Raw genomic sequence first — 243,793 nt, 5'->3', positions numbered from 1 at the left:
CCTCTGCACTATCCGTGTATAAGACGAGCCCCGATTTTGAACATGATTTTAGAGTAAAAAAAACCTCGTCTTACATGGAAAAGTATGGTATTTCTCTCCTCAGGATAAATATGGTATGTCCAATATCCCCTCCTCCAGTCTAAGAATCTGCTCATGAGCCTAGTTAATATTGTTTCAGAAATCATTGCTAAGAGGGGAGAAATGGTTGTTTTGCCCCTAGCAAGCACAGCTATCGCATTTTGGGGTGGGGTAGGAACAGCAGTTGTTCTAGACACACAATTCTATTGGACAGTGACCCTGTGACATCACTGCTGGTGTGGCATAAGACCCTCTAACCACTATGACACAGTGACTTTTCTACTGTTTTTCCCATGGGCCTTTGCAATAATCCCGAGAGGTCGTGGAGAGAACGATGCTTGCTTGTCCAGTGGGCAATCCAGACCCAGAATTCTGCCTTAACAAACCACTGCTTTCTAGTTTCTAACAGACCGTGCCTTTTAAAAAAGCTGTTGTTTTCTTTCTTTGATCCGATTTGCATGTAATGCTAAACAAAAATATGCTTTAGCATGAATGAGCCAACATGCAGGTTCATAGCTGCTGTATTCCTCACCAGTTCCTGCTGCTTCCATGATTGAGGTTTGTATTACTTTGGGGGGGAAACAAAAGCTATAACCGGGGTTTGCTTTTCATTTACTACCTGTGGTTTTTCTGGGGGAGACAAACGGTAAGCCTGAGTTTGAACATAAAGCTAAACCAAATCATGGCTTAGACCTGAGTAGACTTGCAGCAGTAGGACTGAGCAAGGTGCTCCGTACTGGAGATCTTCACTCCAGGAATCCGCACATTTGCTGGTTCACATTAAGGCAGAGTGCTACCTGCAAATTGGACCTGTATGCCAATGCCCTAAAAGCACAGACATAGTCTTTCTTACCTTGCCCCAGGGACTGCCAGGCTCTCTTTTCCTCTTGCAGGTGACGCTGGAGATGCTGGCGAGACAGCTCCGTTGGGCTTTCTGTTGCTGGCTAGGGGTTTGCCTGTGGCTTCTGGCTGGCGAAAGAGGATGCATCAGCGCTGCGCTCTGCCGCAGTCCCCCGTGCAGCAGGAGCAGTGACAGCGAACATCAGCCCAGCAGACAACACTGCCAGGGCCCCCACTGCTCAGGAAGGGCAAGGCACCCTTCTCGTGCCTTTGCCCAGTCCACCACACCTGTGCAAGGGCAGCTGCAACAGCCTCTAGGGGGCAGCAGCCTGGGACATGCTGCCTTGGCCGCCACCAGGGGTGCAGAAGAGAGTTGCACTGGAGGAGGAGACTGCAGCGCTGGCGCTCCCAATGGCACCGTTCGGGACTGCAAAGGCATTGAGTGCAGGCTGCCTCTGCACATTCGCCAGAAGTCCAGGCCAGCTACCCAGACCATCCCATGCCCTCCAAACCAGGGGGAAGGTTGCCGTGAGCCCACCTTGGTCAGAGCAACTGAGAGGGCAGCCCAGTTCATCGGGGAAGACCTTGCCTACACAGCTTCAGAACTAGGCGGTGCTGCCCTGGGCGTTCAGCTGACCTGTGATGTCAAACCAGGTAGGTGTGGGTGTCTAAGCCAGGCCATTTCTAAAATGGAAAACGAGCGAGGTCCCAACTAAAGAAGAATGGAAACCTAAGCTGATGGTATATGCACAGCTTGCGGACTTAACATATAGAATAAGAGAACAAGAAGAACATGCGTGTAGAGAAGATTGGAAAATGTTTGCTGAATATATGGGGGGAACTTGTGTACACTTGAAGACGTTGGCCGCATTTCAACAGTGTAAAAAAGTTTTGATGAATGTAATAATGGAATACTGAATGGTTTAGTTTATGTAAAATATGCAGAGACTTATGCAAAATATGCAAAATGAACCATGGAAAGAGAAGAAGGGAAGTCATTGATATTTTAAGAATGTTTAAAGGAGTATTCTAAATGGTAAAACATTCTAAATGGCTGAGCTGGGCACTGAAGCTGAAGCTCCGTCACCTGCCCAAGGATGTTGTGTGCTGATTCTGGGTGCGAGACTGAACTAAGCTTGCAACAAATAATATAACACAGCAACATGCTAAGGCCAGTAGAAAAACACATACATAACTAAGTGATTCAAGCTTTGAAATATTCTGAACTCTTCATCAGGCAAATAGTGCCTGATGAAGACTTATGGGTATCAGAAATATGGTACATCATCTTGGTTTAATGGTAGGACATTTCCCCATATGGATTACACACACACACACACACACACACACACACACACACACACACACACACTGCTTTATTTCTGCCCTTGAATGCTATTTGCTTGCACCCAGCTGAATGCTCCAGGAAGGCCTGTCACACATTCTGGTGACCTCGTTTGATGATGTTTTGAGAAATACCACCAAGGATTTATGTTTTAATGCCAGGTTGTTTGTATTTTAGGGGAAAATGAGGTTCCGTCTGAGGATGCGCTTGTGCTGCAACTTCAGCTTACTAAAGGACAAGAAAAATTTGTCGACTTGCTAAAAAGCCAGCAGGCGACGATTGTGGATTTACAGCACAAACTTGCAGAGCAGCAGAGCATGTTGGTGGCTCAGCAGCGGGAAATCGTAGAGCAACAAAGGAAAATGTATGAACAAATGGATCTGATCAAGGTCCAGTATGGCATGCTTTTTGACACGGTGAAGCAAATGTCGTTTAAGAGTTTGCAAGAGGATATTCAACATTATTTTGAAGCCAATCTCCAAGGCCTTCAGAACCAAGTCAGAAGCCATCTCCAGAAGTCATACTCCATGCATAAAGTAGAAGTTGATGCCAAAGTGATTGATGTTGGGGAACCTTTAATGGACTGTGGCCTTTGTGAAAGTGACGAATTTTGTAATTTCCAAAAGACACCCTCGCAATGTGAAAAATGCACTTCGTGCCCTGCTGGCTTTTTCCAGCTGTCTGAGTGCTCTACAAATGCTGATCGGATATGCCAGGTGAAAGATCATTGTGCTTGGAATCTTAATGGTAGCTTTTCCCCAAACAGGGACAGCCCCACTGAAAGGTCACAGGCAGACCAACTAAAGTTAAAGTACAATACAGTGGTACCTCTTGTATGAACTTAATTCGTTCTGGAGGTCCGTTCTTAACATGAAACCATTTTTAACCTGAGGTACCACTTTAGCTAATGGGGCCTCCTGCTGCTGCCGCCGCCGCACGATTTCTGTTCTTATCCTGAGATAAAGTTCTTAACCCGAGGTACTACTTCCGGGTTAGTAGAGTCTGTAACCCGAGGTGTTTGTAACCCGAGGTACCACTGTACCCATGTTTCAGTATTATATACTTTTGGGTTTTGTTGCATTATTCTTTGTGCAAACGACGTTTATTATGTCTGTAGTCTTATCACTTTTAACTTTTGCCCGTATGCTCCAGCACAAATTACACATTTAAAATAGAAAGTTGCCTTATGCTGAGTCCATTTAGCTCCATATTGTCCACACCGATTACCAGCAGCTCTCCTGGATTTCAGGCAGGTTTATTTCCAGCAGGGCCGTCTTAAGCATATCTGGCGCCGTGGTGCGAAGATCCCTCCGGCGCCCCCCGTGCCCTGTTTACCAGCGCGGCTGCCGCAGGCACAGCAGCACAGCGCCCCCCCCTGGTGGCCTGGCGCCCTGTGCCACCCAGCCTTGCCATAGGGCCAGCCCTGATTTCCAGTTATACCTGGAGATGCCATTAGGGATTGAATCCTGGACCTTTTGCATGCAAGGCAGATAGATGCTCTACCACTGAGCTACAGCCCTTCACACAATTTATATCTCACTTCCGTAAACCCCTACTATCGGGTCCAGATCCAAGTTTGATGGGCCCCTGGCCAAAGTGCCACCCTGTGTTGGGTGTCCCTCCTCGGTCGATGGGCCCTGAGCTGGCCACACTGGCCGTGCTCCAAGCAGCACGATGCCTCAGAGCAATGCTAAGTGTTTGAACTTGACTCTTGTTATCTGTTACTCTTAGGATAGAGACGAGTGCATTGAATCACCAAACATCTGTGGAGAAAGGATAAAGTGCCTGAACACTCCAGGTAAGTTGCTGCATTTCTGTGAATGAAGCCATTCATGAAGGCAGGAATGTTCCCTCATGGTGCAGTTTCAAGTCGGCATTGTGGAGTTGGGCTGAAGAGTAAGAGCTTTTAGGACTCTTTGTTAGGAAAAAAAAAATCACTTTTATGTTGCAATGCGTTATTTCAATTCAGTATGATCTCTTTACAAGTGCTGCATTTTTAAATTATTGCAAATAATTTAGTGGCAGCCATACTTCATCACAAAATACCTATATACTGGGGAGCCCCTCCCAATTTAGTTTGATGATAGACAAGTTTTCAGTTACATATATATCCCACTCCCTGAACATCCCCTTCAAGCCACTTCAACAGGACTTACTATACCCTCTAAATTATTTTTTATTTTTGGACTCCCATCAGCTCTAGCCATCGTGCTTCAGAATTATTGCTTTTACTCACATGCAAATGTAAGTATGTAAGTAATGGCAATAGTTCAATAGAAACTCATGCAATTTAATCAACACCGAAGCATAGAATGGTAGAGTTGAAAGGGACCCCAAGGGTCATCTAGTCCAACCCCCTGCAATGCAGGGATCTCAACATGCGGTTCCCCATCTAATCTGAAACCACACTGGTCCCTGCTTAGCTTTGCAAATGTGCTAGCAGTTTTAGGAGGGGATAAATGTTTTAAAAATCAGAGACAGCCCTCTTGGGGCACATGTTGCTTCGGCAACATTATGTTTTTATTGTATGGCGCCTTAAGCACATGGACAGACAGGATATAAATGTTTTCAGAAACTGATTGCATGTTGCTTTGGGTGTCAAAAAAGGTTATTTATGTATGCTACTACATACTGTGGCCCGTGTTTTGTTAGCCTCAAAATGGAAAACGAGCGAGGTCCCAACTAAAGAAGAATGGCAGTTTAAGTTGACAGAATATGCACAACTCGCAGACTGAACATATAGAATAAGAGAACAAGAAAAACATATGTTTAAAGAAGATTGGAAAATATTTATGGATTATATGGGAAATAATTGTGTAAGGCTGAAAATGCTGGCAGCATCAAAATAAATTCAACAGTGTAAATAATTTCTGGTGGATGCAATAATGGAATACTAAATGGTATACAGGTGAAACTCGGAAAATTAGAATATCGTCAAAAAGTGCATTTATTTCAGTAACGCAACTTATTATTATTTATTTTTCTTTTAATTTTTACAAATGCTTTCTTTTGGAAATTCCATAGTAATAAAACAAATAGTTACAATAATACAAAAATAAACATCGCTATTACATTTCATTAATTACATTCTATTTATAATTGACCCGCTTAACAAATAATTACAATTACAACAAATAAAGGCTTGACATATCTTGCTTTGCATGTCACGCATCTATCTCCTATATTGGTTTCACCTTTTAAGTTGTGTTACTGAAATAAATGCACTGTAGTTTATGTAAACTATGCAGGGATTTATTATATGTAAAATGAACCATGGAAAGAGAAGGAGGGAAGTCATTGATATCTTAAGGATGTAAAATGAGTATCTTAAATTGTAAAACAGAAAACTTAGTAAGTTGCTTTGGGGTACTTTGTGTAAAAGGGATAAAACAGCATGACTAATAAGTGCAAATAATAATAATAATAATAATAATAATAATAATAATAATGGTAGACTAATAATGATGCAGCATGGGCCTGTGATTGAAAATGTATTTCCCTGTGTGTGAACAGGAGGATTCCGATGCCTTGGAATTGCAGCGAAAGAAGCTGCCTTGGGTTTGTGCGGAGAAGAGTACTTCTTTAACAAAGAGTTGCAAGAGTGCCAGGCTTGCTTAATGTGTGAAGACAGGGCGGTTGTTCTCCCTTGCTCCACTGTCAGCGACACTGTTTGCTCAACAGCCAGTGAGAACAAGCTGTCCGAGTCCTGGACTGCAAACGTCGTTTTACCCACGGCACAGTCTGGCGCTTCTCAAATTTATCCTGGCGTAACCTTGAAGATAAAGGGGAAGCACGAGTGGGACATCGTCGCGGTGGAAGAGAACAGCCTGGTCTTCAAGCAGCATGGCCTAATGTGGGCCGACTTCAATTTTGCCGTGAAACACAACTGCAGGAATTTCCTCCAGCTTGCCTTAAAAGTCAGCAGCCAGGAGGAAGGCTGTGAGCTGAGCGCGGTCCGCATCGAGCAGCCGGAAGGCAAAATCTTCCAGAGCGTCAGTGTGAGCGGTGCTATGGAGGTAGAACCGGGCCAAGCTCTCTGGGTGTTTTTGAAGAGCCCCAATCAATTCTGCAACCAAAGTAAAGACTTCAACATTTACGACCTCAACACGCCCCTCAGTTTGCTTTGGTTATCCCACGACACGGGGGCGGTGGCCATGACTGCGCAACTCTCCACAGCGATGCACTACCAAACGAACTACCGGCCCACTTTCAAATTAGTTTCCCTTTCCGACCCTTACATGCTAACCTTGTCCCACGATGGCAGAGCCGTCAAGTTTACGGAAAGGGGTGTGGTGAAGTTCGTTTTGCACCAAGCCTTGTATTCCATGGGCCCCACCTGCATCCGCGAAGGGCTTTCCCTGGTGTCTTATCTCAACCGAAACGGCACCAACGTAGAACTAATGACCGTGCACAAGTCTGGTGTCAATTATCGAGACACGTCGATATCTGCCTCTGGGGCCACCAGAGTTGAAGCCGGGGATCTGATTAGCTTTGAGATCCTTTCACCAGCACAATGCAACATTCGTTATTTTGGAGACAGCTCTGGAATTAGTATGCTGAGCCTCATCTGGATCCCATCTGCAGTTTCCACAGCTCTCTCAGCCTCGGTCTCCATTAAGGGGCTGCCCACAGGAGCTGTCAGAAACAAATTACTGGATTTTACTCAGGTTTCCTCCATTGAGAAGCAGATCCGTCTGGTTTCTACTGGACAACTTGCTCAGAGATACTTTGTCTTTACCGAAAGGGGAGTCGCCAGTGTTGTGTTTTCAATAAAGCTGATCCACTCGTGTAACATGCTCCGGGTGACTCTAAATCAGCTCTTCGGTGATCATGCACAGCCTCATTCAATTGCGCAGCAGGTTGGAGGGCAAATGCCAGAGGGCAGCGTCTGGACCAGTGTCACGCTTCGCTCCTCCTTTGAAGTTCTCAATGGTACAATGATATCTGTTTCTCTCGACTGTGTGCGTGGCAGGGTCAACCACATTGCACATCAACATGGAACCAGCTTGTCCATTTTATGGGTTTCATCTATCCCAGAAGGAAACTAAAAGTTAATAAAAAATACGGAAGGAATAAGGAAAGGTGAATGGTAAGCCCATGTTGGGCATTTTCTCCCTTCTCCAGCTGCAGTTGAATGGCACAGAACTTGCTAAGAGGACAGGTTAGACAAAATGCAGAATACAGGGATGGGGAACCATTGTTCCTTATCATTGGCTGAGCTGATGGGAGCTGGAGTCTGAGAACACCCAGAGGGCTGTTTGTTGGCTGCCTCTGCTCTGTTGGTGAACTTTCCTAGGGAGTTCAGCTGACTTTCAATAGGACTAATATCTAGCTGAGGCATAGCAATGCCTTGGATGTGCATTCAAACATTAACAGAGTGACGTGGAAGCCACTTTGCCATGATTTTGAGTGTTACGAAAGGCAGCAAATGGTTAGATCTTCAGTTTATTATTGTTGTATTTTGATGGCTGGGCTGGATATTTGCACTCTGAGTTGGGGCAGGAAGAGAGGCACCACTTGCTGCTCTGCCTCAGGCATCAAAATGTCTTGAGCCAACCCTGCATGTAAGCCCATACACTCACCCTGGGAGCCGCGCTTCATACGATCATAGAAATGTAAGAATTGGAAAGAGCTTTGTAGATGTCCAGTCCAAGGCTGGGGAACCTGTGATCTTCCAGATGTTGTTGCACTCCACCTCCCATCGGCTGCACTCAGCATAGCCAGTATTCAGGAATGATGGGAATTGTAGTCCAATGACATTGGGAAGCTCCACAGGTTCCCCATTCCTGATGTAATCCAACCCCTTGCAGTGGTGGACCTTGGGGTCTCAAATTTCAGTGGCACCCTGTGCAATGCCAAAGTTATCTCCCCCCCACCCCTCATGCTCCATTCCAAATTATAGTTGTGGTGCCCCCAAGGCTCGGCACCCAGTGTACCAAGCTGGTCATGCTCCCTAAAACTCACCTCTGCCCCTTGCTTGATGCAGGAAATAAGAAGAGACCTGCAGGATCAGGCCAAAGTAGATGCTTACTGGAAGACCACAAGCAAGACCTAAGTTCAACAGCACTCTCCCCACTTGTGATTCCCAGCTTCTTTGATTTCTTATATGTTACTAGCTGGCCCTGCACATGTTGCTGTGTGTTAATCTGTGAGATGGAGGGTAATAGCCCCCCTTCAGATCCCCCTGAGCCGAGGCGAGATACTGTGGAGAGAGCAGGTTTCATCCCTGTGTCTCCCCCCCCACCCTGTTGTGACCCATTACCTATCCCTGCCCTCTATTCGGGCCCCCATCCCCCCCCAGGCAGGCCCCTACCTCCACTTGGCAAGGTTGGGCCTTGTTGCTGTAAATGGCCTGTTTTCAGTTCTGCTGAGGTCTTCAATACCTCTGCTGGATGGATGCATGTGAGTGGTGGATCTCATGGTGGAGGCAGGGTTTGTGGGTGTGGCGTAGATTTCACAGGAAGGGAGGGGGTGTACTGTGGGAGGAAATGCACTTGAGGGCGCTGTTTTACTTTGTTGAAAAAGTGGTTTGTACCTGCACAGGTGTCAGTTCTGAGGGATTTTTTTTCTAGGAACACTCGGGGAGTGGGCTGGATCGTTGTGTCAAAATTTCAGGACAATCCGTCAAGCGGTTACGGAGAAAAGTGGAGCCCACACTTTCACGATTTTTACATTTTTATATATATAGATTGCATTGTTTCAAAATCTGTATACTATGGAATTCAACACAATAAAACACAACATGTAAGAAATAAAAGAAGCAATTAAAATACAGTTTAAAAATCACAATGGATCAAGCCCAGTGCATTGCAATTGCTACAGAAGGCAGGGAAATCGGTAAGGTGTCTGCCAAGCAATTCTCAGCAATTCTCAAGTGGTCCGTGGGGACAGTTTGGGAACCACTAGTCTAGGTAACTAGTCCTGTTATCAAATCCTCTTATGATCAAGACATTTCTTCTGTTGTTTATTGGGTCCTAACCGTACCAATGCCTTGTCGTGGCGAAGGGGCTTGAATAACTCAGAGAAGCTATGAGCTATGCCATGCAGGGCCACCCAAGATGGACAGGTCATAGTGGAGAGTTTTGACTAAACGTGATCCACCTGGAGAAGGAACTGGCAAGCCACTCCAGTATCCCTGCCAAGAAAACTCCATGGACAATCCATGGGGTCACGAAGAGTCAGACACGACTAAACGACTAAACAACAACAACAACCGTACCAAAGCAATCCCTCTGCAACCACACAGTCTGCACTAGGGACAGTTGTGACCATTTAAAAAAGCAACCCACATGCACAAATCTGCGCTACTTGCATAATTCTTCTCTCAGACTTTGGAGGGTCCGCTAGGAATTGTATGCGAAATAACAGAGAGGTTTGATCTATAACCAGTCGCCATTTTATAAAAGGTATAATATTAATCCTCTAATTACTTGTGTCACATTTTACAGATTTTATTGGGATACCTTTTCTATGCTTTAAGACAATTTTATATATTGGCTAAAGTGTGCTGACATGGGGACTTTTTCTAGTATGTAAATTTAAAGTATGCAAACTGTGACTGTTTTCTTGGTTTTGTGCTTTGTGCTGGGCATTTATCCAGAACATGGAACATTCTGAAAACTATATTTATGTTTGTTTTTATACCAAAATATCACTTTAATTATTCTAAAAGCAAAAGCACAGCTCTTGATCTGTGATCATATACATATACATACATACATACATATATATATATATATATATATATACATATATATATATATATATATATGGAATTCGATTCAAATAAAAGATTTTAAACTTTACTTACTGTCTAATGGCCTGATATGAAGAAGTTGTCTGTAGAGTTGTCCTATTAAGTTGCTTTATACACCAATCCTGTGTTCTCCTGCCTATTGTTGGACCAAGAGGGGTGGCCAGTAGGGATGATGGGAGTTGTAGATGAACAATTTCTGGAAGGCACCAGGTTGGGGAAGTATTGTACACACTTGCTTGGAAATAAGCTCCATTGAAAACAGGGAGACTTTCTTCTGAATGGAAATTGAGGTTGAATCCTGACAAGCCAGAAGTACTGTTTGTGGGGGACAGGAGGCGGGCAGGTGTGGAGGACTCCCTGGTCCTGAATGGGGTAACTGTGCCCCTGAAGGACCAGGTGCGCAGCCCAGGAGTCATTCTGGACTCACAGCTGTCCATGGAGGCGCAGGTCAATTCTGTGTCCAGGGCAGCTTTCTATCAGCTCCATCTGGTATGCAGGCTGAGACCCTACCTGCCCGCGGACTGTCTCGCCAGAGTGGCGCATGCTCTAGTTATCTCCCGCTTGGACTACTGCAATGCGCTCTACGTGGGGCTACCTTTGAAGGTGACCCGAAAACTACAGCTAATCCAGAATGCGGCAGCTAGACTGGTGACTGGGAGCGGCCGCGGAGACCACATAACACCGGTCTTGAAAGATCTACATTGGCTCCCAGTACGTTTCCAAGCACAGTTCAAAGTGTTGGTGCTGACTTTAAAGCCCTAAATGGCCTTGGTCCAGTATACCTGAAGGAGCGTCTCCACCCCATCGTTCTGCCCGGACACTGAGGTCCAGTACCGAGGGCCTTCTGGCAGTTCCCTCATTGCGAGAAGCCAAGTTGCAGGGAACCAGGCAGAGGGCCTTCTCGGTGGTGGCGCCTGCCCTGTGGAACGCCCTCCCATCAGATGTCAAATAGAAAAACAGCTACCAGATTTTTAGAAGACATCTGAAGGCAGCCCTGTTTAGAGAGGCTTTTAATGTTTAATAGATTATTTCATTTCATATTTCTGTTGGAAGCCGCCCAGAGTGGCTGGGGAAACCCAGCCAGATGGGCGGGGTATAAATAATTAATTATTATTATTATCATTTTAAATGTGCAGAATTATGCTGTAACTTTATCCAGGCTCACCTGGAACCGATCCTCACTGGACTCAATGGGATCACAACCAAAGGATTCATCACTGCTGTTTTTGTAAGTACTTCTAGCCCAACAAGACGTAGGGGACCCGTCCCTTGACCTGCATTCTGATTATCTGCTGATTATCCCACAGGCATGCTTTCTGGATAGGAATTGTGTAATATTTGGAAGCATCCTTGCTGGTATGGCATTTGCTCAGCACAGGTGCATTGCCTGTGCCACTATTTGAGGGTGACTTTCACCTGCTTGCTTCAGTATTGCAAACTAGTCTAGCTAAAGACACCCCTGTGATGTATGCAGAGGAGCTTTCATCTAATCACTTCAAAGCAAATAGGGCCCATCTAGTGATTTAAGCCGGTAATCGCATCTGAATTGCATGACTGCGGCCCTCGCCTGAGAGCAGCATAAAAGCCTTCTGGGAATATTAATAGATGGAAAGCAGGTGGCGTCAGAAGAGCGTTACAGATGCTTTGCATCAGACACAAGTAAAACTCACGTTCCTTTTGGGAGGCTAAAACTGGACAAGGATTTAGTATATACTAAAAAATGTTTTGTTTGGTCAAGGAAGTATTTTGTTGGTTTTCTTAAGAAAGAAAAGAGAACGGGGAGGGAGAGGAAATGGATTTATCATGTGCCAAGTGGTTACAAGTACCTGAAGCAAATGTGTTTTATTTTCATGCTTGGAAGAGCATTAAAATTCTTGGGAGGCAATTTCATTCAGACTTCTGAGTTAATTTATTTTATTCACAGGATTCGGCTTATTATGCATTGGCAATGATTAAATATTTTGCGCGGCAGGAATTATAATTTTTCCTCTTCGGTTGGAGGTGTTGGAGCTCACAAAATAATTTTAAGCTGAGAAAAGGGGAAAAGGGGGGGGGGAACTCCACCCATTCACCTATTTTGTCATTTACCAGGCCTGGCAATCAGTAGTTTCATAATTTCCATGCAGTGCAAACCTATACAGGTCTACTCAGAAGCAAGCCCTATTGAATTCTGTGTGTGTAGGAAAATGTGTTGCTTGTCTCTGGCATTTTTGTATTGTTTTATTTTGCTATGGCTGTATGCTAACGCAATAAAGATTTGATATGAATGCAACAGTAACTAAACCCACCTGGGCTGCAATTCTCTGCCCGGGTTCTTAGGCGTAAACTCCCTGAACTTGATGGGACTTCCTTTTGAGTAAACATGTACAGGATTATACCAGTACTGTGGTTCCAGCCCTATCAAATACAGTGGAACTTCCTGCTAAGTATACGTGCATAGGATTGCATGGAAAGATTCACTAGAAATCTTCCTTTCCTCCTTTCCAGCCTTTCAACAGTTTCCCAGCTGAGCTACCCAGCTAATAAATTACTTACCTGATTACTTTTTACCTAGGCTTCTATATTGTTAAAACTCTTCAGGTTATTTTGTAAAGGTAAAGGGACACGGGGGGCGCTGTGGTCTAAACCACTGAGCCTCTTGGGCTTGCTGATCAGAAGGTCGGCAGTTCGAATCCACGGGGCGGGGTGAGCTCCCATGGCCCCAACTCCTCCAACCTAGCAGTTTGAAAGCATGCCAGTGCAAGTAGATAAATAGGTACCGCTGTGGCAGGAAGGTAAATGGCGTTTCCATGTGCTCTGGCTTCCGTCACGGTGTTCCATTGCACCAGAAGTGGTTTAGTCATGCTGGCCACGTGACCCAGAAAGAATATCAGCAGCGCAGTAATAATTATATTTTGACTTCACTCCCAAAGGTGCACTCCTCCGTGGTCTCCCGAGACAGGCCAATGCCAACAAGAAATTCTATTGCAAAGACGTAAGAAGAAAAAGGCACCTCTTCGATATGGGGCATTCATAAAATAAAATAAAAGAAGAATATAACCATGTCTTATTTTCATTGGTTCTTTGTTGGTGGTAATTTACTGAATGATCCCTAATAACTTTAGAAAGTTACCCAAATACTCAAAACTGGACCAGACAGCATCATGGACCCATTTCTCCCATCTGCATACATCTCCCCAGGGAAAACTCTCTTCTGCTTAGAGGCCCCTGGACATAGGAGATGGAAATAGTCTCAGGTACAGTGACAAACTTATTGCATACGAAAAGTTCCAGATTCAGTCGCTGGCATTTTGAAGGCTGGGAGAAACAGAAATTCCAGAAAACCTATGAACCTGTGTAGACAATACTGGACTAAGTGGACCAATATTCTGACTCAGTATAATAAGGCAACTTCCTACATTCCTGGTGTAACTTTGGGTGAAATAAAAGTTCTACTTCTTCATCACTAAACAGAACACTACGTTCCATTCAATTTTGTTGTAGGTTGTTTTCAGTTGCAAAATGCTGGACTGCAATGCTATGCTATAGGATTGTGGGGTGGAGCGGGAATATCAGTGAACAGAATGGGGGAGGGAGTATAGTTTAAGAAACTGGTTGTTATTTGAGGTTGAGATGAAAGATGAATCAAACGATATGTGAGTGGGCAAAACTGGATTACTTTGAAGACCATCGGTTCCTTCCAATGTCTACACACAAACGTAGCATTACCCTTCCTGCACTTTGGGTGCCAGCAATTTTGCCTTGCATTATACAGATGTTTAACATCTGTGAATACCTCCCAATGCTAGAAGAACTTCAAATACTTTGCCAAAAGCTGTAGTCTGGAAATGTGCTCCCGTCTCCCTGGAATTTTACATCTGATAGTGAAAAATCTCTCCGTGTCCAAATTCAACACATCTTTTCCAGCCATGCCAAGAACATTGGCATTAAGAACTGCACTTGGTTTGATTTTTCTTCAATGGGGAAACAGCAAAATATTATTTTGAGAGGCTGGAATGGGTGCATGATGCCAATTCTTTATGCTTAATACCTGCTAATTCTGTCCTGCATTTCATGACCCTTGGAGCTGAACGCAGCCCAGCTTCACAGCTCAATGTAAGATATGCTGGCATTCCAGTGGCAGCCAATAATTCTTTAAATGTCAATATTTTGTCATTTAAGGTACAATAGCAACATCTCCTGAATGAGATGAATAAGATCACCTTGCCTAATGGATGAATAGCTGGTACAGGGCTGTTTTATATTAACTTCCTTCTTTTGTTGCTCTACAAAACAGCCAGGTGAGTGAAAACACACACACACTTTCTCCAGCTCGTCCTCTAAGGTAGGACAGGCTAGGGCCACTGTCTCTTGTAAGGAACTTCCTCCAACAAGTTTTATCCCCTAAATTTGAACTGGGAGGAAGATTTGACATTGTTTGCATTTTCAAGGGAGGCTACCTTGGACTAATACGCAAACCAAAACATAGTTATCATTGGGAATATGCACATCTCTTAATCTTCTGGCGCAGTCCTCCAGCCCAATGAATGTTTACAAAAATGCATTATATTGGGAAAACTGCTTGCAAAAAAAAGGGGGGTCTATGTGTAGTGTCGCTCCAGGGCACTGTGTGAAATTTCGAATGGCAGCTTGCCAACCTAGCTTCTGCTATCAATCAAGTTTGCAGCTGGAACCAGTCGTTGAATGCATGCTTTCATTAGTGCAGGGATGGGGAATTTGTGGCCTTCCAGATGTTGTTGGACTACCATTCCCATCATCCCTGACCACCAGCTCATGGGAATTGTAGTCCCACAACATCTAGGAGGCCACCGTTTCCTCATCCCTGCTTTAGTGTATCCTCCAAGATGCTTTTATATACAGTGGGTAACGTTTAGCTAGATTAAAACACCAGGTTTCTCAGTTTCACCTATGTGTCCTCCAGGTTTTTACGCAGGCTTGATGAAGCTCTATTTTGCTGAATCAATAGTAACCAATTTATTTTCTCGGGTACAAGGCTACATTTACTACCTTTATCAATGCTGGAATCTCCTCCTCCGTCTCCCTGAGCTTTCTGTAGTAGCAATGTGCATGATACGGGTCACTACCCAGAGATTGGGGTCAGTTCCTCAAATATCATGTTACTTATCATTGGCTCCTTCTGGGATCTTTTGTCCCATGCCTGAAAAAGGTTTAGCTGTGTCTTTAACCAAGGTCATCCTGTTTATTAGGACTGAGAATTCCTGTGCCTCTTGACAGTGAAATCCTTTGACTGGCAGCAGAATGACTAAGCATGACTTTTCAAGTGTACGGGACTTGTCTTGGTGTACACAGGCACCAAGACTTGCCTTTTATCTGTATCTGTGCCTTTTGGAAATCCTGAGAGCCAGCGTGGTGTAGTGGTTAAGAGCGGTAGACTCGTAATCTGGGGAACCGGGTTCGTGTCTCCGCTTCTCCACATGCTGCTGCTGGGTGACCTTGGGCTAGTCACACTTCTTTGAAGTCTCTCAGCCCCACCCACCTCACAGGGTGTCTGTTGTGGGGGAGGAGGGGAAAGGAGATTGTTAGCCGCTTTGAGACTCCTTCGGGTAGTGATAAAGCGGGATATCAAATCCAAACTCTTCTTCTTCTTATCTGTTTCTGAGTTCCTCTGTGCGCTCTCTGCTTTGATTACTGCTCCCAATTCATGATAACGGATACTCTCAAAATGCTTATAGCGTTTCCTTCTGGCTAAAGTGGATGAAATGTACACACTGAGGAATCCCTCCGTAGTGGATTAAGTCTGCCAAATACTTTCAGGGGATTTGGGGGGGCGGGACCAAGTAAAAGGAATTCACTTTTACCAGAAGCCTTTTTATTGGGTATAGTGGGTGAAGAGATACCAGGGGAAGATAAAAGACTGTTTATGTATGCAACAACTGCGGCAAGAATTCTTTTAGCCCAAAAATGGAAACAACAAGAAGCGCCAGCGAAAGAAGAGTGGCAGATGAAGAGGATGGGCTTTGCAGAACTGGTGAAGCTGACAGGAAAAATCTGAAACCAGCAAGATCAAGCATTTCCAAAGGACTGGAGTAAATTAGACCATATCTGAAAGATTATTGTAAGTAATTAACATCACTAGCAGGGTTGTCTAAAGGCTTGTAATGATAAATTCTCCACCTTTCTATATTTATTTACATTTTGAGTTATTTCGTAATGTGTGTAATTAGAATTGGAAAATGCACAAAATGCAATGACATAAAGGTTACTTTTGAAAGCCCAAAAAGGCAGGAGGGAAGAAAGTTGACAGGCTCTAAAGAGCCAGGGACATAAAGTGGAGTGTTATGATGTGAACGTATATTATAAATTGGAAAATAAATGATATGGGATTCACTTTTCTCCATAATTCCTTGAGGGGGCAGGGTAATAGATAAGAGTATTGGACTAGGATTCAAACTCCCACTCAGTCATGAAGCTCACTGGGTGACCTTGGGTCCCAGTCACTCTCAGTCTAACCTACCTCACAGGGTTGTTGGGAGTTTAAAATGTTTGACATTTTATTATTTTGCTGGAAGCCGCCCAAAGTGGCTGGGGAAACCCAGCCAGATGGGTGGGGTATAAATAATAAAGTTGTTGTTGGTGGTGGTGGTGCTGGTGGTGCTGGTGTTATAAAATGGGAAAGAGGAGAACTATGTGTGCCACACTGAGATTCTTGGAGGGAAGTTGAGATATATACCGGTAAATGCAATCAATCAATCAATCAGAGGTGACTGTCAATTCTTGCTTGCAAATTTTTGGAAATTTTTTACAGCTTCACTTTCCTTTTCAGTTTTGTGCATGCCCTGTAGGCATATGTTTTTCTTCCCCTCTCTATTGACAAGCGGTAGCAACCAATCTTTAGAAATCTTTAGATTGTGAGCAATTACAATAAAGTGGTGTCAAGTTTAGTGCTGCAGTACTAAACTTGGGATTGCCACTGACAGCTAGGCACTTATGCAGTATAGAGGGCAACCAGCCCACTTACCTCTTATGACTGGGAGTGACAGCATTAAAAGCCTATTAGTTCATTCTCATTAAACTTATTGGCACGGCAACTTTATTAGCATTGCTGCTGCATGAAGCTTCCCACAGTAGAACAGGCAACGGTGTGTGGACTATGTATCTCAGCGATGGATGTTAACAATGGCCCTTAAGAAGACAGTCAACTCCGCTTTAGAGGTCAAGTTGCACAATGAATGGCAAAGCATAGCCCTGGGGCTTGCTGAGATCTGCAGAATATTTTCTTTGTCTCTTAAAGTGACATTGACAAAGAGGGAAAGAAATGCACCTTGAAAAATAAGGAAACACAGGCATTTAAGAATTTTTCTCAGGCATTTAAGAATGGGTACATGTGCCCCTAATTTCAGGCGTGTGCCCACTTCGGTGAAATTAAAAGTAATTTTCAGGATGAAGAACTGATGAGATTTTAATGTCTCTTCGGTTCTAATTTAAACACTGGCCTGCGAGCGCTCCAGTTGGAGAACAGCCTTTACCAAAGGTGTCGTGGACTTTGAAGACGCTCAGGATGTAAGGGAGAAACGTGCTAAGAGGAAGGCATGCTTGGCAAATCCACACCATGATCAACTCCCGCCCAGAAACCAATGTGCCCATTGTGGAAGGACGTGTGGATCCAGAATTGGCCTCCACAGTCACTTACGGACCCATTATTAAAACTGTGTTTATGGAAGACAATCTTACTTGGATACGAGTGATCAGCGAAGAAGAAGAAGAAGAAGAAGAAGAAGAAGAAGAAGAAGAAGAAGAAGAAGAAGAAGAAGAATTTAACCACTACCACCACACTAGATTTAATGTCTAGAATCTAGATGGCCTGTTGTACACACCTGAAAACATGCTTGAAATCACTGGTCAAATGGTTCTGTGCCTGGGCAGCTGTAAGGTACCTTGAGAAGACCACCCCACCACCAACCCTTTGGGGTAACAGGGTCCTTGCTGGGAGGATGCCATTTCCCCCACCTCATTCATTCCTGGGGCCCATGCTCTCTCTTTTTGGCATGATGAACTTCTGACCTTCCAAATTTGGCCTGCACCCATTTCCCACATTTCAGCCACTGCTTTCACAGAGTTACAGTTTCCCTGCAACCAATAGCTCAGTCAGTACAGCATGAGACTTTGAAATCCCACGTTGGGCAAAAGATTTCTGCGCTGCAGGGGGTTGGACTAGATGACTCTTGGGGTCCCTTCTAGTTCTGTAATTCTATGATACAGTGCTCAGAATTATTTGAGGGCAAGAATGCACTTCAAATGTACTTCAAAAGTTCAGCATAGATCAGCCAAAAGGTTCACCTACATTTTTTTGTGTGCCAGGCTGTTGTCAAATGCATAGAAGATATATATCTTTGAAGCAGACAAACAAAAAGATGGTGACCTAGGAAGCCAAATCTAATGCAGTCCCAGAATACTGGACTCATTTGGGCTCTTGAGCTGCGTGGGGGAGTAACTTGTCCTGTGTGATGTATAGGCCTACCTTGTTCCTTTATTTTCATGATATACAATGGTACCTTGTTACAGGTAGGTAGCCGTGTTGGGCTGCCGTGGTCGAAACAAAATAAAAAAATTCCTTCCAGTGCATGCACACGAAAGCTTATACCAATGGCAAACTTAGTTGGTCTCTAAGGTGCTACTGAATGCTACCTTGGTTCTTAAACTTAATCCATTCCAGAAGTCCATTCCAAAACCAAAGCGTTCCAAAACCAAGGCGTGCTTTCCCATAGAAAGTAATGCAAACCGGATTAATCTGTTCCAGACGTTTAAAAACAACCCCTAAAAGAGCAATTTAACACGAATTTTATTATCTAACAAGACCATCAATCCATAAAATGAAAGCAATAATCAATGTACTGTACTATAAAATAAATAAGACAGTATTGTAGGCAATGAAAATGAAAATGATTATTTTTTCTTACCTGCACTGATCATTGTTTGGATGGGGGGCTTCTATCCATTTCCGCAGTCACACAATCAGTAGCTGAACTGGGTTACACACAGTCATCAAAACAAATTAACTGAAAAAGCCTCAAAAACAAAAACGCAAAATTAATAACAAAAACAAAAGCGCCAAACTTAATCAGTTCTGAAAGTCCGTTTGACTTCTGAAATGTTCAAAAACCAAGGCACAGCTTCTTATTGGTCCAGGCACCCTGGAAACAATAGCCGACAGCCTCATTGGAAGTTCAGCTTCTGAAAAACATTCAAAAACCAGAACACTTACTTCTGGGTTTTTGGCGTTTGGGAACCAAGGTGTTTGAGAACCAAGGTACCACTGTACAGTACTTGTAAAACACTGGTTAATACCAGAAATCCCAGGAAGGATTATTTCCCAGCTCTCCCCCTCCCCTGTTTAACGTCTCTCTGAAGTGTTAATAGCTCTGATGAGGTGTAAATGGCTTCTAACTGGGCCTTTTTGGCATCTGGCACATACATTGTTATATGTTTTAATTTAGACCATATGGGATTATTCTTAAGGGGGGGGGACACCTTGATCTCTGACAGTCTCTCTAGCTTTACATAAGGAGGGACTGTTGCTATAAACAATTAAAGGGCCTGTGATTTTATTAACGTATTTTATTCTTTTTGCAACCACTTCAAGACTTTTGTTTTTGGTAGCAACTCAGTAAACCTAAACTATTCCAAAGGGAGGGCAAGTTTGACCTGTTTGCTTAACATGACACCCCGCTCACTTTGCTGGGTATTTTTTTTACCATTGATCATCTTGTCATCTTTATGACACTCAGAATATAAGACAGCAGATCGTCAAAAGCATATGCATGAGACCAGAGAACAAATTTCCTGGAAAGATGTTCAAATTTGCAGGCACCTAGTGAGAGAACAGGGATGTGGGTGGCGCTGTGGTCTAAACCACAGAGCCTAGGGCTTGCTGATCGGAAGGTCGGCGGTTCGAATCCCCACTACGGGGTGAGCTCTCGTTGCTCGGTCTCAGCTCCTGCCAACCTAGCAGTTCAAAAGCACATCAAGTGCAAGTATGGTAGATAAATAGGTACCGCTCCATTGGGAAGGTAAACTGCGTTTCCGTGCATTGCTCTGGTTTGCCAGAAGCAGCTTAGTCATGCTGGCCACATGACCTGGAAGCTGTCTGTGGACAAATGCCGGCTCCCTCAGCCTATAGAGCGAGATGAGCACCGCAACCCCAGAGTCATCTGGCCCTGGACTTAACTGTCAGGGGTACCTTTACCTAGTGAGAGAACAACTTCTGGAAGATTTTTACTGTATGGGGCTGCAAGTTTTAAATAATGGCAATCCCTTTGTCTGTGGTAATTGGATACAATGTACCTGACAATAGTAGGGAGAGATATAAACATTAGTTCCAGCTTGGAAAGTGCAAGGATGGGTAAGGCAATAAACAGTCAACTGTTATTTCCTTCTGTATCTTTGCTTGCACGGCAGGCAGAAATGCGGTAGGTGATACTTTTCCTGTAATGCATGTGGATATGCTGTGAAACTTTAACAGCTGCACGCCAGGCAAAAATTCAACTAGTAAAGTTACAGGAGCCTTGCTGGGAAAAGGGTGACAAACAACCACTACTAAAGGATGAAGCCTTTAGCCGTGACATATTAATATTTGCATTTCTGCCAGTTCAGAGTGAAGAAATACTGATCACAAATTACCTGCCTTGTATTATGGTGAACTCAGTATGGTCAAACAAGCCTCAAAAGAAAGCACGGATCATCTGAAGCACAAACAATGTGCAAAATAAAGGGTTTGCATCAACTTGCACTCCATTTTATTCTGAAGTGGTGTGAGTCTCCGGCAGGGAAGCTGGAGAGAAGGAAGCAGGAGGAATAGCAGCCGCAGCATGGAAGGTACCTATATTGTCAGCGGCTTCATAATTCATCTCTGCCTGAGGTTCTGTACAAGGACAGAATGAGACGTGGAGTCACTTGCCATTTTTTGTAAGTGCTATGATTTATCATCTACCCGTCAGGGAATAATTTGTGAGGCTGTTTAAGTCTAGACTCTCAGAGAACACACACACACACACAGAGAGAGACTGCATTTCCAGTTCAGAATTATTGTAGAAAATACCAACGACATGTTGCTCTCTGTTAGTCTTTCTCCTGCCCGTGTCCTCCCATTGCCCAAAGGTGGGATGGTTCTTCTTGGATTAGGAGCACAATAAACACACAAATGGGGTGAAGGCTAAATATTTTATTGAATAGCCCAAAGAAAGCTACGAAACATTGCCATTGTCCTGCAAACCTTCTGTCTTTGGCTGCTGGGAACCCCATTAGCAACAGGTGTGACCCTTAGGGGGTTGCCAGACTCAATAGAGGACAGGACTTCTGTGCCTTTAATTGCCCTGCTCTTTTTTGAGTCTGGAAAGCTTAAAGAGAAACCAGCAGACCCTTTGTTTAATTTTCAAGCAAAGGGTCTTCTGATTTCTCTTTAAGGTTTCCAGACTCACAAGAGAGCAGGGCAATTAAAGGCACAGGAGTCCTGTCCTCTATTGAGTCTGGTAACCCTAGTGACCCTTGAAGATGGATCAGGAACTCTGGCCAGGGGAGGATACCCAGGAACTCTGTGGCCTAGATATTTTTACTAGTAAAGGTGTTTGGGAGGCCTTTAGGGTACATTCTTCATTTAGGAGGTTGTTTATGCTTTCTCTGAAAGAGACACCCTCAGCCCCAAGCCATGGTCTGAAGACACCTGATGCTATAAGGTTGCTGAATTGAAAAGTCTGGTCAATGCACAGGCCTGGTCCAAGACATTTCTCTTCCTGAAGGGGAGGATACACACCTCCCCAGTTCCACATACAGACGCCAACCAAACTTGTTGAATATTTATTCAGCATTGGGAATGGAACAATGTCCTCCAGCGCCCCTGAGGGCGTCAGACTTGCTTAGGGGGTCTAGGACTGGCCGCATGGCACCATTTTCATAGACTGTGTTACCATTCCCCATTCCTCCCTATATCTGCCCATGGAGGTGCTAAAAAGTATGGCAAGCTGTCTCCCTAGCTGGTTTGGGGCTAGCCCCTGGTTCTGGTGCAGGTCAAATAAATGCACCCCTGCCTCCCTCGTTCTCTTAGATTCAAGCGGACAGCTAGGGCAGCTCGGAAGGGCCCTTGTGCAAACACACACGCATGCAATGGTTGAGGCCTGGCTGGAAAGCTTGAAGCCTGCTTCATGGGAGATGGATGGAAGAAAAGGAAATGTGAGTTGACCCTGCCCATAGCTTGACCAGTCGCGGCTAGGAACAGCTAGGAGCTAGGTGGAGTTTTGACTTGAAATGTTCATTTTGGGCTTCTCAGAAGTACGTAAAGGCAAAAAGTGGGCAGGGGGGAGGGCCTGCCTGCAATGGTGCCCACCTGAGAGGTGCCGGAACTGCACTCTGGCACGCTCCAGCTGAAGAAGAAAAAAGAGCACTGGTTAAGAGGCATACTGCATGCACACCTATCTAGATCGGGGCAAGGCTGAACTGATGATACCTGGTTACCCATTTTTAAAAAGATGATCTGATGATGCAGATTGAGATAAAAGGAGATCCCACAGGTTGTCCCATATGCTGCAGTACCCCTCTGCTTGCTCTTGGTGGTCAACATTGCTTTGTTTTCCTTCCTCTTTATTGTACTTGGCAGCTGGAGAATTTGGGAGAAGGGAGAGCAAACAGATGGTGAGCTTTGAAGATTGAATGCTGTGAGTCAGTGCTCAGCTAATGTTTCCATTTATATACTTCTCGATCCCCCTCCCTCTTTCTTCCTAGCCATTTCAAACCAGCTGTAACGATTCCTACCCATTTATCCTGAAGGGTGCTAATTAAGGCTGTGCACACACTCTGGATAATAGCATTGGAATTGGCTTAATTTGGGCGCAGAATCCAAGCCTTTGCATCTGCTTTAAACAAAAACACAACAACCCGACTCAGATATTTGAAAGCTAGCTGCCCCAGCTGCTTTACCAACCATTTTTAATATTTGGATATTTACAACTAGGAGATGGGAGAGGCATTCATGCAGCTCACATTTCCATATGGTTTTAGAACCACAGATTTCCTGCACCCGACCACATAAACCTGACCACAAGGCTAAGTGGTAGGACATATGCTATGCATGCAGAAGGTCCCAGGTTCAATCCCCAGCATCTCCAGATAAGACTGAGAGAGACCCCTGCCTGAAACCCTGGAGAGTCACTGCCAAGCAGTGGAGACAGTACTGAGATAGATGGGCCAATGGCCTTAGTATAAGGCAGCTTCCTACGTTCCTAGCCCTCATGGTGAACACTGAACAGGGATGCTGGCAGTGTGTCAGGGCTGGAGTCAGATGCAGGTCAGCATGTAGAAGCAGAGTCAGTTATCAGCAAAGTTCAAGGAAACAGCATACAACTCAGCAACACGTCCCAGTCGGTCTTGCCCCTAGTATAGAGCAGTTTCCAGGACTGAAGGTCCCTGCCTTCCACCCATTCTAAGGCTCCTCCTCTCCAGGATATCTCCCAAGCAGTCTCAAGCCTCTCTGGCCTCTGTTCCACTCTCCTCACTATCCTGCGCGTTCTTGGAAACCGGGGGGGGGGGGGAGGGAGTGGAGCTCGTTGCAGCAGGAGAGGGGGACTCCCTGGATTCTTCAGCAGCTTCTTGATTCCCCTCCTCTGCTTCAGCCTCAGAGTCTGAACTGCTCCCTGTCATCAGTTCTCCCTGCTCACTGAACCCTGTTGCCCCTTCAGCATCAGGTGCCTCCTCCCAATCTTCTTCCTCTGACCTCTCCTCAGTGTCCCACCACCAATCCCCAGGCTCTGAGCCTTCCTCCTCTGGTGTTTCCCTTAGGTATTCCCCTGGCTGGTACCTCCCACCACTCTTCCTCCTCCAGCCAGTCCCTGACACAGTGGCAACTTTGCAGACAAGCATTAAAATGGGGGGGGGGGAGAAAGGTTTTCTATGGGTCCATTGCAATGTATGAGCTGAAGGCATATGGAACCTTGCTGGAGATTGTTGTGGACCAAATGGGAGACTGGCTAGAACTACTGTATATGTAAGCTACCCTGCAGTTCTATAGAGGAAGGAAGAAAGGCAATAAGAGGAAGGAAGGAAGGAAGGAAGGAAGGAAGGAAGGAAGGAAGGAAGGAAGGAAGGAAGGAAGGAAGGAAGGAAGGAAGGAAGGAAGGAGAGAGAGAGAGAGAGATTCTTTGTTAAAAGAAACATATGTTGCCAAATGAGATACAGCTTTTCCTCTCCTTTACAAAAAAATGCATTTTCTTTTATTTGTGATCCCACACCCCTTATAAGATAATGAAACAGGTAAACCACTTTATGTATATATAGATAAGAGGGGAATCAAGAGCCTGTGACAGTGTCCCATTATTTCTGTGCTTATCACATTTAATAGAAAATGTGCTGAAGCAACAACATGCTTCAGGTGACAGCTGGAATAAAGCTCCCTAGTCCTCATGACCTTTGGTGAAAGACGGCACAAAAGATGTTCCTGCTTCTTACGATCTCCCAGGTCAGTAATGAAAAGGGAGGGAGGGCTGTGTGGAAACCCCGCAGAGACATGTCAGCCACATTTTTACACTTTTTATTTGGGTTCTGAGTGACATCACAGATAAAATACTTTAATCAAATACAAGAAGAACAGGTTGCCATGTAGTTCTTCCCCCCCGCCCCCCTCCAGATGCAACAAACAGAGTTAACATGGAAAAGAAAATCCTGCTGGTGATTATCCACATGAAAACACCAGTTGAAGATCTCAGATCGGCACACACAAGTAATATCTACACGGACCGTAATTAGCTTTATTAAGCAAAGCAAACAAATATTTTTTTAAAAAAATCACATGCAAGATGTAAACCAGACCTATAAATCCTCTTTGCCATTGCTCCCTATACCTTCCCTGCCCCTGGGACAACAGGAACATTTGGCTGGTGTGTTGCAAACTAGCTATTATCCCAAGTTTGACTGCCATGCAACCAACTGTCCATTTCATTCCGTGGAAGTCGCAGTACCACCACCTAAATGGAGATTACACAGCGGCAGAGGTTGCTGGGTGGTCCTCAAATGCCCTGATTCATGGTGATCCTCTGGCTGCCCTTCCCAATCCTGCGGCTGCCCTCCTCCAATAAAGTGAATGGAAGGAAGCCTCTATAGTCTCTGCTGTTATCTGAGTAGGGATCTCATTGGCGGAGCTGTTCACTTTCCAACTCTTAAGCGTTAATGTCTAGAGTTAAACATCGTTTCACAGGAATCAGCTTAGGGTGGAAGAGATTGTGATCTGAAGCAGGTGAGCAATAGAGAAACTAGAACGGATGCAGTTCTTACAATATCAAGGTTCAATACCGCTACCACACAATTAAGGACGGCTCAGTTAATATATTGTACAAGCTTATACAGCGATACATGTTTGATTGGCAACACTGTACAGTTTTAAGTCTAAAGTGCACAGCCTCAGTCCGAGGTGACAAAAAAATAAAAATAAAACCTTGCTATCAATATAATTTTAAAGGCAACACAAATTACAGACACAGCTTCATCTCCTTGCGCTTATATTTTGCAATGCTACAATGAGCCAGTACCAAAAAATTTAAGTGTTTTCGATCAATTCTGACGACATCACACTAGTTTACTTCAAGTATTTTGAGAGAGCGTAAAACAATATTGCTTTACAAACCCACGTGGCCATGTTGATCCTGGTTAAAGCTAAAACCCAAAACTTGGCCAATGTTATAAGTAGAGACAACTCCAAGACGTGAAATTCAGGTAGATGGAATTTCTCCCACCCCCACCCTTCCTGCATGCAATATGGCCTAACTTGCAAGTGTAAAATCTTGGTGGGCCTTCAATATGCCATAAAAATGGTCCTCATAATCAGAAGAGAGTTTTCCTAGGGAAGGAAGGAACAGTGCCTGAAACTGCAAAGAGGTAAAGCTAAAGTGCTTTATGTGTATTCTAAGGTATTTCATTCATATCTTGCAATCCTCCATCTCTGCGTAAGTGCAGGGAGTGGCTTGCAGGACGACCAACAGCCCAGTCCAATATCTTTCGTCACCCGAGGCAAAGCAGCAGATGCCTCTCCAACCCCATGTTAGTGTCAAGGTGCATAGGACCCATGACTGGTAAAGTTATTTTGGTACCTGAGGCAGAAAAAAAACCAAAATTCTCTCTTGCCTCCCTAGTGGGGAAAAATGCAACCATAATAAATAAAATAACAAACCAAATTGCTGCCCTTTCATGGCACTGGAAACTTGGCTCCCTCACTCTGCCTAATGGTAGGACAAAAATTATAGGGGCTTCTGCAGCTATGTCACCTCGCATTGAATCTTTGTATAGAGGTTGGATTGCACAAAGGAATTCTGGTTGGCCATATGATTGCATGATCTACCCCACCCCATAGCTGTCAACCCAGCAATTTGGCTCCCTTACTGGTAACCCTTATGGTTTGGTCTACTTATGTTAAGAGGTTTTAGGCTTCCTTTACCTGCAGCTCATTAAAATGCTAATGGCACAAGCAACTGATCTGAACTTTGGCCTTTTTAATTATTATTGAGAAGACTCCAAATACAACGCCATGGGTAGTCATGGGTAGCACTTTCTATGATGATTGTGCGTCTGCTTAGATAGGCCACTGGAGAAACATCATAAAGATTTTATAATTTCACTGTCATTGATCTTGTTTTGTTGTTGAAGAGCTGCAGTAATCTCTTGAGGTTTTTGTAGTACTAAACTCTGGAGATGTAAAGTGACAAGCAGAACAGAGACATTTCTATTGGATAATTTATGTGGGCTTCTGTCTCAAAATAAGCATTCAATGCAATTTCTCTGAAGGAAAATAAAGGATCTTAATAGCTACTACTACTATTTTTTGCCCCTGCAGTCTCCATAACCCATAGAAAATAAAAATCTATATTTTACAAAATAGGATCTTTTTAATATATATAATATATATATATATATTTCTTTTGTAAAATTATATGTAGTTAAATACATCTGAAATGTATGTAAATTAGAAATTCTGTTCTAATATACCAAGAAAAAAAGGCAACATTTCTTTATTTGAAAGCATTTTTTGTTTTATGCTTTACAATGCCCCTCACTGTGTTTTGTGACTGTCTGGGGGCAAATTTGGCTACTTTTAACGTAAACTATCGCTTTTACTAACTGCACTAAAATTTGGAGGGTGGAATCATGAGCATTTCATTATTCTGGATTTGTTTGAATGCAGCCTTTTTATATTATCTAATTGGGAAATATTCGCAAACTCAACGGGGAGGGGGGGAAATACTTTTAAAGAGGAGCAATGTTCTTAAGTGTTAAATTGTACTCTACTTTGACGGCACAATATAGAAATAGATTCACTTTGGAACAAACTACAAATACATTCACCACAGTTTGTGACAACTTAATTGTCTACCTAGAGAGACATTTCAGAAGGGTCTGGAAGACCACACAATTATAAATCTTGCCCAAGGCGCTCTATTTCCTCAATCAGAAAATCAATGTCTTGGTGAGCTGCTGCTGGGTTGGAGATAACCATGCGGAAAAAGTTGACCTTGTCTCCCAGGGGCTGATAGCTGACCATTGTGGTCCCACACTCCATCATTCGGGCTTTAATAACTGGAGCCACCTTCACAGACACAGTATGAAAAACAAAATTAATATTCTACTGCCACTTTTCATTGCATATTCTTAGGGGCAAGCTAGACATGCATTCCACTCCCTATAGAATCCAGAACTCACCTGTATCACAACATTCTGTTGCTCTCCCTTCCCATGCTACATCATTGGCTGACCTGTGTTCTGATGTCACAACATTCCGTTGATCTCCCCTCCCGCTCAACATTATTGGCTGACCTGTGTTCTGATATATGGCCACATTCTATGTCTCTCCCTTCATTGGCTACCACTTCTTGGGTTTACACCAGTATAGCATTTGTCCTACTTGGCTCAGCAACCAACCCAAGCTCCCATAAGCTGTGCAGCCTTGTACAATAACTGCGTCAGGGACCCTCTTCAGTTGCAAGGGATATGAGTTCATGCTGGACATCTGGCCTCCAATGCAGTTTAGGGATTGTCCACATTGGAGTTTACTGCGTGTTTGCAGCTGTTTGAGTTCCCATTTAATTTGTGCAGTCCACGTGATATTACACCCAAACAACAACAGTTTTAACATTTTTGGCCTGTAAATTGAGTTTCCCTGATACAGAGATACTGAGTCAACAAATTAGAAAGCAGGGACAAACACAGAAGGGAATGCTGAAAAGTATGAATGGGAAAGACCGAAACTGCTGCTCATATGCAAATGCATATACAGGTGTGTATGTGCAGGTGTGGACTAGTCTGGTCTCATTTGAAAAGGGGGAAAGTGCATTCTGTAATAGAAATGGGCACATTGTCTTCTTCTTTTTTACCTTTGAAAGACGGTTCATTCTTTCTTCATTATCCTCCATGTTTCGTAAACTGGGAGGCACATACCAGAAGCAAACGTTTGTGTGCTGAGGCTAATGGAAAGAAAATAACATCTTAGATTGTACGAGCAGCTCAATTGCCACAAGGTTCATGCATTCCCCTTTCCCGCACATAGCTCTTCCTATGACACTAGATCAAAAGCAAAAAAGCAACAACCCCAAGCTTGAGTAGGGTGCTGTTTCTCAACCTTTTTGAACCTCAGCTCCTCCACTGATAAACTTAGGCTGCAGTCTCCAGTACAAATTCCTAAGCCCCATTAAACCCAGTGAGAAGTGCTTCTCAGTAAACACACACACGGGGTTGTGCTGTTTACTTACCTTCAGCACTCAGCAGTAGCAACAGGTTGGATTTAGAATTTGCTAGTTAAACTTGTTTCCCATTGAAATGAATGGGTATTCACATAGCCATGACTTTTTAATTTTGAAATGTTCCTGGTTATGAAACTTGTAGATTTCAATGGGACCTAAGTGCAACTCAAGTTATGTTGGATCCAACCTAATGTGTTCCAAGGAATATGGCAGGAATGATAGATACCGGAGAAGGTGATGAGAGCATACGCTTTGAACACACAATGTCTGAGCTTCAGTCCCTGGAGTCTTCATTTAAAAAGATCTGGCAGCAAGGGCAGGAAAGATCTATGCTTGGAGTCCTGGAGGGCCACTGCCAGTTAGAGGAGACTGAGATATATTAAGGTTTCAAGAACAGGCTTGATTTTTTCCTATGGATTCCTTTAATTCCCTAGGTGTCCATAGTTTGACATCAATTAGATCTACAGTCAAACCTTGGAACTCAAACGTAATCCATTCCAGAAGACTGTTTGACTTCCGAAACATTCGAGTTCCAAGGCGCGGCTTCTGATTGGCTGACAGCTAGGTTTTTGCATAGCGGAAGCCACATTGGACGTTCAAGTTCCGAGAAACGTTCGAAAACCAGAATACCCACTTCTGGGTTTTCGGCATCCGGGAACTGAAACATTCAGCAACGGAGCTGTCCAAGTTCTGAGGTTTGACTGTATTACTTGTGGTGCTCGTACTCAGGTGGTCAGCGATTCGAATCCGTGCAACAGGGAGGGCTCCCGTTGCTCTGTCCCAGCTCCTGCCAACCTAGCACTTCGAAAGCACACCAGTGCAAGTAGATAAATAGGGACCGCCGTGGCAGGAAGGTAAACAGCGTTTCTGTGCGCTCTGGTTTCCGTCACGGTGTTCCGTTGCGCCAGAAGCGGTTTAGTCATGCTGGCCACATGACCCGGAAATCTGTCTGTGGACAAATGCCGGCTCCCTCGGCCTGAAAGCGAGATGAGCACCGCAACCCCATAGTCACCTTTGACTGGACTTAACCGTCCAGGGGTCCTTTACCTTTTTATGTAATAGGGAATACACATATGTATTCACTGGGTTAGATTTACAACCTAAGAACATAATACGAACCAGATGCCTGTGGGAAGCCTGCACTCTTGTCTTCCTGCTAGGCAGGAAGGCTGATAGATGTTCTGGCCAATTCAGGTGCTGTCCGGGCTCCTTACGCTGATCTTGCAACTGATTCATAAATCAGCATGGTAATCATTCTGCTAGTGCTTACCTCGATTCCTTCTAGCACACTGGGCGGGAAGATTACTTGACAAACAGTCCCTTGGTAACAGTCTGATCTCTATGATTAGCAAGTACAGGGCAGACTTTTCAATTAATAAAATCCCCAATCTATAAAACGGTGTTGTAATAGATGTTCTCGAACAGTGCAGTCCCAACGCACTTTTACTTGGAAGTATGCCTTTCTGTGTTTGGTGATGCTTACTCTTAGGTAAGTGTGGAGGGATTTGCTTTTCAAAGCTATGTTAAAATAAACATACACACACCTTTCCCTCAATCACCAGCTCAAAGCCTTCTCTGTTCTTTATTTTGTTGTACAGGTATTCTGCAAGGTCCAAGCATTTGTCAATGTGTGCTTCAAATCCTACAGTGCCCTTTGGAACAAAGGAAGAAAGAGAGAGGAACAGAGGGTTAGGTTTGTTAAATGTATATATCGCTTGGCTACAAGAACCGCTGGAGCAATTTACAATCAGAAGAGAACAAAATATTTTTCCCTGATTTTGGAGGGTGCACTAAAAAAAGAAAAAGCCTTGCAGCAGGCATTGTTTTAAGAAGAAACTAACACTTGCCTTGTTCGAATCCTTATGGAACAGACCAGCATATGACCTGAAGGGTGCTGCTTCTCTAATATACAGCAATCTATTAGCAGCGGATGCTGGAGGTCACTAAATTGTATGGGAATCAGAAATAGGCTACCCAATTGAAGATCACAAATGGGACCCCCCACCTATGTGTTGTGGTGCTGCTAGGTCCTGGATAATTCCCTTCATTTCCTCTTTTTGCATCCACATACAGAGAAACCAGGAGCTTTATGGAGCAGCTGTAAGGCCTCTATAACTGGGACATGGTGTGCATTTCCTTGTTGGATCAAAAATGATGCACACCTAACTTAAAGCAGTGGCAACCTGGTTAAGGTTAGCTGTAAGATGATGCCAACAATGGCTGGCAAAAACATCCATAGCTGCATGAAATGTGTGTTTCCTGCAGGCCATTGTAGTAAATGAATTTGTTCATCTTAAAGGAAACCTTGGGGGAGGAATCTGAAACCACTCAGCAGGAAGCATTATATTTGGCAATATTTCCAAACTGCAAAATAAACTGGTCCTCGGAGAGTCTTTACAAATATGCCCCTAGAAAACAACAGATTTATAATTGGTTTCCCCACATCAATATTACTCCCGCTCCTAATTGCTGCATAAAATGGAAGCAGGTGTTCTAGTCACAGTTTTGCCATGTCTAGTTTTAAGAATTCATACAACAAAATCCGCTTGTCGTTCTTGAAAGCTCTTAGCCTGATTATGCTAAAACAGAATTGTTAGGCTGCCAAATTGGCTGGAGTCGAGGTGCAGCAACTGCTCCACGATGTCACAGGATCGAAGCTTGAAAGAGGCACTCAGTTCCTTATGGCTGAAAGGTGAATTGGCAATTATGATTCATTTGTTCACTCCCAGGTTTGCGCTTTTTATTTATTTCATGCACAGAAAGCTCGTGTTAGGGAGGGCAGTGGCTTTCCCAGAGACAGCTCTTGTAGGAATGCTCAGCCGCAGTTGCCTAGCAACCAACATTTACTTATTTAGCAAAATTCTTAATTGCTCTGCATTCGAAAGAATCGCAAAGCGGCATACAAAACAGAACTCAAATGCAATACAATGCATTTATAATGAAATAAAAAAAAGCCCTATTAAGATAACATTATGCTATTCAACCAGTAATGCTCACAATTACCCACTCCTCCATATATACCTCAGTACAAAATCCCAACCAGTCACTTTATATGACAAAGGCCCCATTCATACCATGCATTTAAAGCAGCATCAGGCTATTTTAAACAGTCATGGCTTCCCCCAAAGAATCCTGGGAACTGTAGTTGCTAAGGTTGTTGAGAGTTGTTAGGAGGCCTCTATTACCCTTGCAGAGCTACAATTACTATAATGCTTTAGCAATAGACTGTAATTCACTTAGAGAGAGAGAGAAAAGAAGCCAACAAGTTTAATAATATTACTACTACTAATAAATGATGATGATAGTATTATGATGACGAGTCACTCTTTCCAGGGAACTCTGGGAATTGTACCTCTCTGAGGGAAATAAGACACCTACTTTCCCCTCTCTTTTTCTGACTCCCTCGCTCCCTCTTCCATTGTAAACACTCACCTTTGCCCTCCACATCAGCCATAGCTTGAAGACATCAACATGGCGCCCACATTGCAAGGCTTTGTCTCCAGTGTCATATGACAGGTCGTAGTGCTTATCTTGTTGAAAGAGGTAGGAAGCGTGCATTTGGTTACAGCTTTGCATCAGGCCCTTTAAAGAAGCAGACACACTCTGAAGGGCAAGCGGAACAACGTGGAAGTTTTACTGATTCAAGAAAGCGCTACCAAACAATTCCCCATCCCTGGCTGTGCTGCAAGGAACAGGTGATGTGTGTTTGTGAAGGCCTCATAACTTTGGCTTTGTAAGGTTTCCTCAGGAAAGGATACAGGCTCCAGTGCTGGCAGAAGGGGCCATCAGTTGTATATTTATATTATGAAGTCAAGAGCATTATTTTCGTCCATCCCTATGGGACACCTTTGGGAGAAGAAAAGGCTAAGGAGCGAATCCTACACAAATCCGGAGTGGAGTCCCTAAGAGGGTTGGATGACTCCTGCAGCCAAGCTGGTGCCAAACACATTGTTTTGCTTTCCTTTGGACCACATCAGCGAGACTGAGAGGGCAGCCCAGGCTCCACACACATAGCCCAGACTTGCTTGCAACATCATCACATAAATATATTCTTGCCATTATAGCTATTACCCTCGTTCCCAACTATATAAACAATTCAGATGAATATGTGCTATTTTCTGCTTCACCTCCTACCATGCAGCCCTCAGCCCGGAAGTAGCCAATGGGGGCACCCTCCGGAAACTGTTCCACCTCCTATCATCCCATGCCAGCACAGCCAGCGGTCAGGCACAATGGGAGTTGTAGTCCACAACATCTGGAGGGCACCATGTTGGCTATTCCTGCCCTGGCTGCTGTGAAGGTGGGAGCACCTAGTAACCAACCATGCGTCACTGAGCTCTTAAATCCACAGTAAGGAAAGCTAGGAACCTTTTGGAAACCCCATTTGCTTCTCATATTCACTCGTCTGCTAAAGTAGCATAGTGCCCCCATCACGGAATCCCCCATGATGTTCCATACTAGTTGGGAAAAGAAAGATGGGTCAAAGGAGCCTTAGGCTGCTGGGGAAGGAACTGGAGGAAGAGCCTTGGAGAGCAGGAGAAGGCGGAGAACATCAGTCCTCGCAGCTGTCTCATTGGGGCAAGAACTATTGAGAAGGGTTGCTGTGACCAAGCTGTTTTGTTTCTCTGAATAAAGAGTTAACTTCACTGCCATTGAGTGCCTTTTTGTTGTATTGCTGACCTATGCCCGACTCCACCTCCTGATATCCCCATTTCTATCCAACAACCACTGCATCCATTTGTTTTTGGTGATTTCAGGCTGACTACAGATTTATTATTATTCTTTTTCAGGCGAAAGATGTCAGTATGGATGTAAACATACCTCTTCTCGAACGAGCAGAGCAGAGCACTGCAGCGGGACCCCCATCATTTTGTGTGGATTCCATGTCACAGAATTGGCCCTAGAACAGCAACCAAACTTTAACACGAGGTGCGGCAATGGTTGATTGCATTCACAGAGGCATAAAATGCAAACAGCAAAACCAAAATAAAAAGGCGGCTCTTGTATGGCCATCACAGTAAGGCTGAAAATAAGCCAAGCAGCTAAAAAAGAAAGTAATGTAGAGCCATTATTTCATGCCATAATCAGGCTTTTTACGAACACCCAAGAACAGTTTATTTAGATGTATTGGCACAGATAACGTTCCTTAGAAATGACAGAGATTTTTTTTCCAACTTGGAGCTTTTCCAGTGGATGCCTTTCTACAAGTCAATAGTTGTTTAACTATGGTTAATGAGAGAGTGGTACCTTGAATAGGTATCCTGGCTTGTTTTCACTAACCAAACAAACCACAGTTCCCTGTGTCTGGATGTCATGGGGAACTTTGACTGGTGGCCCAGCTGCACACTTGTCTGGGCAGAAATAGCCTAACTTCTGTTGTCTAAGTTCTGGTAACCTTTAGGTTAAATTACTGCAACACATTATACGCAGGGGCTGCCTCTGAAGATGGTTGGGAAACATCAGCAGAATTCAGCAGACAGGTAGCTCACCGGTGCCACACAGTTTGAGCATATTACACCAATCTTGGCCCAACTGCACCAGCTGCCAATTAGTTTCCAGGCCCAATTTAAAATGCTGGTTTTGACCTATAAAGCCTTAAATGGCTCAGGACCGCAATACCTTAAGGATCGCCTCTCCCCATATGAACAGACCTAGAGCTTGCAATCATCATCTGAGGCCCTTCTTTATGTGCCTCCTCCTCAAAAGGTCTGAAGGGTGGCAACATGAGAATGGGTATTTTCTCTTGTGGCTCCCCATTTGTGAAATGTTCTCCTCAGGGATGCTCGCCTGGTGCCTTCATTACATATTATTAGGCACAAGGTAAAAATGTTTCTTTTTAACTAGGCCTTTGGCTAAATATTTTAAATGTCTTTGTGGGAGGGGGGGTTATTGATTTGTTACTGCGTATTTATTATGTATTTGTGTTCTCATTTTGTATTTTTTATGTTGTGAACTGCCCTGTGATCTCTGGATGAAGGGCGGTATACAAATTTAATAAACAACAACAACAACAACGTAAAAGGAATAACAGCAGGCTCTTACGCTTTGCAAAGATTTGGTCAAATAGTTCAATAATGATTGGAACTTGAAAAATAGTTTCTGCTGCTACATTTGACAAGAGGATATTGACTGGTTTTTAATTTGCAGGAATTTTGGTGGCAGTCAAGACAGCATATGAGTAGTGTCTAATAATATTTCCATCAGTCACTGCAGCACATAAGTGATATTTAATGACATGTCCATAATCCCTACCTTTCAACACCATTTAATTTCCATTTATGTTTCCTTGACATCAGCAGCCCGCCACCCCACGCTCCCTGGAAAAGAAAAGAAAGAGCATTAATTGTATTCAGTAGTAGTATGGATTTCAAGGCTCTAATATCCAAACCCACAAGTCACTTCTGCATGTTCTCCTTGTGTGATCAGGGAAGCAGCCAAAAAAAATATATTGCGGAGGAAATTTCAAAACAGGGAAAGTGTATGAAACATGTTCCCCAAGTGCACATTTGAAATTTACAACCACATGATGCAGTGACGACGTTGGGTTAAGTGGCTGTAGAAAAGAAAGAAATACTTCAAGCCCTTCAATTCAAGGGACTGTCCTCTTGCATTTTGTCAAGTCCATGCAGACAAATGTCCTATTGTAACAGCAGCGGGGAATCTATGGCCCTCCAGATGCTGTTAGACCAATGATCAAGGAGGAGCATGGGTGTTTGTGCAGTGGGGGGAAGATGAGGAAGTCCCGATAAATCATAAGTTGTTTCCCCAGCTTTATTTAAAAATAAAAAGCAAAGGAGCAATCCAAAACCCAAGATCTTCTGGTATGAGTGAGTGGAGTCCGAAATAGTTGAATCTCTGTCTGAGTCTGGGCTTAGCTGGGGCTAACCCAGTTCAAGTCCCTCATTCCAGCTCAGTCAGAGGTACACCGGTGTAAGTCCTTCAGCCCAGCCCTGCTGCAGCTGGCTTAGCTGAGGCCAGGGTCAGCGACGGAGCATGTTTTCACGGTCTCCAGGGCATGCATGCCTGTTGCATCCTCTTCACACTGCCCATGTCCCCACTGCGGAAGGACGTGTGGATCCAGAATTGGCCTCCACAGTCACTTACGGACCCATTGTTAAAATCGTGTTTATGGAAGACAATCTTACTTGGCTATGAGTGATCGCCGAAGAAGAAGAAGAGGAAGACACTGCCCTGCCAGCACCCCCCAGAAAAAAAATGGAACCCCCCATATTATACACCTGGCCAAGACAAGTCCCCCAACAAGGGAGTGATGGGGACCCAATGGGGCAAGGGCACACTCACACCTGTTCCAAACCCTTTCCAACTTGGTCACATGACCTAGCAACCTAGCAGAAGTCACACATCTGCTTAGATTGAACCAGCTCTGACTGTTGAAGGCAGTAGGCTTTCAAATACCAGTTTTTGGGTAGGGAAAGTGTTGTTGTACACAAATTCGGCTTGCGGGTTTGGCCACTGTGAGAGCAGGGTGCTGGCCTAGATGGGCCTTTGGCCAGACCTAGTAGCCTCTACTAATGTTCTTAAACAAACTGTCACATTCCTATAGGATGGACCTACCACTTGCTACTAACCACAAGAGCTTGAGGTGATATAGCTTTGAATATCAAAAACTAGGGAAAAATAAAATGAGATGGCCCACACCTTCCTGCGCTCCTTGACAGTTTCCAGAATCTGGGGTTCTTAACATCCTTCAGAGACTCTGCTAGGACATGCATTTCCACAGTAAACAACATGGTTTTGGCTCTGCCAGCTTACTGTTTTGTAGCCCAGTCCTTTTAGACTGTAATTCTGTACTCACATCAACATGCATCCAGACCTTGTACTTTTTACAGATATCGGCAATAGCTATAAGTGGATCAAATGCCCCATAAACTGTAGTTCCTGCTGTGGCGCTCACTAGGAAAGGAACAAATCCCTGCAGGAAGAAAGCAACAACAAAAACAACAGGAAAATGTTCCAGCGGAGAAAATTTCCATTAGACATAGAGACTATTTTCTGAAATTGAGCGTCTTTCACTCGCAACAGCTCTGTTGGGAAGTGGCGTGGAACACTGGCTTAATACTGTTATAAGTTTTGGGGGAAGGCAAGGATCCCCGAAACTCCTGGGTGCCAAATCCCCCTCGTTATTCCTAGATTTAGCGAAAGTTAGAATTAATCAAGGTTTGATTAAACTGTGCCATACACAGCTGGATGCATTTAATGCTAACAAGCCAAGCCAGCCTGAGAGTGCGGGTCAGTGGAGGAACAAAGCTGATAATGGCCGAGTCATTAACTCACCAGGGAAGCCTTCAAGAGGGTGAAAACTATGCCAGACCAGGAGGGGTAGGGGCTCTCCTTCAGTGTGTGTTAGTGGGCATAGACCAAAGGGATTAAAGGGTGTAGGATTTTGGTTTGGAGGACATAAGCCAGGGAAATTGTTTAAGTCTGTTAAGCTGTGAGAAGGACGAAGGTGGGGGGGAGACCCAAGACTGCTGCACCTATGGGAGAAGCAGGAAACCCTCTTGGGGCGTAATGCCTCCATCATAGGCTCACATGGTATATATGTGTGTAAATAAACCATATATCCTAAAGACCCCACAGTCTCTGCTGTGCCTCATTCCCAAAAGGAAACACGAACCCTAGATAAGCACCCGAAATCCTTGGAATTACATGCACTGCTCAGTGGAGATTGGGGTGGTATGAAACAATATCATTAGGGCGAGGCATACAAGCAATCACAGACTCAACATCTAAGAAACATGCCTGATTTATGCTGCCAAGCAAAGCTTAGATGTTATAAGAAACTGCCACTTGCACATCTTGGCTTCCTCTTCCTACATGGACTGGCAATAGTTCTCTAGAGTTTCAAGCAGGACTATTTCCTAGGGCTTGCCGATCAGAAGGTCAGCGGTTCGAATCCCCGCGACGGGGTGAGCTCCCGTTGTTCGGTCCCTGCTCCTGCCAACCTAGCAGTTCGAAAGCACGTCAAAGTGCAAGTAGATAAATAGGTACAGCTCCGGCGGGAAGATAAGCGGCATTTCCGTGCGCTGCTCTGGTTCGCCAGAAGCAGCTTAATCATGCTGACCACATGACCCAGAAGCTGTACGCCGGCTCCCTCAGCCAGTAAAGCAAGATGAGCACTGGAACCCCAGAGTCGTCCGCAACTGGACCTAATGGTCAGGGGTCCCTTTACCTTTACCTCTGTCTAGAGATGCTGGAAGGGACTGAAACGGACACCTTTTATTTATTTTATTTTATTTGCACACTGCCCTAAAATACCCTTAGCAAATGGGCTTATCCACACTGACCTTTCCTCCGCTCTTTCAAGGAACTGTCCGTGATTTAAAGCTATGTGTCTGAGTGTACATTCTTCTTCTTCTTTTGCTCCAGAGCGTTCCCTGTGAAAACTTGCTCTTTAAATCTCAATCAGTGCAAAGGGCAATCTGCTTAAAACCCAATTGAGCACTAAAGAGCAGGTTTTTGTAGGGAAAACTCTGGGACAAAAAGCTCTACCAACCCCCCCCCCCAAATGCTTAGACACGCAGCTTTTAAACCCAGATCTATGCCTGGCGAGAGTGGAGCAAAAGCTAAGTGCAGATAAGCCCAATGTTGCGACCCATCGACATTCTCTCTTCATCCTTTTAATTTGCTCATGTCATTGATGCTTCTGCCTGCAGGTGGCAGCAAACTGCTAAGGCGACAAAATGTGTCCAGCTGTTTGGCTTTTGCATAAGGCTTCTCCTGGCAGGGAGTAAAAATGAGCCTCTGGAAAGGCTACTTTGCAATTCTGAACTCTGTTGAACGAGACGAGTAACTTACACTCTTCTGGCCTCAGCTGGGCAGTGTAAGAAACATTGTTGAAAACCAGACAGTTCCAATTTTAAAAAATGGTTGAGAATGAATGTGGGACTTTCTACATGCAAAAATGCATGCCCTCCGACAATGGGCCTGCGCCTCCTACAATCACAGGGTCTAGAGCAGGCATCCCCAAACTGCGGCCCTCCAGATGTTTTGGCCTACAACTCCCATGATCCCTAGCTAACAGGACCAGTGGTCGGGGAAGATGGGAATTGTAGTCTAAAACATCTGGAGGGCCGAAGTTGGGGATGCCTGGTCTAGAGCATGGAGAGAGGTCAAAAGAGTTGGGGTGACCCAACATTCTTGCACATGCACTCTCAGTGAATCACTTTGTGATGCCTATGTTATTTTGGAATAGTCTATTTTTTGGACAGGTTTCTTTTGGTCCAACTCATTCTTAACTCTCACTTCAAGGGGGGAAAAGAATCTTTGTGTGCAGATTTATAAGGCAACTCAACTTTTAAAACAATGATTGACATTCCATAGGCAATTCCCTTGCCTCACTCCCCAAAACAGTATGTTTTCCTATACACCCACAGATTATTGACTGTAGGTGGGAATCTACTTGCCTTTTGCTTTGCCTCAACAATTCTCCTTTCAAGATCAGATGGGATCATTTTGCCTCTGCAATAGAAAAGGGAAAAAATAAATCAAAATACCATGGCTTTGCTATTAGTTATTTCCGTCCGCTACTCAGGTTAGTTAACTTAGATAAGATAGTGGTTTATGAAAAGTTCTACCCACCATTTATAAACCTAACTAGCCACTTGGAAAGCAATTCATTCCACCCTCCATCATCTGCCTCCTTAACTGAATTTGAATCAGTTGAAGAGGATTGCAAACAGGCCCTGTTTCTTCGTACAGTACTATTAATAATAATGTATACTTTACATTATATATATATTTGCAAATCTGAGTGTTTATGTGAATCTCAACTTATCCATAGTGAAGTGGGTGGAAAACGTCAAATGACTGAATGCAGAGTTATGGTTTTTTAGTACATTTGATGTACTCAAGGGCCCTTGCTCCTAAACTCACAGTTCACTAACTAATGTCCACATGGTGCTTGGCATGCAATCCAAAAATGTATTGTGCAGGTCACAAAATATATAACTCTGTTGGTACAGCCCTGGGGCCACGAGCTTGGCTCAACAAACCTGCTACAGTATAAACCACTTTTTGAACTCTCTGAAAAATGGCCAGCATCTATGTGGCAGAGCTTCCTTAGCCCAACACGGAGCAAGGCTATATTATATGAACAGGCCATTTGATCTATTTTGATTATTATTTTTAATAAAAAAATCGTTCTTTCTGCTGCATTCAAAGAATGGCTATTCCTGCAGTCAATCATACGGCCGTGCTTACCTGTCATCACACCTGATCAAAATCACACTGTCAGTACCAATTCCTAAGGCTGCTGCTCCTTTCTTCACAGAAAAATGACTCTGAAAAAGCACATGGGTTATTTTTGCAATGTTTACAGCAGCCTCGCTTCTTCAGCTGTAAAAGAACCATGAAGCAGCACCTATGGGAGCAATCCAGCGATGCCCTTATTCCTGTACAAATGAGACTGTGTTTCCAAGCCCTGGTGAAATGAATGGGAAGTTCTGCGTGGAGACCTTAAAACATCTATAGCATGACTGTTCGGTGATTAGGTGTTTAGTCAACCACCGAATGCAATTTAATAAGGGCTGGCAGAACGTATGTGGAAGAGCTTTGAACTCTGAAGTGCTGGTGTTGCTAAATGCTCTCAGATGGCTGTCTTTTTCTTGGGCACCACAGGAGTTACATTATATTAGTCTTCCCCAACTTGGTGTCTTTCAGATGTTTTGGACTACAGCAACAGTCCGAGCCAATGTGGTTAGCATGGACTGCACCATGTTGGAGAAGGCTGCATGAGATGGACATAAATGGAAGCTACAAAAGATCACCAGGAGATCTGACAGCTTCATAAAAACACACCTTCCCAACATAACTGACACAGCACATTTCAGAAGGAGGGGAGTCATAGCTCATAACTCATTTGTATGCAAAAAATAAACAAAGGACTCTCATGTTACAGTAGGAAAATGACTATGTCTTTCCCCAAAGGGCGTTTGAAGGAGCCTGGTTTAATCAGCAAAGAAGTGAGGCTAGCAAAAGGTTGAAAGAGAAAACACCTACATGCTCCGATGTGAAGGCAACCAGTCTTGGAATAGCTGCCATTCCTTTCTCTTTAACTTCCGGGAACATCTTGAAACGTGCAATCAACATAGCATACATGTTAGATATGGCACCACCTGGAGTCCACAGTAATACATCGTTACTTCCTCTATTCATAACAGCACAAAAGCTTTAAGCACAAACTGTACTGGTCATGCAACTTTATCAAAGACAAGAAACATTTCTCATGTAGAGGGCCTGGCTTGATCTTAGGTAAGGGAATTGTTGGTCCATTTCCCACCTGCCATGGAGAAAACTCACTGAGTATGTCCTTGAGTCCTCCTACAGTAGATTGGACCTTGGGCTGCACTCTAGAACAGGGCTGGGGAACCTCAGGCCCAGAAGTGAAAAGTAGCCCTCCAGACCACTCTGCCTGGCCCTTGGGACTCTCCCTAAGCCATGTGTTCCTGAACTGAGATTATAGGTAAAAAGGTAAAAGTAAAGGACCCCTGGATGGTTAAGTCCAGTCAAAGGCAACTATGGGGTGCGATGCTCATCTCGCTTTCAGGCCAAGGGAGCTGGCGTTTGTCCACGGACAGCTTTCTGGGTCATGTGGCCATCATGACTAAACTGCTTCTGGTGCAACGGAACACTGTGATGGAAACCAGAGCGCATGGAAAAGCCATTTACCTTCCAGCTGCAGCGCTATCTATTTATCTATCTGCACTGGCATGCTTTCGAACTGCTAGGTTGGCAGGAGCTGGGAAAGAGCAATGGGAGCTCACCCTGTCACGGGGATTCAAACCGCCGACCTTCTGCTTGGCAAGCCCAAGAGGCTCAGTGGTTTAGACCACAGCGCCACCTGCGTTTATTATGCCTATTGCTTCCCTAGACAGAGAATGGAGAGATGCGGTGTGTGCATGGAAACCTTTCATTATGGCATGGCTGGAAGGTAGCCTACCATACTAAGGTAAGAATTGCATCTGTGGCTTCTCTTCCTTGCCCACCACTGTCATGCAACCCTCAGAAGGTTGCGCACAAGGAAACATGGCCCTCGGACTGAGAAAGATTCCCCACCCTTGTTTTAGATACTTCCAAGTTCCTGTGGCTGCATATTTGTTATGGAAATACCCTGCTTGCCCAATTACTCTACATACACTGGGCTTGATTCCAGCCTAGTTAGCTGTACTTCTCCCATCGGAATGAATGGGGAAAAACTGTCCCATTGGGAAACTGACTTTCTCTGATGAGGGACTAGATATTCCTTCCATGTCTGGACACCCCTTTCTTCTGGTCAAACGTCAAGTCCCGTATGGCAGATAACCAACATGATTCCCATCATGAGTCCCATCATCCCATCATGAGTCCCATCATGAGTCCCATCATCCCTGACCATCAGTCAGGCTGGTTGGCGCTTATGGGAGTTGGAGTCCAACAATATCTATATGCACACTGGCTGTCACAACCTGCAGTGTTCACAGAGTGTATGATTTTCCCCCAGCAGACTACTTGGAGAAGGCTGCCCCAAACTATTTTGAGAGGCTGCTTTTGCCTGAGAAGCAGTAAACATTTTAATAACCAAACGCCAATTTACAGGGCAATTTGGATTTAAAGACAGGAGGGAGAGTGGATTTTCCTTGATATTTGTGTTTCTATTCCTATTTACTAAAAGGCTCAAGAGAGCCCCACTACCTCATTAGCGAATATTAAATAAAATAGCTGTAATTCCTTTCTTTCATTTCAGAACACTTCAAAAATATTTAATGTAACAGAAGAACCAGGCAAATGTCTCCTCTGATTAATTTTCCTCCAGACTGCCACTTTGGCTGTTTACAAAGCAGAAGGAAGTATTCAGCAGGGACAGATATTAATGTCTTTAATAATCATGTCTCTGGACTGCCATAAATATGCATTTTTAATGTACCCAAGAAAGGATACTCTGGATTATGAGTGAACGAGCAGCCTTCTGGATCTTGCAGACTGCAGAGAACATCATACATTACAGACATAAATAGGTTTTTTTAAAAAGATCACTCACCAGGTGAAAATATGCCATCACCAGCACCTCCTGGCCAACCAATGATTTCTCTCATTTTCCTTAAAGTGACATATTCCAAAAGTACAAACACTGGAGCAATTTCATAGGTGAACCTGAAACACAGCAACACCCATATTTTTATTGACCTGGTTAAAATATGGACATAATGCCCCCCCCAATGATTTAACTACAGTTGTACCTCGGTCTAAGAACAGTCCTGTTAACGAACGATTTGGGCAATGCACTCCGCAAAACCGGAAGTAGGTGTTCTGGCTAGCAAACTTTTTTTTGAATGGGAAACAACATGACTGCAGTGATTGTAATGGCCAGGCTAAATTTTTCCAAAGGACATCTGGACTTAATACTAAGCTTAGACAGACCCCATAATTAAAAGCACCAGCAAATTCACATACTTACATATTAGTGTTGGCTGTAGAAGTTAGCCAATCTGCAGCCAAGCCAACCATATCCAGTCCGGTTGAAAGCTGATTGAAATATCTGGGATGTCCTGCATAGCATTAAAAAAGTGGGTGGCATTTTTTTTTTGTTTCCAGAGAATCATGTTTTCTTAATCACTTTATTGAAATGTTAACTGTATATTTCGCTGCACTGGGAAAGTGATCAAAGCATGAGACATGAATGCCACATTGCCAAACTTCTTGTCTACCTACATTTGCACCATATACTTGCCAGCGCATTGACCCATGTACAGTAATCCATCCAGCCTTCAATGTGCCACAATCAGAAAGGAGATGTTTAAAGGGCAAACGGTTTGAGAGAACTGACTGGTTTTGCCTGATGTCAAATTCTTAGGCTTAAGCAGTGACTCAACCCCTGTAGTCATAACTCTATCCAAAGAAAACCTGAGTACCAGACCTGATGTGAAAAGACCTTAACTGTTCCTGGACCAGGACCAAGCAGATGAGACTCCTGTTGGCTGTAAGCAACCCTGCAGGCCTCCAGCCAGCAGAGGGCAGAGTTGAGACTAACAGAAGGGGAAAACACACTTTGTGGCTTCCTCTCAATCTCCCAAGCTCCACCCCTTCCTCTTCCTTGTGCGCTGTTTCTCTCTGCTGTAGAATGTAGCCCTGAGAAACTCGCATCCGCCATGAAGGCTTAGGATCTGTAGACATCTTTGTAATACTGTAATAATAAAAGTATTTGCCAATAGGACCTATTTGTGTTTTATTTACTATTTTAAGTAATGCTAGTTTGTGTGAATGAGACAAAATTGGGTGGTGGTGGGACTGAACAGCTCCAGCTTCCAAGCTTTTTAAAATTGGCTATATATGAACCATTAAAAAACAAAACAAAAAACCCCCCGATGACTCAGTGACACGCTGATCATCTAAACTGCCAAGCACGAACCCTCTGAGAAGTGCCACACCATCTGTCCCAAGTCTTCACCTCCCACCCCCAACAACCCTTACTAAAGACACACCTAAGGAACCATCAGCATGACCTGTCTTACTCAATGTGGCGCATCCCAGTTAGGATGCTTCCTGCCCTTTAAAATTCACAGTCCTTGGAGAGGAGTCAGAACTTGGCACAAACAGCAAGCAAGACACCGGGCGCTTCCAGACAACCTGTTCATTGAATATTCCGCTGGATTTGTTTTTAGGGAGATTAGATGGTGTTGGCTACTTAATGAGCATTCATTCTGAATTTTTTGCAGGGGGGTTAAACATCATTATATCAAGACAAGTGGTATCCTACACTTTCCAGTGGGCCTGTTGTGCAAGACCTCCCAACCAACTATAACTGTGTGACCTGAATTTGTTGATATGTGATTGCCTATACTGTATTGTCTGTGATTGCCTATTGCCAGGGCAACTTGACTGCTACCTGGGAGCTGTCCTTTGTACCTACATTGCCTCCTTGCTCGCCAGCATGTGGAGGAACCTGTGAGGCGTTGTGGCCAAAGGAGCTTGTTTCTAGGCTGGTGGGTTCCTTTACCCTCCGTGGCCCCCACCCCAGTGTGCCCAGCCCCTGGCACTCGCACATGCCCACCCCGGGCACTATGAGCTCATGTGACACTCTTGAGGGCCCCTCCTCTCCCTTCTGGTAGAAGATGCCTTCAAACAGGGGACTGCCCTCTGTAAAACAGAGTATGTGGTCAGCCTACTTTCCTTGTATTCCCCAGCATGCAAGTATTCCTCCCAAAATGCAAGGGACACACACAGCACTGGAAGGCCCTGTTCCATCCTATTTCCCTGTCACTATTTGAAAAATCATATGTAAGGAGGCAGCCAGAAAATGGCTGACCAGGTAGTGCTGGAAGAATGATATGCTAGTACAGAACTCGTGCTTGACAAATATCCCCTGACCTTCTGTGGAGTACAACTGTATTATTTCCCGCACCATGCTGTTCTGTTGCACAAAGTGGGTCTCCCTTGGGCTGCAACATTAACGGGGAACATTAATTGGCCAATTAGGCTGGTCTTTTGTCAAAGTCACCTTGGAATGTTCTTTAAGACACATGCAAACACAGGAGGCTAAAACTGGTTTGCTCAGGCACAGAGAGAGTGTGTCAAAAGAGAACTGAAAATGAGCAATCCAGGTCTTGGTAGGTACAGTAAGTGGCAGGTGGGGAAGAAGTAAATAGGCATTACAATGAAACTGTAATGTTTGTGCTGTTATGAATAGGCAGGTTGCCACAAAGACCTTATGCCCTGTCCAGAGGAAGCTAGTGACCTAGTGGCAACCCCATGCATGCCTACTGTATAGCTAATGACATCTGATTAATATCTGCGGTATGGGACTTAAGCTAGACTAATCTTCTCTGCCTAACAGAAGAAACGCCATGGTGCATCTGCAGCAACACAACTGGACGCCTTCATCTGCTCCACTGGCGGAGGAAGAGGAGTACGGTGGGAGCACACCACCCCCGACAGTGCGATCCCGGTGAAGTGCCATTGTGGCTGCCCCCCGCCCACACTGGGTGCCACGCCCCTGCAGGCGGTGTGCCCCACCTCCGGAACGTGCGCCAGCCCTGCCCCCGCCTGCTCTCCGCCCCCCCGGTACCGGAGCATGAAGCTCTGCCACTGATCTGCCCCAGCTGCAACAAAACCTGTCTCTCCCATATCAGTCTCTACAGCCACAGCAGGCGCTGCAACCTGCCAACAGCTTGACCTCACCTGCAAAGGCGCACTCCTCCATTGTCTCCCAAGACAGACAGATGCCAACCAAGTCTGTAGTGCTTTCTCTTCCACTACTACAAAGTGCCCCTTTCAAGGCTGACCTTCATGTCCTATTGGTCAGGAAAGGGTGCATATTTGCAAAGCTTTTTTCGGGGGTGGTGATCCTTGGGATTGGTAGGAAGGGAACCTGTAAGGTAGGTGGAGCCAGTGATGGGCGGAGCGAAATGTTTCTAGTTTTGTCCCTATCCACTTCCCTGCTAAGTTCTTCAAGGGGAAACACTGAGATGGAGGATCAGGAAGTCGACAGGTAGGGCCAGTCTCTGGACTGCATGTAAGTAGGACAATGGGCAGGTGGGAGCTGGCTGAGGTTGGTAGGACAGTGCCCCACTAGCCACAGTGCACCAGCCTCCATTGACTACTGTAGAGATATGACATAAGCCAAGGTGAATGGTTTGGAGATGTCTCTAGATGCTCCTGGCACACCGTGTAAAAAAACGTGCATACTGCCAGGAACAAACCAGGGAGCGCAACTGGGCTATGATCCTGCTCTATGAAATACTTATCCTGCTCTACGAAAAACGGTACTTATCAAAATGTTTAATCTGGACCTGAGCAGAAAAAAAATGGATTTCTGGAACCAGTTTTCTATCTAATCACAGCTCAAGCAAAGTTTGAAATGATAAACCGAGGTTTTCATTTCCTTCTCCTCTTTAAAGTCAACTTCATGGTGCCTTGTAGCAACAGCCCTTTGGAAGACCTTTGCTCACATGCCACATGTTGTCAATGAACGCTATATTTCAGAGGCAGAAGCAGGCCTATGAGCTGAGGAGCTTGCTGCAGCTTGTAATAACCTCTAATGATTACAAGAGACAGGGCACAATGAGCAAATGGAACTCTCTGCCGACTGCTTTGCGCCATGAGTGAAGGGGCTGAGGATGGCATGTAGATTGCCCAGACACCAGAAAATGCAGATCATTTCTCCCTTGTCAGAACACACAGTTATGAAGCCCTGAATCTCCTGGTAATTGTGATTTTAAAAACAAAACAAAAACAGCAACAAATAAACATGATTCAAGTCAACATCATTACTGTGTTAGAATGATGCATGAGAAATTATTCAGTGGCCTGTTAAGTCCATTTCCAGGACTTCTCGTTGTTTCGATTTGCAGATCTTTCGCAGCCCTTTTGGAGAGGTTTTGAAACGTAAAGGAAATGTTCCCAAAGCTCAGTAAGGCCACAGAACCCCCTTGCATCCAAAATAAAGCCCTATCTAGGTTTCAACACCAGCAAAGAGAGGAAAAGATTAAGAGGCGTTTGAATAGCATTTGATGATTACGAAAGCAGGCCAGGAACACCTGTTCCAACCCAGGCGAAAAGAACATCGCTGGCGGCCTGCCTGTGAGGTGGGAGATAGAGTGGAGCTATTAAGGGAAGGCATATGAAAACTAAGAGGGAAAATTATCAGTCTCCAGCAGTCTTGTATCAGTCAGACACACACACCACACAAAGAATTCAGCACTGTCCATCATCCATGGTACGGGCACACAAAGGCTCAGAAATCAGGTTGTGTGGGTGAAGCAAAAGGAGGGAAATTGGGGGTGGGGGAAGCAGCAGCAAAACTCATTATTCTCTTATAAATGGAGCCTCAGCCTCACCCTTCCGAGGCAGCTACTTTCGCTTAAATGATGTTGACTGGATAAAAGCACCTAGCAGCCACAGAAGAGCACTGGTTCTGCTACTTGGCCTTTTACTTGGTTATGTTTTTAAATATAGTAATAGCAATATGTCTCCTTCCAGCAAGACAGGGGTAGGCAATGTGACGCCCTCATCCTTCCTAGCCCTTGGCCATGCTATGCCAGGAGGAAGGCACCATGTCGGCTACCAAGGAATTTTGCTTTATACAGTTTTGTCCCACCTTTTCTCCAAGGAACTCGAGGTGATGTGTTTATCCTTGTAGCAACCCCACGAGGCAGGTTAGGCTGAGAGGCAATGACTGGCTCAAGGTTGCCTGTGAGCTTCGTGATCAAGTGAGAGATTTGAACTCCCGTTTTCCAGGTCCTATTTTGACACACTAACCACTACGCACGCCATACTGGCACTTAAGGTCAAGGTGGCCTAGATGGTTTGGCAACCACCCAATGACCCCGTGAGGAAGATTAGAGTGAGAGAGACCCAGTGGGTCTCCCTGGTCCCAGTCTGACAGTGTGTGGAACCCAGACATGGAACCCAGGCCAGCTAGACATTTGCTTGATATGTAGCCTGCACGTTTTCCCTTCGTTAATAATTGTACACTAGGGTGATGACTTTTTCATTTTTCCCCCTCAAAAATTATTTCCTGTAGCACAAATGGATGAACTTTTGCCTATTAATGACTAAAATGAGGTATATTCCATTGAAATATTAAAAAAGGTTACGCACAAACCGTTTTTAATTTTTTTTGTATGCCGTTTTACCATTTCATAAAATTGTATTAACAATTTTATATATATTTCGTATCAAATTTGGACACAACACCACATTCCACAATGGGGAGTGTTCTTAGCAACATAAGGTATACAAATGTAACACCTGCGCAAGGTAAAAGCCCCTTTTTGGGACCTCAAAACTCAGCCAGCAGACCCTGCCGGGCATGCTGGGAAAAGAACCTACAGGAGAGGTAGCAAAACATCGTCCTCTAGTGGCGTCTATACTGTTACTGCAGCTAAAAAAAGCTTCCTTGTGTGTTTGATGACCCTATATAATGTTGTATATATGTGACTCTAAAGATTGGGTTCAATTTTATATCTGCTTACAGTGACTTCAAAAATGGTCAAAAAACTGATAAATAAAAATTTTAAAATCATTTTGCGTGTGAGGTTTTTGAAAGTAAGATTTTATCTAATCTTTAATGAAAGCTCATCAAATTATGATACAGGGAAATGAGGTTGTAAAAAAGTCACCACCCTAGTGCACACACAGGAAGGTCAGGCTGACTTCTTCCCTTCCCAGCGCGATCAAAGCCAAAATCCACTGTATCTGAATATCAGTTGTTGGGAATCAATGGTAGCTAGAGAGCTGTTGTGCTCATGCCCTGCTGGATTCTGGTTGTCCACTGTGAGAACAGAATGCCAGGCCTGGCCTGACCCCCCTGCAGATTCACCTGTCATTGAGAACAGCAGGCAGCCGCTTAACAGAAGACCACAATAGAAACCAACGGGATAAAAATGGATAGAAATGTGCTGCAAGTGTATTTTCCAGTACAATCTATTTCAGAGGCAGTAACGAGGGGGTGAGGAACATGTCATCTTCCAGATGCTGGACTACAACTTCTATGATCTCTGAACACCAGGCATGCTGGGAGCTGGGTCCAACAATATCTGGAGGGCCACAGTTTCCCCACCCCTGCTATGGGCCCTCACTTGCCCTTACTTCATGGTTTAAATCGGATTGCTTCCTCCTTAGAATGGATTTAGTACGAACTCTGCTCACAGCCGTCCCCCGCCAAACCAGAGGCAGACCCGGATGAAGAAGCCACTCTACTTCACACAACCACTCAGGGCTTTTATAAATCGGGGGTAGCTGAATTTCCATGAACTACACTTTCCATCGTCCCTGCCTATTGGTCACGCTGGCTAGGGCTGATGGGAGTTGGAGTCCAGCAGCGCATACACCGTGACTGCTCTAAAGTTCATCTGGTGAAGGGCATCGCCCGCAAACCCAGTTTTGTCCCACAGCGAAACTGACAGTCGTGATTTCACCAGCCAATTACAACTAAGCAGCCAATTCCTTTTCTAATCCAGTCTAGCATTTTGACTGGCATAATTTGTGGGATGCAAAGGGTTAAGTGCAGTCAAGTCACAACAATCCCTAGATAGTCCACTTGGAGGACTGAGGAGGAGGATATGACTAAGCGTAGTTTCCTCTTCCTTCACATGCAAATGAGTTGAGGAAGTGGCAGATAAATCCTGAAGGAAACAGCCATTTTCCCTCTCTTGGACCAGACCTCTTGGACTACACACATCTTAGTGAGTCTCTCCCTCAAGGCCTCCAGCCTAGAGAGAGAGATGAGATGGAGTCTCACTTCTTATAAGTGAACTTCACAATGTATATATTACCTTTTAACTAAGCAAGTCTACCTCTTGAGTGTGCTGTACCTCGAGATGCTTGTAAGTAAACATCTTTTATACTTTTAAGAGCATTGTGTTGTGTCTTTTCTTTTAAGAGGGAAAAAGGGGAAATACCAGGAAAATACACTTTATTTTAGTGGCTTAAATCAAGCCTGCGCAAACGTTCTTCTGCTGTGTATTTTGCAAAAGGGGAATGTTTTACTCTGCTAAAGTTTTGTGCTTGCTAGCGCAAGCGGGGATAGGATATATTAAACAATATCTCCTCATCCACATTCCTGAACATTCCCACATAGGGTTATTGCGGCCCAGAGTTGCGTATTTTGTGTATTTTTGAAGGATTGATTTGGATTGTGATTTTGAACTCTGTAGGATTTTTCCAGTTAGGATTTCCTGGTTGAGCACATGGTCTCTTTGTTCTGCAGTGTGCTTGGGGGATTAACTACCCCTCCCCTCCCTCAGAGTTTACAGCACTGAGAAAGCTCAGAGGTAGTGAAGATATTTTTGAGATTTTGAATTTGATTTTTGAAAGATTTTTGAATTTTGGAAATTTTTGAAGTTTTAAGATGGCAAGCTCCAGTTTTGATAGTGAGGCAAGACCAAGTTTTATGCTGCTGGATGACAATAATTTTGTGCAGTGGAAGCAGCGCGTTTTAGTTTATCTTGCTGCTAGGCGTGTTCTGCAGGCCATTAAGGAAGAAAAGCCTACAGGAACCGATGCAGAAGCTTTAGCTAAGATAGAAGCTTGGAGTATTAAAAATGATGAAGCCAAGCACATAATTTTGAGCAGTTTGAGGAATGAGCATCTATCAATGATAAATTTTGAAGATGATGCATCTAAGATCCTAGAGGACATTGAACGCATTTATGCACAATCTACAGAGAGTTCCTATAGATACTTGTTGGATAAGTTACTCAAGTTGAAGATGAATTCTAGAGAAGAGTTTACAGAGCATTTTAAGAATTTTTCTGAGATTGTTCAAAGAATTGCCCTTACTCCCAGAGCCTTTGATGATGTGACTAAAGTAACGTTTATGCTTGCATCATTGGGACCTACGTTTGCTCCATTTAAAAGTATAATGGATCACACAAAGGATTTAACTTTTAATGAGCTTATCAACCATTTAAGAGAGGAATGCAGAGATAGCCTTGATTCTCAAGAAAGGAATCCAAGGAGGAAGGATAGCAGCTATGCATCCAAGCATTTTGGAAAGTCCAGACAGACATCTAGAGAAATAATTTGTTTTAAATGCAATGGGAAAAACCACATAGCAAGGAACTGCAAGAGTCAAAATGGGGATAAAGTTGAATCCCACCCCTCAAAACCACAAGGTGTTAAGAAGGGGAGTCATGAGCAAACCATGTTGATGCAGGAGAGGAGTTTAGCTGTCCAGGATTGTGAAAATAAGCGCAATAAGTGGATTCTTGACAGTGGAGCGAGTTCTCATTTCTGTTATGAAAAGGAGTATTTTAATGAGATTAATGGGGATGAAACCTCTGAAATTGAGATTGCTGATGGCAACATTGTAAAGGCAATTGGTTCAGGAACTGTGAATTTGAAATTCAACGTAGATCATGAAACAATTAATACTAAGATAACTGAAGTTAAGTTTGCACCAAAGCTTAATTGCAACTTACTCAGCGTGTCCAGTTTGGACAGGAAAGGTTTTAAAATTACATTTGAAAAAGGACAATGTATTGTGACTAAGCATGATGAAGTTTATGTTCAAGGCACACTAAAGGATGGTGTATATGAGCTTAATGTTTCAGAGAACCAGCAGAACCAGTCTGCAAAGGTGGCGCAACCAAGTCAAAAGGACGAAGGAAGTCTGGAACTCTGGCACAAGAGACTTGGACACAGAGACACCAACGTTATTCTGGAACTACAGAAAGGTGATCTTGTGAGAGGTCTGCAGGTAAAGCAAAGCAACACAAATACACCAACATCAAAATGTATAACTTGTGTTAGTGAGAAAGCAACTAAACCTTCTTTCCCACGTTGTGCAGAGAAGAGAAGCACTAAAGTATTGGACATTGTCCATACAGATCTATGTGGACCAATGAATGTGTCTTCTCTAGGAGGTAATAAATATATTTTGATATTTTTGGACGATTTCTCGAGATTCTGCGTAGCCTACTTTATCAAGGAGAAGAGTGAGACAGTGGAATTGTTCAGGGACTATCTTAACATGGTCAAGAACAAGTTCCAGCGAGCCCCTTCCATTTTAATGTCCGATAATGGTGGGGAATTTTGTTCACATGAGATGCAGGCCGTCATGGCTAGAGAAGGCATATCACACGTGACCACAGTTGCCTACACACCCCAACAAAACTCAATTGCAGAGAGGAAATTTAGATCCATTTTGGAAATGACAAGGTGCATGCTAAAGGAAGCTAACTTGTCACACAGGCTGTGGGGTGAAGCGGCTCGTTGCTCAGTCTATCTTCAGAACAGACTGCCCACAAAAGGCGCAGAGCGCACACCATTTGAACTTTGGCATGGAAAAGCCCCAAATTTGTCACATATACGTGTATTTGGAAGTTTGTGCTACTATCATGTGCCCAAGGAGCACAGACACAAACTTGATTCCAGAGCGAAGGCAGGGATCCTAGTTGGGTACGCTTCTGGAGGAAAAGGATATAGAGTCTTGGATCCGCAAACTGGCAAGACAAGTTCGCAGCATGTAATTTACTTCGATGAGCAAGGCAAAGTTGATACAAAGGACACTGCCATTGATTGTTCCAAGGAGCCACAGGATGAGGAATTTGTGATTTTTCCTTTTGAACCAATACAAAGTACTAATCCAACTTCTAGTGTCGTAGCACCCCCTATAGGTGACACCCGAGAAGACGTGGAGGTCCAGGCCCCTGGCAGCACCAGAGACGAAGATGATGACGAGCAGCTGTATGGGGATATGCCACTGCTGGAGGAGGATGAGGAAGCTGATGCGGTCGAAAGACCAGAGGTCAGACGCTCATCCAGAACCAACAGAGGTGTTCCACCATTACGGCTGTCCTACCTTACAAGGTCGGCGTCTCCACAGGAACCTTCCAAATGGGAAGAGATAGAGAGGATGCCACCAGATGAAGCCAGTCTCTGGAGGAAAGCTGCTCAGGAGGAGATAGATGCACTTCATCGGAACAGGACCTGGACACTCACAGAACTACCTCCTGGTAAGGAAGCAATTGGAAGTAAATGGGTGTTCAAGGTTAAAAAGGGTTCAGAAGGGGAGGTGCAACGCTACAAAGCTAGGCTTGTGGCACAAGGTTTTTCCCAGAAGTATGGAGAGGATTACGATCAAGTGTTTGCACCGACAGTTCGATACAGCAGTGTCAGACTACTTTTAAGTATTGCAGCATCTAAGCAAATGTCAGTTTACCATATTGACATTGCGACAGCCTTTCTTCACGGCGAAATTTCTGAGCAGATTTATATGAAGCAGCCCAAAGGTTTCATTAAACCAAATGAGGCACATCTAGTGTGCAAGCTGCAGAAAGGACTTTATGGTTTGAAGCAAGCAGCGAGGGCTTGGAACCAGAAACTCCATGAGATGCTGGTGCAGCTTGGGTACAAGCAAGGGACTGCTGATAAGTGCTTGTACACCAAACAAAGGAATGGACAGTTTTCGTACATTTTAGCCTTTGTTGACGACCTTTTAATTTCTACGTCAAATGAGAAAGACTATAAAGACATAGTCAAACACCTCAACAGGGAAGTAGAGGTCAAGGAACTTGGAAAAGTGAAATACTACTTGGGAATTCAAGTTGAGAGAGAAGAGGATGGATCGTTCTTACTCAGCCAAAGGCAAAAGATAACTGAACTGATTGAAAGCATGCAGATGCAGGACGCACACCCAGTTGCGACACCGATGGCCACAGACTTCTTGAAGAATCAACAAGGTTCGAAGTTGCTGCCAAACAACACGCAATACAGGTCAGCGGTCGGCAAACTTTTGTATTTGGTTACCACATGCAGACCTGACCTGGCAAGTGCAGTGGGGATCCTAAGTAGGAAAGTAAGTTGTCCCACTGAGCATGATTGGGCTGGAGTTAAGAGGGTTGTTCGTTATCTAAAGGGAACCATGGACTGTAAATTAAAACTGCCAGCTGTCAGAGACCCTAAACTGCTTGGGTACACTGATGCGGATTGGGCTGGGGACAATAAGGATTATAAATCCACAAGTGGCTATGTTTTTATGTATGGGGACGGAGCTATTGCATGGGGCAGCTATAAACAGAAATGTGTAGCTTTATCGTCCACAGAATCTGAGTACATTGCGGCTTCGGAAGCTTGCAGAGAGATCCCCTGGCTGGATCAGCTCCTGAAGGACTTTGGCGTGCCAAGAACGGGACCTGTCAGCTTGATGGAGGACAATCAGAGCAGTATGAAGCTGACACAAAGTGAAAAGTTCCTTGCACGCACCAAACACATTGGGGTCAGGTACCACTACATACGCCAGGTGATCGAGGATGGACTTGTTGAAATGTGTTACTGCAACACTGACCAGATGACTGCAGATGTCCTAACAAAGCCCCTGCCAAGAGAGAAGTTCCAGGATCTTCGTGGCAAGCTGGGACTCTTGGGTGGTTGATTAAAGTTATTTATGTATGTTTTTGTGTATGTTGTGAATTGCCTGAGAAGGGGTTTGTGGGATGCAAAGGGTTAAGTGCAGTCAAGTCACAACAATCCCTAGATAGTCCACTTGGAGGACTGAGGAGGAGGATATGACTAAGCGTAGTTTCCTCTTCCTTCACATGCAAATGAGTTGAGGAAGTGGCAGATAAATCCTGAAGGAAACAGCCATTTTCCCTCTCTTGGACCAGACCTCTTGGACTACACACATCTTAGTGAGTCTCTCCCTCAAGGCCTCCAGCCTAGAGAGAGAGATGAGATGGAGTCTCACTTCTTATAAGTGAACTTCACAATGTATATATTACCTTTTAACTAAGCAAGTCTACCTCTTGAGTGTGCTGTACCTCGAGATGCTTGTAAGTAAACATCTTTTATACTTTTAAGAGCATTGTGTTGTGTCTTTTCTTTTAAGAGGGAAAAAGGGGAAATACCAGGAAAATACACTTTATTTTAGTGGCTTAAATCAAGCCTGCGCAAACGTTCTTCTGCTGTGTATTTTGCAAAAGGGGAATGTTTTACTCTGCTAAAGTTTTGTGCTTGCTAGCGCAAGCGGGGATAGGATATATTAAACAATATCTCCTCATCCACATTCCTGAACATTCCCACATAATTTACTGCAAATGGCAGACGATTTAAAATATACAATATATATAGGGGTGGGGCGATTTACAATCGCTTCCTACAGAATTGTGTCATGTTGTCGCTTTTGTATTTCCTTCCCAAGTTTCGATTTCAGGGTTACAAACAAAGCGCAATACAAAGCTGGAACCCCCTTACCAGGAAGAAAACCCCATCGAACTCAGCTGACCTTACTTCCGATTAAACAGAGAAGAGCGCAACCGATGGGCAAGAAGTAGGTTAAGTTTATGGGGCTTGTGGGACAACAACGTAAATCTCTCAAATACATCTTGATCGATTTAAATCCAGTTGAGACCAGCGGTGGGACGAGACCTATTGAAAACACAGAGGGCCTTACTCCGGAGTAAATGAGTTGTCACGAGCCTGATTGCTGGAAAGCCAATCCCTCTGATACTGAATTTTCACGCTCCTCATACAACTGATGGAGCGGATTGGAGCGCTTTGGCAGTGTAATCATGCGCATAAAATCTCATTGAATTCTAGGGAGTTTCCTCCCAAGCCTTTAGGCGCCAGGCAAAAACTTTCCTCTCATAACCAGACTTTTGGTCTTTAATGATCCTTTCAGAAGCGGGTGGGGTCGACTCATAGAATCGTATTGTAGAATTGGAAAGGGACCACCAGGGGCCTCTAGTCCAACCCCTCCGCAATGCAGGGTTCTTTTGCCCCACGTGAGGGCTCGAACCCAGGACTTTGAGATCAAGAGTCTCCTGCGCTACCGACTGAACCACGTTAGTATCGCAGGGGATCATATTTTCGAGTGTCTCTCTCGTTCTCTGCTACAGAATCGAACATAACCTCTACGTGGCACGCCACCAACCACATCGGAGAGATAGACTTGGTGCAATCCCTCCCTGCTGCGCTCATTTGGGGGTCTTTTCGCGCTCTCTCTGAGCCAGCCACGTCGGTGCATCACGTTGTGTGTACACTTACACATAGGATCACAGACCTTCCTCGATATAACCGACTCCTTGTAACTCTGCTGACGCACCTGCCCATCCTCCTCCTAGGATGGGGACCTTGGCTCCTTCATTCCCACGTGCAGTGTCGCTCGGTGACTCACCACAACCTGCACGAAATGCTAAGAGTCCTGCAAGAAAGTGTCTCGCTCTCGCTGCCTTTTCCAGCCCTGGTTGCGCGTGTCCTACTTAGCTCATTTCTCTTCCTCGCCAGCTCCCTCCTCCCCAAAACACGCGCGGGCGGGCCCGCCTGCCATATCCGCGCACTGCGATCCTCAGCATAACAGGTTCCTTCTGAAAAGGCTCCCTGGAGGCGCAAGCAGTGGCTGCCTGCCCGCTCCATCTTGCTCCAGGCGCTCTAATGAATAAGATCCCCTCCGGGACAGGCGATCGTTAGGAAACGTTTTTGAGAAAGGAAACGCGCAAATGGGATGTGACGCTCGACGCTCGGGTAACTGCTCTCATTTCGGAGCGTTTGGAGAGGCGCCAATCGCGGATAGTGACCCTTCAGAACCTACTCGCTTTATAACGCAGCCTTAAAGTGCACGAGACATCCGACAGACCCAGTTGTGCGTATCATATTCAATACCCAGTGGCAAAAGTCCCTCCCGCCACTCCTAATTAATCTTTCTTTAGGCTCGGATATGCGCATCCGTGATTGCGATCCACAAAACGCTTAAACCGGAGTAGCCTGGTTGGCAGCCGTGGGATTATTAGAGAGACCCAGATGGGGAGAGAACAAAAGACCACCAACCTCAGCCCCACCCTCTCAATCGACGCAATCCTCAATCGCCCGTACTATCCCAGAGCGACTGACTACAAAGGAGAGCTGCGCTTTCGTAGATACACTTGACCGCTCTTCCTGCTTGCGCAAAAAACAGAATCATTCGGAGTCACTGGGAAGACATTTCAAACTAATTTCAACCGCGCTCTCTTCCAAGAAACTCGGCTCTATAGCCTTACAGCCGTCGAATCCTTTACTTATTCCGAAGTGACTCTCCTTTCTTTCAAAGAAGAGGCTTACAAAAGAATGTTCAGGGTTGTTTACTGGTGGTTTGGCCGATTTGTGGACAGAAATACAAATGTCATACGCAAAACAGAATTTGCTATTTGCTATTTGATTGCTGCAAATCTTGAGTCTCTTAATCGTGTTAACGTTTCCCCCTGTATTTTTAATAGCCGGATCTTATGCATGTTTACGCAGAACTAAGTGCTGCTGAGTTCAATGGAAAGGACTCCTTAGGGACCGTGTTTAGGATTTCAGCCGAAGTCAATAAACGAATGGGGCCGAAACAAACATGGCTCAGCCTCAGGGCCGTAAAGCTGACGTCTTTGGGCACTGAATGAACCGATAGCTGGTTCGTTCCTGAGAACACAGACGCTCGAAATACTATAAACACAAACGCACAGGTGCACTTTCTTTTCAACAAAACAATTAGGAAGGGGACACCCATTTTACAAACAAGAAGTACTACTAAAATCAAATTTAAAATATTTAAATATTTTTCCCCAAAACTGCTCCTAAGGAATATCTATACTGTATATCTATATCATCTATATCTAATCTATATCTAATCTATCTATCTATGAGAGGGAGATGGAATAGACACTGTATCAAAAATGATTAAATTGGGGTCAGTAAATAATACCTATATATGTAGTGTGTGCGTCATACATTTAATTTATACACGGCTCAGTTTTTCAGTCACTTGACAACATAACGCTCTTAATTGCTGGTTTTTAATCGGCGATGCTTCTCTCTAGGTATCCCGGGAAAGGGCGGACGCTCTGGTCGGAACGTCGTTTGGAAGAATTTACACCCGTAGAAGGAATCGAAATAATATAATAAGGAGCGCGCGATGGAAATGATCGATAATGGCTAACAAATCATTTTGATTGGGAGGTTGTCACCCCCAAGATGTTGTGAAGCGCATCTCCCGTTACATCCTCCACACCCGGCGGGCGGAGGGAGAGCTCAGCTCCCGGTACATCCACCTAGCAGTTAAATGATGTTCTGGACGTGCTCCGACGGATTATCTGCTCGCGTTTCTTTGGGAACGTCGGTCAGAATGGGAAGCTTCGCTGCTTTCAATGCTTTCGCCAACTTCCCGTCGCCTTTAATGTCACTTTCCTTTGGGGGGAGGGGGATAACGAGAGCCCGACTCTGATCTTACAGCTGTAACTGTAAAAGCCGCGCCCTGTCGCATCGTGCCTCTTGGATTTCGCGGCGTTACACACGCGCACTATTTACGCTTTCTCCCTCTCTATACTCACGCATTATACGTAAATGTGTGTATGTGTGTGCGTGTGTGACCGACACTAGAATCCCCCGTCTGTATCGCTAGCCCTTTAATTTCCAATGTGTTTACATCGATGCCTATAAATACACCTATGTCTGTTCGGAAGAAAGCACTGAGTTCAATAGGGTTTATTCCCGGATACTGTATAAGATTGCAGTCTTAGTCGTCCCCTCCTCCATCACGTTTCTTGATTTGTTATTAAGTTAAGGCTCCGGCCAGATACAAGCTTGAGGATGAATGAATCCCTCTGAAACAAATGGGCCTTACTTTGACTGTTTGAATGGCACATTTTAAGGCGCCGCTTTTAACTGGTGTTATGGATTGCATCCAAAACGAGGCACTTTAAGGCATGAAATAATCTCATCTCCGCTGATAGATGGCAAGGTCGTAAATCAGCACGTCAAATGCTAATGCAACCAATCGTGACGTCTGTGTCTGAGTTTTCTTGGCAGGGAGTATTATTATTATTATTATTATTATTATTATTATTATTATTATTATTATTATTATTAAAAACACGATCCAGCCCTAAAAGGTACAGGGAGGGAGGAAAACCATCACCCACAATGAAAATTACACATGAAACCAGCCCATCAGAAATATGCCATAATAGAAAAGGAAAGAAACCTGAAACAAAATCAATACAAACCTCACACTCTGTGTTTGTTGATTCTGTAGGGTAGTCAAAGGCTGCAACCCTATGGACGCTTACTTGGAAGTAAGGCCCGTTGAGATATATATATATATATATATATATATATATATATATATATATATATATATATATGTGTGTGTGTGTGTGTGTGTGTGTGTGTGTGTGTGTGTGTGTGTGTGTGTGTGTGGAGGGTGGGGTGGGGTGGGGTAATCAACGGCGAGAGAATCATCTGGGTCCTGTTTATTCAGAAATGTCCTACCAGGTTCCAAGGTGGGCTTAGTCCCAGCCAGGTAAGCGTGGGTAGAATTGCAGCCCAAAGCTTATATCTCCATGGCCGTTCACCCTCTGACGTGTGTGTGTGTGTGTGTGTGTGTATGTGTGTGAGTGAGAGAGAGGGGGGCGGGGGAGAGAGAAATCTCTCCAACACACTATTAGCTCATATTTCCAGCAATCAGGTTCCAACCTCTTTTTGAACCGGGCGACAAAGTGGAGCTTAAAAGGCCTTTTGGCATTTAATCCACCTTGTGTTTATTGGGCCGCCGTCCATTTAGGAGAATGAATCAGTTCAGTGCAGCTTGGGATGCCCAGACTTGCCATCAGGGGTCAGGGCTTTGCTCCAGGCGCCAGAGCTCAATTTACCCGCTGTTTCTTGCCCTGTTGGTTCTGCCCAGACAGCCCAGATTGCTTCCCATGCCTTTCTGAGTGAATTACTTTACCCGCTGCAACCCTTCCTTTAGAGGAGCTCCTTCCGTTAAGTGGCATAACACCGCAACCCTATAGGTGCATACTCAGAAGTAAGCCTCTCTATTTTCAACGTAACTTACTCCAGCGTAAGAAAGTAGTGCCCTAGTAGAGTAAATCCGGTTTGCCTCCAGATTTGCGCTCTGGAAGTCCCTGCTAGGATTTTAAACGTGAAAGAAAGAAGGATCGGGACCTCATTTAGGGACCTGGATATGTTTAGTGATGTTATAATAATAAAAAAGAAGAAACTATTTCCCCCTTGCTGGCGCAATTTTCATTTAAAAAAAAAAAGGGAGAGGACGTCTAAAAGAAGCGACTGTACAATTCTGAGACGGCTTTTACTCTCAGTCATAAGGAAATCTGTAATTTACACTACGCCAAAAATGTGTATCTTTAATTCAAGAACCTGTTGTCACCACTGCAAGCCATCACTACATGATCTCATAAACCAAAACCAGCTAGTAGTATCTTTTCAGCCAAGAAGCTATGAGTGATCTCACCGAATAGACAGAGCTCCCCTCTTTCAGCGCAGGAATTACTGCTTGTTTGTTTCAAACGTCAGACATTGCTCCTCAGCGCAAGACAATAAATACTGAAAACCAGCCAGGTTTTTCTCCCGATTCCAAAGGCACAAAGAGACGGAGGGAGGGTGGGGGGCGCCTGAGACTTTAACCTAGAATCATTTTACATTATAACACACGAAGGTAGCTGTTACCTGTTTTAATGGCATATTTTAGCGCGATCCTGCAGTTCGACAGAATTTCTTCCAAACTCTGGGGTTGATCTGCCAAATCCCAATTATATTCCTGAAGTAGCTCGTTTGGGTAATGGAAATCAATAACTTTGGTTGATCTGTCGAAATTTGTCACCAGGTACTGGAGCAAAATGTCCATAACATCTTGTAGGAAAGACAAAGTAGCTAATTCTCCGTCCGAGGCTGGCAGAAGATCTGAAAGGATGGAAAGCGATGAAATACGACATTGATTTCATCGTTAGGTTTTGGACACTTTTTCTACTTACGGTGGACCATCGAAATTGGTCTCTTTTGTGCTAAATATTATTCAGAGGTACAGACTACTACAAAAACTACTGAAGCTTTATTTTACAAATGTTCATTTCCTGGTAATATAAATACTGTAAACAAAACTGTTACCGTAGTAAACAAAACCCCGTACTTAGAAGTTGATTTATTACTTGAAAATTGGTCCATTAAAGATCTCATTGCTCCTACTCATGTTTCTACTTATACTGGATATTTGAGCTTTTTTCTTCTTCTTCAAAAAATAAAATAAAAATAAGAGTCATCTACCATCATCTACCAAAAAGCAGATTAAATGAAAAAGAAAAATTCAGAAATCAAGGTGCAATTGTCCTCACTTTCAAAACAGTAAACAACTTTGTACTTCGTGCATGCCATGTTTTGTAATGAGTTCCCACCACTAATTTCTCCTTAATTCTGACATTTATGTCGTCAATTACCAATATGCCTCATTCCGCAGTTAAGGTTTAAAAATTAGTCGCTGTCCCTCCAAGTGGTGCTGAAACCACAATAAGGTAGTTAGGAAAAGAATCTACGGTATTAGTCTCCAATATTTTCAGACGCTGACTAATTGAGAATGTCGAACCAGCGCCTGTGATTCCGAGGAAGGCCATTTATCGGTTTTATACATTGCCACTCGGCGTAGAAGGTTTCGGAGGGATTTGATGAAGCAGAAAGATTCATATCCTGTCAATAAGCTTTTTGGCAAGTGTTTCCAGAATTAACAAGCTGATTCCAACTGCTGGATTTCCCTCTCCCCGCACACCCATTCACACATCACCACCGAACACACGCTTTAAAGTGGGATAACGACATTTATTGCCTTTAGAACCTAGAATGCTAACGACAATCAAGTGTGTCCTGACACACACACACACACACACACACACACACACACACACACACACGTATTTATGCATTGCTCAGCCTCTGCCTGATCGAAATCCTCTTGGCAAGAGGAAGCCAGGGTGGTCGCACCGAGATGTTTACCAAGCCTCTGTCAATGGCAAAGTTCCCATTGGTTTTAATGAACCAGGATTATAATGCTTTCCACAAAAAGGCTTCCTCCTTTGCAACATATACCAGCTGATCAGTGGCTTCCAAAGCATTCAGTCCGGCTGACCCCATTCTGACACCCCCACCCCACCCGTTAGGAGATGGTTACCTGATGCGTGTAAAAACGCATAATTGACATCCTCTTTCTGGCAATCGCAGGGCTTTTTATTGCAGGTGCAAGGGGCCTTCCTGGCGGCCGAGCTCGGGTCCTCCTTAGCAGCCCCCGTTTCCATGGGCTTCTCCCCATCTCCGTACAGCAAAGCTAACAAAGACACAAAGGGCGAAGCCTAAATAGCACAGCGGAGACTCAAAAGCACGGAGTGGGGGGGACCCAGCACGGTTTGTTCAAGGCAGCTCCATAGACCCATCACCGAGTCTTCAACTTACTCTGGGAAGTCCTCCTCGGATCCTTAAAGCTTATTTGGAAAAGGGAGGGTGCGCGGGGGGGGGGGTTGGGGGAGGGAATGTATTTTGTTTTGTTTTGTTTTGTTTCCTATGTAAAACGTCTCCTCCCCCGCCCTATTTTATTAAAGCTTCTTCCTGCGATTTGGGTTCCCCCATTTCCTTCTCATCGCTTACCACAGAGTTTGGTTGAAATGCCTCCTGTAAACTTCTGGGCAGCTTGACACCAAGCTTTTGCTGAGGGGGGAGAAACAAGAATATAGGATCAGACGGGTCGTTTCGTGTGGGTTCGATGAGGAAGATGGCCCCCCACGCAAGCACACATAACAGGGTCACTGCAGACCAGACATGATGCTTCCCCCTCTCCGGGGTTTGCTTAGGATTTAGCGCATGGTATATGGGTTATGTTATGGGTAATGCATGGGCTGCAATCCTGCGCACACTTAGACGGGAGAAAGCCCCAATGAAATCAGAGGGTCCTTACTTCTGCGTAAGAAGATGCTTAGGATTGAGCTGCGCGCGTATTGCTAGCTGCCCCCAAGCCCTCCATATGGGAAGAGGCGCGTTAGAATGAAGCAAACGGACAAATGCGCGCAAGCAGTCTTGGAGATGCAAAGCATATGAATCCTTCTGCAATCCAGGACACTTTCTAAGCGAAAAGCGCTCCCGTTCCCTCTCAGCGTCGCAACCTGTGTCCACCCTTCTGCCCACCCCACTCCTTCCCATTATTTAGGGCCAGTTGTGTTTTGGTGAGTCCCAGCTAGGTAGCAGCATCCTGAGAGATATTCCACGATCAAGGAATTGCCACGGAGCTGCTTTTCTCCGAGCCGGCCAGGGGCGCTCCGGGTCCCTCGCTGCGCGCAGGTGAGGCGGCCCGCTGCATCTTCTTTAGGTCCTGCCATGCTGGCGTTTTGGCCCCTCCAAATGAATCCCTTCTTAGAGGGGGCGCCTTCTCAAGGCAGGGACGGGCGCCCCCCTTGATCTTCTCAAGGCGGCCAAAGGCACGAACGATTATAAAACCAGACGACGGTAGTAGCGGTGGGGGATGAAAAAAAAAAAGTCAGGTCAGGGTCAAGCCAACCCTTCCAGGATCTGGGCTGGCAACTTTGCGCAGGAGGCAGGCAGGTGCTGAAAGATGTGTCGTGGTCTTCCTAGGGGGTGACTGAGTGAGTGAGTGAGGGCTCCTACCTGGACCGGGGTTCTCAGGGTCTCCGGATCCATCTTCAGACCCGAAGGACCAAAAACCCGCGCCGGGAGTTGCCATCTGCGGAGCTTGCGAGGAGCCGGTGAAGTGCAGCGAGCGCGCCTGGGATGTGTGTGCGAAAGACAGAGCGACGCGGGGAGGGCGGGCAAGGGAGGGGGAGGGGGAGGGAGCGCGTGTGTGTGTGTATGAATGAGCGTGTGGCGGGGTTGTGGCTGGGCGAGAGGGCCGGGCAAGGCGGGTGGCGATGGCGGCGACGACGGCGCCGGGAGAAGCAGCTGAGCGTGGCGCTCTGGCTGTGCGCTCCAGACAGACACCGGCGCTGGCTGGCTGGCTGGGTGGGGGAGACGAGCGAGCGGCTGCGCTTAGGCGCTCTCCATGGTGCTGATCCCTTCGCTTTCACAGCCAAGCGGACAGAGGAGGCGGGCAGGCGGCGGGGTGTATTTATTTGCGCTCCGCCAGATGATCGCCTCTTTAGCCCCGGGACTTGTGGCGCGGATGGTGAAGGGACGCGTTGCCTGTGCGTCTGATCACGACTCCCTTCCAGCCAGGCGGCGGAAAGGGCAGCGCTGGTCGACTCGGGCTCTGGCGACAAACGCGCTGACCCCTCGCGGAAAGAACTGCCTCGCGGGGACAGCGCAGAGGTGTAGGAGACGTGGTGGCCGAGGACTCCGGCTCGTGCGCTCAGACAAGGAATTCAGACATTCGGAAGGGAAGACATTCGAGATCGGTGCTGGGATGCTGCTTCAGGATCAGCCTGGAAAAGTGAGAGGGATCTTTCTGATCGCGGTCGGATTTCAGGCGGCTCTGTCTGGAAGTGACCTTGCCTATTGGGGAAAACACATTGGATTCCACCCTGCCTGCCGCAACAGTGTAGATGCCACAACGGATTGGCATCTGATCAAGTGGGCTTGAGACGCAAAAGCTGATGCCGTAATGGATTTATCAGTCTTTAAGGTGTGCACAAGACTCTGTTGTTTTTGCTGCAACCTGCTGCTCCTCTGGAAATGGATTCTTCAAGTCTTCTGCGTCATCGTGAAGGGGATGGGGGCTGTGGCAGAGCCGTCACCGTCACCCAACAAAAGGAGGTGCCAGGAAACAAACTCACTCACACATCACATATGCCCCAGTTATTAAAGATTCCGTGGTGAACCATAACCTTCAGAGTGTCACCACTTGTCTCTGCCTGCAAATACTCAGCAACCCACCAGAACAATCCACAAAGCAGCGACAGCTAGGAAGAAGCTAGGGGAGGTGTAAGTAGCAGCCATACTTGAGCAGTCTTTGGGCTGTGACTTTCGTACCACAGACCTTTGGGAACAATGAGTAAAGCAACTTTCTGAACTTATTTGGTTCCTGGAATATTTAACGCCATCCCACCACAGCCGTGCCCACCTAGAGAGAAACTGAGAAGAGTACAAAGTCAGCTTGCAGTGGAAGCAAAAAGTTGGATGGTTCAAACCTGGCTGGAACACATCCTTGATCTGTGATGAGGCCTGGGTGTGCATCAACCTCTGACTTTTGCATGGGTGGAATGCAGCCTATTGTATAGATATGAGAGTCGCATCTTTTATGTCCTCCACTTCTGTCTCTAGCCCCTGCTACTCTTTGGTGCTGGGTCCCCAGGAAGTTGCAGGTTCAGGGTATGTGCCCTCAGGCTGAAAAACAACCCTGGTTCAAAACAACACCCATATGGTTGGTTGTACCATGTAAGACTAGCTCTTAGGTCCCCATCTCCTAAACCATGGTTAGACCCCTGGTTCACCTTCCCTTTCTCCCTCTGTCCCCTCTTACCATGGTGACTGATCCTGAGCTCCTTCAGCCCCAACATCTTCTCTGGGAGATGGACAAAAGTGCACCAGACAGAAGAACTATGAAGGCTTCCCATTAATTATATTCATTTTCTTGAATTCCATGTCAGGTTCTGGTTCATGCCCCACCCCTGTAACCTTTACAGATGAACTGGAACTGAATACACCCCAAATAACGGGAGAAAAATGTGGTACTATGAACATTCCAGAGCAGGAATGGTTAACCTGTGGCCGTGCAGATGTTGCTGGAATACAGCGTCTCTCACCCCCTGCCACCATGGCCAATGGTCATGGATGATGGGAGCTGTAACCCAATGACATCTGTTATGCCGCCCCTGCTCTAGAAAAATGTGGAAGTATGTGAGAAGAAAAACGAAAGGCACAATACATCTTAGCTCCACTGGGCTTTGTTTCTGGAGCATCCCCAAGCAGATAAAGGCTTTCACTCAAAGATGCCCCACCGGTGGGTTGTTGGATCACAGAATTCATAGAGAGCTGATGAACTTGGCTGGCTGTGGAAGTTGGGAGCCTTATGGCACAAGGCTCCAGACAGTGTGGGGTCAGGACTGTATATTTGTATGGGCACTGTGAAATCAACAGCAGTATCATAACACAGATATAGTCAAGTGTGCTCTCCATATAATCTAGTACTGCTTAGGTCTCTTTGTAAAAGAGAGCGAGAGAGAGATTGAGAGGGAGAGAGAGAAATTGATAACCTTTCTTTCTTGCCTCCTGCCTGCCCTTATTCTCCCAAAGTAGCTTTTGGCTCAGCATGTCACTAAACAGGTGGTACGAAGAGGGACCTCAGCTGGCTGACTGAAGAACACATTTGTGAGTTAATGAACTGCAGAGACAAATGTATTAGTCTCTCCAGCAAGCTATGCTGGAGGCATTAAGGACCATCTCTGGGGTGACTGCAAGCCAGTGAGCTACTCATGGCAAACACACCAGGTCCCTTTTTCAGGGTATCAGTTTCCAAAACTTATACATTTATTTTGGGCTCTTGTTTTGAGCTGGAAATAAGAGTCACCATGGAATCAGAGGAATCTGTTTGACAATGCCCTGTAATGTTCTGTAAAACTTGTGAATATCGAAAGCATGAGCACATTCCTTCAAAATCAAGGGCCTCTTGAAGCTATTGCTCAGTTCTCCACTTTACCAGTAAGACTAATCAACAGCCTCAAAGCAGAGGGTCCTTTCATTTATGAACCATACCAGGTTCATGGAGATTGGCTGTGGAATACAGTAGATGATTTCAGGAGCGGCAAAAAGTTAAGAATGCATATGAAACAAGGGTGCAGGCTCCAGACAGTGTGGATGCTAACATGCTGTTGGTTTAGTTATCTGAATATCTGAAGTTAGGGGACAAACCCCCTCCCCCATGGAGACACCTCTCAGGGAAGGCAGATTGATCTCTGATTTCTCCTCCTCCTCCCTTCGGCGATCACTCATAGCTGAGTAAGATTGTCTTCCATAAACACGGTTTTAACAATGAGTCCGTAAGTGGCTGTGGAGGCCAATTCTGGACCCACACATCCTTCCACAGTGGGGACATTGGTTTCTGGGCAGGAGTTGATCACGGTGTGGATTACCAAGCGTGCCTTCCTCTTAGCACGTTTCTCCCTTGCATTCTGAGTTTGAGTGTCTTCAAAGTCCATGACACCTTTGGTAAAGGCTGTTCTCCAACTGGAGCGCTCGCAGGCCAGTGTTTCCCAGTTGCCGGTGTTTATACTACATTTCTTAGATTTGCCTTGAGACAGTCTTTAAACCTCTTTTGCTGACCACCAGCATTACGCTTTCCATTTTTAAGTTCGGAATAGAGTAGTTGCTTTGGAAGATGATAATCAGGCATCAGCACAACATGACCGGTCCAACGAAGTTGATGTTGAAGAATCATTGCTTTAACACTGGTGATCTTTGCTTCATCCAGTACACTGATATTAGTTCGCCTGTCTTCCCAAGTGATGTGTAAGATTTTTCGGAGACACCACTGATGGAATCTTTCGAGAAGTTGGAGATGGTGTTTGTAAGTGGTCCATGTTTCACAAGCATACAGTACAGTAAGGATGGTAGTACAATAGCTTTGTAAACAAGCATTTTGGTTTCCCTGCGAATGTCCCAGTCCTCAAACACTCTGCACTTCATTCGGGAGAAAGCCGCACTCGCAGAGCTCAGGCGATGCTGGATTTGCAGGGCATCAATAGCACACATTCCACCTTCCTGTATCCTGAAGCTAGTTTAAGCCTTGTGTTCAATGAAGCAGGCAGTCTTTTGGTTTCCTTTTAAAACTGCCTGGATGGGGAAACAAGACTCGTGTTTATGAAAGGGCAAGTTTGGCTTGAGTTTGTTTCCAGTTGACAAGCACATAAAAGTAAAAGAGGAACATGGGCTTCAATGCAAGAGAATCTTGTACATTCTCCTCCCCAATAGATTTATCTTTCACTGGAAGTAAACCAAACATTGCTTGGACTGAGGTTCCCACTTAAACGGTCATTTATTGGCCATTTTTCATATTTGTGTTTATTTAGCAATTTTTTAAAAAATACTAATGGGCATGACTGAACAAGTCATACAGGAATAAAAGACATCTATACAAACATAAAAAACTGCAAATAAAACATATTCCGACTTCAGGGTGCTTTAAAATCCTCATTTCACTCATTGCCACAGCAGTCCTGCAATCCTCCAGCACATGCTGGCAGGGGTTAATAGGAGTTAAAGTCCAAAACATCTGGAGGGGGCCAGATTGGCAAAGGTTGATCTAGGTCATTAATATTCCCCAGTTGACAGTTAGGGAACAGGAGCAAAGGGAGATCGTAGCTTCCTAAAAGCCATCTCCTGAGTTTGTCTCTGGCTGACTGTGGCTCAGTTGCCCCCCCTTTTTTGTAGAAGTATGAAACAGAACCTACATTTTAAGAGGGATTTTCAGTTTCATCAATTGAAAACCCCTCCTTCCAACAACTTTCAAATGTATGCTGTAAAAGAAAGACAAAACACCCACTCACACACATACCAATGGAATGGAAAGTGAAGAGCTGCTTTTAAAATGCCTAAAGAGTGGCAGAAGGGCTTGCTGGCATCACACACCTCAAGTAGCTGCTGAGAAAACACCTGGTTTGAAAATGGGAGTCACTCTCTCTTCCCCTCTGTGCAGAGAACCTACCAATCAATTATAAATCACTGGTGCAGAAACTGGAATGCTAGCAGCATCCAATATTTCCATTTGTTTCAAAGTAGGTGAAATTATTGAAGAATCTGTTTCTCTCTCTTCCGCCCAAAGTAACCAGCAGGAAATAAACCAATTCCTATTTCCCTAATCATTGTGAATCCCAACAAAGAGTAATGGTTTTCAGGAGAATCTGGATCTACACCAAATGGATTAGAAGCGAGAAAAAGCAGGAACACTTGTCTACCTACAACCCATAACAAACTGAATGGTGTTTTGCCTTCTTCCCACGAAATCCTTCTGGCAGAATTTTGCTATCAAGCACACTATGCATTTCCTGTCTTTTTGGGTATGAATGGGCACTCAGTATGCTGAAAGCTGGTCCAAATTGTTTCCTTGTTAAATTGTACCAGATGTTCATGGTTTGCTTTCTGTTTATGTATTTGCGTGAATTGAAATAGCTCCATTTTAACAATAAGTAATGTGCCTGAGAGTTTCAAAGGTCAGCAGACAAGAAAACAAACCTAGTCTAAAGGAAGACCCACATTTGACTTTACACTGTAGAAAAATGATAGGGGAGAAAAAGAGAAGAGGACAATGATTTGCTTTTTCAGTTATCTAGACTTTTTAATAAGTTACAGCATACTAATAAAATAATTTTTCACACATTTACATTTTCTTTTCTTTTTTTTAAAAAACCCCCCACCTAACAAATTACTCTGTAAACCCTGACATCTTTCCCTGTAACGCGCTACAATATTGTGTGTCCACAAACGTAAGCACACAGTTGATTTAAAATGCCAGAGAGAATTGCGGGACGGGGGGAGAGATTAAAAAGAAAAAGGACACAGTATAAAACCATACAAAAAAAAGGGAGGAGAAGCTTATGCTGATGAAAACCAAACAGCAGCAGCAGCAGTTAATACTGCTGGATAAGGCGCCGGCGCTGAGAGGTCTTCCGTAACAATTTTTGATAGTCATAAGGATTATCCTTGCTTTTGTTCTCTTCCACTGGAGTCTCCGTGACCCTTGGCCTAGGAAGAAGGGAAACAGAAGTGCTTTTGCATTAAGAAATCAACACATTTACTTTGGAAAACTTTGCTAATCAACTACTTAACCTTGACCTTTGGCAATAAAGCAAACCGAACCCTCACCCCTCTCCTCCCTGCAGCTGTTTCACTCTCCCTCTCCCTCCCAGCCCCCTTTTGCAGCAGGTGGAAACTGCACAAATGTATGCAGTGAGGGGGGGACATCACTTAAAAGCTGGGAACTAAAGCAGGGTGCAGTGAAAATGTTGAATTGGCAGGGAATGATCCTCTTGGTACGATTCAGCAGCTGTGTCATCTGCCTTCTTAGCCCCAACTATGCTAAACCATAAGAAATGTAAGACTTTATGGATCAGATCCAGGTGCTCTTGGAGGAAACCAAGATATTAGAGAGCACCTCTCACCATATATTTCTTTCTATTTATTTTATTTAGACCATTTCTGTACTGCTTAATATATAAAAAAATATCTCTAAGCAGTGGGCAGAAATCTAAATCAACAAAAGACAACTTAAACAACAAGAAATGCTACAAAAACCATAGTTACAGTACACTCACACACATTTCTAATAAATATAGACCAGTATCAATTCATTCATGGGGCGCGGGTGGCGCTGTGGGTTAAACCACAGAGCCTAGGGCTTGCCGATAAGAAGGTCGGCTGTTCGAATCCCCATGACGGGGTGAGCTCCCGTTGCTTGGTCCCAGCTCCTGCCAACCTAGCAGTTCGAAAGCACGTCAAAGTGCAAGTAGATAAATAGGTACCGCTCCAGCGGGAAGGTAAACGGCGTTTCCGTGTGCTGCTCTGGTTCGCCAGAAGTGGCTTAGTCATGCTGGCCACATGACCTGGAAGCTGTACACTGGCTCCCTCGGCCAATAAAGCGAGATGAGCGCCGCAATCCCAGAGTCAGTCACGACTGGACCTAATGGTCAGGGGTCCCTTTACCTTTACCTTTATCAATTCATTCTCTTTCTGATACACTTCCCTTCTTGGCCTTCTGGCAATCAGTCAGGACTCAACCGATCCACTCTGGCTCTCACCCAGGGCCCAAACTCACAATTCATCCACAAAACCTCACATAGAAGAGGGACTCTGGATACTGCTGACATCATCCTAACAACTCACTTTCGGCTTGCTTTGTATCCACACCTAATGATGACTGAGCTAATCTCGGAGCACCATACTCCAGGTCCCTCCCCCTCCCCTCTCTCTCACTGTGAATGGGGCCTTTTCAAGTGACTGTCCTATGGACATGCATTTATTTTTCTTCACCTCTGAGCTCCAGTTCAAGAGCCTAAGGCTTCTTGGTTCAAGAAGGCCTTTGGATAGGCTGAAAGAGAGCACTAGAAAGGCCTGGCTCCTGCTGTGAACATGGCTTGTGGCTTGTGCCACTGTGACTTTTGATTAAGGATGTCAGAGAACTCTGATGAAAACAGGAATGGAAAAGGCCAATGTTTGCTTATTCGTTCCATGGCCAGAATAGAAATCAATCCAGTGAATGCAATTGGTATTCACTGTTGCTTTCAGTTCACAAATGATACGTAATTTATTACTTTTATCTCCCATGTTGCACTGTGATTCCTTTGCATGGAAATGATTGGGGTGGAATAATGTAATTAATTAAAAAAGTTATATAATTCTGCCACAGCAGAGAGCAAGATGAATAATTTAGCTTTCGGCATAAGATGAACTGCAATGGAAGAGGAACAGCGCTGCATGCTATGAATTTAGGACAGAATGGAAAACAAGGCTTTCTTACACCCCTCCTTTCAATCATGCAGTCTGTTTACATGGATGCAAGACCCGAATGTACAAAGGTGCAAAGGACTGCAGCCTGGGTTTACCTTTTTATATTGATTTTTGCTGTATTAAGTATGGTTCAAGACCAGTTAAGCGGAGCTTAGACCTCACTGAAATAAAGGGAACAGTTGAAGCCTGTTGATGCTAATGGGAACTCATTATGCAATCCATATCTACAAGTGTCTTTGAATAACATTGTGATGAGCTAACTTGTGTGTACCTCAGAAAAACAGGATGGGAATATTTTAGATAAAATACAATATACACGTTTGTAAATTAAGCAGTCTGTAGTTCCTTCTTCTTGATAATCTGCATGATCCAGTTACAGCTAAGCAGCTAAACTACTGATTTCACCGGAAGACTTGAGGAAAGATGCAACACTATCTCATTTATTTCAGCGGAATTTTAAAGGGTTGGGCAATTGTTTGGTATAACTTACCCTTCACTAACGCTTATTGTTCCAGTTCTGGGCTCTGTTGGCGGTGTCTTTTCTCGTGTGCAGATATTACTATCATTTGAGATCAAATCAGTGGATGAAAATTCTTGGTAATAGGGATCTTCCACATCTAGTATTTTGCCCAGACTAAAACAAAACAAAAAACAAAAAAACAAACAATATGGTAAATTCCTATTCTGTGTCATCTTATACAGTCAAAAGACATTCCGCAATGGAAATGTCATAACTTGGAATATGCAGAGATGGTAAAATTGATGGCACTGATAAAAGATACACATTTAGAATCTTTTAAAGAAGGCTGGAAACCATTTCTAGTCTATATAAAAAAATATTTCCCATATGTGAAGACCACAGTGGGGTTTGAAGTGTAAGAAAATAGCAGAATATATTAAGAAACGTGTTAGAGAGGATGAAATTAGATAAGACGGAACCTTAAGATGCAATTGTATGTAATTTGGGTTATAAACATCGAAGTCTCTAGTTTTGTGAAATTGGAATATAATATGATTGTTGAGAAACAAATGTAACTTTCTATATGGAAAAGAGAAGAAATTATTATTATAAGAATACAATGGAAATGTCATACCTTGGTTGGAATATATCTGCAAAGCAACAGCGGAGTACAACAAAAGACAGCTAGAAAAACGCTTTTCAATATAAAAGTATGTAAAGCTGCAGTCATTATTTTTTATCAGCTACTTAAAGAGCCACATCGCATACCTTATATGGTCTACAAAGTATTCATTCAAAAATCTGCAGTGGGATAATATGCATGTTTATTGATGCTGGGGGAGGGGCATCATGTTTTTAAAAGGCTTTGAAAGCCCGTTTGTGAGCATCTACTTTTAATTATATCCATACAATTTTTAATTTGGGAGGGGGAAGCAGAATCTACTATTAATGAAGAAATGGATCTCTTTGTGTCCATAGCGAAAATGGGCAGGAACAAGACTTAGAGCGATCTGTCTGCCATCTCTGCGTTGAACAGTCAAACATCCTTATGATGGAAATATGTTTTTCTACCAGATATCCTCTAATGATCATCTTCTAACAACATTGAAAGGCTGGGCAAACTTCTACATCCTGCAGAAGGTCTGATCCAGTAAAAGCATATCACATTAATTTACTCATTCTGTATGTAACACTTTTCTGGGACATACATATAGAAATTAGTATCTGTGGGAAATGGAGCTGAGGTCATTATTCTGTCTTTGTGCATTGCTAGGTTTTATTAGAAAGCACTCCATAAATTATATCGTGTCTAAAAAATGTAGTCCTTGCGTTCCAGACAGATGCAATGGGAATCCTCAGAATTCTGAATAAAAATTGCTCCCCCAAGTCTTACTGCAGGATAGAAAAGCAAAACCCTGGTCATTTAAAACATCCACTGCTGTGCCCAGGGATGCGGTCTTTTGGAAGGTATACAGGAAATCTGCACTGGGCGTACTTCAGCGCTGTACCAAGACTGAAAGGCTCTACAATTATTGGGCAATTTTCCGCAATGCTACTCTTACTGATATAATTAGGGCTGTATTAGAACTCCCTTTATAAGCCCCTGTTTCTAAGGATTTATGCATTTAACACCAAAATGCACTCCACTTTGCAATTTCGTAGGCAAGGCTTCTGCTAAGCCAAGGCTGCAAGGCATTGAAATTCAGCATTTTGCGGTATCAGTGAAAATGTGACATTATCAGAGGCACGTCAGGCTCAGAAATGAATGAATGCCTTAGGCTGATCAATAAGGAGCACAGAGATAATCACCATCTACAGTATATGTTTAACTGTTTCAGCACAGGGCCGGAGAGCACTTATAAAATAAAAGAATTCGATTCGTGTACAGCACCTCCTGCCACAATCCATGCCACTGATTTCAATTTTATTTTCTGCAAACTATTGGTAGATCTTGGTGGATGGTACTGGAGATCACAGCAAACTGAAAGGCATGCTGGTGTTTGCAGAGTTAGGTGAGCCCTTCAATTGGCTGTCTCATGGGGCTGCAAGGGGGTGATGTGAGGGCTTCAGTCAGTCTGACGGCGAAGAGACCACACTACATGTTACATACCCCCCAACATTTCTCCAATGAAAATAGGGATGCCCTAAGGAAAAGTGGGATGTTCTGGGATCAAATCAGAAACCAGGACGGCTTCTGTAAAACTGGGTCTGTCCCTGGAAATTGGGACACTTGGAGGGTCTGTGTAAGAAAGCCCACTTGGATGAAGCCAAAGGTCTTGTCTGCTCAAGCATCTTGTTCTCACAGTGGCCAGCCAGATGTCTATTGGGAAGCTTGTAAGCAGGACATGACTGCAACTATAACTTGTGATTCTCAGCAACAGGTATTCAGAGGCATACCACCTCCAACACCACTAAACACTGGAGTTTCATGACAGGAATCCCTAATGTGACATGCTTCTTCAAAGGCAGCCTTGAGGAGTATGGCTGATGGCAGTGGGGTAAGGAGAAAAAGACCCAACTTTCCCCCCTGGTGCCTTTGCTGTGGGTCAAATCCCCTGCCCCTCCGAAATGCTATTAGCTTTAGAGGAGAAAATGCAACACATGTAAGATAGATAGATAGATAGATAGATAGATAGATAGATAGATAGATAGATAGATAGATAGATAGATACGGTAGATAGATAGATAGATACGGTAGATAGATACGGTAGATAGATAGATAATTTATTACGGTCGGAGACCAGCTTATCAACACGGATAAAGATTGTAAATGAAAGTATGCCCATTTAAGGATCATCAATATTTGTTTGAGTTGAGCATTTACTTTGATTTTTTTTTAAAGTAACCTAATTTACAGATAGGTGTGTGATGCCACAGTGAAACTGTGATTTTTTAATTTTATTTTAAACACTGATAGGCCACCTTTGAGCGTCAAAACACTCTCGGGGAGGGGGGGGGTTCCATAGAATATATTAACAGTGGTAACAGCAACATCAAAAGAACCCCCCACTCCAAAACTGTGATAACCACTAACGGAATCAGCCATGATACTGAGAAGCATTCACCTCAGTAAAATACTAAACTCCTATAAATATTACAGCTAAAACCAATTCAATTCAGCAACCCAATAAAAACTATTTAAGCAAACGCAACAGAGAACAAATGAGTCGTTAAGGCTTTCCCAAAGGCCTGCACCTCGGTCATGACTAGATTATGCTTGTCCACCCTTATCCCCCACAATTTTTTTAAAATTGGTTTCCTGTTCACATCTTTCACAATCTCCCTGGGACAAGTAGATGGGATACATAAATAAACCAATGTTCAGAATTCAATAACAAATCTTGTCCTAATCAAAAGGCAAGAATTCGGCCCTGCAAATATTTATCTTCAGCAATGATAATGTAACAACATTCCTTTCCTTAAATATCAATTAACAATCCCCCCTTGTTGTCACACCAACATACAATTGTGTCTTTCTGAAGTAACAAGAAAAGCTACCTGTTTTTTCTTGGTTTCCGCTTTTCATCCTGGACTGATTTCTGAAAGCACAAATTTTGGAGTGGTTATAACTATGATCATATAGTCTGTACAAATGTTAATATATGGTCCTTTTCTGTGACCCAATGATGTGCATCATGGCCTCATCCCTCCCCCTCTGCCAACCACTCCTTCTCCTCCTTCAGGTTACAGACTCTTCCATGCCAATCCTGAAACTTGAGGCAGTTCTCTGTGATTTCATTTTTTAAAAAAAAACTGATTTAAGATTCACAGATGGCTTGACCTAACCCTCCATCCCAACCCCACTGTCTATATTTCAGAGATGTCTTTTTTTTTTGTAAGCTCACAGTGGTGAAACACTGAAGCATGCAAATGCAGTGGTATTTGAGAAGATGTACCTGGTGAAACATCCATTCTTGGACAATTGTAATGTCCTTTTATCCTCAAAAGCTTTTAAACCATCACTATTATTACTTTTGTGCAATATATTTCTTAACCACTGTGTGCTGAAGAATCTGGCTTTGGATGCTATACTAAGACAAACCATGGCTTAGCTCAGTGCGGTGCAGAGGCAAAATGATTTGGGTGGAGTGAAGCAGCTGTGATGTCTTGTCCAGGAGCAGCATGCTAAGCCATGGTTTGGGCTTAATGTGACACACAAACCATGCCATTGTAACAGACATGGAGCATGTCCACCTCTCTCACTCTCTCTCTCCCTATTATCTCATAGGGTATGATGTGACATCTCATGCCCTTGGCTTACATCATTGTCTCCCAGTGGTGTGGAGGAGAAAAAAACAGGGCAAGAATGCTGCAGCATCATGCATTTATCATCACAGATGTGTGAGAAAGAGGGAGCAAAGATACGTGAAACGGTGGCCGCTCCAGAACATCTAGTTCCACCCTTGTTTTTCTCTCCTCTTCTTCCAATTCCTCTGCTGTACTTTTGAGTGCCAGCAATAGCGACAGCCTGACTAAGCAAATGTATTCTGTCACCTGCTGCTAAGTAGGTCAATAGTATGCATGTGCCTCTAGCAAGTGGGCTTAATTGCTCTTAAGAGGAACCTACAAAACAGCTTCTTCAATTTCCTTCTGACATATCTGATCACTGCCCTCCCCCCGCCCTTTTAAGCAGCGGTAGGGTCAGATTTGGAAAGCTGTGGCAGATAGTTGACCTTGTCACCCTCAATGCTTCCCTTTTGTGATTACCTTTCGCTTTGAGAAAATAAGTTACAGCACTAAAACGCTGCCTTGGTGCAGATGCTCAGAAATAATGGGATTCCAAAACGTGGAATTGCAATGAACATTCTGGTTTCGGGGTACATATCTAAGCCACTGAAGGCAAGAGTTTTGCGGACTGACCTTGGAAGAACATACATCATACCAACATTCAACTCACCAATATTAGTCTTGAATTAGAGCTGCTCATTGCAAAGTAAGAACTACAAGCTAAAGGGGCAGATTTTAGCCATATCATTTGACAGTAATGCTTACATGTATGAGAGTGTAATATGTCGAGTCCTCGGGGTTGTTTAGTGTCTTGGGTTTCTGGGGCCTCCTTGGGCTCCTCTGCACAGAGTGCGCATCCTCTGCTTTGGAAGCAACTGCAAGAGAGGAGTATACCTTTATTTTATGCAAGAGAAATCTGGGCAGGATTCCTGCATTGCAGGAACTAGATGACCCTCAGGGTCCCTTCCAACTCGACGATTCTATGAAATACTTTGGGATACATCAAGCCCTTTAAAGAACAGCAGTGCATATTTTCAAGATCTGCTAACACCATCAAAAGCTATAGAAGATGGCTGTCTCACATCATTGTTTCCCATTGCTGCTATTATGACATTAAAAGAATTAAAAAGATGGCACAGGTAGAAAATTCATATGTTCTTATATTGCTTCTGGAGCAAACTCAGTCATTTGCACATGCTGCAACAACCATCTCAGCTTATGTTTAGGGGTTCTACATGTTCAGCAAAGCCACAAATAACCAGTCACTTGACTTATGCCCTCAAGACAAACAGGGACAGAAGAAGCTTTTATAAAGTGAAATGCAGAAATTGGTCTGCATTTTAATTTGACCTTACTTAATTCGCTCTTCCTGAAATGGTACACAAACCAAAACACAGCTATCCTTCAGAATTCTCTGAATTTGCTGATACAGTTCTTCAACCCAAAAGTATGACATTTAGAGTGTGTATTCAGAAGGGACTCTTGCCTTCAGAGAGCATTTTCTCCCTCTCTTTAATACAGTGGTTAAAAAAGTTAATAAAGCAGAAAACTGAATTAATGCGTATTTTAAAATCTGATGGAGTTTCCCAAAAGAAAAAAAAAGTGGTGTGCATTTGCGTTTATAACTCTTGACATTATAATATCTCAGTGCAAAGGAGTAAGACCTGGGCACTGTTCCTTTCCAATCAGCTACAGCCATACGCTCCAATTTTCTACTCATATACTTCAAGCAGTTTTCAATAGCTGGTAACCTCCCAGACTGCTATTCTACCTGGTCTTGCCCAAACTAAGCCTCTCAGAGACTGACATTTAGCTTTTCGTTTACACCTGGAAATATACATTCAGATCCGAAAAGGAAATATTACAGGGTTTAGCATTTATTTATAATTGCAAACATAAACCTAATTCTTCTAGAGGTGGTAAGCCTGTGTCTGGGACATGTCACATCAGGCCACAGGTGTTGGAATCCACCCCGGAACAATCTCCAATACATCTATACACATAGGAAAGCAGCATGTCAGGGACAAGGTGTGGCGGAATAGTGCCTGATGATGATTCCGGTTCATCATGGGTTAACCTATCACTCCCATGATAGGCAGGTGTTCCCTGGGAGGCGGGGCTAGACCACGTTTTAAATGGAGGGGGAACAACCGTTGAAAGGCAGTTGGGGGTTGGCAGATTGGCAGTTGGGGAGTGGAGGGTTAGAGAGGGAGCAGGAGGTTAGGCTTGGGTGGATGGGAAGAAAGGTTATATCCGTTATGGTATCAAGATGCAGGAGATGTATTAACAAGTCAGTATTATATGAAAAGAAGATATGCACTTTTAAGAACCAGAGAAATCCATGTTTTCAAGTTAAATAATAAAGTTAAATGTGCCTAAACGTTCGTGGACTCGGGCAGTGTCTCAGTACCTTCAGAGGTGTGACTAAGAGGCGAGAACAAAGCTTTCTTGTGGAAGAGGAAACTATTTGCTTTTTCTCCTGTCATACAAAGGGCTGGTTAGCGAAGCCAAGGGGGCCACACAGTTGCCCAAGGGAGAGGCAAATTGTAGCAGTAGGGATCCATGGAAGGGAGACCCCACTGGTGGCAATAGGTTTCGAACGCAGAGCCCTGAGGAACCCTGGAGACAAGTCCAATTTGGACACTGGAGGTTTACTCCCGTTTGTATAGAAGCACAGGGAGAGCCTCTGTTGTTAAAGCAGTGAGGGGTGGGAAACGGGGAATCCCTCACACAAGGCTCAGCTCACACATTGCTCTTTGGTGTCTAGTTTGTTTTATGCAGAGAAGATTTTCTTCTTCTACCGATTCATGTGATAAACCCCCCAGCCTACATCTGCAGACTGTACTGGTATTGCCCAGACAGAGTTTTATCACCTAGGAACATAAGAGGCATGCTGGATAAGGGCAAAGGCCCAACTAATCATGTCCTGTTCTTACAGTGGCCAAACAGATCTCTATGGGAAGTGTGCAAGCAGGACGTGAGTGTTTCTCTGTTTGTCCATCTTGTGGTTCTCATCTGTGCATTTTGGGACACTGGAATTGTACCCCCCCCCCCCGAAAAAAGGGTTTTTCTCGGGGAGGAAATCGCTCAAGATCACAACAACAATAATGGCTACCGTTCTCTTGCAATAAAAAAACCAGGATGTCCTGGTTTTCCAAGGACACCTGTGGGGTATGCCATCACTATATCCCATGGGAGAAAATGTTTAACTGTGCACTGTGTGAATAAATACTTTTTATTCATCTTCCGTCATTCAGCTTCACGGCACGGTCATGAGTTTTAGCATTACTGTAAAAGAGAGGGACAGAAACCTCCAATGACTAGGACACAGTTACAAGACCTTCAAGCAGAGACACATTTAGGGGAGCGTAACAGGTTTGACCACACTGGGTGTGGAGTCTTGGGGGTGCCGCAACTGTGATGTAGAATGGAAGGCAAGAGGTGGTTGTGATGGCGCCAAATTTTAGCATTGCAAAGGGCGTCGCTGAAATTTGAGACCCAAAGGTCCTCCGCTACTTTAATGTTGCACTATTGGGTTGTAGTCAACTATGTTCTATTCAAAGTAGACCCACTGAAATTCATGGGCCTAAGGTAGTCATGTCCATTAATTTCAGTGGCTCTGCTGGAGCATAACTGGTGTTGGACCCAATCTTCAGTCTGGATTGTGCCCGGGACAATTGCTCCCTTTGCCCAACTGAAGTTCCACCATCTTAATGCGACATGCTCATATGAATGGCACCCAAGCTCTTTACTGCGTTCACCTTGGTTTGACCTATATGGATAGGAAAAGGAAGTATTTGCTCTCTTATGTTTCACGGAAGCTTTTCATCCCTGGTGGTAAGGGAAATGCTATTCACCCACCACCGTAATACCATTTTAATTAAGAAAGTGGCACAAGCATTTATAATCAAAATGATCAGCAATACATCAGTGTAAGCACCAGCAAAATTAGCTGTATAACTTTTTCTTTGTTATGTGTGATAAATGCAGCCTTGGAAAGGTCACTGATATATTGGAGGACCAGAAGGAATAATGTTAATTTACAACGTAGTTGAGTAATGATTACATTTATTGTTCTAGCTTCTTATCTGGAATGCAGACGGTGCCTAATTTAATGAATGGAGAATTATCTCTTAACATTTTGCCTTTTGAAGAACAATGGTGCTTTTCGAAACCAAGGTGTAGTCAATTTACCTTAGACAATGAAATTTCAATGCAATTAATTAATTTTACTACACTGAAAGCAAATATGAACAGAGTCTTTAATTTAAAGTAGATAGTCAGAGCTAGATTAGAATCTCACTTAAAACTCTTTCACTGGGACATATACATACACATACACACACTCATGCTGTTGCAGTGTAATGGCTAAGGCCACATTCAGATATCACAACAAATCATGGTTTGTAGCAATGAGAACATGCTGTAGTGAGCCCCAGGCAGGGCCCACATTCTCAAATTTTCCTTTCCATCTCCTTTGCACCCGGGAGGTGAAAATGTGAAGGTTCTCTTAATGTTTGGAATCAAACTGCCATTTCCCACAGGAAGTTAACAAACTGGAATATCAAATAATTGTTTGAGATCCTGGCTTGTTAACTACGTTTGTTTAAGCCATTCAGGCGAAACAAGAATGACCACTCCCCACATCAAATGGGGGGCGCTTTTTGCATGTCGCACGCAGCCCCCTGGATCCCAATGCGACTCTTCGTAGTTTGGGCTGGTCTCATCCTCTCCAGGCTGGATACTTGGAAGTCTCCGCCTACCTCAGCCAATCGCACAATCCCACCTGGGTAGGCGTTGCCAGGGGATTGGCCAGGTAAGAGGAGGGACCATCCTGCCCACACACACAGGCGCTGCTATGAATTTTCCTGCATTGGCAGGTTTTGCCTTTCCTGTAGCAAAACGTCACAACTTTGGCGGTTTCAGGCCTTGGGTGGAATCCTTTAGTCTATCTTCCTAAAAGGGGTGTGTGTGAAACGGTCACCCACACCCCTTGCGGCAGTGATACCAGGGTTCCCCTTAAAGGGGTCTTGAGGGGAGGCACTGGCCATACGCCGAGAGGTTGTCATTGCTCTCCCCTCCAACGGTGGCGAAACAGGGGGTGGGCTCTCTGCTTGAACATATGTTCTCCAGAGCCAGCACAAACCCCACACATTCTGGATAACCCTGAAGTCCCCCAGGCCGGGGACTGAGAAGGATAAATGCCCAATGCCTGAGCCAAGGTCTCCCTACACCTGAAACTTAATAATTTTAATCCCCATAGCATGTTGTCTTGAGTCATTATTCCACTCGGGGGGCACCTAGGGTTGGGGGGGACTCCGCCTGTCCAGGCAAACTGTGTTTTGTTCCAAACCATGAATGGAAGTTTCAGACAGTGGGGTCTAAACTGATTGTGGTGACCTAGGAAAATTATGAGAGTTAATATTATGTTAATATTCGTCATACCAATTCCATGCGCTGATAAATGTGTCCCTGTGCAGCCAAGCATAGGACAACAATGCTCCGAGACCTCCTCTTCCTTAAAGTGGCTATTTAAAAACATTAAATTCTCAGCCATAACACATCAGCTTGTTTCCCTGCTACCCTTTCACCTTGGGTGGCCAACAAAAATAATCTGCAGGAAATATAGCTAAAATCAAAAGTTAACACAATAGCCATCGTGGGTTGTCAAAGATGAGTAATGTGCTCCTATTCATAGCTAGAGGCAGACAAGCATTCCTGTTTGGCATACAAAGTACTATTTTTTGATTCACATATCACAGCTGTAAGATGACATACAGAACGAGTGAAGTTGAAGGAAACATGTACAATTATCACTTGAACTATTACAGTAATTATGGAAATTGAAATGCCAACTGATTTAAAGGAAAACAAAAGATTAGCAGTTGCTGCTGCTTGCTGGTTAATGCCTTTATCAGAAAGGGGTTCCACAAGGATGCTATTCAGCAGGACAGTGTTTCTCAACCTTTTTTGGGCCACGGCACACTTGTTCCGTGAAAAAAATCACGAGGCACACCACCATTAAAAAAGTTAAAAAATGTAACTCTGTGCCGCCCTATATTATAATTATGACTGTAAGAAACACTTGCCAAATATTGCTTTCCGGTGGGCTAGTGATGTTTATTGGCGGCCGCCAGGCTCGTTTGCACTGAGCTTTGGGAAAGAGGAGGAGAAATATTGCTTTCCGGCGGGTCAGTGTCGTGTATTGGCGGCCGCCAGGCACGTGACAATGCAAATCGCCCTTCTCGTCGCCGCACGTCGCGGCACACCAGCCAGCGTCTCGCGGCACACTAGTGTGCCGCGGAACAGTGGTTGAGAAATGCTGGAGCAGGAAATTTTCTTGCAGAAACTATTTGCTTTCTAAAGGGTAGGAAGGAAGAAGTTCTCCACTTGTACAGTTCTCCACTTGTACAGTCGACCCCCATCCTAGATGATCAGTTGGGATGCACAGCTTGTGCTGGAACTACTGTAAAAGGTAAAGGTAAAGGACCCCTGGATGGTTAAGTCCAGTCAAAGGCGACTATGGGGTGCAGCGCTCATCTCACTTTCAGGCCAAGGGAGTCGGCGTTTGTCCACAGGCAGCTTTCTGTGTCATGTGGCCAACATGACTAAACCACTACTGGCGCACGGAGGACCATGACAAGTGGCAGAGCGCACGGAAAAGCCGCTTACTTTCCTGCCACAGCAGTACCTATTTATCTACTTGCACTGGCATGCTTTCAACTGCTAGGCTGGCAGGAGCTGGGACAGAGCAACAGGAGCTCACTCTGTCATGGGGATTCGAACCGCTGACCTTCCGATCAGCAAGCCCAAGAGGCTCAGTGGTTTAGACCACAGCGCCACCCGCACCCCACACTACCTGCATGTTTACTGGTTGTGTTCAGGGACCTGTGGAAAACACTCCAGAACAGTTGCTTACTTTTGGATTGAGTATAGGACTAACCCCAAGCTAATGGCACTCAATGCTGCGTAAGAACACAGCTACGTAGCATTTATTTGTGGGGTGGTGGTGGAGGCAGGGGCTGATGCAGTCATGCCATGCACTGGATCCCGACAGTCCACTTCAATCTCTCCACTAATTCAAACAACTAAAGGGAGCAACTGTGAGCCCAGCATGCATATTGCCACATCCACAGCCAGATTTTCAGGGCTGATGACGGAGCAATCTAAGATAAAGGTGCTTTCATTTTTTAAAAAACAACAACAATAGTTTATGAGGGTTTTCACATCATTACAATAGAACAATGGATTTTGTTCGTCTCCCTCCCCTACCCCAGCTTCCCCCTTCTTCCCAACCTTGTCCCCACCCCCACTTTTTATTTGCAATAACATTTCCTATTTCTGCATTTAAATGACAATTATGGAAAGGTGCCCTGCCAGTGTCTTCAGGAATTCTGAAGCAGGTAGTCCGGTAGCTAAGCTAGTTAGGTCTTGTTTTTCCACTTCCTCAACAACTCTTGGTTGTTAGCTGGGAGGCAGAATGGAACTCTGGCTGCCCCCAGTTGTCAGGGCTTCAAGGATGGGCTCAAGTCGCTTCCAGGTGAGGTGTTTGTTTATTGAGCATTCATCCTGATTTCCTTGCAGGGCAATTAGACAACCCTGACTAGTCAATGGCAATTCATTCTGAGTTGGATATGGGAAGGTTAGATGCCGCCAGGGCTTTTCCCCCAGCCATAATTCATTGGAACTTCTAGGCAGTGGCGCCCGCCCCTGTGGAGCACCCTCCCATCAGATGTCAAGGAGATTTAAGAACTACACAACTTTTAGAAGACATCTGAAGGCAGCCCTGTACCAGGAAGTTTTTAACGTCCGACGTTTTATTATGTGGTTATATTCTGCTGGAAGCCACCCAGAGTGGCTGGGGGAACCTAGCCAGATGGGTGGGGTAGAAACAATAAAATTTATTACAAGGTGTGACTGGAAAGTTCAGTGAATGGTCACAGAAATCGGACAGCGAGAAATATTTGAACATACAATCGGCATCGGAAACCCACAAAATGCTCACAATTGTGTACGGAGATGAAGCTGTAACTCAAAAGACAGTGTATGAGTGGTTTAAGTGTTTCCGTGAAGAGCGGCAAACCACTGAAGATGACCCTCGGCCTGGCAGACCGTCGATGAGCAGAACAGCGGCAAATGTTGACAGAGCTGGTGAGTCATTGATGCGGGATCGCCGTTTGTCCGTCCAAATGATGGCGGAAGAATGGCATATTCCGCGTGAAATCATTACTGAGGTTACTGAGTTGTCCCACCCTCCATATTCTCTTGATCTGGCCCCCTTTCTTTTTCCAAAACAGAAATCTGCACTGAAAGGGCACTGATTTCCCAACATTTCACATGTCCAAGCTGCTGTGACGAGGGAACTGAAAGCAGTATGAAAAGAGGACTTCTCCAGAAGTTTTCAACAGTTCCACGAACGTTGTCAATGGTGTATTGTATCCGAGAGGGCCTAATTTGAAGGCCTGTAAGGTACGAATGCTCGAATATTTCACGCTGTCTGATTTCTGTGACCATTCATCGAACTTTCCAGTCACTCCTTGTATTATTATTATCTCAGTCCCAGCACCTCTCAGGTGGGTTCCATTGCCATTACAGTGATGCCTCTGGTTATGAACTTAATTCGTTCTGGAGGTCCGTTCTTAACCTGAAACCGTTCTTAACCTGAGGTACCACTTTAGCTAATGGGGCCTCCCGCTGCCGCTGTAGCGCCTTTTCTGTTCTCATCCTGAGGTAAAGTTCTTAACCCAAGGTACTACTTCCGGGTTAGCGGAGTCTGTAACCCAAAGTGTTTGTAACCTGAGGTACCACTGTATAAGAAAACAAGGGAGGTGGGTGGTGTTTGTGGTGAGTTCCAGCACCTCTGGGTGTGCTGCTGTATCAAAGCAAGCGTTATCTCACACTTTACACTGCATCTTTCTCCTGCTCTTGTCCTTATTGCCCAAAGCCTGACCTTTTAAGGACGCAGGTTGATTCGACAAGAGCTCCAAATCAAATGAGCAACCTGGATGTGGTGTCAAGGTGCCATTGAATCCCATCCCAACATAATGACAAGTGTGCCCTCAGGGCCATAGTTCAGTGTTGGAGCACCTGCTTTGCATGCAGAAGGTCCCTGGGTCAATCCCTGGCATCTCCAGGTAAGGACTGGGAATTCCCCTTGCCTGAAATCCTAGAGAATTGCTGAAAGTCAGGGGAGACTAGATGGTCCTTTAGTCTAGCTACCAGTATAAGGCAGTTTTGGATGTTCCTATGCAGTGTACACAGAGGACTTCATTATCCCTTTCTCCCACAAAGGCCTGCACTGAATGCATTTGTTTTAACCCACCACACCAAAAATGGGCCAATTAAACTTCTTTCAGAACATCAATGCCTTTCCAAAGGGCAACAGAACGTGAGACATAATGCCTATGATTTTGTGCCTCTGGGGCTCCTATACTGTTTTTGCCAATAATTGAATGCTTGAAAGGTGCTATTATTGCTCCCAATTCCACTCCAAAAAGCAATTAAACCATGCTTTTGCTGGGCAAAGAGAAGCAATGAAAGAAAACTTTATATAACACACACACACACACACACACACACACACACACACACACACATACATATATATATATATATATATATATATATATATATTATATATATAATCTCCTTGCTTTTGATATCAGGCTTCTCAATCAAATTATTGCTGAAAAGATGACTAACTACCCTGCAGGTACATAAAGAAAATGAAAAATAGCATTTTTGAAGGTTTAAAATGCAAAAAAGAGCCTCATTTAAAACAATAGTTTAAAAAGGGCATCTAGACCTTTTAAAAAAGCAAATTGCTCGCAAAAGCATTTATTCAGTGAAGGACATACTGTCCCTGAGTCTGATCAAATTGCTGCTGAGTTCAGAAACATTTGTCCCATTATTATTTATATGCAGTTTTAAAAGGATAAGGAGAACAATTTTTATTTGCCATACTGTGGGTAAGAAAAAAAAGGTATGAGGTAAGGGATGGGTAAGCAATACATTCAATGCATATTACAAAGAAAATGTTGATTTTGTGTGTAGGAGAATTCTCACTGAGTTGAGTAGGACTTGCTGTCTAATTCAGCCTTTTCCAGACTGGTTTTGGACCACAACTTCTACCACCAAGTTTTCAAGGTATTAAACACCTTGAGTCCCTTCTTTCCCTTTCTGCCATGTATGAATGGAAAGGAGAGGAAATGTAGTTTTAGCTATGCATTCTCTTATCCCTCTCTTGTGTGTTCTGTGAAAAGTGGCATTTGCTACTTTCCCAAAATATTATTTTGAACATTTAATCCATATTAGCTGGGAATGATTACTCATGCTGTCAGGCCTCGCATTAAATTTAATCCTAGAATTCGGCTTAAAGCTTAAAGTCATCAGCAACAGAGTATGATGAAGGTGAAAGGTCCTGCCAAAATAAGGAAGAGAAGCTTTCGATTCACTTTTCTCTCTCATGGGTTTCAGAAACTATGAGTAATTAAGATAACCAAAATGCAAACTTCAATTTCCATCAGCACTGGATCTTTTCATTAGGCAAAGGCATTGCTAAGTGGCAGCAAAATTGTACATATATTTGTTCCTCACAATAGCTCGGTCCACATGTAATGCGGACCATAGAATAAGCTGGAACAGAGGAGCCTCCGTGGGCCTGAGCAAACAGAGAGATTACCACCCTCCCCACTTTCTTTCCATTTCCTTCTGCACACTGAGGCCTGTAGGAAGACTTCTGTCAAGTTTAGCTGCACTTTCAGACAATTTGAACTTACTCTCATGTATGAAGTTTAATGCAAACTTTGATCTCTGCTAAACAAATCAACTTTAAACCGTGAATTATGAAGCTGGGTTGTATGTAATGCTGAGCTAAGAAAGTCTGAAAATGGAACTGAACTTGGCAAATGAAACTGCTCCTGGCTGTGTGGAAGGAGAGGGCAGGTGAATTGCACATGTCTGACACCTTGGAGAGCCATACATGTAGTCTAAAGCCAGGCATAGGGAACCCGTGGTCCTCCAGAATTTCTTGGAGACGCATCAGGAACGAAGAGAGTTGTTAGGGCCACAGGTTCCCCATCCCTGTAGTTGCAGAGTAGATTCCATTTAGTCAGATTAATTATTAATTAATTAATTACCAGGCTGGCACACACGAGGAGGAAGGTGGCCATTTGTTTGCTTGTCTTTGGAGAGCATCACAGGCCTCAGTTGATGGGAGAGAATCATCTCATTCAGCTTCTGCTGTAGCACCAAATAGTCTTCCGATAATTTTGATATCTAGGAAATAAAACACCCAGCTTTAATGCAAATCAATGCTGGGCAGTGGGAGCAGGAGAAGCAATGATGGAGAGAGAGGGGGGGGATTTTTGCTTTTGTAGATACACATCTTGACAACCTCAATAGCCCTTACTCTTGAAGTCATACTACTTTCAAAGGCATTAATATTGTTATTATCAAGCATATTTTTGAATTCAGAGCATGAGCTGGTTTCACCCACCCTTATGTACACCCCTGGATGTGTGAGGATATAGAAAATAATCTAAATTACAAAGGTAAAAATCGCATTCATTGCTCTACCCACTTTTTCCTCTGGCCCTACCTGCCGCTGGCATGTGGCCCTCAGAAGGCTGCCCAGAATGGAATATGACCCCCCCAGATTGGGAAAAGTTCCCCAGCTCTAATCTCCTCACCTGCCTGGAAAATGCCGCCAGATCAGACTTGTCCTTCTCTGGGCCATCTTCCGGAACATCATTTGATCCCTCAGCCTCAGCGCTGGATCTCTGCATCTCCATTGTTGCCTTTGGACCAGGATTTTGGCTGCTCCCTCCACCATTCCCCTCATGGTGTGCTCTCTCTTGGTTCCTACCCGGCAATTTCCCTTCTTTCCTGAGCTGTCCTCGCCTCCGGTATCCTCGATAATTACTCTGAATGACTAACGCTGCCTTCTCTTTGTCTCCCGAGGTTTGCTTGCTGGCTTCAATATGTTTCTGAGAGCCTCTCGCAGAGCTTTTCCTCACACTTGCTTTATTTTCACAGGGAGGCGGCTGGCCATGTTTCAAAGAACCTCTTTCCAGGTGACTGCCATGGGGAACAATGGGAGCCGGCCTTTGCTCCTCCAAGCCCCTTCTTCCATGCAGAGTTGGCTGGCTCGACTCACTTGCCTTTCTGATAGATGCTTTCTTAGGCAAGCAGTCGGAAACGGCCTGTTTCTCATCTTCCTCTGGGAGCTTTTGTTTCACGGAAGACTGTCGTTTCCTGGGAAGTACTTCTTCCTTCTCCTCTGGTGCCTTCAGATCTAAGTCAGCAACAAAAGCCACAGCTTTTTGGTCCACACCAGCTTCTGCTTCTTGCGCTGGTTTGAGGTTCTGCTCTGAAGGCGGTTCTGGCCCTGCCACATTCTTGCCGCCCTGCTCCTTGACCTTCTTCCGTTCTCTGTAACCACGGTAATTACTCTGAAGGACGACAGCGGCCTCCTCTTCAGTCTGAGGTGGCGACTTGGGAACAGCAGCTGCACTGACGTGGACCTCTGGAGGTGAGGTCTGCACCTTATCTGTACTTCCCAGTTTCCTACACTGCTCATCCTTAAACTTCTTCCGTTCTCTATAACCTCTGTAGTTACTCTGGAGGATAACAGCCGCCTCCTCTTCAGTGTGAGGCGGTGACTTGAGCTCAACAGTTGCGTTGACCTCAACCTCTACAGGAGGGCTTTGCACTTCATCTGCATCTCCCATTTTCTTACAATGGTCCATACCAGCTTCGGCTTCTGGTGCTGGTTTGAGGTTCTCCCCTCGAGATGGTTCTTGCCCTGCCACGTCCTTGAAGCCCTGCTCCTTCACCTTCTTCCTTTCTCTGTAACCACGGTAGCTGCTCTGAAGGATGACAGCGGCCTCCTCTTCACTTCGGGGAGGAGACTTGTTGTGTCCAACAGTCGTGTTACTCTCGGTCTCTGTAATTTGTACATCTTCTTCTTCCTTTTCACTTGGGGTAGCTGCTGTTTCAGCCTGTTCCTTCCTAAGAAGTGACTCCCTGACAGAAACATTTAGGAGATATTGTAATCCTGATCCAATATGTATGCATTAAAAGGTTAATATGATATGTGCAATTTTAAAAATGAGAACAATAGAAAATGTTGGGGGCCCTTTTTTGTTGTTGCTTACAAGAAGAAAGAGGCTTAGGGGGAAAAACAATGAAGAATACCCCTAACTCAAAGTACATGACCTCAAAAAACAGCTATTGAGGATTGTTTAAAAGATAGTTGGCATCATTCACAAAGAGGTTCCCCAACCCTGCCCTAGTACACACATTTCAGAATATATTACTTGGCTGGAGAATTGAACCTCAAAATTTGGAGAAGTACAAATTTCAAAGGATGGACCAAGTTTTGGTTCACCTATCAGTTCAAAAAACATGACTCAAGTAAGTTCCCGTTTTGATGTGAACTGAAACAATTTCCCCTTCCTCCCTGCCACAAACTGTGGGTACTCCTTTCCTTTGGAGATACAGATGGCATTTCCACCACCAAGCAAAAACGTTTTTTAAAAAATTCTTCCGGGATTTGGGGATAAATTATTGCCGCTTACTGCCTTTCATTATTATTTTTTTGTTCTACTGTGTTTTGTCAATTGTATTAAATTAATGCATTTGTTATGTATGCAACTGACCTCCCTGAGACCAGGGAATCTGCTCCTGAATCTGTTTTACTCCTGAATCTGTTTTGTTCCTGAACCAGTTTTAAAGGATACATTTGTTGCAGTTAATTGTACCCTAGTTTGAGTGTTAGGTAAGGAGATTATTCAATAGTATTTTCTTGTTCATGATTCCCCCCCTGTGTTGAGCTCTCAGTATCTGGCTGAAAGGCCTTTTTTCTTGTTTTCATGCATTTGGTTCCATAGCAAATGGAACCAGGAATTCAATATGCAGACTTTGAGCTCCCAGACCTTTTTACAAATCAGATGTGGATAAAATGTTAGCAGTCAAATTTCATTTATTTGCATCCAGTGCTTTTAATGGAAATCATACGCCCTTCTTTGACACGTCTACTGAAAACAAAACACAATATAATGAGATATATCTCACCTTGTCTGCACGGAAGACTGCAGTTCGTCATGGTGTAGGATATATTGCTGGTTTCTGACTATATTTTATAGCAGAAGGAGATGGCATTTAACAGAACAATCACAACGAGAAAGCAAACAGTACCTTTTCCTTTTGAAGCTCCTTCGCTCCCTGTATCCCCGGTAATGGCTCTGAATTGTCGTTGCTGCTTTAGAATTTGCTTCCTTTTCTTCCTTAATTTTCTTCCTGATTAAATATCCTCTTGCAGCTGATGTAAATTACAAGAGGAACGTAACTCAATAATCTGTTTATTCATTTGAGCTATTCATATACTGCAGCCTTCCCCAACCTGCTGCTCTTCCAGATGTTGATGGACTACAACTCCCATCAGCCCAAGCTAGCATGGCCAAAGGCCAGGGATGATGGGAGTTGTAGTCCAAAACACCTAGAAGACACCAGGTTGAGGAAGGACATGCTGCTTTTCAGGTGGACTTCATAAAGTGGTTTACGTAAACAAAAATTACGTAATTTTTAAAAATAAGCAGCATCAAAATATATCAGACTCTCAGACTCTCAGACTCTCTCTCTCTCTCTCTCTCTCTCTCTCTCTCTCTCTCTCTCATGTTTTGAAGAAACTTTCTGCCTCTTCTCTCTCACTTCAGGGCAAGATAGTTCCTCCTGTGGCAGTTTGGATAGGCAACAACATCACCAACTCCAACAGTGTTAAATAGCATGTTATGGATTTTGACCGAGTTGACACTAACAAAGAACTATGCCTGTTTATTTCAATTATCTGTATTCTGTTCCCAGAAGCAGAGGACTCCCTTTTCATCAGAATGTCTTCTTATTTAGCTCCATATTTATGTGAGACATGTTCACTCCCCTATCACAAAACTGGACTGGTTTGTCCCACACACTTGGCCTGGCAGAAGGTGATGGTGGAACCCTAAAATGGTACATTGCACTGTACTATCAGCAATGTCCAACTGGTCGATCGTGATGGCCAGGTAGATCGCCAGGTGGTGGTGGTGGTGGTGGGGAGGGACATTTTTGCATGCTCTCCTATGCAAAAAAAATGATAGCGCATTGGGAGGGGTGGGGAGGTTCTCTGCCAGGCCACTTCTAGATGTGATAGCATTGCAGTTGCAGGGAGGTTTCTTTCCCATAGGGAAACAGTCATACCTGATGGGTTGGTCATGCTGGCTAATGGGAACTGAGAGTTCAATAATACCTGGAGTTTCTCACTCCTACATTAGAGGGTTCCTGAGCATTGGAGTGGCTACATCCAAATAAGCAGGGAGGGTTGGAGAAGAATTCCTCCCCCCCCCAGCAGAGCAATCTGATCCAACACTCCTGAAATTGCTTCTAGATATCCCACTCAGTTTATGCACTTATCCAGATTTTGTAATGTAGCTCCTTTGCACAAAAAGGGTGCACAAAATATGTGTTTTACGCATTAATGCATACAATATGTGCTGTTTTATGGGGACCCAGGTGGCGCTGTGGTTAAACCACTGAGCCTAGAGCTTGCTGATCAGAAGGTCGGCGGTTCGAATCCCTGTGACGGGGTGAGCTCCCTTTGCTTGGTCCCAGCTCCTGCCAACCTAGCAGTTCGAAAGCACGTCAAAATGCAAGTAGATAAATAGGAACCGCTACAGCGGGAAGGTAAACGGCGTTTCCGTGCGCTGCTCTGGTTTGCCAGAAGCGGCTTTGTCATGCTGGCCACATGACCTGGAAACTCTATGCTGGCTCCCTCGGCCAATAATGCGAGATGAGCACACAACCCCAGAGTCGGTCACGACTGGACCTAATGGTCAGGGGTCCCTTTACCTTTACCTATGTGCTGTTTTATGGGAAAAAAGAATGGAAAACCACTTTAAAATGTGTGTTTTATGCAAAAATGTGTATTTGACCACACTTTTTTTTTTAAAAAAAACCCACCAACACGCCTGCATGAAACAGGATAGAAATGACTAATGGTCGAGCACCAGTGACACTGGAATGATATAAAATTAGACTGCTCCAGGTTTAGTCATTGCCTCTTCTCAGCAGGGCTAAGAAAGCTTCCTGCTCAGGCAGAGACTTTCCCTGGTGAAGACCTGTCTATCGTGACTCTGATTCTTGTTCCCTAGTTCTGGTTCCTGGCTCTGACCTCCAGCTTCGCTCCTAGCTCCCCTTTATCATGCTCCCCCCTATTACGGCTCAGCTCAGACACAAAAGAAGGCAAAGCCGGAAGTTGCAGATCTCCCATCTAATCCAGATCCATAGCCAAGCATACTGATGGCATTACCCTCAACTTTTGAGAAGAGCTTCAACAAAATACAAGCCAATTTCCAGCCTACCTACCTAGCTAAAGGGACATAGTTCAGTAACATTTTTTTTTTGGGGGGGGAAACCCATCTGAATGTCTCACACAGCACAGATAAGTGGCGAAGTAAAGTCGGTTTGAAGAGACATGGCTTTTATCCCCGCCCCCCTTATTAACAACGACTCAAAATTCTTAGACCCTCCAAATACTCACGTCTTGCTTTGGAGGGGATAAAATTATGCATAATAAACACCCAACACTGGTAACGACTCTTTTTGGATAATTTAATCATTTGCTGTGATCTACTCTGACTTTGTATTAGGTATTCTGCAGCTACGGTAGATACTCTCATGCATGTTTTTTTTTTTTTTAAATCAACAGGAATTATTTACAAATTATAAAAAATACTTACCAGCCTGTAGCTTGGTAATGCACATTTCGATTTTGTATGCTGCCTTTGTATTTGAATACTGCTTGCGAGTAACATATCCCCGGTAAGCTAAAGAGAGATAGCGAAAGCTTTTTTAAGCAGACACAATTATTTTCACAGAACTGCTGATGCATGCTCAGAGTAGAAACAGAGAAGAAATACATTCAGAATGAGGTATATAGATGAGTTGTTATGCAGATTACAAGCACAATTGGATCAAAATAAACACAGTTTGCTCAAAATCAGCCTTCCCCCAAATTGGTACCCTCTAGAAATTGTTGGACTACAACTCTCACCAACCGTGGCCACTGTACACTGTACACTGGGGTTGATGAGAGCACCAGGTTGGGGAAGGGTGCTCCAAGTTCAGTATTATTCTCTTGACACAAAATCCCATTCAGTTTTAATAGGGGGACAAATCTTAAGTGTGGTGAATGGATCAAAGTTCCACCCATCACATTAAAAGTGTGAAAGCATTAACCATCAAAAGGGCAGATTCTCCATACATTGTGATAAAAGTTCCGCTTGTGGTTAACACAATAAAATCATAAAAAGAACCTACTGGATCAGACCAAAGGCCCATCTAGTCCCACAGCCTGTTCACACAGTGGTGAACCAGGTGTCTGTAGAAAACAGGTTCCAATACTGATCCTTGAGGAACTCCACTTTCTATTTCACTCCATTCGGAGAACCGTTCATTTATTCCTGCTCTGTGCTTCCTGCAACTTAACCAATTCCTGATCCACTAGAAGACATTGCCTATTATTACTTGACTGCTAAGCTTACTCTTTGGTAAAGTACTTTGTCAAAAGCTTTTTCTAAGTCCAGGTACACTATGTACTTGCCTTGTCTTATTCAATGAAATTTTCAGAGGGTCTTACGCTTAGATTGCTCCTGTTCTTAAAACAACATGTCATTCTTTAAACGGAGCCTGCCATTATATGTCATTAAATTAAAAATACAATTTCCTGAAAAACAGTAGGGTGTGTGTGTGTGTGTGTACCCATTAACTCCACCCCAGCTACAACTGAACCTTCATCAGATGTTCCCCAGGCCACCAGTTCTAGGCGCTGTGGACATCACCGTGCAATATATATAAAATTTTTATTTATGTTAAAATATAAAATTTGTCACCCAAGATGACTAACGACAGCATAAAGGTAACAAAACAAGATAAAATATTATCCAACAACCAATCAACTGCAACAAAAAGAGGATCTGCTGTTTTACACTGAATTTCTTATTTCACATCTATAAGCACATAAATATGAACAAAAACTGTACTTGCACATAATTATGTTTGTTACATTGAATTATTACCTGCTTGTATTTTAATTGCACTTTCTTCCCTTTTCTCCTTTATCTTTTTGTATCTCCTTGAACCAAGCCACCCTCTGACATACGCTTGAATCAAAACAATCCTGTTAATGGTCTCCTTTCGCATTAAGTTCAGCTGCTCTACATGATAGTATTTGAGAAATACCTGTAGGAGGTAAAAAGGGAAGAAAGAATGAAGGCTGATGACCCCTTCCATCCATAAATGGCACCCCCAGTGTTGGACTCTCTAGAGCAGGCATCCCCAAACTTCGGCCCTCCAGCTGTTTTGGACTACAATTCCCATCTTCCCCAACCACTGGTCCTGTTAGCTAGGGATCATGGGAGTTGTAGGTCAAAACATCTGGAGGGCCGCAGTTTGGGGATGCCTGCTCTAGAGTTTAAAATAAGCAGTTGTAGATCTGCCTTAATAATGGCTGCTTGTTCTTGAGGAATATATTTCTCTATCTCTCTCTGCCAATCCTGGACTCATTAGACCAGGGAAACTACTGACAAACACAATAACTTTTAATTCCAAGCTGGCTGAAATGCATGTGAACTTGAATACCGCATCATAACAAAACATAATGTACTTATCCAACACACTTTCCCTCTCCTTGGATCTGACTGCAATGGCAGAGCAGGCAGAGAATATGGGGCAGTCTCCTTTAGGAAGGCATTCAGCTGCACCCAGTTATACAGGTGGAGCTGAGATCAAAGGAACTGGGCTCAGTTACTGCTTCAGCTCCAACATGATGTGTGACTTTGGACTGGACAACTTTTAGTTTAATCTACCATTTACTCACCCACTTGCCCAAAGAAAAGAATGAGAATATAAGGTGATGTATTATGAAGTGCAATGCACACATGATTGATAAGAGTAATATATCTAGTAGTGTTAGTGAATCTGTAATCCTCAAAAAGAGATTGGATACTACACCTTAACAGTGGAATTTATTTTATTTCATAAAATGTATATATTGCTTGTTTTTTAAAAAAGCCCCAAAGCGGAATTACGAGGGATCTGTCTTCATCTTTCCTGTCTTCTCTGCAACCCATAAGATTACAGTAGGGAAAGCCCTACTGTACCCAATGTACAGGAGGTGGTACATTGGGTAGTTTTGTGGGTAGGGCATGGATGGATTTGTGAGATGGAAAAGGAGCTTTTGGGACCATGTTGCCCTTAGATCCCCGGCCACAGCAAGATGTAGCCTCATTCCAACTTGTATTAGCAGAGGCAACTCTATTTCAAATCCATCAATATAGTCATTTATTCCATTTACAGTGGTGCCTCGCTTAACAAATGCCCTGCTTAACAAAATTTTCACTTAACAAAAGGTTTTTTCTAGCGGAGGTTGCCTCGCTAGACGAATTTGTTTTCATCTAGCGAATCACGGTTTCCCATAGGAATGCATTGAAATTCAATTAATGCATTCCTATGGGCAAAAAAAAATTCAATGCATTCCTATGGGATTCGCTAGAGGAATTTTTTCGTTATAAGACCCGTGGAACGAATTAAATTCGTCTAGCGAGGCACCACTGTATTTCAACGGGGGCTGCATCTAATGAGCAAAGATACTACAGTACCTTAGTTTTCCCAAGTATCCAGTTATCAAGCTGGGCTTTTTCCAAGATGGCAGCGCAAGTTTCAGGGCTTACAGGGGGTTTGTCACTTGATTTGTAGCAAAGGAGATAGTATCTAAGACACACACAGAGAGAAACCCAAATCCTTTAGTATTGCATTTGCAAAAGACATTTAGTGCCAATCAGTTAACTTTTATTTCATTCATACAAACTGTGAACTTGCATGCATAACAGTTCACATTTGAACTGATCAGCGCATTCAGAAAAAACATGTGCCCCAGTACGGTGCCACGTTAACATGTCAGTGGCGAACGGCAAGTTTGAATGGTATCCAACATAAAAACGAAAGAAGTGTATATACCAGATATCAAATATACCAGAGAGAAGGCTAAACAACACGTCTTCTTCTTGACAAACACAAGTTTTGCACAGGAAGCAGGTTCTCTGTATGGGAGAGCATTCAGTCATATGTTTCCCCAGCTGTGGTGCAGGATGAGAGCAAGCGTTTTTCTGAATATATAGATTAGCGCTTCACTCCAACTTACAATGCTCCCAACTTGCTTCTGAGTCAAATGACTCTTTAGAGCTAACCTTGACCACTTGCACACACAATAGAATAGCACAGGATGTTTAATCTGTGCAGTATTCCTGAATCAAAATGCAATGCCTGTTCTCCGAGCACATTTCATGCCCACTTTCTCAGAAGCTTTCCCAGCATCAAGGGATGATTCACACATGCTTGTTGATGCTGGTTGACTTCAACAGCAAGTGATGATTTGAATGTGTGAACAGATAGCTGCAGATATAATACTGCAGACAAAACTTCTGTATTATCTTGCATCACTGAAAGGGCAAGACTTTTCAGTGGTGACAGTTTCCACCTTTAGCTGGCAGTTGGCCCATGTGCAGCAATCCATTGTAGAAAAGCCTGAGTGAACAAGACTCTGGTTTGGTACTAAAATCTCCCTTCTGGACACAGTCTACCCAAACAACATTTGTAAAGGACTTACCGCTCTATGAAGTTAGCAAAGAGAATACGGTGAGAATAACCCTGTCTTCGGATCCGTGCCGTTTCCAGAATTCCCGTGTAGCGCAGCTGTACCAATACCTTTTCTCTGTCATATTTGTTTGCCTGTCGATCATTGTTAGGCTTAATGCAGCGCACAAAGTGAGGTTGGCCAACCACCATTTTAGATAACAAATCCATGAGCGAGTACTGAAAAGGAAATACGGGGAGAAACCTTTGGAACCCCTTCCATACAGTACCTTTCCTGTGAGTGCTCAAGAGCTTTGCAAAACTTGTATACTTTGAAATCTTTTTGAATTTTCCTTGCACCAAATTAAGAAGATTATGGGCCTGCCCACCGTTTCTGTAGGCAATTATACAGTACACTGTATTTGCGGTACCCATGTAATGCATCTGGTATAACATGTGTGCAGAGAATTCACCTATAGTAAGAACTACTACAGTTGCACTGTTCCCATGCTGAAAACACCTATATCCTATCGCAGGCACATAATTTCACAACTGATTACTGCCTTAAACTGTACTTTTATGGCAAATTCTAGACTCCAAAAGCAAGGTTTGCTGCCCTAGTGGTTGAAGGTGTGGGATATACATTTATTAAATTTATTAAATAAATAATACTTTTTCAAATGGGTTGCATATGAGCTTTTGATTGTTCCAAAGAAACTGAGAACATTCATTGTCTTGACTTTTCCAACAGGTAAGTAAACCATGGGGTTTCTTTATGTACTTTACTGAACTGGTTTCTAAAACAATTTGTAAAAGTTATAGTGTTGTAAATGGCTATGTAGATTCTTAATAAAGGCTTGAAAAGCAGTCCCTGCCAGCTTATAATTTACATTTCCCAGGGATGCTTGTGTCATCTTCTGGCTGGTGTGCACACTGTCACTTTTAAGCACTACTTCTTGGTCGCATACTTCTATGCTCAGAATTATTAATATTATTTTGTTGTGGCTCATGGCTTAAAACAAAACATTGAAAAAGGGGCCTGTGGCCCCCCTGTCTATTTTGCAGCCTTCATGAGCAGATGGGTGATGTAATTGCCTGTTAGCAAGAAATTGTTAATGAAAGTTATGGCATAAAATGATGTTCTGACAGGTGTTCTGACTCAAAGGAAAATAACAGCAATAATGGAATAGGGGATTATTCAAATGTAAATTCAAAAAGTGCATTATGTTCTCATTTGGTTGTGTACTGTAGAGTACCAATCTGGATGCGTACCATAGAATTATAATATTATCAGTGACATAATAATGAAGCCCAACCAACTTGGACAAAGTGACTGTTAAAATGTTTGGCAGTGACACATTTAAGTGCTGTTATGAACATTAAACATGCTAACAAACTACAGCCAGACTCTTTTTCTGACTGTCATTCTGTCCCTGTGGATTTCGGCCTCTCATATAAAATAGGGCCTGTTCAACCAATAATATCAACTATATTGTATTTTGCTTAGGGGAGTGAAGCTTCTGTCTCCCAATTGGCTAAGCTGGCTATAGAAGCATAACAGGTTCAGCTTTCCTGGGATCTAAACGGTTTTTGTCATTCTATGTGAGGAAAGGAAAGTTGTCAGTTTGATTCGGATTGAAATCCATGGTGGCCATGGGAAAAAAGAGCTTTAAAAAACCTTCCTGTGTTTTTCTCCTTGACTAGAAGGTGTAATTAGCAGTTCAGACACAGAAACCACTCAACCTCTCTACAATAGAGAGAGGAACCTTAGCTCAGATGGGCCTGGCAGAAGTTCCCAGGTTCAGTCTTTGGCATCTCCATTTAAAAAGGCTCAGGGACCAAGGCCAGGAAAGATCTGTGCCTGAAACCTCGGGGAATCAAGTCCTGCCCTTCAGTGGAGACAATGCTGGGTTAGATGGACTGATAGTCAGACTTACACAGCAGCTCCTTATGTTCACATGCCTGGAATCAGCAAATGGCATGGGCAGGAAAATGCCAAGGACCATGAGACTTGGAGGATCAACTGTGGCTAATATGGGTACGCTTCTACTAAAATAACAACAACTGCGAAAACAAGAGCCAGGTGAGATGGCCCTGTCATCACATCCCCTGCTAAGCAGAGAAACATTTGGCCAGCACCTAGCCTCCCCCTCAAGGTCACATGGGAGATGGAAAAATAAATAAATCAAAGAGCCGGAAGAGATATCCTGAAATGGAAACATCTGGAAAATGGCAGGGTATCAGTTTGAGTGAACCAGGGTGCCCTGAATGGTTTTTCCTCAGAGGAGAATCTGTGGCCCTCCAGATTCATCCCCCCACTATGTACTGGTCATGCTGGATAGGCCTGATGGGAGTTAAGAGCCCAACAACATCTGGAAAGGCACAGGATAGGAACTCAAATGCATATGTGGTGGAAATGTCCTGAAATATGTAAATTCTGGAATAATATTTATGAAGAACTTAAGAAATGTTAAAATGTACAATCAAAAAAAGACCGGAAATGTTTTTACTAAATATAATTCCAGAAGACATTAAAACCTCAAATAGAAAACTGTTGATGTATGGAATTGTGGCAGCAAGAGTCCTGATTGCGAGAAATTGGAAAAACAAAAATTTACCTAATACAACAGATTGGCAAGTTTTAATGATAGAATATTCGCAGCTAGCAAAATTTACTGGAAGAATTAGAGGACAAACAAAAGAAAAAAGAAAAAAGGAATGGAGTATATTTGATGAGTATATAAAGAATAATGGTATATCCAAAATCCTAACGGCAGACTAAGGTTGAACCTAAATTGAATTTAAGGGAAGATTATATGTAAATGGAATATAAGAATTGTGCAATACAATAACATGAACACACATAGATTACAGAGAGAATAATTGGAAGTCAGTTAAAAGAAGACATAAATGAATGATTTTTATTCTTCTTACTTTTTCTTTTTTTCTTTTCTTGTTTTTGTTTTTTGTAACTACATTTTCTTTGTATGAATAGATCCTCAGAATGTGCTGGTTTTTTTGTCTGTAAAAGTGTATGTGTATGTTGAGTGTGAAGGCACAGGTTTCCCACCCCTGCTTTGGATATTCTAATGTCAGTCCAAAAGCTTTCAAGTTCCAAGTGAATTATCTTATCCTTAAGGAGAAACAGAACTGTTGCATCTATAGAGATGGGCTCAGAAATCAGCAGGCTGAATAGCAGAGGAAGAATAACAGCTAAAGCTTACTCTGAAATATGAAGCAACTGTCTGTGTTTTCATATTGGTTGTTTCCCTCGGATGATGCGTGGAATCCTCTGGCTCACTCTATATGTATCAAGAAAGAAAATAGCACCTCTTATCTGTACATTGTTCACCAGTTCAACAAAGTGTCCTCTTAAAGAACACTACTAACAATAAAAAACAGTCACCCTAATCTGCGGATGCTACTGAGTAATCACTAGGAAAGTCAGAGGTTATTACACTAAAAACATTACAATACTTTATCACACTGTACACACATGCAGAAACACACACATATACTGAACACAGTTTGATAACTGAACATACAGATATATCTGTTGCAAATGGCATTGGAAGGAAAAATGGTTTGTCTAGATTTCTCTCTTTCTTCTTTTTTTTAAGATCAGGACTGTTAACATCCTGCAAATAATAATTCTGCGTCCTTGTCAGAATGGTTGTTTTCAACAGAGCCTGATTAACCCCACAACCAGAACCTTGGGATGTTCTCTTTTTAAATAAACATACCAATCTGGAACACATTTACTTGGAATTAAGACTTCAGTGTAGTCCAGGGAACATACTTGCAAGGAAGCAGGCTTAGGGATGAGTGCTAAGGACAGTGACAGCAGAGAATTAATTTAGCGTTCCCTGAAGTAGTTATAAAGCTATAGTCAGAAAGAAGGGAAATGTAGGTGTTTTTTTACCTCACGGAGGGAATACGAATTGCACAACACAAAGAAATCCAGCTAAACAGAAAAGAAAACAGGAGAGAGAAAGAGAAAGGGAGAGAAACCAAGGAAGGGGTTACTTGCTTACTTTTTTCTTTGTTTTAGTAGCAACAACAACATTGCCCCTCTCGACTTCAATATATGGGTCCAGGCAGCTGCCCATGTTGTTTCCTTACCTTAGTTTGGCTGACTGATTTCTGTGGCGTCCATGTCTGGTAGTTTATCGCACTCTTGGTTTTCGTATGTGCCAAGTTACCTAAGAGAAGAAAGAAGGCACCTTACTAAAGATGTCCACCCCTCTATATATTAGTCCAGGGATGAGCAGAAGGTTGATCTACTGGGATAACTCTGGGAGACCTGCAACTGATCCGAAAGATTTCTGACTCCCAACTGTTTGACAATAGCAGTGGCAGAACGACCACCTCTCCCTATGACTGATGAAGTGGAGAAAGCTTGCGCAGAGGTCGCACACCCAGGAGGTCAGAGCCTCAACACTCGCTTCCCAGCAGTGGCGTTGCTTGCTGTTTACCGGAGGGAGAGGGCTGAGGGAGCAGGGAGATCCGAAGCGTGCAGGTGTACCGGCAGGAGTGACAAATTGTTTCCCCCTCTCCCTCTGATAAACAGCAGTGACACTGCTCCCAGGAAGTTAGCATTGTGGTTCCACCCAACTGGGCAAGCTGCTTCTGAGTTTGGCGCAACCAGGAATAGCTGTCTGTGTGGAACGAGGGTACGTTCAGCTCAGTTCTGGTACTCAGAAGAAACCCCTCAGCAGCTGTTTAAGCAGCACCATATTTTTTAGTTCCAAGTGAATGTATTTTGCCTCTGGGTGGATCTCAGGGCTCTAGTAAAAAACAACAACCAGTGTTTTTCCCCCCTAAAAAAATGTTTAGGGGTATTCTCACTTTCCTACTCATATTGAAATACTGCCCCTCAATGAGGCCAAACTTAGATTCACAAAATGTTTAGGGGTATGCGTCCCCCTCCGTGTCCCCCCAGAAAAAGCACTGACAACAACATAGTAGATTCTGTAAGATTGAAGTCTGCCCTCCATGTATGATTATTGACAACAAATTTATAGACCAGATGAAACTTTTTATGTATCCGAGCATAGCTGTGTGGATTCTGTTAGTCCAGAAATGGAACTATGCTGAGATGGCAAAACTTACAGGAAGAATAAGAAACCAGGAAGAGGAGGTCTTTAATAAAGAATGCGGAAAGTTTCTAATTTATTTGAAAAACTACTGCAAACAATTACACACATTGGCAGGATTGACAGAAAACTTGTAGCAAAAATTTGAACTATGGAATGATAAAGGATTTATAGGAATAGTTAAGAAAGCGATGCAGAGGTGAAAATCATTATATTAAGATCCACAATGGGGGGAGGGAGGTCAAAGGGGACTATATGTTTATTTATTTTTTAATTCACTTGTTTATATAAAATAGAAAATACAAAAATAAAATTTATTTTTTAAAACATAATACATGTAGCTTTCAATGTGCCACAAGCACATTCCTCGTTTCCCTTTCGCTTGTGAAGAGAGAAGAAAATGAATACTTGGCATTTACATTTATTCTCCAAATCTTATTGATGTGATTACAGACACCAGAGCCCCTCTCTCATCACCCTCACCTTTTGTGGAACTGCACTACCTTAGAGAAGTGAGTTGTGTTCTGCATCATTTTGAAGCATATCATACAATTTTATGATGGCCTACCAAGCTCTAATATAAATGAGGAACAAGTCTTAGGGTGCATTACCGATGCTGGTGCAGGAAGCAAAGAGGGAGACTATATTAAAGAGCATTCTAAATGCCCTTATAAAGTGTTTATTTTTATGTTTTGCATTTATATCCAACTTTTTTCTCCAAGGAGCTTGAGGTGGCATACATGGTTCTCTCCCCCTCCTTGGTTAGTCCTCACAATAACCCTGTGAGGTAGGTAAGGCTGAGAGATAGCTGTCAGCCCAAGATCACGCAGTGAGCTTCATGGCTGAGTGGGGATTTGAAAATCTAGTCTCCCAGATCTTAGTCTGACATTCAAACCACTACACCACGACTGCCTCCATCACCTGCAGCTCTATTGACAGGCCCCCACCTGGTCCCAGAGCCAAGCCCCAGCTGCGCCATTGCCTGCCTCCTGACAAACATCTGAACAGGCTTTTGCTAAACTTTCTTCTTTGTGTGGACTACGCTATCCTGCAATTCAGACAGGGCAATGCGGACTAGCAGGGCCTTGTCTGCTTACTATGTGATTTGTGGGGACTTGATGCACCCAGTTTAGAGCATTTGCACCAATATTTTTTTAAAACCCTTGACTGTAAAAAATTCTAATCCCAAATGCCTTCCATAAAGTGACTTCCTCATTACAATTCCAGAAGTGGCTTCAATTATGCAGAATTGAAATATAAATTAATCTTGCCGTTGGGTACTTGGGGGGGGGGAACAACCATATACAGTTGTGGGGAAACTACTTATGTGCTGGTTGCTGAAATAATTGACAAATAGTGCATAAGCATAATTTGCATTTTTCATATTCTCATGCCATATTTGAGGTGAGCAGTGACAAATATGACCAGAATGGCTGACTAGCATTGCTGGCAGCCTCCTTTTCTGGTCTTGGCTCCACCTCTGGGGCCGCAGCCGATTGGCTGGTGGTGCAGGTCACCTGGATGACACACAGCCTACGGGGATGGCCCAGGGGTCAGAGCCACGGGTAGCATGACCCCCTGGGGTCAGGGAAGCCAGCGCTGGGTCACAAAAGCTGCCCACTTCATGACTGGTGAAGTCACTGCTGGTTTACTTATATGTGTGGTTGGTGGATAATAAACATGAACCAAGCACTATGCACCCTTGTGTGGCAGAGGGTGCAACTGGAGCCTGAGAGAATGTCAAATGTAAAGGGAAAGAAGGTATCTTTTTTCATATGCAGTACCACATATGGTCCTGTAAGATTGCAAAAGCCTTCTGGGGAATGATCCATAATGCATTGAAAATAATGTTGAAAATAACCTTTGTTAAAAAAAACTAGAAGCTTTTCTTCTAGGTATACTTGGAGAATAGGTACCGAAAGACCAAAATAAACTATTTATGTATGCAACCACAGCTGCCCAAATGATATATGCCCAAAACTGGAACGATGATTTGGCCTCCAAAAGAGACCATTGGCGATTAAAACTGATGGAATTCGCAGAGATGGCGAAACTTACTGGAAGATTAAGAGATCCAGACAATAGACTTTTTGTAACAGAATGGGGGAAATTGAATACATATAAACAAATTGGAAACAATTAAAAACGTTAGCAGGATTGATATAAACAAGAGCAGTACGAAATTCATAGGAATTATAAAGGATAAATTTGTTAAAAGGATAAAGAAAATGACAGAAAAATAAGAAACTGCAGAAGGGGAGGGAGGGAAGTCGCAATAAATATTTTTGATTCGTGTAGATATATATACATTGCTGAATATTGTAAAATGGAAAAAAAATATTAACAAAATAAAAGAATGTCAAATGAAGAGTTCATATTTTTTCTTTTGAGTCCTCCCTTCATTATACTACAGCCAATTTCCCCTGCAACATACTGCTACGCAAGAGTAGGGGCACAGAGTTGCACCTTACTTTTTTTTACTGGAAGTTAGGCAAATAAATCGTCCCCCCCCCCCATGACTTTTCAGCTCAGCTGCTTTGCACACAAGAAGTCAAAGGTTGAACTCTTGACACCTCCAAGTAGCTATGTCAAAGACACCTGCTATAAACCCTGGAGGGTGGCTGCCAGTCAGTGTAGACAACAGCGAGCTATATGGACCAATGGTCTGACTCAGTGTAAGGTAGCTTTCTCGGTTCCTAGTCTCGGAAACCCGCGGAAGTGCAACAGCTGAGGCACAGGGGTTCTGCAGCAGACTGAACTGTGTGGAAAGACTTCCCAGAGGGTAGGACGTGTGGAAGGACAGCCTTGTAGGGAATGTTTCCTGGATGAGGGCAACACATCCGCTGCGTAGCCTTCATTCTGCTGCTCCTTTCCTGTGGTGCTCAGTAACGTGGCAAATGCCTGCTGCTTCCCTCCATGGTAAGGTGGAAGATGCTAGCCCAGTTGTGAACTCAAAGGCAGGCAGCACGGCACCTAACACTGGGCCTGTCAGTTCTGTAAGACACATTACCTGTTTTTGTAAGAGGGTGGATTACCAGCTGCCGAGTCAAATAGTTTTCCGAGGATCGCAAGAGCAGTACAATGTCAGCTGGTAAGGTGTCTCGGTTCTTGTTCAAGAATCCACTGGCGTTATATAGAACCTATTTGTTTTATTAAAAAAACAGGACGGCAAAAGTTATACAGCAAATTTCCTTACGTTGACCAATACATCCATGAATTAGGCCTACTGGTTCTAATATCAAACCATTCATTAAAAGCTACAAAGTGGTAACAATCTACAGCAGTGGTGGTAGTGTGGAGATGCTGAGCTGTTCTCCTAACACCGTCCTTGCTGCTTACCTGTATGGGGCTGTGAACAGGGTGGTGGCAAGGTCAAAACTGGACCTCTACCACCCACCCAACACTCCTGCCAATGTGCTCATGCGCCCCTGACATTTGCACCGGCCTGCCTCATCCCAGTGCTGCTCGGGTATGCTTTAGTGATGCTGGTGTTAGGAGGGCACCTCTGCCTCACCACATGCTTGGCTACTGGTGACATATGAACTGGGCCTCAAGCTGTAATCAGAAAGCTGATTCATTTGCTACATCACCCACCAAGTGACCATCAGCATATTTCTGATCCAAAAAACCCCTAACATGCCTATAATGGATCTGTTAGTGAGTGAGGCACTGCTTCAGGTGGTTTCCAAATTTGTATTCCATTCCTTTGTTTATACAATTGCATTTCTTAAAGGTAAAGGTAAAGGGACCCCTGACCGTTAGGTCCAGTCGCGGATGACTCTGGGGTTGCAGCGCTCATCTCGCTTTACTGGCTGAGGGAGCCGGCGTACAGCTTGCCTTAAACAGCAAAAAGGATGCCATGACTGTTTGTTTTGGGGCTATGATACTGGAGGATTTCTCTCCCAGCAAAATTTTCCCATTTATTGGGCAGAATATAAATGATTATTCTGAACCAAGTATTTTTAATTATCTGAAGTCTCATGTCCTCATCTGCCAGAAAGTAAACAATTATCATGATATATTATTGAAATTATGCGATTTGATAGTGTTCTGTAACCTGCTTTGGAAGAATTCTGTCTTGAGAAGTAGCCTAAAAATTATTTTTAAAAACCAAACAAATAATTTTACCTTCCCTGCATAATGGTAAATCCCAAACGTCAAGTCTATTCTTTTTGGTCTCCAGAAATATTTTGATTTCAGGTTGTCTTCAAATTTTTCTGTAAGGGAAACACACAGGTTTTCTTCTAAGGGAATAACATAAATGCACTTATGCCCGTGGTTGCTTTCCACCACCTACCGTATTCCTTCTCCATCTGCAAATGAGTAGGCATGTGCAGATGCTTCCATAAAAACTTCTAATACTGTTTTGGTGGCTTCTTCTCAATTGATGTAATATAAATGGCCAACTAGTGGTGGCGTGCATAAGACCATTACGGTAACTGCAGGGTCTAAAATTACTTGGCTGCACCACTGCATGTAACTCACCCCTGCTGTAGACAACACTGAGCTAGTTAGTCTGACGGTGTCTTTCAGTAAATGGCAGCTTCCTGTGCTCTTACTTCCCAAAGGCACAAGAGACAGAATTGCCACTGGCACCCTTTGGTCTACTCTGATTGGTAGTGGTTGTCCAGAGGTTGAGACTGAAGTTTTTTCTGCCCCTAGTTGGAGACACCAGGGATTGAACCTGGAACCCTTTGATAACGGAATATGAAAACACAAGGAAATACTCTTTAACTTGGATACCAGTGCACCTTTAAGTACAAACTGCAAACAGCTTACCCACAAGCGTCCGATCAGTGGCGCGAGGAAACCGGCTTTCCTCATCAAGCAAGGACAATAATCCCATTGGTTTTTGCAGGAACATATCTAACAGGGGCCTGTTGTCTTCATACTCAATAACTCGTGCATCAACGCCTTCGTACAGGTATTCATTCTGCAACAGAGGACAAAATGTGCTTTGCTGAACAACACTGTAAAGTGCTTCATGTAAATGAAGAACACAGAAGGGAGTTGGTGCTTTTAGGTTACCTGTCAACATCCCCCCCCTCCGCCCCCGAAATAAATCTGTTCTGCAGCAAATCTTTCATCCTCTGCTCCAGTTTGGAGAAAACTAAAGCCTCTGTTTCCCGTCAAAGGCATTTTTATGACCCCAAATCTTCACACTAAGTATTTTTAAACCAACAGACATGATTCTGAGTATAAGATGGCTAGAACATCACCATGAGCCTCATATGCACCAGTTAAAAAACACTTCTGTGTTGTGCTGATAAAAGGGTTTTCCTAAAATAGTCAATTCTTGTGAAAAGTAGTCAGGTTGACAGGGTTGAAAATGCAGATCTGTGTGTGGGGAGATTAAACCACTATTTATGAATTCTCAGCCAGCTTTTGTATGACGAAAGCACAGTCTCCCCACTGAGGTGACATACTGACAGGAAATATCCACCACGCTATGACCTCCCATCTTCCATTAAGTCTCTGGCTTCTCCATCAAGATTACCAAAAGCAGCATCAGTGAGTGCTAAAGATGTGGGTAAGATTAATACCTGCCTCTTAAAGTAAAGCTGTAGAGGAGTACATGGAGTGGGAGCTGGTACAGTGGGACCTCGGTTTAAGTACACAATTGGTTCCGGAGGTCTGTACTTAACCTGAAGCGAACTTTCCTGATTGAAAGTAATGGAAAGTGGATTAATCCGTTCCAGACGGGTCTGCAGAGTACTTAAACTGAAAGTACTCAAACCGAAGTGTACTTAAACCGAGGTATGACTGTATATGTGATTTGTGGTGGCTGGTGCTTCCCCAGTGTTTTCTCAATGGGCTGAAATTGGCGTTTTTGCTCCAATTAGCAGGATAAACATCTATTTTCATTATATTTTAGCAATATATTCTATCTTGTTGGGTTTTTTAAAAAAATAAATAAATCTCTTTGGAAACTTTGCTGAAGGGTGGGTGAGTGGTTAATTAGAATGATAGAATTGTAGAGTCAAACTGCAGGAATATTTTGCCCAGCGTGGGGCTTGAACCTATGACTCAGATTAAGAGCCTCCCGCTCTTCTGACTGAACTATGGGTGGTATCTCCACCTCTTTAAATATATAAATGCAAATATGTGATAGGTTGTCATAGCCACTATGATTTGTCCAGTTAGCATTAACACACATAGGAGCTGTTACATTAAGTGACCGGTGCAAAAGCAGCTACAGCAAATATGGTAGCTATTCAGGTTAATGGTCCCCTTCTCTTGGTTATAATGATATGTGTTACATGGGTTAAGTGCATTTTACAAATATATATATATACATTCTGCCTCTAAAGCAAAAGACACATGAAGCAGCAAAGTAGCCATCTGGAAACCACTAATTCAAAGTGCAGTTAGAGGAGTTATTTTAGATTGTAGCATATTCTGAAGGGACAAGCCTATTTATTAGCTTACTTGGCACTGTAAAAGCCCACTCCTCCAGGTGAGAACTGTTTTTCCCTCACTTATTCTCGTGGTATGAAACTGGGAAGAGACACCAGGCTTGTTTTTATACTAAGCCACCCTTGAAATGGCAGGATGCATGCTATGAAGTGGGGGGGGGAGGGAGGGAAGGAAGGAAGAACATCTCTCCTCCTTCCACTATAAAGGGAGACTTCTGGGGAGTAGAAAATGTACCCTCTATATGGCAATTAAGCCGCACTTTGCTTCAGAGCAGAGAGCAAGCTCTGAATCTACAGTACAGTGGAGGAAATTTTCAGGTAGGGAGTAAAGATATCCTTTCCTTCCTCTTCTTCCTCCATGAATCCCCCATGTTCTCCAAGCCTCCCGATTCAGGCTCCCAAGAGCTCCTATTAAGAGTTTGGGGATATCCTGCCAACCTAGCAGTTCGAAAGCACGTCAAAGTGCAAGTAGATAAATAGGTACTGCTCCGGCAGGAAGGTAAACAGCGTTTCCGTGTGCTGCTCTGGTTCACCAGAAGCGGCTTTGTCATGCTGGCCACATGACCTGGAAGCTGTATGCCGGCTCCCTCGGCCAATAGAGCGAGATGAGCGCTGCAACCCCAGAGTCGGTCACGACTGGACCTAATGGTCAGGGGTCCCTTTACCTTTATACTTGGGGTTCTTCCAGATGACCTTTTTACAGCATTCATCCTGATTTGCTTGCACAAGGACCAAAGCTCAACAACTGAGATGCTTGCCATATAGCAACCGTTCCATGACAAGCATCCACCCTGATTTGCTTGATGATCTTCTCATTTGCTCACCCTATGTGTTCCAGTGCATTCCACTGCTATTTTAATACCCCCCAAAAAAGTCAATTTCTTTGCAAAAGCGGATTTGTTGTCCTGTGGCAACAGAGTGCTTTAATCCACTTCAGTGGCTCAAACCCAGATTGCCCCGGTACACTCTTGAATCCCTCCCACAAAATACTGACCGTCTGGGGGGCAGCATAATAAAAAAAGGAGTTTACTAGATCAAGGCTTATAGTCAGCAGTTTCTGTAACATTTGCTCTTTTCCTTGATTGGGGAATCTTTTCCTAAACAAATACCCCACTGCCATTTTAAACTGTTAAATATTCATTTTTCACCCTTTTAATAAGCTCCAGAAGTCTGTTCACTGACCCTTCAAGTTCATTAGCATTTTGGTAATTGCACTATCTCATTTGGCATCCCTCTTAAAAAATCAGATTAAACTGTACAGTCAGACTAATCCCCCCCTTTTGAATTGTAGTAAATTTCAAAACTGAAATAAAAGCAAATTGTCATTTCCCTCCCCCACAGAATATTCATGGTTAATATGCTTGTTGGCAAATGATTATAAAAGTTCTAGGTTTTTAAAGAGCTGCTCTGTACGATATTCACTTAAAAAAAAAAATTCTGCTGCTGAACCATAAATTACACAGTACACCTTATTCCTCATGAAAACAACATAGCATTTGCATCAAACCTATTATCACTGTGTTCTGTTGCCTGGATACTGTAAATGGGAAGCCTAATGTAGTTTTAGACAGACATTTAAATTGCAGAAAGCAATCATACAGTTCTGCATAGAATGTATTATAAACAAAGCATTTTACAGTCTTCGGTTGTTCGTTGCCTCTCCAACGGAAGTTGTAGGTAACTTTTCCTAGATAAAATTGGGTATGGGTTCAAAATTACCAAGCTCACTTTCACCCCACCCACCCACAACCTCTTAGCCTTTGCGTTAAATGCTCTTTGTACATGTAGAACGAACTTATCCTTAAAAATTAGCAGGATAGACAAAATAAAGTACCCCGTGCACCCAAATAGTTAAACTATGAAACTCACTCTCAGAAGTAGCGGTGGCCACCAAATTGGGTGGGTTTGAAAGAGGATTAGGCAAATTTGGTTACGGTAAAGGTATCCACAGTTATGAGCCACAATGGCTTCCTCGTGCTTCTATTGCTGGAGGTTGCATGCCTGTGAATGCCAGCTGTTGGGAATCACAGGTGGAGAGAGTGGGGCTGCCCTTGGTTTCTGGTTGGCCACTGTGAGAAGAGGATGCTGGGTAAAAGAGAGGCCTTTGGTTCTTCTTCTGTCCTTAAACACTTCCCAAGCAGGGGAGGTAAAGAGACTGAAAAGGCCTGCTTGGTCACATTTGTCAGCCCTGCTTCCACCAGAGGCGCCGTCTTGCACCTAAGATTGGGGGGGGGGCTGACATGTGCTGCACATGTGCTGTTGCATCGTTGGGAGGAGGCCAAGTGCAGTGCGACTTCCTCTCTTGCGCTCAGGAAGAGGCAGCCACTGAACTGTGCCTTGCTTGGCCCCGCACTCAGCCTCCTCTGCCTCCTCAACATTGAGGGGGCCTGGCCCTCTGCCAGCCAATATGGAGACACCTCCGCCTCTAGGAGTTGGCATGCCTAGCCTCCACCATATTCCTTGGGCTTGCCATACATTCAGAATGTGTGAGAAGGGGGTCCTATGCACATAGATTACTACGCCCGTTAAGCATGTGGCTGAGGGATGCATTAGCTGAGAGGCGCTCTCCCTGTCAGTGTGCAAAAGGTGTGGATTCGAACACTTGAGGTGGCATTCAACTAGTTTTACTCGAAGTTAGAGCTAGTGAAGTTAATGGACCTAACGTAGTCATGTTCACTGATTTTGATGGGTGAACTCTGAGTAAAGCATAAGCTGACTGGGAGTCCTATCTCTGTGTTTGCCGTCAGCATATGCATCTTTTTTTCTCCTGGTTTTTTGAGTGGCCCAATAATTCAATAGGCAATTTGATGCTGTCATTTCAGTGTTGTCTTTATGCGATTTTAAAAACTGAGCAACTCTTTTGATTTTGTACGATACTTTGAGGGGTTTTTTTTTAAAAAAGCAGCATACAACACTTAAAATAAACAAACACAACACAGGCACATGAATTATAGCACCCACCTGCTCCCATGCAAAGACATGTTGGTTGAAGTAGAACTGGATCTGCTCATTGGCAATGTTGATGCAGAGCTGTTCAAATGAATTCTTTTTGAAGTTTTCAAAACCAAAGATGTCAAGAATCCCAATGTTCAGCCCTTCGTCATTTCCGCTGAAATTTACAGAATTTGCACATTAGATTCTCCAGCGCCATTTGGTTACTTCACGTCAGCTTCAACCTCACAGCTACTTCAAAAACATAATTATTACATGTCTGGTTTAACACAGTTGGGAGTCAGCAACCGGGCAGAGTCTCCTCCAGTTTGAGATGCTGACAGAGTCTAATGTGCTGTGTGCCAAGGAGAGTCAGCTGGAGACCGAGGATGTCTAACTACAAACCCTTTATTTCTGAATGTAAGAGTGGACACAAGATCAGCCAGTCCTTGCTCCTGGGCAAAGAGTGTTCATAGAAGGCACAAGTATTTGCATATCCCGTGGGTTAATTTGCATTGCAAATCTGAATTTACAAAGGCATCTTGCTCTACACAGCAATGTATCCTGGCTGAATCAGGACAAAAGCCCCTTGCTTAAAATATATGTAAGAGATTGGCTGCAACACCGACAATTAAACAAGGTATTTAAAGAAGATAAAAAGAAAGGATTCAGCTATACTTTATCTAGATTCCAAAGTGAAATCATTGAAGATAATACAAAACTCCTAAGGAAAGCATATAAGTTGCTACAGTATTAGAGTGGGAAACTAAAGATGAGGAAGTCAAAAGTGTGATGATAAAGTGGGCACAAGACCTGGGACACAATATACAAATGGAAGATTGGGAAAAATTATGGAAATCTAATTTAAAATTTACTGATTGCATATTGTTAAAAGATAATTATATGAAGATGATGTATAGATGGTATATTACCCTCTAACAATGGCAAAAATGCATATAGCAGGCTTTTAAAAATGTTGGAAGTGTAAAGAAAAAGAGGGTACGTTTTTACATATGTGGTTGAATTGTAAAATAATCGAGAAATATTGGGAAATGATATATAATGAAATGAAAAAGATGTTTAAAATAACCTTTGTTAAAAGCCCAGAAGCCCTTTTATTAGGCATTATAGGTCAAGACCTGCCGAAAGAGAAGAAGAAAAATTTCATGTACGCGACAATAGTGGCCCAAAAGTGGAAAAGCGCCGAGATACCAACCAAAGAAGAATGGCAAGACAAACTTATGGACACTACGCCAAAATGACTGAGAGACTGAGAGATAAAGACAATAGAGACTTTAAAAAAGAATGGGAACCATTTGTGACCTGTTTACAGAAATATTGCAAAGAAATGAACTCACTAGCAGGATTGATTAAACACTTGCGGGTACCAATTGCGGGTACCAATTCATGAGCGCCTTTGCCCTTGCATGTCCAATAAGGTAGAATCTGTCACTCACATCCTTTTATTCTGTGAATTTTATAGTGAAGAACGAGCTCGACTCCCCCCCCCCTTTTATCAAAATTTATACCCTTACAATATTATTTGGAATTCTCCTCCAAAATCTTACGAAAATTCCTTCTGGAAGATTCCTCAAGTCCAGTATCATATGATGTGGCCAAATTCTGCACTTTAGCTATTAAGAAACGTAAATCTCTTCTATTGAATAATACATTGCAAATTCCTTTTGTGTAGCTGTTCTGCTTCTGGTGATGTTATTGCTGATTTTTTGTTTGGAATTATGGTACTTTGTATTGCTGGCTTTTGCTGTAATAAAACTGAACTGAATTAAACACTTACAATTACAAAACAGAAAACAGAAAGGACCTAATTTAGAATATACAGTATTAAGGTATAACCAAAAAGCAGGAAAATTATTATACAACAAACCAGAAGAGGAAGTTGAGGGAAGTTGAGGGTTACTTGGGTCTGTGTTTATACTTGAGATGATGTGATTGTGATGAAGGACAAAAGCCCCTTGAATTGCCGGGCTAACCGTATCATAGAATAGGAACATAGGAAGCTGGTTTATAATGCCAAGCCACTGGTCCATCAAGTGCAGCATTGTCTACAGTGATTGGCAGCAGCTCTCCAGGATTTCAGGAAGGGGACCGTTCCAGCTCTACCTGGAGATGCTGGGGATCAAACTGAGACCTTCTGCGTACAAAGCAGATGCTCTGCAACCTCCTAGCATGCAAAGGTTAGTATGAAACCAAAGTTGGTTTAACACTCTTATGTCAAAAAGTCCTAAACAGACATGAAGGCAATGGGTTTGCATGTCAAATTCAAGAAATAAAAATGATAAAACATATGAACTTTATATTCCAAACGTTACTGTTACCATAAAGTGGTAAAACCTGAGCTGGAAGCTACTACTGTACTTCTAAATTTAGAGCCACAGCCGAGTCACACTATACTTTTTTAACATGGTCAAATCAATATGCATTTACTTTTGAGTGGATATGAATGGATTATACAGGCCTTGGGAATTGCACAAAATGCAACCAGGTCACAAGGCAACACAACCTGACAAACTTATAGAATTAGGCTAAACTAGGACACAGCAATTTGTAAGCCAGGCTACTTGTCAAAGTGACTCAACATGTTCAAGTCCACCGAGGGCGGGGAAATCTTTTTTTTTTTTTGTAAAAATGTTCACGGATGCTCTTGCAAACAAGAGGAAGGTACAGTTCACCCAATTTTCTGAATTGAACCAGCATGGCTATTCTATATTGGAATACTTTAAAAAACTATCCTTTGTCCTTGCCAGCCTATAGTTTAAGACCACATTGACTATATGAAAGTATAGGAGGTGGATAAGAAATACTAAAATAGGGTACTTGGTAAAGATGTCTACTTCCACACAGTTGGAAGGCAACTGTCCTTGTTTGGTAGAGAATAGCCACATACCTACCCCCCCCACCAGATGTCACCTATGACATTAGTGCATCATGCAGTTGGCAAATTCATAAGGTCTCACCCATTTTCTTTTTAGGGGAAAGTATCACACAATCTGGTGTTTACATGATTGCATAGCTGCAAAGGAGCACCCACGTCACATGCAATATTGGGTTGGTTCAGACGTAATGCTTTTTATGCTGCACAACATGGTTTGGAGGAACATCAGCACACACATCCCTTCTTCCTTCTCCTTCTTTTTCTCATGTTTTCAGATTCCATTAGTTCCTGCCTGTTTCTGCAAACCACAGTTTACCATTACACACACAACAGTGAACTATTGCTTGTGCTTGCCCTTCAACCCAGAATTTAAATCATGATAAAACCATGGGTGTAACTACCGGTATGGTTTGGAGGGTGAAAACTAATCCAAGGTTGCTGTTACATTACATCGGTTTGGTCCATTTTCTGCAAGGTGGAGAGGAAGGAGCACATCTGCGTCTGCACTGCATGAACGTTATCACTACCCAGGCAAATGAAATGTCTGAACCTAAGACAGCAACCTGTAGTGAATTCTCAAGGCAGGTTTGTCATGAGTGGCACACAAGGCAGCTTGAAACTGCCTTCATGTGGTGGATGCTCCCTGCAGCTGCTGCAACACATAGAATAGCACATTGCATGGATCACTATGATCACACTGTCAGTTTTTACACCTTTAGCAGCAGCTGCCAAAAACACCAGCTGACACCCAATCCACATGATGAGCTCTTCTTTTCTCTCTGCTGCAGGTATAAGCTACCACACACAGAAGCCATTGCCAGTGCATATCACAGGCTCATTGCAATGCATAAATCAGACCTTATGCTTGCATACTGGGATGCAGAATGGAAGAGGTTAGGCTTCTATATGCATGGAGTGGTCGAGTGAGCCCAAACTGTGAATTTAAACCTAAGGGAGACATGAGGCAAGGGTAGGGTTGCCAGACTCAATAGAGGACAGGACTTCTGTGCCTTTAATTGCCCTGCTCTCTTTTGAGTCTGGAAACCTTAAAGAGAAAGCAGCAGACCCTTCGCTTGGAAATTAAACAAAGGGTCTGCTGGTTTCTCTTTAAGGTTTCCAGACTCAAAAGAGAGCAGGGCAATTAAAGGCACAGAAGTCCTGTCCTCTATTGAGTCTGGCAAGGGATGTGGCTAAAAGAGACATGTTTGTGCTGCTGAGAAGCACAACTACAAATGAACTGTTCACTCTTGTCTTGTTCTTGCTTCATTTGCAAAAGCTTAGAATAGAGTATCTTAAAATTGGGTTTGGGAATAGCTAGTGAAATTGGTATTGTATTCCATTTTAAATTTCTGGTCTGGATGACCGTGGTCTCGAGACATTACAAATACTATGCATTTCACATCAAAACAAGGTTCTGTTTCTTACGAGAGAGAAAAAAGCCTTACCTTAAAAATGTACCTGGCTTGAGCAGCGCATTGATGCGGTTGACTATCCAACTAAAAAGACGCCCGTACAAGGCTTTGGCTGTGGCATCTCTTACATCGAAAGCTTTTTCCATCGTGTTGGGCCGTATAATAGTTTCCCCTCGGGCCACCACACAATGAGAGGTTAGAGCTTCTTGCAATTCATCTGCCTGTATACACAGCAAAGATGCGGCTGGAAAACGGAGGAATGGTGTCACGTCCATAATGTATCAAACGTTTCTTAATTTTATATGTAAAAGCTCCCTACAAGAGGCGAGGGAGACCCCAGGACCACAGACTGGATACCACATGCATTTCATTAAGCACGCTGGGTCCCCTTCCACCCATCAACTGTACAGCGGGAAGTAGCTGAGAAGGAAAAGGGCTTTGATGTTGTGCAAAGTAGGAATACTGCAGCTCCTTACTCTGCAAGAAGTTCAAAACAGAGGGGGAAATACACCAGCCAAAAGGTAGACGTGTGTTCCTTACAAATATACAGAAAGAGTCTATGCGTTTTACAACTGTGTATTTGTAATTTTCACGATGCAATTGCATCTGGCTGTTTGAGGCTTTAAATAAGGCAGGGCTTGGATTTCACCTGCGCATTTCATTATCTGCATTCTTCTGTAAGGGCTATTGAGTTCTTTTGGCTTCGTGCAATCTGGGCTGATAAAGGGTGCTGCCAGTTTTATAGCCTTGTTCTCATGATATCACTTCCCAATGGCTATATCTCCCTTTATCTATGATCACTGAAACTGGGGTGGCCTAACCCATGTCCCTCCTTCCCCAAATGCTTCCCAAACACATTATGCAAACAACAGCAGCACACCAACAAATCAACCACAACTAATCATCCCAGAAGGGCACTTGACAGAACAGGGAACAGTGTTACTAAAGTCCACAGAGCTCTCCAAGTTGCTATCCCCCACTGTCTCACACCAAGGGAGGACCAGCCTTCTGTCAGTTACAGACTCTCACTCTGAAGGCATCCGGTGTCTTTCTTTGTTGCACAGGCCCTCGCCCTGTGCAGGAAACCAGACATGCACCTTAGGCCTTCCCACTATCTAACCTCCTCCAAGTTGTTGTTGGTGGGGAATAGAAGGGGGTAGTGTTCTCACTGCTGGGACTCATGAAGAGATGAAACTCTACAGTGTCACCCGTGTTGTGTAGACTCTGCCAGCAAAGGGCTGCAGGGCTTCTATGCTCCCTGGCCCAGCAAGGAGCTGATCCAAGAGGCTGCAAGACTGAGTGCAGCTTCTCTCTGGACTATGGGCCCATTCCTTACCACACTTGCCAGGGACCTCAGCTGTCCCAAAAGGCAAAAACTTAACCACCCAGATGCTCAGATACTGAGCCCCAGGAAAGATCTTCTCCAGCCCCCCAGTGCTACAGCTATTCATCTCAGGAAATAATCTCAAGGTTGAGGGTCACAGGAGGAAAGTCCCTACTCAAACTCTAGACCAGTGTTTCCCAAACGTGGGTCTCCGGCTGGTTTTGGACTTCAATTCCTATAATCCCTGACCACTGGTCCTGCTTAGCTAGGGATGATGGGAGTTGTAGGCCAAAAACAGCTGGAGACCCAAGTTTGGGAAACACTGGTCTAGGCTTTCAAAAAAATCATGCGGCCTGTTGTGGGAGACACTGAGCTTAGCTCAGTTGGTAGAGCATGAGACTCTTAATCTCAAGCTCATGGGTTCAAGCCCCACGTTGGGAAAAATATTTATGTATTGCAGGGAGTTGGACTAGATGACCCTCACAGTCCCTTCCAACTCTACAATTTTATGATTCTGTGAAAAAGCAGGCCATCACAGCCCCATTAGCTGCTTTAAAAACATGTGGAGTTTGTTAAGAGGCTGGGCCCAGGCTGTGTAGAGCTTTTCAAGCAATGAGGTAAGATTTCTGCAATATGCAGATAAGTCTGGAGCTCATAATTATGGAGACAGTTCACAAAAGGCATTTAATTATTATAAAAAGGAAAGAAAACTCACAGTTCTCCAGAGGCATTGGATTGGAAATGATGCTCTTGTCAATCATGTACTCGGTTACTACGGAAGAGAATTCGATGTTGCCCACGTTTAAAATGGCAGCAAGGATGCTGTATACGCTCCCTAGTTCCTGAAAGACAGATGCACAAAAACATTCCAATTCATAGCCTTATAATTGACACCCCAGGCAACAATCACAGCATTCCATTTCTTCATTTTAATATCCAACTTGCATTTAGAGAAACAGCGTTTTACCAGTGGCTGCACCCTCTTCAATTTGCTTTAACTTTACAGTGCAGCTTGAATGTTGTTGTTTTTTTTTAAAAAAAGGTATGGCATGGAGGTTATATAGCTAATAGGGTAAGAATAGTTCTATTCAGTACTCAATGGGTATGTTTTTCTGGATCCCCCCCCCCCTTTTAGGGCTTTTCTTCTAAACATCTTTCTGATTCTGCAAATCTTAGGGTTAGGGAAACAAACAAACAAACAAACAAACAACCGACCTACTACCCATGGGCTTGCATTTTGATTCTTTTTCTTTTGAAGAAATAATCACCCACTATGTCTATTTGTAAATTATTCCGATAAATGGAATGAAATGATTACATTGACTTCTGATTACACCGACTTCTGTCATTACACTGTGTTACATGCATTGCAGCTGACATCCTTTGTACCCTTTACTGATCTCTTGTAAGGCGCGATTACTTTTATTCCCAACAGCCCTTTTCCTGCATCTTGTGTGTGTGTGTGTGTGTTGCCATGTAACCTTCAGTTTGATTTTAAAGGAACAAAGGAATATATAGGCTATGTGTTTACCGCACAGGGACCTGCCACTCTGTTAAAAAGGGAGAGATTTTCTGAAATGCTTAGGGGGGTTATTTTGACCATACTGCAATCAGGTTCTGCCCCAGAGCCTTTCTAAACATAGCAGAATCCGGAGGAAACAGAAGTCTAAAGAAGACATTTCTGGGGGCTTCACTTTTTCACGCACTACCAGGTAATTTCCCCCCATCCTGTGCACCCAGAAAAGAAAAGTGCTGTCAATGGAGAGGCAAAACCTGCTGTGTGTGTGGCTATAGCTCAAATTCCCTCTTAAAGGAGCACAAATTAGACAAGCCAGCCTCTTCTGTTTGGAAACAGGGTACGCGGCTGAAACCTAGGAAGAAGACATTACAGCTCATCCCACTTGTGTGTGCTTCAAGGGCTAATTTTGCCTGATGAAAAGCTTGTTGAAATTACAGTCTTTTGTACTAGCTGGTCCGAAAAAACCAAAGCTGACACTGAACACGATTTCATGGCAGTGTTCACAAATCACAGTAAGGCATTAACTATACACAAGCAAATTGGACAGGAGTTGCTCCTCCTACTCATGCTGGGACAAAAGAAACCACAAATCCCTAGATTAGCTGTACATATTGTTGCATGCCACCCCAATTTCTGAGCAGTAAAAGATTCCGGGGGTTCCAGATGCTTACAAAGGGTTTGCGTTTCCTTTTGGGAATGAGGCACAGCAGAGACTGTGGTGTCTTTATGTTATAAGCTTTATTTACACACATATACAACCAGTGGCGTAGCAATCCCAGATGGTACCAGGTGCTGCGCCTGTGCGGCACCCCATACGGACTGCGCACGGGCTGCTGCTTGAGCACAGTGGGCAGCATCCCGTATGGACGGCGCACGAGACTGGTAGCCTGTATGGACTCCGCACCCTTGAAACAAAGCACGTGCTGGCTGAGCAGGTGAGCGAGCAAGCCAGCCGCCACGCCAAGCAAGGCTTTTTACTGGGAGGTGGGGCTCGGCTTGGGAGTTGGGGGGGCACACCAAGTGTCACCCCCCTCCAGGGTGTCACCTGGGGCACACCTTGCTGTGCCCCTGTATACAACCTGAGCCTTTGATGGAGGGGCTCACAACATCAACACCAAAAGAGGGTCTTGCTTCTCCCATAGACACAGCCTTGGATTCTAGCAGAAATCAGGCCTGACACCCTCTCTGCCTTTCCAGACTTATATTGCATCCAGTTTCTAGCTCACATCACTCAACTCTCTGTTTTGTCTTTCCAAATAATAGACAGCTGAGGGAGGGAGGCCTACCCATTTTGCCTCTGGCACAGAGTCACTCTCTTTGTTCCCTTAACAAGCCATACCTAGTGCTTACCGTAGCTGCCAAGTATCCCGTTTTTCGCGGGAAACCCCTGGATTTTAATCCGTTTCCCACTGTTCTCCCAAATGGAGAAAAATCCCAGAAATCCCCCAGATTTCCTACCTGCCAGGGAGCCTCCATTTTGGGTGCTGCTCTGCTCAAGATGGCCACCGGGCATGCGTAGAAGCGACTTCCGGTGCCGCTCTGCCCTATTTCCGGTGCCCACACATGGGAAGAGCGGCCCCGGAAGTTGCTTTTATGCAACCTCTGGTGCCGCGCCGCTGCTGATCCCGCATTTTTCAGCGGGAGACTTGGCTTAGTGGGCATTACCAGGCTGGCTTGGATATTCCAGCAATTGAATCCATGCTGGATCCAGGAATTAGAAGGGAAGCTCTGACATACAGCTTATCTGTGTGCCCCCCCCCCCACTCACAGTAATATGAGCTAGGAATTGTAGTTTGTTTTGCTACCAAGCAACCGTGCTCCATAGTCAACTGATTATGATTTGTTGGCGTGCAGACTCACAACATGAAGCCACCACCAGCTGCCACCTTTGGGGAAGTACTCTAGAATGGGGTGGCCAACCTTTTCTGGACCAACAGCTCACTCCTTGGCTAGAATCTGAGGGCTACAATCTTAGACATACAGACCCTCCTCCTTAGCTAATCCATGCAGATCAGCTGAGAAGGGGGTGTTACATACCCTCCAACATTTCTCCGGTGAAAATAGAGAGGTCCCATTCCCTACTGATAATTTTACTATTTATACCCCACACATCTTGCTGGGTTGCCCCAGCTACTCTGGGTTGCTTTCCAACATATATTTAAAATGTAATAAAACATTAAACGTTTTAAAAACTTCCCTATACATACACACTCACATTTCTCAAATGAAAATAGGGACATCCTAAGGAAAAGCAGGACATTCCAGGATCAAATCAGAAACTGGGACGGCTTCTCTAAATCAGGGAAATCTCAGGAAAATAGGGACACTTGGAGGGTCTGGTGTTATTGCCCCTCTCTGCTCATCAAACAGCTGATCTGATGACAAGAGAGGAGATGATTTGCATTTCAGCCACTCTAGCACTGTGTCCAATATACTCCCCTTCTTTTTGCCACTGCCTCCAAAATTAGTGGCATCTTGGGGGGAGAAATTAGTGTGGGGGTTGGATCAGGCCCCTGAACTGGGAGCGAGACACCCACTACTCTAGAAATGATTGGCAACCTTCATACACGCTACTGTCAATCAAGGCCTACTTCTCTCTCTAAGGTGCACAAGTTAAAATATCACTGACACTCACCTCCATCGTAAACCCAATCACCTTGAAGCACTGTTCAATTAATTCAAACTGGGATTTGTAGAAGCTATTGTTCATGAAATCTTGTACAGTTCTAAGATGTTCATTTTGTAGATACCTAGAGAGATGATGGGGACAGGGAAAAGAGTATGAGAAATTGTGAATAAACTTCACTCTACGTTTCAAAAGGCTCACTCTAGCAAAGGCAGCCCACTTAAGCATTTATCCTAAAGAATGCAATACAAATGGAATGTTATACCTGGGAGGTTTATTTTCTGGCAATTTGTAATGAGCTAGTTTTTTCTTCTCAGCCAAACCAGCATAGATGTAATAGAAAATATGAAAATTCTTCTCTCCTCTGAAATGGGAAAAAAAAACACCACACACCAGACACCAATATGGCAATTATTGAAACACAATCAACACATTGAACCAGTAATGTCTAATTTCTGATTGTCTTCTACTATTATAAAATTTATTTTATATGAAATGTTTTCCCACTGCCTTTCAGGGCAACAAGCCCTCCCAAAACAGCTTACAGTAGAATTGAAACAGCTAACAAATGCAATAAATGATAATACCGTAATAATCATAGAAGTAGTTTAGCCCAACTCAGGGGAATGCGAAATCATGATTCCCATTCCACTGTTAACGCTTAACCCACAGAAATCAATGTGTTGGTCATTTACACAGAGCTTAGATCAGGCTTCCTCAACCTCGGCCCTCTAGATGTTTTGAGACTACAATTCCCATCATCCCACTGGTCCTGCTAGCTAGGGATCATGGGGGTTGTAGGCCAAAAGCATCTGGAGGGCCGAGGTTGAGGAAGCCTGGCTTAGATGTACAGGCCCAAGCTACATGGGCATTAGCCTACATAAAATGTAAATAATAATAATAATAATAATAATAATGAGATCCAGCGCCGAGGGCCTTTGGTTTCCACACTGCAAGAAGCAAAGCTACAGGGAACCAGGCAGAGGGCCTTCTCGGTAGTGGCACCCGTCTGTGGAACGCCCTCCCATCAGAGGTCAGAGAGATAAACAAACTACCTGACATTTAGAAAATACCTAAAGGCAGCCCTGTTTAGGGAAGTTTTTAATCTGTGATATTTTAATGTATTTTAATGTGTGTTGGAAGCCGCCCAGAGTGGCCGGGGGGGGGGGGGACCCAGCCAGATGGGTGGGGCATAAATAATAATAATAATAATAATAATAATAATAATAATAATAATATACACAGTTCAGGTTATGCACAATGCAATTTCAGAGGCTACATCCAAGGTGTCTGATTGGGCTAGTCCAGGCACCCACAAACTTTGCCCTCCAGATGTTTTGGGACTACAACTCCCATCATCCCTAGCTAACAGGACCAGTGGTCAGGGATGGTGGGAACTGTAGTCCCAAAATATCTGGAGGGCCGAGTTTGGGGATACCTGGGCTAGGCAGATGGAGTCCCACCCCAATGACATGTAGGCTGTACTACCCTTAGAGTTTGTTTGAACCAAGCCTCCCTCTCTCTTTCCCACAGCCAGAAAAGCACCTCCTTTGTTTTCCTTTTACTTACACAGCTTGATGTATGACTCTTGATTTTTCTAGGAGGTATTCTGAAATCAGAGCACTTACAACAGTTCCACTGGAAGTGAATTTCATTTCTAGGTATTTCCCAAATCTGCTGGAATTATCATTAATAATAGTGCCTGCATTTCCAAAAGCCTCCAGCAGATTGTTGACTTGGAGAATTTTTTCTTGAAGTGTCCTGTTATTAGCCTAGATGCACATTCCAAAACAACAACAACAACAACAACAATAAGGAAAATGCTTAGAATTTTAAAACACAAACGTAATTTTTCAGAATAGCGACAGAATAGCACTCCTTTCCTATGTGGGGTGTCCACCATCAATAACTAGCAGAAAGTAAGGGCTAGTTTGCCTATTAGTTCCTTGACTAGGGGAATATATTTATTTGAACCGCTCTCCATCCTGTTGGGGATTTGATCATGTCTGGGACGCAGGTGGCGCTGTGGGTTAAACCACTGAGTCTGGGGCTTGCTGATCAGAAGGTTGGTGGTTCGAATCCCTGCGACGGGGTGAGCTCCTGTTGCTCAACCCCAGCTCCTGCCAACCTAGCAGTTTAAAAGCACGTCAAAGTGCAAGTAGATAAATAGGTACCGCTACAGTGGGACTATTTCCTGTAGTAGAAATGGAGTGGCCCTCATAGTCAACAAAAGAGTGGCAAAAGCTGTAATGGGATGCAATCTCAAAAATGACAGAATGATCTCGACACGAATCCAAGGCAGACCTTTTAACATCACGGTAATCCAAGTTTATGCACCAACTACCGGTGCTGAAGAAAGTGAAATTGACCAATTCTATGAAGACCTACAACACCTTCTAGAAATGACACCAAAGAAGGATGTTCTTCTCATTACAGGGGATTGGAATGCTAAAGTAGGGAATCAAGAGATAAAAGGAACAACTGGCAAGTTTGGCCTTGGAGTTCAAAATGAAGCAGGGCAAAGGCTAATAGAGTTCTGTCAAGAGAACAAGCTGGTCATCACAAACACTCTCTTCCAACAACACAAGAGACGACTCTACACATGGATATCACCAAATGGGCAGCATCGAAATCAGATTGATTATATTCTCTGCAGCCAAAGATGGAGAAGCTCTATACAGTCAGCAAAAACAAGACCTGGAGCTGACTGTAACTCAGATCATCAGCTTCTTATAGCAAAATTCCAGCTTAAACTGAAGAAAGTAGGAAAAACCACCGGGCCAGTAAGATACAATCTGAATCAAATCCCTTATGAATACACAGTGGAAGTGAGGAACAGGTTTAAGGATTTAGATTTGGTGGACAGAGTGCCGGAAGAACTATGGATGGAGGCTCGTAACATTATACAGGAGGCAGCAACGAAAACCATCCCAAGGAAAAGGAAATGCAAGAAAGCAAAATGGCTGTCCAACGAGGCCTTACAAATAGCGGAGGAGAGGAGGCAAGCAAAATGCAAGGGAGATAGGGAAAGATACAGGAAACTGAATGCAGATTTCCAAAAAACAGCAAGGAGAGACAAGAGGGTCTTCTTAAATGAGCAATGCAAAGAAATAGAGGAAAACAATAGAATGGGGAAAACCAGAGATTTGTTCAAGAAAATTGGAGATATGAAAGGAACATTTCGTACAAAGATTACCATAATCAAGGACAAAAGTGGTAAGGACCTAACAGAAGCAGAAGACATCAAGAAGAGGTGGCAGGAATACACAGAGGAATTATACCAGAAAGATATGGAGGTCTCGTACACCCCAGGTAGTGTGGTTGCTGACCTTGAGCCAGACATCTTGGAGAGTGAAGTCAAATGGGCCTTAGAAAGCACTGCTAATAACAAGGCCAGTGGAAGTGATGATATTCCAGCTGAACTATTTAAAATTTTAAAAGATGATGCTGTTAAGGTGCTACACCCAATATGCCAGCAAGTTTGGAAAACTCAGCAATGGCCAGAGGATTGGAGAAGATCAGTCTACATCCCAATTCCAAAGAAGGGCAGTGCCAAAGAATGCTCCAACTACCGCACAATTGCGCTCATTTCACATGCTAGTAAGGTTATGCTTAAAATTCTACAAGGCAGGCTTAGGCAGTATGTGGACCGAGAACTCCCAGAAGTGCAAGCTGGATTTCGAAAGGGCAGAGGAACCAGAGACCAAATAGCAAACATGCGCTGGATTATGGAGAAAGCTAGAGAGTTCCAGAAAAACGTCTACTTCTGCTTCATTGACTATGCAAAAGCCTTTGACTGTGTCGACCACAGCAAACTATGGCAAGTTCTTAAAGAAATGGGAGTGCCTGATCACCTCATCTGTCTCCTGAGAAATCTCTATGTGGGACAAGAAGCTACAGTTAGAACTGGATATGGAACAACTGATTGGTTCAAAATTGGGAAAGGAGTACGACAAGGTTGTATATTGTCTCCCTGCTTATTTAACTTATATGCAGAATTCATCATGCGAAAGGCTGGACTAGATGAATCCCAAGCCGGAATTAAGATTGCCGGAAGAAATATCAACAACCTCAGATATGCAGATGACACAACATTGATGGCAGAAAGTGAGGAGGAATTAAAGAACCTTTTAATGAGGGTGAAAGAGGAGAGCGCAAAATATGGTCTGAAGCTCAACATCAAAAAAACCAAGATCATGGCCACTGGTCCCATCACCTCCTGGCAAATAGAAGGGGAAGAAATGGAGGCAGTGAGAGATTTTACTTTCTTGGGCTCCTTGATCACTGCAGATGGTGACAGCAGTCACGAAATTAAAAGACGCCTGCTTCTTGGGAGAAAAGCAATGACAAACCTAGACAGCATCTTAAAAAGCAGAGACATCACCTTGCCGACAAAGGTCCGTATAGTTAAAGCTATGGTTTTCCCAGTAGTGATGTATGGAAGTGAGAGCTGGACCATAAAGAAGGCTGATCGCCGAAGAATTGATGCTTTTGAATTATGGTGCTGGAGGAGACTCTTGAGAGTCCCATGGACTGCAAGAAGATCAAACCTATCCATTCTTAAGGAAATCAGCCCTGAGTGCTCCCTGGAAGGACAGATCGTGAAGCTGAGGCTCCAATACTTTGGCCACCTCATGAGAAGAGAAGAATCCTTGGAAAAGACCCTGATGTTGGGAAAGATTGAGGGCACTAGGAGAAGGGGACGACAGAGGACAAGATGGTTGGACAGTGTTCTCGAAGCTACGAACATGAGTTTGACCAAACTGCGGGAGGCAGTGCAAGACAGGAATGCCTGGCATGCTATGGTCCATGGGGTCACGAAGAGTCGGACACGACTAAACGACTAAACAACAACAACAGTGGGAAGGTAAATGGCGTTTCCGTGTGCTGCTCTGGTTTGCCAGAAGCGGCTTTTCATGCTGGCCACATGACCTGGAAGCTATACGCTGGCTCCCTCGGCCAATAATGCGAGATGAGCGCCGCAACCCCAGAGTCGGTCATGACTGGACCTAATGGTCAGGGGTCCTTTTACCTTTCAGGATGCAAAAAAAAGATGTGGTAGGGCTTTATTTCCAAGTTGGTGGCTGAGCTGGCATGGTACAGGATGGCTGATGGCAAAGACATAAGTAAAGAAGTCTAGGATATGTCTTACCCTTCCAAGGACAGTCAACTGCTGAACCAGAAGATGGGCACTTTGTGTCTTCCCTGCTCCACTTTCTCCAGATATGACAATACACTGAAGGCAAGAGTGAAAGAGCACATGCTATAACCAGCTATCTTCACAACCCTGAGGGGAATATCAAACCCGGCCCACCATTACCACTACCTGATCAGAGCTGAATGTGACCATGGACTGGTATGCGATATCAGCCACAGCAAAGATGTGAGGAGGGTTGGCAGTCCGTTTGGCCCCAATGTACAGTTTGGAATGCTGAAAAGTTAAAAGAAAAATGCTATGTACTCCTCTGTTTTAGACTATCATGGTGTGTCACTGGCCTCATGAGACTGACCAGTTGTGAGTGGTGTTGTTGCCAAAATTTATAATTACCTGGTTCGGAATACAGTACTCATTTGCCTAGCTCAGAATGCTCAGAGGCAATATTCCACTCAACGTTCTCTTCCAACTCAGAGTGAGAAACGAGACTTTGCACAACTTATTCCCTTGTGGCCTGTCTTTCGTTCAAGCGTCGGACATCAATCACTTCTCTGACAGATCTAAGCAAACAGCTCCAGGGAGGACTTTGAAAGCTCCAGGGACATGTGGTCAAGCCCAGTGACGTTACCAAGGGGTGTTTGTTTGTGTGTGTGTGTGTGTGCGCGCAATCACTCAAAATTGCAAGATTTTATTTTCCTACCTGTGTAGCATAAAGGTCTAAGTTCCGAAAAGGATTGACTGCAATGAGAATGTCCCCCACGTAGGTGTAGATCTGATTCTTGGCGTAGCTCTTTTGCAGTTGCTCTGTTACTGTATTCTGTTGGGGTGGGGGACAGAGAAGGACATGTCTATTGATATCTGGCTTTCAAAATTTATTCAAAGGAATTAAGAACCAGGACTTTCGGGCATCTTGATACTACACAGACATCAGAAACATTCTGGAGTCTTGAGCCATATTGCCAACATGCATAATTGTGTGTTCCCTTAATATGTGCTCATTTATCTTCAGTTCTGTGCATCTGCTTTAGTGAGTAGTAGCACAAAAATGTATTAGAGCCACAGGAGACCTCCTACTATGTCACACAGTGAGTCCATCCAGTTCAGTATTGTCTGCAATGACTGGCAGCATTTCTCCAGGGTTTTTCATAAGTAACCTTCTCACTCAGCCCTACCTAGAGATGCTATGGGTTGAATCTGGGGCCTTTAAAGCATGCAAAGTATGTGCTCTATCACTGAGTTATGGCCCATCCTAACTGTGTCTGACTAACTTGTCAACTCTCACCGGCATTAACTTTCCAAGATTCTCCTAATCTGCTGCCTGAGATCTATTCACCCAGTGCTTTTCCAGCTGCACTGGCTCCCGGTGGAGTACAGGGTCAGATTTAAGGTGCTGGTTTTGACCTTTAAAGCCCTTTACGGCCTAGGACCCTCATACTTACGGGACCGTCTCTCCCGGTATGCCCCGCAGAGGACCTTAAGGTCCATAAACAGTAACACCTTAGAAGTCCCGGGCCTGAAGGAAATCAGATTAGCCTCAACTAGAATCAGGGCCTTCTCAACATTGGCTCCGACCTGGTGGAATGCTCTGTTTCCTGAGACCAGGGCCCTGCGGGACCTGATTTCTTTCCTTCCACCTGGCTTTTGGCCTGGAGCCAACCTGATCCCCTCCCCGATTTTCCTTTTCCCTTTCCCTTCTGCATGAGGCTGCATTTTAATTTTAATGTTTATGTAATTTTGTTCTTATGTTGTAATTTTATCAGCTGTTTTATATCCGGTGTTAGCCGCCCTGAGCCCGGCCTTAGCTGGGGAGGGCGGGGTATAAAATTATTATTATTATTATTATTATTATTATTATTATTATTATTATCATTATTAAAATCAGTGGTGTCCATACTTTTTTCAAAGAAGGCCAGATTTGATGAAGTGAAGGACCGTGAGGGCCAACCAAAGGGCCAACCAAAGTTGTTAACTTTTTTTTAGGATTGAAGTTGTTGAGCTTTTTTTTTTTTTTTTTTTAGGATTTTACCCCAAAGGGGAATCTCCGTCATTTCCTTAGTTGCCTTATTTTGTCATTTGTCCCCAGTAAGAAGTAACAGATTGACTCTAATCTAATTTAGCCACTTCAGGTAACATTATGTTGCATATCAGCCACAGTCTTGGCCTTGTGTTGCCCATGATTTTACCTTCACTCTCATCATCTACCATCCCTGTTTTTATACCTGCCTTGCAAAATTCACACAAGACCAGAGAGGAGAGGAGAATGTTGCTACTTCTTTCTCTCATTAGCTACACACGCCATCACATTTAATGACTTTTGCCTTTTGGCAAAAAAACAACAACTTCTTAGCATATGGCTCATCATAGTGCAAATAAATGTTTGGATGAGAACCTAACACCTTAGATTAATTGCATCCATTAGTTCAGCTCAGGTGCCATTAATTGGCTAATGTTGGCAAAGCTGTTTCAGAAGTATAAAACACTTTAGAAATCTACTAATAATGATGAAACACTGACTTGGTGAGTATCAAAATCAGAGGCTAACAGCATTTCCAGGTGGTGGGATTGATTCTTTAAGGCTCTCCAAATGTTGTTGTACTCCAGATCCTATTAACCCCAACCAGCATGACCAATGATCAGGAACATTGGGAACTATAGCCCAACAACACCTGGTCCTATAGTCCACTGACCCCCATGAGGGAAATACAACCCCATCCAGAAATTTAAACCACAGATTGTCCTATCACAGTCCTATCACCCAGGGTGGGTGCCTGTTCTCAGCATGCAGCTTTCCCAATCTACAAAATCCCCCAGCATTTTTTTTCTTTATATAAAAAAAATGTCTTACCTCATCTAGTACTTCCAAGGTTGCCAGATCATCTACATCTTCCTGGTTGGTAGCTGGAGACCTACTGTAATTCCCTTTCTTAGTATGAATACGCTCAAATCTGTTCAAGAAAACAAAAACACGGAAGGATGTGTCTACATGCAAAGAAAAATGCAGGAAGAACAGCAGGGCCGTCCCTAGGCCTGGGCTGGGTGGTGCAATGCACCAGGGCGCCTGGCCACTAGGGGCACTGCTGCTCTGCCCTCCACCTCCCTGCCCATGCCTCGAGCACGCCCTGCGGTGCCAGTGGGAAAAGCTTCTTCCCCCACCCCCTGCAGTCGCCGTGGCCTCTGGCTCCCTCCTCCCACAGCCGAGCACCTCGCACTCGGGAGAGCCGAGCGTGCTGTTTGAGGGGAAATGAAAGAGCAGCTCAAGAGAGCACACGCAAGGAGGTGCCTTCGCCCGCCCCCTTGCCTTGGGAGTGGCAGCGCCCGAAGTCACCGATTGCCTGGCGCTTCGCAGGGAGGCACGATGTAGACCCCCTCTGCCGCCGCCTACTGCTGCCCCCGACACCCGCTGCCTTCGCGGCTTCTCCTGCTGCTCAGCCTGCTGCTCTCTGCCCTTTGCCTGCGGCCAGCTGAGTGCCGGGCTCCGGCGAGGCACAGGTGGGGGGTATTTAATAGGGGCTGGGGTGCCCGGTAGCCAAGCGCGTGGGGGAGCTGCTCTGGAACTTTCCAAAGGAGAGGCGGGGGCGAGCCCTGCGGAGGAGGCTGCAGGTGGTGGGTCACGTGCTCCCTCGGACTCACCGCTTCCTCCTGCCGTCTGGGGGAGAAAGGCTCCTTCCCTCACGATCCCCTTCCCTCCCTTGTGATCTCGTGGCACTCACATACTTTGTATTTTAATAAGGTTGTGGCCAAATATATGCCAAAAACCTTAAAAAGTTCTGTGTGGAGTGTGTTTTACTTTGAGGGGTGGTTTGGGGACCTCGACACGCAATAAATGGGAAACAAAAACAGTTTATTTATGTTTCCTGATTTCTTTTCCCAAGCAGAGGTAATATGCTTGGGAAAATAAAATATAAGAAAAAGATAATAAAAAAGGTCAACAACTCTGGGAAATGGGGGGAGCGGGGCGCCGGAGGGATCTTCGCACCATGGCACCGGATATGCTTAAGACGGCCCTGAAGAACAGTTGCAACATTAGCAATAACCCTGTTCACACCTTCTGCTCATGTTTAGAACCAACCCAATGAGTTGAGGGGAAAAGGGGTAATGTTCATAGCTGCCAAGTCTCCCGTATTCCCCGGGAAACCCCCGTTTTTCCAGCTGTTCCCAGCCAAAAAAACAGATTTTTTTGTTTCCCCCCGGTTTATTCTGGCACAGCGGCCATTTTGGAACTGGGCGGAGCATGCTCAGAAGTGACTTTTGATGCTGCTCCGCCCAGTTCCAAAATGGCTGCAGCGCTACTTCCAGTCTGCTACTTCCGGTCCAGTCCCTTATTTCTCAGGCCGGAACTTGGCAGCTATGGGTAATGTTGCTAAGCTCTGTCCCCATCGCCACCTCTCTTTACAGGTTGAAAGGTGTGAAACAGGGTACCTCCTGTATTTGTTGAGATTCTCTTTGCCATTCAGATCCCTGATCTTCCACCATAGGAAACAAAATGCTTCAGATGCTTTCCCTCTAACTTGGGGAGGGTGGCAGTAATGGTGACAGTGGGCGGAGCTTATGCATATACACACCATACATTTAAAGCACATTCAAAGCATCTCTGCCCCTGAAAGACTCCTAGGAATTATAGTTTACCCTTTACAGAGCCAAAATTCCCAGCATCTGCACACACATCTTCCCCCTGCCCTGCCCTCTGATCTTATGGACAAGATCTTATGGACATTCTCACAAAGAACATGAGTAAAGCTCAAAGGTGACATGAGCTCCACGCACAAAAACGTCTTTTGATAACGCTCTGCTGATCAAATGAAAGGGTCATGGTACGTTGCATGTACATCCTAAGGAACTGCAGGCGGGGGGGGGGGGGTATTCTGATGAGGCTGCAGGCATTTCAATATGGGCAAGTGATGTTTGGGCTTTCACACAAATCTGTTATTTCTGAATCCATTTGCTCAGCAACGCTGTACATGAAGGTCATCTCCTTTCCAATGCCTGTCCTGTCAGCAGGGTGACTTTGATCAAGCAGCTGCCCACAAATGAAAGATGCAGGAAGTGACAGCTTATCTTTCCCATTCTATTCCATCCCACCCACCCACCCCCCGCCAGGAAAGGATGTAGACCTTGAGTCAACTTGTCATTTCCCATTCCTAGTGCCAACCATTACATACTGTGATTTTTTTTATTATTAAAAAAATTTGCTGGCAAATACATAGAAGTGTTGCTAGAATAATTGCCAATGTGGTATATCACATTCAGCCCACAGGTTTTAGCAATGGCTGTAGCCAGGGAGAAACAGAAATAAGCCAAGACGCATGGGGAATCTTCTGTTCCTCCTCTTGCATTTTCCTTCTACCTGGGCTTTCCTCTAAGAACGCCAATTTCATCCCACCCGCTTCACATTCGCTGATGCTGCTCATATATTCAGCTTTGTAGCATAGTTTCAGAGGGAGTTCTTACTTACTGATTCTTTTATGACTAGCTTTAGAAACCAGCTTCATCATGCAATGTATACAGAAGAGACAGATATGAGAACACAATGTTTTGCCTGCTCTAATGTGAAAGGGCATGGATCCCTCGAGGGGTGTGAATGATGCCGCTTCTCTTCATTTGCCCCCAAAGAGTTGATAAAAATAATTCTCCCATCTGACATTGGAGGATGGATTTCCAACCTCCCCACCCCCCATCCCCCCATCCTGCTCACGGGCACTGTAGACAAAAATATCACTTGTTTCACCATCTTAATCTGTGGAATTTTATTCTTTGCCTTTCCCACAGACGTTCAGTTCTATAGGCACTTCCAAAGACCTGACAGGCTGATTCATCAAGGCTGTATCGACAACAGAATGACTCAAGACACTGGTTACAGGTAGGTAGCCGTGTTGGTCTGGATCGAAGTAAAATAAAAAAATTCCTTCAGTAGCACCTTAAAGACCAACTAAGTTTTTATTTTGGTATGAGCTTTCGTGTGCATGCACACTTCTTCAGATACCTTCTTCAGATACCTGAAGAAGTGTGCATGCACACGAAAGCTCATACCAAAATAAAAACTTAGTTGGTCTTTAAGGTGCTACTGAAGGAATTTTTTTATTTGACTCAAGACAGTTATTGTTTCTGCTCAGTTTCTCTCCTCCCTCCTACCACCCCCACTTCATCCCTGCCTTTCAATCAAAGAAAAATGAGGCCACTGGAGCTCTTTCAGTTTCAATTGTCAAAATGAATAAAAGTGATCTTTGATGGCTCCAAAAATAGCGTGGAAAATGCCAAATCCTTGGCAATTTGTTGCCATTTGTAAAGTAATTAGGCTGACATTTATCCCATCGGATCCCAGGGCAGTGTGCAAATGACAAAAACCAAACAGTGTGATGCTTAACTGTGGGTGGTGTTCACCATGGTTTATTGCTTTTACAAGTGAAATGATGGCAATCAGAGTAATCTAAGGCATAGTTTAACTGTGACGTAGGTTACCAACATCCACGGTTAAGCATCATAGTGTTTTGCTTTGGTCATTTGCACACTGCCCTGGGATCCTACAAGAGGCATAGCAACCTCAAAGTCTTCTTCCTCCTACTCCAGTGGTGACTGAAATCTTGGTATAAGCCAGGCATCCCCAAACTGCGGCCCTCCAGATTTTTTGGCCTACAACTCCCATGATCCCTAGCTAACAGGACCTGTGGTTGGGGAAGATGGGAATTGTAGTCCAATACATCTGGAGGGCCGAAGTTTGGGGGTGCCTGGTATAAGCCCACCCACATCCCTGGGCAGGTGTGGATACAACCCCCACCATCACAACTACCTACATCTCTTTCATATGGACACACTGTGGGATGATGCAGAATCCATTCGCAATAAGCTTTTATTTTCAGAATGAAACCTGGTCCTCAATAAGCACTTTTTGTGGGAGCTTGGGGGGGGGGATATGCAACAGATCTAGAACGTGTGTGGACTACATAGAAAAAACAAGAACTCGGCCTCCATTGATTCTGGAATAAAATGCCACATGAACACAGTAGTCTTCTCTCAACACATATTTCCCAACATCTATCGGTCACACCCAGCTCCTTTAACACATCAACAAGCAACATGCTTTCTAGAGCTTTTCTCTAAAGATCTCCCTGTAAATCCTGTCCGAGTTCTTGTAGGGCTGGTTTATGTTTGTGTGAAAAATCTTTTGTAGTGAAACATAATTGGATCGGCTACAAAAACAACAACAACAAAAACCCCAAAGCAGAAGCATCACTACAATCCTTCCTGGACCGGCAAACACAAAACCGGCAGATGAGACAACAGAAGACAAGCTGATCTTGCCAGATAATGCTTGATGGAATAACCTCCTTGTTTGAGTGTCACTTTTAGTCATCTAATTGCTATGCACTGGAGCATGTTAGGATGAGCAAGGCTGCTTTATATGGGTGAACTGTGGAGGAGGAGTGGAAAAAAGAGTGTTGTAGAAGCTAAGGGTAGCCTTTTGCAAACACGCTGAAAGTGTCAGAAGATCGCTGGTTGTGAACACTGATGTGAATGTGATCAAGGAATATCCCACGGGTTATTATGACCTCAAATCAAATACAGGAGAGGGGTGAAGTCAAAATGAAATCTGATTCTATGTGCTGGAACAGTCTTGGACCACAATATGTGTACTTTAAAAGTGAGTGGACCACACAAAGCACATTAGAGTAGAGCTGCTATTTCCCCAGACATTACTGGGATTTCAAAGGTGGAATTGATGTCCGGGGAAAATTCTGAAAAATCATGCGTTTTCTGGCAATTTTTTGGCTCAACAACTTTGGGTTTGTTTTTTTTTAAAAAAAAAAAGCTCAGAAACTTTCAGGGTGTCCTGGTTTTCACTTTTTGAATAATAATAATAATAATAATAATAATAATAATAATAATAATAATAAAAAATTTCTATTTATACCCCGTCCTTCCCGGTTTAGAAACCAGGCTCAGGGCGGCTAACAATAAATATAAAACATCAACCAAAAAACAACTTAAAAACAACGTAAAATACACATCAATATAGCATCACCAGGTCAACTGGCCAAGTTAGTCCTGCTAAGGCCAGCAAGGAGACCAGGGAAAATTTTCATGTGGGGACTCAGAATGGTTTCTTCATAAAAAAGGAAAGGGGAAAGGATGGACAGATCAGGCTAAATTGAAGGCCAGGTGGAATAACTCTGTCTTCCAGGCCCTGCGGAAGGAGATCAAGTCCCGCAGGGCCCTAGTCTCATGGGACAGAGCATTCCACCAGGTCGGTGCCATCACTGAAAAGGCCCTGGCCCTGGTGGAGGATAGTCTGGCTTCTTTAGGGCCTGGGACCCTTAAGCTGTTACTATTTGTGGACCTGAGGATCCAGAAATATGGCAACCCTACCTTAGAGGTAGATATGAGCTTGACACTCAGGAATCAAAGGTCACAGGAATAATCTCTCCAGGGTTGGTTGCCTGCGCTGTAACTTCACACCAGAGTGTAGCATTGGATATCAAGTAGCAGGGAGCCAATGTCTTCAGAATAACTGGGGGAGGTGTAGGTTTTAGCCCTTATGGCTCTGATGTTAGTCTTCAAAATGTGCAAAATCTGGTAGAGTTCTAGGAGTCTGTTAATCCCCACACAATTCTGAGAGGTAGGCTAGGCTGAGAGGCAGTGACTGGCCCAAGGTCACCTAGCGAGCTTCAAGACTGTGTTCTGAACCCTGGTCTTCCGGGTCCTAGTCTGACACTAACTACTACTACACCACAATGGCTCTCATTTTGGGCACCTATATCTTTGTGTTTCATCCAGTGTTTCATTCGAAATACACATTAAGTGTTTACTACTTGTAGGTTTTTTTTAAAGTCACTTTACTGGACCACTGAACTGGAATGCTGTAGGAGGAGAAAATGGAGGAAAGGCTGCCATGAAGCTATTGGCTAGCTGGCTTGTCAGTCAGAACCGGGGCAGAAGGTAGCTGGTTTTAGCCCTGTTGTAGGAGGCTTGGAGGAGGGACCTTGGAGGTGCATGATTTGCAGGCAAAAGATCCCTGGGTTTAGTCCTTGGTATTCTCCATGTGGGACTAGAAAAGAAACCCAATTAAAACCTTCACATCAAGAGCTAGATAGAAGATGGATAATACTGAGCTAAATCGACCAATGGTTTGACTCTACACAAGCCAGCCTCGCATGATCAAACTGAGAAGAGGAGGGAAGATTGTTTTGATTATCCCCAGTTTTGTCACTGGCAACATTAAATAGCAACACTTAAGCAATTCTGTTCTACACTGTGTTCACAATTTCAGTATTTAGCATAGCTGCCAAGTTTTCCCTTTTCTCGCGAGGAAGCCTATTCAGCATAAGGGAATTTCCCTTTAAAAAAAGGGAGAACTTGGCAGCTATGGTATTTAGGTTTGCAGCTTGCATCAACTAATACATCTAATTTGATTTCTTGGCATTAAAGTTCAGGCTCTCTCCTTAGTACCATGCACTGGATTTGTTCTTGGTCATTGGGACTTTATTCTGGCAACAGCTTGTCACTTCTTGGTTAAAAGAGTTTTTCAAAATGCTAGAAAGGGTAATTATATTCATTTGTGGCGGCAGGGGGACAATGCATCCTTACAAGATAGATTGCAGACTATAAAAAGAACAAAATAAATCCTCAGACCTCACTGGAAGATTGCAAACACACACACACACACACACACACACACACACACACACACACACACACAAACATTAAGCCACCATAAATATCAATAAGAAGAAATACAGCTGATCTTAACCAAATTTCTCTATACAGCTCATTTGATGTGGAAAAAAGGAGACATTAACAATTGAGATTGTTAAAATAGCACCACCTTTTATGTTCTATGTGCTATTTGATCCCCCTAAAAAAAAACTATTATCTGTTACCTTGAAGCTGAGTAGAAATATATCAATTTTCACCAATGGCTAAGTCTCAAATTCAGAACATTACTTTGATGAACTTGTTTCAGAATTTCTGAAACCAAGCCAAAACACCTTGGGCAATTTCATACAAGGCCCAAAGATTATGAACGCTTCATGATGCATAATTACTTTGCTAAATACTGTTGGAACAAGGATGAAAATATCCCCGTCTAAAAGTTGCATTATTTCTGGTAACACGCTTCCTTTCCTTTGCAAGTGAAGGAAATGTTCTGCCAGAAATAATGCAACTTCATAGAGGGGGGTATTTTGGCCACAGTTATTCATGTGGGAGAGCTTCAGTGGCCTCAAACCTGTAAGAACACTTAGCAGACATCACAAAGAGTGTATTCCACAGCTGAGCAGATATGTATGTATGGTGGAGCACTAGGGATTGCCTGACTAGGGTGGTAAGAGCAGGGAGTTCCCAACACCGGGTAAAGAGCCACACATGAGCAGTGGGTTGTATTCAGTTTGGTTAAGTCACATATTATGCTTATCTAATATTACATAATCAGTTCAAATTCCAGCTTCCTCACAGAGATGCTTGCTACTTAAGTGGGTTAGGTAAAGGTAAAGGGACCCATTAGGTCCAGTCGCGGACGACTCTGGGGTTGCGGTGCTCATCTCACTTTACTGGCCAAGGGAGCCAGCGTACAGCTTCCGGGTCATGTGGCCAGCATGACTAAGCCGCTTCTGGCGAACCAGAGCAGCACACGGAAACACCGTTTACCTTCCCGCCGGATCGATACCTATTTATCTACTTGCACTTTGACGTGCTTTCAAACTGCTAGGTTGGCAGGAGCTGGGACCAAGCAACGGGAGCTCACCCTGTCGCGGGGATTCAAACAGCTGACCTTCTGATCAGCAAGCCCTAGGCTCTGTGGTTTAATCCACAGATGCCTAAAATAAAAAATTGAAGAATAATTTAAATAAATGGTCTTCAAGACCACATTTTGTTACATGCAGGCAGGACCCCCCCCCAAAAAAAAGTACCTTGCTTTTTCTGTGATTCCCATTTGCTGGTGAACATCAATGAATTCCATCAGCTGCATCTGCAAGACAGTCTCTTTGCCCTCCACTTGCTTCACAAAGTCATGCTGCAGCAGGTCAGACACTGTTGGGCGTTTCTCATAATCTTTGGTCAAACACCTGCACCATTGGAAAAAGCACAGCTTTTAGGAAATGCAGTTATGTAATGAAAAGACAGGTGGTAGCAGAGAACTAGGCAGGAAGCCCGATTTCAAGCAGTGGGGCATGGAAGAGTCCTGTGGGTGTAGTGACCTCCCCTATGGGAGCGGGTGGCACTGTGGTCTAAACCTTGGGCTTGCTGATCTGAAGTTCGAATCCGCATGATGGGGTGAGCTCCCATTGCTCTGTCCTAGCCCCTGCCAACCTAGCAGTTCGAAAGGATGCCAGTGCAAGTAGATAAATAGATAACACGGTGGCAGGAAGGTAAATGGCGTTTCCATGCGCTCTGGTTTCCGCCATGGTATTCCATTACGCCAGAAGCTGTTTAGTCATGCTGGCCACATGACTCAGAAAGCTGTCTGTCTGTGGACAAATGCCAGCTCCCTCAGCCTGAAAGGCGAGATGAGCACTGCATCCCATAGTCGCCTTTGACTGGACTCAATCATCCAGGGGTCCTTTAGCTTTGCCTTTCGTGACCTCCCCTCCTGGCAGCACCATGTTCACCAGCATGGGAACATGGCAGGGTGAGGGGCAGAGGAGCTGTGGCCTAGTGATGTTGAATCCAGGCAGCTTTTTATGTCTTCAGCTCCCCTTTTAATTGGTGCTTTTATAATGTTGCTGGATTTTTGTGTTTCTTGTCTGTTTTAATCTTGCTATAGGTTTGTGGGGTGGTCAGTCTGGATGATGATGATAATAATAATAATAATAATAATAATAATAATAATAATAATAATAATATATTTATACCCCACCCATCCGGCTGAGTCTCCCCAGCCACTCTGGGCAGCTCCCAATTGAATATTAAAACAATACAGCATTAAATATTAAAAGCTTCCCTAAACAGGGCTGCCTTCAGATATCTTTTAAAATTAGGACAACTGCTTATTTCCTTGACATCTGATGGAAGGGCATTCCACAGGGTGGGTGCTGCTACCGAGAAGGCCCTCTGTCTGGTTCCCTGTAACCTCACTTCTTGCAATGAGGGAACTGCCAGAAGGCCCTCGGCGCTGGATCTCAGTGTCCGGGCTGAACAGTAGGGGTGGAGACGCTCCTTCAGGTATACAGGACCAAGGCCGTTTGAGGGTGTCCCTTATGAACTTGTGATCTAGTGTAGGGGAAGGTAAAATGTATACAAAGAAACCAGCAAGGACCATTGAAGTGAGAGCCAACTCCATCCTATGATCAGGTTGCACATACATTTAAATGAAACCACCCTAGAGACACAATACAGTCATACCTTGGTTCTCAAACTTAATACGTTCCGGGAGTCCGAATGATCCCCCAAACCATTCAAAAACCAAGGCACGGCTTCCAACTGGCTGCAGGAGCTTCTTGTACTCAATCGGAAGCCACATCGGACATACGGCTTCCGAAAAATGTTTGAAAACCGGAACACTTACTTCCGGCTTTTTGGCGTAAGAGAGCAAAAACGTCTGAGTAACAAGGCGTTTGAGAACCAAGGTATGTAGTCTCCGCTAACCTGCATTCCAAGAAAACAAAATCTTGCGCAAGCGCAGGCACCCCTGAGTATCTTGCCATTCAGAAATTGGAGTGCACACAACAATATTGCTCTCCTTTTGTACAATGCTCAGAGAGCAGTATTCATCAGTTCAATGGGCAAACAAACATTTATTTATTTTTTTTAAAAAAGAGGAATGTGTTACTGGAATAACATGATTTACCTAGTACCTCTCTCCTCATACCCCTTTCCGGCAGTTTCTAGGTGTGGGCTTTGTATTCTCCCTGTCACATCCACAACAGTAGTTTGCTAAGGGTGCTGACCTCACAGAGCTACAATTGCCAGCTCTCTTAACAAACTATAACTTCTTCTTCTGAAGAAGTGTGCATGCACACGAAACCTCATACCAATGACAAACTTAGTTGGTCTCTAAGATGCTACTGGAAAGATTTTTTTAAAATATAATTTCTAGGATTCACCATGATGGTTAGGAGTGCTTTAAGGTGGACGTGACCCAATAAAAGGTGGTGTAACCCACCAATTTCCTGCGGATTAGTCTCTAGCCAATGGAGCAACATACACAGAGCATAGGAAGCCGCATTATGCCAAGTAGGACCAGTGGCTCATCCAGCTCAGTATCGTCCACAATGATTTTCAGCAGCTCTCCAGGATTTCAAACCAGGGATTTCCCCAGCCCTTCCTAGAGGTGAGATGGAGCTTGGGAACTTTGGGATGCAAAGCATGTGTTCTACCACTGAGCTACAGCCCCTCATCAGGTCTTTGCCTCTGCCCATGGTGAGGCCACGGTTATGGCTCTAAAGAGCATTATGTACTATAATAATAGATACCGGCAATAATAAATTTTTATTTATACCCCACCCTCCCCAATCAAAACCGGGCTCAGGGTGGCTAACACCAATAAAATTACAATAAGACATAAAAAACCAATTAATTAAAATACAGATTAAAATACAATATTAAAATTTAAAATGCAGCCTCATTTTAAGTACCAGTCCATAAATCCAAACCGTGAGGGAGGAAAACACAGGGGTCAGACTGAATCCAACCCAAAGGCCAGGTGGAACAGCTTTGTCTTGCAGGCCCTGCGGAAAGATGGCAAATCCCACAGGGCCCTGGTCTCCTGTGAAAGAGCGTTCCACCAAGTTGAGGCCAATACTGAAAAGGCCCTGGCCCTAGTTGAGGCCAATCTAGCCACCTTATGTCTCGGGATCTCCAGAATATTGTTGTTTGTGGACCTTAAGGTCCTCCGCGGGGCATACCAGGAGAGGCGGTCCCGTAGGTACGAGGGTCCAAAGCCACATAGGGCTTTAAAGGTCAAAACCAGCGCCTTAAACCTGATCCTGTACTCCACTGGGAGCCAGTGCAGCTGGTAAAGCACTGGATGAATGTGATCCTGCGGCCGGGACCCTGTAAGGAGCCTCGCTGCAGCATTATGCACCCACTGGGGTTTCTGGGTCAGCTTCAAGGGCAGCCCCGCGTAGAGCGAGTTACAATAATCAAGCCTGGAGGTGACCGTCGCATGGATCACTGTGGCCTGATCAGGGCAAGAGAGGTAAGGGACCTTATACTCCCAGATATAGTAAAAACAAGAGCATGGTCTGAGGGCCCAAGATGGAGCCACCTTGCTAATGTAAATCAGGTCTATGTCTGCCTGGGTAGGAGACCACCTATGAAGCCCATTATGGAACCTCTGTGAGGTCTTCAGTTCCATGATGGAAGAAAGGTGGGATATAAACGTCCTAAATAAAAATAATAAAGAATGAAATCTATGCTACAAAGAAATTGCTCTAAAATTCATAGTTTCTAGATATTGGAAATGTGCTCTGCGTTTTCTGAATAGCAGATCCTGTGTAAAAATTACTATGGTTTACCTAAGCATTAATGGTGCAGCAGCAATAAAATTGCTAGTCCATTTGCAAAGCTAAGCAGGGTCCTACCTGGTTTCAAATTGGATGGGGAAGTGTATTGCAGGGGATCCTTCCAACTCTATGGCTATCTGAATATTTTGGATGCTATCTGAATAAACATGGCTACATTATTTTTAACTGCATGGTGCACCTTTACGCATTGATTTATTTTTAAATGGCTCCATTGTCACTCACTTGCTGATAAAGTCATTGAATTCAGATGACCATATCTCTGGCTGCCGCAATGTAGGAGGTGGATTTCTGTGGAAGATGACATTAAAATAGGTTTACATGTAGAATTACAATAAGCTCGAATACATTTTTAACCAAATAGAGAGAAGTCAAGCTGAGTAATGGATTTCTGGAAGAGTCATTAAAAAAATACAGAGATTTCCTCTAGCTTAAAAGGAGCATTGTTTAGAAAAGTATAATGCACCACTGATTGTCTTAATGTTATAAGTCTTTGGGAAAGGGGGATTTGAAACCTCTACCAAATAAATCAAGAACTGCAGTAATTTTCTAGCATTCAAACAAAATGATACAACTAATGACCTATTCATCATTATTTATGTGTATTGGCAAGTCCCCTAAAAGCAGTAGGCTTTACAATTCTTTGGTTTGCTAACACTGTCATGAAATTCAGTTGGATTAAATATCCTCTTGGAGTTCACTCCAGCCAATGACAAGAGGCTGAAATGGTTGAACAAGTTAATTTTGTGAAGGAAATGGTTCTGTTAAGTATCTTCTTTGTTATGTAAGCCAGGGGCCAGAGTGTTGCCACAGAAACTAAATGGTTGGAGACAACTCTGGAAGGTGAACAAAAGAGTCAATGTGTTTTCTATCATCCTCCCCTGGCTGGAGTGATGCTATCATAGTGTCTATGTGTTTGAGAGAGAACAACAGACTGGCAGTCATGGAACTGGGTCTGAAAGAGACACAGAGAGGCTGATCTGCTCTCAGTGGGGGGGGGGGCACAGAGAAGCTTAATGCAGAAGTGGGATCTGTTGGAGAGTTGATGCCGTGAACCTTCCATCTTATGCTTGGCCTGAATATGGGTAAATAAAATCACAAAAATGGTGCAAGACTCCAGTGATGTTCAGTCCTAGGAAACCAACTCTGTACCCTGTACAGGGACTCTGTGAAACCTCTCATTAATTGGGGGTACACATAAAAAAAATAGTGTCAGGTTTACTTCTAATTCCATTAGGATCATAATCCACCTATTGGTCAATTGCATGACCCATGAAGAATTCTCTAACATCTAAGAAACAGGTACATGTCTGGCATCACCGCATGGGCCTACCTCTGCTGGGCCAGATGTACTGTACATGGACTTCAACTCCCATCATCCTTGACTAGTAGCCATGTTGGTCCTACCACATTGGCTGCTGCTAGTTTTAATGGTTAAATTGGCACCCAGCATCATATTTACGCATATATCTACTTGCTGCCAAAATAAGTATTTACAGTATTTATGCCTTCCCAAAACAGGTTAAGTCCTAGAGTCCAAGATCTCTTGGCTAGAAAGTTCCATTTGTCCTGCAGGACCCACTGAGCTCAGTTTTCTTTCTCCAATTAAATTTGAGGGAAGAAGTAGACAAGGCTACCAAAAGAGCCTGCCATTGCGTGGATGAAATCACTGAATACATTTTACAGAACTGTTATTCCTCCCCACCCCCCACCCCTGCCCCATTGATGTCAAGTAGCCTGCCCAATGAAAGATACGTGCAATAAATCACTGAGACGGTACCTTGGTATTTTGAACAGAGCTCTCATAGGATGCAAATCAGCCAATGGTGGATCTCCATCGCCTAACTCTATAGCGGTGATCCCAAGTGACCAGGCGTCACATCTGGCATCATAGGAACTATCCAGCTGCTGCTCACATGCAATCACCTGTTAAGATATAAAATTAAATTAAATAACAGCATCTGAACCGGAGGTGCTGCCAGACAGGAATTTCACAATCATCTTGCTTGGATCTGAAACATGTTCCTAAGCCTTTTCAGTGGAGCTATGAGAACAGGCCATAATTACAGGCTTTTTGCCCTATGAAGTGGACATATTCTGAGAAGGCTATAAAGGTATTTAAGCTGCTTTTTGGTATTCCACACTGCCTGCCAGAGAATGACAGTTGTGAGGCTGAGGCACCGCAAACCGTGACTCTTGTATGGCAATAATATGCAGAGGGTGGAGGGAAGTGCTCATCCACGTTTCCAGAGCTGTCACCGTAGCAACAAAATGTCTGCCTCAGCAACTAGCTTAGCCTCCCCTTTATAAAGGGAATTGAATATTACTTCCTTCTAGGATGGATTAGTAGAATCCAGGATCAGGTGAAGTCCTTGTTACTGGGTCCAAAAACAACTACTGCCTTGAACTACAGCTGTAGCAAATAACTGAGGAGGTCTTAGCAAGGCACTGACCTCATAAGCTTGTTGTTGTTGTTTAGTCGTTTAGTCATGTCTGACTCTTCGTGACCCCATGGACCAGAGCACGCCAGACACTCCTGTCTTCCACTGCCTCCCGCAGTTTGGTCAGACTCATGTTGGTACCTTCAAGAACACTGTCTAACCATCTTGTCCTCTGTCGTCCCATTCTCCTAGTGCCCTCAATCTTTCCCAACATCAGAGTCTTTTCCAGGGAGTCTTCTCTTCTCATGAGGTGGCCAAAGTATTGGAGCCTCAGCTTCAGGATCTGTCTTTCCAGTGAGCACTCAGGGCTGATTTCCTTAAGAATGGATAGGTTTGATCTTCTTGCAGTCCATGGGATTCTCAAGAGTCTCCTCCAGCACCATAATTCAAAAGCATCAATTCTTCGGTGACCAGCCTTCTTTACGGTCCAGCTCTCACTTCCATACATCACTACTGGGAAAACCATAGCTTTAACTATACGGACCTTTGTCGGCAAGGTGATGTCCCTGCTTTTTAATATGCTGTCTAGGTTTGTCATTGCTTTTCTCCCAAGAAGCAGGCTGTCACCATCTGCAGTGATTATGGAGCCGAAGAAAGTAAAATCTCTCACTGCCTCCATTTCTTCCCCTTCTATTTGCCAGGAGGTGATGGGACCAGTGGCCATGATCTTAGTTTTTTTGATGTTGAGCTTCAGACCATATTTTGCGCTCTCCTCTTTCACCCTCATTAAAAGGTTCTTTAATTCCTCCTCACTTTCTGCCATCAAGGTTGTGTCATCTGCATATCTGAGGTTGTTGATATTTCTTCTGGCAATCTTAATTCCGGCAAAATGGCCTCTTCATCATGTTTGAAGGATGAGGCGCAACTGGGCTTATTCCAGAAAAGTTCCCTCTGCCTGGGCAGGTTTCTGGGTCCTCGTTCTACACTAGTCCTAAACAACTTCAGATTCTCTAAACGAGATACAGTACTGTACACCGAAGTTCAGAGAAGTTCTGTATTTTCCTGCCTGGTACTGCAGAGGGAGTGTGGTGGTCAAGCGCATGGCAGACCATGGGACATGGCTGGGGGAGGATTGGTTTAGCTTTAAAAGGGGATTGTTCAGATTTATGGAAGATATCAACAGGCACACCAACTCTAGGGGGGGGGTCAAAGGCACCTCGGCTCCCTCAATATTTGTTTAAAGGGGGCAAGGCCCCCCCAATCTTGAGGCAATGCATGTGACATCACACGTACGCAACGTACAATGCGTATGTGTGATGTCACATGTGCATGCGGCGTGTGCTGGGGCCCCTCAATCTTGGGGGCAAGCTGGTACCAATGGCTGCCAATAGCTACTAGCCCAGAGACTGTTCTCCTTCCACCAGGCATCCCCAAACTTCATCCCTCCAGATGTTTTGGACTACAATTCCCATCTTCCCCAACCACTGGTCTTGTTAGCTAGGGATCATGGGAGTTGTAGGCCAAAACATCTGGAGGGCTGCAGTTTGGGGATGCCTGTCCTTCCACTGTCAGAGGAAGCATACCTCTGAATGCCAGTTGCCAGGAATCACAACTGGGGAGAATGATCAGGTTTTCCTTGTGTTCAGGTTCTCCTTGAAAATTTCCCATAGGCATCTGCTTAGCCCCTGCGAGAACAAGATGCAGGACTAGATAGGGCTTTGGCCTGCTCTTACAGTATTTTGTTGGTAGGTCATCTTGTGTAGACATCCCCAGAGCAGAAATCCTTTTGTTAACATTCCACTGTGATCCATAAAGGAGCCCAATTCCATGAAAAGCATTATGATTTCAACCCCTCTGTGACCCAAGTACCAGCTGGGTAGCAGAAACTAACAAACCTCTGCATCCCCCACCCCACCACCCCTGTCTCAGCCCCAACAAAGAACGAGCAAGAGAAATGAATAGAGTGTTGGTTTGTTGTCTCTTTTGACTATACATTTCACCACACATTGTCCTTCTCTAAAATCCCCTGCGATACTCCGTTAAACATTTGGTTTGGTGGCTGAATATTGGGCGAGTGAAAGAATGCACTTGGTTTTCCAGGTCCTATTTAATTTTTCCTCGAGGAAATTTACGCAGAGAAGATGTCATGCATCGAGTCAGCTGAAGAGGCAACTGAACAAATTAATAAGGCTGCAGGCACACACCATACATTTAATGTTCATTACTTCCCCCAAAGAAACATGGGAACTGTAGTTTGTTAAGGGTGCTTGGATGTCTAGCTCTGTGAGAGGTCAACCAAAACTTCTAGGATTCTTGGGGTGGGGAATTCATGTGTTTTAAATATGTGGTGTGTATGCAAGCCTCAATACTTATTATGTATGAAACCTGAAGGAATTATATAGATTTCTGCGATAAACCTATCAACACCAATTTAAACATGAATGAAGTTCACTTCACTGCCAGGGATTTATTTTACTGGACCCAAAATGAATAACGCCAAAACATGAACTTGGCTGCAGTCTGTTTTAATAGTCTTAACACAGATCAAATGCAAAGGGTTCCCCCAGCCCTGAAAAGATGGAACAGTGTCAGAACAGAGAGAGCTAGAAACTTGGGGTGGGTATAGCAAAGGATTTAGAAAGTGATAGGTTAAAAAGAGAGAGAGAGAAGCACACACAGACACAACCCCATAGTAGGAGTTAATAAAATTTCATCTAACCTCAGGAGCCATCCAAAAAGGAGTTCCCACGGATGTATTCCGACGGAGACGACTGCTGGTCAGCTGGGCTGATACACCTAAAGGGAACAAGCAGATTGATGCAGTTGACACATCTATGCTTAATGAATTCTATGCAGAGAGTGTCACATCTACTGTTCTCACAATTTTGTTCCAACATGGCGTTTCTCATTCAAAAGCTCAGCAGCATTTTTTTCAGCTCTCTGCCAACAAGCAAGCAAGAAGGCTGGTAAATATTGCATCCCCTGCTTTTGCCACCCTGAGTTTCATTCACTGCCAACGTCTTGAAAGGGGTTTGAATTTAGTTCTAAATTAGGGTTTTTACATGCAATCTGGCTGCACATTTTTTGGGACCGATGATTACAGTATTTCTGCCTCCTATTCTTAGTGGGAGGAAACCACAACGGGCATTTGAGCAAGTCAAACTCACTCTTTCATTTAAGGCATACTTTTAAAAAAAAGAAAAAGAAAGACAATAGCGATACTCAGTGCATTTTTTTTCTTTTAAAAATATGTTTAGGGGTACTCACATTTTCCTACTCATATTGAAATACTGCCCCTCAATGAGGCCAAACTTAGATTCACAAAATGTTTAGGGGTATGCGTACCCCTTCATCCCCCCCCCCCAGAAAAAAAGCACTGCCGTTACTCTTTTAAAGGTATAGTACCAGCACTAGGTGTGAAAGAAAAAGCAAACCTTAGCTACATTAAAAATTTGTTCATTCATTTCATTTCATCCTCAGGAAACATCTGAATTGCATGCATCCTTCTGCTAAAAGCACGGTTAGTCGTAAAAAAACAAAAATAAAAAACCCAAGATGCATGAAAACTGCATTGAGCAAGGCTGCTCAATGACTCCTAGTACATTTCTGCTAGGATGCAATGATAGGTTGAAACACATCTAAATGTGTACTAAATGTGTACATCATTGAAAATCTGCTCACACGGAACACAAACTGTTGTTAAAACCTTCACTCTAGACCGCATCAATGGTTTAAAAACTTTTGACTTTAAGGGGATTGATTTCTCATGCAATAACACAAATAAACCTATTTTAACGGCTTAAAACCAAACAGGAGAGAGACTAATGCGTAAACAAGAGAAATAAAAACAACAAGGCTAAAAATATCTCCTTTCTATAAAGGTTTGCTACAATTAACTTACTTGTGGCAGTTAAACCTATTTCTTGCTGCAGCCACCTTCCCAGAAAGGGTCACGAGGGACACAGAAACAGTAAAAGAACCAGCGCCTACACACTCCTATTTTTACCATTCTTAAGCTTCAGAGAAAAGTTTTCTAACAATGTTGGAGCAGTGGCAAAGAAGGCAAACAAGAGTTATCCAAACACCTCTGCTAGGAGATCAGCTGCTGCTTTTGCTTCTTCTCAAATGTCACCTAACAAAGCAGAGGGGACCATAGAGTTGGACGGGATCCTGAGGATCATCTAAGTGAAACTGTCCCATATGGGGATTTGACCTGCAACCTTGGCATTATGAGCTATCCAGGCATAACTGTGCAACCACCATTCCATCAGGCTACCTGAACTGATCCCCTCCCAGCTGGTTGTTATAAGAACTGTAACTTTAAGAAACTGGGGCCACAACTTCTCTCCCCCCCCATACTTTTTGGTTGTGTCTTTTAGATTGTACATGCCTGAGGAGAGGGATTATCATAGTGCTGAACTTCAAAAGCTGCTCTGGGAGCCCTTTCAGCTAAAGCAGGGATGGCCAACTCCCAAGAGACTGCGATCTACTCACAGAGTTAAAAACTGGCAGTGATCTACCCCCCTTTTTGGAGTTCAGGTCAAAGTTGTTGAGCATTTTTTTAGGGAGGAAGGCCATTTTGGGGGGGGAGGTTCAGGTCAAAGTTGTTGAGTTTTTTCAGGGAGGAGGTAAAACGTTGAGCTTTTTTATTTTATTTTTAGGGGAGCCACAGTTATTCAGCTTCTTTGGTGGGAGCCAATGATCTACCAGTGATCTACCGCAGACGTCCAGTGATCTACCGGTAGATCACAATCTACCTGTTGGACATGCCTGAGCTAAAGCATGGGATTCCCTCACCCTTTAAATGTACAGTATTCAGATAAATACATAATGAAAGATGCATAGCTCCCCAATGGAACAGGGAATGCCACCATGGGGTGCCACTACTAAAAAGTCCTTCTCACACAATCTTGGGAAGTTGCAGACTGTGCTCCATCTGAACTAATATCAGGCCGCAAAAACACCATACATTTTAAAAAGGAATCCTGGGAACTGTAGTTTGTTAAGGGTGCTGGGAATTGAAGCTCTGTGAGGATTCTTTGGGGGAAATAATGTGCGTCAAAAGTATGGTGTGTCCACAGCTACAGTCATTCACATTTTGCAAGGGTATTCACTTCCATGCCCATACAATGGCATTCCTATTGCAAAGGACACAGGGAAGGCAGATCTGAGAGTTTCTTCCAGCTAGATCGCGCCCCCTCCCCATCGAACCTTCAACTACCAGCTGCCCTGCCAGGACAATCTTGATAATATTTCATATATTGCAATCATTTGTTGTGATTCTTAAAATGAATTTTGGTGTAACTTATAAGCTGCTTTGCCAGAATTTCTGCCTCGAAAGGTGGGATATAAATGATTGTGATAAATATACATAATTGGGAAGGGGGGGGGGAGACACCATCTTTTCCTCGCCTGCTATAGATCGTGCTCCTGAATTAATTTCATTCACTTAGGCTTGGCAAAGGCAAAGACATGGACAATCATGCCAAAGAAGCAACTGAGTTATTTTTTATTATGCTTCTGTTGTCAAATTTGATTACCATAAATTGCTTTGCAGAGAAAAGGGCAAACATAAATCTAACATTAATTTGCAAGAGATGCTCAGTTGAAATCATGGCCCATTCAATTATTCTAAAGTGCCCCCCAAATATTGAGAGTGCATGAGGATCTTTTTTATATATATATGCAACACAATGCATGTTTTAAATCTTGATCATGAAACGTGGCTTTCTGAAAGCTGACTTTTAAATTTATTAGCATTATTCTTAACCTTTTGCTCCTGGCAGCAAGCTGGCATTTCAGTCTGTGTCATCTGCTGAACAATATTTCCTTAAGCGCTTGCCTCTTGCAAAAGGATCGTGATGTTATGCCACACTTGGCTGTGCTCTCTTTCAGCACCTCGTCAGCCAGTCAAGAGTAAAGCCAGGCTTGCAAGTTTTCTAAGAGCAGTTTTTCTGAGGGGAAGGCGGGGAAGAGAGGTCGAAATTATTTTGGGAAGAAATCTAAAAATACAGCAGAGAAGCATATGGATCAAAACCACAGAGCAAATCTTTTGCAGATGAGAGGTTTCCCAGAGCTAGACAGTTATGCCAGACTGAGCAACAGAAACTTAATCCAGACAAGACCAAAGGAGGTGCTGTGGGTTGTGAGCATGACTGAGAGAAAAAACATGTCATTCTTGCAGCTGTATGTTGTTTGGGAAGATGGGTACACAGGGAAGCTGTCATTACAATTAGATCTTCTAGAAACATAGAATTGTAGAGTTGGAAGGGAACCCAAGGGTCATCCAGTCCAACCCTCTGCAGTGCAGGAATCTTAACACGTGGTCACCCATCCAATTTGAAACCATACTGGACCCTGCTTAGCTTTGCAAAGCTGCTAGCAGGTTTGTTGCAGGAGCAACAAGCAATGTGCAACAAGGCCCTCTCTGTGATGGCACCAAAGCTGGGGAACTAGGGAAGATAACCTTGTTTCACCCTTATTGTCTTTGAGAGGACAGACCGAAGTGGCTCCCTTCAGGTGGGTTATGTTAGGCATTACTACCCATCTTTACTACTGGATATGCAAAGCGCAGTCTTTAAAAAAGTCTAGTCTTTTTATTATCCCAAAGCAAACTTGTCCAGAATTGCCATGCCACACGAGATGGACAAATTATCTGGTGTGGCGCAACAACTACACAATGATCCCTGATTGGAATCAGCGAGGCAGGCAGTTTTATTTACTGATACATGAGACCATGACTAAAAGTAATCACGAAGCCCTTCTCTGACTCACGCCTAAACATCAGCTAGGGGGCACAGAGAAACGTCTTTTTCTTTTGGAACAATTTCAAGTGAAATTGCTTTAACTAATGGTTACGCTTTGCAGAATGATTCACACAAAGTTTACAGATAGTGAAAGTCGACAGCGTTCCGAGTACAAAAGGATGCTACGCACTGCTTCAAGACAACAGAGGCTCTGTCAAACCCTGAATGTCACTATAGGCAAGAATAACATGACACTGGATGGAAGATTCATAGCAGAGATTATAGAAAATCAGAATTATAGAGCAGGGGGGCCCTTGGGAGTCTCCCTAGGTCTGTCCCTCTCCACAGAGCACGCCTCTTGGTGGTTCTGTTCCACACCCTTGGGTGTTTTGCTTGGCTGGAGTGTTTCCTTGGACTCTGATAATGCCTCTTGCTTGCCTGGATGCAGGGTGGAGATGTGTGATGTTTCCCATTTTTGCATGGCTGCACTGTAGCCTACTGCACAAAGGAAGAGTCACATTGTGACGATGGGTCCCACTCTCTATTACTATCAATGCGACACAGGAATTCAGAGGGGAAAACACCCACCCTCTTCTCCTGCCGCCTCAAAAAAATAAACCCCTTTTACTTGTGGGTTTCTTAGTAAGGAGAGCCTTCCAGCTTACGTGGCCTGGTACCTTAAGAAACTCTAGGCTGTCCGACTGAATAACCTCTTGCCTACAGTAAAGGGTCTCCCTCAGTTTGATTCCCCACTGTAAAAGTTTGCCCTTTTCACTCTGGCAACTTCTTAGCGCCTCAGGTTACCCTACTAAGCCTCCTCCGTGTAACTCCAGGACACCAACTGCCACCTCCCTGCCTGAGGTGAGTTTTGCCCTCTCTTGAGCCACCACGGCTGTGAGTCCTGATACCTCGCTGGAATAATAAAGACGAACCTTTTTTTTTTTTTAATAAGATAAATTTTTATTCATTTTTTTTCATAAAGATATTAACAATCATACATATTACATATAATTCAACCTATATGACTTCCTTCCAACCCATAAGTGGTAACTTCTGTCAAACCTACTTCGTATTTTCTATTTACAAACAACTCATCACACTGTAGAGGTTATGTTACTACCCCTAACGCTCTCATGCCCAGATAGTTTCCTTTAGCATATTCTATAAATTTACTCCATTCAGCTTGGAACTTCACATCATCCGAGTCACGTACCCTGTGTGTTAATTTGGCTAATTCCATAAACTCTAGAACCTTCGACTGCCACTCAACTATAGATGGTATATCATTTGTTTTCCATTTCTGAGCAATAAGAATCCTGGCAGCCACTGTGGCGTACATAAAGAATCTTATGTCTGATTTTGGGATTTCCTTATCGACTAAACCCAGCAGAAAAGCCTCAGGCTTCTTCGGAAAGGTAAGTTTCAAGATTTTTTAAAGTTCATTGTAAACCAGATCCCAAAATTGTTTTATCCTATCACACCCCCACCACATGTGGAAAAATTCCCCCACCGATGTTTTGCATTTCCAGCACCATTTGTTCTGTTTCCTGTACATCTTAGATAATTTTGCTGGCGTTAAGTACCAGTGGTAAACAAGTTTCATTACATTCTCCTTAAGTACAGTACAGGCTGTAAAATTGATATTTTGTTTCCACAATTTTGACCACATATCGGATGAGATGTTGTGCCTGAAATCTCTGGCCCATTTAATCATAGAGTCCTTGACAGCCTCGTCCATAGTGTGCCAGTCCAGAAGTAGACTATACATTTTAGATAGCAGTTTGTAATTGTTGCCTAGTAGCTCGATTTGAAAACTAGATTTCTTATCTTCAAAACCAAATTCTTTTTTGTCCTTATTAAATAGATCATTTATTTGGTAATATTGCGACCATCCTGCTAATTTATCCTTAATTTGATCATACGTTTTTAATTTATGACCTTCGTTTGTTCTGATAATGATGTCTTCATAAGTAAGGCCTTTCTTATCCATATTGATCTTCCGGATAGCTAGTACATTCAGAGGGGACACCCACAAGGGCATTTTCTTTTCAAGTAGGGCCTTATTACGATCCCAAACTTCAAGTATTGAGCGTCTAAATATATGGTTAGTAAAGCCCTTGTGGGCTTTCGCCTTGTTGTGACAGAGGTATGCATGCCACCCAAAACGATTTGTGTAACCTTCAAGGTCCAGTAGATCTGAATTCTCCAACAAGATCCAGTCCCTTAACCATACAAGGCATGCTGCCTCATAGTAAAGTTTCAAGTCAGGCAAGGCGAATCCTCCTCTCTCTTTTTTGTCAACTAAAATTTTTAGCTTGATCCTGGGTTTTTTCCCTAGCCATACAAACTTTGATAATACTCTTTGCCAATCTTTAAATTGGGAAACTCCTTTTACTATAGGGATATTCTGAAAAAGAAATAAAAATCTTGGTAGAATATTCATTTTGATGACCGCGATTCTACCCCAAAGGGATAGCTTCAGATTTTTCCAATTATCTAAATCTTTCTTGATATCTTTCCAGGCCGAATCATAATTATCTTGAAACAAATTTAAATTTTTTGAAGTTAACCAAATTCCTAGATATTTTATTTTTTTAGCACACGATATTCCTATTTGTTTTTCTATCTCTTCACTCTTCTCTCTTCTTATATTTTTCAAAATCATTTTAGTCTTTGTCTTATTAATTTTGAAGCCCGCCACCTGACCAAATTCTTCCATAATCTTTAGAGCTTCTGGTAAGCTAGTCTCGGGTTGTTCCACCGTCAAAGCCAGGTCGTCGGCGAACGCCTTAACTTTGTATTCCTTATTCCCGAGTTTGATTCCCCTTATTTCCGATGTGTTTCTCAAACGGTTATTTAGAACCTCGATTACAGTTATGAATAGCAGTGGTGATATGGGGCAGCCTTGCCTGGTCCCTTTTGAAATATTGAATTTATCTGACAAATTATTATTTATAATAAGCCTCGCTGATTGATCCGAATAGATTGCCCTGATGCCTCTCATAAACATATCTCCTGTCCCCATTTCTTTTAAAAGAAAAAAGTAAAAGAAAAGACGAACCTTTTTGGCAAAACAGAGATGAAGTTTTATTGTCTTAAAAGCATAAGTGTTTCTTTAACGTGTCATGTATTTATCTGCCTTGTTTCAGTTGTACAAAAAAAAACCTCAGTCAAATATTTAACTTCAAGTTTTCCTAAATCTTATCTAAATTCACAGTCTCCTGACCTCTCCACTTTCTTCATATATCACACCACACCCTCCTCCCTCTCCATAACTGACCAAACCGACACTCCCTCCTTTTGAACTGCGAACAGTCCCGCCCCCATCAGAATTCTATGTCAGTCAGGCTGGAGGTGGATTAACACTTTGCCAGCCAGGTAGGAATAAACATTTCAAAACTGCGTCAATTTGTCACACACATCCATTGCTTTGCCCTCTTTTGCCACTGGGCCCACCAGTCACTGCCACATGGCTCCCAGAAGGTGCCCCCATAAGGGAACGGGACCCTTGACTCAAATAAAGGTTCCCTGCCCCTGCCATAGAGAGCACAGCTGCATTGGAACCCCTCTCCTCCAATAACATGATCGAAAGCAGTTGTTTAAAGAAGTGTAGGCCTGATGGGGGTTCATGGTAGGACTTGGGCTGGCACACCTTACTCTGGGTCATGCAGACAGCACAGTCCATACTGGCTCTGCTAAACTCTCCTTTTGCTGGGCAGTCAGATTCTTTTGTGCGGGGATGAAAATTAGGGTTTGCAGACATTAAATACATGGAATGCGCACATCCAATAATTGAAGGAGAAATCTGAAGGATTTCCCAAAACCATAATGTGGCATAGAAGGTGTAAGGAATGAGCCAGCTCCAAGTGTAACTTTGCACCCAGCTGCTGAATAGAGTCAGGAACAGAGGAGTTTGGAGTTGACGCTGGCTGAGCAGAGCACACAGCTGCCAGCCTTGACTCCCCCTGACCTTGGATGGCCGATTGCCAAGGGAACAACTAAGAGCGGACTGGAACACAGCCAAAGCTCTCAGGAAGCTCAAAAAGGCATGAACAGCCACAGAGAAAGTTTTTTGGAACAGGAAGAGGCTGTAGCTGACACGATAAGTCTGAGGTGGCAGCGAATGGGGACTGCTAGACAGGAAGCAAAATAAGAGATGAAAGGGACAGAAGTTCAATATCTTCTGTTGACACCGGAAGGAGTCTTCAGAAGGGTCATCTTGAATGATAATGCTGGCGGCTTGGATAGATTAATTACCTACGCTTACTGTGTTATCAAGCCAGGAACCTGGACTCCTGACAGAAGGGCATCTCAATTTTTAAAAGTTCCCCCACTGCCACTTTACACACATCCACACCCCTGTCAGAAACCACAAATCCAATACAGCAAGTGAGGGAAAGACCTAGCATCAAGACCGCTTCTGAGATGACTGACACAGTAATCATACAAGTGACTCTGCCCATTTGCTGGGCAGGGTGCACATTGGTATGCATGTGACATACAAGTGGTCTGCAGCACGTTGCAGATCCCAGAATTTATACCCAGGCAAGTGTCTGACTTAAAACACCAATCTGCAGGTCTGCACCAGCACAAACAGCTGAATACAACTGCATTATATGCACGATAGTTTTCCATGGAGTCGTGTCAGCAATGCCCCAGATATACCCAGAGGACAGAGTGAGGCATTGGGACAATAAAACAAATCCGGATAGGTGAAGCAAAGTGACTTATGGCATATGAGAAGATTAACAAATCACATGCTCACAAATCACCTGGAGTTGAAAGAATAGTCACAGTAAGCCTTAGAGGCAAGGAGTGTAAAAGCAACTCCTTGCCCACTGAGCCTTGTTTCCAGAGAGGACACCAGGCCTTTGAGCAGAGGAATGCCACCAGGAGGCAGGGGAGAGAGATTCCAAGCTGGAGGAACCACCCAATCCAAAGCTCTGGGTGGATCTTTGGAGGAGAGGAAAGAGGTCTCTGTGTGTGATATTTCTCCATTTTCTTCTTCTGTCAGCCTATTGCTTTTGGAGGAAGGGTGGGATTTCACCTCCCATTGGTCCCAGAGCTGGGATACTTTCCCTCTCACTCTGGGGATGTTAGGCAGAAATGGGAGGGCCTGGAATTTTAGGTGTGTTTAAGCATTGACATTGTCCTTTTACTAGAAACCTCTGTCCTTCCTTCCAAGAGGTGGGAGAGAGGAAAGAAGATGGGCATGTTCGGTTGAGCTCCACCCTCCCATTGTCTCCAGCTTTATATGAATTTCTCAGTAACCCACAGGGCTGGCCTAAGACATTTTGCTACCTGAGATGTTCCCTTGCCTGTTCTATGGACTGAAGTCAACTGGTCTGGTAACTGAATCTTATTTCAGCACTGGTGACAAGGACAGCGTCTTCCACCATACCTGACAGCAGCAGGCTAGACACTCACTGCCAGCACCTGCTGCCTGAGGCTGCTGCTTCATTCTGCCTAATGGTAGGACCAGGTAGGACCTGACTCTTAGACACAGCTTTGCTGCCATAACATCTAGATCGGCTCCAAGTTCCACTTGCAGCTTAGATAAATTGTTTCGGTTCAGCATTCCCCTGGTACTTGTGACATGCCAATGTCAAATATTCGAAATAAAAAGCCAATTATCTTCCCTCAGCTTCTCAGAGATGATTCATAGTGGAGTCTGAGCCTCTGGTTTAGTCATGCTGCTTGATGCTCCAAGCAAAGCTGTCCATTTCTGTTCTTTTGATTTGGTTCATTCTTTAATTCATACCCTTAACTTTACCTCATTGGAATACTGTAATTGTTTCCTGTTGGGTTTACCTGGGTCTTATCTCGACCCTTTCATTTCAGTGGCAACTCAACTGAGTAACAGGAAAACCACGGTTTGGCCACCACCGTGATGGTGCCTCAAACTCATATTCTCCTCTTCCCATGGCATGTTCAAGTTTCCTTCTGCACTACCTGGCTTGGATGGACAACTGATTTATTTAGAGCACCTAAATTTTAACATGTATTAGTATTTTAACTTTTGTACATCTTAAAGCAAGGTTGTATTTTTTCCTTGATTTAATTGTTCCATGTTTTGTAAGAGTTTGTTTTTTTACTACCAAGTGGCATATAAATGTAATGAATGAATGAATGAATGAATGAATGAATGAATGAATGAATGAATGAAATACCCTGCTCTTCAGCCAAAAAAGAGTGACTTACATACAATCAACTACATACAACCAGGATTTTTTTTTTTTAAGAGAAAGATATGAAAGGTCAGGTTAAGCTTGTTGTTAAAAAAAAAAGCAGGCAATGTTTCTTCCAAAGCCACATGTGCTACTGGTTCAAACCTACTTTAGCTACAATCTGGCACTAGATGAGAGACAGAGCAAGTATTGCTGGCACCTGATGTTATTAGCATGGCTGCCTCATGAAACTCCTATAAGGTTCATTCAAATGAAGGAATTCTGGTAGATTCAACTTCTCATACAGAGGTGAAGAAGTTACACCTTCTGGAATTTCTTTTTCAACTCAAGAAAGGGAAGGCTAAGGAGCCTTGCCTTCCAGTGGATTTAATCACCCTAGATATTACTGCAAGGTATAGTACTGCAGTAAATTTGCTCATGTAGTAAATACACTTTGGGTTAAATACAATGATGGGTCATCATGGATGGAAAGCACATTCGCTCACACAGAATGGCACATTGTATTTCACTGATCCTCCCACTGTAATAATAATAATAATAATAATAATAATAATAATAATAATAATAATAATAATGAATTTTTATTTATACCCCGCCCATCTGGCTGGGTTTCCCCAGCCACTCTGGGCGGCCTCCAACAGAAAAATGAAATAAAATAATCTATTAAACATTAAAAGCCTCCCTAAACAGGGCTGCCTTCAGATGTATTCTAAAAACCTGGTAGCTGTTTTTCTCTTTGACATCTGATGGGAGGGTGTTCCACAGGGCAGGCGCCACCACCGAGAAGGCCCTCTGCCTGGTTCCCTGCAACTTGGCTTCTCACAATGAGGGAACCGCCAGAAGGCCCTCGGTACTGGACCTCAATGTACGGGCAGAATGATGGGGGTGGAGATGCTCCTTCAGGTATACTGGACCAAGGCCGTTTAGGGCTTTAAAGGTCAGCACCCACACTTTGAACTGTGCTCGGAAACGTACTGGGAGCCAATATAGATATTTCAAGACCGGTGTTATGTGGTCTCGGCGGTCGCTCCCAGTCACCAGTCTAGCTGCCGTATTCTGGATTAGTTGTAGTTTCCGAGTCACCTTCAAAGGTAGCCCCACGTAGAGCGCATTGCAGTAGTCCAAGCGGGAGATAACTAGAGCATGCACCACTCTGGCGAAACAGTCTGCAGGCAGGTAGAGTCTCAGCCTGCATACCAGATGGAGCTGATAGACAGCTGCCCTGGACAGCTGTGAGTCCAAAATGACTCCCAGGCTGCGTACCTGGTCCTCCAGGGCCACAGTTACCCCATTCAGGACCAGGGAGTCCTCCACACCTGCCCGCCTCCTGTCCCCTACAAACAGTACTTCTGTCTTGTCAGGATTCAACCTCAATCTGTTAGCCACCATCCATCCTCCAACTGCCTCCAGGCACTTACACAGGACCTTCACCACCTTCACTGGTTCTGATTTGAAAGAGAGGTAGAGCTGGGTATCATCCGCATACTGATGAACACCCAACCCAACCCCCCTGATGATCTCTCCCAGCAGTTGCATGTAGATGTTAAAAAGCATGGGGGAGAGGACGGAGCACTGAGGCACCCCACAAGTGAGAGCCCAGGGGTCTGAACACTCATCCCCCACCACCACTTTCTGAACACGGCCCAGGAGGAAGGAGCGGAACCACTGCATGACAGTCCCCCAGCTCCCAAGCCCTCTAGACGGTCCAGAAGGATGTTATGGTCGATGGTGTCAAAAGCCGCTGAGAGATCCAGCAGAACCAGGAAACAACTCTCACCTTTGTCCCTAGCCTGCCGGAGATCATCAACCAGTGTGACCAAGGCAGTTTCAGTCCCATGATGAGGCCTGAATCCCGACTGGAAGGGATCCAAATCCCGACTAGAAGCCATCCACTATAGCTCCTCACACGCTATCTACACCTGAGGTTTGGGGGATACTCTGCAACAATATGGGATATAACATTTGTAGAATCATTATCTTGAGCATCCCCAGTGTGGGTAACTGCTGATAGCTTGTCAAGCCACAGACCTAACAGATTAAATATGAGCTGAAAATATATCAACACATGGAAAGAATTTTAGGTTATTGTCCCATTCAAAGATCAGGTGCCTAAATATGTAGAGATAACTTTTGATTTCAATAAAATGTGTTGCAATAAAAAATATTCACTATTCATTCTGAAAAGTCCTCCAGCAGTCATTACAATCTCTATAAAACAATTCTTGCATTTCAAATCACCTAAAATTAGCATAAGCATTCAAATTCATTTTTTTTGCGGCTGTCAACTTCATATTCCAAGTAGGGTCACCACAGTTACCAATCTATTTATAGTTCACTATTTGAAATTAATTAGCAATTAGTTATTTCCGTTGCCTACATATGTTAACTCTTTCCTGTAAATTGCAGGCCTAAAGTACATCACACATGATCACAACATGAAACTAAATGAAACAACCCAGTCAAATCAAGCTAATTAAAAACCCCTCAAATCTAATTATTTGTGACTAGTGCTGTTTACATGCCACATGCTATGCCTTAAATAACACCAAAGTAAGCTACGTCATAGTAAAGTAATCAACAAGGTTTAAATGGATGAACACAACATGAGGTCAAATTATGCAAAGTTTGCCTCAGTTTGTGAGGTGGAGAAGTGGGCATCACATCATGTAAACCCCATAACATACATGTGATGTCATGAGTTATCCCACAGGGATGTGCCTGGGAATGCTTCAGGGTGGAGCGTGAGTGTATATCCTGACCGGGCCATGACAGAGAAGCATGAGAATGACTGAAAGATTGCAGCAGGCTCCAAAATATGGGACTTGCACAGTGCTTTTTTAAAAAAATTAAGTGTTTACGGGTACTCTCATTTAGACTCAAGAAAACCACCATTTTATAGTTCAAACCGGGGGAAATAAATACAGTAAATGGACAAAAGTACAAAGAACATGCATTACCTCATGAGGATGAAAAACAGTTAGTAATTTTCCTATTCAGATTGAAATACTGCCCCTCAATGAGGCCAAACTTTCATCAGTAAAACACCACACATCCACATTCCACACTGCTTCACACATTAAACACTCGCTTCTGTCTGAGACTCAGGAAACACCGGGAAAGGAAAGGAAGCCACCATCCGAGATGGTAACAATGAAACTGACCAATCACCGTGCAAGATTCCAACTCCTACTTCACACATTAAACACTCGCTTCCGTCTGAGACTCAGGAAACACCGTGACAGGAAATGAGGCCACCATAAGGGGTAGCAACGGAACTCATGATTTTAATTTTTAGTTTATTCTCATGTTAGAATCACAAAATGTTTAGGCGTATGCGTACCTGTGTCCCTTGCACATTACAGAAAATGTGTGCCTGAGAGCCTGCAGCAAAAGTGGGCCATGCTGTGTAAGTGGGAATTAGTAGAGTGGCTGAAATCTGGATCTTTGCTACTGTGGCACCATTGTCTGTAATGGCTGCACTAATCCAACAGTGTGTGGAATGACTGCTGGGGGGTGGGGTGGGGTGGTGAAATAACATGACAGCCAAGAAAGAAATGTACAAAAGGTGCAGGCCGTTCACAAAGGATAGCATCAGGACTGCTGTGCGAAATAAATTGGCTTAGCAGAACAGGAGAATATTATGTCCCACAATTCAGAAGTTCACAAGCCACAAAGGGAAGAAAAAGCCAGTTCCGTTATCAAAGGTCCATTAACCTGCCTATTATTGACAGCCGCTGTCATATGTGATGTCACGCTGGCAAAGGACATACCCACTCGTTGCAACAACAGAAAAAGAACCAGCAAAAGTCCAGAGGAAAGACAGCTGAACTTTGACCTGGGGGATCCGATATAAAATCCCAAACTAGCCACAGATATGCCGGGAGGCTAGTTCTTAAAGGCACAACCAGAGAAAGGGAAGCACATTTTGAGTTTGACGGATTTAAACAGAATTAAGGCTGTTCTTAGATCTTGTCCACTGAAATGCAGTGAGATTTACGAACATTTAACTTTGCTCGTATTTATTTAATTGATATATATTCCCTAATGATCTTATATCAGCTCAAACCACCAAACGATGAAAGAATTACGATGTGAAACAAGTAAAACCACAACCAATCATGTCAACCAGCCATGGACAACAAGGTCAGAAAAAAAATCACCTTTTCTTCTTTAAACATCTGTATAGGTAAGAATGTCTCTCTCCTTTTAACAGCTACTAAAGGTATTGAGCTCTGTCAGGGCTCCTGAGGAAGATGTTTCCAAGTATAAGTCATGAAAAATTAACTTTGGATATATTATAAGGCAGGCATAGCTGCCGTGATGCCCTTAAAATGTTATTGGAATATCCATCATACCCAACTCCCATTATTCCTGAATGATGGTCAAGCTGGCTAGGGCTGGCTGGGAGCCAGAGAACACCTGGAGGGCACCACATTAGCTATCCCTGTCCTAAGGTAAGTCCCTCTCATTAAACATTAATTCCCTAACTGTAAAATATCCATATTCATCCCAACTGGTAGGACCAGTGAGATAGTGTCTCTCCATGTTTTGTAATAGCCTATCAGTAAGTATTTATTGAAAATCTCCATAGGTTTGGCCAGAATACTGAAGTGAATGGAAAAGTAGCTCTAGATCCAGTTACTAGACTAAGATTCTAAAGAACCAAACTCATTCCGAACACTACATGAAATAAGAATCTGATTTTAATTTAAGATAAGCCTATATCCACGCCAAAATCAAGATTTTAAGACTTCAAGCTTCTTACTCCTGGAAATTTATCTCAAAAATTTACAGCCTCCCATTCATGGTCAACATGGGTGCTCCTGACCAATCAGCTTTGGTCTTTGTTCTTAATTCATTTTACAGTTGAATGAAGTGTTCCCTTTCTGTTATGAATGGGGCACTATCACTCAGGGCTTGACCTAATTAGTACTGAGCGATATGGCCAACCTCATTAACATCAAGGCTGCATGAGTAGGCACAGTATCTTGAGAGGCAAGAGAAGATTTTTCCAAACCTTACAACAACCAGGACTTCAGCACACCCATGATTAGTGTTTTTAATTATCTTATTTAGCATTTCTACAGCACTTTTGAGTGTTCAGAGTGATATTAGATAGAAACACACACACACACACAGAGAGAGAGAGAGAGAGAGAGAGAGAGAGAGAGAGAGAGAGAGAGAGAGAGAGAGAGAGAGAGAGAGAGAGCTTGTTATCCTTATAATAACTATGAAAGATAAAGGTAAAGGGGCCCCTGACCATCAGGTCCAGTCGTGTCCAACTCTGGGGTTGCGGCGCTCATCTCGCTCTATAGGCCGAGGGAGCCGGCGTTTGTCTGCAGACAGCTTCCGAGTCATGTGGCCAGCATGACAAAGCTGCTTCTGGCGAACCAGAGCAGCGCACTGAAACGCCGTTTACCTTCCCGCTGGAGCGGTCCCTATTTATCTACTTGCACTTTGATGTGCTTTCGAATTGCAAGGTGGGCAGGAGTTGGGACCGAGCAACGGGAGCTCACCCCATTGCAGGGATTCGAACCGCCGACCTTCTGATCAGCAAGTCCTAGACTCTGTAGTTTAACCCACAGCGCCACCTGTGTCCCTAACTATGAAAGATAAGTTAGTAATATCACTCCCATTTTACAGATCTTGAGCTGAGAGTGGCTTCCCTAAGGCCAAAACATGCATTCACGTCAGAGGTGAGGTTTGAATGACTAAGGCCTTCCTGATTTGACATGTTGGCCACAATCCTGTGCCCAGTTTCCTGGAGGTAAGCCCCACTGAAGTCAATGGGGCTAACTTCTGAATAGACACGTATAGGATTGTGCCACTGGTCTATTAACCACAAGACTCCCATACATTTAGCCTTATGTCAGTGTATATACATCATGATCCTACATTATTTATTTCAAATATTTATATCCAAGTTTAAAACAAAGGGGGTGAGTAATAAAAACCAGCCTGCACACAAAAAGTAACTTTATAAACAACCAAGATCAACTCTCAGGAGACGAGTCATATAATTGCAGCACTGGCAATAACACCACCAGATAAAAAAGGGGATGCAACAGTCTGTGCAAAAGTCTGTCACCTCACCACATGGAGTTAATCTGCACGACAGGAACCTCCAAAACACAATTCATCTACAATGTCTGATGGGAGGGGGGTAGGACCAATGGCTGGTGTCATGAATGGGTAGAATTGACTTAGCAATAATTTATAGAACCCCACTTTTTAGGGGAGACACCAGTCACCCCTGGGTAAAGCCAAAATTGTGCATGTACACCCACTGGAAATATATTTTGCTCTTTCTTTTTGAAATCCAGGATACTGCATCATGAACTACTTTTAGGCAGATCCCAAGGTGCAAATCAGTGCAGTATTTGGTCAGAACAGGTGTAACTTTCTTCTACCTGAGAAGGGAGAGCGTGAGTATATAGAAGCCTAAGGCTCATTCCACCTCACACTGGGTCATGTTTGTCCAGACCCTAACTAGGCTGCTTTTGACAGACAAGTGCAACATGACATCTCAAGGGTATAAGGACATTGCAACTTACCAAAATCCACAAGTTTAACACCTCCTTCAGTGGTTAGAAGGATGTTATTTCCCTTGATATCACGGTGGATAGTTTTGTTTTCATGCAAATGCTGAAGCCCCTGAAAAGAGAGTTTATGGTTTTTAAATAAAATAAAAAAATTCCTTCAGTAGCACCTTAAAGACCAACTAAGTTTTTATTTTGGTATGAGCTTTCGTGTGCATGCACACTTCTTCAGATACAGTGAAATGGAAGTTTCCAGGCACTTATGTAGAGAAGGGGTGGGGAGGGGTGGGGATGGGGAGGGGGGATCACTCAGAAGGGTGGTGGAAATGGGTGATTGACTGACTGATAGCTGTTGATGACCGCAAACGACTGCAAATGGTTTTGCATGAAAAAGCAAGGGTTGAGATGGCTGAAGATGGTTTTTAAATGAATTTATCTGCAATAAAGAAAATGCAAAATTGTCAAAATATTTGTAAACGTAGTAAATATTCCATTTAATGTATTTTAATTCAGGGATATACCTATAGTAGAAATCCACCATAGTTCACATGGTGAACCATTACAGTTTGAATTATCTCTCATGGTAAACATCTGCATAGGAGTGGGGAATCCTTAAGAAATAAAACTCATACATTTCCCAAACCAATGAATCTTACAAACTTACAGCGTTATCCTGAAATTTGCTGCGTCTGTAGTTAGGAAGATGGGGGTGAAGGAAATGCTATCCCAGCAATATGTAACAAAATTCAGTGTTTGTATGTAACCCTAAACCATGGTTTAGTGCTATGTGTAAAAGCCTTGGACTCGTGCACTCCCCTCCCCTTCTTTCATGTAGCCATGAGATAGACTTGGCAGAGCTTACTTGCACTTTCCAACTCTGAGCAGTTTCTAAACAAGTCAACTTCAAACCATGGTTTATGAAACAGGCTTGTTTAACAATGTAGAGTTTCTATTAAACCATGATCTCCATTTCATATATAACAGCAAGCAAGGCTTCATGGAAACTGAAAATAAATGATGTTGAAGTCCTCCTTCAGAGGTTGCTCGGGAGAAGGAAAAGGAAGAGGTTAATCCCATGGACACCAGTGGATTTCAGTACACTGAACTCTAGTGGTAGCTGGTGCCAGCGGCGGAGGAAGCTGCTCGGGCGCCTGGGGTGGGGCGCACTGCGGGGCTTCCGGAGTCTGCCTGCCTCCTCCCACTCAGCTGCCCTACAGCTGGGGGAAGGCAGTGGGCGGACTGTTTGGGCAGTGCAGAGCCTGCACGCACCCAAACCACTGCGTCTCTCTCAGGAGAGATGTGTGGCTCGGGCGCATTGCAGGCCCTGCAATGAGTGCCGCCCAGCATTTTGTCACCCTCCTCAGTGGTGACATCTGGGGCGGTCCGCACCCACTGCACCCCCCTTCCTCCACCCCTGGCTCGTGCCCACTGGGTGCCCAGTAGGGCGGAAGAGAGTGGAAGGAGAGCCAGTGACAGGCAGGGACACTAAATGCTAGTTTTGTCTCTATTCCACCATCTGATAAGTAGACTAGGTAGAACCAGGGCAGTCTCGAGCAGCTCGGGCGCCCTGGCGCGGAGATCGCTCCAGCGCCCTCGCAGCGCCCCGCCTGCCGGCCCGGCGCCCTGGCACCCCGCACCACCGGGACTATACCTAGAGCTGGCCCTGGGTAGAACCTGCTAGGCAGTGCTACCCACTGGGCTGGTAGTAAGGAAGAAGGAAAGCAGGTGAGGACTAGGTAAGGACTGGCTGAGGGCAGACTGAGGTTGGTGGGGCCGTGTCCCATTTCCCTTCCAGTGCTTAACTCTGTACCAAAATAAATTCTCTACCAAAATCAAGAGCCAATATTTGAACTGTTAATGCATTTCCTTACTTACCATCAGGGCTTCGTGTAAAATGAAAGCAATAATAACTTCACTCATTCTTTCTCCTCGTTTCAGAAATCCTTTTACAAGGTCAGTCACAGATCCTCCATTACACAGCTATTTGGTACAAAAGAAAAGAAAAGAAAAGAAAAGAAAAGAAAAGAAAAGAAGAAAGTAATGATTACATTCTTTGTTTTTTGTTTTGTTTTTATTAGGCTTGTTAACCCAGTTGCTATTCATTCATTTATAGCCTAACTTTCTCCCATGGATTAGGGATGAATCAAAAAGCAAACCACGTAGAACTGAAAGCTCTCCCTCAAAATAGGTCGCCTTAAGACCATAGGGAGCTTTCTTATTTATTCCCAGCTAAGATAATTGGTCTGTTTACCTAAGCATTGTCTACTCCAGGGGTTCCCAACAAAATTTTCTTGAGGACCCCTCATCAAGCCGCTATTGTGACAAGGACCCCCATTAATTCCTAATCCTAAAATTAAAAAGTGAGAGCCAAATTAAGAGTCTTTTTATATTTTATATTTTTAACCAACGGTCCGTTTTTAACTACGCGAACTGTAGCTTCCGCGAAAAACAACGCTTTGTTTACAAACACTACTGTTTTGCAAAGAGGCAGCGCGCGCCAGGGAGGAGGGAGGGGAATGGATAAGACAGGGTACCTGCGCAGTAGCGCACAAATGAAGCCGACACGCGCAAAGCATCTTGGGGAGGTGAGCATTAGTAGAATGCGCGTGCTGCCTCTTTGCAAAACAGTAGTGTTTGTAAAGCGCCACCTAACGGCATACAGCAGAACTACTGCCTCTATCTAATTCTAGTTTTGCGCTAGACTCTGCTCATGCAGGAAGCGGCCAAAACAAAAAATCTGTTATCATACGAAATATATTTAATATTTTTTTTATTCTAATAGCATCTTGCGGACCCCTCTGGCATAGCTCGCGGACCCCTGGGGGTCCGCGGACCACCTGTTGGGAACCACTGGTCTACTCTACACAATAGGCAGACTTCTGCTCTTGTGAGCACACTTCAGCCTCGTAGGAGCTACTTGGTGTTTTACTACAACCTCAAAATCTACCAGCTGGAACAAGGCGCAAGACACATCACCATAACATTACAACCACAATTATATCCTCCAATGAGCTCAAGGAGGCCTACCTACATGGTTCTCCATTCTCTCCATTTTATCATCACAACAACTCTGCAACATAGATTGAGCTGGCTCAAGGACACCAAGTGAATGGCACACATGAGTGGGGGGTGTTGAACCCTGGTTTCCCAGGTCCTAGTCCAACACTAACCACTACACTACACTGCCTCTCTTCAGAACATTAAAGAACCTAGCACTTAAGAGCAACTGCTAAGCACAGGGTTTTGCTTTTGGTTCTAGAGCTGAACAGAGGTTGCAGGCTGGATCGACACTGATCTGTAAAAACCCTTTTAAAAAAACCCATGTAATATAACTCTCAATGCAATTTTCCATTGATAACAGATCACTGCTCTACAGTGCCCTCTGGCACCACATTTTTATAACGCATTTTTAATGTTTTAACTGACCAGTGTAGATGAGTCCACAGTCATACACCAGGCATGGCCAAACTTGGACCTCCAGATGTTTTGGGACTACAACTCCAATCACCGCTAGCTAACAGGATCAGTGGTCAAGGATGATGGGAATTGTAGTCCCAAAACATCTGGAGGGCCAAGTTTTGCTATGCCTGTTCTACACAAGCACAAAAAATGTTCCTGCTAACAGCAAGATTTTGTTAGATCAGCAGTCTTAGCCTAGAGGGGGAATAGCTCATTATTGCTATTATTAAATGACCGGGATTCTAAAATTCTTGCTGATCTACTGCAAATTACCCAGAACTCCTTTATCAAATTCCTATAAATTCTTCTCCAGTGCTTTTTGGGTAGAAAATGAGGTGTCAGTACTCATATATTGGGGTGAGTGAGTGTGTGTGTGTGTGCTGCGGATGCCGTACAAAATGGCTGCCACAGATTGTGAAAGGAAAAAAGCTGATACTCCATACCAGAGGACTGTCACAACAAAGGCCAGCCTTCTGTCCACCTCTTTTCCATGATGAATGGGATCAGAGATAGGACCCTTCCCCCAGCTTTAGATAGAGATGCATAGCTGTCAACCCTCCCCCCCTTTTTGTGTGGAAACTCTCTTATTCCAAGAGATGCTAGGAATTGAACTTGGGATCTTTGGTATGCAGAGCATGTCCTCTACCACTGAGCTGCATTCCTTCTCCAAGATGACCTATAAATATCACACCTCAAAAACTGGGAGCTTTCACATAATTTTAACAAAATACCCTTTGCTGTTTTTGAGGGGAACCTGAGGAGATCCCTTATGATTTAAGATATCGTGCTTGTAGTTTAGGCCACTATGTAAGGTTATTCCTACTTATTTATTGCAATGGCCCATCTAGAAGGAAGTAATAGCTACATTTTTCAGCCAGCTCACTCTTTTGTTTTGACCTTTGGTTGCAGTCAGCAGGAAACTTGAGGCCTTGCGCGCAAAGAGATAGGCAATCATTAGAAAAAGTGGCTCCGTTTGCCCTTTCCACAGAAATACTCGACTTATTTACCTAGATTCTCATGTTGCAGTCTGTTTTAAGGAAAGCTGAATGCTTCATTAATTGTCCATGTTTATCTTGTCATACAATCAATGGTGAATCCAATAAACAAACTGAAACTCAATGGAAGTTTTGCAGTCCTGTGGGAATCTGTGGCGTATCGACTGCCCATTTGTCAGATAATATGCTGAGGTTAGCTCTGTACTCTACAGTGAGACTCTGTTGGACGTAAGCCATCCAAGGACAGGGCTTCTCAGAAGGCCTGGCCCTTTCATGAACCACAATGAACACTCAATTCAGGTGAGGGATCAGAAGTAGTGCTTTACTAGAACAAGCACACACTCAATCTCCCATCCACACAATTGATCCTCACTGATGGGTTTCTTTCTCTTCTGATTGAAGTGTAGCACTTTAAACGCATACCCATAGGCGTACCCAGGGGGGGCAGCTGCCCCCCGAAGCAAAAAATTAACGTATTTTACAGACCATAACCAGCACTTTTCCCCTCCAAAAACTGAAGTGGAAAAGGGCAAACAGGAGACGTGCTTTGCTTTAGCAAGAGCCGCTCAGTCTCCGCTTGCTGGGGGGCGGGAACACAGCTGTAACAAAAACACATCAAATAAATAAAGCAAAGTGGCTACTGGTAGTTAAGCAGTTAAGACAATGGAGCAGATATCCCCTTTCAGGCAAGATTTGATAGCTCACCACTTCACCCTATTGTTCTTCAGTGGGAGTTGTTAATGAGCATTCAGTGATCACATTAAGAGTTCTATTGGCAATTTAATGAGGGTGCAGAGGATTCAATTTGACTGAGGTGGCTCTGCAAGGCTAAAAGGAAGTGAATAAGAAAAAAGAGGGGGCTGTAGCTTTGATAGACACAGTGATGTTTATATAAAGCAGTGGTGTTCCAGTCTGCCCCTCCTCCTGCATCTGTATACTGTAAATCAGGGGTGGCCAACTCCCAAGAGACTCTGATCTACTCACAGAGTTAAAAACTGGGAGTGATCTACCCCCTTTTGGGGGGGTTCAGGTCAAAGCTGTTGAGTTTTTTTAAGGAAGGGAAGCCCTGTTTTGGGGGATTTGGTCAAATTGTTGAGCTTCTTTTAGGAGGGAGGGAGGCCCATTTTTGTTTAGGGCTTCAGGTTCAGCTTTTTTTAGGGAGGAGGAAAATTTTGGGTGAGCTTTTTTTAGGGGTGCCAGTGATCTAGCAGTGATCTACCACAGACATCCAGTAATCTACTACTGGTAGATCACAATCTACCTGTTGGACGTGCCTGCTGTAAATCAAGCAGAGAGAAAGCTGCTTACAAGGCTCCTGTACATAAATTTATGCATCCTGTACATAAATCTTCCTCTTGCTGCAGAGTTCCAGCATCACAGCATCACCCAGAGGCACTCACAAATGTGTGTTATCCCTCTCTCTATTTCTTCCTTCCTTCCCTCCCTCTTCCATCCTTAATAAAATACGGGGGGGGGGCAGGTAAGCCCCACATAGAAAGCCCATCAACATGGGGGGGATGACTCTTTCAAATACGGTATTTACCAGTAATTGGGGGGGGGAGGCACCTAGGCCTCTAGGAGTTGGCTGCTATGCCTAGGACAATTCAAGAAAGCAGAATGATGCATATGCTATGGTAATATATCAATAGAATCATAGAATTGTAGTCGGAAGGGACCTAGTGGGGCTTGAACCCACGACATGGTTGAAATATTATGCTGATATGCAGCAACGCCTCGGAGCCGTCGTGACTGCGGCCATGCCTTGCCTCGCCCTCGCCCGCCCTGCCACCCCCTCTCGCCTGCCCGACCCTCCCGTCCTCTCCAGCCAAGCAGGGTAGCCGCCGACGCTGCCAGCCCCAAAAGCACAAGGTGGCCGCTGCCGCCGCGATGTCACTGGGCCCGCTGGCCCTGTAGCCCCGCCCACTTTCCCACTTTGTGCCCCTCCCTTCCCATCCCATGCCTTGGCCCCGCCCCTGAACGACCATGACTTGCCCCCCCCCCCAGTTTTGATCCTGGGCACGCCCCTGCACATACCCTTAACACGACACAGTCCAAATCTTCTGGGTCTGCATGGGAATGCAGATGAATCACATGACCCATGCGAGATCTCAAACCCTGGAAAAATGTTGCTGTTTTTCAGGCATGGTACCCCAAAATGTGTGTTTCGGGGCACCATGTGAGATTGTGGACCTGAAGAAACTGTGTTTTGGTGTGCCACCCGAGATCACGAACACAAAAAATCTGCAAATGTGACACGAAGGCTGGCAGCATCAGCCCTGCCATGTGAGAATCCCTTGCAGACAATCGCAGTGCATGGAGACAAGACAGTCAAGTCGTGTATCCGTAGCTGTGATCTGAGGAGAAATGACCACAGGGAGGAGCGCAGAGAGAAGAAATGCCATGGTGCATCTACAGGAGCATAACTGGACACCTCCATCTGCCCCAGCTGCAACAAAACATGTCTCTCCCACATTGATCTCTACAGCCACAGCAGGCGCTGCAAGCATCCAACAGCTTGACCACCTCCAAAGGCGCAGTCCTCCATTGTCCCCCGAGACAGATGGATGCCAGCCATCTTGGGTTTGCATAGGAAGCTAGGAAGCAGCCTTACACCAAGGCAGAATGTTGGTCCATCTAGCTCAGTACTGCCTTCACTGACTGACAGTGGCTCTCCAGGATTTCAGGCAAGGGTCTCTCCCAGCCCTGCCTGGAGATTGAAGCTGGCACCTTCTGCATGCCAAGCAGGTGCTCCACCGCTGAGCTGTGCCCCCAGCTTTTTAACACTGAGCATAAATTAAAGGTTTCCACCTAACTCCCTTTCTTAGTATCTGGTACTTTTTAAATTATTATTTGATCTTCCTATAAGCTGGCACTTTTGGAGGTGCATAAAATGAAGGCGTTGAAAAGCAGTTGTCAGGCGAAGTTAAAATCACTGTGATCCTCAGAGGAAGAGGCCGAAGCACTCTTCAGGCCACACAGGAACAAATGTATGCAAAGATGGTTTTTTGCACAGCATAAAGCACATTTATTTGTAGTGAAATTCAAGAGGGGGATATTTCAATACATAACGGACAAGGGATATTTGGAAGTGTAGTCATCCATGTCCTTTTTTGAACTGGGCAAGCAGCACTCCACGTTCCCCGGGTTAATATAAGCCTTGTTCTATTTTCTCCACAGCCCAGGGAAAACCTCATGGGCAAAGTGTCCCCTCCGATTTAATTTTTCTGTTCCTATGTCTATTTTTACTAATTGTGTCAAGGCGCCATTCACCATGACTGTCTTTGTAGGCACAGATCAAAGGTTAGGCCTTTACAAACACACACAACACAACACAACGTCAGCTGTCTAAATTGGTGCAGCTGAACATACAGCAATTTAGCAACAATATCTGTGAAAATATGATTGGGGAGCAGAAGGAAATGAAAACAACAGAATTCACCCCTGTTTGCCTAACATATTCCGCTACGCTTATGAATCACCTTTGAATGGCATTTGGGGATGGCAGTGGGGAAGAGCACAATGGAACTCTGGCTCTGAGCCAGCAGACTTTTATATAACTATGAACACGTGTCGCAATGCTAATCTGACACTCACTGAACCGGATGTTAATGCAACCACTTATAATGGTTTTAAAACCACACATTCCCAGTAACAGCAGAGAAGGGTGTCGTCACGCACCTAGCAGCTCCCAGTACCAAGGTCAGTGCCACTGCCACTTAGTGGAAGGGAGAGGCTGGCACTGGGCGGAAGCATTGGCAGGAGCGCAAGGGAACCCATATTCAGGCCTGGAAACGATGCCTTATGAGGAACGGCTTAGGGAGCTGGGTATGTTTAGCCTGGAGAAGAGAAGGTTAAGGGGTGATATGATAGCCATGTTCAAATATATAAAAGGGTGTCATATAGAGGAGGGAGAAAGGTTGTTTTCTGCTGCTCCAGAGAAGCGGACACGGAGCAATGGATTCAAACTACAAGAAAGAAGATTCCACCTAAACATTAGGAAGAACTTCCTGACAGTAAGAGCTGTTTGACGGTGGAATTTGCTGCCAAGGAGTCTCCTTCTTTGGAGGTCTTTAAGCAGAGGCTTGACAGGAATATGTCAAGAATGCTTTGATGGTGTTTCCTGCTTGGCAGGGGGGTTGGACTGAATGGCCCTTGTGGTCTCTTCCAGCACTATGATTCTATGATTCATATTCTCTTGATATGTGGAGGAACAGGGGAGATGTCTGGATCCACTGACCCAAGCCCCTGTGTTCAACTGAAGGTCTGTGGGCTCATCCACACTTCTTCTTGACCCATGTCTAGAAATCACGTGTCCAAGAGATTTTTTGTCCCACCATTTCCCCCAGGAAAACCCGATGGATGTTTGCTCCTATTCAGTGGTAAAGACTGGGTTTTCCTGGGGGGACGGGGGGACAGCAGAGCAAAAGGAAGTCTGGAAGTGTGACTGGGGATGCTAGTTCCTGTTTTTGCCTGGGTCTAGGCTCCTTTTCACCTTTTGCACCTCTTGGGTACCTAGTTCTGCTTCTCTTCCATCCTCTGCCACATGTGAACATCGGTGTGCCTTAGCGCTGGGGCTAATGATCCTTGAATCTACAGGCACAGCAGCTTCCTGATGCCCGTATTGAGTCATTGGTTACCTGGGGTGAGAAGAGGGCATGTGCTCTGCTAATAGAAATGTGCAGCCTGTGTTACAGATGAATGATGAGTTAGAACTGCAAGAGGAGCTGGGCGATTTTGATGACGGGGTTGCAATTTAAAACGGCACTTGGAAGCATTGAAAGCAAGTGCTCCATTATAAATTTGGTCTTTCAAAAAAATAAAAAATGAAGTCATTTGTTCACTTGCTTCTCAATTAGCCCATCACTGAGCTGTGCTAGACGGGCAAGGAAGATAGGACCCATAAAGCAATAATTTTTCTTGATATTGGAGGGACGTGGGAAGAGGAGCAAGTACTGAGGATCAGACATAAGAACACCGGAAACTGCCTTATACCAAATCAGACTGTTCACCCATGTAGCTTATATTGTCCATGCTGAGAGCCACTCTATAGGATTTCAGGTAGAACCCCCTCCCAGCCCTTTCTACAGATGTTGCAGATTGAACCTGTGACCTTCTGTGTGCAAAGCAGATGGCAGTAAACTGACAGCCACTTACTGAGTCACAATTTCTCACACTAGAAGTGGTGGGGATGTTCTCCCAAGCTTGGCTTATAAACAAACTTCAGGAGCTGCCCATCTCAAAACCAAGGTGAGTTCTATAGTTTCCAGAGTTCTCCAGCTCGTAACCTGTAGGACGGCTGTAGCCCTCCAGATGTTGCTCAAAGGTGGTTTCCCCCCTCCACACACACTCCCCAAAATTGGCTCAGGGGGTCAGGAGGACCCATAGATCAGCACTTGGGGGTCATTCCATCTGGCAAGTTGAAATACTTGCCCAGACATAACATTTAGCATAGCTTGATGTTGATTTCTACCTAAAGTTCCACTTTTTGGTGTTGCTGGGTGCCTGTTTTAGGGGGCTTGCAGCACCCGTGCAATGCCCCCATTCCCCCCCAAAAAAGCTGGATTCTTCCCGCAGGGCTGAATCCCACTTGCTCATGGCTTTGTGATCAACCGGAGGTCCCCAGACATAAATCAAATCTTGACACTAATAGAGCAGATACCTGAGAACTCGTACCTAAACTTTCATCTGGCTTTTTGCTTTTCTACATGATGATGAAAACAAAGTGTTAGGAAAGCAGGCCTTTATTCTGTACCCCATGGTAGGCAACAATTTATGCCCTCAGTCTGCTCAAGCAAGGGATTGTAATATATAATTTCCCCCAGAAAATTACGAGTATTTACCAGACCTCAGTATTCTAAAGCCTACTTGTAGTTACAAATCTTTGATCTTGCAGAGAAAGGGGGACATAATTTTAAAAGAGCGGAATTACTGTAATTGGGAAGTAAAAAAAAAAGAGGCATTACGCGGCTGATTATTAGAAATGGCTAAATCAAGGCTAGTTTAGAGCCGTAATGGATCAAAGAAGGCAGAGCTGGATTGAAAGGAGCAATTATACAGGGCAGCATGGAAAAATACTCAGGTCTGAAGAGTAGGAAAAGGCTCTCTTATATTGGCTTGCACATTTATTTCCCATACACGGCTTCTTTTGAAAGACAATATATTATGTAGTATAATTAGAGCACACAGCCAAAAGCAAAGCAGCTCTATTTTCAGCGCTATTGCAGTGAGCAGGCATAAGGGTTCCTTAGTAAACCGTTTTGTCATTATTGATAAAGCAGGTTCAAGTAACCTGCTTTTGGTACACATTCTTATTGGGCTATTGTTTCCACACAGGTAGCACAACTGATTAGCCCAAGGAAAGAGATGTACAAGGAAATGTAAATGTAGTAGATAAAGGTGGACAAAAGGAAATGCAATGCAAAATGCAAGCAAGCATTTATAGGAAATTCAAAAGGGAGCTGGGGCAAAACTCTGGATTTTAAGTCAAAGTCAGATATTTACTTACTTACTACTTACTTATTTACAGTAAAGTCATTTGTTTCCATTAGCTGGACTTGATAATAAGAAGCAGTTGGGAAACACTGAGGCTGCTTTCTGTATGACAAATACCAGCTTCTGCTCTCTGGCAAGCCTCATGAACTGGGAAACTTATAATTGTTGAAGCAGGCTGCTGCTACCTTTGGTAGATCTGGACTGTTTTGCACACCATCCCAAATAGGGTTGAGAATGAACAGAAGCAACATGTAATGGCTCTCGCATACATATATGTGTATGCATATACATATAGTCCTGGGGAAGGGCAATAGCTCAGGGGCAAAGCACCTGCTTTTAAGGCAGACGGTCTCGGGATCAATCTCCTGGCAGGGCTAGGAGAGAACAGAGAATGAAATCCCGGAGAGCTCCAGTCCGAAAATACTAAGCTAGATGGGCCAATGGGAGCTTCCTATACTTCCATGCCTGCCTTGCCACAGACTGCGAGCAACACCATTTATTTATCTTGGAGATGCATAAACTGCTTCACAGCCAGAAGCTATCGAAGCAGCATATAATGAGGTAGAATACATACTATAAAAGCAGCAAACCCACTTCTGCAATTAATATTCAATAAGTCGACTGGGACACGCTTCAGAGAAACCCTTCTTAACCAATTTATTTTACAGACAACTGTGGGAGCTTATGAATTGGGGGTTTCTATTCGGAGAAGGACCACTTATCACTGTTCTGTTTTATAGGTAGTTGAAGGTTTTAGTTTCCAAGCTCAAGGGGAAAAGGGAAAAGACTATAGCTGCATTCTCCAACCAGGTGTGCTCCAGATATTTTGAACCACAACTCCTATCATCAACAATCAGGTTGGGCAAGTCTGGAGTAGAAACCTTGCTGGATGGGTTGGAAGTGAGTCACAGAACCTGGTAGAAAAACATCCTTATATAACCAGGGGTTATTCACTGCTGCAAATAAAGCACACCAGTTAGACAGTGATGTTGGCCACATAATAAGAATCATTATATATTATTTACATTCATATCCCATCTTTTTCTACAAGGAACTCAAGGTGGTTTGCATGATTCTCCACTTAATCTATATCATTCCCCCCCCCTCCCTATATTCTAAAAAATCGCAAGGAAGGAACACTCTGTGGCCTCTATAAACTAGCTTGTGAGATCTGAAGCCCAGTTTCAGCTATGCAAATATTTAGATGTCTCTGCATACCAAATAGTGTTCAAACCTCCCTGTAGCCCATTGTTAATTCCTCACAGAAGATTTGATCCATTTATTTTGATAAAAACCAAACTCACAACTGATAAAGTACAGGCCTACTGAGGAATTTACAGTTGAATTTAAATATTTATACATCTCTGCTGCGGAATTAAATGGGAATAAAATGCAAACGCTTGATGTTAACTCTTAAAAGGGGGGGGATCAAAGCCGAATAATATAACTTAGTATCACTTCAGGCAGGGCTTTAAATTAGCAAACACTGCTGCCAACTGGATCACAATAATCCTCCATGATAATTATTCTTTGGGATTAGTAGTGTGTGTGGTTAGCATTATTAATTAACTTCAAGGGCTGCTGCAAGGAAGAATTCATAACGCAACAGTTATCAGGGCAGGCCTGCAGCTGAACTACAAAGATGAGTCATCGTATTTCATGCTCTCCATTCGCAGGGTTCAGGCTATGAGTGTTGATCCAGCTAAAACAGCACCATCCATGAATGAGAGGAAAGCAGCAAAAAAGCTTATAGGAAGCCAAAGCTTTGTTGTTGTTGTTTAGTCGTGTCCGACTCTTTTTGTAACCCCATGGACCAGAGCACGCCAGGCATTCCTGTCTTCCACTGCCTCCCACAGTTTGGTCAGACTCACTTTGGTAACTTCGAGAACACTGTCCTACCATCTCATCCTCTGTTGTCCCCTTCCTCCTTGTGCCCTCCATCTTTCCCAACATCAGGGTCTTTTCCAGGGAGTCCTCTATTCTCATGAAGTGACCAAAGAAATGGAGCCTCAGCTTCAGGATCTGTCTTTCCAGTGAGCACTCAGGGCTGATTTCCTTCAGAATGGATAGGTTTGATCTTCTTGCAGTCCATGGATCCCTCAAGAGTCTCCTCCAGCTTTGTAGATATCTTTTTTTAAAAAAAAATTCTCAGGGGGGGAAATCGTAAGGGGGAGGGGGAGCTCTCCTTAAAACATCCTAGTGGGAACTGAGCATGCTCAGTGGCCCTGGAATGCTGACTCATGCAGGTTTGTGTGTGACAGAAAATGGGGGAGGAGGGAGAATGGAATACCTGGGTAAAGGGCATGGCCGGCATCTAAAAGTGAAGCGCAACATTTTGCTGCTGGCCTGACTTTCTCCCCAACAATCATGTAGTAAGTAAAATTGTGGGCGTTAATATGCCCACCCTTCAGAGATTTACCTAAATGTCTAGCAATTGTTTTCCAAAGTCAACATGGGCATAGCCAGGATTTATTGGGGGGGGAGTTATTATTGGGGGGGGCAGAACCTAGTTATCTGTGACACAGTTGGTCAGTTAGTTAAGTAATTTTATTTATTTACTTGATTTTTTTGGGGGGGGAGCTGCTCCTCCCCCACCCCTGCCTCCGCCCGTCAATGGAGCTACTGTATAACTCTCATTCATTGAAAATGGGGTTTTCTGCAGGAAGACGTCTATGGATGCCGCTGCAGATTAACAGCTGACTTGCGGGGCCAAATCAAGACACTACTACTGTCACATTAAATAGCAGCTTAGGTGCTCAAAACAAAGCAGAAACAGTCTTTCCTTGGCTGTACTGCAATAGCGAGGCATGAAGATGACAAGCAGAGCTGCCGGCAAACTCTGGCATTTCTAGGTTCTCCCCCCAAGATCTGAGGTGCCCAGTCACTTAATCTTTGTCTCACATGAGATCAGCTGATGCCTGGAACAGGCTAGAATATTTTCCTCAAGTCTGTTGGGCCTCCCCAGAGTGCTTCTCAAAAAGACACTGGGCTTGCCCTAAGCTTACAGGGCTGCAGGGCTGCATTGATCTGGTGCGTTCTTCTCACTATGGACTGGGCTTCTCTGCTGGTAGGAAGCAAGATTTAGCAAGGGCCTCTCCTTAAGGAGAAGCCATGGCTGAATCTCCCGTCCCACCAGGTGGCAAAGGTGGGTGGTAGAATGCCTCCTCCCTCATTGACTTGGCGAGAGAGGGGAGGCATCCTAGAGTGCTTTGCCACTTAGGGGTACAGGGGAGACCAGGGGCAAAGCAGAGTTTTTCCAGCAACAGAAGTGGTAGGGATGGGCAGGATGCTGCCTCTTGTATTTCCACTGCCTGAGGTGGCTGTTTCACCCCACCTCGTCTGTGAGCTGGCTCTGGCTATAAGCAGCACATATCTGCACATAGGTAAAGGTAAAGGGACCCCTGACCATTAGGTCCAGTTGTGACCGACTCTGGGGTTGCAGCGCTCATCTCGCGTTGGCCGAGGGAGCCGGCATACAGCTTCCAGGTCATGTGGCCAGCACGACAAAGCCGCTTCTGGCGATCCAGAGCAGCACACGGAAACTCCGTTTACCTTCCCTATTTATCTACTTGCACTTTGAGGTGCTTTCAAAAACCACCTAAAAGCCATCATAAACACAAATGATCACACAGGGAGTGGTACCAGAGACTCCTAAGGCATGCTTTAGGCTATTGGGGCATGATGGGTCCTGAAATAATAATAATAATAATAATAATAATAATAATAATAATAATAATAATAATTTATTATTTATACCATGCCCATCTGGCTGGGTTTCCCCAGCCACTCTGGGCAGCTTCCAACAGAATATCAAAATACAATAATCTATTAAACATTAAAAGCTTCCCTAAACATGGCTGCCTTCATATGTCTCCTAAAAGTGTGGTAGTTGTTTTTCTCTTTGACATCTGGTGGGAGGGCATTCCACAGGGTGGGTGCCACTACCGAGAAGGCCCTCTGCCTGGTTCCCTGTAACTTGGCTTCTCGCAGTGAGGGAACCGCCAGAAGGCCCTCAGCAAGGGGCGTCTTAGCAATAGAGGCTAAGTTCTGGAGGGCGCCACGGAAGAGACGGAGGCTGGACACGACGCCTCCCCACATCAGCTTGCCTCCCTGCTACACCGCGCCCGGAGCCTCAGTTCCGCTGGAGGAGCCGCCCTCCAGCCGCTGCCCGCCCGGAGGGCTGCCTCTCGCCTTTCCCATCGGCCCCTCAGTGAAGGGGCCCTCAGGGCATGGCAGCAGGAGCTGTTGAAGCACCAAGGCACACCGCGACGCACGCGCTTCGCCAGACCCTCGCAGCGTGCGAGGGCAGGAGGTGGCCAGCCGCCGAGGGCAAGCCCCAGAGCTGCTTCCTCGCTGCTAGGAGCCTGCGCCTGTCCTGAGCACAGCAGTAGTGCTGAGAAAGGGAAGCATGGTGCGGGCTCCTCCTGGGCAGCCCCCGTGGCCGCTCCTCCTCGTGCTGCTCCTCCATGCACTCCCCAATGGTTTCGAGGTCTGCAAGCAGAAGCAGAAGCCATTGCTCCCCAGAAGCCCAGCTGATGCGCCCACGATGGGGAAGCCGCACGCTTAAGATCAGCCCCACGGCGGCCTTGGCTCTTTTCCGAAGGCCTCGTCCCCCAGCTTCTTCGTCCCCACCAGCCCTTCCACTTTTAAAAAAGAGGACTCTCTCTCTCTCTGCTGCCTGCCCAAAGAGAAATGTGGGGGTGGGGGGGCAAGCAGGGGTCCTTGCGCCAAGGCGCCAGATAAGCTTAAGACAGCCCTGCCCTCAGCACTGGACCTCAGTGTCCAAGCAGAATGATGGGGGTGGAGACAAGTCAATTTGATGTAGTATCTCAGGTGTAAACAACATGGCATCTTCCAGATGTTTTGGACTACAACTCCCATCCTCCCTGACTATTGGCTACACTGTCTAGGACTGATAGGAGTGGTAGTCCAATGACAATTTAAAGGCACTACACTGTCTACCTCTGTTGTATCTAGTAAGTGCATTAGAATGATATCCTGTGACACTCAAAACTCTTTAGTAATGACATTGAGCTTTCTCACTCAAGATCCTGTTGGGGTGGTCACTTAAAAAACAGGAGGAGAAGAAAAAACCAACCAATAAGCAAAGCACCTACCTCCAGAACCAGCCACAGCTGGTCTCCATCCTTCACATCTTTCTTGTAGTACAGTCCATAGAACTTGACTACATTTGGATGGTCAGAAAGAGCTTTCAGAATGTTGTACTCTGCTTCAATCTCCTCATCAATGTCCTACCGGTAGTAACATGGATGGAAAGTAAAAGAAACAGTGAATTAATGGAACACCTTGTGAACATGTTTTATGGACAATGTATAATAATATACTTATTAGGTATAAAAGAATAAAAAAAATCCTTCCAGTAGCACCTTAGAGACCAACTAGGTTTGTCATTGGTATGAGCTTTCGTGTGCATGCACACGAAGTGTATCTGAAGAAGTGTGCATGCACACAAAAAGTTCATACCAATGACAAACTTAGTTGGTCTCTAAGGTGCTACTGGAAGGAATTTATTTGGGACCCAGGTGGCGCTGTGGTTAAACCACTGAGCCTAGGGTTTGCTGATCAGAAGGTCGGTGGTTCGAATCCCTGTGACGGGGTGAGCTCCCGTTGCTTGGTCCCAGCTCCTGCCAACCTAGCAGTTCGAAAGCACGTCAAAATGCAAGTAGATAAATAGGAACCGCTACAGCGGGAAGGTAAACGGCGTTTCCATGTGCTGCTCTGGTTTGCCAGAAGCGGCTTTGTCATGCTGGCCACATGACCTGGAAGCTATACGCCGGCTCCCTCGGCCAATAATGCGAGATGAGCGCCGCAACCCCAGAGTCGGTCACGACTGGACCTAATGGTCAGGGGTCCCTTTACCTTTACCTTTAAGGTGCTACTGGAAGGAATTTTTTTGTTTGTTTTGACTACGTCAGACCAACACGGCTATCTACCTGTTATTAGGTATACTTATTGATGTACAGACAAAAGGTTTTGCACTGCATAGAATCTGAAAACAAACTGGTCTTTTGATAAAATATTGAAAGATTAAAAGAGAAATTGGGAAACAGGTGTCTGAAGTCTGAGAAAAAGCATAACCTGAACTGAACACTTCCATGGGCTTTTCCCCAGTGCAATCCTATACACGTCTACTCTATGTAAGCCCCACTGAGTTCAATGAGACTTATTTCTAGGTAAGTGTGTATATAGCTGGGATGGGAAGCCTGTGGCCCTCTGAATACTGTACCCAACTCCCATCAGCCCCAGGCCAGCATGGCCAATTGCTAGGGATGTTGGGAGTTGTAGTCATAAGAGGACACCAGGTTTCTGATCCAGGAAGTACATTTGCTGCAAAGTCCTTTTTGAAGCCAGGATGGAGGTTTTTTTATAGAAACTGCAGCCTATAAAACAAGTTGGATACTGATAGCATTATTCCTGTTTTTCCACATTGCAGGCTACAAAAAGGGGTCTCCTTGAGTTCCGACTCACATATTCTTAGTTTTGTCAAGAACGTCCTCTCTTTATATTTCACATATCTTAAAACCACTGTAAAAATCAAGAAGCATTTAGAAAAAAAAAACCTACCAATGAGTTAAGTCAGTAAAAAGAAAAAGGTAAATTGATAGTAGTTGCTTGGTGTTTTTTTTTAGTTAGTTATTTCATTTCTTCAGTTCAATCCAGTGCAGTGCTCTTAAAGAAAGATGGAAAATTTCAAGCGCCTTGGTTATTGCAATGGCTCCCTCTTCAGACACTCAGGAGTCCTTCAGTTTAAGGAAGCGATATAATCTCTGCGGTCAAACTTCCACAAATGAGGGCATTACATTCACAGTCCATGAAGCAGAAACTATGGACCTGTTTGCACCTGACACTCCACCTTTCTCAAACAGCAGCCAGCATTTCAAGGGCTTTGTGGCAATTTATGAAACAACAGAGGAAGAATAAGCTAGCCAATAAAGGCAATGAATATATTGTTATAGATTGGGGGTGGTGGTAACACACCTAAACACTAGAAATGAATAAATGGTAGGATTTTTATTATTTGCTGTATTGAAGGGAAGGCTGGAGGCCAGTGGAAAAATACAGGCTAAGCTTTTTTTTCCAGAGAGACATTAACATGACAAAAGGTGTTGGTGGCCCATTTAAGAGGAATCTTGGACCTGGGCAGATAGAAGGTTGACAGGGTAACTGTGTGGGGGGTGACAGGAAAAGAATCTTTAGCAAGGTGTGCTGGGAAGATGACGGGGGAGAACTAACAGTGGGCTCTATCTTGGGCAGGCTGGCTGAAGGCTAGCTGGGGGAGATTACTTTGATGCCAGTGCTGCACTGCTCTGGGGGACAATACCCTCTTGAAATGACCATGCTGTAAGAGCTGGACTCCCTCCATGCAGATTGAAGGTGTAAATATGTGAATAAAACATAGTTCTTAGAGCTACGACAGTCTCTGCCATGCCTCAATTCTAAAAGTAAACTTACGTGAACTGGATCCAAGATTTTGACTGCAGCTTTGCTCCCATTTTTCTTGTTGAACACCTTAAAAACCTTCCCATATGTTCCTTTGCCAATCGTCTCAACTATTTCCCAGGTGTCTGAAGGATCAGGAAAGCTGTCAAATATGATCGTTTTGCCAGTTAAGGGCAGCATCTCAAACAGCAACTCCTGGGGAAAAAAAAATCTCAATTGAAACAATCACTGAGAACTGTTATCCCGATTACAGAGGAAGCGGAACAGAAATGTGTTTATCCATTTCACTATGTTTTAAAATTAATTTTTTACCAAGAAGTATTTGTAAAAAAAAAAAAAGTTTCAAAAGGCGTAAGAGACAATTTTAAAATCTCAGCTATTTGGGGCAAAATTTACATGATAGTGCCAAGACAGCACTAGGACCACATACGGTAGTACAGAGTGTTGTCTTCTGGATATTGTTGGACTACAACTCTCACAATCATATACTGGCTGGGAATGATGGGAGCTTGGAGGGTACAATGATGGCCACTTCTGGTATAGTGGCTTAGAGGTCAGGCAGGTAGTCAGTTCAAATCTCGCCTCATCTCTGATTTCAATAGAGGCCTCTGACAAGCCAAAAGTTGGCAGATTCCCTGTTTCTGAAATGCCCTTCCTTGGTGAGGAGTGTCAGCCTCCCTTGCTATTAACTTTTCAGAGGAATTTAAAAACATCTGTTTGCCCAGACATGTGATGGCTGAAGGACCTGTTCCTGACAACCCTGAAATGATTAGTTTAGAGAGAAGATTATATATTCCAGGAGTTTCTAAAGCCTTCGTCATGTGCCTCCTCCATGAGAGGTACAGAGGGTGGCAACACAAGAATGGGCCTTTTCTGCAATCATAGAGTTGGAAGGTGCCCAAGGGTCATCTAGTCCACCCCCCGCGCAATGCAGGAATCTCAGCTAAAGCATCCATGGCAGATGGCCATCCAACTTCTGCTTTAAAACCTCCATGGAAGGAGAGTCCACCACCTCTCGTGGGAGTCTGTTCCACTGCTAAACAGCTCTTACTGTCAGAAAGTTTTTCCGGAATTTTTGTCGGAATCTCCTTTCTTGTGACTTGAAGCTATTGGTTTGAGTCCTACCCTCCAGAGCAGGAGAAAACAAGCATGCTCTTTCATGTGACAGCCCTTAAGTTATTTGAAAATGGTTAGCATATCTCCTCTGTCTCCTCTTTTCCAGGCTAAACATACCCAGCTCTTTCAAGCGCTCCTCATACGGCTTACTTTCCAGACCCTTGATCATCTTGGTTGCCCTCCTCTGCACACGTTCCAGCTTGTCAACATCCTTCTTGAATTGTGGTGCCCAGAACTGGACACAGTATTCAAAACTGTGGTCTGACTAAGGCAGAATAGAGTGGTACTGTTACTTCCCTTGATCTGGACACAATACTTCTGTTGAATGCAGCCAAAAATAGCACTAGCTTTTTATTTTATTTTTTTGCTGCTGCATCTCACTGTTGAGTCATGTTAAGTTTGTGGTCCACCGAGACCCCTAGATCCTTTTCAAATGTACTTAGCCAGTAAGCCAGGTGTCGCCCATCCTATATTTGTGCATCTGGTTCTTCCTGTCTAAGTGCAGAACCTTACATTTGTCCCTATTGAAATTCATTTTGTTAGCTTGCGCCCAGTTCTCCAATCTGTTTTGAATTCTGATTCTGTCTTCTGCAGCATTAGCTACCTCTCCCAGTTTGGTGTCATCTGAAAATTTGATGAGCATCCTCTCAGTTCCTTCATCCAAATCATTTATAAAGACATTGAACAACGGGCCCAGGGCAGAACCTTGTGGCACCCCACTTGCCACTTTTCCCCAGGATGACAAGGAACCATTAATCTCTTTGGGTTCGGTCAGTCAATTGCACCTAACAGTTACCTTGTTCAACCCACATTTTACCAGCTTCCTCGTAAGAATATCATAGGGGCCTTTGTCAAAAGCCTTACTGAAATCAAGATACACTGTGTCCACAGCATTTCCCTGATCCACCAAGTTTGTAATTCCACAAAAAAAGAAAAGAAAAAAAGAAATCAGATTGGTCTGGGGTGATTTATTTTTGAGAAACCCACGTTGGGTCTTAGTAATCACAGCATCCTTTTCTAAATGCTCACAGATTGACTGTTGAATTATCTGTTCTAGGACCTTTCCTGGTATCAATGTCAAGCTCACCACTCTATAATTACCTGGGTCTTCCTTTTCCCTCAGGTAAAAATGTTCTTCTTTAATCAGGCCTTTGGCTATTTAACATCATATATCCTTTTAGATGTGTTTTCTTTTTTTTGGGGGGGTTATAGTTTTGTTTTGTCCTTGTTTTTATTATTTATTTTGCATTCTTATCTTGTATCTTTAGGCTGTGAACCACCCTGAGATCTTCAGATGGAGGGCAGGATACAAATTTAATAAATAAAAATAAAATAATAAAATTTCGAGAAGTTTTTTTTTATTACTGTTTTTAGGTTTTAATTGTATTGTTTTAGTAGTGACAGGTTTGCTACCTTGAGTTCCTTTGGAGGAAGGTTGAAATACCAGCAGCAGCCATGTTGTACACGACTGACAATTGAGGCATGCTTTGTTTTTTTGGCCCTGGAAGGGGGCGGGGACAGGGGTGGGACAGCCTTACAAACAACCGCTGGCATGCGCAATAACCCAGAACGCAACCCCCACACAAATGGGGAACGGCCTGCATACATTCAATAAACAAATTGGGTAGGGGGAGGGAGCGGCCCCACCGTTTTTTGGCTCAGGGCCGAGTGGCATGTGGCTCTCAACCGTTTCCCCCTGGGAATGAGGGCAATGGTAAGAAAAAAAGATTCCCCTCTCCCTACTCTAAGAACTAAGGATTTGTAAATAGTATTGGCCAGTGTTTCGCTATCTTGGGTCTCCAGCTGTTTTTTGGACTGCAACTCCCATCATCCCTACCTAGCAAGCCCAGTGGTCATGGATGATGGGAATTGTAGTCCCAAAACAGCTGGGGACCAAAGGTTGGGAAGCACTGATATAGGTGATGCAGCTGCTACCATTCTGTATGGTGCCCATGCTTTGTGCACGGCTAAGCAGGGGTTAGGTATCAGTAGTCCATGAACAAACTCACGTTTACTTTCCTCTTAGCAGCATTCAATTTAAGAAACACAGCAAAACAAAACGAAAACCCAAAGTGATTTTTCAACAAGTGGATGCCCAATGAACATTTCTGAAGAGCAAGCCAGATCCCCAAGTCTAAGCACCTTTTAATTTTCCTATTACAAGCCAATGAACATTTACAAGTGTCATAAAAATCAATACCTTTGCTCAAGTCTATTTGTCAGAGCTGACAACAACAAAGCATCTGCGGCCAAAGAACTGGGTCACCCGTAACCCAAGAATTGCTTGCTTTATCTGAGTACTGATATCCAAGTTAGAAATTAAGGAAGAGTATCAGATAACCTGGTCAAGGAAACGAAAGGCTCCCGGCATTAAAACACTGTTACACATTCAACTGCACATAACATGCTTAGTTCCCCCAAAGCCAGTTAAGAACAAGGCATCTATAGACCCTTTAGAACAGGCTAGGATTAACACGAGAGCTGTGCTTTATTACGACAACACCAATATGGGCAGTGAGTTTAGCCAGCTAGAAAAAGGTAAACAATATAAAGTTAGGATAATGGCAGTTGTCAATATATATTTGTAATGTTGCCTACTGCCTACTACATGTTCTCATGGTCAAACCACTCATGGACCGCTAGACTAGACAAAGTTGTGATGCACAGAGGTGTGAAAAGTGCAGACGCTGAAGGCACCACACCTGCGAGACACTCAGCACACTGACTTGGAAGCAGATTTCATTGAAATTGATGGGGCTCAAGGCCACATCATATGCAACAGGTTTCCTTCTTTGCAGCAGCTGACCATATCTTATTACACTGTAAGAGTTCCGGGTCTGTGTTTGCACATGGGGCAAGAGAGAAATTGCACCTGCAATTGGCTCCTGCTTCTTGTCACATGTAGTTCACATGTACATGTGACAAGCCGACACATGCATTAACTACTCATGCTTTTAAAATTAGTATTTTGCTATTAGTATGATGTCACTAGGATTCATGGCACTTCACACTTGATACCAAACCGAGGCTACTGCCAAGTTTCCGACCATGGGCATTAGCAGCCAGTGAATAAACTCACTTACTTTCATCTTACAACACACTTAAAACGTTTTATTTGCAGCTGTATAGCTGCAGACTCTTTCGTTACTAGGGAGGCAGCCCCATAGAACAAAGGGGACCGAGTAAAACACCCGCAAGACCCAGTTAAACAAACCCCACTGAAGTCCATTTATCTTACTTTACTCCCACGACAATCGGTTTAGGAATGCTGCCTACGCGCGCAGCCCGATCCTATGCAGCTTGCTCCCCAGCAAGCACGCGCCATGAGTTTTTGTTCAGTCTGATAACCGGAGATTGGCGGTGCTGGGGGGCAGGAGTACTAGCTTGGCCCCGCGACCGTGGGTGCCCGGGGCCGTGGTTGCCATGCAGCGTACATGGCCCTGGCGCCGAAATTTGTGGGTGCCCGGCCCCTTCGTGGGGAATTCTGTGGGTGCTAGGGCACCCAGGGCGCCGGCACCTATGGTGGGGAGATAACACCGCAGCAGATCCCTTGCTGTCTCAACGAGCAGCAGCTCACTCAGCTCATCGTTCTGGTAAACGAGCGCTCCTTGCGCGGAATCCTACACGCTCCCTGCAAGGGCGATCTTCCTCCCCATCGCGCGCGCTCAGCTGCTGCTCCGCCCCAACCTTCCCCATCTTCTCGACACCGTTCTGGGGAGCGAGGGGGCTTACCTTGCCTGGTGGTGCAGGGCGGAGACAGGAGCCCCACGCGACTCTTCCTGCCCCGCTGGAAAGCGGCTCGGGTGCGGGTTCGAGTCCTGCGCGGCCACCAGCTCGCTCTGCCCGCGGGTAGCTCGGCCCATCCAGCGGCACCCACAGAGAATCAGGGCGGGAAAGCAGAGATCCCGGCGCCACCGGCGCTCAGCTCTCCTCGCTCAAGATGGCCAGATCAGGTTGCTCCGGCGGAGTAGACAGCTGACCAGGGGTTCCGCCCGTCGGATCCTGACCCTTCGCCTGACCTGCAGCGGATGCTTTACCCCGGGGGTCAACAGAAGGCCACGCGAGCAGGCTCAGTCTCGCCCTCCTTCTTGTCCTGCTATTTTCCAGGCATCCATAAGGGAGACACCCATCTCAGTCCCCACCACCGCGCCCCCCCTCGCACTCTTTCCAATGAGACATGCAACAGATTGTTCTTCTCCTTAAAAAAAAAAAGGTTAAATAAAATCTGCCGCCTGCCCTCCTGTTCCTGGTGGCCTGGATAGCAGCCACCTGGCGTTAGGAGACAAGCAATAAGCTTTGCATTAGCAGCAGATCAGCCACTCCCCGAGTGGATATTCCTTTTTCTTCCTCTTTGTGGACGCGAACGGCAGGTGCTGCTGCTGCTGCCTGCAGCCAGGCTAAAGAAGGATGCCCATATATTTTGATAACCCCAAGCAGAAAGCCAGGACTCTTGAGAAGGGGCTCTGAAGGATGAAACCCTAAGCAAACTATTTATTCATATGCTACCTTCACTCTGGAAAGCTGCAGACGACAGACACCTGCATGCCACTGTTTGTCCTCCCAAGAACCCTGTGAGGAAGGTTAGCTTGAGAGACGGCAATTGCCCCAGGGTCACCCGCTGTGCTTCAGGGCAATACAAGGACTCGAACTCCGATCTTCTTAGTCAGATATTCTAACCACTACACACTGACTGGCCTAGGAAACAGAGAAGGGGCCAGGAATGTTTTTGGCCTGGCCCCGCCTTGGGCCAACTTTAAGAGGTGGGAGTGGGGTCACTCACCTGATGTCACTATAGGTGGGTGATCCTGCCCACCTGTCAAAGTTTTTCCATAGAGGTGGGGAAAGGTGTCTGCTTCACTGGCACCCAGGAGAACTGAACCCTCCCCATCAGCTGATGTCACTTAGTGATGTCAGCTGTTCGACAGGTCAGTGTGGTTTGGGGAAAATGGCCTCTGGGCCAAATTGGATTCTCTGGCAGGCCAATAGGTCCCTCGAACCATACCATAGAGTAAGGTCCCATTAACTCACTTTACAGACATCTGCACTCGCTGCCTATTAGCTACTCAGTCAAGTTCAAGGTTTTGTTGTTGACATTTAAAGCCCTAAACAAATTGGGAGCGGCACACCTAGAAGATATATCTGCTGGTATATCTTCCCTGGTACAGACCAAGTTGATGATTAATATCTTCTGATGAGACCCTGCTGGGGTCATTCCACGTCCCAGCGGGTGGCCACTTCATTTGTGGGTGCAGCACCCACCCTCTGGAACACTCTCTCTCAGATAATCCATGAGATGGAGACAGTGGAGATTTCCAGATATCTCTTAAAAACTTACATGTTTGCCCAGGTTTTGCTAGATTCCGGCTCCTAATTTTTTAAAAAATTTTCTGTTCTGTACACTTTCAGTTTCATTTGATGTATAGTTTCCTTTGTTTTTAGGAAATGTTATTGAAATATTGTTGCATTGTTATTGCTTTTTTAGAATAAAAACATTTAGAAATGTTTGGAAACCAGTTCATTAAAAACAACAACAACCTAAGCTGTAGTACAAAAACAGTTTAAGTTATTTTCAATAAAAACACAGGTAAAACCTGCAAACATTTAAAAGCAAGTGTACATAATTAAATAAGTGGGCTTACTGAAATAAATGTTTTAAGTGAACATAACACGCAATATATTTGGGGCACCTGTTTTATATTTAAAAGGAAGGGAATTTTATGTAAACTGCTGAGAGGAATTATCATCGTAATTAATATTAATATTATAAGCTAGGGAGCTAATTTTGACTGGTGGGTTATTCCACCCTCCTGTCAAAATTAGCTAAAGGGGTAGGGAGATAGCAACCAAGCAGGACTGAACTCCCCCCCCCATCAGCTGATATGCAAGAGGTTTAATCCTGCTTTCAGCAGGGCAGCCACAACTTTGCTTGCCTCACGCCTGATGTCAGGTGTGCAGCAGGTGGGTGAGTTTTGCATCATGGGTCAAATGTGGTCTGCAGGCAGGCCAGAGCTTTCCTAACCCTGTACTAAATGGTATACGTTTTTAGCAAATAAAAGGATGGTGCCACCTCCTCTGTTTTTAACTCTACCTGCAGATTAGTCATAGACGTTTTAGTTGAGTGACAAATAAATTATGTACATGGAAGGCAATTAATAAATAAATGAATTCTGTCTTCTGTAAAGTTGTTAAAAATACAGGAGCCCCCTCCTCTTTTACACTTGGCCTGCTATAGCAGTCTCTACTCTTGAAAAAAAACATCAAGCAAGAGTAGAATTCAACTTAGGGATCTGGATCTGCCAAAATCTTAACCACAGATGGCTGAAGAAATGTTTGTGTGCTCTGTATAAACCCATTTTTAAAGGCAGCATGTTAATAGGACACATAGTCTTTTGTATCTAGGGCATGCCGTTCAACTCCTTCCAAAATGGAGCTGTTCTTCAGCACCCAACAGAAGACAGGCTTACTGAATGGCTGCCCTCAAGTCTTTTTGGGCAGAAATGCATTAAATTAAAATGGACCAGGCAACTAATAAGACCACCTAGGGGGTGGTCAGGTTTTGTTTTGTTTAGTTTTGTTTTGAAGGAGCACGTGCACCTTTCAGAATCTCGTGAAATATTTTTCTGCGGATTCCCCTCTTCTCTAGAGCTATTAAAGGTGCAGTAGCCCCTGTTGCCTTTTTCACCAGGCCACTCTAGATAGTGAGAAACAGAGGAATTCAGGCCCGAGGCTGCCAATCCAGAACAAGCATGAACTCTTGTGTTTAACGCTGGATGTTGGTTACAGCTTGCTTCGAAGATCAACAAACCGAGGAACAGAATTAAGAGGGAGTGTGTGTATGACGCCTGAGTATTGCTGTTCGATGTGCTCCACATACCAAAATAGGCTGCCCTGAGCACCTAAATGGATTTCCCTCTGACAGCAGACTAAGAGGTAGTTCCTATGGAAACTTGGCTCTAAACCATAGACGCCTTAACGGGTCACACAAGCTACAACTGGAAACTAACAGGAAACTATGCTGACTTTGCAGTGCAGGTGTCTCACGCTCCCTGAAAGTTTGGAAACGTTACTTAGGGCGCTTTTGTGTGGAAGAACAAACAGACAATTTTGACAGCTGAATTTCTTTTTGACATGGCAGGTGTTTAAAAGCAGAGGTGCTCCTGCAAGTGAAGAAGCTGGCAACGTATAAGATCTGTTCACTCTGACAATTATAGTGTACTCAATTATCATTAACTGCACAATGGTCTAGGTTTCCATGTTGCCATCCACCCATCTCACAAATCCGATGCTTTTAGCTGCCGGTCTATAGGTTCATCCGCAAATATTCCTAGGTCTTTCACTAATCTCTAGGGGATGTTCCAAAGATAGCCATCTGGAGATTTGGATTTGTCATCTTTTCTATCCAATTAGGGAGAGCAGCAAACAGTGGCACAAACAACTTTATATTTTCTGGAGGATGCTAGGCCTAAAAGGATAACTGTGACAAGAGAGTAAAAGTCTTGTCAGCTCTGCCACCTTGTTTTACTAACCAGTCCTTTCATAGCTCATTCCTAAGTTTGCCAGATCCAGGCACTGAGAGGGCAGCTTTAAGATACAGATGAGGAATCTTTTTCAATCCAAGGGCCAAATGTCTTCACCAGACTCCTAGAAATCCCATGGGGTCACCTGACAGGGCCTTTTTTGTGGTGGCTCCTCTTAACCCAGGCATTTGGTGGCTGTTCCTGGCAACCCAAATATCACTGGGTACAATAAGGTTTACATCTTTAACTGCTTTTAATTACATTTGTTTTAGAACATATTAACTGCTTTAGAATGTTGCTTTGTTTTTGCTTTTTAAAATTTGTTTATCTGTTTACCACACTGGGATCCTAGGGGAGGAAAGTTAGTATATAAATTAAACAACAAAAAATGATTTTCTACCCAACTTTAAGGGTGCAGGACTCCTATTCTCTTTTGCATCTGTTCACCCTAATGGAACAGGTTTAAATGGAGAGGAAAGAATTTTCTGTACTCTGCGACCAAAATAACAGTTTAGAAAATTGGAATCCTCCAGATTTCCTTAATGCAGTACCTTAGCAGCAATGGGCTTGATGCAAAATCTTGTTCTTTTTGTCAGTGCACCTGGGGAAACTGGAAGTAAACTAATGCATGACTGTTTCCTAAAACATTTATAATAGTGTAATGGCAAAGTGGGCGCTGTATCATGGTGCCCTTTTGGTTTCGGAGGGTAACCTTTTAAAAGAAAAGAAGGAAAGCAGCTTCCCAATACATTAAGTAGTTTCTCTGACATTTTGCTGTTAAAAGGCGGTGCGGGCTCATTTGTTTGCCAGACTAGCAACAGGGATCAACATGGAGCTTTACACAGCGTCAATAAAATCCAAGCCTTTCCCACTCCCAAAACTGAACACACAGAAGGCAATAATAACAATAATTTATTGTTTATACCCCGCCCATCTGGCTGGGTTTCCCCAGCCACTCTGGGCAGCTTCCAACAGAAAAATGAAATAAAATAATCTATTAAACATTAAAAGCCTCCCTAAACAGGGCTGCCTTCAGATGTCTTCTAAAAATCTGGTAGTTGTTTTTCTCTTTGACACCACCAAGAAGGCCCTCTGCCTGGTTCCCTGCAACTTGGCTTCTCGCAATGAGGGAACTGCCAGAAGGCCCTTGGTACTGGACCTCAGTGTCCGGGTAGAATGATGGGGGTGGAGACGGTCCTTCAGGTATAGATGGAAAGTATGAAGATGGAAGTGAAGATAAATGGTCCATCAGATATTGTTGGACTCCAACTCCCATCAGCCCCAGGATGTGATCCAGAATGATGGGGATTGTAGTCCAAAAAATGTCTGGAGGGCCACAGGTTCCCTATGTCTCTGCATAAGCCATTTCATATTTCAAACAAAATCCCACTTGCTTAAAATCATGTCAAGGAGAAATAACTCTTCGGTTGCAGAAATGAGTAATGAGCTTTAATTACATTACTAATACTTCTGCTTAATATTAGCTGAAGTGAGGCATATGACACTTGTATCATCTTGTGCATTGTTTGTCGATCAGAAGCCACAATGCTTTGTGTTTCTTGGGCCTAGCCTTGACAGCGGCGGAGCAAGCCGATCGGGTGCCTGGGGTGGCACACATGCCCTGTACCCAGGGCGATGCCAGCCACCCGCGGGGGCAGGGCCAGCTGGGACAGGATGCTCCACGGAGCCTCCGGAGTCTGCCTGGCTCCTCCCACTCAGCTATGGTGGCTTAGGCGCACGCAGGATCCGCTCTGCCCAAACGGTCCATCCGCTGCCTCCCCCTACAGCTACCGTTTGGGCAGAGCGGACCCAGCGTGCGCCCAAGCCACCACGTCTCTCCCAGGAGAGACACATGACTCAGGCCCGCACCCCCGTTCCTCCACCACTGAGCCTTGATCCATGTGAATACAGGACAAAACTTCTATTCACAGTTAAAAGGTCCTCTCTTTTAAATGCACATTTATTTCATGGGGAAAACATAATATGGGGGGCCCTGACAGAAGCAGGATCACAGGGTGGGGCAGAGGCACTAGACTAGGTTGCCAGCTGGTGGGTCACTATTGCTTAGATAGAGAGGGAGGGGGCAAGGCAACGGGGAGGTTTTTGTGGTGCCAATGCAGGCAGCAGAAGTGCTGGATTGGTTCAGTTCATGCATTGGCACTGCAACATGTAGCTGTTTCTCTAAGCTACCTTAGGAACACCAGATCTGTGCTCTTGCAGGGATTGAAAGCCTCCCATATCATGATACACCATCATAATAAGAGCATTCATATTTCTATATTCTTTGTATTTATTCCGTCCATTTCTGCCCCACCTTTTGGTATACCTCTAACAAATCCATAAAACAATCATATTTTACTCAAACAGTTAAGGGGAACAAAACACATAAATGTCTAAAAACCAACTAAGGAAGAAGTATCCTGAAAGCACCACTGAAATGATTTAGGTTTCAGCTGGGCCTATATTTACAGTCGTACCTTGGATCTCGAACGACTTGCAAGACAAACATTTTGTGTCCCGAATGCCGCAAACCCAGAAGTGATTGTTCTGGTTCGTGAACATTATTTGGAACCCAAATGTCTGACGCGGCTTCTGCGGCTTCCAATTGGCTGCAGGAGCTTCCTGCAGCCAATCGGAAGCCGCACCTTGGTTTCCAAACCCTTTTGGAAGTTGAACAGACTTCTAGAACGGATTCCGTTGAACTTCCAAGGTAGCAGACTACAACTCCCATCATCCTCAGGCAATGTGCCCAATACTCCAGGGTGATGGAAGTTGTTTAAGGTTCTGGAAGGCTTAAGGTTCCCCATCGCCGAATTAAGTAATTTTGGACTCTGGGCTTAATGTTGGGGCCCTTTAGATAGCAATGAGTATCATATCACTTACTTCAAAAAGTATGAAGCCAGCTTTGTTGCAATAAACAGCCCTCTTGTCAGGGCCCCTAGACCACTGGCAGAGGAAGGCGGGCGGTGGGGGCGGTCCGGCCTGGGTGTCATCCCTGAGGGGGGGTGACATTGCCACCCCACCCCCTGGGACACTTGCCATGGGTGGCGCCCCCTGGGACGCTCACCACTCGCTGCGGGCGATGTCCCCTGGGATGCATGCCCCACCCCCATGGGCAGCTAGCCCCACCCCCAGGTACACAGCATGTGCACCGTTCTGGGTGCCTGAGCAGCTAGCTCTGCTCTGCCCTTAGACATCTGTCCCTAGAGTCCTATCCCTCCCCCCAAAAAAGTCCCTTTCTCTCCCCCGCTCTGCCTTGGCCCACCCACTGAATGGCCATCTGACAGTAGGACAACAGGCAAAGGCCCCAGGAGTGGGATTTTAGAACTTATTCTAAAGGCAGGCAGCTACCGTAAGCAAGTGCCTACCACTATCTTCTATCTGGTCAAGAGGATTAGGGCAGAAATGTGTTTTGTATCTGCTATGCAGGAGAGAGCCATTTGCCAGTTAATTTGCCAGTTATTAAGAGGGACATGATAACATGTCTTGGAGTCCTTGCTTTTAATTTATTGAACAATGGTCGCCGAGGGAGTCTAAAAATAACTTCATCAGCATGCAGGCTGATATTTTAGAAATCCACAGAGCTTGCACTGCCTAGATAAACTGCCATGAAGAATTGCCCCTGAGCACCAAAGTAAAGGCAACACAAACTTTCCAGCAGGCATTGGGGGAGGGGGAGATTCCCAGGAGCAGGATTTCAGAGATTTTAAACTTGACTGTTCATATCTGCCATTCACTCTGAACTGCCACATTTTGAGTTATTTTCACACTTTCCACAAATTCCAGCCCTCTTGGTCCATTGCTATAAAAAAAGCAACTTCTTTTCGCTTTCACAATACCATAATTATCCTAAAACAACACAAAGCTGCAGCAGAAGAAGAGGTTGAGAGCAGGGCCATTCTACCGGGTATCAGCTCTGCCGAGATTCAGTGACCAGCACACCAGCACACTGGCCTCCTCCCTCAATGGTTACCTGGCAACAACCTGAGCCATTGCACCAGGTTACAACAGAGGGAGAGATGGGAAGCTACTCCATTGGCTCTCCTGAGAAAGACGAGATTCCATTGGTTCTTGGGGCTTGTCCAAACTTCCACTTGTCCCATGCCTAGAAAATACAGGTCCAAGCAGTTTTCTGCTTGCCCCATGCTGTCTAGGCACGTGTTGAGGGGTCTTCCTTTTGCCATGCCACGTTCCCCTGGAAAAGCCCACTCTTTAGCACAAAATTGGAACAAATGGCAATCCGTGAAAAACCTGATTAACATTGGTTGTGATTCAGTGCTAAGCAACAGGTTTCCCCAGGGGAAAGCGGTGGGGGAAACAGAAGCATGGATGAGCCCCTTATCTCTCTGAACTGTTACTAGTCCAGCTGGTCAATATTAGAACTACTATTCAAATTCAAGGACAGGCTGCCTGAGGGTTTGGGTTGGTTTTTTTGTAGTTGTTTTCTGTTCCCTCCTTGTTTTATTTGGGTTTTGTTTTTCAAATTGTAAGCTGAAGAGCAGGGTAGAAATGCTATAAATAAACATATGATGGGATCAAAGTGACAAGCTGAACAACCTTTGGTCTGTCATGGTCTCTGGCACCACACCAGAGACATACATTTATCTATCAGTCAGCCAGTCAGTCAGTCAGTCAGTCAGTCAATCAATCAATCAATCAATCAATCAATCAAGTTAGTATACCACCCTTCATGTGAAGACTACAGGGTGGTTCACAACATAAAAATACAAAATGAATATATGTCCTGTGGTGCTCTAGAGATAGAATCTCATACGCTTCCCCCCAATAAGGAATTAGGCTCAGTAGTTCCAAAAAGGATGTACACACTTTGCTTACTTATGGGAGGGGTGGGAAACCTCCAATGCGCAGATCAATTTTGTCCCACCATGGAGTGCAAGTTTTACCATGAGACCATTTCCCCACTTGGGACATACACAAGCTAATACAGGCATCCCCAAACTGCGGCCCTCCAGATGTTTTGGCCTACAACTCCCATGATCCCTAGCTAACAGGACTAGTGGTCGGGAAAGATGGGAATTGTAGTCCAAAACATCTGGAGAGATGAAGTTTGGGGATCCCTGAGCTAATAGATGGAAGGGTGAGGTTAAAACCTGCATTGGCTGTGACCACCTGTTCCCAGCAAGGAACAGGGAGAGTGTAGCCAAATTGAGCACGATTCCATGCAAACCCCATCCTGATACAGGATGGAGTTTGCATTGAAATCCCTTGCTAAAATGAAGGTGAAACCCTTTATTTCAGTAGGAGATTCCATTGCAAAGCCCTTCATATGGAGTGGGCGGCAGATATCACTTCATTTTAGCAAGGGGCTTTGAAGGCCTGCCTTTGGGACTTCAAAGCTCTTTGTGCCTGACTTCATTGGGATGTCAAGTGACTGGTGAGCAACACCACCCACCTGCTGAATTTGGTCCCCAAAGCCAATCCTGATAAGGACCTGCCCTACCGAGCCAAAAAGGTTCCCTCCTCACCCTGACTTATGGGAAGACGTTGACCTGAATGACTTCAAAGAGCTTTTTGTAACTTGATGTTGAACTTCCTGTGCCTATTGTAGCATCATTAATAATAAGTGTAAGAACAGGTAACACACTGGCAAGTCTTTGTATGCCATGGCTAACGCTTGGGAACTTCTCAGTTTCACAGTAATAAATAAGTCAGACATTCCTTATTCATGAAGATGGAAAGGTCACATTTCTATTCCTGCTGTGTAACTAAAACAAATGCAGCTCACCGGACTTCCAAACCCAGCCAACCTCCTGACTAGCTCAGTGCACCATCTAGTGAGAATCCCATCTCTGGTCTTCTTACATGTCCTGAGTTAGGGAGGACAGAGATCAAGATCCAGTAGCATTTTGAAGGAGAGATTGCAAAAAAAAAATGTGTCACACATGAAATATTGACCCTTTTTGAGTGTGTGGAACTCTTCGGAGTGATGCCCATCTGGAAAAGTTAAACATGCCCATTTCCAGACATACACACCAGCAAAAAACAGCTGCACCTGGAAACTGAGCAAGATTGGGCTAGATGATTCTATGCCTGCGCATTTAGGCGCACTTGGGTTGTGCCTGCCCATACAGAGGCAGTCCCACACGGCAAGAAATCAAACTGAATTTAGCACAGGCCACACCATTTTTAGCCAAAGCTCACTGAAGCTAATGTTCATTTGTACTGATTGGTTCTTGTCCCTCAGGCCCAATGGAATCACTGCGCTTTGTCACATGAGGGTGAATGACATCGCTGATGAATGGTCCATGGCATACCAGCCATTTAAAGAGCTATTATTGCATTAATACCCAAAGGATTTCTGCATGTGTGGCAGATCATGATTGTTAAGAGGTGGCGAGGGGGGGAGAGTTTCCATAAATCTCAGAGACATTCAAGGGTAAGAACTCATCACATGATCAGTGCTTCTGCCCAAGACTGCCAAAACTAAATCATGTCATGTGTGTGATGTAAAATCTACACTCATCACTTTCCTAGCCATTGACTGACTGGCAGGAGTCGTTATTACGTTTTTCAACTAATACTTGCAACAATTCAGTTTAATAATTCAAAGCAATTTAGTGATTTGCAAATGTAAAGATTCGGGGCATTTATAACAAGAATACAGAGCAATCTTGTTGTTGTTTTTGTTTACCCTGAACAGGAAAGAATAAAAATGAGTTTTTGTTGTTTTGAGATATAAAATGCCTTTGTGAATATTCAGTGAGGGGAAACAGGTAAAGAAATCCTCGCATTTCAGGAAGCTTATACAGAGCGTGCTGCTAATTGGAATTATAATTGTCACTTTCTCTTTTGGAAAAATGCAGACTGTGTGTGCTTTCAACATGCAGAATCGCAAGCAAAGTCTAGGCCATTCTTGTTATTGGTATTCCAGCACTTGTGCTTCTGGTATGTCTGTTTAATTTCTTGCTCCACTGATTTACAAATGGTAGAAGTAGCAGGGGATCATCACAGTGCTAGGCTGAGAGAAAGACCCTAATCTCTTAACAGCTAGCAGGCAAAAGGCCAGAGAGCACTGTTATCTGAAACAGCAGAGTGACAATTGAAAACACAGATGATGGGCGATAATGGGAAATCTGGAAAGCTAGAGAAAACGGCAGGTTATTGGTGCTTAAATGATTCGCATCATTCTTTGCAGAGGGAAAGCTTTATATTTGGATTGGGGCAGTTGGGGGAAATTATCACACAGGAAGCCTGAAATCTTGATCAGGGAAGGTTCCTATCCCAACCAAACCCACAGAACAGGAGACACAATGAATCTTGCAAGTAAAATCGTTGAGATATTAAACAGCTGAGAATAATGCATATTCAAATCAAGCTATGAACAGTTCTGGGTCCCAGTTGGAGGGATCCAACTGAAACAGAAACAGGGAGCCATTGAATTCAACAGGACTTACTTCTGAGTAGGCATGGCTAAGATTGTGTGACACCTTCTTTGGCTGACAAGGATTCCTTTCTGGTCTATGGCTTGTGTCTTTATTGGCAGCCATCATCCATAACCAACATTGTTAAATGAATAAATAAGAAGCCTAACAGTAAGTAACGGAAACCTTTTTCACAAAGAAGTAGGTCAGGGAGGATTCCAAAGCATTTTACGGTAAGAATGCAATATCTCTGTTTTGGTAGTCACTGTAATATACTATCTGTCTATTACTGCTGGAAGAAGTCGATGGTGGTATCTTGCTGTCACGAGGCAAAGATTGTGAATAAGTAGCACCTGCCACCTGAAAAGAATGCAGAGAAGCAGAGCAGAACAGCAAGCCAGCCATTTGCACTTGCACGGTTCTTTAAAAACACCCACCTATTAAGTAGGGTTGCCGAGTTAGGAACCTCCCGGAACCTGAGATGTTGGGCCCAAACCTGATACCTAGAGGCAGTCCCTGGTGATGTCATGGGGCAGGCCCTGGAGATGGAAGTTCATTGGGAGGAGGGTAGCCCCGCCCCCACGCCCTGAGTTTCTATGCTATAATTTGCAGCTGGCTCCTGCCAGATTAAAGCTTGCAAGCTCCCTGCAGAGTCTTCAAGTGTGCAGCAATCAAAGGTAAAGAAATCTAGTGATGAAGATGACCCATGCCGGAGCTGATGCGATTCATGTGAATTATGAATTTTGGTGTCTAACCTCAACCATCAGTTGCCCCAGGAGTGCAGAACTGAAGGGAAACACACTTTGGCCTGCACCACTGGCCAGGGTACCAAATGCCACTGGGAAGCTGCAGGAAGATCATCAGCACTCTGCTGAAATTGCCAGTTACCTGGGACCGCAGAGCTGAAGATCCACACTCTGGCTTTTGCCACCAGCCAGGTGACCTCGTGTCACTGGGAGGCTGCTTCCTCCTGCCTTCCAAGGAGAACATCACAGCCAGGTGACCTGGGCCCATCCATTGACTAGTGAAAGAGCAGCTGCTCCTGTGCTTGCTTTCTTCTTCCCTCCTGGTTCATTTTTCTTTTGCACTGTGTCATATAAGTACAGTGCTTAGTAAATCCTTAGGTGCTTTTGAACGTTTTAAATAAAATTAAAAATCCCAAATACAATCATCATCATCACCACCACCACCATCATCTCAATGTAAGATGAGTTCAGTTTTACTGTCCATAATAATTTTGGCCCAGTAGGGGGCAATCCTGCCAAAGGGCTTAGTTGTAAATGCACCATTCACTGAGATCTCCCACCCACCCACCCACCCAAAGTCCTCTGAAAAATGCATTTCTGAAACCAACAGAAACAGCTTGTGGTCCCGTCCCCCCCCCACTTTATAAGTGCAGGACTTCATTCAGGAGGCTGAAGAACTGGACTAAACCAGAAAAGGTCTCTCCTTTCAGGACTCTGGAGCTCAGACAGGTGTCTAGCTACTGTAGAGAGATTGTGGCCATACTCCTGCCATCTCTAACCATCATTAAGGTTGGTTTTGAGCTCACAACTCACTGACTCTGCTAAGTTTGAGAAGCAGTGACAACAGCTTGTGGGAAGAGAGTTGTGAGTTAAGAAGACGGAAGAACAACTGCCTGGTAAGAGTATCTAAGTTTTTTGCTTACCTCAGCTAATCTCACCAAGCTTTTCCTGCCGCAAGCATTTTTGCCACTCAGGGGAAGGGATGTAACTCAGAGGGAAAGCCCCTGTTTTGGTCCCAGGTTCAAACCCCAGCATCTCTGGATAGGGCTGGGAAAAACTTGTCCCTCAAACATTGGAGTGCTGCTGCCAGTCAGTGTAGATGCTACTAGGCTAGATGGACCAATGATCTGAATCGGTATAAAGTCCCTAAACTTTATATCTGGAAACAAAAACAATAGCTTACTCCAATGGAAAGAAATGACCCACTTCTGAAGTCTCCACTGCACAAATTGTTCTGCACTTTCAGATGACCATCCCTAACTATCTATTTTATCTTTTTAGGACTCCCTGGGGCAGCTAACAATAATAGCCAGTTGGGGATACAGACCAGTTCGGGTAACTAAATTATACACAAGCAGACATCATTTATTTTGTTTGCAATCACAGGCAGCCTATACCAAAAGACTTCAAAAAGAGCTAAAGTAATTCCATAGCAGTGGCAGACTTAAGCCTTGTGACTGTCAGATCTACTAGTATCTCAAAGTCCCCCAACTGAAGCCAGGTGCCAAAGAGTCATTGGGTTTATAGTAGTGCCAGATGCTAAATTGAGACTCAGGAGGCGGAGTTGATAACAAGATGCATCCTATGAACCATGTACAGAGATAACCTAAATATATGAGTGCAAATCTACGTATGAGCAACCAAAGACCAGAGATTCCAAAACAGCATAATTAGATCTGGCAGAGGTCCGAATTTGATCTATGAGGCCCTTTCCCCCACCTGTCACACACACACCCAACATGTGAAATCATGTGTAGGGCAGGTAAAGGAACATGGCTGTAAAGGAACAATTGGGAGCTTGAAGCACATTCCTGGTTTTTCCTTGGCTGATTGGCACTGATAGCAAGCCCTTTGCAGGTGTGGTTTGGATTTAAACCACACCTGCAAATAGACATTTCTGCTCAGACTAGGTTTGCTGGTCTGTGGAGGAAAAAATGTTCAGAGGTCCAAACTGCTTGGAAATGGACAAAGCAAGGCTCTGTGTCAGAGCTGACGGCAAGCTCCTTTGAAGTCACATGACAGCCTTGTGGCCCCACCCACATGCCAAAGTGGCCCATGGGGGCTGGGGAAGGTCAGGATGCAGTCTTTCTGTCTGTAAAGGTTCCCTTCCCTTGTTCTAAAACATACCTCTAAAACTAGTCAGCAAGTCTTCACAGACACCTAGTCAAAAAGCAGCCATCCTTGTATTTTAAAGGTGAAGATCACCGAGGGTGCCAGATAATTGTTGAGAGCAAAGCTAGGCATGGCAGAGATATTTCCCCCCCTTGCATTATTATTTGCTGTTTTTAAACTGCTGAGAGACAGGAAGCTTTGCTAACCTACTGCAAATCACTCATAGATCTATGAATAGATGCCAAGCTATTGTTTCTATTGAAAATGTTTCAAGTTGTAATTAAAAGAGCACTATATAGCATGAACAGCAACAGCAAAAGAGTTTAGCTATACCTACCGCCTGTGGGAAAGCTTACACGTCTCCTCGGCAGCAGATCAGAAATATTCGAAAGTGAATATTATTACGGCAGCCAAGCTACTTTAGCTAAGAATGGTTGCATTCTTTTGGCCAGCCAAACACAGGATTTAACACAGGATTTCAAGATTTATGGTTTGATTCTTTGCATTTAATAGCTAGCTAGGGTTTTTGATTTATTTCAAGATGTTTGTATCCTACTTTGCTTTTCTACCTAGTAAGATTTAAGTTTTGGGCTTCTGGATAACTGTAGTAACTTAAAATGTGATTGTTATTTTGTATTGCAAAATGCTGCTAGGCTGTATCTGACATGCTGCTATATAAAACCTTGTAACTAACTACAGTAACATCTTCCTGGATGTCATAGCTTCCCCTTATCCCCTCCCAGTATGAAACCAGTAGGGTAAAAACTATGAAATGGTCTTACTGGGCAAGTAGACAGAAGGCAGGGAAAACAAACTGTTTGATGCGGCAGATTGTTATTATTTGCCTCCATTCTTTCAAATTAGCATACTGACAATGTTGAATGAATCCAAATGACCCTTCCCATGGTTCAAGGGCCACTTTGAAGACCCTGCTGTATGTCCTCCCACCAAGAGATGCTAAGGGGGTAAGGGGCATGGGGCACGGCCTTTTCTGTGGCTGCACCATCTCGTTAGGGAAGTTAGAGTGGCTTCATCTTTGTTTGTTTTCAGACAGGCCTTTAAAATATTGTTTGTTCTGCATAACTTTTGAGGGTGTTTAAATGTAATTAATTCTGCTACATACACACACACACACACACACACAAAACCACACAAACACTCACATACACGCACTGATCACTCTTAGTCTTGCTCAGTTTGTTATGATCTTGTTTTCAAGTTAACAGTCTTTAAATTGCCTTGGGGGCGTTTGGAGGCTGAAAGGTGACTCATAAAAACTGTATTTATGGTTGCTGAACTACAATGATCTCAGATTTCCCTCCAGTGAATAAAGTTCCTGATTTCTTCACAGAAGAATACAGGGAGGCAGCTTCACACACTCTCCTGAACTAGGCTGGAATGTAGGGCAATTTTTTTGTCTGCATAAAAGCCCCATGAAATAATCTCAACCCCCACAAACTTACCTCTCATCTTCTGAGGGCTTTGACACAATGCATTTTGCTGAAATCTTTGAGCTTTTGCATTCATTTTTTGTTTGTTTAAAAGCCAAACAAACCAGCTCACCTCCCCCCAACAAACTTCCCTCTCTTCTTCTGAGGTCTTTGACACAATGTTTTTCTGCAACCATCTTTGACCTTCTGCATCCATTTCTGAATGACTGTACCATTTGCCTCTAACAGCCTGACACATGTATTAGAATGGATTTTCCCCTATTGCACAAATAAAGTGCAATTTAGAATGGGGGAAGATGTGTGTGTGTGTGTGTGTGTGTGTGTGTGTGTGTGTGTGTGTGTGTGTGTGTGTACAGTGTATATATATAATCTTCCTGCACTGCAATAGGATAGGCCATGGGTCATATAGCATCTTGACACTACATGCAGAATCATGAACTGTTAGTGCAGCCAAGAGTCATTCCCAGACTCACATTTGGACAATCCCGCCCCTGACTCATGATCAGGCTGGCCTTGAGGCTATCGTTAAACACCAGCAAACTAATAGTTTGCACGGACAAGGACATTTTATACAAAATTGGTTTTTCGCTTAAGCCACAGGATTTGAAACAGTTCTTGCCAAATGAAAAGGGCGGTGGAGAGAAATTTTTCAGCCTGCCACACAAACTGGTTTTGCCTTTATTTCTGAAGTCAAAGCAGGCAGGAATAAAAGAAACAGCTTGTTCTTTTTCTTGGCCAGGCTATGACCCCAGATGTCATTGACCAGGTGTGGCATGAAGGAGTCTAACTTTAATAGTTAGACTCAAAATGTCAAAATGGCCCATACAGCACAGAGGACTGTCCTCTGTAAAGGAGGACGCATGGCCACCCTCCTGTAGGTAGAGGGTCTTGGGGCTATAAGATCAGACTACTCATTCCAAGTTAGATCAAACTAATTTGCTAGCTGCACATACAAAGTTGGTCATGATGATCAGATGGATAGGCATTGGTGCCTGTTATGTACTGAGTTGAATCCTAGAACAATAGGATCCAAAATGCAGCAGTCTGATTGGTTCGCCGGAGCCACCCAATCCAGCTCCAGGTGGAAGTGAATCAGCAACCTGATTGGCCTGCAGGAGCAGCCAATCAGGCTGCTGGCAGAAGTGAATCTGCAACCTTCATGTGCAGCCCTGAAGTAGCCAATCACACAAGGCCCATTTTGGGAAAAGAGCCGTTCTTCTCTTCTTCTCCTTTGCTATTACAAGCTGAATAAAGAGCATGAAATCCACTCTCGACTCCGAGTATATTTCAGTGCCCTAAGTTGGCTTTCCTCTCTGCAAAAGTGGAGGTTGCTCTTTCAGTGGTCTCAGTTGTTTGCCTTAACAGCAAAGCTGCCCTTGGGTGAGCCTTATCTTGCCACTCATTGGCTAATAAATGCACCATATACCAGTACAACTCAAGTCTGTGCAAATGTCCTCAAGGAGGTGGAACAATAACAACACTCACTACTATTCATTGGCTAGTTGCTAGTGCCGTTTCATTAAGGCAAGACTTTCCCTACTGGTCTGCAGATGTTTTGGACTACAACTTTCATCATCCCATTTCTAGAAAATTATTATTATGTTATGCAATGTTAATAATAGGGAAAATAATGAATAACAACAACAGCAGCAATCTGATAATACTAACAGTAGACTACCGTCAATTCACATTGCAGATACAGTGACCATCAGTGCACAAATATTAAATTAAACATGTAAATTAATATAAGCCCCCACCCCATATATACAAATTGGTATCCACACAAAATGGTTGCTCATATGAAATATGTTCAAATGCAGCCAGGGCAGTGGGGTCCTCAAACCACTGTGTAACAGACAGTGAATATTTATCCTTCCAAGCTGAAGGTAGAAGTCCGTGAGCCACTATAATGGCTCTCAAAATCCACTTTGGTTGTCTATCCATTAATCACCCTACTGCTTCCATAATCCATTATTCCGTAATATGTGAAGGGCACCAGGTTGGGAAACGCTGCTTTATGGCAACTCGCCTGCCCCTTCCACTTAACCCTGAAAGCACCTTCATGCTCATGGGAATAGAGCAACAAGACAGAACCTCAAAGAATGAACAAATAGCAAAGCCAAAAAAAGGCTGGGAAAATATGTTGATGTCAATGAAATAAACCCAGAAGATGCCTGGCTTTGACAAGCTTTATCACACCAGACTGTGTGCATCATATAATATGAAAATAATGGGGAAATAAAAGAGTCAAACACAAGTCTCTATGAATCATTTATCAATGATAAGAGACCAAAAAGTGCAAGATAAATCTGAAAGTCCACAATAATGATTTAGTACTTCTTTATCAATGTCACCCTGGGCGTATCATAAAAAATAAAATAAATGTCACAAGTATAAAAATTGAGTTTGGGTGTCATGAAATGTGGACTGTGTGGACTGTGAGTAGCCCTGGTGCCAGAAATGAAGCGGGGACTGTTTTAAGCATCAGGGATAGTGTATTGCAGATATTAATATAATGCTGCTTGAGGCAACTGGATGCATAAAAATGGGCTCCTCTTGGAATAAAACATTGTCCAGACCCATAAGTATTAATCAAAGCTTTACTAACCAGAACTTCTTGAAAAACAGGTGGAAAACAATCAAAGATACATCCAAATAATTCCACAAGACAGATGCCTGTCCAAGGCATAATAACGCTAGAGCGTTCCCTTGCACTTTCTAGTGCGCTTTAGCGCTCTCTAGCTCTCTCTGTTATATTCTGTGGCTTCAAGAGACCTAGAAACATTGGTGAAGTGCTCAGTAGAAATGTGCATGAAGTTCTCAGCTTTCAAGATTACCACATAATGCACCATTTTGCTCTGTCTTTGAAGCAAGCCTACATTGAATGAGATCTTACGAGCATTTGTAGGATTACAGTACGCTATCTCCTGAAAATAACATACCGTAAATATTTATCTACCTACCTACCTACCTACCCCCCACACACACACACACTGCAGGATGGGGGCAAGGAAAGGGTAGCCCATGAAGAAATGAAACAAAATCTGTAGCAGACTAGGAGGGGCTCAAGAGCGCATGAAAGCTGAACGAACAGGCACGCTCTATCAAATTGCTTCTCCAGTGCTGAATCATTAGAATCCATTGCCCTTTCATGGTAGGTAATCAATGCCATCCAGACTGGTGCCAAGGCATTGCTGCCCTCTAGCCTTTTATGAACAAGTCTGAACATTACAAGCAACCCACGTTTGTTGAGTGGCATTGAAAGTATCCCAATTAAAGAAACTGGCCAGTTGGTTTTCCTGATTCTTCCCCCACACCCGACCCCTCCGGGCATGGCTAATGCAACTGTAACTGCCAAACATTTCATGCCTATTGGTTTTGTACAAAATTAGCACTGTAGGTTTTAATTGTGGTTTTGGACGTTTCATGCCTGTTGATTTTAGCAGCAATCAAGCCTATGCAATTTAATGTAACTCGTTACTAAGCATGGCAATAATCCTACGCGTTTTCTTTAATGGAGTTGCAACAGCTTCCCCTTTCAAAGGCTGCTCCCAGACTGACTGGCAGACAGCTTCCTACATGGAAGTCATTTTGCCAGATTTATGTCTCTGCCAACTGCATGCCACTGTGTCGCACCAGCTAAGCATGACGTGGCCGGCTGTACACTTGGAAGGGAAGTGAGGGTGCATGATCTAGAAGAATGTGGAGAGCCCTTCAACCAGCTGACATCGTTCAGCATCTTAAGGAAAGGGGGGGTTTCCTTATATTTCAGTGATGTGGGATATTTTTTTTTTAAAAAAAAAACCATAATAGGCCCTCAATATGACAGGCTGTTCATTTTAACATGCCGCAGGCTAGAAGGTTCCCTGAGGTTCATCAGGTAATCTTTTCAAAACCCTGCTACTTTATAACAATAATTTATAATTAAAAATAATTTATTATTTATACCCCGCCCATCTGGCTGGGTTTCCCCAGCCAGTCTGAGCGGCTCCCAACAGAATATTAAAAACACGATAAAACATCAAACATTAAAAGCTTCCTTAAGCAGGGCTGCCTTCAGATGTCTTCTAAAAGTCAGATAGTTGTTTATTTCCTTGACATCTGATGGGAGGGCATTCCACAGGATGGGTGCCACTACCAAGAAGGCCCTCTGCCTGGTTCCCTGTAGCTTCACTTCTCACAGTGAGGGAGTCGCAGAAGGCCCTCAGCACTGGATCTCAGTGTCCGGGTTGAATGATGGGGGTGGAGACGCTCCTTCAGGTATAAGAAGAAGAAGAGTTTGGATTTGATATCCCCAGCTGCATGTGGAGGAGCGGAGACACGAACCCAGTTCCCCAGATTACGAGTCTACCGCTCTTAACGGCGGCATGAGAAAGATGCAACAGCTATGCGCCCTTTGACCCTAGCCTTGCAGACATATCCCAGCCTTGCAAACTAGATTGGACTTCATTGTACGCTGCCCAGAGACTATGGCATGTAGTGGTATACAAATTGTTGGAATAAATAAAGGAAATAAAGATGTCCAAAATGGGACTATTCAGTCTGCCTCCCATGTTCCTACAATTATGTCTGAATTATCTCTTTCTTATAGTTATGTTCCATGAAGGGAAGGCATGTCTTTACTTTAGAAATGCTTTGTCCCTAATATTTAGAAACCTCCATGTTTGATTCTGAGCTGTTCCAAGGCCAGAACTTGGCTCATTTCTGCCAAGAAATTGCAGCCATGATTTAGGACACCAGTCTGTTGCCATGGCAATCATTGTGTCATTACGGTTTTAGTGGAACAGACCCTCTGCAGGTAATAAAAATGGAGAAAATGGGCTGGGAAATAGAAATGCCTTGCTTTCGAATGATAAGTGATCATGAAGGGAAAATGACAAGAAAAAGCCATGGGAAAATGCATAGGATCTGATGGGAAAACACTACAAAGGAATTCGTGCTTCAAAAAACAGATTGGTGCTTTTAGCCACATTAACAGCATTTGGTTGCTGTTTTGCACACTCCAGGTTAGGCTATACTGTGAAATTCTAATACATACATGAGAGACAGACAGACAGACAGACAGACAGAGGATTCCTTACATGAATTATAATTTTGGCCAGTTGCCAAGAGGCAACTAATTGTGAATCAGGAAGATGAGGATTCACAATATTATCCAGAATGGCTAATAAATGAGTATTGGGATTGGGCGAGATGGCAAAGTTAGCATGCTTAATTAGGGAAAAATCATTGTCAACATTTATTCAGGACTGGGAACTTCTTATACACTTTTTGCGTGAAAGAGAAAACGAACTTTTAACAGTGGGATGTGGTTGGATTTTAAGGATTGAATAGCTGTAGAGCAGAGAATCGGAAGTCTTTTTATCATTCTTTATCTTTCTTTAATCTCTTATCTCGCCTTTTCTTTTGCTTTCTCTATCTTTCGGTCTCTCTTTTTCTGTTCTTTGTTCTTTTTTAGATCAAGTAGCTGTTTTATTTCAGTGTATTATTAAAAAGATACTTTGTAATGGGTATAGACTATTGTATATTTTTTAATAGGTATCAATAAATGAATTTCTACAGAAGAAAAAGAAGAATGGGCAATAAATAAGGATACAAAGGGGCCTTTGGCTTGCTCCCTTAAATCTCTCTCCCCCATACCTAGTGCCCAGCTGATGTTACTGTGGACTACAATTCCCACCATCCTTTACAATTGACCAGGCAGGATGGGGGCTGATAGAATGAAAGTTCTGGAGGGCACCAGACTGGAGAAAGCTGCCCTAGATAGTATTTTTTTTAAATGAAGGAATTCTCAGTGACAAAATTAAGGGAGTGGTGTATAATTGCAGCATATAGCAAATCTTAAGCAAATCAATCTGTGTGTGATGAGTAAAACAGGGTGTTCGTGATTTTAAAAAAAATTGTTTGAAAGGAACTGCAGGTCTTTTATACAATTTGAGAATGCAAGATGCAAGACTTTCCCAATCTCATCAGTTTCTGGTTGCTTTTTTTTATTTTCTTGAGGTTTTTCAATATGTGTTAAATGTATTTTTCTTTACACACACAACCTACCAGAGAAATTTTACTAATTGTATTGAACCCCTTTTGCCTTCCTGAGTTAACTTCTCATATACCTCACCAAGTGAGGAAAGCCTAAATTCACTTTTCATTTTACTTTAGGTGATTCTCTATGATTCTGTGTTTCTGTAGTAATCCTACAGATGCCTGTCAGCTGGAGACAAATTCCTAGGAAAGGAAGGATCAAGGTAACTCGACCTGTATCCCCTCTTCCTCCTTTTCTGCCTTTTTTCAGCAGAGCGCCTACCATATTTGTAAACTGCAACTTCCATAATCCCTGGCCATGTCTTGTGACATGGAGAGAGTTTGTCACAAGGAGGAGGAGAATGAAATGCCCCCATTTGTAAGCAGAAGCAACCTTGCGCTTCAGAGCTAAATCTATGTTGATGCTGCCTTGTAAAATGAACACCAGCCTTTTGTGTGTGTGTTGTTGTTCTCAGATTACTGAAACGGATTTTTACAATTTCCCTCAAACGGATATAAAAGAACGAGTCAACATCTGTAGAATGACATGTGTCTGTATGAAATAAATAATATATGTCAAAAATCCTTAAAAGGCTGCTCCTATCAGAACTGGCACCCTGTTTCCCTGGGAGACAGCTCACCCATTTATCTAAATTATCTTGGTAATATGACAGAGTGATTGCTCACTAATGGCCAGTAACAGTTTTCTTTGTCATTTTCCTAGTCATTACCTCCTCTGAATGAACTCCCGAATAAGCTTCTGAGACACCGTGACTGGAATATCAAGCGAGACTATTCAGATTCAAACTGCTGCACCTAGATATCTGGCCTTTCCTCTCTCACGCCATTTTCATTTATGAAAAATAATACTCTTCCATTACAGAGCCTGATGAGCTTAGGAGATATTTTACTCTTAAACAGATTAGAAGCAGTATTTATTTTTCACAGCTGTCTTCTGTTTTGCTGCTGACACATAATACGCAGTAGCTCCGCTCTCTGCGGCTGTTGATGGTATTTATTGGGGTTTCTTTGCCTAGATGGCTGCAATTTTTCCCTTTTGTTTGGTTTGGATCTTTAAGTCCTTTTGCCCTTTTTGCCGGCTGTGGAGAATTGCTGATTACACAAGCCCGCCTGAATCTAATTTTCCCTGCTGAGTGTTTGAAAAAGCTTTAGCTGAAAGCTGGCACGTGGGCAGCCTACAACTTCTCAAAAGGTTAGTGATCTTCCAGATCTTCAGATCTGGCACATATCTTCCAAGGTTTATTTATATTGATTGATTTGACATATTTATGGGCCATCTTTCCAGCTTTCAAATCCTCTCAGGGTGGTTTCCAATATGTCAACAGTGGCAATAAAATAGCAACAAAGCTATTTGGGTCTCATTTTATGATTTCAAGACTTGGAAGTACCCCCGTGTTTGTTGATTTTTAAAGGTGCAACTATATTTCATATCTGAATAATAGCTTTGGCCCAAATTACCTAAAGGACTGTTTGATCTCTTCTGCTGCACCTCATAATCCGGAGCTGACAGTAACATTTAAACACTTTTGTTCCCCTGCAAATATGGAAATTGACACACAGTCGATTCTGACAGAGATGGGGAATTTGAAGTGAACTCTGGATAAGAAGCAGATTAAGTGTACTCTCCATACAGATTCACCCTTACTAATAACAATTCAGAAGGGGTTCTAGTCTATTGCACATGTAACTTCTTGATTAATCCCACTCTGACACCATGGACCTCGAGTTTAATATTGCAATGACCCAGTTCTGATATCATACCTGTTTTGTGTGCCTCAGTCTTTCAGAAAGAGAGACAGATGCTTTCATCTTGGCATAGTGCATAGCTCTGCAAAAGTTCTGGTTTGTTGTTGCCTGTCACTTCTGCTCAAAGTAAAACTTGAGTTAAAAGTGTGGAGGAGAATTGCTCGTGGTTAGGGTTGTACACCAACCACAACATTCAGCTTGGACCCCAGTTTGCTACTCTGGAAAATAGCCTGTTTTGGCCTGAAGAGCTGTGGAGTGTATCTGAAGAAGTGTGCATGCACACAAAAGCTCACACATATGGCAAACTTAGTTGGTCTCTAAGGTGCTACTGGAAAGAATTTTTTTATTTTGTTTCGATCTGAATCTCAGTTCATAAAAAATGAAGTTTTGCACTTTTGGCAAGTTCTGTTATGGAGAAATTAAAAATAGCTATACTGTTTGTAGTTTTAGACAGATTTTGATTAAATCCTCCTGACTGGATACAGCCTGCTAAATTAAGAACAAATGTGTGTGCTGGGCATCTTGGAAGTTTTATTTTTATTTTTTAAATGAAACATCTAGACTGTTGTGTGTGCGGATTGTTTTTGCTTTTGCAGAATTGGATGAAATTTGCAGGCTTGTTAGCTCTGAGCCTCCATGATGGGGCTTGGGGCTTGGCAGGGTTGGCAAGCAAGGGGCTGCAACCCCTAGCATTTAAAATTGTCGTAAACCTGCCCTGGGACCTTAGGATGAAGGGTGGAAGATAATTTCTTTAAAATGTTAATGCTACTACTAATAAGTAGTAGTACTATTCACCTTATTTCTGTGATTTTAAGTTTTTTTTTAAAGAATATCTGTTTTTAAATATTGTGTTTAATGTTGCAACTCAACTTGGGACCTTAGGGACCTTGAATTACTAATAATATGGGGTAGGATGGGAATGCTCACCTGTGAGGGAGCTGGTCCAGCTTTCCACAAGTAACGACTCCCGACTCCACGTCTGTATATTTACAGCTTTTTATTATACAGGTGGCGCTGTGGTTAAACCACTGAGCCTAGGGCTTGCTGATCAGAAGGTCGGCGGTTCGAATCCCTGTGACGGGGTGAGCTCCCGTTGCTTGGTCCCAGCTCCTGCCAACCTAGCAGTTCGAAAGCACGTCAAAATGCAAGTAGATAAATAGGGACCGCTACAGCGGGAAGGTAAACGGCGTTTCCGTGTGCTGCTCTGGTTCGCCAGAAGTGGCTTTGTCATGCTGGCCACATGACCTGGAAGCTATACGCCGGCTCCCTCGGCCAATAATGTGAGATGAGCGTGCAACCCCAGAGTCGGTCACGACTGGACCTAATGGTCAGGGGTCCCTTTACCTTTATTATACAGATATGTACAAGACAGAGCTAAAGTTTTCATGTCCATTCAGTCACTTTCAGATCCCGGACGTGGCATTCTGTGGGAACGCCTCCAACACACCAGTCTGGGAACCGCTAGTCTCCTCCTCTCTTCCTTACGTTTAAGTCCTCTGCATTGTTGGGGCGACGGAACCACCACCTCCCCCTCTCCTCCCGTGCTGCTCAGGTGCTGCCCGGTCTCTCTAGTGTCAGAGAGCCCCTCCTCTAAGGGCTCTGTACCTGCTTGCCGCTACTGCATGACATTCCCAGACTGCCCTGGCATTGCTCAGAGCTCTCAGCATCAAAGACCCCTTGCGCCTCCTCTGGTAGTCCCCTGACATCACCTGACCTTCAACCACCAGCATTGCCAAGTTTACAGGGAGGGGGAGGGGAGTGGTGGCAGGGAGGTCAGTGTAGGGCACTTGCATTGGCAGACTCAATCCAGTGTGCCAGCCAGTGCACTTACACCATGCTGACCTCACCTCTCTCCTCTCCTTCCTTCTAATTCAAGAAATTGCTGATAAACCAATAGAGTCTCACCTTGCACTCGTTTTGCAAGATAATGACTCGAACAGAACTCTGCAGGTGGCAGAACTCTGCAGGTTCTTAACCTCAGTTCTCTCCTACAAGAGACGAACCGGAATGCTGCATGACTATTGAAACTTTTTAATATATTATTTTATCCTATACTTTTTTCGGTAATTTTATTCATATATATGCATTTGCCTGCGCTCACCCTAAATGTTTGTGGTGTAATTTTTATAGAGATGTCTTGTTTGTGTTTGTGTTTTTGAAATGCAGTTTTTGCCTTTTGTGTTTGACATATTTCGCTTGTGTGGGCTTTTAGCCGCAATAAAGAATCTATCTATCATCTATCTATCTATCTATCTATCTATCTATCTATCTATCTATCTATCTATCTATCTATCTCCTTCCTGGTAAGTGCAATGTCATCAGTGACAGGACATCAAGTAAGTGCCACAGCGCTCCACATAGACCACTACTGGTGTTGTCTACAGGGACTGGTGGAGACTCTCCTGGGTTTTAGTCAAGAGTCTCACCCACCTTTCCTGGAGATGCTAGGGATATAACCTGGGACCTTCTGGCTGCAAGGCAGGTGTTCTGCAACTGAGCTATGGCTCTTCTGAACAGTGAGCTGCCTACCAGCTTCTCCAGTTCCTCGAGTGCCATGTTTATAGGGTCAGTTATTCAATGATGAATAACTGGGGGCAAGCAGGGTGTTCGCTTTCTTTTGCTTTTTGGTTCTCGGAACTGCCTGCCACTGAAGTTATTTAAGGAGCCCCTCACAGCGATTGGCACCTGGATTGTAGCCACATTCCCTGTTGTCTATGATCTGGGACTAATTCATCTTCCTGAGAGTGTTGTATTAAGGGAGAGTAACTGCTACTGCTGCCAAGTCTTGGGGAAAGTGCCTACTCCCTCCCCTTTGTTAAAAAAAAGCCTAATTTGCAAGTAAAACAAGTTTTAAAATGACACCGGCCTGCCAAAAGAGCGACAGCGGAGCCATAGATAAGTATCTCATCAGTGTGTGGGCTGCTTGACCTGAGTTCAAACGTTTCAGAGGAAAACATAAACATTGCCACAAATGGGCAATAAATATGTCACCAGGCCCTGCTAAAAAGCAGCAACAAGGCCCCATTGCTGATAAAGGTTTCCTGATGTCCCCTCCCAAATATATGACATTTGGCCTTTTCAGTGCATGTGAAGATAAAACGAGAGCTATGTCTTGCTGAGTTTTGCAGAGAGAGGAGGAACACAGAAATATGAGTATCTGATAGGACGGTTGACCCCTGATTGCATCCCTGCCAGCGACTCCAGTCTCTGGAAATTTAACAGCATGCATTAAATGTTGTGTAGGTGGCCATAGAGCTGCTTTTGTGCAAGCTGCGCACCATGTGGATTCAGCCAGTCAAATGGAGAATGAGCACCCCAGTTGAATGCAGTGAATGGACTGGCAAAATGGCTCCACTTCACTGTTTTTTTATAGAGCTTTGCATGTGGTGGGGGAGAGAAAAGTGTCCTATTGAATGGACTTTTCAAAGAAGCCATTGACTAACATGGCCCTTGGCACCTGATACACACACACACACACACACACACACACACACACACACAGTGCATTTGGGGGCAAAAAATGGGGTGCTAGTACTAAGCAATAATCTATTTCATCAATAATCTATTGATAAAAGTGCTGTGGGTGCCAGCACAAAACAGCTGACAATTTGTTGAGACGGATGTCTGTCTCAGGAGACAATGGAGGAGTGCTCCTTGGGGGTGAAGTCTACTGTTGGCATGTTGCAGCGCCTGCTATGGCTGTAGAGACCAATATGGGAGAGACATGTTTTCTTGCAGCTGGGGCAGATGAAGGCATCCAGTTGTGCTGCTGCAGATGCACCATGGCGTTTTCTCTCTCTGCGCTCCTCCCGGTAGTCATTCCTTCTCTGGTCACCGCCAACAAAAAAGAAAAGAAAAAAAGATGTTGGTACTCTGTATGGGTGAGTATTGTCACAGAAAAACCATCTATCTATCCAGGGGTGCCAACTTGGATTGGGGGGCCCAAGCATGCCCTGCCCTGCATAATTGATCATATGAGGTGGTGCATGGACAATTTGAAGGGACGCAGGTGGCGCTGTGGGTTAAACCACTGAGCCTAGGGCTTGCTGATCAGAAGGTCGGCGGTTCGAATCCCTGCGACGGGGTGAGCTCCCATTGCTCGGTCCCAGCTCCTGCCAACCTAGCAGTTCGAAAGCACGTCAAAGTGCAAGTAGATAAATAGGTACCGCTACAGCGGGAAGGTAAACAGCGTTTCTGTGTGCTGCTCTGGTTCACCAGAAGCGGCTTTGTCATGCTGGCCACATGATCTGGAAGCTATATGCTGGCTCCCTTGGCCAATAATGCGAGATGAGTGCCACAACCCCAGAGTCGGTCACGACTGGACCTAATGGTCAGGGGTCCCTTTACCTTTACCTATGCACAATTTGAATGGCAATGTCCATCAACTTGGGCCCCCCCTCAAATGTTTTATTGGGGCAGAGGTTGAAGACCTCTTGGGCCCTAAGAGTTGGGTTCTATCTATCATCTATCTATCATCTATCATCTATCTATACTCCACAAATTTGCCCAATCTTCTTTTAAAGCCATCCAACTTGTACCTGAGAAATATCATCAACTGCCATCCAAAGCATTGCTAGCAAAATGTAACTACAATATCATTGCTAATTAGTATTTTTCCTGTGCTGCATTTTAGGAAACGGTCCAGAATTCCACAGCCAAGCCTATTTGAATTCAGAGGGCATATGATTTACAGAGGCATCTTAATCCCTCTGTAAGCATCAAAGAATGGTAAGAAAGAAACAGAATGCCTTTGACTATGCTTGACAGAAATAATGTGACCATCAGTCAGAGACAGACATTTTTAGGATGATGTATTTGCATAACATGCAATGTTACATCCTGGGCTGTGTCAGCTAATGCCTGTAAACATATCACAGTTTCTCACTATTGGGGGGGGGGAGACGGACTCATTTTGGTGTCGTTGCAAGAATTAATCACAAATTCAGCCTGCCATATCCAGTCTGTTTTTGTTTTGTTTTGATTTGATTTAAGGAAAATTCTACAAATGTTTACTCCTGAGGGCTGTAACCTTACAGTGTAGTCCTATACTCAGAAGTAAGCCCTATTGAATCCAGTGGGGCTTACACCAAGGTAAATGAGCATTGAACTGAATCCTCATTCACTTGCAAATCCTAAACAAATTTGTTCCTGTCTTTTGGGCGGTGGGAGGAGTGCATTTCAGATTTCCACTTGCATTGGCTGACTACCAGTTCAGTCGTACACGGTGCATGATCTTCTAGGTTAATAACACACTACCTTCCCTTCAGCTCCAGTTGCCTAATCAGCCTGAAAATGGAGTCCTTGAATAACCTGCGGCAATGCTCACAAAGGCCCATTGTTCCTGTCAGCAGCCATGGCAGTTTCTCAAAGCAAACAAAATTCCAGGATGAAAGCACCAATGTCACATGGAAGCCGAGCCTTCTCATTGCAAACGTGTGTGGGCCTGCTCAGTCTACCCAGCAGTGACATAAAATAATACTCTGCACATGTTCAGAGCCACTCTTTGCTGTAACTTCACATGATAAAAATCCCATTCAGAATAAGTTCTGATCTTACTCAAAGATTTCTAATGGACTTCCTGTGCGGTAACCAGCATAAAGGGGTTAATGCCATAGATTAAGCTGTCCTGCCAGGCTTAGCCAGGTCACTCCCCTTCACCTTGGGAGGAAGGTAATCAAGCCTATTGTTGTACTATCTCTCTGAAGAAGCTCAACCTGTGAGGTCTGAGCTGGTTGTCCCAAGTTCAGACCACATTTATCTAACAAACTTTGCTTTGCTTCTATTGGGCTAGGGCTGATTTACAGTTTATGAGCACAAGAGAAAATACCACTGTGAAGAGATGAGTTATTCTAGCTTGTGCTTCAAGATGTAGAGGGCTGACCTCTTGGCTTCTGATTTCCTTAGGGGTGTTTTGCTCCCTTTTTACCCTTCTGCTTTCCACTAACTCTTCTATTTCATTAGGCTTGGCCTCCAGCCATTTTGAACCTGTAATCAGAAAGAAATGCTCATAGACCCATAGAATTGGAGAGCTCGAATGGACTCTGAGGATCATCTAGTCCAACCCCCTGTAATGCAGGAATCTCAGCTAAAGCATCCATGACAAATGTGGCCATCCAACCTCTGCTTAAAAACCTCCAAGGAAGGAGAGCCCACCACCTTCCAATGGAGTCCATTTCACTGTCAAACAGCTCTTACTGTCGGAAAGTTCTTCCTGATGTTTAGTCGGAATCTCCTTTCTTGTAACTGGAATCCATTGGTTCGGGCCCTAGCCTCCAGAGCAGGAGAAAACAAACTTGCTCCATCTTCCATGTGGCAGCCCTTTAGATATTTGAAGATGGCTATCATATCTCCTCTCAGTCTGCTCTCAATCTGGCTCAGAGCCAGGGGATTAGGGGTCAGACAAAGATGAGTCGTCAGAGGGAGAAGAGGGCGCAGACTGAGAGAAGGAGATGTTGGAAGCTGAAGAGGCAACAGGGTTTAGTGAGCAGGAGGAGGCTGTGACAGAGGCAGGAGTGGAGAGGGGCCAGGGGACAGAGATGAGGCAGGTTGCTGAATAATCCAGGGAGTCTCCCCCTCCTGCTGCAACCAGCTTTCCTCCCCTGTGGTCTCCCAGAACACTCAGAGGTTGGAGCAACGAGAGAGAAAGCAATGGAGTCTTCGGCTGCTGGTAAAGGAATTGGGGGAGGAGCCTTAGAGTGTGGTTGGAAGGCAGGGACTTTCAGTATGGAAAGACCTACTGGAAAGAATTGCTGTGATCACTAGGCCTGCACTGTTTTGTTTCTTTGAATAAAGACTTAACTTCACTGATGCCAGTGCTTTTTATTGCTGACCTGCTCCTGACGTTGGCTCCTGACATCTGCTAAGATCATCTTGAATCCCAATTCTGTCTTCAGAAGCATGGGCTTTCCCTCCCAGGTTGGTGTTACCTGCAAGTCTGATGAGCATTCCCTCAATTCCTTCATCCAAGTGGTTTATAAATATGTTGGACAGCAACAGGCCCAGGACAGAACCCTGTGGCACCCCATTTGTCTTTTTTCCCCCTCTCCCAGAGTGGTGAGGAACCATTAGTGAACACTCCTTGAGCCTGGTCAGTCAACCAGCTACAAATCAACCTAACAATTACCTGAATTTTATCTTTACTGCTAAGGACAATGCACAACTGTAAGTAAAGTGTATTTTAAACTTACCTCACTGTGTAGTCTGTTTCTCTGAAGGATGAGTAACGGAGGCCAACTGCCTCAAGCAGCTGGAATGTATTAAAAGAAGGCTTAGAAGCCTATTCCTATGCTTCACTAAATCTGCCTGATGGGGTTTAAACTCTGTTACTGGGGCTGTTTATGTGCAGGCCCTGTGTTTTCAAAAAACAGGCACCAGCCATTTTTCTTTTGTTTGCTAACCCACACAAGTATGTCTGTAGAGGATTAAATATAATTAATATATTCTCGTAACATTCCCTTTTAAACCAAAAATGTTGCAAAAATGTCTTCCCTTCACAAAATATACCCAGCACAATAAATAGAATCCTCTCCCTAAAATAAATGATGTTGGCTGTGTCATCTATGTACTTCTGTATTTATTTTCCATTTACTGTACTTTCTTATCACCACAATCTTCTGCTTCAGCATTTTTTTCCTCAACAGGAAAAAAAAATCAATGTCAGAACCATTACCTCAACTGTCAGATGATGAAAGAAACCCTGTTCCAAGACAATTTAAAAAACCAATAGACCCAAGGATTCTTCTAAGTAGATACTGTTATTTTTTTTAACTATGAAGTTACAGTTTGTCTTGCTGTCTAATTCACCATACTAATTGCATTTGCCCTTGAAATATGGGTCCTGGCAATTATTATATTTCTCAAGGACTATGAGAGACATCAGAGCTGTTATGGTGTCAGTCAGTATATATTAATTGTCAGTGGTACCTTTTGGGATACTGGTTATTTAAACAAATGATGATGATGATGATGATGATGATGATGATGATGATGATGATAGTCAATCCAAATCAGCAATGGCTCCATCATGAGACTCTTAATCTCAGGGTTGTGGGTCCAAGCCCCACGTTGGGCAAACAATTCCTGCATTGCAGGGGGTTGGACTAGAGGACCCTCAGGGTCCCACCAACTCTACACTTCTATGATTCAATCCCTGGCAGCTAAAGAATCCCTGACAAATGGCCATCTAACCTCTTTTTAAGGAGAGTTCACCACCTTCCCAAGTGGTCTTGTTCCATTGTCTAACAGTTCTTACCACCAGAAAAGTATTCCTAATGTTTAACAGTATGCTTGGCTTCCATTGCCGGTTGTCCAAGGGCTATAGAACAGAATGGAAGCATGCTCTGCTTCTCCCACCAGCCAGGGCACCATGAGTAACTAGAAGGGCACATCCATGGCCTCTCATCATGAATATCATCAAAAGGAGGAGGGAATGAGCAGCATGGACCCATTCATTGGCCAGAGGAGGAGGAATTCTGGGGATCTTGCTCCCTCATCCACCAGAAGGAGCACTCTCTGCCAAGTCAGATCCTTCAGACTGCAGAACCAAAAGGAAACGCAAGGCTCTGGCCCCATCTATCTGCCAAGTGATTAAGGGCTGTTCGCCTGTGTGTGTACATATAAGCATGAGTTTCGAGTATTCCCCCGCTCCCGGCCCACCAGTACTATTGCTATCTCTTGTAATCTGCCCTGAGAACTGGTCATTTGAAAGGTAGAATGCAAGTCTTCAAAATAAATAAATGTTTAATTGCAACAACTAGGGGAATTTTTGGAGTCATTTTGGAAACACCCGTTTTCTATCCTAAAAACCCATTTGATGCAGCAGTATGTATATTTGTACTCAGGTGCACGTTTGACACACTTAATAAGGAAAGCAGACCATGTCAATTTGGAAACTGGAATGGCAGATGTGGCTTAATCATTCAGACGATTCCCATACAGCTGCTGCTGCTGATGTTGTTTCTCTCTCTCATCAACTTATTTCTCTCTCTCATCAAAATTTAAATCCGATGCCAAATAAAACGTTTCTAAGACTCAACCATTAGGCTATAGGGAAGCACTGGAGTTTCCTGCTTATGAGATTGCTATGAGGTTGTAGGCCTGAGGCCCTACTAATTCCCAGATCCAAGAAGGATCCAATTGCTGGAAAAACTAGGCAAATTTATTGGGAAATCTGTGTGAAGTTGGAGGTTAGGAGGAGCAGAGATCAGTTGTGATGCTTCTTTCACCGTACAGGATGCACTTATAGCTCCACTAGATGTCACCGTTGCACCATTCCTTGGATCCTGCCAAGCACACAACCTGCTTTCTAGCTAAAGACCTAATTCTAGGCTTGCCACCTCCCCATTCTGCTGTGACTGTGCACTGGCAACTCTCCATTAGCGGGTAGGGTTTTCCACATACACCTCATCTGGGTATCTTTCCATTAGCTATCAGATAAAAGAGTGCCAAGGGATAGGGGCAAAATTTGATTCAGTTCCCATTTTAAAGCTAACTTTAAATAGAAAATGGGTTGAGATTTATTTTTTCAGAAAGAAGAATAAAGGTAAAGGGACCCCTGGCCATTGGGTCCAGTCGTGACCGACTCCGAGGTTGCGGCGCTCATCTCGCTCTATAGGCTGAGGGAGCCTGCGTACAGCTTCCAGGTCATGTGGCCAGCATGACTAAGCCGCTTTTGGTGAGCCAGAGCAGCACATGGAAATGCCGTTTACTTTGACGTGCTTTCGAACTGCTAGGTTGGCAGGAGCTGGGACCGAGCAATGGGAGCTCACCCCGTCGCGGGGATTCAAACCGCCGACCTTCTGATCGGCAAGCCCTAGGCTCAGTGGTTTAACCCACAGCGCCACCTGTGTCCCTGAATGAAGAATAGTCATCATTTTAATCAACTCATTTATTTACTTATCTGCGCACTACATACGTCTTTATATCCGTATAAAATTCACATTATATTTTTTATAACTATATTGTACATTAGTTTACATATATATCCCACATATATTTCACATATCAAACACATAGATTAGCGTTTGTCATGCAAAGTATGGTGCATAATGAATATTTGTAAATAAAACAAAACACAAACAAATCTGCACTATTTCGCTTCTAAACCCCCTCCTCTTTGCATTTCCAATCTCATTGTGAAGACAAAATCTGCTCCATTACAACCTAAATAAGATGGGGGGGTGCCCCCAGCAGCTGTCTTTCCCCTCTTATTTTATTTATTTTCTTTGAATATTTTGCGCAATGAGTCATCATCGCCTCCCTTGTCCCCCCCCCCCCCAGGGTTTTCTTTTTGGCATCTCACTTTTTCTTTTAAAAATTGCTGTGCAATTAATTCTTCGGTTTCCGTACGAACCCAACAGGTGTAGAATGACTGACACGCCTCTGATAGGCTCCATATGGTTGCAGCTGATAACGCAGCCCTAGAGGATGCTGGGTAATATCTCTGCACGTGTAAAAGGCAGTGGCCTAATCTACTTGCGAGGGGTGGAGGGAAGAAAGAAAAGAAAAGCAAGCCTAGAAGAAGCTGAACAGCGGGGGCAGAGAAAACGCTTGTATAGGCACAGCAGGGGAGCTTTTAGAAAACCTCCTTTGAATGATGAGTCACTAAATATGTAGTCTTTTTTTTTTTACTTCTTGGAAAAATAAAAGAGGATTGAAGAGGGAGCTATTCACTGAACACGACTATGGTCTTAACGCATACAGTAGACTAATGACAGCTCCCCCAACCCCCAGCCACTATATTTTCTATACCAGCCTTTGCCAACCAGGTGCCCCCCTAGATGTCATTGGACACGGCTGGTGTTGGCTGGGACCAATGAGAGCAGGCATCCCCAACCTGCAGCCCTCCAGATGTTTTGGCTTACAGCTCCCATGATCCCTAGCTAACAGGACCAGTGGTCAGGGATGATGGGAATTGTAGTCCAAAACATCTGGAGGGCCGGAGGTTGGCGGTGCCTGGATGAGAGCCATATAGTTCAACATCTGGAGGGCACCAGGTTGGCAAAGTCTGTTGTATGCAATTTAATTCCTTGTCCTTAGAAAGGAAAATCCTAGCATTGATAGTAGGGTGCTGTGTACAGATGCCTCAGCATGGTAGCACAGCCTGGATAGCTCAGTTGGCTAGAGTGTGGTGCTGGTAATGCCAAGGTTGCAGGTTCAATCCCCATATGGGACAGCTACATATTCCCACATTGCAGGATGTTGTGCTAGATCAGCGGGTCCCCAAACTAAGGCCCGGGGGCCAGATGCGGCCCAATTGCCTTCTAAATCCGGCCCGCGGATGGTCCGGACATCAGCATGTTTTTACATGAGTAGAATGTGTTCTTTTATTTAAAATGCATCTCTGGGTTATTTGTGGGGCATAGGAATTCATTCATATATATTTTTCAAAATATAGTCCGGCCCCCCCACAAGGTCTGAGGGACAGTGGACCGGCCCCCTGCTGAAAAAGTTTGCTGATCCCTGGATGATCCTCAGCTTGATGAATCTGTGAAAATACAGGTATATATTTATTTTATTTAATCCACTTTCCTCCCAAAGGAGCCCAGGACTGCAAACAGATGGATCAGGATCCAAACCACTAAACATAACTAGAATGATGGATCTGATCTGATTCCCTCTGTATAACTAACAGGAGTGGCTCTGGTTATGTCCTCAGCCCATTTTTCTGCTTTGGTTATGCCAGTGTTCCCAAAGTAATAACAATAACAATAACAATTTATACCCCGTCCATCTGATGGGAGGGCGGGTGCCACCACTAAGAAGGCCCTCTGCCTGGTTCCCTGTAACCTCACTTCTCTCAGTGAGGGAACCACCAGAAGGCCCTCAGAGATGGACCCTCAGTGTCGGGGCTGTGGGTGATATGCGTATCCTTAGGGGTATGTGAAAGGGTTTCACAGAAGAAATTGTTGATTTCTATAATTCAGAAATATACATTAGTTGCATTCTGCTTGGTATTTTGAAGGAAGGAACAATTGCTAGCAAAACATGCAGCAAAAAGTTGAAGTTCCAGCCAGCCATTCAACCCAATGAATAAAACAAACCTTTTCTTATGAAGAGAAGTTTTGTTTTCGTTTTTGCTGCTCATCTCCGTTTTTTTGGCTTTACATTCAGGCACAGTGCCATCTTCTGGAAAGATGAATAAATCAATCTGCTGTTAAGAAAAGCATTTCCTCAAGCCCTTCATCTCCTTTGCTCTTTGGGAAACAAGGCAAATGATGACTTTGAGCGGAGATGCAATGAAAGCCGCATCTCATTATTTTATTCATTATATCTGAACATCGCTTTTTGCCTAACGTCTCAAAGAGACTTTCAAAATATTAAACTACAGAAGAAGTATAATCCACAGCGCAGAATAAAAGAATAAGTTTGTCCATCAGGAAAAAAACAACAACGTATTTTATTTCTGCTGACTGCTGCAAAAAAAATGGACTATTGCCAAAAGATGGAGATCCCTGGATGTGGACTCGACAAAAAAATGGAGTGAAAACGTTTGGCAATCTGCCTTCAGGGAGAAAGTAGCATGGCAATTTAGAAACAGAAGAATTTGACATGCATCTAAGGAGTGTGTGTGTGTGTGTGTGTGTGTGTTGTTGTTTGTTTTTTAATGAAATTCGGTTTATTTTTACACAATATGCAGTGGCTCTTGAACATGAATTTCACCCTCCTTTGACCATCTCCTAACAACACTCAGCATCCTTAGCAAACTACAGTTCCCAGGATTCATTGGGGGAAGCTAGGACTGTTTAACGTGGTCTAAGAGTACTTTAACTGCATGTTGCAGATGTGGCCTTGGTGATTACTCGTAAAGAGTCGGCCATGTTTAACAACCACTTTCAACTCAAGACTTCCTAATTTAAACTTCACTAATTGTCCTCACGATTTTGGCATCGCCTTGTCCTCGTGTGCTATCTTTGAACAAAGTGTGTGCCTTATCTTTGTAATTAACCATTCGGCATAGCAACAAATCATCTATTAGATGTGAGTCATTCAGCTGGCAAATCAAGCGCCATGTCACCAAAACAAAATTGATTTCCTCCTGACCTCAAGTCAATGACAATAAAAAGAGGTACACAGCTATACTTAATTTTTCCCTGTTGTAATTTGCAGGTGCCTTCTGGGCCCATAATTGGAGGCTGTGGTTTCGGAAGGGAGGAATAAAACACTTAATCCAGTTTGCTGTTATTATTTTCCATTCTGTGGCAACCTGCATTTAAGGTTAGGGTGTATAAATAAACAAGAAGAGGGTATGGATTTAACAGGGGAGACTTTCCTAGAAATGGTAAAGTTCAAGCAGATTTGACCTTTATAAAGATGAAAGACGGGTTTGTTTGTTTTTAAGATTTAAAAAATGGAGTAGGGGTAGCGTTGCCAGACTCAATAGAGCACAGGACTTCTGTGCCTTTAATTGCCCTGCTCTCTTTTGAGTCTGGAAAGCTTAAATAGAAACCAGCAGACCCTTTGTTTAATTTCCAAGCAAAGGGTCTGCTGGTTTCTCTTTAAGGTTTCCAGACTCAAAAGAGAGCAGGGCAATTAAAGGCACAGAAGTCCTGTGCTCTATTGAGTCTGGCAACCCTAAGTAGGGGATGGAGGGACTTGGCACTGAATAAATGAATGACCCTCTCTTCTAGGGATGGGGCAGAAAATTGATTTCATTTGCATTAAGAAATTATCCAATTCACACTGCTCAAACAAATATGTGAACTGAAACACATATATCATTTCAAATTTGCACTTTCCTGAATTTTGCAATGCCGTTCTCCAATCAATGTGTACAGGAATGCATTTATTAGGGGTAGGTTTGCATTAAAATATTACTACTACTACTACTACTACTACTACTACTACTACTACTACTACCAGGGTACTATTCCCATCATATTTCTTCTTATTTCTCCTTTTTGAGATTGAGGAGAAAGTTTTTGTCCATATTTGGGTACCATTTTGAATTAAGATGGCAGACTGAACCTTTCAAAACTACACTGATTCAGAACCTCTTAAGATGCCACCACCAATATTTGCTTCACATTTCATGGGGAATCTCCAGTCTGATACATATGAGTTAGAGTCAAAATTGCTGATAAATTCTATGTAGTTTGGACTTAACCAGGACTATAGGTTTGTTTCTCACCATGCATATTAGATTGATAATGAGCAGCTTGAAAGACAGTAATGTCATAGTGACTGCTGTTGTGAATTGGTCATTTTCTTCTTGGCTTATATACATTTGGGCTCTGCATGGAAAAATCGCTCTTGCATTTCATGGCGTCCTACTTACACACACCCCTTTTTTTACATCGGTCTACCCACATCTCTGTGTATTGAGAATGTGGTTGTTTAGTCATTTAGTCGTGTCCGACTCTTCGTGACCCCATGGACCAGAGCCCGCCAGGCACTCCTATCTTCCACTGCCTCCCGCAGTTTGGTCAGACTCATGTTGATAGCTTCGAAAACACTGTCCAACCATCTCATCCTCTGTTGTCCCCTTCTCCTTGTGCCATCCATCTTTCCCAACATCAGGGTCTTTTGCAGGGCGTCTTCTCTTCTCATGAGGTGGCCAAAGTATTGGAGCCTCAGCTTCAGGATCTGTCCTTCCAGTGAGCACTCGGGGCTGATTTCCTTCAGAATGGATAGGTTTGATCTTCTTGCAGTCCATGGGACTCTCAAGAGTCTCCTCCAGCACCATAATTCAAAAGCATCAATTCTTCGGCGATCAGCCTTCTTTATGGATTGAGGATAATACTGTACTATGCATATGACAAGGTAGGTTCTAGTCAAAGAAATCTTATTCCACATTAAAATGGCTATAAAGCAGCCAAATGGCTGTTCTTATAATAAAAGAGAATCTTAATAAAATTTATTTTTTTCTGGCCAACAGCTATTCCTATCTACAAGGGGGGGGGGAGGGAGAGATGTAAAATTGTCACTTTGCATGAATTTCTTTATTAACTGCAGCCATTTAATCATTTTTAAAGTTATCCCAAGATCCCAATATTCATCAAGAAATGCATTAAGACTGTTTAACATTCAAATGAGACATCTGCTACCGCTCAGATTTTGTTCAAAGTATGCCAATAATTGCCTAATATTTGCATCTCAGAGGGACTGAAATATATACACATAAAAAAGAGTAAAATGTGCATTATGAGTCAAGTCAATCATATTTACTTTACACTTGCTATACAGACTTCTTCAGTACTTCTTCTGCTTTTCAACACATCCCAAATGAATGGGGATTCTCAGAAGTCACAGCACAGTATTTTAAGATACTGGAGAGGGAGGAAATTCCACTGATGTCTTCTTCTTCTTCTTCTTCTTCTTCTTCTTCTTCTTCTTCTTCTTCTTCTTCTTCTTCTTCTTCTTCTTCTTTCCCTCATTCCCAAGTAAAATTGTCTTCCATGAACACAGTCTTAACGGCATGTCTGTAAATGATTGTGGAGGCCAGTTCTGGATCCACACATCCTTCCACAGTGGGGACAAAGGTTTCTGGATGGGAGTTGATTATGGTGGGGACTTGCCCAATGTGCCTTCCTCTTAGCATGTTTCTCCCTTTTGTCCTGAGTTTGAACGTCTTCAAAGTCCATGACACTTTTGGTAAAGGCTGCTCTCCAACTGGAGTGCTCCCAGGCCAGTATTTGCCAATTATGGGTGTTCATACTACATTTTTTTTGTAGCTTCCAGCATCTCTGTAACACTCTCGCTTTACAGTGCAATTCTATACCTGTCGACTGAGATGTAAGCCACCTCCATATGTACTCACTTACCTGGGAGTAAGGCACCTCAGTGTGATTATGACAATGACTTGTGAGGGTAAAATGGGGATAAAATGAGGATAGCCTGCATTAGTGTTGCAGATGCAATGCTTCTAAAATGCAGCATTGATATTAGAGGAAGGAAAATACAACCCAGCCTGGGTCCAGGCCCATCTGTTAAAAAATAATCTGATATGCAACTCCCTTGGCACTCTAAGGAGACTAAGGAAAGAATTTGTTTTTTATGACATAGCTATTAACAGTAAACACGACGCAGGTGGCGCTGTGGGTTAAACCACAGAGCCTAGGGCAGGGGTCAGCAAACTTTTTTCACAGGGGGCCGGTCCACTGTCCCTCAGACCTTGTGGGGGGCCGGACTATATTTTGGGGAAAAATATGAATGAATTCCTATGCCCACAAATAACCCAGAGATGCATTTTAAATAAAAGGACACATTCTACTCATGTATAAACATGCTGATTCCCGGACCATCCGCAGGCCGGATTTAGAAGGTGATTGGGCCACATCCGGCCCCCGGGCCTTAGTTTTGGGACCCCTGGCCTAGGGCTTGCTGATCAGAAAGTCGGTGGTTCGAATCCCCGTGACGGGGTGAGCTCCCGTTGCTCGGTCCCAGCTCCTACCAACCTAGCAGTTCGAAAGCACGTCAAAGTGCAAGTAGATAAATAGGTACCGCTCCAAGTGGGAAGGTAAACGGCGTTTCCGTGTGCTGCTCTGGTTCTCCAGAAGCGGCTTTGTCATGCTGGCCACATGTCCTGGAAGCTGTATGCCGGCTCCCTCGGCCAATAATGTGAGATGAGCGCCACAACCCCAGAGTCGGTCACGACTGGACCTAATGGTCAGGGGTCCCTTTATCTTTACTATTAAGAGTAAGGTGTTCTGCTCCAGCACATGGTATGGTTTTCAAGACAGACAACTCCCCATGTGGGGTTCAAGCTCAAACAGGTTTATTATGGGGTTGCCTTAAGCCCTGGCCCAGAAGCTTCAGCTAGTGCAGAATGCTGTGGCTAGACTGGTGGCAGGAAGGAACAGACTCTTGCCAGCCCATGACACTGGTGTTAAAAGAACTATTAAAAGTCCCCATTTCCCCTTTAGACTCTCCACTCTCAGTTTCTTTCATTCATGCATGCAGAAGTCTGGTGCATTGTGACATCAGAGCAACTCAGCCAATGGCAACAAGTCAGCAAAAGGCACCAGAGCAATCCAGCAGTCCCTACTTGATGTTTCACCACCCTCACTCAGCACTGCTGCTAAATCCTTCAGCACAAATGATACATTTCCACAACCACCCTTTAAACCTTCCTAAAAGTACAACAAACACAACAGCTCTGCTTTCAATCACAGCACTGATCTGGACGCCTCTGGAAAGTCCAATTTTCTTTGAGAAAGCAGGGACACACAATCCCAGCTGCAAAGAATCCTGGCAGGAAGCAATCTTTTTCTGCTGGGGTATTTTCTCTCTCTTCCCTATTTGTTTTTAAATGCTTGCTCAGCCAGCCAGACATCATCTAATATAAGTAGCATCCGACTTGTTCGTTGGGCTTCAAGCTGACCAGGTATAACAAGGTTTTTTTGCTGTTGGCTGATGAATGCCATAATATTTTTTTGCTAGAGAGAACTGTAGCCCTGAAGTGATAGGGTGGAGATTCAGGTGTAGCTGCAGGCTTTCATTGCAAACAATAGAGTTGTAACCATGGATGTAAATGTGCAGTATCAGAGTTCCCTGTTTAGAATAAATTAGTGATATATATATATGCTGGATTTGGAGCAGTAAACGAAAATAGAACAGGGGTCCTTTATTCGCCAGTTCTGCCAGCAAAATCTAACACTCCAGAGGGGAAGGAGTTGGATGTAGACACTGGTGGGTTTTCTTAGACAACAGGAAAAAGTGGCAGGCCTGATAGTCACTGATTGAAGGCTATTGGGCAGCATCCTCAACCGAGGATGCCCACCACAGCACCATACCTGTTGTCTGAATTCTCCCTTTGCCCCATGCAAAAGATTTTCCTGGTCCTTCCACCCTCCCTCTCTACAAATTACATATGGTTTTAGATGTCTTTATGCTTTCATTGCACAAGGAATGGCATCCATGCTCTCTGTGCCTATTTTAATCTTTCCCACTTGGGAAGAAGAGGATTGCAGTAACAACAAAACTAGTTCAAGCAGTTTCTTTTCTTAATAAGCGATTCAAGATTATTTGTTTATTTATTAAAGCGGCCTTTAGGGATGAAATGGACAAGCCTTGAAGGTGTTTGCAGGCCAATCTCGGTTGGTTGGCACAAAGTGGCTGAAACTCAGACTTACAAAAACAGGACCACCACCTTCAAGAAGCTTCTATGCCAGGAACAGCTAACCTGTGGTTCTCCAGATGTTGCTGGCCATGCTGGAGTTCAGCAACATCTGGAGGACACAGCATTGGCTGCCTCTGTGCATTACATTTGTTCACTCTCAAGAGTTCAGTGCCAGACAGGGCTTTTCCACAGCAGCATTAACAAGTTGCTCTGCAGGTGCCATCATTGGCACACAGCAGCTGGATAAGCAGGAAACCTACAAGAGATTGCCATCTTGTGGATGGCATGTGGCAGATCACAGCTGGCAGTATAGTAGTGCTTAAGGAATTGATAAGGAAACCCCTGATAACTGCTAGCTTCAGGTCTATTGGATGAAATATTGAGGGTGGTAAGGAAATTCAGCAGTGGAAATGCATGGTGCAAAAAAACCCCCTCTCTGCCTTAAACCTCACTGGGTGATCTTACGTTTGAGTAGTAGGAGAGATGAATCAGGCAGGAATCCCTATCCATCTCCACACTACACACAATTCTATACGCCTCTACCAGGTGCAAAATATGGTCTGAAGCTCAACATCAAAAAAACCAAGATCATGGCCACTGGTCCCATCACCTCCTGGCAAATAGAAGGGGAAGAAATGGAGGCAGTGAGAGATTTTACTTTATTGGGCTCTTTGATCACTGCAGATGGTGACAGCAGTCAAGAAATTAAAAGACGCCTGCTTCTTGGGAGAAAAGCAATGACAAACCTAGACAGCACCTTAAAAAGCAGAGACATCACCTTGCCGATGAAGGTTTTTATAGTTTTCCCAGTAGTGATGTATGGAAGTGAGAGCTGGACCATAAAGAAGGCTGATCGCCGAAGAATTGATGCTTTTGAATTATGGTGCTGGAGGAGACTCTTGAGAGTCCCATGGACTGCAAGAAGCTCAAACCTATCCATTCTTAAGGAAATCAGCCCTGAGTGCTCACTGGAAAGACAGATCCTGAAGCTGAGGCTCCAATACTTTGGCCGCCTCATGAGAAGAGAAGATTCCCTGGAAAAGACCCTGATGTTGGGAAAGATGGATGGCACAAGGAGAAGGGGGTGACAGAGGACGAGATGGTTGGACAGTGTTCTTGAAACCAAGAACATGAGTTTGACCAAACTGCGGGAGGCAGTGGAAGACAGGAGTGCCTGGCGTGCTATGGTCCATGGGGTCACAAAGAGTCAGACATGACTAAACGACTAAACAATAACCAGGTGGTCCAGCCACACTTTTAAACTTCTAAACTAAAAGTCACAGCATGTTTCAAATTGTAAGTCTGCAGGCAGGACCTGTGTGGTTCAGTGCACATTTAGTGACCACTGGTTTGGGTCCTAGCCTCTGGAGAAAAAAGCAGGAGAAAACAGGCTTGCTCCATCTTCCATGTGACAGCCCTTTAGATATTTAAAGATGGCTATCATATCTCCTCTCAGTCTCCTCTTTTCCAGGCGAAACCTACCTGGCTCCTTCAAGCATTCCTCATAAGGCTTGGTTTCCAGACACTTGATCCTCTTGGCTGCCCTCCTCTGCACACATTATAGCTTGTCAACATCCTTCTTAAACTGTGGTACCCTGAACTGAACACAGGTGTGTTCTGACCAAGGAAGAATAAGTTTGACTATGACTTCTCTTGATCAAGACATTCTACTTCTGTTGATGCAGCTTAGAATAGCATTAGCTTTTTTTTGTTGCTGCATCACACTGTTGACTCCTTTTCACATGAGCTACAGTACTGACAACCCAGGTGTCCCCCTCCATCTTCTATTTCTGCAGCTGGTTCTTCCTGTCTAAGTGCAGAACCTGACATTTGTCCCAATGAAATTCATTTTGTTAGTTTTGTCTGTTAAGGTCATCTTGAATCCCGATTCTGTCTTCTGTGGCGTTGGCTATCCCTCCCAGTTTGGTGCCATCTGCAAATTGGATGGGCGTCCCCTCAATGCCTGTTGCTCTGGTTGACACATGTGTGGGCATCAGCAGTTGATTTCACAGCACTTGAGCAGGCTTCCTTGCATTACCTGACTGTGTTATCCACTGGCATCTCCAGGGAGGCATGTAAAAGACTTGAAAACTGGAACACCTGCTGCCAGTCAATGTTGCACAATTACATAATTTGGTATGGCACAGCTTCCTTGGTTCTATACAAACTGTCCCATTGCCCACCCCATTCTCTTCTGGGTTTCAGCTCGTAGCTCAGGATGCCACTTTGCATAACTTCCTTGTCCATTCAAGGTTAAAAACCATCCATAATAACTATCAAGTAAAAAAAAAAAAGCACTTCCTCCCTCTTGTGCACAGTTCCCGCCTTTGAACACTGGGGGGCGCAGTAGTACCAGATTTGAACCAACATTTGTTAAAGCAGAGTCAAAAACCAATGATGTAATTTTCTCCACTCTCTATATTTCCATTACAAGGAGTGTTTTGCTTTTCCTTGCAGACAACAGTTTATAACCATTTATATCTATTTATAACCGCCTTGTTTCTAAGCAGCAAAACACCTATTCTGGTTACCTGCTGAAACAAGCCATGTGAAATATGTTGTTGTTGTTGTTGTTGTTGTTGTTGTTATGCCACCCATCTGACTAGGTTGCCCCAGCCATTCAGGGTGACTCCCAACTAAGAATAGTAAAAGCACAATACAATATGGGGTAGGGGGCAACAACGAAAAATACAGAGTACTGTAGAAGCCAATTTTCTTCCAGATATACTGGCAACCTTTTGGTCTGACCCTATCTTAGAAATGTATTTATATCTTTGTCAAGCCCAGTTTAACTTAATTTCCTGCTCTGCCAAAATCTCTTAACATTTTCTTTGCATTTGAATACTAGCAGTACAAACTGCTCGTGTCAGCTCAGAAGCGAGACCCATTGAGCTCAATGGGGCTCTCTTTCCAGTAAGCAGGTAGAAGATTTCAGGTTGTGTGCCAGGAGCTGTCCTGTCCTCCTAGCAGGGACACTGTTGCCAGCTCTGCTCCTGGATCTGATCTGGGGAGGAAGAGGACTTCAGGGGAGGGGCTGCACTTTATTAAAATCCAGAGAACCAGAACCGCCACTGACAACGGCTGCAACTGGAAGAGCTTATGCCTGCTCTTGCTTTCCCCTCCTCCCTCCCATTCATTTTTCCTCATGTGCCTTTTGAGCTGGAGTGCAGAGCCCATTTAAGAACTGGTTTTTGTAAACCATTCTGAGTGTTTTGGTGGCTACAAAGCAGGATATTGGTGCTGTAAACAAACAGCCAAACTCAGATGTTGTCATTATCTTGGTTCCCAGATTCTGGGGGGGGGGGCTTTCGGGAGGGGCTCCTCTTTGTCCCCAGCTAGAGCCAAGACAGCCCAGACCATCACAGACCATGGAGGACAACTAGATTAAATTTCTTCCTGTGAGGATTCTGGTAAGAACCATCAAGCCAGTTGCTCATACAAAGAATGGTGTGGTCACCACAATTTTATCCTCCTGATTGAGACATTTTTATCTGTGTGGATCCTGGCTTTGGTATACTTCTGGCATCCTCGGGGAGTTGCCTGGGATGCGGGTGGCGTTGTGGTCTAAACCACTTAGCCTCTTGGGCTTGCTGATCAGAAGGTCAGTTGTTCGAATCCCTGCGATGGGGTGAGCTCCCGTTGCTCTTTCCCAGCTCCTGCCAACCTAGCAGTTCGAAAGCACGCCAGTGCAAGTAGATAAATAGGTACCACTGTGGTGGAAAAATAAACGGTGTTTCCGTGCGCTCTGGCTTCTGTCACAGTGTTCCATTGCGCCAGAAGCGGTTTAGTCATGCTAGCTACATGACCCAGAAAGCTGTCTGTGGATAAATGCCAGCTCCCTCAGCCTAAAGCAAGGTTAGCACTGCAACCCCTTTACCTTTACCTTTTTTACCTTGAGAGGGTTCACCGCCACCTGCCTTGAGAGAAAGGCAATTGGTGCTCTCTTTTTTTGGTCTTTCTGGCTGTCAGTGCTCCAATCAATGCATTGTGGGAAATTAAAGCAGCCATTGCCACCATGATTTTTTTGACTCAGCTTTAACAAGTGCCGATTGCAGAAACCGAATGACATCAAGAAGTGGGGAAGAGAACAAATCAACTCTTGTATGTTCTGCTTTGACACTGTACCTTGCAATGCCTACAATTACACACTAGGTGGCACTCTCCCTCTCTCCCACTTCTTAACGCTCCCCCCCCCCGCATTTATAGACCTCCTTTCCTTCCACCCAGGTTTTAAATGTTTTAAATTCTTAATAAAATATAGTTGATGTCCACATATTTCATGCTGTTGGACAATGTCCTCTATTCTAGGGCCTGTAGCGTTGTGCTAGGGTGGCCCAACACACACAAAACCCCATATAATCAGAATAGTTTTCCGTAATGGAATAGCATGCTCTTCTATTGATATTCCATTAACCTTCTTTATCCTTCTTCTGTTGCCTTTCCCAAGCCCACTGTTTCTTGTAAGTGCATTGAGGGCAGAGACTTATATGGGGGGTTGTTGTTGTTGTTGTTACTTATACAATATTGGCACTGGTGCTTTTTTGTGTCTGCTTTTTTGTGTCTGCTTAATTGGAGAAACGATCAACAAGAGACCCAAAATGACTGTGGTCAATATTCTGACACACACCCTTTCTTGCTGTGCTGCTAAATGTGAGCAGGTTTGAGCTGTCCAAGGGGGGGCACAGCTGCGAACCATGGACAAAGCAGGAGGCCAAAATGGCTAGACAGAAATTTTGTGAAGACATTTCCTGAAACGTCAGATTGAGAGAGACAGCTGAGAGCACAGCTCAGGGACTCTGAAGCCCGTGCTGTCAGGAAGGAGAGAGAGAGAGAGAGAGAGAGAGAGAGAGAGAGAGAGAGAGAGAGAGAGAGAGAGAGAGAGAGAGAGAGAGAGAGAGAGAGAGAGCATAAGATCAAAAGTATAAGGCAAGTGTTTGTCACTGAATGAAGGCCAGCTTTAAAACAGATGTGGGGGTGCTCTGGCCCTCCAGATGCTGCTGAACTGTTGTTGTTGTTGTTGTTGTTTACACACACACACACACACACACACACACACACACACACACACACCACCTTTCCCCCACACAGGGACTCAACTCCCATCATCCCTGATGATTGGCTATGCTTGCTGAGGCTGATGGGAGCCGTAGTTCAGTAACATCTGGAGGGCCCATGTTTTCTCATACTTGCCTTAGAATAGCAGCACAATCCTATAACAAAGGGGCGAGGAGCCTTTTTCAGACTAAGGGTCATCTTCCTTGGTGGGGAATCTTCTGGGGGTGGGGGAAGCCTGTGCCAGTGAAGGGTGGAGTCAGAGGTAAAAGAGGCAAAATGCCAATGGATGTACGGTAGACTACCAGGCAGTGTGTGGATTTTTAAAAAACCAACAAGCAAAGCATGACACCCTTACACAGCACCCCAGGCACCACTTCTTATCTTCAGTGCCTTGGAGTCAAATAACATGTCTGTGAGTGCATGTGGGAACCTACCTGTGGAAGTGGAATGCTCTCCCCAGGGAAGTTCACCTGGCACCTTCATTATACACCTTTTTAACCAAGCCTTTGGTTGATCTGATTTACATCCTATGCCCTTTTAAAATGTGTTTTCTTTGGGGGGGGGCTATTGGGTTATTATTGTTTTAATGTATATTGTGGTTTTTATCTTGATTTTATTCTGTGAGGTGCCCTGAGACCCCCGGGTAAGGTACAGGTAAAGGGACCCCTGACCATTAGGTCCAGTTGTGACCGACTCTGGGGTTGCGCGCTCATCTCGCATTATTGGCCGAGGGAGCCGGCGTACAGCTTCTGGGTCATGTGGCCAGCATGACAAAGCCGCTTCTGGCAAACCAGAGCAGCGCACGGAAATGCCGTTTACCTTCCCGCAGGAGCGGTTCCTATTTATCTACTTGCACTTTGACATGCTTTCGAACTGCTAGGTTGGCAGGAGCTGGGACCAAGCAACGGGAGCTCACCCCATCGCAGGGATTTGAACAACTGACCTTCTGACCAGCAAGCCCAAGAGGCTAAGTGGTTTAGACCACAGCGCCACCTGCGTCCCTGAATAAGAGGAAGAGGAAGAGGAGGAGGAAGAGGAGGAAGAGGAGGAGGAGGAGGAGGAGGAGGAGGAGGAGGAGGAGGAGGAGGAGGAGGAGGAAGAAGAAGAAGAAGAAGAAGAAGAAGAAGAAGAAGAAGAAGAAGAAGAAGAAGAAGAAAACTATGGCTTTCACTCCCACCAGAGGCGGTGATGGCCACCAACTTAGATGGCTTTACAAGAGGATAAGACAAATTCCTGGAGGAGAAGGCTTTCAGGGACCGCTAGCCATACTCTGCCTCCACAGTCCAGAGGCCACAATGCTTCTGAATAGCAGTCACTGGAAACCACTGGAAAGCAGTCACAAGGAGAGGAGAGAGCAATTGTGCTCAAGACCCACTTGTGGGCTTCCAACAGATATCTGGTTAGCCACTGTGAGAACAGGATGCTGGGCTAGGAGGGCCAAGGGCCATTGACCCTTCCTAGAGTTGGAAGGGTCGTCTAGTACAGCCGCTTGCAATGCAGGAAACTTTGGTCCAACGTTGGCCTGAACCCCACAGCCCAGAGAGTAAGAATCTCATGTTCTACCAACTGAGCGATCCCTCTTCTCATGCAAAACCGTATTTAGAAAGGTGTTTTGGTTCAGGATTATGGGACTGGTTGTTTAAGGGGTCTGAAATTGTAACATCTAGGGGAGCCCCATGAAATTCTTTCTCTCCCTACCACCCATCAGCTTGCAGGCAGAAGCTATTTTGGGGTTTGATGTGTCATCGAGGAGGTGCGCATGTATATCTCTTCCCTGGAACCCCAAATTCCTGTCAATTGGTCTGCTAACACATTTCTAGATTTCATCAACAAATAAAAACACAGCAGGACACACTTGCAGATGCAAACCAACAGAGAGAAAACCCTTATTGTATTAACCAAGCACAGCATACTTTGTGGGGTTGCTGTCATTTATAAAGCCGCTGGAAATCTGAATACAATGGTAGTTCCTTACATTTTTATTATTTTACAGTGACCCACAGAAAGCTTGGCATGCTAGCAAGCCGCACAAACCCATTTTTACACTTGCTTTATTTTTAGCACCAGGAGAATGAATTTAACTGTCTTCTGCATAATTAATGGCCAGTCTTTTCATGTTCTGGGGAATTTACAGTGGATTCTCGCTCTCCTTAACTCTGTTCTGGGGGAGGGGGCAGAATCTGCAGTCTTGCATAGAGGGTTTGTCTTATAAACATCAAACTGGAAACTGGAGACAAGCAGACTTTGACCTTTTTGCTATCATATGCTACAAAGTACAAAGGATCGACAGCTTTCATTTTAGATAATATTAGATATGATGAAGAGATACTTCACTGGAAATATTAGGGCTGCTGTACGTCAAAGGCAGAATTGACATCTGGGGGAATTTCCAGAAGGAAGGCGACACTTTGTCCAACAACTTTCAGGGTGTCCTTTACTTTTTGAAATATGGCAACCCTTGCAAATATCATTTCCCACTGCAGCATTCCAAGTAGCAGTAAAGTTCTTCAATGCAACATCCATACTTGTTTGGTTCCAGAGATGCTGTGAGTCCAGTTCCACTCATGAAATCCAGAACCATGTAAGAACTTAAGAACCATATAAATCAGGCGAAAGGCCATCTAGTCCAGCATTCTTCTATCTCATAATGGCCAACCAGATACCCACAACACACCTCACTGGAGAAAGTGGGGAAGATGATTTCTCCTTCCTGCAAGTGGCACGTGATTGGAGGAAATGAGGTGTGTCTGTCTGCCAGTCATTCCCCAGCTTTACAAAAGTCCCTTCTGGCAAAGCAGGAGGGGAGGTTGCGGGCACCCACGAGCCCTTCACACGCTGGGGGGATGACTGCTATCCCCCCAGCCATTGGCCGTGCCCCAGGCGCAGCCCTCCCCGGCGTGTCCAACCCGGATGTCCCAGGGGGGCGTGGTGCACGGACTTAAGTGAGCATGCGGCCGGGGCTCTGCCTCTTTGATTCCTGCCCCCAGCTGCGTGTCCTGTCTCTTATTTACTCCAGGAGGGATCTGGGTATCGCCACGCAACCAGAGTTATTGCCCAACAAACCATAGTTTATTAAGGCAGAAACATTACCTCCAAACTGTTGCCAGCCAGATGGGGGCTTAAGATTGTAAACAGGTCATTGAGAGATCACAAACAGTTTGCCGGCAAAAGTTTTTGTTGTTGTTTGCCTTACTGGATTTCCCCAAGAAAGAGTTAAGCAGGATTAAATTGGGGAGGGGGAAAAATATACAGTATGGGCTATTTGATGGTAACTATGTTGTGTGTATGCTGCAAAAACCAACCTTGTAGGCATAGGAGCACTGGTTCCAAAACAAACACCTGGAAGGACCCACATTTTCACTCACCCAGTCACAATTCAGATCCAGATATATGGTAGCCTAAAGCATCCTCAATGCGCCTTGCATTGTAATGTGCTTTATTCTGATCCAGAAGCTGCAGCTAGTGCAGAATGCAGGGGCCAGACTGTTAAGTATTCAGTGGTCTGTGTTTGCCTGAGTTTGAGCCTGGACTAAGGATTCTGAGCTCCTGTGTTCTGATTCGATACATGATATCCAATCACAAAACATTTCAGGATTTGGGCCTCTGCCATTGGCCCTTAAACTCTGAGTCATGATTCGCAGCTTGGAAGTTTAGACAGCCAATCACGTTGGGAGTGGGAGTAGCCCAGGCCTTCAGAAATATATATATATACAGTAAGCTTTGCCCCTATTGTCCAGTTCTGTTAGTTCTTGCTGTTATCAGTGTGTCTTTCCTCGTGGGAACCCACCTACACTTCACAGACTGCTCACAGGAACAGGTTTCTGGTAACACATTACACCCCTGTTGAGAGAGCTGCAGTGGTTGCCAGTCAACTACCATGCCAGGTTCAAGTTTCTTGTGTTCATTCACAAAGCCCTGAAGAACCTGGACCCAAAATGCCTTAAAAACCACCTGATTCCTTATCCTCCACTCTGATCACTGAAATCCTCTGATGGGGCACTTCTGATGCCTCCGGTTGCCTCTGGGGTTTGGTTGGCCTTAACTACAGACCCAGGGCCTGCCCCGCCCCTGTGGAACTCCCTCTACCGGAAGCTAGGCAGAAATCATCCCTGCCTACTTTTAGACATCTTTTGATAACTCTGTTATTCAGAAAGGCTTTTGAAACATGGGGTCCCCCCGAGTTTATGTTTTTACCAATGCTTTCACTGGTATTTTTATCCCAGCTACTACTGTAACTTTCTATTTTGTATAGCACCTTGCTGCCTCTTTATGAAAAGTATGGCCTATAAATATGTAAATAAATAAGAAATAAGAACCAGATGGGGCTTCACTTCAGCAGCAAATGGAAAAGAGTTTCACTCACAAGCAATCACACTTTTCTTTCCAATTACAGAACATTGATTTCCACCATTAGGAGATAGTTTCTTATATAATTGCTATTTGCCCAGCTGGGATGTGTGACTGTTTTTTCCCCCTTCTTCTTCTTCTTCTTCTTCTTCTTCTTCTTCTTCTTCTTCTTCTTCTTCTTCTTCGGCATTTTTTTAAAAGAATGGGGTGGGGAGAGGAGCAGGATCTGGCAATGTTTGGCTTACATTCGGCTCCTTTTCATTTCCAGCAGGAATGAAAGATGCTAAAATTAAACAGTCACAACACTTTCATTCACAAACCCTGCAGGGCCAAATACCCAAAGATATCCCAATGACATTTGCGTGGTATTTGAAGGATTCTGGATGAGGGAAGGGCATTATGTAATCAGAGAGCTGCAAAAGCACACAAAGGAAACCACAGTGTTCTTTTTGGGAAACAAATGTTTTACAAAAGGCAGGGTTTTTTTTGTGTGCCTTGTCCAATTCCGACAAGCAAAGGAAATTTTGCAAAGGAAGACCTCTCCATTCTTTGGTAATGACCGAAAGATTGCTGTTATTGGCAAATATTGTTGTGGGTATTTTGTGGGAGGGATTCAAGAACATACCAGGAAATTTAGTTTGGCTGAATTAAAGTTAATGAAAGTACCATTGAGTGCTTCTAGGTTACCTGTCCATTGAGCATTCACTCTGATTTGTTTGCAAGGAGATTACAGTAGATGTTGACTGTTTAACAAGTGTTCATTCAGATTTGTTCACAGGAGGTTGGATGACTTTGTGTCAATGCAAGTGTTAACCCCTGCATTTGTGCCCTCACTTTCCGTATCACAAAAAGTCCAGTCCCTTGGGAAAGGGACTTTGTTGCACAAGACTTCTCAACCAACTATAACTGGGCAACCTGAATTTGACAGTATGTGACTGAATCCCATCTGAAAACAGCAACAGTCTGGAAGCACTCTCTGTCACTCTAGAGCAGGCATGTCCAACAAGTAGATTGTGATCTACCGGTAGATCACTGGACATCTGTGGTAGATCACTGGCTCCCCCCAAAGAAGCTCAACAAGTTTGACTCCCCTAAAAGAAGCTCAACACTTTTGCCCTGCACCCCTCAAAAATGGGCAATCCTCCTTCCAAAAAAAAGCTCAACAATTTTGACCTGAACCCCCTAAAAGGGGGTAGATCACTGCCAGTTTTTAACTCTGTGAGTAGATCACAGTCTCTTGGGAGTTGGCCACCCCTGCTCTAGAGAAACTGAGTGTTTGCTGTTGGGGAAAGTGACAGGGAAAGTGCACTGAAAAGTATGGAATGAATAAACAACTGGTGAGAAGATGTATAAACATCTCGCAAGCAAGACTGGATAAACATTGTTTTACAACCTCCCTGCAAACAAATCAGAACAAATGCTTAATAAGGTCTAGATGTAATCAAACCCGTGCTTAGGCTTTGTTCATGCAAAACAGGGCAAATGCTCAATAAAAAGGCCATCTAGAGGAGTTCAGTGTGTACAATCTCTAAAGTGCAGAGGCGTAATATTGTATTACCATACCATACAGGTAACAGCTCATCTAGGGAGGACACCGATGCACCCCACAAACCCTCAGGAAAGAAAGAACTAGGACAAGAGCCCCATAACAGTTCAAGCTTCAGGGCCCCCAAAATGTAGGTCTGCTACTGGGAGGTGGGAGAGGTTTTTTTAAAGAAGTTCAGTTGTTCATATACAGAAAGCAACTCCTTTCATAACGGCACCACAAAAAGGCTATCACATTTTTTCATATAAATGTGTTTTATTGCAGAGAAGTTATATTATTTACATGCTGCGATACATGACAACATAAATCTATCAAATAGTTTATGGTGGATGCTGTTGGTTGCCAGATAATGTTTTTTTCCTTAAAGAACCACAGACTAAAGTGAACAGACGTACAGCTTCATTTATTCTACAACTCTGGTTAGTAGCTAAAATGTTCAAAGTCAAAAGGCAGTGTTTTCTCAGGCCTACCTGTCATCATATGCATGCAATAACCTAAGGAGTGCAGCAAATATAAAATCATTATCTGTTTTTTTCAGATCCATAATGCCACCAAAGCTGACAATGGGTAAATAACTTTTTAAAAATATTTTTAAAGCATGTACTTCTTGCATAAAATACACAGGTCTAATATGGTTTGGTATAAATCTATTACGTTTTTATAAACCATGTCTTCAAAACAAAGGAGAGATGCAGCCTGGTCATGCATTTTGAAAAAGACAACGTAGCAAATGTTTGTGAGCATAAGCAAATTGTGACCTGCCTTCTACACAGATCTGCTAAAAACACTGTGACTCTCTTGGCAGAGGGACATCAATGGAACTCCAGAATAAGGACGAGCTAATAGATGCTGGTGGAGAAGAATGTATGAAACATGGAACATCAATTAGGCTAACTTGGGTTTGTCAGGATATAGCAATGCTTCTAACAGGTTCATAATGTTGTACAATATTAATAAGTCCAGTAACGTTTGGTTTTTCCTTTGTTTTCTAAGGTGCTGAAGAAACTGTAAGTACCATAGTTGCATCACAAATGTTCATAACTGTATGAGCATGGGAAATAGTACTTCAATTTACAATTGGATCTCAGTTTCTAAACAGGCTTACAGTACAGTACAGTACACGGCTTGAGTGAGCCTATGAAACATTTTGTTTAAAGTGACACAAGGAACATTCAAGGTGTCAGAAAACGAATACACATGTCAAGGCCCAAGCCCTGGCTACTGTGAATGAGCATGCCTAGACTGATCTTAGTGTAGCTAGACCAAACTGAAACCGCTGAAAAGTTTGCCCAATTTCATTTCAAGGGGTTAAATGCCAATATGCTGAGCTTCCTGCAGGCATCTATTGTTGGTGGTTTCAGAGTGGTTCCCTATCTTCAGTTCTAAGCACAGAAATTATATCAATTTTGGCAGACCTTTGGACAAAAGACTGTTACTACAAAGAATGTCTTTCCCCAAAATTATCAGGAAGCAGGCTCCATGTGTATGTACCTTTTTGAATCGCCACCCTTCATTGACAGGTCAGGAGACTGGGCTGAGGTTGGATTTCAGGCTTTGAACCAACCTCTGAATAACTGGTTGAATCCAAGTGAAGTTAGCAATTAATAGTGCAATCCTACATATGTATTCTCAGAAGCAGACCACACTTTCGTGCCACCAGAAAAAGGCAAACTTCATGTAATTGTGCACAGGATTAGAGTTGCTAGACCCCCCAGGGCTAAGTTGGAGTCTCCTGGTTTGCCTACTCGCCACCCCCCAGGTGGCAGGTGGAGGGTTTGAATATTCAGGTGAGCAAAAACACCTTTAGTTAGTTTTTTAAAGATGACAGGAAAGGAAATTAAATGCATATAGAAGTGGCTGGCATTTGCAGCATAAACACTGGCTGTTGACAAGAGCAGTTCACAACAATCCTAGGAACAACCCTCTTTAGCTAGGATTTCAGCTAGTGACCCAACTAGTGAGGTATTTGCTCATTTGTTAAGTTTCACTTTTATTTATTTGGGTAACTGTAGTTAATGCTTAACCCATCGTGCTTAATGATATCACTGGGGGCTGCTTTGGGCCCTGAAATCTCAGGGTCTGGGATCTCCTGACCTGGCAACAGTAGCAGATACAGATGAGCCAAGCATTGTGTATGTGTGATTATTATTTTTTCCTACGGAGGAGAAACACATGTATACATTACATCAGTGGTCCTCAACCTTGGGCCTCCAGATGTTTTGAGACTACAATTCCCATCAACACTGACCACTGGTCCTGCTAGCTAGGGATCATGGGAGTTGTAGGCCAAAAACATCTGGAGGCCCAAGGTTGAGGACCACTGCATTACATGACCCTAAATAAAACTTGATACAAATAATCAAGATATTTTCACCCACCCACTTTGCAGCTTTTTATCAGCGCACTGTGATGGCCCCAAGAACTTTTGCTGTTTGAGGCAGAGCAGCAAATGCACACACACACAGAGACAAACATACAAACACACACAGAGGCAAAGTGTATCCAAGGCTGGCCAAACTTTTGTGGCACCTGAAGCAGAAAACCCCACAAGTGCCTCTCCTGCTTCCTGGCAGTAAAACTACAACAATAAATTACAGCCAACCATTTGCTGCTGTTCCACGACACCCCAAATAAGCCACCTGAGGCAACCGCCTCACTCTGTCTAATGATAGGGCCAGTCCTGAAAGCACCGTGTGAACATTGGTAATGGAAAAGAGCGGGATGGGTAGGGGAAAGAAAACAAAATAAAGGTTGCCGAAGTTGAAGCAAAACTGCTCATCTTCCAGTCCTAGAATTTGGGAAATTATCCTAGTTAAACCAGGACTCGGGAGAATTTGAACACAAGATACAATGAGCAGAAGAACACCATGGGAGTGAAATGGAGGAAGTCCTCTCCTTTAAAGAGAATGGTGTTCAATATTATGTGCCTCTTGCTTTCACCACCACGCCCAGCCTGTTTCAGTGCACCCAAAGGGGCAGGTCAGCAAAAGGTCTTGCAGTAAGAGGTTGTGAACTCTCAAATGGCTTTTTACAGTAGGTCCCACACTGAGTAAGTGTCTCTTTGCCTTCCACAGTGGAGAGGGTCCCTGCTTTCCACTACCACGCCAAAAAAGGGAACAAAACAACTACTTCTCTTCCTCCCCAAACCTCCCATCATTCTGCTTAAGTTATCTACTGGAGAAAGCAATTTTGTGACAATTAAAGGCACATACATACATACATACATACATACATACATACATGTAAGGGCATATCCGAGTTTGAACCTTAGATGGAGTATTATGGGGTGGAGAAGGATAATGCCAACCTGTACAACTTTATTTCCTTTCTTTGTCCCCACGCCTTCCCTATACCCGTAAGATACACCAGAGCTTTCTCCTCTTTCTCAGTCTGAATCTTTCTCGGGTGAGTCAAAATTCTTTATTTCTTCACCTTTAACTTTTCTGAATGATTAAATATTTTTATATGATATATTGTAAATATATTATATATATTTTCCTGATTTAAGAAAAATACATTTTTGCTTTTTAGAAAACGGTTCCAGGCAGACTTTGGAAAGACAAAATATATAGACTTCTGAAGGCAGTTCAATTGCATCCCCGTTGTTGTTAAATTCTCTTCCCCCCCCCCCCACCTCCCTGGTCCAACATTCCCTTCTTGAGATATGTGCTGTGGTTCAGGAACTGCCTTAGCTCCCAATGGGATCCTTGACTGCTGTCCCACATAAAAAAAAACCTGTGAAGGATTTGAATATAGATGGGGAGGGCAGTTCCAGGTGTTTTCCTCATTTGATGTACATTGGCAATAAAAGCCATCAGGGATGGGAAGCCTGTGGTCCTCCAGGTGTTGGGCTCCAATGTCCACTGTCTCTGATCACCAGCCATCCTGATGGGAGTTGGAGTCCAGCAACTTCTAGAGGTCCAAAGGTTCCCCATCCCAACACTACATGGAGATAAATCATCCTACCTCCTACCCTTCCCCATGTGGATGCAGATCACTTGTGGCTGGTTGCCTATCCTGTGTGCAGCTGAGCCCTGTCTGACACCGTCCCCATCATCCTTACATAGTGCAGAAGAAGATACTGCACATATCCTTACATAGTACAGAACTCATCTCAGTGAGGATGGGGATGAATTGTCTTCATATGCTATCTGGGATTCTAAAGTGGTGTGCCCACCACTTTAGTGAGAAGATTCAATATGGTGGGAGTTAGGAGTCACCACCATGTCTTCATGCATGCATGAAGTTATCCAGGCCAGAATGGGGTCTCCATTCATTTCAATAAAGGGGGTTGATCTGAGTTCACATGCCTTTATGTGAAAGACAGCTTCATTTAAAGGGGATACATTGAGACCTCTCTGCATACAGGAGGCAGGCGTATTATCCCAACCCGTTGAACTCATGGGGCATTTTGGTACCTAGGTGGAGATGTAGACTATAACCTAGGGCTATATTTAAGAGGGCGAACTGCTACTGTTTAGTCTTCAGCCTCTGTATTATCCAAAATTCCATGACATCCTTAACAAATATTTATTCATTTTTGCCCATCAAAGACACCATTGGCTTCAGCTGGGACTGTTATAGACACAGCTTAAGCAATTGTCCACATCTTGGCTGGACTAGTGCATAGTTCATCCTTGGAATCCCTTGAAACTAGGTTCAAATTTTTGCTCTGCTAGAAATGAATGATAGCTTCAGGTGAACAACTATCTCTCAACCATCACTGGTAGAAAGGAGATTAAAAAGTGCTTGCTTTTTAAAAATTATGCACTGCTCTTCGTCCAAAGCTCAGAGTGTCCTACAAGTGGTTCCCTGGCTATCTCCCATCCAGGTAGCTTCCAGGACCAGACCTGCTGAGCTTCAGCAGTAGAACTGCATCATAAGCTTTCAGATCACACTCTCAGCTTACAAAAACGCCACCAACTTCACCTGGTGTACTGAAGATGAATGAGATACGGCTTAAAAGCCAGCATTGGCTAGTGCATAGATTCTCTCTCTCTCTCTCTCTCTCTCTCTCTCTCTCTCTCTCTCTCTCTCTCTCTCTCTCTCTCTCTCTATATATATATATATATATATATAATCAATATTTGGTATGTTATGAGCAGGGTAGCCATCTCCTGACTCAGATATTGCAGTGGTTGCTTCAACTGCTCCAAGTTAGACATCAACTCAAGTAGGCAACATGAGAGACATTACTCTGGGTCACTTTTCACCTCTTCCTCATAATAACGCAGTGTGTGATGCGTGACACTGTGAATTGCTTCTCTCCATTCCTGGCTCCCATCACCGAGTCTTGGATATACAGGGCTGGGCTGGGCAGTGTCCAAGAGCAACAATGTCATGTTCAATGCAAGGAACCTTGCAAGGAAGTAGCAGCAAAGTGATAGGGGGTGGTGGCAGCCCTGTGCCCCTTGTAATGCTATGGCTGCTGCCTGAGCTGTCTTTTTTTGGGCGTAAAGCTCTTTAATGAAAGCCCAGAATTATATTTTCCACATCCCATCAAAGAGAGCTAATAGTTAGGACTCATTGTCCCGATAGGCGAGGAATTCCCTCTGTGGATTTGTATGAGATACCCATCAGAGTTTTTAGAATATGACATTTCTCCAGCTAAAGGGAGGAGGCAGATGAACGTTGAAGACACAGAGCAGAGAGAGGGACATGAAAATGTCTAGCTAGAGTTGTCTGGAAGTGCCAGTGCAGTCTTGGGTGGGGGTGGGAGCTGCCCACATTGCTTCCTGGTACTAGGACTGCCTTCTTGCTCTCACTGAGTCTCTGCTTTATATACTTGAAAGTTCTTAACTCCCCAATGCTCCCAC

The 243,793-nt window shown here is 44.1% G+C and overlaps 3 protein-coding genes across 3 annotated transcripts; 1 reads left to right on the top strand and 2 right to left on the bottom strand.

Moving 5' to 3' along the window:
• Window positions 1–916: 916 nt before the first annotated feature.
• On the top strand, window positions 917–7,311 carry LOC118092106 (uncharacterized). Its single transcript, XM_035129846.2, has 4 exons — window positions 917–1,572; window positions 2,441–2,979; window positions 3,995–4,061; window positions 5,777–7,311. Exons 1-4 carry the CDS (start codon window positions 984–986, stop codon window positions 7,309–7,311), a joined length of 2,730 nt encoding a protein of 909 aa, XP_034985737.2. The 5' UTR covers window positions 917–983.
• A 19,994-nt stretch (window positions 7,312–27,305) lies between these two features.
• On the bottom strand, window positions 27,306–63,707 carry GAD2 (glutamate decarboxylase 2). The gene is made up of 16 exons (XM_035129291.2): window positions 63,632–63,707; window positions 62,621–62,680; window positions 62,151–62,303; window positions 60,662–60,895; window positions 43,197–43,287; window positions 42,780–42,892; window positions 40,763–40,878; window positions 39,965–40,044; window positions 39,169–39,223; window positions 36,561–36,677; window positions 34,997–35,061; window positions 33,566–33,644; window positions 32,177–32,326; window positions 30,289–30,396; window positions 28,379–28,468; window positions 27,306–27,594 (listed from the first exon to the last, which is right to left on the bottom strand). The coding sequence occupies exons 1-16, from the start codon at window positions 63,705–63,707 to the stop codon at window positions 27,421–27,423; spliced, it is 1,761 nt and encodes a 586-aa protein (XP_034985182.1). The 3' UTR covers window positions 27,306–27,420.
• Window positions 63,708–69,316: 5,609 nt separating this feature from the next.
• Window positions 69,317–185,784, bottom strand: MYO3A (myosin IIIA). Its single transcript, XM_035129373.2, has 37 exons — window positions 185,708–185,784; window positions 180,872–181,054; window positions 178,516–178,650; window positions 164,328–164,432; window positions 162,468–162,567; window positions 145,699–145,775; window positions 142,379–142,524; window positions 140,824–140,889; window positions 137,047–137,202; window positions 128,991–129,090; window positions 126,846–126,962; window positions 126,317–126,421; window positions 126,143–126,226; window positions 122,560–122,762; window positions 121,256–121,354; window positions 121,000–121,114; window positions 117,561–117,687; window positions 115,555–115,765; window positions 111,244–111,391; window positions 106,646–106,799; window positions 105,995–106,083; window positions 104,877–105,006; window positions 100,893–100,972; window positions 100,693–100,734; window positions 99,995–100,072; window positions 96,805–97,010; window positions 95,798–95,909; window positions 94,217–94,379; window positions 92,879–92,965; window positions 90,303–90,426; window positions 88,916–89,129; window positions 87,794–88,837; window positions 87,242–87,380; window positions 76,869–76,978; window positions 75,375–75,415; window positions 71,907–72,050; window positions 69,317–69,655 (listed from the first exon to the last, which is right to left on the bottom strand). Exons 2-37 carry the CDS (start codon window positions 181,037–181,039, stop codon window positions 69,541–69,543), a joined length of 5,334 nt encoding a protein of 1,777 aa, XP_034985264.2. The 5' UTR covers window positions 181,040–181,054; window positions 185,708–185,784; the 3' UTR covers window positions 69,317–69,540.
• Window positions 185,785–243,793: the final 58,009 nt, after the last annotated feature.

Source organism: Zootoca vivipara, chromosome 12 (genome assembly GCF_963506605.1).
Source record: "Zootoca vivipara chromosome 12, rZooViv1.1, whole genome shotgun sequence".
NCBI lineage: Eukaryota > Metazoa > Chordata > Lepidosauria > Squamata > Lacertidae > Zootoca > Zootoca vivipara.
The sequence above is the reverse complement of the archived record's forward strand: the minus strand, read 5'-3'. Positions and strand labels throughout refer to the sequence as shown.

Coding starts and splice junctions, on each gene's coding strand:
- LOC118092106 (XM_035129846.2), top strand. CDS start 984: ATGCTGGCGAGACAGCTCCGTTGGGCTTTCTGTTGCTGGCTAGGGGTT. Junction 2,980..3,994: donor ATGCTGATCGGATATGCCAG/GTGAAAGATCAT, acceptor TGTTACTCTTAG/GATAGAGACGAGTGCATTGA. Junction 4,062..5,776: donor AAAGTGCCTGAACACTCCAG/GTAAGTTGCTGC, acceptor GTGTGTGAACAG/GAGGATTCCGATGCCTTGGA.
- GAD2 (XM_035129291.2), bottom strand. CDS start 63,707: ATGGCAACTCCCGGCGCGGGTTTTTGGTCCTTCGGGTCTGAAGATGGA. Junction 40,879..42,779: donor TGATGGCATATTTTCACCTG/GTGAGTGATCTT, acceptor TGTGGACTCCAG/GTGGTGCCATATCTAACATG. Junction 27,595..28,378: donor GAATGAACCGTCTTTCAAAG/GTAAAAAAGAAG, acceptor GTGTCTGTGAAG/GTGGCTCCAGTTATTAAAGC.
- MYO3A (XM_035129373.2), bottom strand. CDS start 181,039: ATGCTGCCCTTAACTGGCAAAACGATCATATTTGACAGCTTTCCTGAT. Junction 121,115..121,255: donor CCAGAAAATAAACCTCCCAG/GTATAACATTCC, acceptor TCATCTCTCTAG/GTATCTACAAAATGAACATC. Junction 100,973..104,876: donor CCACCCTCTTACAAAAACAG/GTAATGTGTCTT, acceptor TTCTTCTCTTAG/GTAACTTGGCACATACGAAA.